This window comes from Streptopelia decaocto (genome assembly GCF_964273445.1).
Source record: "Streptopelia decaocto genome assembly, chromosome: 2".
In the NCBI taxonomy this organism is placed as follows: Eukaryota; Metazoa; Chordata; class Aves; order Columbiformes; family Columbidae; genus Streptopelia; species Streptopelia decaocto.
In genome coordinates this window covers 72,737,157-73,010,453 of record NC_138655.1, presented here as the reverse complement: position 1 = coordinate 73,010,453, position 273,297 = coordinate 72,737,157, and the positions used below count along the sequence as shown (strand labels likewise).

The following is a 273,297-nucleotide window of genomic DNA, read 5'->3' as shown; positions in this document are numbered from 1 at the left end:
CAGTAATCCAGCTGTACTGGACCCAAACCAGATCTTCCCTCGATTTGTGCACTGAGCTGTGTGCAGATCCCAGCATCCTCTGAATTAAAATATGCCTCTGTACAATGCAGCCTTCCAAGGTGTCAGCGTGCCTTTTCTCGGCTTGCAGGGTAGGGGTGCAGAGCTGAGGGTGCATTTCACAGGTTCTCCCTGTGCCCCGTGGGTACCACCAGTCTCCACAGCAGCCAGTTCACATCTCATGATGCTTTGCAGCGCAGGCCTTGTGAACTTTTGAGAGCATTCCCATCACTTGCTTTAAGTGAGCAAAACACATATGTCTAATAGTCAATTCAAGTCTGGACTGGACTTCTTGTATTTAGACTGCCATTTCCAAAGGAAGTCATATTTTGCTTTCGTGATGCAGGAATTACCAAAAAAAAAAAATAAAAAAAAATAAAAAAAAATTTCCCAAACAAGAACAAATGTACACTGCATTATCATCTAAATTAATCTCATGTCATAAACTTGTAATCTCTTACAAACTCTCCTTAGCTTATTAAGCCAAACCTCTCAGAAATCATCTAGCTTGATAAGCCTCTTCTATTCCATCCGTAGCAAACATCAATCCTCCCTGCTGGTTACACAGAGGATTGAGAACTTACATTAAAATACAGGTCATGTGTGTGGTGATTCAAAATTATATTTTCTACAGGTCTTCTCTATTGATTTGACTATATGAGAGGATAAAGAAGTCATTCTCCCATTTAAAATATTCCCTTTTGTATGGAAAAACATTTAATCAGCCAAGGCGAGGGCTTGAAAATGACCCCCAGCCTTAGCAGATAGCACACCCTCTAGGACAGGAGAGACCCAACTTTCACTCTCCAGTGTAAGAAAGGTTTACTATGTACTTTTTCAACTGTCTCATTCTGTTCTAATTCTTCCTGCTTTTCTCAGTTAATGATTTAATTCAATGTTATTTACAAAAGACGGACTGAAAGAAACTCATGCCAGAATATCACCCAGCCTTGTGAGTAGATCAGTTTATTTGGAAAGATGTATCTCACTTCAAGCAAAGAAGACATTTTAAACTGTGTTTTCTCCACCTGGTATGGTTCATCTAATCTAATAATGAGAAGAAAATGACCAGATCTGTCATATTTTCTCTATATCTGTACTAGGCTGAATCTGGTAGGTGTGCTCAGAGAACGCCTCAGTCAGCAGAGGCCACATTCCTAACTTGCAAATCTTGATGTGACTTGCACTTCAGATTGTCTGGCCAGAAGTAGGCGTTTGCTGTATCTTTATTACAGAGAAAAACTTGGAGGACAAATTGTTCCTTGTGATATACATCCTTTGTTAAGAGAGCAATCTTTCAAAACAGAAAGGACTGCTCTGTAGTTGCTGTCCTGACAAAATGCAGATCTCCTCTCTTCTCAAACTGTGAAGGCTGTTCTTTGTCAGATGACATACTTTCTGTGATTGTCAGATGTATGCAAATAATCTGCATATATTCCTAGTGTGATTTGTCACATTCTTGAGAAGTAAATTTTTGGGGATTGTTCATTTGGCTATCACAGAAGGTAATTAAAGTTATTAAGGTTAAGTTGCCCCTAATTGTTTTCTTCTGATGCTTTATCAGATGTGAAGTAGGAAAACAAAGACATGGTACAACATAGTAGCCCAGACATTCATCTTCAGCAGTACTATAGGTCCAAGAAGGATGACAGTCAGTGAGAAGTCTGAAGGAGCCTTGCAGGAGCTACTGTAGCAGCTGAGAAGAAATCTACTGGTGCTCCTCAGGAAGTTCTCACTATCCATAACTGGAAGTTTGGGACAGGAAAGCTTGTCACTGATAACCCAAGATTTAGCTATTATTTGTTCTATTTTTCTAAACTGAGTAGCATGAAAGTGTATAATACCATAAGTCATTTGGACCTCAGAAAGTCTTCCTCAAGGGTTCCTGTGCGACCTCACCTAAGTGTTCCTGCTCCAGCAGGGGGATTGGACTAGATGATCTTTTGAGGTCCCTTCCAGTCCCAAACATACTGTGATACTGTGAAGACCTGTCTGACTAACTTAGGGGATTTCTACAATGGAGCAGCTACAGCAGTGGACAAAGGAAGGGCTACAGGTATCATCTATCTGGACTTCTAGAAAGCATTTGACATGGCCCCCCACAACATGCTTCCCTCTAAATTGGAGGGAATGGATTTCATGGGTGGACTGTTCAGTGGATGCGGAACTGGCTGGATGGTTGCACCCAGAGGGTGGTGGTCAATGGCACAATGTCTGGGTGGACCCCAGTGACGAGTGGTGTCCTGCAGGGGTCCATACTGGGACCAGTACTGTTTAATATCTTCATCAATAACATAGACATTGGATTGAGTGCACCCTCAGCAAGTTTGTGGATGACACCAAACTGAGTGGTGCAGTTGACATGCCTTGAGGGACAGGATGGCATCCAGAGGGACATGGAGAAGCTCAAGAAGTGGGGCCATGTGAACCTCATAAGGTTCAATAAGGCCAAGTGCAAGATGCTGCACCTGGGTCGGGGCAACCCGTGGTATCAATACAGGCTGGGGGATGAAGGGATTGAGAGCAGCCCTGTAGAGAAGGATTAAGACCCCTGAAAGATTGGACAAGAGCTGGCAATGTGCACTTGCAGCCCAGAAGGGCAATTGTATCTTGGGCTGCATCAAAAGGATCTTGGCCAGCAGGTCGAGGGAGGTGATTCTGCCCTTCTGCTCTGTTCCAGTGAGACCCCACCTGGAGTCCTGTGTCCAGCTCTGGAGCCCTCAGTACAGGAAAGACATGGACCTGTTGGAGAGGGGCCAGAGGAGGCCACAAAAATGAACACCTCTCCTATGAGGACAGGCTGAGAGAGTTTGGGTTGTTCAACCTGGAGAAGAGAAGGCTCTGGGGAGACTTTATTGTGGCCTTTCAGTACTTAAAAGAGGTCTATAAGAAAGATGAGGACAGACTTTTTAGCAGGGCCTGTTATGATAGGAGAAGGGGTAATGGTTTTATAGTAAAGGAGGGGAGATGCAGGCTAGAAATGAGGAAGAAATTTTTTACAATGAGGTTGGTGAAACACTGGCACAGGTTGCCCAGAGAGGTGGTAGATGCCCCATCCCTGGAGACATTCCAGGCCAGGCTGGACGGGGCTCTGAGCATCCTGATCTAGTTGAAGATGTCCCTGCTCATTGCAGGGGGGTTGGACTAGATGACCTTTGAAGGTCCCTTCCAACCCAAATTATTCTATGATTCTAAGATCAGTGAAAGTGAACAGAAAATATCTTTGCAGAAAAGACTTTCAGGACAATTGCAACTACCAGGCAAGGTCAGTTCTTTCTCATTGATCAGGCACCTTTCTGACATACACTACCCCATGAAGATACAGATGTGCTGCTGGGTGACTAAAAAGCCTCAGCAGGACTGGGGCTCCAGCAAGGAGGATTTCTTGAAGCAGAAACGTGGCTCATCTGTGAGCACGTGCCCACTTTAAGGGCACAGGTTCCGTTACATGCAGCCCTTGTTCTAAGGTGTCAGATAACATTTGTGGTCTTACATTAATTGTTTTGTAGGTCTCCCTCCTCCCTCCAAAGATTTGGTGATCCTCTTACACTGGTTATTGTTTGGGAAGCATTTGAACTGACCTTTATTTCACCCATGCCTCAGGGATGAGATCATTTAGAAAATGCCATATAAAAAAAAAAAAAAAAATACTCATTCTGTGAACCACAATGGAGTGATGATACAGCAAGGATATTTACAGTAAATCAATGAATCTATCTAATTACTGTCCTCTAATGTAAAGGATTTTCTTCTACAGTGGGAGGAAGACTACTGGTGGATTGTTCTTTAAGACCTAGAGCTACATGTGTCATATTGTGTAAATGTGACACAAAATTGATTCTAAAAAATTGCCTTCAGATTACTCACCAGGAAGCAGTTGGAGTCAGGCCAGGAGCAGATGGCAACTCAAAAGGCAATCCTCTTCCTCCTTGAGAAGTACTATTACTTTGTACTTCAGTAGTGGTATTGATCTAAGAAACCTGCTGCCTTTTACAAACAGTAACAAGTGTAATGTTATAGTGCCCTGGTAGCACAAGGAATACGATTTCACTGCCTTAGCATGTGGGGGAACTCATGCAAGTGGAAGTTAGGTTTACATCATTCCCATGCCCACAGTTTTCCAAGAGATCCCATTCTCCATCCGAAGAAGCGTCAGCATCTCTAAAATGCCAGTATTCTGCCACAAGCTTGGCACACAAATATCAAGCACGTGAAATTAAGGGATGCTAATTAGAGGCAAAGCCACTGGCAAATAGAAACTTTCCCAAGTCACCAAAGGAGGTACGTAGCAGGACCAGGATCCAGAATGGCTCAGTGCAGGGTTGCGCTGTGTAGGTTCCCGCCGTGAGCCCACGGGGAGTACCCAGCTGCTATTGAAACTATTTGCCCACACAAAGCACCTCTTGGACAGGTTAAGCACTTTTTAAAGTGGAAATGAAATTCTGAAAGCAAATACCAGCTAGGCATTATACCCTGCAGCATAGATGGATACAGGGAACCTGCTGAGGTGGTGAAACTCTCCACAAACAGGCAGTCAGTATGTTTCCCTCGTCAGGGCCAAGCCAACTCTTTGGTAATGAAAGAGACATTTTTACAACGGAAAAAGAAGAAAGATTTTCCTACTTCTTGCACTGATGCAGTAACCAATAGAGTCATGATATTGAAATGTGAAGAATTTCAGCCCAAATGTTGGGGGATAGTATAAGTAAGTTAATTTGAGAGTGGGAGAAAGCTTGCATACTTCTCAGACCTTATTCTACACGTAGAGAGGTCAAAAGGAAAACCCTCAAGTATGAACAACTTTGGGCACGCAGCAAACAACTCTGCTGTAAATTACAGTTCATACCCACAACAGCAGACCGTAAGTGGGTATAAACTCTGTATAGAAGTGGAGCTAGAAAAACATGTATCAGCCAAACATTATCTTCAGGTCTATGTTGTATGAAATACATGGCATGGTTTGCAAAGCTCAAAATAGCATTTAGATAGATTTTGGAACTTTGGTGTGATTTGAAGTGGGGGTTCAGCTCACAAAGATTTTATTTTGTACTTATGGAAGGATGGTTTCTCAGGGCTCTTTGAAAGTTGACTCTTTCAAAACAGAAATCCTTTTATAATGATCTTCACCATGTCGGTTAGCGAAGGAGAAAAAGAGTGCTGAACCAATGGCAAACCACGTAGGAGACAAAAAAAAATACAAGTTTCTGGAGAGGCAAATCCCTTTTTTCATCTAGCAGTTTAGAAAATTAGTATGCGAAAACCAAATATACTTCACTTTATGTGTTTTACTTTACAGAATTCAATTAGCATATTAATCTGAATGTATTTCAGTGCTGACACATACCCTGAGAGGCTACTTTTCACGAAAGCAGGCTGTATTATATAGTAGGATGCAATTCTGGTCCCAGTGAGGTTGAAGTGCAAGTTCAAGGTAGACTTGATTTCTTCTTCTCCAAAGTCTGCAACACATATTGTAAAGCTAAAAGTCACTTCTAATTCTAACTGTTTCCACATTAATATTTTAATTGTTCCTTATTTCTAGGAAATTGAAGTGGGATTCGTTAAGGTCTTTATATTTTTGTCTACTTGAAACCTTCCCACATATTGAGACAATGAAGTAGGGCACCTTTCCATTGCCAAGTGTGGAATTACCACATGTGAAGAAACAGTAAGAAATAGAAGTATTTCTCCAGGTTGGTAAAACACTACCTAATTGTAAGTTTACAGAAAACATGCAGTAACTGACCCTAAAATACTAGTGCTGAACCTTGTAGCCAGCGAGCCCTCATATTTACAGCCATTTCATTCAGATGCATAAAGCACTGGCTGGAGAACATGGCCCTCATTATAAGAAAATGCAGGCATCTGGTATCACATGGCTATATAATTTCAACATCACGTCATATGCAGTCCTGCTGCATAACCAAGCATGAATATCTCTGGGAGACACCTGTATCATATGATAGGACAGAGACCAAAGGGCATGCAGGAAAGGGAACAAGAGGGAGCACGCTGTGCCCTAGATATACTGGTAAAAGTACTTGATGGGGCTAATATGGTACAGTACGTGCATCGGTGACCTAGGGACTGACTAAAAGCACAACATTTTGGAGTCACATCATATCACAGCAAAGCAAGGATTACATTCAAAGTCAAGGCTACTGGTGCAGAACAGAGCTGATGTGGAACTAGAAGGCACAGTGAAGTCCATGCTTTCACAGACATGGGCCTTTGTTCATTTAACAGATAGCATTCGCATACTTATCCTTCCAGCCTATATTATTTGCTACATCAGCATATTCAGTGTTACTTACACAAAGGAAGTTAGTGAATTATCTTCCATGACCAGCAAAAATTCCAGTCTCCCTTTCTCCTTGAAAAATAGAGAAGCCAAACATCCTAAGTCCCATTATTTGTATTACAGCAGTTCCCAGGAACTCTGATTGCATGACAGAAAGTCATTGTGTTGGTCAAACAGTGGAAAACATTTCATTAGCTGATAGAGCTATTAGCTGATCTCCATCTTATTAGGTGCACCCCATTATTGAATACCCCATAATTGAACTTGACCTCAAATGCCATCTTATGAAGTCAAGCTGTTCTCACTTTCCCTAGCAGGAGGGTTTTGCAACATAGCTGCACTGCTTCAAACCCTAGATCCTGCATTAAATAGAGCCTTGAATGTATGACACTGGCATAGTTGTATTTGTGCAATCTGCCTTTGCTGTGGTGTAAGAGTTAAGGACCACTGATAGCAACAGAAATGGCTGGGACAACTTCAGTAATCAGTCCACTAACCCTCTAATTGCAGGTAGTCGTGGCAGCCATTAACTGTGAATACTTGAGGACTCCTATCGTCTAATTCAGTCTTAAGAAATTCTCATACTTAGGGCAAAATCCCTTTCATGAGCTTATCAAACTAAATGAAAAAGCAATTTAAGTTACTTGTTTCCCCTCAATTCCTCCCAATTAGAAAACTGTATCAGTATTGCACTCCTCAGGTAGTCTGTAGCCATCTTTTAATTTCCAGCCTAAATATATTCACAGCCAATCTTATTTCCTTCCTACCACCATTTGTCTGTCTGGTCTATTTGTGACTCAGTCCTTATTTATGACTCACCAGTGTGAAAGATAAGATTTATGGCTTAGCTAGTGGCTTAATTGCCCAAGCAATGATTATATTAGAAACGCTCAAAAGGAAACATGTGAGTGCCCTTCTTAAAGTCCAATTAAGGAAATATGTTTACATCTAAACAACTCTAAATAAAAATTTTAAAATCCATTTGACCTGGAGTTTCCTCAATAAATATTTATGCTATGTGTGCTAATTACTGCAGCACTTTTCTCCTGATCCTCTTGTTTAACATGGGTGCAAGGAACAAGGCAAGACAGTGTCAATTATACAATTATGCTACCTTTCTCTGTTTCATTAGCCTCCAGTTGTGGGAGTGACCAGCTTTCACGATGCCTGTGCTAGACTGCAGTTCAGATGAGCTTGATGGAGCCGAGGGTATGTGGGTGACTTGGCAGAACAGCTGGAACAAATGACAAAAGTTATCTTTCCTCGTATCTATGAGGGAGCATGTTCTAGCTTTGGTTTGTCAGCTCTGCCCCATAAAGGTCCGGCTGGAATTTCAGCTGCTTCTGGATGTTGGGATAACAGCAGTGGGCAACAGCATTTTTTCAATTTGTGCTTAGATCTCCGTCCTGCAATGCACTAATCATTCTGGGATTGAAGGCTTTGCAAGAGCAAAATTAAAAGACCATAGCCTGTCTGGAGAAGGACGTTTAGGAGCAGTTATTAATTTTTTTTGTTCTTGTAGGACAAGATAGAAGGTTTAGTGGCAGATAAGTTCTCCATTGTGCTCAGCATCATAAAAAGTCAGAAAAAAATAGCTGATTCTTGTCCCAGAGAAACTTACATTTGGTGGAGAAATAGAAAACATTTTTGTAAAAGATGCTAGCTTGTTTGTGGCAGTTTATCAAATCTCAGTGTCAGTTTTGCTATCTACCATCTATTTCATGAATGTTTTTTTCGGGCTCCATCCTCAGCTGGCACAAGTCAAATATCGTGCTTTGTTAATCAGCTGAGCTGTGTTGATCTGTGCTTGCTGTATCACTTCAGTGAAGACAACGAAGTCCTGACGACTACATCATTGTGGGATCTGGCCCTCAGATGCTGTCAGTGCCACTTAGTGCCACTCTTTCTGCTTCTTCCTTTGTGCAGAGAGATTATTCGGACTGACGGCAAGCAGGAGCCAAGCGTGATTTGGTTCCTCTTTCCTGCACCCAGCCTCCTCACCAGCTCATTACAGCCTCTTCCCCAGCTCATTAACTCCCAGAGGAACAGGGGTGTGGGAAGGGAGAAGATCCCGTCTTTTATAGGTGGTTCCATTTATAAATATTGACTTTAACGTTAATTTCATGTAGTTGCTTGTAAAAGTCTTCTAGGCTGAAGCAGAAGGCACACTGCAGATGGCAAGGATATTTTTCACAGTTTTTATGGTGGATAACAATATACTTGACATTTTGCTCATTAAATGTGAGCCCTGGTATGTGAGTAAACATGCTAGGCATCTGCGCTCTAAAATTACCAGTGTGAAAAGCAACAACTCAAATGTTTCAGTCAATAAATGTACAGCACAGAAGCAACATTCAGCAACTTTCTGAATGCTGTGTGCAAGGCGAGGACTGAGTTTGCAGTATTACATGGAATGCTCTAGAACCAACAAGGAAGAAATAACATATTGCTTTGCAGGCAGGGGATTACATCCAAAAATCTCTGAAGTCAATGTAAACACATGGTAGACCATACCCATCAATTTGTGCTTCTACAGGAAATAACAATGTGTATAGTCAAGCCACAAAGCTATGTCAGAAAGAAAGGAAGGTAACCAGTGTGAGCTGAAAAGGTGGAAGAGATGGTATGTGGAGGGTATGGCACTTTGCCATCAGGAACAACAGCAGACCAGGACAAGAAAGGGCAGAAGGACAGATATGTGGTGTAGTGTTAGTAGTCGTGATGAGTGACCAGCCAGAGGGAGATCAAAGACAATAAGTAGCACAGAACTGGTTCTTCTTCTTTCTACCACAAGAAGTTTTCTCCTCCCCACCTTCCACATGTTCTCAAAGAGATGAAAAAGAGAAAGGATGAAAAGGTAAGATAGCTGTAGGATCTTCACTAGTGTATGCTTTTTACTTTTTTAAATATTCTGGAGATATTACCTTGAGGTGGCTGTTCAGCCTGCAGAAGAGAAGGCTGAGAGGGGTTCTCATCAATGTTTATAAACATCTCAAGGGTGGGTGTCAAGAGGATGGGACCAGACTCTTTTCAGTGGTGCCCAATGACAGGATGAGGGACAATGGGCACAGACTGAAGCACAGGAGGTTCCATCTGAATATGAGGAGAAACTTCTTTACTTTGAGGGTGCCAAAGCACTGGAACAGGCTGCCCAGAGAGGTTGTGGAGTCTCCTTCTCTGGAGACATTCAAAACCTTCCTGGACACATTCCTGTGTGATCTGCTCTGGGTGAACCTGCTTTAGCAGGTGGGTTGGACTGGATGATCTCCAGAGGTCCCTTCCAACCCGAGATATTCTGTGATTTTGTGTGTGACAAACAATTAGTAATAACCAGAAAAAAAGGATGAAGGGAGAAAATGTAGTTTAATTAAACAGACCTCAACACCAAACTGAGACCCACTAAATAAATACATTAATTCAGTCATACATTTTTCCTCTATGTCTGATGTTTCTTCATGCAGTAGTGTGAAATTGCAAGTAGTGTGAACTGAATCTCTAAAGATCCCATTGAAATCAATCACGTAAAATCCATTGAAAGAAAATACTTTTCCTTCCTCATCTCCATTATTTTCAGGAACCATTAGGTAGGTCCCGCCAAAACCTAAAGCAACATCTCATAGTTCAGGTATCACAGAGCCTTTGCCAATTCAAACATGCTGAACTGAGATTAATATGGCTTCTATTTTGTGTTATATAGTCAGAACCGGGGACCTAAAGCAAGAGAATTTTGGGAGAGGTGGAGACACCCTTTGGTCCTCTGTTCGTAAATACTCTACTGCTCCTCCACTGAGCAATTCCTGTGCCTGGAGTAGCTCGGGAAGGCAAGAGATGTTACAGTCACTCACCAAGGGAGGGTTTGATGCGAGGAAGGGTGACAGAATCTAGAATTTGCGTATGCTGTCCCATTTTCCTACAAATGCTCATAATCAGTTTGTTGTGATGAATGATCTGTTCCACTGTTAAGTGCTATCAGGCCATAAATCCTCATTCAGCAGGGAATTAATAAATTCACATGTTCAGTATTAATATATTCCTTAGCTGACACCAGGGCATTCAGAGCATAAGACGTTTATTCCAGACAGATAGCAGTGAGATATTTGCAATTATTCCTAACAAGCAGACTTGACATTATGACATATATTCTATAATTTAGAAGAAACTGTAAGTAGTAAGCTGTGGTGTCTGCTTTGCATTTGTTAAAAAATAATCCTAGATACTTGTAAAGCAGAAATACAGAGGTTTTGCTAACTACCAAAAAAACAGACACATTGCTAGCATGGTCTTTAAATGGTAAATATTACTTACATTCCTAAGATCCTGAGAAGCCTGAATAGCAGTATCGCGTTGTGGTGTGCTGGGATGTAACAGCTAAGCTGAACAGAGCAGCTCCTTTGGCATTTCTAACTGAGCCCAGAGTCTTGCTCAAGTTGCCATGTTTAACAAATTGCCAAATATCAGTCAATATGGGATTACTGTTTACTGGCCTGCAACAAACCCAAGGTGCTGCAGAAGCTTGGAGTGCCTCCACAAGACAATGGACACATGTCCTGGGTTGAGATTTCTGTTGTAATTATGTTAGGAGAGAGATAATATGCCATCAGAAGTAAACAGTACAGTAATTTAGGGATCAGCATCCATTCCTGAACACAGCAAGTGTGTGTCCTTCATCTATACCAATGCCGCCCTTCTGAATTGCTAGTGGGAAAATAATGTCTTTGGAGTTCTGCCACACAAAATTCATCCAGTGCTGGTTTTCAAAATGCCTTATTTTTCTCACCTGTGATGTTATTCCATGGCTGTAGTCAGGTGAGGAATATCAGCCACCATGAATGCAGATGAAGTGAACAAGGAATGATTTGCATATCTCCCTAGGATTGGCAGCAGATCCATTTTACCATTGAATTGAGTCTGTGTAAGGATTCTCTTGTAGTAAATATGCATCAACTAGATGCATTTTCATTGATATGTACAGTCAGTATTTATCATGGGCATTCGTTTTCCTCTACCTGGAAGGAAAATGCTTTCAGAGTTTCTAGACAGAGAAGCTGTAATTGCCAATTCCATGGCAGTATTTGGTCTTGTTAGAAAGTTGAACTAGCCTGCTATTTTCAGAGTCCTTCAAGAGAACAGTGTTGAAGGCCTGGTGGCATGTGGCACCTGGCCGACTGAGCCTTTGAACATACCAGTGGTGGTACTGGATTGGACCAAAGTCCACCAGCCCTGTGTCCTACCTATGAAGATGGCCAGTATGTAGATGCTTATGGGAGACCATAGCAGCAGCTCAAACACAAAGTGGTATTTCCTTCATTAGTTCCCTGTTCTCCAGGTTTTGTGCCTCAGGGATTCCCTGCATCAGAGTTATTTTCTTTTAATTCAATGTACTTGCCAATCACCTTTTGAACCCATACAATTTTTTGGTCTTCCTGAAATTCTGTGATTAAACTCTGAAACTACTTCTTATGAGTTGCATAACATGGTATCTCTGTCTATTTTAAACCTGTTGCCTACTATTATTTTTTTAGATCCTCTGGTTATTATATCAGAAGATAAAGCAGGCACCATTCCCTGTCTGTCTGTCCTCTCCCCATTAGTCATCCCTTTGAAAGAAGGCGGCCTTCATGGGCTGGATCCTGAGACGTTAGCACTGCTGCATCCCTCAGTCATTGGGGCCTTCCTGCACTGCCTGAAAGATTTTGCACTGGGCTGACCATGGTGAGAGAAGCCTCTTATCTGCCTTTCATCACAGCTACTTCTTAGGTTCACATGCTGGGAGAAGATAATCTTTCTAACCAGCCAGAGCCAGATCAGGTATTATGGGAAAAGAGAAGAGGACAGGAGGGAAGAAGAGAATAGATTTCAGAAAGCATGCCAAAAATGGGAAAATCTTAGCACAGACCCCCTCTTAAGGGCTTTCTGCATGGCAAAGGGAAGATGGAGAAATTCAGTAGCTCCTTTTCCCTAACCCAGAGCCACAGCTGTGGAAAGAGGCACTGCAAACACATCAGAGTTCATCAGCTCCTGTCGTGGACTCTCTCTCTGCTCATGGCTACCTAAAGAGGGAGGCTGGAACAGGTATCCAGGAAAAATGCTGCAAGACCTGTATCCTGCAGGGAAACACAGGACATCCAGGGGTGAAAACAGGGACAAGAGTATCCACATGGTTTTGCCTTGAGATCTGCACTGCACAAGGACCTCTGAATTAAAGAGGGATGTGGGTTACGCCGTATCTCCGAATGAATTTGCTCTCTTTATGGAAGTTACCATCACTCAGAGCAGAAAGGAGCCTTTCACTGCAGGACCTGCTAGGTCTACACTAACCTACTTCCATGCCAAAGCAAACATTATTCCTACAAGCCCCTCCATGATACGTGAGGAGTACAGTTTCAAACCTCCCTTGCTCCAACCAGTTTGGGCACCAAAAGCGAGAGTGCAGGCCAACTTCTCAGCTGGTTCATACTGGCTCAGCTCTTTCAAAATCAGTGCAGCTCCACTGCCACAATCTAATTGGGGTTTTGGCCCAATATCCAGCCTTCAGCTCTTCAAGAAGGCAAGTTGTGAATGTGTTTACCCGTTGCAGACATCCCTTTTTTTCCCCCTTCTGTTCTCCCTTGCTTTCCCTCTCCTCGCTGCAGCCATGTCCCCCTTGTCCCCTCGGCTACCAGAGCTCACATAGAGGGCATTGTTAGTTACACTTTACAGGGGGTGAAAAGCACTAAATCATGAGTTAGGAAAATAAAGCTCTTACCCTGCAGCAATCAGAAGCAAGCAATACTTCACCACCGAAACACAGCATGTGCAACGGTGCATTTTAACTGGATTCCAGGGCACAGAAATATTTGCAGCTCTCAATCCTAAATTATGCTCACATCCAATATCTTGGATTTTTATATTATTCAAACATAAAACTGTCACCATGTACATTTGGGGCTTAAATTATGTAGAGATGATATTTTATTGCATAAAATTTGTTTTGCATCTCTCTGGAAACCTGGCACCCAGTCCACTGCCGAAGTCCAAAGGGGCAGTGACAATTTAGGAAAAAGCTGAGAAACAATCCAAGAAAACAAGTTACGTATGCTTCGTTATCTAATTGTTTGGGGTTTTGGTTTTTTTTTATTTTATTTTTTGGTTTTTGTTTTTTTTTAATATTGAAGGGAAAAATTCATAGAAAGAAGCATGATTAAATAAAAACTGACCTTGAGTAATTTGAATGATAGACCAAGCAGCAGCACAGGATATTTTCACAGGAACTGACCTTCACTCTGATTAGGTTCCTGCTTGAAGTAGGTCTAACTCATGTACGGGATTGCATAAGCTACCTGTAAGTGGTAGCACTTCAGCCTGGGGGAAAACAACTAGTTGTTGCTTCTGTGCAGCTACAGACTGGGTGAAGACAGGAAAGTGTGGTGGCTTGGGTTTCTGGTGAGCAGGGAAAGGGCTACAAAAACTCAGGACTTGGCTGTGCCTTCTCCTCCCATGCTAGCTGCAGAGGTGTGTGCACCTGGATGTGCAGTTCCAATGTCTTCTCAGCCCATTTGTATTGGAAAGAGAGGTGCTGGGGGGGAAAGGTAAGGTGAGAGATGGTGGGAGCAGGCCCTTTCTGACTTCTCCTGGTGGCACAGCAGCAACCAGAAGGCATGAGCTTGAACACCTCTCCCTTGGCATGAAGGACAGGTAAGGAATGAATTGCAGCCTCCAAGTGTGACCACTCCTCGCGTACGTGAGCAGCAGAGTTATTCTGCATATGGAAGAACCCAATCAGTGAAGATGTTCCCAAACCATCCAGGGGGTAAGCTTGCCGTCTGCACCTGGGAGCTGTGTGCCAGAGCACATGGCTTTCACTTCTGTACTTTACCTGAGCTGGTGTATCATGCCCAGTGTGAAATTTGATGGGAAATGATTCTGCATGAAGGGTCTTGGGTTTTGTTTGTTGAGGTACGTGTTTGTCTTAAACTCTGAGAGGTGAGAAAGAATTAAATTCTGCCTTAAAATTAAAAACAAACAAACAAACAAACAAACCAAAAACAAACCAAAGCCAAACCAAAACTACAAAAAAACAACCAAACAAACAAAACCAAACCCACCCAAGAATTTCTTTACAACTGGACTTAGATAAAGTAAAAAAAAGGCAAATGAGACAAGTAACATATAAACAACTCTCAACAACATTTCCTCCAGAGCAATAGAAAATTTTGTTAGCTGATGTTAATTTTCATGCTTCTGTGGGAGAAGTGAAAAAGGCATGCTGAAAGTGATATTTTTGAGATGCCACTAATAAAAATGCAGTATAAAAGTAGCACCTTAATTCTGTGTTCCTGCTGGAAAGTACACTTTTTTGGCTCAGATTTTTCCTGTCTCTGCGCTCTGTGCATACAGCTATCACCAAATCCGCACTTCAAATTTCCGAGGCTAGCATAACTAGCCTTAATCAAGACCAATTTTACTCCCAAATTAGACTTCATACAACTGAGTGGAGCTAGTAGGGATCCAGTTCCTTTTTCTTGCCCTCACTTTCAGTTTTGGGTAGACCCTACCACAGATAAGCAACTGTCTGGTTGACATCCTCGTGGGCCATGAAGGGACAGGATACCCATAAGACCAGGTGGTACACCCTGCCTGGAAATTCTGCGTGTGCTGGTCCAGGACACCCTCTGACTGTGTCACTTGTTAGTCTTCATTGGAAGAGGTGGTGTGAAATGGAAGCCCATCCCAGGCAACTCTTTTCCTATCCCACCTCCTGTGCATTTGGGAGAAGCCATTTAGACAGGGCACTGCCTGCCAGCAATTGTCCATGTTTTGCGTGGTGCTTATCTCAATCAGTTACTATTTTTGCCTGTGTTGTGTCTGGAAAAGGAGAGGCAGGAAGCATGCCCTGGGCAACTGCAGTTAGGTTCAAGGGAGGTAGCTGGTGGTCACGGATGCCTCCAAAATGCAGGTGGAGTATTTCGAGCATGCGCTTACCAAGCCTGCTTCATATGCTCCATATAAACAGTTCTCTCTGAGGGTGACTGCAGGCATTTCTCCTATTATTGGTCACCCACAATTCCTGCGTACAGTCATACCCTCCTCAGATGCCACTTTTCTGAAGAACTTCTCTTCCCACTTACTTCCCACCCTCCCAGGCATTCCTCCTTAGCACATTCTTCCTCCCCACAATTTCTATTTTGAGGGTGGAAGGCTCCCTGCTCAACCCCCTCTCTCCCTTCTTGAAGCTGGGGTTCTGAGGGGTCAGGAGGGGTACCTGAGCTTCCTTCCGTCTCTGCTGCAGCCCCTGCAGAACCAGTGTTGGGCACAGCAGATCCACCTGCTCCCTGGTACTAACCCACGTCTTCTCCCTGGTGGAAAACCCTACTCTCATTGCAGAACAAGAGTGTTTCCATGTCTGCTGCTCTGTGATTCCCTTGCTTCTCCCCAGAACAAGTGTAGCTGTGGGGGAGGGAGGCACAGAAAAAGCACTCCCTGCCACACGGAGGATTTACAGGCACTTCATGCTTTTGTTATATAAAATTTTAAGACTGGATTTGCAAGTATTCAGCAGTGATGTCACATCTACAATGGTGGAAAGGCTCTGAAGGAAGAGCCCTGGACCAAACATACATCAGGGTAAGAGAGGAAAGGGGAAGGAACGTGTGTAAATCTATTATGCATCCTGTGTTATCTTCTATTGATATTTGTATGTAGAGCACATATATTTATGAAGTGTAAAACCCCAGTAAAGGAATGGGCTCAGAAAGATGTCTCTAGATGCATATTTATTTTTTAAAAGAGACTACATAGCTATAAAACTCTCCAGCCAATTTTTTATTATTATTTTGTTAGACTGCCTGTGCATTTCTTTGCAAAACAAGCTAATAAAGCTAAGAAAACTGATGACACTCGTGCTTGGACAGCTATCAGAGGAAAAGAATAAAGTATTAGTGTAGGGAGAGAACTGAAACATTTCCAGAACTCCATTAACAGAATGAGAAGTGGTTTCAGAGAACATGATCTTCTATATTAGGAAAGCTTTACTTATTTCCTCTGAGATTCTGCCAGTCCCATGGGTGCAAGAAAAGGCAGTGGTGGGGGTAGGAAAAGAAGCGCAGCAAAGAGGCAGGAATTGAGAGGATGATGTGGAGAAAAATACTTGACGCTGTTTATGCAGGATAAAAAGGGGATCCTGTCTGAGCATGCGAAGAGCTTTCTTTAAGTAGCACCTGCCACACCGTTCTCCTGCAGCCTCCCAGGATTGGGACCATATGGGAGACGACAGTTTTCACCCCTGGAGTCTGAGGTGCCGTCCGAGCATGGAGGGATTACACCACCACCCACCCACACACACCCACACCGCCATGCGAGCACGGCAGCGGGGGGGGAAAGCTGCAAAGAACGCACACACAGACACACCGACACAGGCACACACATCACCCCCCCATACCCCCCCCCCCCTTTCCCCAAGAAGGGGGTGGCAGGATAACAGAGCAATAAGAGCTTGGTGGAGAAGTGTCCTTTTAATGACTGTGCTGTAGCAGTAGGAACTGCTAGAAGCTAAATTGACAGCAGCAATTAGAGACAAGAACAGCCAACATCTGTTGATAAGATGTGCTGTTGCAAGTGAGATGTGTTTACAATAGCTGAAAGAGATTAGAAGAAAATTTCTGCTTCTCCCCACTTAGTCACCATGTTTGACAGCTCTCTTGATAGTTTAAGTTTCCTTACTATTTAGTTAGTCAGTTTTCCTTGTTTGTACAAGTCCTATTCATGGCAGTGTGCAAAAAAACCCCAAATGTAGAAAGACAGGCAAGTATGGTTGTAATCCCTGCCCTCAAAAATCTGGATGGGTTTGCAGGTGGTCATATTTCTAGTTCACTCTTCGAAGAAAAAAAGGAATTTAATTTCTAGTTGATGCCTTTTATGTACAAAAAGAGGACCTATGGCAAAGAGGAACATCTTACAAAAATGCAAGAAGCATGGGGGGAGAGGTGGAAACTGTTTACTATAATATAATAATAGAAAGAGAAAACATAATTTGCTCTACAATCAAAGCATGCCACCACAATTAACACCTGTGGAACGTCAGCCTCTGTGAGCTTTTTCCAGTCTCCTTCACTGTTCTCCTCCACCTTGGTTACCCGCGGCCATCAGTGTGTCCATCAGACACGGAAAAATTTATGGCAGCCTGTTTTGCTGGGATTTTGTGCCTCGTTTACACAGATATAAACCACTAGGCAAGCTGCAATGGTAGCTTTGCAATCAACACATCAGTGCACAGGGCAGGGGCAGGAAAGAAATGAGATGCAATCAAAATATGGTATGAAGCGTAGCAGCTCAGCATACCAAAAGCCTTCCGGTATGCTGCAAAACAGCACAGGCTTCTGCAAACCCAAAACAGAGAATCCCCTGCAGAGGCTGGAACAGCAGGACCCAAGGATGAAACTGTTGTTGCCTGAAAACTATGAGCTCCTAGGCTTCTGATTAAGCTTTTGCCACCCAGTCCCTACAGTGCCTCATCTGAGTACCTGTAATGGCCCTCATTTTCAACTACATGTTGAGCTACTCCAAACAATAAGGGTATTAATTAATTAGCTCTCCCACCTGCCTAGGGAAGAGGACAAAGAAAATGCAGGAGGGTGCTGTGGAGGAATGCAAATACAATAATAAAAGAATCCGTGCAAGGAAGGTGGGATTTAATAGGTGGATTTCAGTCTGTCCTTGTTAAAGACATTGAGGAGAAATGTGCTGCTATACACATGTAAAGAAGCCCATCAGAGTAAAGGCAGAATTACACATCAGACAGAGCTGCAAAATGGAAATTCTGACTGAGTTTTTGCTTGAATGGATGCCTGAACACAGTACACATCAGCCCTGCTTCAGTGCAGATGGACTAGATTTGACGTCTTCTGGAAAGAATCCATGTATTTTCTTCAATTACACAACTCCTGGGTGACCATGAAGCTCTGGTCTGATGTGGTCTCTGTGTTGCTCATCACAATATATCCTCGTAATTTCTGAAATTCTTTACAGATGTCAACAGCTCTAATGTCTTCCAGCCGTCAATGAGTGGCCCCAGAATGAGAGACTTCATTCTCCACCCAAATCCAGAGCTGGACAGCAAGACTTTAGATATGAGAGATGGAAGAGTCCCAGCTTTCCAGGCGAGTGCACAGTTCAGTGGCAGACTACTTGAAAAAGCTAAGCAGGGGAAATGGAAAACAGTTTCTTCCTTGTATGATGATTAGTTCATAGGCCCGGCAGACTTTACAAGTTTGTATTGTGTTGTGGTTAAGTCCTCAAACAACCTCAGTAATTAGTCATCTAGATTCTGTAGCAATTTTTAGGAACTTCTCACTAAAGGCTTTTAGGTGGAAGGGCATTCCCTAAAAAGCTTCTTCCATTTGTATGTGCTGGAAAACTGTCCCTAACGTACCCTATTAAATTTTATGTAAAACAACAGACTTTATTTCCTTCTTATCTTTGTAGGAGTTAGAAGGGCAAGCAAATTGCAGGTCTTCTAGCACATTGCACAGCAGAGAGCAGGCCTGGACATTACTGCTGGACAGTAATGAGGTAACTACACATGGTGATGATTTAGTTCATTTTATATGCACTGTATGTCTGTGACAGCACGAAGTTTGCCTGTGTCCTGACAATACCCACAAACCTGAAATCCACCATCCATTGGAGCTGATAGTTGCCAGTAAACAGACATAACCATAGAGGCTTTTTCAACAGGTATTTATTTTTATCCCCATCTTAAAATTAGCTAAAAACATTCCATGTACAAAAAGAGTGGTTCAGCAGAGACAACAGCCATAGTTAGGAGGACATTCTCCCCTGTGTTACTAAAAGGTGGCTCAAATCTACCCAAGCAGAAAATAAAATCTCCAGAATAGGAAACTCAAGATGATACCAAAACTCTGAGCATAAAACCTTACCAGTCCCCCTACACAACTAAAGGAAAGTCCTTTTTCTTTATTCCTGATAACATCTGTCTATATCAGATAATATCTCTCCACTGGATCATATGATTTTGGCAGTAAGGGTAACCAGGGGTAAGTGCAAGGCAGTGAAAGAAAAATTCAGGCAAAACCAAAGAGGTGAGGTTTTCAGTTCTTCCTTTAGCACTACACAGCTGAACGCTACATACAGTTAAAAGAAACTTTAGTATTCAGTTTAAATAGCAAGTTCCTATGATTCTTGCATCCTTGTACTTTATAAAGCTGCTGACTCTAATGAAAGTGCATAAGGAATTTTCCTTCACTTTCAGTGGAAGCAAGGCCAAAACCCCTGTAATTTACAGAAACAAATCTAGGCTCCCTCATCCTCAAGCACAATTTCTGAGCAGATAGCTGACCTCATTTCCCTAGGCAGTTTTCTGACAGATAGGGAGCAATGTACCCGTACGTTCCTCAAGCTTCTCTTCATTAGTGTGTCTAGCAGTTTAATATTACATGGTGCAGCGAGTTCATTGGGAACAAAAGTGCAACAAACATATAGGTGAGCTCGGTCCTATCACACAAGCCAGGTTGTAATGAATCACACATTTATGACCTAGTAAAACCCTCACACTGTCTACTCTATTTTAATCTTGGCTTTGGGGCATACATGCTTTTCATTGTCCTTTAGGAGGAGTAAAAATTGATCGCTTTTTTTATTAGCCTTGCAAAGCTGCTCTGACCACCAGGTTCCTGGACATGGACGGGCTGAGCAGCACTAAGCACAACTGAGAGGCAGTGTTACAGAAATAACTTCAAAGTCTATCTTTCTTCCATCTTGGGGTCATTTTACACAGGTCTTCATGATAACACTGTAGTGACCTACACTGGCAACTATCAGCTCCAATGGATGGTGGATTTCAGGTTTGTGGGTATTGTCAGGACACAGGCAAACTTCATGCTGTCACAGACACACAGTGCATATAAAATGAACTAAATCATCACCATGTGTAGTTACCTCATTCCTGTCCAGCCTTCTTGTAAGAAATCGATTAGGCCTAACTTTTGATCGAGGTGCAATACATGCATCTGTTGTGACACATGCAAAAGTGCATGTGAAGTTGCCTAAAAGAACTAACAATACAAAAAACCACACTGATTTGCAATGAAAGTATTTTTACACTGCTTTGCACACAGATGAATAGAGATGTGGGGGAGAAGAGGTGGAATGATGGAGAGGCAAGCCAAAAGGAAAGTAGATCAGTTTGTGACCTGTGATTTGAAAGGCTGAAACTTATTTTTATTTCAGGAACATAAAATGCTCACAAGCAGACTTCCTTGGTTACCCAAACCACGAGACATTGTGTTAAACGTACTTAGAGCTTCTTCAGTATAATTTCTTAGCTGTTTTTCTTGAAGATTGTTTTGTTTTGAATTTCAGGAGAGAAACCATTTTTCAAAATATGGATGGTAGCATACACAGGGAAAATGAGGAGGTTTTGAAATAATTCACTTGAGAAGGAGTATTTAAATACCTTGTTCTTTCTGAACACATTACTTAGAACAGGCATACAGCTCCTGGAGGTGAGGTGATTATGAGCACCGAATCATCTCCATTGAATTCAACTAAATTAGACATCCTGCTGGCTGTATTCCGGTGCTTTGACATTTACAGGGTTGGGCTGTTGCCTAGGGAATTGGCCTCATTAGGAAACTATATAATATATAACTGTGACTATGAAGTAATTTATACAAACCATGACTGGCTATTCTTTTACATCACAGAACGAGACAAATCCCACTTGGGCCAATTCTTATTTAGAACATCGGGTGGGCAACAGAGAAAGGTTGTGTCACATCAGTTACAACCATATCAATGAGAAAGAATTGTTAAAGCCTCCGTATTTTGCAGAGGAAAGCATATCAGTCTAGAAATACTAGGATTATATGAGAGAGTGTCTCAGAGACCATATACTCATTCTCATTTTATTCAGTGACAGTGCCTCCAAGCAGATGAGGACATCTAAATAAAAGCATCAGTCATGCCAATAGAAGATGCGCATATATATGTGGATCTATATATGTACGGGGTTTTATATACACACACATATATATGAATCATATTTATTTTAATTTAGCATTAATTTAGAATGCCTAGAGACATCATTATTAAAAACAAACAAACAAGCAAAACAAACAAAAAACCAAACAAAACTAAACCAAAAAAAAAAAAAAAAAAAAGGAAAAACCAAGCACAAACCTTAATCTGAGTCCAAGACTGGAAATTGTACTACAATTCAATTCCTATCCAAGCCAGGACTGGATAGTGTTGGGTTTTGCAGAGCTTTTATACTTGCATACATACAATGTTTTATATAAACACATATTTTTCAAAAGAATCTATTTAAACTAGGTTGAACTAAATCACTCATAAACCAAATTACATTTTTAAAAATCAATGTAAGAACAACTTCATTGTGTAGGCAAGCCCTTAAGAAGTGTCAAATGTGGGAAGCAGAAATTGTAGATGTATTTATCTGATAGTGTTAGCAGAGAGGTCTTCAACACTCCTATTAGATTAGAGCAGTAATTTGTCAGTATGTCTAACTTCTGGAAGGGGCAAGTCTGTACTCAAAGCTAGTGATACTCTGATTTGCCATCAGACAGAAAAATGAAGCATTAAATGTTTTTAAACTTGTTAAGATTGTCTTAGCCTGGTAGGTAGGCATGGATAAATAAGCATAACCACATACTTAACATTACTACCTGGCCTTTTCAGCCACCAAAAATGTATGTACCTGTTGCCCCAAAGAGCACCACAGTTCCACTTAAATCTACAATTACCAGCTGCCAGCCTCATTGCCAACTGCTGGAGGGGAAAGCTGGTTAAAGAAAACAATACCAATACATAAATATTACATAAATGCATCTATAATATAAATACCCCAATACTGACAGCAGATCTGCAAACAAACATGGAGAGATTTCTCTGTCAGCATTATAAAATAAGGTTGCTGAATGAAAGACCACCATACACCTGGGTTTGCCAGCTATGCTACAAGACGTGATTCTGGGGTTGTATAGCTCTTGTACAATATTCTGGGGCTTTTGGGAAGCAGCTCACATGTAGCATGGTGTATGTACAGTGCATGGGCAGATATTAATGTTAGGGAAATGTACAAATTTATATACTTGTGATTCTTTTTGTGGGGATTCAGTGCTGAGCTGTCAGAGGAGGTTTTGGTGCAGCAGGTGCTGAGATAAAGGACTTTCTCCTGTAGGAGATTTGCTCAATGGGGTTGCCAGGCAGTGGCTTTCTCTCCTCCATGCACAGTCATATTGTGGCCATGGAATGGACTTTTCCTGGCATATAGTCTCTGCTGTGTCCAAAATCCTGCAGCTTTACGCTTTTTCATATTTCTCAAGACCTGCCTTCCTCTGGAGGTCTGCCATGTGTTGGAGAAGTGCTTCTCCCCTGCCCAGATAGGAACTTCCCAATTAGACTTTTCTTTCCCATATTGTTTCATCAATTGTCTTCTGCTGGAAGAAAGCCAGGCAAGGTTCCTAGCCTGTTGCTTTGGGGCAAAGAGATCTTCAGGGAGCAGTACTTGGAAAGCCTCCACAGCAGGAGCAAGCTGTGATGTGGATTTTGTGCCCGATTCATAATTCTGTCTACAAGATCCTGAGATAATCTAATCTTCTCAGAGAAAGATATTTGTATTCCACCAATTAAAAAAGAAGAAAGTCCATGACACTTGGGCTAAACAGATTAAAGGTGTGGGGAGCTTTGCAGGGGAGATAAGCTGATGAGCAGTAGCTTTATAAAGTAAGAAGGAAGCTAGAAGAAGGAAAAAAGCTAAACGGAGTGGCATTAATGAAAAATAAAGATTTGTTTTAAGAGTTGAATGGAGTTGTGGAGACTCGACCTCAAAAATCACCTTGCTTCAGGACATAGACTTTTGATTTTATAATTTGCAGCATTAACATATACTGCAATTAAAAAATCCTAAACCATACAGATGTTTGTCATTAATAGCATTATACTATTGAATTTGTATCGTGATGTGAATAAAGCTAGTGTCACTGATTAAAATGTTGGCACTTCTACCATCCCATTTCATCGTGTTTACTATGAAGAGGAGCATGAAGTCTCTGAGTGTCTGTTTAGGTACTCAGGCATGTCCCAACCACCTTCTAGACACATCTTCTGCATATGGGAGTAGATTGTCCTGCTTTTCCCTGTTTATTTGGATGTAACTGTCACCTGTAATAGGCCCACTTGAAGAAAAAGAAGAAAAATAAAACAAAACAAAACAAAACAAAACAGAAGCAAGGTACTTGAACTGCCCTCTCACTTTTTTTCCACCCTTCCAGTCAGGCATGATTTTAACAGGTTCTATCTTGAGAAGTACTAAATCCAGAAACCAGTATTTTATGCCATCTGGAAGCTTGATATCCTTGTTTTTCAAATGGCTCACAAAAATATATCTAATTCTAAATACAAATTATGGGCTGCTACAATCCAATTTGGAGCAGAATAAAAACTAATCAAACAAGGTAAATAGAAAAGCTAAGCTATTGCAATGCACCAAGTGACAGGGGAATCAACAAAAGAAGAGATATCTGAGGCCTGCTGATGAATTGGAACAGATAAGTTGTTTTCCAGACAGAAATACAACATGGAAATGTAGAAATGCTTGTGTAACACCTGGAAAGAGTAAGAAGAACTGAGCAAGGTGTAAGACCCAGGGCAGGCAGTGAGGGTGTTTTACAGCAGCACTCAGGAGAAGACACTAGTATCTAGCAGGGTGGGGGAGCCAGCAAAGATGCTAAGAGGAGAAATGGTGGCTTTTTATTGCAAAATACTGAGCACATTTAAATAGTAGAAGTGATGAGAGCCATGGAGACTGGAAAGAGACGCTTGGTAATAGTACTGGAGGAAGAAACGCAGAGAGTTGAAGTGGGGCTTTTGACCAACCTGGAGAGCAGCAACTGCAGGAGCTGCAAAGATGCCCCACTGCTGCTCTGCAGCCAAGGGTGGAGAGCCCTTTGCCTTGGGTGCTAGGAAAGACTTCAGTACAAAAACCAGCTTCTCAAGCTTGGCACTGAGTTTAAAGCGTCAGTGAATATTTATCTTTAGTGTGTGTGTATATAAACGTGTAGATATAGACACATACACACACTATTTGTTCTCTTTCTTTTCAGAGTTGCAGTAAAAATAATCAACTGCATTGCCAGCTATCTTTGAGGTAACTGCCTTCTCGAAGATATGCACCGGTGGTTCCATGGCACATCCACAACAAGTACTGGGGGTGAAAGAAAGGCTAAAAAATATGAGCAGTAGAAATAAATTTTAAAAAATCAAATACAGGAAGGACCTGTTTTCTCTACCCTGAAATTCTTGGCTGTAATATAAAAATCAAACTTCTCTTCCTGGAAAAAATATTTGTAATATAACTTCTGAAAAATAATTGAAAATGAGGACTCTTAATGGTTACATAATAGGCAAGAAAAAAAAAAAAAAACAGTTCTGTCTGCAGTTGTGAGAAGTTTTCAAAAACTTGGTGAGAGAAGGGAGTTTTCCACTGCCTGATGTCTTAGGGAGTCATTGTGGAAGTGTGGGAGATTTTGGTTGAGAACATCTCCTGTTACTACAACCAATTACAACTTTCAGCTAACCTAATCCAAAGCAAGCTGTATGCAGCCCTTTTGCAAAGTTTTAATCTGCTATAGTAATTAAGAATTCTCAAAGAAATATATTAGACACACGCAGACTGGGGAAAAGACCTCTGACTTCTATGAATGGGCTAATCTTGCTCCCTGCAAAGGAAAGGGATTTTTCCCACTGCTTCGTTTGGAATGAGAAATCTCCGCCCTTACAGCTGCAACAGACTTTCCAAACCTGACCAAATATTATTTTAAAAAATGAATCATTGATCTGTAAATACATCCCCAGATGTTCATATTGAATTTGCAGTATTCAGCATGCTGAGCTTAATTGTCCATTCAAATCACCCTAACTGAGGAGTGCTCTGCTTAAGGGAGTCACCATATGCCAATGTAAAAACCTGTGTCAAGCGACTGGAGAATCAAGCCTACGCTGTTTTACTTTGCATTGCTATGCATTGCTCTAATCTGAGGGAGAAATAATTGCAAACGTTTTAACTGTGAAAGAATAAGTAGTCATAAAACCTTCAATCATACTTTAATATGCAGTCACACTCTACTTTCATAAATAGGAATTGGAATAATTATAAAGACATCATTTTTAATTGTCACTCATCATTCAGTTGACTCCTTAAGTAGAACACACATTTAATTAATGCCTTAGATTTTAGCGTCAATTACCACATTAGATGTTCTCCCATATTCATTCCATCTGCTGCAAGTAAATACATTACCACTGCACAGTTACACACCCATATAGAAACCTGCTCACAAATTTTCCTGCCTCTTCATGACCTATTGCACAGCAAGTGGAAAAATTTGCAAAACACAGGCACAAAAAAAAAAAAAAAGCTTTGGCTTGAAATTAGAAATATTTTCTTATAAAGATAAGGAATTTGCTCAACTCGCAGGTACTGGTTTAGCTAAGAACGATATGTTGTGCTTAATGAAGATACTGAGTGGCTCTGAGATGCTAGTATAAACATTTCTGGATTACCCACCATACAGGACATAGGATGTCGTTTTGTTATTTCATTGTTTCAAGTCATTTTTCAGCTCTCTCATATTTTTGACAGCCAGCTTGATTTAAGGACATCAGGTGATTTAGATTTTACCATGTTCTTGAGTAAATTGCACCAACAATTAATTACATTCACTGTTAAATAGTTAGACAGATCAGCATCCTTATGTCATTTGCTATAAGGCAAAGCCTTCCCAGCCATTCTTGTTACCCATTTCTGACCATTTCCAACTTTTCAGTGTCCTTTTTCTAGTGTAAATCCTCAGTCTTTCAGCCGCAGTCTTTATATTGCCTGAGGCAGCCACAAGAATCACTTCCCTGCTCCAGCTCAGTGTCCCCCAGCTCCTTCATCCACCTAAGGACTCTTATGTGCCTTCTTAACAGCAACATCACACTTGGAGGTGTGGTCAGGTTAGCTGTTAGTAGTGTGCCACTACTCCTGGTCTTTGTTCAGGTCACTGCGCTCCTGAATGCTGCCTCCATGCCACCTGCCTGCTTTATTCCTGCAATATATGGGACTGATCCCTTGGCAGTGGGAGTGGGCACTGCTAACCAGCCTGCCTTACCTGGTGAGGTCAAGGATAAGGCAGCGCCCAGTCTGTCACCCAGCACACAGGCACCATGCATCAACCCCACAGGCAATGGTCATGATGCTGCCACTGGGAAATTCTCGAATGGAGAGAAAAAATAAAGCAAAGGAAGGGAAGGAGTATACACTAATTTAGTCTGATCCAAGAGAGAGGCAAGGGGAAGAGACAAATGTCTCAGGTGGTGGATGATGGATGGAACATGATGATATTGCTCAAAAAACTTGCTCCCCAAAGAGTGTTTCAATAAGGGACACTAACCATTGACCACTATTGCCCTGGGCCCCACTTCATGCAAAAGATCAGTTTTACCAACCGGTCTCTCTGTGGCAGAATATGGAGGCCTTTCCCTTCTGATTCCTACTTTCTCACATGCCACTGATAGCACTGCATTGACCTCTGAGCAACACCAGCACAGACCAGGGGGTACTCAAGGTGTTCAGATCCCCAGGAACCTGCCTGAAGCTAGCTGTGCCAGACTGCTCGCAAGCATTTTCTGGGCCATTTACTGCTCCCCTGAAGCTTTTCAGTATCCCTAGGCTTTAGGTGCAATGGTTGATCTGTCCTGGGAACTCTTCTGCAGGGAGCAGGTAATGAAAGTCTTTACCCCAGTGATTACAGGGTGTCAAGAGGGAAATGAATGTGAGCCCGGATGGCTCCCCCAAGGTGCCAGAGGCACACTGGCAATTATGTCCAAAACCACAACACCAAATACTCCTGTTCACTGTAGTTAGCTTCCCCTCTTCTCTCAAATGCAGCTATTTCCTCCAGCAAAGAGTCCAGATGAGTGAAAATCCCACACTTATCCATGGTCTGTTGAAGTGGCATCCCCAAACTGATAATCTCTATTATGACTTCCCCAGCATCTGTCCATTGGGTGGAATGACCTGAAAATCAGGAAGAACAATGTGCCCCAGGATCCCAATCAGCACTGGCACTCCTAATTGCTGCCCTGCACAATGGACTGCTCTGTTACCCCTGCTAGGGACTACCCTGGGAACACTGTCATCTTCTGAGTAGTCATCTTGGTCTTTTAAAGTCACCCTAAACAACTAAATAGTGCCACTTAAGCATTTGCTTAATCACCTTGCAGTTTCCTAGATTAACACAGACTGCATGTATTACAGAGATAATATCTAGTTCTTTAAAACAGGGCCTTGACTTACTTCATCAGTCATATAATTTTAAAATAATAGGACAGACTTGCACACTAGTTTAAAAAGTTAATATCCAAAACATTAAAAATAAATACCTATCAAGGTGATATTTTATTGTAATGATACATTTAGAAATTTTTCATACAGTTGAAAGAATATTACAGGCTTGACATGATGGTCCTGTAAATTATAGTACCGTGTAGGATAAGTACTTTATGAGAGAATGCTGAAAATGGGCATGAACCGTGGGTGTAATCGACATATTGACTTGATGAACTTTGTAATGATTGATTAAGTATCAATTGAACTAATTTAATAAACCTTTATAAATAGGAAGCTCAGCCTTATTTGAAAACACACTTTCCTTTAGAAAGGTTTTATAAGCAACTGAATACCATGGACCACAATTTAAGATGAACAGCTATGAAAATGCACGTCTCTTACGGAATTCTGAACATTCAGATTCACCATTTTATGTTGACTTGTTCAAGTACTGAAACCCATTCATTTAGGTTCAAGACACTGCCTCCCAAACAGTTGTGTATCTAATATAGACAAACCTCAGATCTGGGAAGTAATTCGACCACATTTCACACCCAATCCAAACAAGGCCTTTGGACAAACGTGCCTTCACTATGTTTAGGCTTTTCTATTAAGGAGTAGCATTTCTTTCCAATTTTGCGTATCGTTCATCAAAAATCTAAGCAATCTCCCTGATCTCAAACACAAGAATTTACAAGCAAGCTAAATTGCAGCAGCGTCAGTTCCGATCACCCCTTCACTTAGCAGCAGAAATGATATTTTTGTTTTGCTCTTCCTATGGAATCAGTTCTTTCAGTTAATGAATGAACCAGAGTCTTTTGCTCTTAGTATTAATACATACAAACGACAAAACATAAAGCTCATGTGGTAGATGGGGGGACAGAAGAGCATTAAGTAGGAAGCATCCACTGAATATTATGCCAAGCTACTGTCTGCTTTTGGAGAGATGAGAGAAGGAGCTACTGAAGGAGGAGGAGAGCTGATCCTTAGGGCTAAAGCTCAATTTTAGTACACAGTCACTGATTGCCAACCAAAAGTTCAGTATTGGGACAGGCTGGCCTCTGATGTGCCTTCATTTAAGTATTTCTGACTTGCTAAGAAGAGAACAAAACCCCCAAACAGCGAATCAGAAATACAGGTACAGATGAAGGTGGTTTTCCTATTGCCCTGATGTGAATTTGATAAAGGACCGTTTCTGATGTTCACTTTTCCTTTTCCCACATCTGTCATTTCATTTTCCTCCTAAATTGCACTTGCATTGCAATCAAGCTCTGTGTTCTTGTCTCACTCCTTCTTCCAGCAATTCCTGTGATGGGTAGGGCAGAAATGGCACTGGAATGAGGGACAGAGTCTGAAAGCAGGAGATGCTACCCAAAAGCCAGGAGTTGGGCATTTCTCCACTGTTTCTGAGACTCTTTGTTTTTCCTGTCCACTACGTTTATTGCCGTGTTGTTTAGGAATTTCAGCCCTGTGTTCCAATAATGAGCTATTTCTGTGAAGTGCTGTGTAAAGGCAGAACAAAGAGATGGTCCATCCTTTAAGATCTTTCTGTGGACAACAGCAGATGGTGATGAGCAGACAGAGGGGGAGTACAGGAAAACAACAAGACAACTGTGAAACTAATTAGGATTGTAAAACTCTGGACAAGTCTGGTCACAATAGAAATATGAGTGGTTTTGGAGGGTACATTATTTCAGCTTTGAATCAATGAAGCAGCAATCGGAATATATCTACAGGCAATGTTTTATACATGCTTGTTTTTGAGTAGAGAAAAACTAGTAGAAAACCCCTCAAATCAGTATGCATGCAAGCAAAATATAAAAACTCTCTATAAAGTCAACACTCCTCTTTCCTCTTTCTGTTAGTCTTGCATTATTGCAAATGAGTCAAAATGCAACTCCATTTTATTCTCTACTGGAAGACATTTAACTATCCTTTTCATGTGGTCAGCTGTCCTGCAAGGGCCAAATGAATGCTTTGATTTTTCTTTTTTTTTTCCTATGTGGTAATTGTGCTTTTTTGCAGGGACACTGCTCATACATTACACCAATTTTTGTGACTCCCAGGAGAGTACTTGCTTCTGAAAATCAGTGATGTCCTTCTGTTAATGATGCTTAATTTAAAAAAAGAAATAGACACTGCTGTCTTTCAGTTTAGGAATTACAGACTCTGCTGCTTCTCCTTGCACCATTTTCTTTCTCCCTGAGACATCCACATGCTGTCGTTGTCTCCGCATTAGTCACATCTCAGAGATGGCAGAATCAGCTGAGAATTTACAAATTGCCTTCATATCTTTGGCTGTTTAGGCTTCAGATTCCTCCGTGGTTCTCCTGCGTTCCATCCTCTGCTTGTGCCATCCGTCACTTGTACTCCTTGCTGTTATCTTTGACAGAGAGCTCCTCATTAGAAATATCCCTTCCTACGGCTTTTGCTGCATTCCTAACTTGCTTCTAGTTATTAGTCTATATAAAGCAATGTGGCGCTTCTCTCTGATTTATTTCAGTAGGCCTTGGAACCATGCTAATATCCAAGTTATGACTGTCTGTGTATCAGGCAAAGGAATGTGTGGGTAGCATTTGTCTCTGCAAGGAGAGAGTCCAAGAGCCAGCCATAAGGATATTATTAACATTGTGTCTTAGGTTAAAATATTAGCATGCCTCTTCAGTGCACTGAAAAATATGCCTGGAGATTTTACCTAATGTTCTAAGCTTCAACAAAAAAACCCCACCCACAACTCAAGCTCTAGCTTCATTCTCTAGTCCTCAAGTTAGTCACTGACATGCCAAAACATCCATGAAATGAAAGTGTGCTTTCAACATAAAATTTTCACAGAGCACATCATGACAAGTGTGTTTCCTACCAGACACTCCTTTCATTCGAGCTAGTGTCCCAGCCATGGTGGGGAGACAGCTTCCCTGCACTGGGCAGAGATGGAAGGGAAACAAGAGGGAGGCAGTAACCATCCTACCTCTGTACTGTAGTGTTTACATTTTACAGCCCACTGCAAAGCCAGGCAGCAGTAGTTAACTTTTTTTTTTTTTCCCCTTTTAGTTCTAAGAACTAGGCAACTTTCCATAGATCAAAAGAAGAATCAGGAAAAAAAAACAGTTGAACACCCTTAAATGTGTGTTACAAGTTTTGCCATGTATATCCATACTTGCAGTAGCATACCACATGGGAAATAGCTTGTTGTATGGATTTCAGTAAAACTGGCATATATACCTAGGTTATATATATATATACATAACATAAATATATTTTTAAAAAATATAACATATCTACATATGTAAATTTGTGGGGGGGTGTGTAAAATGTTACTGAGAGGATAGAGAGGATTTCTCACAACCAGCTTTGGCCACCCACAGTTTAGGTGTCTAATCCAAAGTGACTGTCTAAATTGTGTCTATAGTCAATGAGGTCCTTAGGATGGAATGACCTTCCCTACAAACTGGACAGGACTAGATTTTTTACTTTTAGACAGGTTGGGTAATATGCAATTAGTACCACCTAATACATACAAACAAACTGTATAAAATGGACTGTTCCAGAGGAATTCGTACATTAATGCCCCTTCTTATATGGAGACCTAACATTTTAATACAGGACCAGATCTGTTCAGATCTGCTGCACTGATCAATATGGCACTGGGAACATCCTCACCAAAATTAGTGAAACAGTAAATGGAGTAAGGTGCTGCCTGGCATCTGGTCCACAGTGTTCACACAGAGCAAGGGTGCATACAGAATTATTGTGTACATGCTGTAACCTACATAATATGTATTGTGTATTGTGATTCTGGCATCCTCCAGTTCTGTTGAATAATTTTGTGCACGGGCAGGTTACTAGTCAGCATGAAAAAGTCTGGCAGAACAGTCTTCAGGTGTCACTGGTTTACAGCAAAGACAGAAGCAGCTTTCTTAAGTAAAGGGACATCGGAGAAACGCTTTGTGTTATGGTCTGTTGTTACTGTAAGAATATATTCAGGGTAGTGAGCCAGAGGCCTTTCACTGGACCTGAATCTCATGTCTTCAGTGGAGCAAATCAGGCAACCGCTCGTGAATGCTGAATTTTACCACCTTTGGGTTTTTCAGAAGACACCCTGCATTTCTGTAAAAAAAAGATTGAAGACAAATTAAACACTCAAATTTAGCTTGAGAGGGACACCATTTGTCCTGCTGTTTTCTCCAGCACTCTCAGTTTTCTGATGAACAACTCAGCATGAACTAGTGTTGGGTTAGTTTGTTCAGTACGTCTGAAAGTGTGCCTCCTGCTCTTGCCTTAGTTGGCTTCAGTAGGAGCGAAACAGACATTTTATCATAAATGAGCATGTACCACTGGCTTTTCTCCCATCTGTCTGGAGAAATGTATTATTTTGCAGTCAAAGAAGAGCTGAACAAAAGGCGTCTGCAACAGAACTTACAGGAAACTATGGGGAACATCAACTTGCATTATCTTTTAAACTACCTTTGGACACACCAGGATGGGTCGTAAATACAGCACTGTATGCAATTGCCTTCCTTTTACACGGATATTTTTTATGTATAACTACAAAAGTCAGTTGCGAACTTTTAGTAAACAGTAGTGAATATTGTTGTGGGTTACTTCCTGATTCTGGCTTTGAAGGACCTGAAGGGGGAAAGTTTTTAGTGATGACTAGAAGGAAGTACTGTGCTCCTAATTTTTTCTACAAGAGAAGTGGATTTTTCCCTCCCTTTTTACAAGATACCATTTTTATGGGCAATTACTTGCCCTAGTGCTGCATATGACACTATTGTATACAAAGCATTACTGTCTGACCCCCTCGTTAATTATGCTAAGCAGTACAGCTGCTTTCCACTAACTGATGAAATAAAACATAATAGCTTGTTTGCCCAAGGACATTGGCTCTCCGAGTCAAAAAAACGACAGAAGTAAAGTTTGACCTTTGATCTAGTCTAAAGTTTAAATCCATGCCAGGGGTTGTTGGAGATAGGACTCACACCCATGCTCCAACACTGCTGACTCCAGCATCTGTGTGGCTCTGCAGCACGTCAGTAACTGGGGCTGGAGATGAAGGGCCTCCCTTCTCCTTCACCAAACTGTAAAGTAACTGCATGTGATGTAAGGATGTAAAAATACAGTTTGAGCATTGATGACAGCTCCTGTTAAGGCTGATGAGCTGCCCTACTCTGAACTCTGCTTCCCAGGCACTTGAGGAATTCGCGGAGGAAGCATACATTTATAGGTGATACCCCACTGAACAGAACTTCTCCACAGCATGAAATAAGCATTTTCTGAAGAATGGCTAAGTGAAGCTAAAAAAGGCACCTCCGTTGATGCCATCTGGTGCTGCCCATTAGTCAGACAACTATTCTCTTTTAATTAGGGACTAGCTCTGGTACGCCTTGTTATATCAGTAGAACCACAGACACAGATACAGAGAACTCTTTATAGTCTTAATTCCCACTTTGTTCTCTACTGCCCAATAAATTTGAAGGTAATTAGTTTTCCACAGGAGTGTTAAGTTATTTCAAACCTTTGTGGACCTTATCGTTGCTCTTGAGATAGACTTCAATAAAATAAAATACTTCATAGCAGTATGCTCAGCACTGGACGGTACAGCTATGAGAAAACATTACAAACCAGTGGGAGGATTTGCTTTCCATGTTTACATGTGAGTAATGTGGGACACAGAGGAACTGCACTACCCAAATTTATAGCGATTGGAAACTGACTGCCCCAAGTTCTGCTTTTTGGTCTCTGAAAATCTGGCTAAAGAACATCCCTACCTCTGGTGGAAAATTTGGACAAGTTTTTCTTTCACTCAAAGTTACAAAAAAAAAAAAAAAAAAAAAAAAGAAGAAGAAATCCTTGTGGTCACCATGATTACCCAGGAGTGTTCCATCACCTAGAAACAAGTGCTCCATTATTTTGGGGCTTCACTTTGTCACTGTCACTCACAAAGTCAGAACACCCTTTGACAATGTTCCACATCAACTGCTCCAGAAGCTAAATAGCAAGGCAAGGATGATTTCTCAAACATTACTAATGAGCTTCTAAATAAGATTGAAACTCAGAAATCATCTTCTTCTGAAAATATCCCCTGTGGAGCACATTGTGGCTGAGAGGAGACTGTGCTGGTGTGCGTCGAGTGGTGTCAGAGGTCTTCCAGTAGAATGAGGGAAAGACCCTCTCTGGGTCTGTTTTCCAGATGCCTCTCAGATGAAGAGGACAGCTTTCCTTCTTGGCCCTCTGCCACTCCGTTAGCTGGGCTGCAGTGAGCCGTGTTTATAGTTCACATTGCTGAAGATAATCCTGACAATACACACAGTATGAGAGTGCAGCTGGACTGCTGGGAAAATAAAACATCGGAGGATGAAAAAGCAGAGGAGGTGGGGGTTTGGGAGCTCCAAGCTTTTTCCCCTTCAGCCAGGGCAATCAACAGAGTCATAAATTAAAAAAATTATTCCAAGACAACACATGAGTTACTCAGAGGTCGTCATCATCACAGGGCTCTTGTTCACTGAGTCCGCACATAGTCGGAGGGGGAAAAAGTGAGTCTGTGAAGGGAATTGTTATTTTTATCAGTAGTTACTCATTATTTGTGGTCTTTCCAGATAAGAAGGCAGAACATATTACAGTATTTATCACCAACACTATCTGCCATTAGACACAACTGAACAGAATTATTGCTTCTATTTTTTTATTTGTTTACATTTTTCAGCCAGAGACAAGTTACATAGAACTCAGCTCCATATTCTCATTTTTTTCCTTCTTAACTATGTATAAATAACTTATTAAGTAACAGCCTTTTCAGAAATTAAAGAAGTTCATTTTTGATAACTGTGTGAGGGCTTTGTGCACTTCTTTGTGCAGAAAGAATATCCTTTAAAATTTGTCTATTCAAGTATAATATAACATTGATGCATGCTCTTCATTAATGCAGAATTGAACTTTACCATCTGAAACACCAGAGCATCCTGCATACAGTTTTTAATGATGGAATATAAATTCTGTAAGGTACAGAATGTACTTGATGGCATCTTGCTCTGCTTTAAGGCCAAGTTCAATAAATAGTGTATAAATAACATATATTGGAGCAAAAGTTACTAAGATCAACACTGCATAGATTTCTGCAACATTCTGTCTTCTTCTCTGGACTGTACACCATTCATGAAATGTTTCCTACTTTTGCCCATAAATGTCATTTGTTGCAAAAAATTGCCAGCTGGTTTGGATAACTGGCATGTCAACCCATGGTTACTTTGCAAGTTGTTGGTTCTGGGTATTTACTGGCTCTATTGTGCTGGGTTATACTGCATAATTGTAGCACCTGGACTAGATGACTGAAAAGTTTAACAGGATAATATTCAAGAAGGATTAGGGAAAAAAAAAAGCCAGTAAACCAACCACCTCGTACAATTTCAGGTCAGAAAAATATTTTAAAGGAACAAATACTGTGACCCTACAAACAGCTCAAGTAAGAAAAGCTGCTCCCCTACAAGCAGCTGTAAGGTTATTTATTCACCCATGCATTTGTGAATCTTCTCCTCATCATTCAGCCAGCTCCCAGGATAGTCCCAAATGTTTATCAAGCACTTACAATTGTAAAAATCTTTGAGCACCTGTGCTGGAACTGGCTCTGACAAGCCCCTGATCAGCTTCAAACACCAAGTGTTGTTAACTTCCCCTCCCCAGCCCCCATCATCCCCCCTAATCTCTACAAATCCTGCCCTTCCTTAAGGTGAAATTCCCTCTCTCCTTTCAGTTCCCACACACTGTTTAGTCTAGGACTATACCCTGGTATAAACTCTAGCAAGGCAAGAAATAGAGACTAGACAGTTACATATTCCTTCTCAAATTCCTTTGCTTTAAGGACTGTTATTTATGTATGGAAAACTTACTGCAGGCAGCTTTTGTGTTTCCAGAACTTACTCATCACGATTTTTTTTCCCCCCTCAAGGTCTCTATGACAGATGCATAGTATGACAGGAGTCTGACCTTATTACAGACTAAGTCACATGAAAAAATAGAACTAATATTAAAAAAAAGGCTTCTCTGAATTATTTGATTATCTGATGCCTTTTTTTCTTAATGAAATAGCATACAGAGAGTGTATGAAGGTACTCTATAGGCAAGATTTTATTGCCAAGTATTTGGGGTAGTTTGTCTTTTATTGACAGGCTAGCAGACTTTCAAATTTCAACTGAAGTGGCCATTTGCCAGCTCAATTTTTACTGTATTCAAGGCTGCACCATTTGGATACCACTGGGGTGAGCAGAGCACATTAAGGACAGCTTAACCTGGCTTATTATATGTCCCCCTACTTTAATCTGAAAGCTTTGCTTTCTTGAACTGTTTGAGAAATGTGAAGAAACCCCAAAAACTGAGTCTTCAGTGGTTTTATTTCACATCTATAGCATTAATCACTGATTTTGATCCACAAAATTAACTTAAACCATTTATTTGCTTGAGTGTTTGAAGAAATTACTGTGCAAAGGACGAAAACTGGGAGGAAAGGCAATGGCTGGGTTTTGAGCATAAAGCGGCTGTGCCTGGGCAAGGGCTTATGAGCTAGAAATGTGCAGGAGTTGTGACGGGAACCAAATTTGACCTTTTTATTCGTTCCAGGAAAATCTTATTCATCTGCAACACCAAAAATGTTGCCCGTGCCTCTTTTGTTTCAGTGAGGCTGGGAAACAGGAATAAAGCAGCGGTAGGACAAAAGCTATTCTTGCAGATTTCCCAGCTCAGCTAAACCCGGGACCAACTGGAAAGCCCCCAAGGAAGCCTGGACTCTGGAGACGCCTAGGTCCTTATGGAGCCTTATCCACAAGGAACAGGGATGTTGAGGGTCAGGCTCGGAATAGCCTTTGGCGTGGTTTTTCTGTACTACTGCTTCCTGCCTGGGCTGAAGCGAGGAAGTGTAAAGTACGTGGCTTTTTTTAAGCAAGGCTCTCTCAGACCCCCCAGTTTGGTGTGCTCTGCTGCTAAAGTCCAGGAGCCAAGCAGCAGTGCTAATGAGCTTTGCATGGGATATAAATCACCAGTAGACGTGGTGTACTGTCCCTTTAATAGTAAGCGGTGTTAAGTGGATAAAAGAGGGTGCTGGGGAGCGGGCATCAAGGTGCCAGATCTATTTCTGCACCAGTTTTCTTGAGGCTGATGAAACCAGTTCCAGGTGCCGTCTGTACCTTGGTTTCCTCTGCTACAGAAGCAGGATACAGAGGCCTTTTGCAGTCCTAGACAAATGCTTTGATATCTACTGATAAAGAAGATACTTCAGAAGCGATTGGGGGATTGGACTAGATGATCTTTTGAGGTCCCTTCCAATCCCAAACATACTGTGATACTGTGATACTGTGATAAGTGTTACCATTTCTACAGCGCAGCACTGAAAGATGAAGGAGCACTCAATACTGTTACCTGTGCCAGAAGGATGCAGTTACATCTAAATCATATCAGTCTGCAATTTTCCTATAAAATCCATGTTTTCATACTTTCTTTCTGTTTGTTGACATCCACACTACACTGTAATAAGATTTACCTAGAACACTGCTATAATGAAACGATTACAGTGCATTTCTATGGTGCTGCTGTTAATATTTAATGGACAATGAGACAGGTGTCCCATTTTATAAGGCAATAATACATTTATTGACTGAAAAAATGATGAATGCTGAAGGGCTGAATAGTTTTGTCCCTACATGGGAACGAGATTATTGCTAAGGGAAATAGGATGTCTATTGTATTCTCCAATGTTATCCCAGTTTAGGAAGGGACAAAAATCTCCCAAGCTTCCTGCCAATCCAGTTTGCTGTGTTCAGCTCCCAGATTCTATGTCTCAGAAACCACCCAATGAGACTTCAGCTGCTAATTGCACAGAAGCAAATAGTGGCTACCAGATCTAGAGAAAGAATGAAATGGTGCTATTTACTCTTGTCCACTTCAAAATGGACCTTTCCTAAATCTACAGCAGGGAAAATGAGAAAAGTGCCATGCTTTAGTTTTGTTCAGTGTGAAGGAGACTGCTGGACTGCAGGGTCAGAGCATCTTCTACATCTGAAACAAGTCAGTAGAGTTCCAGTGCTGGGACATGATGGGTAAGAGCTTGCCTAATTGCATGGTAGACTCAGCACTTCTTGAAATGAAGCAAATATGAGCACCTTTGCTAGAAATTCAACCCTGTGATCGGGGTTTTCTCTGTTTTGCCTCTTGCAGCATCTGAGTTTTTATTTTAGGTTTTAACTAAAAGGCTTCTGTGCTTGTTGTAGGATGTTGCAGATGGTCTAAGAGGAAATGGATAATCTTTGGACATTTCAGAGCTGGACATATATATGACATACAAATGCAGAGAAACTCAGTGACCCATGTTGTCCTGTGTACACATTTCTATATCTCTCAGAACTATAAAAAAGAAAGCAATAAAAATTTATGGTGATATAATCCTACGTTACACATGAACAGAAGACTCACAGTGTGTCCTCCTGCTTTGTGCTTACATTTCAGCCTGGACAGTATGTTATGCGCAGGCAATGTTACTATCTTGTCTCCATGTCGGATAGAGCTGGTTAGCCTGATTTGTTATCTCCTGGTAAAAGGAGTTTCAGTGAATGAATCCCTCCTGAAGGAACCTCATTAAAAGTCAGTAGGAGTCTGAAGAACCTGTGCGTCCTCCAAGCAAACCCAGAAGGGCAGAAGGCCAGCCTTTTTTTTTTTTGTGGTCAGCCTTTCTATCAAATAGTTCCTATATGCCTGTGATGATGCTGGTCATGATGAGACCAAGACAACCTTCCAGCAGAAACTAAATGAGCAGCCAAACCTCAGCAAACTCACCTTGTCCTATCTAAAACAGGCCCTGCAGAAATAGACACGCTAGGTCTGGTGGGGACTGATTTAGTCACACAATGTGGCTGAGCACCAAATGGTCCTTTTATTAGGATATAGTAAAAAAGGCAGTATCTCTGCCAGAATTTTCCTTCTCAGTGTAATTATCTTATTATTTTGAGGAATCCTAGTGGGTGGTCATGGCAGGAAAGGAGCCAGCCAGGTCTCAGCACCTCAATGGGTGGCTGCTCTGCACTCAAGGGGTGGCCGAGTCTGTATGCCCAGATCCCATCTGAGGCTGGTATGGGAGAGATGTCATGCACTGGCAGAAGTATTAAAAGGGTATGAGACTGGCAGATAAGGCAGAAAGTGGAATAAAAAGATGAAAACAGGAATAAAATAAAATCCTCTGTGGAGTGTCAGCATAGCTGGACCCTGAGGTTTTGCTTGATGCCTTTACCTAAATATTATGAAGTATCACATTTCTACCATTTGCTTGAATGTATGCAGTGACTGTGTATAATTGTCTCAGATTTTCTAGTAGGCAAATTGAGGTACAGAAAGGGTGAACTCAAAGTTATTGACAATAGCAAACATAAGTCAAGGTGCCGTAGTCTTCGAGTGGCAGTGAACTGAGCAGCTCCTTTACAGCACACAGTGCTAACATAGTCAGGTAGGTAGGCAGATGCTGCTGTTAATTTGAATGGTTCAGTTTTTCCTAATCCATACTTGATTTCCAAATGTATAAGTAACTCCACATATCACATCACAAGTGACACAGTCCTTTGGTACACTAGGATCTGGGTCTTTCCACATAAAAATATTTTAAAGTTTACTTTTGTGGTTAAAAGTCATGTTTCAAACAGACTATGGATTTAGGCATGTGCAATGAAATTAAATTCTTCTCTCAGGATCCTCAGTCATGCTTGATGGTTCTTAGTCCAATGGAGATTGGCTTTATTTTTTCAGGAAGTTTTTACTGACTGCCAATATACTGTAGGTGTGTGTGTTGGAGGGAAAGAAGCAGTACTTTATCTGGTTAGATAGCAGGAAAAGTCAGACAACAGGGCAGGCATGAAAGGGGGCACATAATTGAACATGGTGTTTAGATTTCAGGCAGTTCATGAACTGGCTGATCATCCTTTCGATGATCTCTATCCAGCACATTTCAACCATGTATGTTTTTTCAGAGCAGCAAATTACGGCCTGTGTCAGCAATTCGCAACCTGGACTGTCATTTTCTTTACTTTAGAGGAAGACAGAGTTTCCCGTGGTCTTGTCTGTGTAATCCTCATCCCCAACTCTGAAAGGTGAACACTGAGTGTAGAGGAGCTATCAATTTATTTTGCGACTGGGAGCAGGAGGGAAGCTGTTGTGTGATGTCTTCTCTTAAATTTCCTGATCTTGTTTCTTTTCTGTTTTCTCTCTGAAGAGTTATCTTACACCCAGAATGAAAGTTAAAAAGAATAACCACAAGCCCTTAGCTCCAAGAATCATCGCAGTAAAGATGGGAGAATGCACTCTGAGCAGCATCAGTTTATAATGAAATCATTTGTCTTTTACAAAGGGTGTCTAGGCTATTCCTGTAGGATACATTTTTTTATAAGCTGTATTTCATGCAGATTTCCTTTCTGTTGGAGAGTGAAGTATTTAAATGCAGTCAGTCCCAGCAAATCAACTTTTACTAACATTTTTATCTATCTGGTGCATTTGGGCCTATGGCAGACTGCAGTGTTGTTTCAGCTAGTGGTTAATATCATCACTAAATGCAAATGTTCCTCAGAAATAGCCACAGGATCTGCCTCTGTGAGGTGCTGAGCAGCTTCAGCCCTTATGAGTATAAAATGGCAGTCTGTCAATCACCCACCTCTTGGAATCAGACGGACAGAACGAGCTGAACACTGAGCTGTGGGCATGAATTCTTTTCCCTGCAGCTGATTTGTTCTTCGAGATACAAGACAGTTCCTACCACATTCATAGTTTGAACCTTGTCCTTTTGAAATCACTATTCACTACCTTTTCATTTTTCCTAAGTTTCAATGACTCAGCAACTGAAGTCACTAGACCGTCCACCTCATTAGAGGTGATGGGACACTCCAGTGGGCATTTTACATTATCTGGCACTTTGCTTGGCTGCAGCAAGGTGCTACTCTCCCATTCTCTCTGCTTTCCTAAGGACTAAGAAATTATTACACAAACCTTCTCAGCCAACCCAGCCCCATGGGTCTCTGGGTGGTGTTATTCAGCATAGCCCCATCGAAGACACCCAGAGAAGACACAGGCAGTGGTTTGGAGAGGATAGCTCAATGTATCCCTGCTTTCTACCCTCCAAACCCCTTTTATTCTGTCCACCTCAGCTCTTGCCCCATCTTAACTTGAATCTATTGTCTCCATGGCTTCTCAACTGACAAGTTATGAAAAACATTTTGCCGTGTTCTCTTCCCTTCTATAGCCAGCATTTCCTAATTGTCTAAGTGCCTTGCATTCTCCACAGCTGGCCTCTAAGACATTTGCAGCCCCGGGTGCAGGGCTGGGTATATCGGCTATGGTCACAATTTATTTTTGGGATGCAGGAGTATGCCCACATCTCAGCAGCTGTGAATGCTGGCATGTGCTAGAGACAGGAAAGGTTTACATTGCCGGAATTCCTGGGGACTGATTTAGAGCAACTCATTTTGAGGCAGTTGGCCAGTTAAAAACCCGTGCCGAATCCTTCTGGAAAGCTACATTCTAAAACCAATATGGTCTTGTTTCAGCTTTTGGGCAATGCCCTCAAGAAAACTAGCCTTTTCTTTGGGTCCTCTTTCCTGGTGGGAAGACAACAAGGGGCAGACATTTGGGTTTTGTGTTTATCAGTCTTCCCAAGGTAGAGGACACTCCTAGTAATGCTAGTGGTGTCAGGCCCAGTTCTCCTATGAGCACACGAGGAATCAGAGCCATACAGCTCAGCAGCCTTGCTTGTTGATGGAGAGGTGATTTGTGGTTTGTTTTCCTTAGGGTCAGCATCCGCAGACCACAATGAGACAGCAGATGATTAATTTCTGACACTTTTTGGAATGATGACTAGCCCATAAAGCATTTTGTCCTAACCCAAACAAGATATGATGCAATGATTAGGAGAACAATTAAAACTCCAACCATCTCATTTGACGCCCATAGTAATGACAGCAACAGCAGGAGAGTTCAGGCTCTCTGGGCATGCATTTCTTAGTGACATAATATGTTCCAAGCTTTAAAGCAGCCATGTGGTTGTGATAAATGAAATAATTCAATAAATTAAATATTGTTCAGGGAGGGAGATAGCTGGTGAGTGCTGGATGATGCTCGGTTCATGTAAGAATAAGACAGCAGCAATCCTGAAGCTTTGCTTTGTGCAAGGCTCTGCTTGCAGTTAGGCTCTCTTGTGGTGCAGCATGAGGTACTGTAACCTGTTTAAGCTGCCTTGCAGGAATCATCTCCACCTCATCTGCTTCTAATTCACCACATGACAAATGCTGTCACCCCTGCACAGCTGGTGATCAAGACATGTCCCAAGATTACAGGTCATGAAGAATCTGGGTGGGACAGCATATATTTTAGAAATGCCTGATGCAAGTAAATTGCTGAAGCAACCCCTTTTTTGCATAATGGTTTAATTAACGACTGCCACATTACTGTGTTTTATATGATTCACCACGCTTATCAGAAGACTTCTTTTCTGAGGCAGGGACCATCCCTTTGCCTCATGATTTACACAAGCTTTTCCTCACTGGTGTAAGGAGCAGAAGAGGTCCCTTGCATCTCTCCTGAGCAGCCAAACTCCTGCACTCTGGACACGAGGTGGATTACAACCAAAATCACTTTTGTCCAGCTCTGGAGCCCGTCAGCAAGAGACTGAGGGTGCCTGAAGAATTCAGAAAGACAGGGTGGAATGTAACCCCATGTAACACTGCTGCCCACCACAGAGACCTTGGGCAAAAGGCACACGGTCAGCTTGCTGGTACTGGGTGAAATTTCTGGAAACTGGTGTGAGCCTTAACATTTTTAAAGGCTGTTTGTGCCTTGAAATTTTAAGCTGTGAGGGAATTGGACCATGCCTCTATCTAGACTGTAAATAATTTGCGGCAAGAGCTGTTTTTATCACCGTGCTTCAAACAACACTCAGCATATTGCTGGAACCAATTATATAAATAAATTATATAATATGTCTTTGGGTAACTTAAATACCATGCTGAGCAGTCAGTGGTTGAAAGTTGAAAGATGCCAAAGCCAAATTTGAAATTAGAAGGAGATAAAACATTAGATAATTCAGTCTTATTTATTATATTTTTTCATTTTCTGTAGCAGACTGGTAATACATAAAGATACTTTGTTAAATATCACTGTCCTACAGAACAGATGTTTTTCTATTGCTTTCTCAATTGTGTTTAATAACGTATTATATGACATGCTGTAGTCGTAACACATTGTTAAAAAACTTCTGCAGATACAACATTTACTTTTGATTAAACAAGAGTGCTGGGAGTTCAGTGTATCCCAGTGTAATTAAATGTTATTATTCTGTTATTTTGGACAACTGCACAATGGGCTACTTTAAGAAAATATGAAGAATATCTTTGTTTCTAAAAATTAAGGTCAACAAATTCACTCTTAAACAGCTTAGTGCTGAATACCCCATACTTCTGAAGTTCAAAATAAATAATATTCTTCTATTAAAGCAAAGTTTCTTGATAGCATCAAAGTGCTCATTCTCAAAATTCAGATTACCAAGTGAGGACCAAGATGAGCAAAGTCTTTGAACACATAGCAGATAAGTTATGCTGGAGACCCCACTAATAGAAAATTTTAAATCCATGGAGCTAGAGAAACAGAAGCTCAGGCTTTTTAATCCTTTCTTATTCAAGGATTCTTTTCTGAGCACAAAAGAGAGGTAAGGTGCTCTGTACTATAAAGGTGCACGTGCAAGAAAAAAAGAGAAGGTGGTAACAGTGGGATCAACTAGTTTCAAAGGAAATGATGCCAGTGGGGGAGAGAAGGAAAGAAGTGAACATGAAATTATCATGGATAAAGAAGGGAAGGCAATAGCTCTCTAGACAAGAGGTCATCAGTGGCTGGGAAAGGCACCACTTCTTTCTTACCATGAATTTTCAAATACGTTGACGGAGATGTCTTTGTATAGAAGAGATTACAGAAGTCAGTCTTGGCTGCATTTTGGCAGCATACTGGTTTTTGATGCATATCCCTTATACTTTGATTATTGATATCCAGAAGACATTTGACTTCAGTAGAGCGGTGGGCAATGACCAAGATTGTGCCTGAAGGACATCAAGGAGATATAATATTCCCTGGGCAAAGCACTGCTTTGAGGTTATTAGGCACTGGCACATGAGCACAAACATCTGCATTGTGCCCATGGTAAAAGGGAAGCTGTCTCTATTAGGTTACTGGACCAAGGTATCCTTGACGTGGGTAACTTGATTATTAGCTTCTTAGCACAAAGTTTGAACTTTAATATGTGTTACTTATTTGCATATTATATAACCTCAGTGTATGTGTGTTGCAGAGTATCCTTATCTGAATGATTAATATTAGATCATGCGTGGTTGCTAAAAAAAGGTGCGGGAAAGATCAAAACAGTGCCCTAATTAAGCAGCATCCCCTCAAACAGATTTACAGCTTCAAGGTGACTCTTCAGTTGGTGCTGCTCTCCCCACAGCAGGGTTGTTTGCCAAATCTTAGAGGAGAGCAACTGGAAGACAGTGATCTGCTAAGGGCCTGATTCCTGGAGGACTGAAAAGAGGAAATTGTCACTTGCAAAAGCAGGCACAGTGAGAGCCTGAGATCAAAGTCTAACTGGGCTCTCCAGGGAAGCAGGCTATTTGAGTTATCCCTACCCAAAGCGTAAGTTGAACTCCAGGTGGAGGTCCAACAGCATGTAAAGGGTGAGCATCATGCTCAGCTGGCATGAAGATATAGCCTGGAGACAGATGTAATGAGATCATTAACTCGTAACTGAGAAAGAAGTGAAGGGACCTGCCTGTTTCTTGGAAAGGCTGCCCTTAGGGAGCTGGGAGAGGTCTCAGGAGAGGTGAGATGGGTGACAGATGGGGTCAGGGAAATGTGAACTGCATCTACAGCTCATTCGAGGAACATAAGGTCACATTTATGGTATTTGCTGATGAATGGTGAGATTTTACTGCACATCCCAAGCAGTCTACCTTGTGCTGTTAGAAATCGTAAAGTAATTCAGTGGGCGATAAGGGTGTAACTTGACACTCATCAAGTCTGAAATCTCAGTTTCTGCAGAGTCACACCCTTCTGCTTAGACGAACTGTTGAATAATAAAAGCCTTTGGACTTGGCATTCCACTAAATGTGAAATCAAGGTTAAATGTCAGTTCTTCAGTCCAAACAGTTGGGGCTGACTGAGGTGAGGCAGTTGATCACTGTAAGGGGGCAGGGTGTGCCTCACTGAGCCAACTGTTTCTTCCCTGTTGAACGAACTTCAAGGATTTTTCAGGCAGACTGTACTCCTACTTGGGCAGAAACTTTTTCTCCTCCCTTTTTTGTTTACCTGACTCAAAAACCTTGAATTGCACTTTGAAATAGTTGACAACGTGTAACCTTAGGAAACCACATTCTCAGTGTTCAAACATATTTTTGGGCTTTGCTAATATGATATTAAAGTGTATGAGACACGCTGGCTACCATTTGGTCTGGAGGAAACAACAGATGCCAGGTAAAATAAGAATCCAGTGCTGCCAGTTGCAGGGCCTGGAGGAAATACCAGAGATGTCGATGGAGTAGAGGACGGTGATAATTCTAGGCTATGTCTACACAGCTTGTCAAGCACAAATAGGGAAAGTCTGGTGCACCCCCTGACCCCACACTCCGCATTTGTGCCACCGACTCTGCAATATTTCTCAGTCTGCCAGTTGGTATCCACATTGCGTAAGAAACTCTGAGCTATAAATTATGTTTGCTTCTAGGTGAAGCAACATCAGGAGCCATGTAAGAATGATTGCTTAGGCATGATTTGTGGCCACAAGGGCAGATGGTTGTTGCCAAGGCAGTAAAACTTCATCTGCCCTGTCTGCATAATAGTCACAAAACATCATCCTCACACCTTCCTTCACCCACCTGCCTGCACAGCCCTCTATTCTCCCTTGCAGTCTCACCTGAGTACAAGTGTCAGGGGGTGTTGATGAGTGCAGACTGCAGTGTGCACCTGGACTACTCTGGACAGACAGTGTTAGACCTTTGGTATTCAGAGAACATCTCCAGAGGATTCTTTCTGGTGAGGCTTCACATGGAGAAATTGAAACTCAGGTCAGATTTGTCCCCTGGTCCTGGTAGGAAACAAGCTCCACAAGCGGCTGTATGTGTTTTCCTTCATCTCTAGGATTTCCTAGTGGATGGCACATTATAGAAAGGATGGCACCTTATAGAAAATTGTCTGACTGCTGAACTTTTACAATTCCATGGCATTTTAGTTTTTGGCCTTTCCTTTTTACTTTCCCACTAGTTATTTCTTGCAGAGGAAGGCTTTTACTTCTCCTTCCCCAAGGTTTCTGCACTGTCCCTTCTGTGATTCTTGATTTCAAAGGTATTCTTCAGTCTCATTTTGTCCCCTCTTATACCTCAGTGAAGTTTAAATGTCCTCAGATGAAGTTCTTTACTATTTGTCAAGAGGAGAATGAAGCTTCTGAAGTCTTAAAGGCAAGATACACATGAATACAAACATTATAGGTGAACCGTTTCAGATGCTGGAACAGGAAGGCTGTTCAGAACTACTGCTTTACGTAAAAAAATAGCCAGAACTGGGGTAGCTATAGCAACATGTGTATTGCCACATTTGAAGGAAATCTAGTCCTCATAATGGGTAATCCAATCTAGAAAACAAAGCAGATACCTAAGTAAATCTAATAAAGTTATTAAAATCAATTTAACATTAATATAATGATATAAAAATCATTTGCAGTGCATGCGACAATTTTAACTCTTCAGCCTCAGCGAACAGTCATACTTATCACATCACCAAACTGTGTCAGAAGCAAACTGTTCCTTAGAAACAAACTTCAATTGTCAATCTGGTGCTTCAAACACAGGCACACAGACACATGCACCCACATTCCATGGGCACTTCGTGGCAGCTACCTACAGGTGTGGTGCTCATGCACATGTATGTATTCTGTAATACTTTTTAAAAGTCACGCTTCTCCTTAATCTCCATCATAACATTGGCAATGACACCATCACAGGGCACGCTGGTGCAGAATTCATGTCATTCTGCTCAAGAAGCAAAAGCCCTTGGGCTGGCACTGGAGCGTCTTCTTGTCCTACCTTTTCTCCCAGAGCCAGGGACACGCTTCCCAGTGAGTGAAGGATAAGTGGTTCCTTTTATCTGAAAAGTAGTGAACGATTCCTAAAAGCACAATTTACATTTTATGATTTTGGCCCTTTTTCTACACTATTTCTCATTCTTGGAACTCCTTCCCTCTTTTATGATCCAAGCAGCCGCCCATTTTCATTTAAATCATTCCTTGAAACGCACTTTCTCTGCGAAGCCTCCGGCTACAGATGACTGGATATGGCAGAAACAGTGTTTGAATTCAGAACAAGGGTTTTGTTTGAGCAAATTGTTTGGGGAATAGCCACTTTTTATACCACACCTGATATGCAACAGAGTATTAGCATGCAAACAAGGATTTATTATTCACTAGTCATTATTTCATTATTCTTCTGTTGAAAAAAGATTCAGTTGTCTAATCACAGCACCAAGGGAATAGAAACATGTAGTGTCATTTAGTGTATCAATTACAGGCCTTAAATGAGGATGAGCAAATAGTCATTTTGAGTGGTTTGCCAGTTTACCCAGTCTCTAGGGGGGGGAACGAGGTTCTCTCTGCAAACAAACAAATAAATGAGCATTTTTGGGTAATCTGTTTGCAATCAATAGCTGAAGTGAGTCCTTTTCCAGCAGAACTCTGTCATGGTGAAAAGCTAATTTAAAAACAGTTAGGAAAAAAAAATTGCCTCATTTGAAACTATCTGCTTTACTTGATTTGTGGATGGTGTTTTGTTCTCTAACTTGGTTTGCAGTGCCATATGGGAAGGGTTTATTTTCATGGTAACTGTCAATGCTACAATATTCCTAATAACTTTCAGCCAACAGCGAAAAGTCAGATTTTCTTGAGCTGAAGTGAAAAGCAGTGGCAGAGGAGGAAAGAGGCCCCAGGAAGCATTTGGGACAGAACCTCTACACCTTCCACCTCTGCATCCTCCACTTCTTCCCTCTGCCAATGCAGGTCCTCAGAGGGGGGCACTCATTCACCCCCAGGGCCCCCCACACTTTGTCAGTGCCACCGAGAGCTAAGGATCTTGGACAAGGAGGAGCTGGCCAGGGAAACGACTGTCACAAGCCTTTTTGGTACTATGTGGGATTCCTTGCATGGAAAAGCAGCAGTGGATTTACGTGCTACATGCAGCAGGCCGAATAATATTGTCGTGGGAGGAATGCCCAGTTGTCTGTGTGGGCGCAGAGTCTCATCTCCGAGTACCATAAATTCCTCCTGTGATCTGCTGAAATTGTGTCGATTCAATCCAAGACATCATTAACCTCAATAATCGTCTTGTCCCTTTGGTCTCAAGGCTCTATTATTTTTCATCTACTTTCCCATTATCTGGAGGCCCAGAAAAAAAGGCTGGATTGTGCTGACTTAACTGCTGTCCCAAGGACTCAATGGATGGGAACAGACGTCCTTCCCTGAGAAGAACCCAGCTGAATAAAGTTAGCAGAACCATTTGACACCATTATTTGACACCGAACAATCAGGTAAATGCTGATAAGTGCCCTGTGGTGACAGAGAAACATTACATAAAACAAACCAAAGCCTCTTGCTAAACATTTGTGTTCACAGGTAAATACCACGTGGCCACACGCTGTCCATTCTTAAGGTGGCACCTGGAGGTCACCATGCATGAGCAGAGCCATTCCCCTTTGTGTCCCTTTCCCACCGAGACCTCTGGAGCCAGTTGCTGACTTTGGCCAGGGCTGTGCTAGGAGAGTACTGTACCACGTTGGCCTGAATTGCAAAAAGTCATTAAAGGATCGTGACTATCCCACCTTTCATAACAGTAAATATGTGTGTGTGTGTGTGTGTGTGTTTGTGTATGGAAAATAGGGCAGGTGTGAAAAATACTATGGAAAAACTGGGAAGTTTGTTCTCAGTACAGAGTTAAGATGCAGGCTGCCTTCTAGTGCAAGTACATTTTTCTAGTTCCTTCACTATCTGAATGTTAACTTGCCAGGTTGGTCACTTTTTTCATCTGAGGAGATGAATGTTGCCACTAGTTTTGCTTGTGCAGTACAAGTGATATATGTGCTTTGTTGCACATTGCCTTATTAGCACATCCTGCAAAATGATAACTCATGGTGTAAAGTCCTTGCCTAACATTTATAAACACTTCCTCAGAAGAAACGCCAGGCACTCCAGTGCATTTAATTTTAGGAAAGCAGCTGGTCCAAAACAGTGGAGGCTGTATTATTAGTTTCTCCCTCCGAGGCAGGACTGATCATGCTTTCCCATGCAGAGAACAGCCAGGCGCAGTTTAGGAGCAGCTTTGGTGTCACACAGAGGTCTGGTTTTCACTGTTCGAACAATCTGGCTGTCCAGTGGAGGGGAAATGGCCAAGTTTGGTTTCAGCTGGCCATGTCCTGCTCTGGTGGCAAGCTGAGCTTGAGGAAAGGGTTAGAGACACTTAGGAGGGTGAAGTGCTGCATTTCAGGGAGTGCTGGAGAAGAGACAGAGAAGTAATGCAACTGCTGCTCAAACAGAACCTTTTTTGAAAATAAGATGAAGGCAGTAATGAATCATTATAGGAAAAAAAAACAGACCTGTTTATATGAAGGACTACAGTCTACGCATCTTGAAAGGCTAAAATACCCGTAGAGAAGCCCTGCCGAGCTGAGCAGCACCCAAATATTCATTGGTCCAGTCTGACCCATTATAGAGGCAGATCTAAGCTACAAGCTGACCCAAGCAGACATTCCTCATCCCGAGGGCAGCTGCGTGCTGCCACCTGAGTCCCCCTTAATGACTGAGCATGGAGAAAGCATACGGAAAACCTCAGGATGGGGATACAGCACAAACTGTCTTTGTAGAGGGCCCGTGCCAGTAACATCGCCTTGCATCCTGCTAGGAAGCAAGCCAGGGAGCAACGCTTCAGCGAGAGGAGCTCTGAAAGCCTTAATTCAATTTGTACCCAGCTCAGCTCCACGACTGTCTCTTAGCTGCTTCAAATTACTTTCTTTTTGGCAGCTTAGGAATTAAATGTTAACTCAGGGAACTGTATTAATCTCTATTAGCAAGGAGCTGGAATCTAAATAGCTCAAGTCTAGGCTTTCTGGTGTGTCAACTGAAGCAACATGCATTTATCCAATCTCTAAATCAGCTTGTCTGACAAATCAGCCGAAAGAAAGTGCCACAAAAACACAATAGTCTAAGCACAGTGTTTATCTGGAAATCATTTTACAACTTACTTTAAAAAGCTCAAAACAAATAAATAAACAAAATTATGACAAACAGTAGCCTGGGAAGGCTAAAACTATGAAAATAATTCAAAATTTATTTATTTTAAGGTTTTTCTCCCACGTAACAGATTACAATAGAATGCTGCAGATTTCCAGCTGCTACCATTCTGTTTCTGTAAGGGAAACTCCCTCTTCAATAGTTCTTATCTAACAGAAGAAGCTGAATTTCTTTATTACAATACACTGTGCACAGAAAATGCCTGCTTGCCATCTAGACCCATTTCTCTTGTAGAGGCAGTGGCCAGCACCACATGCTCAGAGGAAAAAAGGGCAAGAAGTGCTAAAATGAGCAATTATTAAGGAACCTGCCCCTAGCAAAAGTTGCTTTCTAATCACTGGGCAATTTATTGTTATTTATGATCTAAAGCATGGTGATTTATATCCCCTGTAATTTGTTATTCTACTGAGTGCAATGCTTGGTGTTTTTTTATTATTCATGGGCCTTTTAAAATCTTGTTTCTTTGCCGACCTCAATAATAGCAGCTGGGGCAGTAAGTTCCACAAGTTAATTATTGGTTGTGTCTAAAGCACCTTGCTTAAGAGAACTATATTTTACTTACATTTGCCTCCTAATTTGCTTGAGCCTTTCCTTTTGCTATACTCTGAGTATGGCTACTTCCTCTGTAAGGTTCATTATTCTGCTTTAAATACATCTTCAGAAATCATTGCTTGTTTGTTTCCTTTGTCAGCTTTGAGCCTGTGCATCCCTTGGTGTGCAAACATTTTCTTTGTGTGACCTTTTGTACTTTCTCCATCAGCTTTCCTCCGGCTAGTTTTTAACGAAGGTCTCCAGGTTGCAGAACTGCTTTGCCCTAGCAAGGTGGCCACCAGGGTGTTGGTAAACAGCAACAAAAAATTAGGATTTCTTCCTAAATTCTCTTCCTAATTAGGAAGTGAGCCCCTGAGCAGGGCGTTGGACCAGCCACGCTTGCACTGTCTGCCAGAGCTGTCACTATGGGGAAATACGTTGTCCCTGAACGGATCCTGCCTGACACTAGAGACTGAAAAGCGTGCTTTGCTGAGGCTTGCCTCCGTCCCATCGCCCTCACCAGAGCCTCTCCCATCCCAGCACTTCCCCATAGCTCTCCCACTGCCCCCTTGGGCCAGGGCTCCCACCTGCTTCTCCCCAAGAAACAACGGCCAGGGACAGAGGGCAGATCCAGGACTAAACCTGCCTGTCCCTTCCCTGACCCCTCCCTGTGTTTCCCTAGGGGGAAAAGGGATCTTACTCAGGGCTGGGGTACAACCAGTGACTTCCCAGTCCTGTCCCAGCCCAGCATCTCTCCACTCTTCCTCACCTCACATGAGGGTTTAATTTCTCACTTAACTGTCTTGTGGGGGTGGAAAACCTTCTTCTTACTTATTTTAGCCCCTGTGCCTGACTCCAAGCGCTCTCCCAGCCCCCTGCCCAGCCCCTGCCCATGCCTCCAACTTCATTCTAAGGCAGAAATTCCTCATCTACCCCAGAGCATCTCCCTGCTCTTCATGGGCTGGAAGAAGAGGCAGTTGAGCAGAACTGGGATCAAAACCAAGCAGGTACGAATATCACAAAGTCCTGTGTTTCTTGTGTGGTGACATTTTTCAATTTCTGCTTGCAAGCTGGGTGATCCCACCATGTGGAGTAAGTCTGGGCAGAAGCTTCATGCAAAGGAACTCCAGCACGACCACCATTCCTTGTACTTACACACAGGCTACACCCAACAGCGAGGCCCACCCAGAATGCTTCAGCACAGGAGTGCTGCAAAGAGCTTGGCCACATGGTCATTTGGTTACCAAAGAGGTGACAAGTGCAAGAATTCCCAACTCCCATTGTGCTCCCTGGTGGCTTCTCTATTGAAAGCCAAAGTCAATGAAAAGAAAGGGCTTCCCATTCCCAACCCCATCCCCATCTCCAGAAGGCAATATGCTTGCCTGAAGTTACTACTGACTCTACCTTGCTTCAGAAACAGTGATTAAAAAAAACTGTGAGTATATGTTTGTGATGGTATGCTGTAAATCAAATATCCATTTGGGCTAGACATGTCTGGTCTACTTAGATTGAGGTATTCAGTGTTGACAGCTCAGGATCTTATAATGAGTTCTGCATTGTGTTTTTTGATTTGTTTGTTTGTTTCCCTTTTTCTGTGCTCAGTGCATTGCCTGGACATAGTAATATCATTTGAAACACAACTTTCGTTTTTTAAATGGTAGTTCTAGGTCATCCTGACAGCACTGAAAGGACTTCAAAACTAGAAAAGAAACAGAGAAACTAAAATACATACTTTTAAAATCACATAAGTTTAAATAAGGCTCATTAATTTAGGAGGATAACCCAATGTACTTTTTAATCACTTGGGCTGTTGCGATGAAGCATACCTCTCAATCTTGTACCAGAAGCTCAAGTATTTTCCTGATACGATTTGATCATGCAAGAAGGGTTGTCAGGCATTGGAACAGGCTGCCCAGGGAAGCGGTGGAGTCACCGCCCCTGGACGTGTTTAAAAGGCATTTGGATGAGGTTCTTAGGGACACGGTTTAGTGCTAGAGTTAGGTTATGGTTGGACTCAATGATCCTGAAGGTCTCTTCCAACTGAAATGATTCGATGATTCTAAATGCCAGTATTCATCCAAAATCATGGGAAACGCCATTCCAGCAATCCTGGGGAAAGTGGGAGGGGAGGAGTCATCAGGGCATGCTGGTGAGAGGTGGCCCAGTCACCAGGGCAGCCATGGACAGGAGCTGTGACATGGTGGACTTGAGGACAGATCCCTGTGGCAAGCCCTGAGGCTTGTATGAAGTGGGAGGACAGGCAGCTGAGGGTGGCTGTGGAGTGGCATAACATTCATGTGGCGTGCATGTGTGTGTAGCAGGAGTTGCAGGTTTGCAAGGGAACATGTCCATGCGTGCTGGACATCACACAGGGGAAGTGTTTTACCTTGAGTATTGGGGGAAGGAAAGTTGCAAAAGCCCCTTTCTTAGCAGCTAAGTGCCAGAGACTCCAGGAAAAAGCCAGTGGCTTTGTTGTGCTTCTTTAAATAAGGAGGGATTATTGATGAATCGGGCAGGGATCTCTGTCGGCTTGGCTGACAGGAGTGGTCAACACAAGTTGTTAGAGCAGGGGTGGGCACAGGCTGATGAGATGGGAAAGGTAGGCAGATAGGGGACATTGTGTGAAGGAGCTGGAAGAAAGAGTCAGTATACCCTAGAACAAACAGTGCCATAGCTGTAAGAACTGATGTGATATCTGGGACAGGAAGAGGCATACGATTATCCAGCGCTTCCCTCATAGGATCACATCTCCTAGGATCAATCTACGCCGAAAATTGGTGTCAGGTTGGGCAAAGCCCTTTCTGAACCTTGTGATCTCCCCAGAGCCATGGGACTGACAGGGCAACTCACAGTGCTGAGCTGAGCTGGAAAGTGCACAGCAACTCACGGCAGCCCCGGCTGTGCTGCTCAGCTAGCTGCCCCTGTCAGCAGCATCAGCTGGCCTTCAGGCACACTGCAGCTTGCTTAAACAAATATAATACCTGATGGTCACTTGGGATGCACCTGAGCTACTGTGGAGGTGGATACTAAGGCACCTGGAACAGGGCAGAAACTTGTACTGATCAGTGGGACTGTGCGGTAAAACAGATTATGTCCTGTAAAGCACAATAATTGCAGGATCTCAGGAGATGCTGGCAGCTGATCTGTGTCGTACCCTTGGGCCACACGCAGCTGGGCACACTGAGTGTCCCGCCAGCAATGCTGGCATCCAGGATGTCACAAGCAGTGACCGGATGAGGGTGGCTTAGAAGATGTAAGGTTATAGAGATTTTCGTTTATTATTATGTCCAGAATGGTTTAATTGATACCATGGCTTAGTATCACAGCCATAGAGCGATCTAGTGGGTTAAAAGCGCTCATCCACTTCTGGCTCAGGATGTGCCTCTTCCCCAGACCTGGGTGCAAGCACCTGACCAAGGTTCTTAAGGGAACATATATGGAACAGTTGTTCCTGTCCCTGCCTCTTCCTCAAGGTCTCCTGAGAAAATAACCCTGGTGTCTCTGCCTTTCTAAACTACATCTAGCTGTAGAGCTAACAGTGTATCACCGTAAGGGGAGCCAGCAATGAGGCTGTGGACACTGGGGCTTTGCAGGCAGCTGTGCTCCTCATACAGAGCTGCTCCACAGAGGCATGAGCTACTGCACCACATGGACAAGTTGGGTGAGAGAACAAGGCTTTGTTGTGGGGACACAAGAGCTTGTGGAAAAACCCCACCGTGCTTCATGAATGCCCGTGCTGTAACCAGCATGGCCATAGATGTGGCACACTGAAGATATGTTAAAAACCCTACCTTGCAGATATGAATTAAAAATAAGTGTAAAGGATAGTTAGAAAAAAGCTGGGAAAGCTCTGGTACTCCAGTCCTGCAAGGAAACAGCAAGTTTGGGGGAACCATAGTTTTCCTCCTTCTGATGTGATTCCTTATTCAGTGTCAGAAGGAAAGGACCCAAGCTATCACACTGCTCCCTCCACCCAGAAAGAGCTCATGGTTTAGCTTAGCCAATATCATATGTATAATTGATGAAGTATATTAGAGAGAGAAGTTCAGGCCGTTGTGTTCAGGTCAGGACAGGAAAGCTACGAATGCTGACTCAGCAGGGGCTGCCTTTACTGTCGAAGAAGAGGATTTGTTGGCACTTGGCAATTAAGATGTCATCTCTATTTGAAACAGCAATCACCTCTGCAAAAGCTCTACAGAGCAATTTTCCTCTACAAATGGACTTCAATCCTATTAGTGCGACTAGGAGAAGTTTTTCCCATATTCAGTGCAAGACAGAACCTGTACAGCATGGAGGGTGACAGTACCGAGCTTTTCCCCATCTAAGAAAATACCCAGGAATCTGAAAGAAATGCCGTATAATGTGAGCAAGCCTGACCTTTCTCCAGACTGCAGCAACAAATTATCAAGCTAAAAAAAAAAAGTCCTTCTAAAAAGGAAAGTAAGCTCTGGAAACCAAGTAATTTAACTTCCTTTAATATCTCCAGCTGAGCTTCATATCACTTGGAGCAGTAAGGAAAGAAAAAAAAAAAAGAAAAAGGAAAAATCAAACCACCTTTAATTCCCCTGAGGAGGTCACAGAGTTTATCATGTCCAAAGGCAAACAGCCTGGTGCGGGAGCTACGCAAGCCATCAGGGAGCATTCTTTCTTTTCCCCTTCTGTCAGGATTTTGGTTCTTTAATCAAAGAAAACCACTTATTATATTCAGCATCCTCAGAAAAGAAAGGAAGATGTGAGATTGTGCTTTTTATTCAACTCCTTTAAGGCCTTAAAAAAAACCATAACAAAAAAATCCAGTCTACCTGACTGCTTCTCTCATCTCATAAAAGATAGGGAAGCTGTTTACCTCTTTTCTTTAAACTGTAGCTCAGAAGCCTTTTTTTTTCCCTTCCAGCTCAGACTCTCAGGCATGCTTCTTTCTGGCATACTTAATGTGAGCACTGAGGATTTGACGAAAGCCAACTACCTGTACCCTGTAGCAGGAGAGCCTGTGGAGTACCTCTACCACTAGCAAAGCAATCATGCAGGTGAACCCAAATGTGCCCAGCTCTTTGTTCATACACATTGAACTCCCAGCGGGTGAGAGAGAAGCTTTCTTAAAAAATATATGACCTTGCCTCTTCAGCAAATTATAGAGAAAGCTCCCAGTCCACTTCACTAGTCCTCTCAGCAGGCATGAACAAGGGTATCATAAAACAACCTTACAGATTAAAAAAACAAAACAAAACCAAAACAAACAACCAAACCTTTCAGAATTTCTTCATGCACTTTTAAAATAAAAACAGAGGGGAAAAAAACCTTGTCTTGAGTAGAAGTTTCTATCACAGAGACATCAAAGCTTCTAAGCCTGGACTATTGTAATACAAGATGATCCTAAACATTGCTCCAAAGCAACAGCTTGTTAAGCAGGCAGGTACTTACCTGTAAGGCTGAGCACACTTCAGAGCCCGTTCCTACCACAATAGCTACCAGCTATTCTGCTGCGCAAATACGTTTCTCAGCTACGTAGCTGCAAGTGAGCTCAGATCTCGGTGCAAGGAGGAAAAAAACCTCTTCAGTCCTGCTGCAGCAGCGGCCTGCCATAGGGATAAGGTTTGAACTTGCAGAGGAGAGGCAGGGCCACCCCTGGGAGCTCACTGTGGTTAAAGATGAAGTCAGCGAAAGTCAATGTGTAGCCCTTTTTTCAGCTCACAAGTTTTGCAGCATTTCTCCAACATTTCCAAAGGCTGTAAGTGATATAAGCTGCCAATGAGCACACGTTGACTAGGCTTAAACAAGGGAAGGAGGGACTGAGTCTTTCAGCTGCTATTAGGGTTCCAAACCTTAGTGCTAGAAAAGCAATGATCTGCGAATGGAAAGACCCTTTCTAGCTTTATATCCTCATGGGAAATTCTGCTTCAGGAAGCTCACAGGCTCATGACAAACACATAGGTAAGACCTGGCGAAAGGGAATGACAGCTCATAAACCATCCATATACAGCTGGAGCAAAATGTGAACTGTGTCGCTGACAAACTCTTGTCTGGGATCTGAGGGCAAGATTTACACTCACAGGGGAGCTGCTTGGCAAGGCAAACCACTCACGGTGGGGTTTTAACTAATAGTCCTGTGGCAGGGTAGGAGAAGGGGGGGCCACTTGCGGTCATGCCTTCACTAAACCCTCCCTACTCAGACTGTGCTTAGATGAGACCAAGTGTGAGCAAGTCCCTGCTGTGCCCCATTGATTGTCTTCTGTCAAATGACCCCTTAGGACCACAATTACTCCAGAAGCTGGCTCAGATCCCAGCTGGCTCTAGGACTACATGTGTAAAAAGGGCTTAAGGCCGTCACCGGTGAAGCCACTTGCTGAGGGACAGACAGTGAGAGCAGCTCTGAGGCCACCCCAAAAATCCTTGCCATGTTCCAGGAGGCACACTACATGAAGCAGCTTTTGAAAGGCAGCTCCCTGCCCTCGCTCTGTTCATGGCTCCTCCTTCCCTCCATAAGATCTGCTTGAGCATCAGAAAAAACCCTCTAGTAAGCCCAAGCCATCCAAGCAGCTGGAAAGACCTGCCGCCTCTGGGAGGAAGAAAGCCAGGCCCATTCGGTTGTTTTCCAGCAGGAGCCAGGCAGGGTTATCCTGGCAGCTGAGCTGGTTGCTTGCCAGGAAGAGCAGGGCAAGCTAGAGAGGGAGTTTCTAAGGAAAACCTCAGCCTTTGGCTTAAAATGTGTGGCGCAGGACTCAGGGATGAAGTTGGGCTGGCAGTCGGGATCTAAAGACAAGAAAATATTGATTGATGCTTGAACAGTATTTGCAAAGGAGGGAGGGGAGACGTGGACTCCCACTGGTTATGGAGTTGGGGCCTGGGAGGGGTGAGGCACAGAGAAGCAACACACCATGCTTTTATAGGCATCGCTAATGCTCCTGCATGAGCCTGGGGCCTCTGGGGACAGCAGGGTTTCAGCTGACATGGGGCTGAGTGCACGTTCTGGAGATTTTCAAATGAGGCTTTAATAGGCCTGTCTTGCTTATCAGCGCCTCTAAGAGCTCAGAGTTCAGATAAGCACTGCAGAGGATGCATATTTAAATAAATGTAGAGATGATTCTTATTTGTTCAACCATCGGTTTACAGGTTTCCTTTTTAACCTCCTCAGGAGGTATGACTCCTGCTTGTGTGCATGTGTGAGTGTGTAACATCTTCCCCATTCCATCTGGGTTGTGATTAATTTAGATATAAGGCATTCAGTATAACTCATTCTACATATTTATTTCAATTTCTAGATATGTTATGTACAAAGGGTTGTTCAGGAACATGTCTGTCAGCATATCTTCTTTCAGCAGCTTAGAGAAGAGAGAAAAAGCAGTAGAAAAGAATATGTGGTATTTTGAATAGTCATAATTCTTCACTTTGTCCTCTATGGACATTTTTTTTCTTAAACTTGCTAGTTTATCATGAACCCATGGACTTGAAAAAACATATCATTAAAGGATTTTTGTTTCTTTTTTTGCTTTCAGCAATAAAAAGATAATTGGAGGGGGAAACAACCTATTCCTCTCATGAATAATCTTCAGCATGAGCCAATGACTGCTCTGTGGTCAACGGTCTGTTGACCACCGTGGTCTGGCTGTGCTGGCTGTGAGGAGACATGAAATTCTGAAAATCTCTGACCTCTTCCCCAAGCAGTGACGCCATGAGCTCCATCCCAGCTGCCAAAGTCTGCTCTTGCCTCCAGCATCACAGCTGGAAATGGAGCTGCCTGCGAGATGGTGGGAGCGAAGCACATCGTGCCACAGCTCAGCGCTGCGTCAGTCAGTGTCTAAAGTATCATCATATAGTCAAGGGACAAGCAACTTGCCCAAAAGACCACAACTAGCCCAAACTGGACTATTACTGAACAAGCTTACTTGGGTTGAAGTTGTCTTGTGGTTGCCGTCACCACAGCCTAGTTAGCTCCCCTTAAAGGTCCTCTATTTCTGATCTCCTCTCTCCTTCCTGAGAGGTTCTATAAGAGGCACCACAGAAGAGGGGGAGCAGCACCTCACTGGGCAAAATTTACCATGGATATAACTAGGGGGCAAGGCTTGACACTTCTGCTAGTGTTACCCATTCTACACGCTTTGATCAGGCACTTCTGCAGCTATTCTGTGCCTAAGCTGTTACTGCTGAGAGCGGTCCTGGTATTGCCCAGGTTATAGTGGTCCAAGGAAATGTTTTTACTCATTTCTAATCTCATACAACACCATGTAGGCTTTGGAAACCTTTTCTGTAAACTAGCTTCAGTGTTCAGTTGTCTGGGCCTATCTGGATTTATAGGTGACCTTCTTTTTTTGGCTAAATGGTTATATAAAGATGACATGAGAATATATTGTACTTTGCCTGCCAAATTTTTGTCTCACTCTTTTTTTGGAAGCTGCCTGTGACTGAGGTCCTGCTCCTGCTTGTGCTAAAGCTAATAAGAGTTGTACCATTTACTTAGATACTCCTGTGCTCAATGCATTTATAGGAACACTTCCTGAGATCTTCTGGCAGTAAAGACAACTTAGCGCCTTTAATCAACAAAGTGCCTCACAAACATCACCCACATCACCTTTATGAGTCAGCAATATCTGTAAATATCTGCAGTTTCACATCCAGAGAAGCTAGCATAGATGGGTTAAATTAATTGCCTTCTTGTTATAATAGTGATATAATAGGAGGATCACAACTGCTGCCCAAGACTTGGACTTCCCCAGTGTTTCGCAAATCACAGCAGTTCAGATGCCTCCTCGTTCTCTGCCAGTTTCTTCTGAAACAGATGGGACAGGGGAGGCCAGCAGAGGGGATATCCTGTGCAAACAAAGGACTGGAAACAGGGGTATGCAAGAATTAAGTGACTTGCCCAGGGTCACAGAGGAAGTCTGTGAGGAGGCTAAAAATGTAACCCAGGCTTGCTGGGTCTCAGGACCATCCCCTGCTCCCAAGAGGGAATCGTGTCCAGAACTGCTCAGAAACCAGGAGGTTTTAGCTCCCAACACACACTGAGATTGTGAAATTTTGTTTCCTTTGGGTGATTGCTCCAGTTTCCCAAAAATGGCCACATATATTTTGGAAGTTGGGTAGCTACCCTTTTGGCAAAACTTATTGAAACCCAAGAAGGGGCCAACAGATTTGCTGAGGGCTCATTACTGCGGGACATTGTACCACAGGGCAGGTGCACCTCACCGTGGACTGAAACCACTGATTTACAGCTCCCTTGCACACCTCTGGCAAGTGTCTACCCTCTCTGGGTAACCTATGTCCTCTTCAACATGAATCAGTTACATTTCTTCTGCTGATGAAGTCTTTATCTGTCTGTCTTTCTTTGACCATGTTGGCCACCCCAATCTTGCAAAAATGAGCTGAAATACCACACTGGGACCTAATGATTTAAATATGAGACTGCACATTTCATCTTGAAATTCAGATGATCTTATTAAAGTGTGTAGGGAAAGCAGACAGAAGTACAGCCTTTTGTGTTTGGTTGGCTACATGTATTATTTATGATGCAGAATGAATGACTGATTGCCTTGAATTTTGATATGTGAGGCAAATGAAGAAACGTTACCTCTTTATATTCAATGCTACAGCAAAGCGGTTTCTTGAAGCCTCTGATGTGAGAAAAGATGGATTATGACACATTTCATATGTTTAAGCTGCAACTGAAAGGTAATAGGCAGAGCTGATTTAACAACGAGGACCGACAGTCATCTGTGGGGCAAATTCCATTATATTTAACATTACAGTACCACAGCTACATTTGCCCAGTATTTGCTGATTAAAACTTCATGTAATGGCAACGTGGTTACTGGCAGAGCAGTGACCTTCACCCCTGCAACTCAGTTTCAAGGGCTGCCGAGCGTTGCAGCTGAATAATAGACTCAGGTCTGTGACCTCAGTCATAAAAATCAAGATACGGCTCTGACTTTTTGATTTTTTTCGTAATGGCCATCAGGACAGCAGGCGAATTCATCTCTTTTTCAGACTGCCAAAATGATCGCTAAATTATTAAAGGCAAAGAGAGGAAAACTGTGCACTTGTATATGGCGGGACAGGATTTGGGTCACCAGCTTGCAAGCGCTATCAATAATACTGTAAGTAATCACACCGTCAGCAGGTATTTAAAAATAATTTCCACCTCATTCTTCAAGTTACCTTTCTTAGCACATAACTGGAGAGGCCGAGTCCATTTTTTAGTACAACTGGAGGCTGTGAGACAATGTCCTTCCCTTCCCCCCCACAGGAGTGCTGACAGCAGGAGCTTGACTTTTCCAATCACTCTTCTGCACAGGTTTTCTTTCCTGTTACATACACTGACCTACCGAGTGTTGTCTGTCTTCCTTGTATGTTTATGTAGAGCATATAAAAAAGGACAGAGCACCCACACAGATGATAGACTCGCACATACGTATTCCAGTGACACGAGTTTAAGTATAACTAGAGTTTGCAAGGCTTTTTAAGGTGAAAAGCTTCACATAAATGCTGACTATCCTTAAAAGTTGTATTTCTCCTTTTTCTGCCTAGTGTATGCTGCCTGTAAGTGATGACAACTGAACAGGCTATTCTCTTGGTGGATAATGCTTTTCTGCTTATACGCAGTGCTGAGGTAAACTGGAGATACCCATGTGCAAGCAGCAAAAGGATGCTTGCTTCCAAAGCAGAGAGACACCCAGTGACATGCTGCTTCTCCCAAAGCTTTACTCTTCTTCTGCAAAACAAAGCTAAGCAGACATTGTAAAAGCAACCCTTCCTCATTGTAAGTTGTTAGAAAAATTGACTCTCGTTTTATCTGTCCGCTGCCTTTAGGGACCAGCAAAACCACTGCCAGTCAATGCCGGATACATGGATTATTTTACCACCCAACAAAAGTAAACCAAAGCACCTCTCCTCCTCCTCTAGATTTGATAGTCTAATTCAGTGGAATAACTAATACCTGAATAATCTCATTGACTTCCTGTAGCTTTTTGGCACAGTGAGGCACTGGTCACCATGAAGGTTTTTCCAGACAAAAGGTGTACCATTGTGAAGGCTTGGCCACACACAAAATTGTAACCACACTGGTATAGTAAAAAATGTCTGGATTTCCCTAGAGTAGAAACAGCCATACCAGGATAAAGATACTTATATATGCTGATTTTTTTTTTTTTAATTTCCATACAAGAAAGTGAGTAAGCTGTACTGGTATAAAGCATCTTTGTGCGAGTACAACAGTGTCCCCCAGCTAGTGCTTATATTGGTTTATCATCTATTTCAGTAAAAAATATCACACCTCTAATGGAAATAGTTGTACCAGTACAAAACCTGTAAGTGGACCAGGGCTGGCCAAGCCACCACATACCTTCTGCTGGACCTGCGGGGCCAGTTTGGGTTTCCCTGCCTGCCCCACAGTGCAGCTGGGGGGACAAGGTGGGAGCGGATGGCGCTGACAGTCGTATCCACACCCCAGGGACAGACAAAGGAGCTTCAGAAATCAGGCAGACCAAACCACACGGCACAAGCTGTGCCCTTAAAAACAGAAAAAAATGCAACCCTCATCATGCTGGAGACCGGTCTCATGATTTTGCGGGTCTGACTCATGATTCTTCATCTCTGATAATTCACACGCTTAAAAATAAAATCTGCTCCTAGGCACGGGTCAGGCAGAGCTGGGATGTGTTTCTTTTTAAAACAAGGTTTATGCCTTCCATTCCGTATTTCACTGGCAGACTTCAGTGCTGGACTGGCTTGCTGCTGTGGAGAATAACATTACCTGCTCTTGGGAGAAAGCTCCCCTGAAAATTAACTTATTTATTATTTATTTATTTATTTTTTAATGCCACCTTTGATTACTGGTGACAATTTACTGTTCTGGGTATATGAGGTAAATGTGCATTTTTCCCATTTTTGGTAAAGGTGGCAAACTTTCTTCTGGTTAAAGGTACAAAAAGGGACCTGGTTGAAATTAGCTTTGAAGTATTCACATTGCATCCTCAGTATTATAACATGAGATCAGCATTCCGACGAAAACAAGAAATCCTCACCTTTTGTTCCCAGTTTTGGGAACATGCAGCACGTTATTACCCTGGGTTGGGCTCTGTGCGGTTTGTTAGCGCCAGGAAAAACACTCTGGAAGTGAGGTACCGCATTGTGCTGGAGACCACACAAACCTAAGAACAGCTATTCTCATTCAATGAAAAAAGAAAAAAAAAAAAAGAAAAAAAGAGAAAAAGGGGGCTGGGGGGAAGAAGTACAGGCTGTCCCCAAGCCCTTTCGTTGCTTGTGCAATTACTGTGCTCACCAAGTTTTGACGTGTTTTAGAATCGGGATTAAAACCCCCACTCTTTCCACTGTGTAAAGAAGGGCGAGTTGTGAGCCGGTGCCGATGTAAGGTTTTTTCCTTGAGAACAGGACTTCTCCTGTGCTGGGACACTTGTTGGGAATTTTATTAGCCTGAAATAGTCTCCATCGCCTCCCAAGCACAGCATGTAACACAAGATCTACTTTTTCGCAGATCGTGCCCAATGATTTAGAATGTGCAAATGATTTAGAAACGATCCGTGCTCCCTCCAGCTGGAGCTGCCCGTCTGGGCTGCCGTCCTGTGTTTATACAGGGGCTAATAGAAAGATCCTTGTTAAAGCGTTCGGGCGCTGTTGAAGCGGCAATATCAGGAGCTTTTTCCTCTCAGGTCTTCCCTTGGGGATTGCAGGGAGTACAGCTACAGGTGGGCAGGAAGCTGTAGCGCAGATATAAGCTAGTTAACAACCCGGGAACTTCTGCCATGCAGAAAATCTGGTTTAAATTTAGCTGCTGTATCCCAGCTCCCTCTTGTATTGTGTGTGTGCTGGGGATGTGTCTCGTTATAGATACAAGTACCTAGGAATATTATCTAATATTTCAGACTTTATGCGTTTGTAAGAATAAACAAAAACACAAGGGTACATTAAGGTGTCTGGTATGAAAGATGGATGAACAGCTGCTTTCCTCATCTTTCTCTGAAGCTTGAACTATGCCATGAAAGGTTCAGCTTGTTTTCTATTTCATCCATACCTACTGTATTTAGTATATAGACCAGGAAGCTGCATGACTTGGAGAACAGGGCCAAAATACGACACAGGAGTCCCAAGCTCCAGTTCTGCCTCCATCACTAACATCTCGGGTGACCTCAAGCAAATCACCTGACTACTTTGCTCCCATCCTCTTCTTCTTCCGACTTTTCTAGCTTGTAAAGGTCTTCAGGGCAGGGGTAGTCACTTGTATTGTGTTTGCACGGTGTCACATGCAGCAGGGCTCAGGAGCTCAATTAAGGCTTGTATTTACAAATGTAAGTAAATAGTAATATAAATAGAAGACGTTCTGCCTGCTCAGCATACCGTTCCAGAAGTCCAATGTCTTCTTGACCGCTTTGATGCCAGGACAAGATGAATAAAACATGCTACTCATTACTTTTAAAAAGCATTTGCATAAAATATATTGCTATATTTTACTACATTTTCCTGTTATGCAAGCCCACCTTTATGTGGTAAGATTTATTGCAAGCTAAGATTTATTGACTTATTTCAGCATGGAAATGACTATTAAGATTGACCTGTCAGCAGTTTTTAATTTAATTGCTCTTTGATCCTTCAGCCTTGAACATATTTGCATTTTCAACTAAGCATCTCTTGGCAATACTTGGAGAATATGGCAGAAGCAATAGCTGAGATGCAGAGTCCTAAGGAAACCCATGAGCTTCTCCATTTCTGGACGTGTCCTGGTGTTGAATTGCTGCAGCTTTTCAATCTCACTTCAATCCTTACAAGCATGCTTTTGGGTGGCAATAATATTGCTCTTTGTTTTCATTCCCTAATCTTTTAATCCCCCGCTGAACACAGAAGAGGTAGAATCTCAAAGGAACAATTTCCAACATGAAACCAAAACAAGAGATGTCCAAATCCGTCCATATTCTGTGCTCCCTGACCATGTAAGTGCACAGGCTTCAGCCACAGGGTAGGGGGATGAGACCTGGGGTTGTTCTGCATGGAAATGGTGTCATAGTTTGCTCCTTAATATAAAGCAAAGGTCTACGGGGATGGATGATTTCCATGGTGTTTATATCAAAAAACATTACACAGCATCCTTCTCTGTGGAAAAAAACAGCACTGATACGTGCAACCTAGTGCGAAACTGACTACTTGGAAAATAAGTGGGATGATCAGGACTATAAATGTGAATGAGGAAGGGGAACAGCCCTCTCCTGGAATGAAAGACCTGCTCTGATTTCCAGTTTAAACCTGGAAAAATTCTCTCTAATGACAGATGCATAGGATAAAACTAGCAAGCTTTAACTTGTATAACTGGGCTTAGAAGAACACTTTGTACGAACACTGGCCCCAGCAGCAGTAAAGCAGTAATTTTACATAACACAGAATTGTTGCTAAATTATTCATCAACACATAAAAATATAACTCTTTGCACTTCTGCAGCACTAGCTATCTGCAAATTGCCTCTGACAGCTCCTTCCATGAGCTGGAAAGTTTGGAACATTAGCAGCGAGGCTAATGAATGAGGGGACAAGCACTGCACAGGCAGCCAAACCACAGCTCTGTGCTCCATGTGGGCTGGTGAGGGAACGTGTCGGGTACACCCACCACCACGCCTGACTGCCGGACCGAGGGCTGGATTTTATCAGAGAAGTGTCTGCGTTGGGGATGGCTGAGTCTGGTCTTGAGCACATTAACCAACCGTGTAGCTGTTATTAGCAGAGGTACTTGCAGCCTCAGGATCCCTTCGGTGATATCCAAAATCCAGATAGAATCATAGAATCCAGATAGAATCATAGAATAATTTCAGTTAGAAGAGACCCTCAGGATCATTGAGTCCAACCATAACCTAACTCTAGCACTAAACCATGGCCCTGAGAACCTCGTCTAAACACGTTTTAAACACCTCCAGGGATGGTGACTCCGCCACTTCCCTGGACAGCCTGTTCCAATGCCTGACAACACTTTCCCTGAAGAATTTTTTCCTAATATCCAATCTAAACCTTCCCTGGCGCAACTTGAGGCCATTTCCTCTTGTCCTATCACTTGCTACTTTGGAGAAGAGACCAACACCCTCCATGCTACACCCTCCTTTCAGGTAGTTGTAGACAGCGATAAGGTCTCCCCTCATGTATCGGTAGTTTCAGTGTATGTCCTGTACATCGTTTGCATGGGTGTTGTGGCGGAGGGGAGGGTTGCAGGTCTTTGGGTTACATGTGCCTCACTCCTAGGTTTTGTCAGAGGGCAGGCGCACCCATTTCCCTCTCCCTTCACCATTACCTCTGGGTTAAGAAGGAGATGAAGCTGCACGGGCTGTCAGCTACTGGGACCCGGGTACTATAGCTGTGCAAAGGCTGAATCACAAATTGCTTTTCAGCTCAGCTGGCGTTCACCTGCGGAGCCTTTGCTCATCGTTGTAGAGAAAGCACTAGGCTTGACGTCCTGAGTGCTGGCTAAATCAAACCACATTTTGGCTTATTGCAAGGCAAAAAAAAGAGCCAATCATTGGTGCCACCCAAACCCGTACCCTCAAGTTGTGACCCGCTTCCCTGTACCAAGCACCACAGGGACATATCCCAGCGCCTCGGACAGAACCTCCTCTGTTGAATGCATCGAATAAGACAAAGAAAACCCATGCGTATCTGCACTGTGTTTGCCTTGTTCCTCTTGCAGTAAACACAGGTTACAATGTACAAGACAATGATGTTCCACAGCCTTGTTTTTTCAATAAGGTTTCCTATTTCGACTCCTGAATTGTGAACCGCACAGTGCTGTTTGTGTAGGAATAATGTCCCCTTTCAGTCTGATGTTCAACTGCAACACCATGATGCTTTGTTCAGAGGGGAAACCTTCAGGGCTTCGAGCACAATAATGACCTCAGAAAAGAGACATGGCACGTACATTTTTATCAGTCTACAGACAAAAAAAGAAGAAAAAAATGCAAACGGAAAAGAAATTGTCTGAAGGCAGCGTTATCTGGAGCTGGATTTGACGTTGCTTCCAGCAGTGACTGCATACAGCTATTTTGACTGTGGCAAAACTTAGTTCTCGACTTTCTGAAAGTTCCTACTTTACAGAACAAAAAAAGCTACTGCTAAAAATGGAAAAGGATCCCATGGTAAAGATCCTTTTTTAACTGTTCCTGACTTCCTGAAACGGTGAAAGAGACTCATGGGCGCATGTTCCCATATATACGGAGTGAGTGATGGGAGAGAACAGACAATCGGAGTGAGCTTGTTCTTGAACTCCTTAACTGTGAAAAACGCAATAGTCCTGCTAAGTACTTCTATTGTATCTCTCTTTTTAGAGTCTTTGCTATTTCAACAAATCAGAAAACTGTTTAAACAAGAACAAAAACATCCTCCAATTAGTAAACAAGCACAAGGGAGCGTGACTTTTATTTTCTCATGCAGTGTCTGGCACGCTGTTAGGACTTAACCAAATGATATTCGTTTAACAAATACTTAAATAGTATTTAGTAACAATAACAATAAAAACAAGAGCACCTTTTAGCTCTTAGGAGCTTCCATCTTAGCAAACTTCAGTGAACAACCCTGGGAATTCAACTACATGGAAACTTTATCCAGCCAAATGAAGACATCAGCAATGAATCAAACTCCACACCCTCCTCAGACAAAAAAAAAATGAAGAAAGACAAGAAAGCAGATTGGAACAATGTTGCACCCAATCCAGGTGAATATTACTGAAAAATCAGGATTTAATTTTTTTTTCGTTTTGTCTTTAAAAAAGGAACTCTGCCATTGCAAAAGTAATTTTCTGCAAGGGGGGAAATTCAACCATTATGGCAGTTATGGCAGGATTATAGCATATTTTATTGTGTGTGCTCAACAGCAACAAATGGAGTAGGAACAGGAATAGTCTCATAAATCTTAACATAAGTCTCAGCAGCAAAGCACGTTCGTACACATATTGCACATGTAACTCAACAGAGGATTAGATGAGTAGAGAAAGAGTGCACACAAATAAATACTCCAAATATGTAAAAGTTGCTAATTAGTGGTTGTAGAAGACAGCTGTTTTTCATATTGCACCAACAAAGAACTAATTTATGAACACCTCAGACAAACCGACTCAAATCAGGATTTGTGCAGAGTTTTGCATTGAAATTAAACCACCTGTTTAATGCTAAGCAGCACCGAACAACAGAACTGCTTCTTTCTTTTCTGGAGAGGGAAAACATCACAAACTATCTGCATTGAATCGCATTTTCCATTGTTTCATAAATGTATCTCCCATTCCCTTCCTTTTTCCCGTACACTGATGAAATGCCAATTTTGGCTGTGGTAAATGTAGCATTAATTGCACAAATCACTTGTATGAGCTGGGGAAGTTGAATCCTGCCTTGTTCAAAACTGTGTGGATTGATGTGCCCGTCAAAAGGTCGTCTGGTCCAATACTTTGCATGACCAGCGTTAGCAGGCTGTCTGTACAAGAAAAAAAGAATCTATAATGAAGTCCTGTAAGTCAAATAGCTCATGCAGACAGCCAATATTATTTAAAATTAAATATCTAATCAGGGTGATTTAATGCTGGCTTTATGGTTTAGTAACACTCTGAGCTCAGTAGAAAAAATAAAGTTACTAAGAACTTGGAAAAAAGGAGAAGGGAGATCTACAAATCTTATTTGAGACATAAGAGTAGATTTCTCTAAGGCCTGAACATTGATTCGTAAGTGTGCAAGGAATAAAGATACCTAACCCAAGCTCTCCACGCAGTTTAGCTGGTGATGCCATTTTTTACCTCATTTGAATATCTTACCTGGACCAGATGAACAGGGCATGTTTCGGACTCCTTCCTCTGGCTGACCTGAGGTAAGAGTACATGGGGAAGATCTAGGCTGGGAGATACGCTGGGGAAAATGAGAGCTCACTGGCCTTCTTTCAGTCCTCCAAAAAAGAAACCAGCCTGCAGACTGTCCACCTACAAGAGTCATGAAAGGTCACATCAGGGCAGCACATCTACCTCTAGACATAGGCTGTGTCTGTGCTAGCAAACAGCCTGGACCAGTAGAAGCAGATGTATAGATGCAAATACTTGGTGCTAAGGACACGATGTCTTTACCAGACACATTTCAGGGTTTTTGTTTTAACTTAGGACGAGCTCCAGTGTGGCTTCATAGACAGAATGCTGATTTGTGCTGGAGCACATCACCCAAATTCTTTTCATCCAGTAGGAACCCAGTTCCCTAGTCCTGAGGCATGGGAGAAAAGGGGATGATGGGGTGAAGAGCTTTGACAGTGCTTGCCTGATGTGCACTAAACACTGATAACGTTTACTTCCCAAATGGAGACGGCAAAAAGCATTAATAGGAAGTTATTACATGGATGGTCATAACTATAACTAGACTTCATTAAAAACAGGTTTATATTAAACGTTACCTTAATTTAAGGTTAAATTAAGCTGCTACCAGGAATTCAGCAGCACCTGGATGACAATGTGACAGCACACACGTCTGCCATCAACAAGAGAAGGGAAGGGAATGAACACCCAGTCTCGCTTCCTACTGTAGACAGCTGAACTCCCTCTTCTCCATTTTTAGCTTGAGCTGTGACTGAGCCAGCAGGATTTTTCGTAATATTTTTGCTGTCACAGTGAAGGTGACATCTCATCTTGCAGCTGTTCTTAGTTTTACAGTTTTTCACCCATGGGAATTCGATACTCAGAAGTTTATCCGCGAATAACTCTTTTATAAACTTTAGTCCTATGCAGTGCCAGCACCCAGACCCAGAACCTTTGCATCACAAAGCCTGGAGGATCTTATTATCTCAAAATTCAGTTCTGGATCCCTTACATTAAAAAGTATGTACCCATAAAACTTATTACACTAAAGAGGTGTTAGTAAGGAGGGGCCGCAGACCCAGTGCCTTCAGGCAACACGACGAACAAGAAGGAAGAGACCTGCACTGAATACTGTCTTACAGCACCTAACCAAGGAAACTGTATTTGCTGCTGGTGGGACTATCTACAAGCATCGCAGCTTATAAGTGACTGAATCCTTTCCTGAGACTGCATTTTTAAAATGCTATTTTTTAATGCTATTTTTTTCTGATCTAAAGCATACTGAGAAAACTTTTAAGGCAAAAGAAAGCTAACCAGTCAACAAAGGTGATCTTATTTTCTCTACAGTGTGACAGAACACCTTATTTCTGAATATATTAGCTTCCCTATAGAGGAAATGGGTCATTAGCAGTACTGCATTATTATCAAAATGTATGTAACTCTGACATCTTGACTCTATTTGGTGATTTCTACTGTGTTCCAGATTATTAGTTGTGAGCCCTTTCCTGGCTTGAGACATTTTGGACTAGACATGAGATAACAAACACAGCATACTTGTTTGTTTAAGTCCATCTCTTGTAACTTCTTTCTGTAAATGGAAAACATTCAGCAAAAAGAGTTTTGCAAGCCGAGTCAGGTTTGGTTTTGTTTTTATTTGTGGCACTAACAGACATCAATATTTTACAATATATAATATATAGTCACATTAAATGCAGATGGCTAAATATTCTTGTACTTTCAACATTACATAGCTATACATTTTAAGTTTCAGCTCAAAAAAGAATCTGCCACCACTCTGGTCTGTGATTATAAAAATGTAAATGTACAAACTACTTCTTCAATTTCATTACAATATAGGAAATGTGAAAAAGCATTTTCATTTGTCCTTTTTAAGTTAATCAATTGAGCGAAATATTTTCAAAATATGTACAACAACAACTACCGAAGTAGTTAACATTTGAAAAAGTTGCTGCTATAAATACGCATGACACAACATTCGACAGCCACATGGATTGGAAAGAAAGGCCCAACTTACGCATGACCTGAACAAGACGACAAGAGTCCTGGTCACTGATACAAACCAGCTTCACTTCATTCTGCAGTGCGGGAATGAATTCTAAATCCCGGACCTCTATGCACTACTCTGGATCTCATTTATGACCTTCACAGTCTGCTGCAAATAGAGATCCTCTGAGGTGTCTCAATATTTTTAAAGTGCCGTGAATGTTACTAGGGGTCAGTATATCTCTGTGCATTAGCATTCTATACATCATATCCCATAAGTAACTTTTCAATAGACACTGTCTCACATTCATTATTGATTGCCTGATTTCTCAGAGCTCCACCAGAGATATAAAGTTCATATGATTTTAAAAACCAATGACTCCAGCATATGACAATTTAGGTCCTTCATAATGTACCGTAACGTTTTTCTTGTAATAAGTTTTTTACACATCTTTATTCTGGTTTTCACCCTAATCACTTACAGCCCATTTCCAAATCAGATAAGAAGCAAGTAAATAGTTTGAAGTAGTTAAATATTTTTAACAACTTGAAATGAGTATTACTTTTCAGATAGCTAGCAAAGTTTCTTAATTTTGCCCATAAACACAATTAAGTATTAACACAGTACTGCAGTGTTTATATTCTTATTAACCTGCCAACAAGAATAGTTTATTGGCAACCTTAAATATTCAGAGGCAAAACACAATTCCTTGGCACAGAAGCTTTACAGCAGAGCAACATATTTTCCCCTTACAACCATTATGCAGAAACACACAGAAGATTAACTACAACTTATTTTGGCTTGTAGACAAAAGAATAAACTAAACTTCTTGATGTTTTTTTGCCACTTCAGACCTTGAATGATGATTATGGGTGCATACAGGGTTAGATTTTCCAATTACCCGTTCTTTATAAATGATTCAAACGAGCAGAGGGACCTAGAGAAAAGAAAAGCACATGATCATTCAAGGTATTTTTAAACCTCCAACTGTTGATATTGTTAACCAAATGTTCTCCTGTGGGGCTGTTTTCAAGCTTGGTCTCTTCTTCAGCTCCTAGAGACTACTTAGAGCTTATCTGCTTTTTTTCTGGCTGTATCAGTTGGTCTAGTGAAAGGTGTTCTCCTTCCCTAAAAAATCCACTCTTCACACTCCTTAGGTATTACAGTTGCAATTACATGAATACTTGAATATAGATGAAGTATTTTTCTGTGATCTACCTTCATTTTGTGGAACAAACAGAAACCCTGGCTGTGAGTATGCAATACCTGACAGTGAAAATCTCTTCAGTATCGGTGGTTAGCTGTCACTGGTCATAAAAAATCAATTGATGAGTACTTTGCTGCTTGATAGAATGAAGGAAACTCCCAAAGGCTTTGATTCAGAAAAGACTTAAACAAATGCGCATCTTCCTTCCTAGTCCTCAGGTCATCTAACCATATCCTCAATTTTAAATACATACGCTAGGGTGCTCTTCCAAAATCAAAGTTAATGAGTTTGATTCTATCAGGGAGATATACATTAAGGTCACCACAAAAGCTAAACAGGAATAATGTATTTGATCCAGTCTAATCCTTCTATTTTGGCCTTAGTATCCATGGCAGAAGCTTTATTCTTAGGGAGAAAAATAGGTCACGGTACAAATTATTAACAAGGTGAAGAGTTCAAATTAAATTTTATCTTTCGATTCAAATAGAGTAACAGCATGCAAACAACTGCCTCTCGCTGCTCATGGGAACTAGAATCAGTCTATAGGCTCATTTGACTACCTGCATGTCAAGCTCAGCCAACCTTTCAGTGGGCCTCCTGCCCCAATTCCAGCAGACCGATGCCAACATCAACTGTGGCTTTGAGCCTGTAATCTTTGTCATTGCATCCACAGACACTGATGATCATTCACAATTATGTATCTCTGATGACATGGGAAGAATAGTCCACTGCTTGACATAAAGGTATGGAACTAGGCCATGCTTCCTAGAAGACACTCAGTGTACCATAATCCAGATCGATCCATTACTTGTTGGCAACCGACTTCAAATTAGTCCAGCTTATACCAGGGACTCATTGTAAGGGGTGCAGTAATTGCCTTACCTGGCTCCTTTGATTGCCAACTGAATGATATACTGCACGTATCAAGAGTTCATGTGACTAAATGTCGATGCTGAACACTGGCACAAACGCTTGTGGATACTGTGACGGAGCCAAATTAATTTTTAAAATCCCAGCAAGTAAACAGAAAAGGCTGTTCTAGGTACAGCTCCAATCTTTATTGGAAAACATATTGGAAAACATCTGTAGAACCTTTCTTGCACGTACCATTAGAAAGCGGTCTGAAGAAATCATTCTATCATGAGCAAAAGCCTGTTCTTTAAATATACAATTTGCCTTCCCCACCTTGTGCAGGCACATTTCCCTGCAATATTTCTACCATATCCCTGGGTATAGCTCTACCTAAAACGAGTGGATGGCATATAAGCTAATGCAACTTTCATAGCTGCTTCTTGTTGTGTAAGATTTTCAATCCTGCATGGGCTTGTGCTGCAACTATACCTACAGCTAGATATCTAATGGGTTATTTGCATGCGTAGTTACGTTTTTTTCTGCAGATAATCATGGTAAATCCCAAGGCAAGTTACACAGACACAAAAATATACATGCAATGATGTACAGAATTTCAGAAATCTAGCTAGCTTGGTTTGCATTTGCTAAGACAGAAAGTTTAAAAACTAAACATAAAGATCTTAAGTATGTGGAATTGTGACAAAACTTACTTGATTCAATTTAATGAAAGCACTAGTTCACTTTTAACACCAGAAGTTCAAATGGTATAGCTCCTGAATTTTGCTCACCAGAATTAGCCAAAATTTGGTCTCAGATCAGCTGTTTATTTCCTAGATTCTCCTTTGCACAGGAGGCAGACTGCAGGGCTGAGTAGAAGGCTCGTCGCTAGTGAGACACGTTCATTTCTCAAGACAATGAACCACCAAAGGTACTAGGTCAAGCATCCTGGTTGGTGGCCTCGCTTGACGCCATCTCTCTGACTTGCTGTTATACTTTGGTTCTTGAGCAGACCGTTTTGAAAACTGAATAAAAAGGTTACTTCCTGCACATTGTCAGGTCCTTTCTGGTTTGGTAAGTTAATCCCTTTCCAATAACACGTCTGCATCTCTGTTCCCTTTGGGTAGGATCTGTAGTCTGACCACTTTCTGGCAGGTCTCTCAACTGCGCTGCACTGGGGATGAACCATTTTAATGAGCAGGCCCAACTGGGCTTGGCACCCACAAGAAATTTCCTGTGGGAGTCTGTGGACAGCAACAGTGTGCAATAAAACAGGAGCCGTTTCTTCAAAACAAAGTATGATTTATTTGCCAAAGCAGGCACAGTACTACAAGAAATGGATTAAAGAACAGCCAGGAGACCTATGTGCATACTGTCTTCCCTATACTTGGCATTTCCCTCAGGTAACTATTTTTGCTCCGGTTTGTTTTGGGTGACCCAATTACCGCCTGCGTGGTGCAGACCCTGACTCTCACCAAGGCAGGGTCAGCCTGCGGCAATCTCTCTCCTCCCTTCCTGCACAGTGGGTCTTTTAACCTTAAGGTTCGTGACTTTAGCAAACAGCTGTGTAATCAGGGGAGGAGTGGAGGAGTTCCTTTTTCACAGATATTACTAGAGCTCAAATGTTTGTTGGGATGCTCCTCATCTAGGCAATTGGTTGCTTTTCATGTTTGGTTCCCCTGACAGCCCTGGTTGACCTACTTCCATTGCAAATAACCCCTCATAAATAAGCACAAACTGAGTCACACATAACCAAGCAATGCAGATTCTTCCCAGTTCTCTACAATATTAGCTAAATAAATGACTTCAGTATCAGAAGCCCTTGTTCCAGCAAACTTCGGGAAGACAATGGAAGAGAAACAGACACAGTTACAGAACTGAACTACCTACTCTGCTGTCCAGTTGCAACCAAAATCTTCTAGAAAGGAAAGCCAAAAATGGCTCACACCTCCAAATCATAACATAACAGATCTTTGACAGAAAAGGCAAAACAAAGAAAAAAGTTTGATTTTGCCTGGCACAAAATCACTTGCCAGCCACTCTCTACCAAAAATTCAGTGTTCTGTGGAGACATGTTCTTCAGTTGTTAAGGAAGAAAACCCTGATGTGCAGCTATCATATATTCTCTGCTACCAAGTCAACTTTTGCTGTCACAAGTTGTCCAATCGCAGGGAAGGATCAGAATTCATCTCTCATTTGACTCAGCAAGCTAGGAGAGAGATTAATATGCATTGGATAGAAACTCTTTCAGAAATCTGGCAACATTTTTACTCTTATCAGTGATCAAGGGCATGATATCTTGGATGTCTTTGGCATATCCAAGACCTAGCTTGCATATCCAGTATCACGAAGGACAGCACAGTAATAACAAAATCATACTCTGTCTTGGACAAAACACTGCTCTTTTATTTTCATGAAAGACCTATAGAATAAAAGATATACTCTTCTATAATTTCAGTGTCAGAACTATCAAAAATTACTCCATCTTGAAAATAAAAGAAGACAGGCACAGTATTCAGCAGAATGTATCAGTATATCGCAGAATACATCAGTATATCCAACTTAATTTCATGGTCTGCACTGGCTATCCAACTGTTTTGGAACAAATCCCCAAGGATATGATAAAGACTTGTTTTAATGAGTACAGCTACGGATCTCCTCAGAGACTTCTGCAAGAGTAATGCAGTTGAAAGAACAAAGAATTTGGACATGTCTAGAAAACAACTGCATGAAGCATTCTTGAATGTGCAAATCCCTTTTTTCCTGTAAATTGGTGAAGTGGGGAAATAAAGGTCTGATACTGTTTCTTCATAATTTGTAGTCTCAGAATCATAGAATATTGCAAATTAGAAGGGAACCATAAGGATCATCAAGTCCAACCCCTGTTGGGGGGTTGGGGACTACCTAAAACTAAACCCCATGACTAAGAGCATTGTCCAGATGCTCCTTGAACCCTTGACAGGTTTGGTGCCATGACCAATTCACTGGAGACCCTGTTCCAGTGACTGACCACCCTCTCGGTGAACCACCTTTTCCTAACGTCCCATCTGAACTTCCCCTGACGCAGCTTCATTTCATTGCCTCATGTCCTATTGCTGGTTACAGGAGACAGATCAGCACTTCCCTCTCCACTACCGCCCCTTGAGGAAGGTGCAGACTGCAATGAGGTCACCCCTCAGCCTTCTCTTTTCCAAGCTGAACAACACAAGTCACCTCAGCCACTCCTCATAACACCATGCGTAACACAGATGTAATTTTTCACATGCAAAATAACTGCACATTCAGAGTTCTGATTGCATGCTGATGTGAAGTTCCCTGAAACACTGATTTGTTTGTGTCAGTTGTATGATTCTGTGGAATTTCTGTTTTACCAGAACCAGGATTTTTTGGGCTACTTTTTTAATGTTAAAATTTGATTGTATTTTTTGAATTATTTTAAAAAGGACAAGCAAGGTTAAAGCCTATTTACACATTTATGGTTGGCAACAGCTAAATCATGTGTTGGGAAAACTACATCTGTTTTTGTACATTCCCTAAAGTCCTTGGATTGAAGTCTATTCTTGGATACTGAAGGGTAATATTGGGATGACTACACTAAGGCCAATTGATCTACTTCTCTTCACCAAGAAATGCAGGCTAACTTGAGGTTTGGAAGAACAAATTTTGATCAAAGAGATAAGTGAACTTACTCCAAAAATCACACCTGGAACTGAGCATTTAGCCATCTGGGAGCTGACTAACCTATAGCTGACCGCAGAAGTGAAACACACACCATCCAATTAATAAAGTTCAGACAGACATTAAAATGACCCCACAGTTGTACTGACAGCTCCCAGCATGTGCAACAAAGGTTTAAGTGTTGGGAATCAAGGTCTAGGACACACTACTGAAATGAGGAGAGAATACTTATCCCTAAATTTGCTTCAGGGTCTCACATCTGATCTTTCTTAGGTTCACCTTGTCTAAAGGACATACAGTATTATCTCAGATTCACAAGAATGAAAAGGGCATGAAAATGCTTTCTGAAATTCTATTCATGCTCTTGACGTTCTCATAAAAAAACCCTACGAATTAACTATTTGTATGCTTGCAGATATGCACAGGCATGTTTTAGTCTTAATATTATGCTTTAATAGCTGTTCAAAGGTTTGAAACACACTCCTGATCTTTAATGCAGTTAGAGGAAACAGTGCATGCACCTTCTGATAGCAGAAAGAAATGTGTGGATAGAACAGATCATAAATGGCTCTCAAAACACAGCAAGCCTAGGTTGTTTCACTCACAATAAAAAAACTATAGTACATTTACCTTTCTTAACTTTGCTGCTCCAGCGCCAGAGCGAATGGCCTCCATTAGGGCTTGCCTTGCCTCCACAGGGTTACCTGTAGCCGTGGCAGAAGATTTAGGAGCTGCTGCTGACATCTGAGTGGGAGGTGGTGGTGGTGGCGGCTGGCCAGGGGCTGGTGGGATACAAATCTGCTCTTCTTGAGTGTCTTTGGCCTTCTGCATGGACAGTTCTGCGTTCCTAAAACTCTGCAGCTCTTCAGAGGCCAATGAGGAGATCTGCTCATGATGCAATTGAAAGGAGGTGATTAATATCAAGCATGTAATTATTTGACATTTGATGCACTTTCAGTACCCTGTTTTCACTTTGCTTGAATGATGCAAAACACACAGAACTTTTATTTGCTCATGCGGTTGAACATCTGTTACTACTCACTCACATCACTCAGCTGGGCTGATTACCAGCATCAAGGATTTGGCATGGACTCTGTCTCAGAAACTCAATCTTTTCTACTGTGAGCTCCAGCATCCTGCAACTCTTCTTGGCATGTAAGGTAAGAAATAGGGTTGGACTTGGTATTCATGTGGAAACAACCACAAGGGTTTTGGAATCAGGAAGACATATTAGGGCTGCAGTAGCCATGCAGGAATCTTGTCACTTTTTGTGGTCTGGGCTGCACAGAAATAATCTCAGATGACAGGGAGGCTCTTCTAGATCTGAGCTCTCAGACATGGCTTCATTGAAAAAAATGCTGTTCCACCTGAAGTCTCCAGCCATACTAAAAAAATAATAATAAAATAAACAGGACCACAGAGAACTACGTGAAAGCACTGAGAAAAAAATCAACTGATCGCTTTTCCAAGCATGTTTCTGTGGAACTTCTGAAACTAAAATTTTTGCACGAATTACCAACTTGAAAACTCATCCCACTTAAAACGAATGCAGAGGGAAGGGGCAAGCTTTCAGACTAGCTGGCTTTTCCATCAACTGTCTCAACAAATATTTATGCTGTTAACATTACTAGTAAGAATCACAGTAAATTTTTAGTAATTAAAATGATTTGGTGATTATTAGGAAATTCAGTATCATGTGCCAAACAGGAGGTTTTCAAGCAGATGCATTAGTGTGCCTTTCTCAGAGAAACTGAGGCACAAAGCTTGTCTAGTGAAAAATGAAAGGATTAATCTGCCATTAACTAATCCACATTCAGAGAGCTCCTATATTCTATTCCTTCACTGCACACGCACACACAATACATGGGAATAATGTCATATCAGATAACACATGAACATTCAAGATAACGTGAAAGGGACAGACCTTTCATGATAAACGTCTATATCTCACCCTGTACGCATACAAACATGGTGCTTTAACTAGCACAGGTGACATCGCGTGAAAAAGCAGCATACAGTTTCTAGGCAACTTCCTTTAAACGACAGCAAAAGCTTCTCTGCTGCAGGAAAGTATTGCAAAAAGTCTCTGTGATAATACACCACCACTTCATTGTCAGAGCCTCCTTTACAGAAATTTACATTTACTCCCAATGAATGCAGAATGCAGGTAAGTATGTGTGAAGACATGCTGCCCAGCTTGTCCTGCTCTCAGGCTCAGAGGAAGCTGTACTCTACCTGCAGCAAAGGCAGGAAGGTATTTGAGGGATGAAGTAATTGCCTAACACAGGCAAAAGATTCTATCTAATGGCAGCTATCTGGCTCTGTGCTAATGGCCTGAGTCATGAGGGAAATGGGACCCCCCTTGCCAAATACACATCTTTGGCTGGATCAGAGAACTGAATGAAAACTAAGGCTAGAACAATGCAGCTTTTGGCTATTAGGAGTAAGAGGTGCTTTAATGATGAAGTGAATCTTTCAGACAGAAGGAATCATCCTGCTGCGGTGAAAGTTGATGTCCCACCAACACCAATTACTTGCATAACAACTTGCATGCACCAGCTTATGTTAACAGATAAACAGCAGGCATGAAGAAGTCCTAGTGTGTTTTCAGGTAACTGGGACTGGATGCATATGGTAGGTAATGCAAATATATTAATCTAACTGCATACTCCTAAAGTACAAAAAAGCCCCATTGAAATGTGAAAATAATGAACATTTGATGTCTTCTATGTACACTCCCTGTAATTTGCTTGGACTTCTATGTGCTTCTTTCTCAGCTAAATGCACACCATTTGACAGTGTTAAGTTTTATAGCAGAGGATAGGATCGGACCCACCATGCTAGCTGCATATATCAGATCTGGTCTTGTGTGTCATATTATTTCCCCCTCAACTTCAATCTTTACAGCACAACATTTAGTTTGTGGCATATCTGGGTTTATTCAAAACACCCAGTAGGAACTGATCGTGCTTAAAAGTTCAATCATCATCTTGATTTCTCACCTTTTTCAGCTTCGAGGTGCCACTGTGGCCTCTAATTGCTGCTAGTAGGGCTGAGCGCTCATTCTCTGGCTCAGTATATGAGGGTTTCCTGTGATTGCCGTTCAGTGCACTGTCTGAAACCTAGAATATGAAAAGAATAAACCTCACATTGTTATTAAATATTTACTTAGAGACAGTTTGGAAACACTTGTAAAAATACTTTTGGCACTTCTACCACAATGCAACCTGTGGACACTAATGAGTCTGTCTTCTTTCAGGCCTGCTTTTACAGCCCTTACACTGAACAGGAGACTACGTGTAGACAGTAATGCTGTATTTACAGATGCAGTCCCATATCCCCTGAGCATGAGGTCAGTGGCAAACTAGTATCACCCACTAATACAAAATGCGGTTTTCTTTCAGTGTAGGTATTTACAAGTTTTCTCCATGCTGTGTGTTCCTGCTCTTACATAACACACAAAAATGCTCTTAGGCTACCCTAAATTGCCTCTCCTTTTTGCTGTTTCTCTGCACCCTCTGCCTCTTTTAGGTAGTGCAGCAGCAATGGTGTTGCATAACGTACAGGATGTGCAGAATAAGCAGTGGCTTGGTCTGTATTTTGCCATTATAAATTTTTCAAATGCCTTGTGTACTCCAGCTCACCAGCAACTGTACCTGCTATAAAAGCTGTGGTGTCTGACAGGGTGAATACAGGCTAAAAAAGAGGCTCCACTTTACCTTTCTGAGTTTCTCCTTTCCCCCTGCTGTTTGAATGGCTTCCATTAGGGCACTGTGCAGTGATGTGTCTTTTGGAATTGGTTTTTGGACAATGGGTTTGAATTTCTTCTTTGGTCCAAAGATATTGGTCTGCACATTAACATCCAGTTCAGTGACAGCATTAGTATCCAAATCATCAGGTTTCTCTTCCTGTTCTGACTCTGCATTTAGTTCAGATGAAGCTTTAAGGGAACCAACTTGTACATTGTTAGTGGGAGGCCACTTAGTGGCTCGCAAAGATGAGCTGAATGAGGGTGGGACTCCTTGGAGATCAGGAGACTTGAGAGGCGAGGTTGTGTTACTATGGATCAAAGTCTCACATTTCTGGTCCAACAAAAGATGCATCTTTTTCTCTGCTACACTTTGTTTGCTGTTTAAACCATGATCTTCCAGGCTGTTATCCTTTGAAGAGGATTTGGTAAGTGGGACACTAGCATTCTTTTTATAGACACTCACAGGAGTTGCTTGATTTGACGCCCTGATGTTAACTACTTTGTTTTCCATGCCAGAATTATCACCAGGTATAAACCTGTGGGACGCGTTTTGACTACAAGTAAAAATCCTTGAAAGTGTTTCTCTTGTTTCTGCTGATTCTGTTTCCACAGGGCTATATTTGGCCACAATAATACATCTTTTTGGTGAAACTTCTGCTTCAGTTTTAACCCCTCCGGTCTCTTGCTTATTTTCATCTTTCTCATGATACTCCATAGCGTCAGACTTGAAGTTACTCATGTTGATGTGTCTTGCAATGGCAGAGGCAACATACTGACTTGAAGTTCTCCTGTGTGGCTTTAGAAATGGAAGCTCCGGCTTGTCCTTATTAACAGTGGGGGCCACTGAGACTGTCACCTGAGACTGTGTAACTGGAAGAGGTGGTTTGGTCCTTTCATTCTCAGACTGTCTTTCGGCTACCTGGGTAGTAACAGTTTGTGGTGCTGCAGGTTTTGGAGCAGCAAGACAGACAGGTCTGTGTTCCTGTTTTATAGCAAAGGGCTTTGAGTGTGTGGTGACTGCTGACTTCTTAGGAAGATGCTCAGCAGAGTCATCGCTTTGCTTTTCCATAGAACTTGACCTCCAGAATGCCTTTACTTTCCCAAGATGAATTTCCTCATTTTCATCAATAGAGGTACCTGGTATGTGCTTACTGACACATGTGTTTGGGCCTATGAGGTTGCCTAGTTCATCTATCTTAATGGCACCAGTGGAGAGGGAAACTCCTCTGTCAAAATGTTTTAGTTCAGGTTTGGGAGGAACAACTTTAAAGGTTGTCAAACCCATTTTAGGTTCATAGTTTGTTCCCAAATTCTGGGCACGATGACACCATGTGGGTGTTGATGGGACTTCTTCTACTTCAATTTTTTTTGATGGTGGCCATTTGATTTCTAATTCTGATTTACTTTTTTTCAGAGATCTTTCCCTGTTATTACATTCATTAAATGGATTTATCTTCTCTTTTGCTGTACTGATTTCAGCTGTGGTCTTGGAGTGAGGTGGAATCAGCTTAGATTTACATTCCTCAGACTTTACACCATGTTTGGGGGGAGGTTCCAGTCGTAAGTTCTTCTCACTTCTTTTTTCAAAGGAGCATGTGAGAGATTCAAACATATCTCTCCTCTGTTCCACAGGCAAGTGACTGAATTCATTTTCAGATGGCTGCTGATGAACTAGGTCCTTGGGTATGCATACAGCCCCACCATCTGTATGTCCCTTATCGAAGGAACCTGCATCGTTGTTTTTATTTGTAAAGTTTCCTGTATTAACAGAGTCAGCTGAGATATTTTGTGAAACCCTTGTCTCTGTCTCATGATTTCCAGCTGAGACCGAGGTGCCAACTTCTGGAGCATCGTCTATGACTGTTACTGGAACAGAAACGGTAACATCTTGGGCAGCCTCAACTTTTCTGATGTGTGGGCTCAACACTTCATTGATGTACCCGGAGTCGGAGTTACTTATACTATCCACTGCTGCAAAATACACATACAACATTACATATAGGCAGTATTTAGACAATATGACTTTAAATTACACAAACAGGCAGGACAAGCTTAAGCAGATCAGATATTTCAGTTAAACTAAAACTAACAGGAATATATTTATGCCTGTATTACAAAAAAGGAGAGATCTGGGGCCTTTTTATTGTCTGGTTGCTGATTAGGACCAGCCAAATATTCCTGCAGTCCTCGTGCTTCAGCCAGTGGGAAACATACAAATGCAGCTGAAAGCAGAATTTAATCTATTGTTCATACCTTATCTTTGACTAAGTTCTCTCAGTGATAAACATTTCACCACATGACTCCAAAGCAGAAACATTTCTGAGAAACACTGAGTGACTCCAAATTATGTTTCCCAGACCTAGTTAGTAATAACAGCCCATCTGAAGGATTTTCTTGAGCAAGCAAACAAAGAAACAGTACTCGTATTTTTTCTCCATTCTTCTCCCCCTTCATTACCAGTGACTCTAGAAGCCTCATTGTGCAAGAAGCTTAACTCCCCTCTCAAATTTGCTGGTATAAATCAAGGGTTACAACACAGAAAATAAGAAATTGCAGTGTTAGAGAACTCGCAGAATTTAAATCATAATCAAAGTCCACTGCAGAAGTACTGAAATAAAGATGGGAAGCTTTAAACAAGTGTTCAACATCGTTTGGTTACAAACCATTAACAGAGAAACATTTTTATCACTGTAGAAAAGGAGGAGCACAATATGACATTTTAACTCTTCTCACCATTTCTTTGCATGTTTTACAAATTTTAACTAATACATCTGCTAATGCAGAGGAAGTATTAGGTACAAAAACGTCCTCCTTCCCTCTACTTTTTTTATGATAAAATACAAAACAAAGGCATTGTTCACTAAACACAGAGCTAAATTCACAACTGACTTAGCTTCACTGAAGAAAGTATACGAAAGTATACCAAATTTGGCCCATAAAATGTGGCCATAAACTGCTGTTCATCTCTTTTTGGCAGCAGACACTGAAATACTGTGACAATCTGATAAGCAGCTTGAGAAATATTCAGTGCGAGCCCATAATGAGAAGCTGCACCAGAAGCGAAGGGAGAGCAGCCACTTTGGGTGGACCACATTCTCTTAGACCCGTGAGTTGCTCCCAGTGACCTTTGTGACAAATGTGCAGGTGTCTCGGAGCCCAGTTTGACTCTGCATCTCCTGTCTATGACTCTATCTTTTGTACGTCAGAGATAACACACTTCCCTACCTTCTAAATGTTCATCCAGGCCAGCCAAAGTCCACTGAAGTTGTGCAGCAATATCCTCATCCTCATGCTTAGCCAAAGCCATTCCTTCATCTCTCCTGCTAAATGAAAGAGGAGAAAAAGTCTGGGTTTCCCCCTTTTTTCACTTTGCCCTGTTGCTCTGAAATACACTCTGATTTCAGCTCCTTTGGTTCCATTGGCGTTCTGAAACTCATTCCCGAAAGCAGGAAAAAATGTGCAGCCTTAGAGGCACAAGCTACCACACTGACATGTCCACATCCAGGAAGGATCTCTGTGGTGCCTGTGCACACTCAGAGCGCTGGCCATCAAAAAAATAGGGTTAATAAAACCTGTTGCAAAGAAATATGTAGCTTCACTGTGAAGTATGCATCTCAGCTGGGCTGCAGGAAAGCAGTGTATGCCCAGGCAAAGGTTTTGCATATCCACATAACTGTAAAGCAGACCACCAGCCATCCTGTGTACACGCTGTGCCAATTTATCCGCAAATTAATTAAATAAAAATCGCATGGCAATGAAAAATACATACAGCAAAGTACTGTTAGACAATCACTCTGCATCCTGAGGGGAGGAAGGGAAGGAGGAAAGAGAAAATAATCCCTTGAGAGACGTTTCTAATGAAACATATCAAGGGCCCTGGTTTTGCCATGGTTTTTGATGAATTTTACAATGATCTAAAGCAAGTCTGAAATCAGAATAAGTGCCAAGTCTTGTCTTGGCTTATTTAAAAAAAAAAAAAAAAAAAAAAAGAAAAAGCAGAAAAATCCTAGCAAAAAATCACCACTAAAATTTAAAACAAAATGCATGGCAACCTGTTACACAGCAGACCTGTTTCTTAGGAAGAAAAATCTTGGCCAGGAGAGCTTTTCTATCTAAATAATTGAGGTTAGCATTTCAGATTGGGCAATTCACTTTTTCCAGCTACCTGTTCCTCACCTGAATTTTAGACACTGTTGTCTGTGACACTGTATCCAACTTTTGCCCTTGTGATTAGCCTATTGAAAAAATAATTTTCCATTCTAGCCACACCTAAACAAACTCTGCTCAGGAAAAACACATTTGCCCTTTTCAAGATCAAACCCTTAATGTGACAGACAGAGTAATAGATGATGGTTTTTTTCTGGCAGTTTGTCAAACAATACCTGAAAAAGGCCATTTTTTCTGCTGTCTTTTGAGATAATCTGAATAAAAATTCAGGGGTGTTTCCTGACATTGATTTAAACGATGTCTAACAGTGTGCTCCCTTTTTTGCTATTTTCTTGTTTCATTCTTCCCTTGCTCTTAGCAGGACCAACTGAAAGCACATGTTGAAGCATTTTATTTCACTTTATTTTCTATTTATTTATTTTTGCATTCACCTTTCCTTCTTTTATGTTTTTTGTAATAGTCCTGGAACCCGACTCTCCTACTCGCACCTAAAATGCCTTGCACTTACAAAGCTGAGTTCCTGTATGTGGGATCAATGAAAACAGCAACACACATCTGCAAAGAAGCCTTCCAAAACGTTTTTCACGTACACATCCTTTTCCTAAACAGAGAACAATTCAAGGTGGCAAAGCTATGTATGTGCCTAAGTGGTTTCCTAAACTGGAATCTAAGACAGAAACCTGTATTGGTTGTTGGAATATGGAGGAAAAGACACCGCTCTGTGACTGGAATAAAACTTCTTCCAGCGTTTGCCATTGACCTGAGTGTTGACAGGCCCTGAACATCCCCAGAAGTCAATGTGAACTGACAGTACTCCAGCCCAGCACCCACACTGCAAGACTCATGGTAAACTGAGAAGGTTCCATTTGAATATGAGAAGAAACTTCTTTACTTTGAGGGTGCCAGAGCACTGGAACAGGCTGCCCGGAGAGGCTGTGGAGTCTCCTTCTCTGGAGACATTCAAAACCTGCCTGGACACATCCCTGTGTGATCTGCTCTGGGTGAACCTGCTTTAGCAGCTGGGTTGGACTAGATGATCTCCAGAGGCCCCTTTGAACCCCAACCATTCTGTCATTCTGTGATTCCCCCTGATGGATTAAGAGAAAGGTGGCACAGATCAGACCAAGTCTCCAGGGGAGGCAACTGGCACTGTAAGACCGCAATCCTACTGTACTCTGAAGAACACACACATAGATACACAAATCAATGAGACCACTCATCTGAGCAATCTAACAAAAAAAGATAAAAGCTTACTGCAGCATTCAGATTAGGACAGAAGTCTGGCAAAGAAAAAGCTCCACTTGAAGTTGGCACAAAGAATGAACCAACTGAATTTCATGTTGTTTATGCAGTGGAAAGTTTTCCAAAATTAATAAGAAGTACTTGTTCTCCTCTGAGTGCATTTTAAACCAATGTGTTTGGAAACTCAGAGCATTTTTGATGGGAGAATCATTCAGGCCGCACCAGCTAAGTAACAGGTCTATCTAGCACGGAAGGCAAATATTGCTCTTCTTCTTTAGAAAGCTGGTCTTGTGGGATCACTGTCCACAGCTGGAAGCAAATTCCTGGTACACAGTGAGACTCTTTCCCTAAGGTACCGTGAAGGAGCTATTTCCACAACCTTGGAAGAAAAATGTGTAAATCCATATTTATCAGACAATGAGACCTAATTTCATGAAGGCCATGCCAGCTCACCACCTTCTTGGTACCTGATCGTGCCTTTCTATCTATTGCCTGACTGCTCTACAATACACCCAAAATCTGAACTACTAAGGTTGTCTGTGCTGGGCTTTCTCCAGGAAATAATGGAAACTATTGGCTTGAAAATTTTATGGGCAGTTATCTAGGAAAATGTCTTTGGGATGGGAACAGGATTTCCTGGGCTCCAACCATGCAGTGTCTGGTCCATTGGACTGACCAGATCTTTTCTCACGTCAATCAATTGGAATCTTTCAATGCCTCTTATAGCAAAATTATCTTCTTGATGGACGCAACAATCAGCAGAGGTCTCTCTCATTATCCTCTGTGCACTTACGCAGTGACTCTACATAATTTGCCTCTAAATCTCTTCTTCAATCTCCTTATCTAGACAAGTGGGATAATAATATGCAATTCACAGATTTTTTTCTGAAGGAAAGAGAACAATGCAGTGAAAATGAAAGGATTCTTATTTGCTCTTACAGAGGGAGCTTCAGAAAAAGCAGATGTTTTCTTTTGCATTTCCAGATTCCTAAAAGAGCTATTGTTCAACTCATCTCCAAACTTACCTACAAAGGAAGCCAGAAGGTATACATTAATCTCAAGGATCTTCTTAAAGTTCTTAGAATCAAGAATTTTAAATGTGATATGTATTTTGTGAGGTGAAAGTTTGGTAGTTTCCAGTAGCTCACAGGATTTACAAATATGCCTACGATGACTCTTACAACAGTATTCGGGAAAGGAAAACAAAAGGGCTTCTAATGTTTTTCATAGCCATCTTTCCCTTCTAACCCTATTCACTTTTGTTGACAGCTCTGTTTTGGTCAGAATCCAATAAAAATATGAATTATTCCGATACCATGTTTTACATTCTGGATAAACATTACTAGTGGTATTTTCTCACACACACTTTTTTTGACTTAGGGGAGAACTTGATAACCTTTATGCTGCCATTCTGGTAAAACGTGAGGCACTAGAAATATAGCACTGGTGGGCATTTAGCACAAGTTCGAAATGGCAAACGTGCATGGTCCCTGGAAGCCTGTGCACTTATTACTTATGTAGATTAGCAGAGATTTGTGCAAGAGCACAGAATGAAGCAAAGTGACTACTAAACTACAGCCTTTAGTGTTCCACTGAGCTCGGGCTACAACACATAACTACTCCTCAACAGTCATTTGCACAGTTGGAGATAAAATGAAACTTACAGCAGCATTTAATCAAATGAGTGCCACGGGACATGGACACTTATGAGAAAGTTTACATTCTAAGAAAGAGAGAAAATTCTCTGAAAAACCTAGCTGGAAATGCTGCATTAAAAAGACTAGTGGTAAGACAATGGATTTACAATGACAGAAATTTATTAAATTATTAAATTATTAAAACCGACCCAAGTGTCTTCGGGCACTCCTCAGAAGTTCTGGTGAGCCTCATGTATGGTACCAGACGTATAGACCACAACTCCCACTGTAACTGCTTAAACACAACACAGACCCGTGTAACTGCAGAGAAGGGACTGAGGAAGAGTTTCAGTTGTCTAAACTCAGGCATTTGGTGCCATTTGAAACACTGCAGGATATTCTGTCTGGGGCTGGGAGACATAATGTGGAAGACAGGGAGACCCATGTCCTGCTGGTGTGGCAGCAGGCAAGAAGAAACTGCAGTAGACATCTTTCAGGTTAATTGAATGTGACCTGAAAGTCTCATTCATTTTGCACTCCTGTGAATTTTTTACTAGCTGGGGAGAGAAGACAGAGCCATTGCAAATAACAGAGTCAAATCCAGACAGGCACACGGTGCCGAAGCACACACCGGGACGTAGTGACCACTACAAGGCTGTTCAATGGATGAGAGCATCCAGTTTCTTGCATGTGTCCTAGGCAGCTAACAGAGATTGACCAACATGGCAAGCTGATGTTATGGTTACTCCAGACTGCGCTTTAGAGTAGCGGGGCTCCTTTCCCAGCTCTGGTAATCTTCTCAGCCTGATACTGGGGAATTACATCAACACGTCGGTATGTATCCAAATTTGTCCTCTTCAAAATGCATCCACAATATTCTCCTCTTACACAAATGATAGAAAGAGAAATGCTTCTTCCTTGGATATATATCAAGGTGCTTGTTAAAAAAAGAGACTAGTGCTGAAGGGTTTTAAGTTGTAGAAAGTATAGCTGAAGCTTTTTGAATACAACTTTCTATTCAACCAGGCCAGAAAGATGTCACTAAGTAAACTCAAGGTGTTTATATTTCTGTGTTTTTGAGTGATGAAGCCAAGTACTCTTCAAAAGCGGAGGTAACTATTTTCCAGCTTTAATCAACAGTTCACAAAATCTTTTGGACTATTTTTCCATTCTTTGCATTTCTATATGACATTACTAGAAGACCTTTTCTATTTCCTTCCAAGGATGGAATATAACAGCAGGAGAGCAGCTAGTATAAATGGTGGACTTTCTGGAGACCTAAGCTATGACAGTGATATTTTCCATTTCTAAGCACAAAGTTTCAATATTCAAATGACCAAAGCCTGTTAAAATGCAAAATCTGTAGACTGAAGAACCAACTTAGGGCTGGTTAGATAGCAAAGTCATCACTTGTTTTTGATGCAAGATTTCTGAAGGTAGTAGGCAACTAGGAAAAGGAAAAAGCACATGGTCATACTCTGTTGAATGCCAGATAACTGCAAGAGGGTACATTTAGCTTAGATATAAGGAAGCAATTACTCCCTGTGAGGGTGATGATGCACTGGAACAGGCTGCCCAGAGGAGCTGTGGATGGCCCATTACTGGAATTGTTCAAGACCATGCTGGACGGAGCTTTGAGAAACCTGGTCTAGTGGAAGGTGACCATGCTCATGGCAGGGCAGTTGGAACTAGATGATCTTTAATGACCCTCCCAACCGAAACCATTCTACAACTCTATGATAACCTTGTTTTTTATGTTCTTCAATGAGAGACAAAAGAAAAGCTGCACATACTTTTTGAGAGCTATGCACAGATACAATTTCCACTTCAAATTTTTAGTTTGTGTTCTGTTTCTAGTTCTGTGGGACTGCATCACACTTACAAAGGTTTTTAGACTGCATTTATATCTGTGCTGATTAAAAATAATCAGAGACTGAATTAAATTATTTTCCAATCTTAGAACACACAGGTTCAGCGGTGCCTTCAGATATAACACCACCCAATTAAAAAGAAGAACTTGCAAATATAGACAGAGGAGGAAAATGAAGAAATTTTTCAGCAGCAGCTGGGTTTATGGTCCTTTTACAGTCCTCCTCCATGGTTACTGTCAAAAATCTAACCAGGAAGCAAACAAAAATGCTTTTTCCTAGTATCTTTTTGTGTTTTAATGCTAGAAATCCCTAAGCTTGTAACATACCAGGGTGACTTAAGCTTCCAGAGTCCCCTGACATATGTCAGTTCCAGAGTCCTGCTGCATAAGCAGCAGCTTGCAGCTGCTATATAGCTGGAAGCGTGTCCCCGCTACCCCCTCCTCACATGGGCTGCTGGCAACAGCTTCTCAATGGGGAAGCCTGCAGGTGGACAGCCTTGTCAGAAATAGTCAGGAAAGTGTGGTGATTTAAATCTCAATACAGCCACATCACCTGTGTAACATAACAGCGCAAGTTGAAGACAGTAAAGTGAGGTTAAATAACTTTTCTTGGTTTAGACAGAAAAAATAAGAAACAGAGCAAGGACCCCAGCCTTTCTTTCCTGGAGGCCAGCACTACACCTTTAGCAACCTGAGCTGCTTCCTAACATGTAAAATATACCAAAGTACATGGCATTTTTCCAGTGGATGAGTTGAACAGAAAGGCTAATCTGCATTCTGCCTCTATAAAGACTGTGTCTATTACTTAACCATAATATCATTAGCATCTTCCCTCCATGAAGATCTGCCAGCAAAAAAGTTCATGAGAGTATCCAAATTTAAAGAGTTTTCTGGAACAAGGAGAAAGGGAAAGCCAGAGATAAGGAAGGAAATTAGCAAAACTATGTAAGAAGCAGAGGCTTGCAAATCTCTCAGACATCTGGGTCTTAATTAAGTAATTTTTCATCCCTGAAGTTCTCCCGACCGCTTTAACTCTTCCTGTACCTTCCTCCCTCTTAAAACCACATTTCTGTTTTCAAAAAAGTAAACCAAGTGCCTCCCCAGCTAAAATGAAACCTATCCTATAGGGAAATAACAGAATAAAAGTTTCCCATATTTTTCAGAGACAAGTGAAATGTAATTATACAGAACATGTTTGTGCACAAAGAGCTATACATAATACATACATACACTGCTATTTTTTATTACAGTTTTCCTCTTTCCTTCCTGCCTGCCTTCTACCATTCACTACTAAATTTTTTCTTCCTCTGACCAGTTTCATTGCTGAATTCTCTACAGCTACTGACTTTTCCTTCCCTCTTACCCTTCCCAAGTCGAACCTTGTAACACTTGCATTTGAATGGGCTGAGAATTAAGCAGAACAAGTTCATGCACCCCTATCCTTTCAAGCTTTTGTTTTACACTAATAACTCATCGAAACCCTTTTGCAGCAAACAGTGAGTATTTCTCAGGTTTGTAACAAAGAGGATTCTTCTCCTTCTACTCCCAACAGCTTCAACTACCCCAACCAGAGCCAAAGGTAACAAATTACCCCAAGAGAAAGGGAGGAAATGGGATTATCTCTGTCCAGACCCACAGCATGAACAGATCTCAGGGGGGTTCCCCCACCCTCACCCTATGCCCTCCACCAGCTGCACGTGAAAGAATATTCCTCTCTCATGGCTACTGAAACAGAAACCCAAGGGAGGGGAAAATCCCTTCAAGATCTTTGGAAGGTATTTTATCTTTTTGTCTCAGACAAGATTGTATTTATTCATCTTTATAACTGCCAAGTTTCCTTTACATTTTAAAAATATTTCTATTTTAAAAATATTTTAATACATTTAAAACCTTTTCGAAATTGAAAAAAAAGTTTTGTATTTTAAAGTGGTTTTCCTACTCTCAGAGAGGCTGGTGGCATCACTCACTCTTAAGAACCCTTTTAAAACTCTCATTTCACTTGCTTGTAACTTAGAGAAATTATCTATCTTTGCTAGGTGGCAGTCCAAATGTGACAATTTCAATTATGTCCATGATCACTCTATTATTTTATTTAAGCCAAAATGGTTAAATGTCTTCCAAGAACAGAGTTTGGATGAAAAGGAGAGCTGCATTCTGATACAGCATTCTGATACATGAAATGCCACTTAATGCTCAGTCCTCTGAAAAATGAAAAAAGGGTTCCTGTGTGGTCTAACAAGTCACTAGTCTGCCTTGACTCCCTGCACATCAGATCTCCTTCTCTAAAATCAGATAACGCTACATCTTCATTTTAAGTGAGTACTGTGCCGAGAAAGGAATTAAAGTCTGCACAGCACATGAATACTGGTGTGGTGAGTGACATAAAAACAGTAAAAGGAAATTAAGTAGTCCTGTCTCCAGAAGAGAATTTGAACTGAGGGTGAACGGTGGTATACCTGCTTTATTAACTGAGCTCTGAAACTTAGAAATAAAATAAAATAAAACAGAGTATGATCACTTTAAACAGAGACTTTATCCTACTGTACAAAAGGGGGGAATTAAGGTTAAAGGGAGGAAGCTAAGGTTACACAGACAGCCTTAATATTAATGTTACCTAACCTTGAGCGTGTGACCTAGCATCCCTAATAATATTATTTTAACATAATTTTTAATGTGTAATTATTTATAAAGCTCCAGACAGTAGGTGTGCATGATGCTTTATAGGCATATAAAATGGTCTGATCCCTGCCCCTAGGAGCTTGTGTGATGACACCATAGATGGGATGGGAAAGGAGGGGTACGGGAGGACAGAGTTGCAACACTGTGAGATCATGAGATGTACTTACTGCTACATAAGCAACATTTCAGCTTCTCTGTGGTTTTCTTGTTACTCATTTAACACTATATATTAAAATTTGGTGAACAGATACATAACACAAAGAAATCAACCGTAAGGAAGGATATGAAGAAAGAGAACTATGTAGTACAGTGTTCAGTCAGCAGTTAATATTAAAACATTCACAGCCAAACTTTGCATGTAGTCAATTATTTATATGGGGTTAGCCCTTGGCACGTCCAGCTGAGGTCTGGATTCTGCTCCACCAGGCACTGTACAAATATGTTGTGAGATACGACAGCTGTGTTATGGCTTTTTCCGTAAAAAAAAAACCCATCAGTGGCTGAAAGGGATATCAGAGGTGGAGAGACAAAGATGGTTTAACAGGTTAGAGGCAGAGCCAAGGGTAGAACTAGAGTGTTCTGAGATTTGATTTGATAGTCTACATGTTAATTAATATGTGTATTTGGATTGAGATTGCTTGAACAAGAACCCCAAAGGAAAACAAAAGACAGTGCACTTGCAAGCTGCTCACATGTACTGGAAAACAAAACCATGGAGGAAAGACCTCAGCTTGGAAACCTCTGAATCCAGGGATCTTATTTTAGAAATTTCTTTGCTTTGGGAACTGAACAGGATTTGAGCTCTGCTGTGGTTGTCATTTCTGTGTGTGCACAGCCCGCAATACGTGCCATTTCTGACCTGGCTATACTATTATGTTGCTATATGCGGACAAACCTATTGCATGATGAAGACTGTACCCTTAAATGCTCTCACTTTCCTTGACTTCAGTGGTAGATGAGGTGCAGACCCTCCTGTGATGTTCTAATGCTATCAGACATTTCAGCTGTGCACAGACCACCCAGGACACCCAATAAACAATTCCAGAAAACCTAAGAAAAATGAATTTAAAACTAAACATACAATTAACCAAAGTAAGCAATATGGCAAAATCATCTTGACCTCCTGGAGCACAGGCTAAGCCCCTGGACCAAACCAAGGTAAGAACTGTGGAGTTGATTGTACTTTTCCCTGTAGTTCTTCACAGTGCACATGCAAAGAATCACTTGGGCTTTCTTTATAGCCCTAAACGCTCCAAGTATAAATTGCTTCCACTTTAAGGGCACTTTTCACAGCCCACAGAGTACAAAATAATTTTAGTATACAGCATATAAATTCTTAGGAATTAGTTATTTCACTGGGTGAAAAGCCCAAGTTTTAGTCAGATTTACAATTTAAAAGGATGAGCTAAATATTCCCACTATTCTGATTAACCTTTTTTTCCCAAGCCTCAGCCAAATTAGTCACTAAATAAAATTTCAGGCTTCACTGGAGTTCAGACTCAAGGAGGACTTCGACTCACTACTACTAACCACTGCTTCTTTACAGTAGCTACGTGTTCTCCCAATTTTTCTTGTCTTCCTTTTAGAATTGAGTTAGATGGCATTACACAGACTAGAAGACAGAAACAAATTAATAAACTCCATGTAAAATTTTCCTTTAAGTTTTGTAGCTTCTGACATATATTTAACACTCTGTGTAGCTTGGTATCAGTTATTCACATGAATGGCACTTTGACTTGTCTGGGAATTTAGGAGGCTGGTTTTGTCCTGAAAGCAGCCCGTTCATCGTAAGAACTACAAACAATCTCAGAGCTCCCAAAAAAAATTATTAGTGGAGTGGCAGCTGTTTTGACAGTGGAAGTTGAAACTGATGTTCTCCAAATTTGGCTGTACTCAAATTTGTACTCAGAACTGATTTACATCCCACTAAAACAAGAATTTCATACAAATAGGTTTAAAAAAACCTCATTTTTTTCCTTCCCTCTACACTTAGGAAGTGGCTTTTGAAAACTTAGCAAGTTGACCTCAAAAGCAGAATTTTCAAAGCTGGTTTGTTTACAAACATAGGTTAGGAGTGGAATTAGATTTACCTTCAAATATTACTGGCACATTCAGAGCATAAAAGTTTAAAAGATACTACTGTCAGCATTGCTGCTGTGGCAATCTAAGTGGTTGCTAATATAAGATTAAAATAAATCACAAATGTTAAGTTTCTGCTATATCCTAAAATTGATCTGAAGAAATTTTACTGTCTCAAAGCCTAAAAACCAAATAGAATTTATGAAAAATAACTGCACTCCCCAGACAACAACTGTCTCCAATAGAACTTATGAAAAATAACCATGCTCCCCCAACAACAGTAACTCTCGCCCATTTCAGTCTAAGCCCACTCTTTTGAAATTATGGACGTATTAGATGCAGAATATTCAGCACCACAAAATCACAGAAAATATTAAGTTGGAAGCCTAGCCCAACCTTCTGCTCCAAGCAGGACTAATTTCAAAGCCAGACCAAGCTGTCCAAGGCTTTGCCTGGCTACATTCTGGAACCTCCAGGCATGGAGATTCCTTGACCTCTCTGGGCAGCCTCTTCCACTGCTTAACCACTCCTGTTTCGAGGAATTTCCTCCTTACGTTCAATTTTTATTTCCTTTACAGCAGCTGGTGACGGCTGCCTCTTGTCTTTCAACTGCGTATTGCTGAGAAGCTTCACAGTCCTCCTTCAGTTTAGGGAGAGACTGCAATCAGGTCCCTCCTTACCCACATTGCTTTTGCAAGGTGAACAACCCAGTTGCCTCCTCTCCACCTCACACCTCGTGTGCTCCAGCACCCCAGCCCTCTCCATGGCTCTTCTCGGGACCCTCTCCAGTTTGCCAATCTCTCTCTTGAACAGGGGCCCCGGTGCTATGGCACTGGCCTCACAGAGGCCGAGCAAGGGGAGCAATCACCTCCCCAGTTGCGACAGGCCGTACACCACGCCACCCTTCAGCTTCCACTCCTTTGGCTCAGCCGGACCCCAGAGCAGCAGTCCTGACAGCGTCTTATGAAGCGTCCCGTTGCCTCTTCTACATTCACTTTTTCCAGCTACTGAAAACTTTGTGTGGTGAATGTGCAATGTACAGAACATATATCTTTGGCTGAAGCGAAAGATGGAGAGAATACAGACTTCCAAGAGGGAGTGTGTCACTTCATGACCTGCGGTGACATTTTCTTTTACTAAAAAAATAAAGGAAGTCCAAACTATTTTTCACTGATTATGATTGTTCTTACAGGCTTTTGTCGTTGCTCAACATTATGGTAACTTCTTCCCCCACCACTCAGCGTGCATGTGTGCTTTCCTAACCAGTTTAGACCCCACATTTTGAGGAAAGTTGAGATTCCTTAGTGTTCTTACAAGGCCCAATCTAAGTCTACTGAAATAAATAGGTTGCTTTTTTGGATCAGGTCTGGAAAGTTAATTGCAGTTACTATACTAGCCTATCTAATCCACCAAATAAAGACCGCTCAGGACCTAAGAAACTGTAAAATGAGAATTCAGGAGAAAAACATATTGTCAAGCAAGTATCTAAGTGAGGCTTGACCTTGTCCCTATTGATACTGACGGATAAAGAAAAGCCCTGATATCATTCCAATAGGTTAAATACTGACTTTGGCCTAATTTATCCCTAATTTATCACCCACTGAATGATCCAAGATGAAGTTCTCCCTCAGAAATGTGAGGAAGGAAATAACTAGGTCATGAAACATGCTCTTATGAAGGGGCTACAGATTAGCAGCTGAATGGAGACCAGAAAGCACAGACTTTGTGTCAACTGAGAATTCAGAGGAATTTCTGGCCCCTGTCCCATGACTCCGCAGCATCACACAGAGCGGATCCCTGTCAGTATTACCAGGCCACCCTCCTTGCTGGAGGCACAGCTTCCTATTTGGCCAGTTTGTATTTGCAAAGTCCTATAAATTTTGGGTTCCCTTTGCAGCCCTGCCACCAACTATGTGAGTTTTGGCAAACAAACAGTGTCAGAGTCACTTGTGCTTGAAGGCAGTTTCTAGTTAAATTCCAGGTTCTCGTATTTTCTTGCAAAAACTGCAGGAAAAAGTTTGTTTATGCAAAAAAAAAAAAAAAAAAGGAAAAAAAAGAAAAAAAAAAGGAAATATGCTGAAAAAAAACCCCCAATGTATAATGTCAGTGGAGGTTAGAATTAGGTGAACATACATATGGGTGCACACAGTCATCAACCAATCCCACATTTCACTGAATACAATCCTTTTCCACCTGGTTTTCGGTAGCTTGAATTTTTCCATTTTATGAACTTCCCATTTTATGTCCCACGTCATTTTTTAAAATCAATATATAGTAACATTTTAAGCACTTCATATGCTATCAGAACTACAAAGTAAACTAAACTGTAACAGCATTATTTCAGACTTCTTGGAGAAATTGACTCCGGAGGGCAGCGGTCTTTTGCAAGAAAAGTAACTACAAGTTCAAACAGAAAAGTGACCTTTGCCTGTTGCTACAAGTATGTCACTGGAGGGGATTTGGCAGTGAGCTCTTTGCTGGGAGGAGTCACTTGGCATTGGTGCTGGTTTTTGAAGGAGCAGAAGAAAGTAGAAGTTGGTTTTCTTAAATGATTCCCTACAAGGAGGACACGGAAGATACTTTCCAAGAGCCGGTTGCAAACCGAGTTTTACCTGTGTGGAGCACTGTCAGATCCCACGCTATGGCAGCAGGTGTTCCTTACGGGGCACATTTCTGTGCCACACGTCGCATCTGCCTCGGCTGAGTCCGTGTAGCCATTGACCAGCTTGATGTCTCTCGACTTCACACTGTCATTTTGTGAATCCAAAGAGACTATGTCGGATGGGGAGCTCACCACACCCGAGTCTTCTGTGGTGTCCTCAGATGCAAAACAGCTGCTTTCTGATGCTGTTTCTTCCACCTCTGATAGCTCCAGTACCACGTCATCCACTACATAAACATTAAATGGAACACAGCAAGGAAAGTTAGTTAAAAGTCATCAGTACATAAATCAAGCTATTCCTTTGTAATTGGAAAAAAATAAATAGTATATAATAGTATTTGTATATAGGGTAAAGATTATTTGAAAAGTGACAAAAAATTCTGTCTTTGCTTTTAGAAAGGTGGCTTGCTACACCTGTTCTGTGGAGTTCAGATTTTTTACCTTTCATATCAAATCAGTTTCCTTACTTCTATGAAGGAACAACTTTCCAGGGACAGTTTCTTGGGGAATTAGACCAAAATTTAAATAATGTGGTACAAGAAATCACTCCTGTTATTGCTTCTGACAACATATTCTCGTTATTCCTCTTCCACGCTGCCAAACAGATCATGACATTTCCAATAAGAAGTCTATACACAGGCAAAAATGGGCAGCATTTCCTTGTCAGGACACTGAGCTGGTAAAGTACATCTACTGCTGGCCCACTGGATGTCACTTCATTTTACCATGCTTCATTTTCCTATGTGTTAAATGGGAGAATAACAATCATCTCTTTTATCAAAGCCTATAAAATCTACTAGTAAGTGTACAGAAAAGTAGACACTACTATGCTCAAAGAACATTTTCCAGCATTTAGTCATTTACAAAGGAGACCAAGGGATATGCCCTTTGCACATTTAACTCTATTAAAAGATTAGACACAGAACAATTTTTCATACTCTGTTTTAGTTTGGTTCCTATGAGCTACTTGGGGTTTTTTGTTTGTTTGTTTGTTTTTAAATACACTTTTGCTATTTCCCTTCAGAAATGTACAACTCTACATTCCCTCCTGCAATCATGCCATTGAAGAGAAACTCCCAAGAAGGTCAATAATTTCAATGACTGAAATTCTTGAGTGACTTAAGACAGAAGCAAGCCCAAACAAACTTATTTTGACCATAAGAAATCAATAAAGACTAATCTAAATGTTTAATTTGGAATTATAAGTGTGCTCCATTCTCTTCTTCAACCTCAGTAAGCAAAAGGAAGATTAAATAATAGTTTATGGTCTGATCCTGAAGACACTTGTGGTAGATGTTAATTATATGAGAAGTTCCAGGTCTACAAGTGTGACTAAGATTAAACATACACCTCACTGTTTTTTAGGGTCAGAATCTAAAACTTTTTGAAGCACACATGAAGCTACAGCTCAATAAAAATGATCATCAGAGAGAAATACTTCTATTATGTTGCATACACAAAAGTATTTTCTTTAAGTCAGAGAACTGAAAACAACTTTGTCAAAAAATGTCATAGAAATAATTTTGAAAGGGTGTAGCTTAGCAATGAAGCTCTGAGTAAAACTAAAATAAAAATCTAACCAACATTCTCCTTGACTGAGGTTACAAGATGCCATTAAGTACTGAAATTGATTTCTGACAGCAGAAGCAATAAAATTCAGAGGGTTACAAATCTTTATTAAAGTTGTAAGTGCTGTCAAGAAATTATATTAATAATACAAGATGATCCAAGGACTCTATTGTGACTTTGGAAGTAATGTTACTTGATTTATTTGACCTTATTTTCTATAACATTAGCTCTAGGTTCCAGATTTAAGCCAAGATATCATCCTGTTTAAAAATGGCAATTATATGAACCAAGTATGTGTCACTGAATGGATTATAGTATGCTCATGACAAAACTGCAGTTAGGAAAACACCAGCATCAAGGAGAAATATGAATAATTTTGACATTAAACAGCAAATCATAAAGGCCCATAAAAATTCTCAGTAAACGAACAGGTAAGAGAATATGGCCTGCTTGGCTTTCAAACAAAAAAAACCCAACAGTAACAACCCACCACCAAAGCATTAATAAAAGGCACAATATATTAAGAAGAGAATAAAGTAGGATAGCAAAGAAATAAATTTAAAGAGTGGAAGTTGAAGAGTGGAAGCACACGGGAAGATTGCGAAGCAATGCACAATGCAGTATACCTTAATGCAAAGAGACCTCTATATAACACAGGCCACGTCTGTTGTCACCAGGGTGCCATAAATGACCTCCACCCTATAGCTGGCACAGACATTTATAACAAAGTGCTTGCTTCCAGTTCCTGACACCAGGATGGCAGGCTTTTCCTCCCTAGCTGTCTATCTCATTTCCTCATCCTCTTCTTGCCTGCCTGCAACTATTTCCTGCATCTTTCTGCTCATGGATTCAGATCCTTTTGGTCACCCAGCCCCACTTGCCTCCTGTAGTAACAACACCCGAGCTTCTTCCTGATGCAATTCAGAAAGATGCTCTACGGAAGAATCTCCATCTCCCAGCCCATTCTTCCCACATATCAGCAAACAAAGTGAAAACCAAATCTCTTATTAATCAGGGCCCACATGTGAATCGATTCTGATCTGCTACATCTAGATCTCAGCAGCTGAATTACCCAGCCCAGTGTAAGAACCTCCTCATTCAACACCAGTTTTATCCTCAAGTATGTAACTACAGTAAGACACCTTTCTATTCAACAACTAAATTCCCTGCACTTAAGCAAAACCAAACTTTCTCCCTTTCTTTGAGTCTATCAGTATTGTCAAACCGCTTCCCTAATCTTTTATCTTCACTGAGAAGATCCATGAATTTTTAACAGAGTTAACACATTTGATTGCTACTACTACTCGTCTGAACATGAAAGCACCCACATAAAACATGACTGCTACAGTTCTGTGTCGTGTTAACAACCTTGTTTCAGCTAAGAGCAGCACTAAAACATCCCTGTTTTAAAGTTGAGCCATCCTTGGATGGATTAAGTAAGAATCTATTCCTCCTCCTACATGCTTGATTAAGTCTCCACTGGGGCAAACTGAAGATGTATTGGCACTACTGGGTAATGATACATGACATGAACAAAGCCTCCTCAGCTTCACTGAATGGTCTTGACTTCAGGAGTCAGAAAATACCTTTTAAAACTTTCTGATTCTACACAGAGAACTGGGTAATGTGCAGTAGTAGATGTGATTCTGCCTTGTGATTTTTGCCTATTTTTTCTCAGGGGGAATGCACATGCAGGAAACCACCACACACGAAGCAGAGTGTGGACACAACGATGGTGGCCACTGAGGTTATCTGTTGGTCAAATAAAGAAAAATCTCAACATTTGTTTCTCTCTTCTCTGTCAAGACACTACAAGATTTCAATATGGGCTCTGATCTTCAAGACCTCACGTAGACATACTGAGGTTATGACAGAATGTTCAGCAAGTACTTCAGGATTGGACACACAAATAACAATTGCCACAGATAATATATTACTGAAACACTGATGTACCTCAGAAGACTCTTTGTGTTTCCAAATATATAGCAATGCCAAGATCTCTTTTTCAGTAACATACGACCCTGTTCACTAGCTTCAAGTGGGATGCGATATTGAAAGGGGTGTAGAACTTGGCCCGTGGTCTCCAGGTCATACTGAAGTCTCTCCATGGGACATCTCACCCCCAGATGAAATTGGAGAGTGTCCCTCAATGCCCTGCTTTGCCACTTACCTACATCCTGCTCCAGGTTGCAGACTGTTCCATACCAGAGATCTCCCCTGCTCAGCATCAGCGGCACTGCCGCTGCACAATTAGGTCAACCACAATTTACAAAGGCTTTCTTGTGGGGGGGGGTGGATGATGACTGGGATGTCTGTTTGCAAGAATGTTGCCCGTGATCATCAAGAGGGAAAGAGGAGAGTAGCTCACCAGTAAAGAATGTGAGCTTCTTGTTTAACACAAAAGAGATCTTGTCGCTTTAATCTCAATAGGCTGTAAGTAATTAGGAAAACACTGAACTCCGAGTTTTGACGAGTCATATCTGCACTCGTGTAGTTTGATACCGCATATATGTACACATTACTCATACAGAATGCCAGTGATGGGGAGATAGATAAACCTCACCTGGTTTAAACGCTAATCAGCACTTTCAGAAATGAAGACTTAATTCAATAGCTGAAGACTACCATGGGTAAAATAATCTGATTACTACCATGAATATAAACACCACTGACTTTGAATGAAATTAGAATCGGACCTAAGTGTTCAAAAGATGCACATCCTACCCAGACTTAGATCAGTCACCAAAGCCCAAGCCATCACTCCGAGTCCAATGGGCACAGGGTGTAAGTCTTTTCAGGCTGTAACTGTTTGCTAAATGCTGTGACCTCCTGGTTTTACAGCTCTGTTGGTGTTGTACTGTCACATTCAGTAATGACAGAAACTGTATAACCAAAACAGTAACAGTTGATTTAACCTTACATGGTGAATAATCTGAACTTCGTAATGCTTTCAGAGATGCAGAGTTCCTCTAATTCCTCTGTGTTCTTGCTAAGAGGTTGGTAATTATTTTCCAATTTCTTTCAGCACTTGTTCCACTGCCAAAAAACTTTCTTTTCATGGACTGAAATTGCATTGCTGTAGTTCAAATGGTCTATTACAATGAAGATGTAAAAAATATTAAAAACTTGATGATGTTAAAGAATATTAATTCTTATAATGATTCCCAAATTACAACATAATTATTTCACTGACAGTACTTAAAACTTCTAGCAAGAAACACTGCTCTAATTATTTGTACTAGCAGTAAAAAAAAGACCAGTATTACAAAAGTGTACATTTTTTCATACACTTGGAAGAAGGTCGGTAGAAGAAATGGGAAAAGAAAACATTTATCATGGCAATGATTAACAGAGATTATGAAAATGGACAACACAGGATTATCATAAGACTTTTCACACAGTTACAATGTGTTCTGTTTCTACTTCACTCATTTTGCTCATTGATAAAAAACTTGTACATAGAGACAGGTGCTAAAAACCATTCAGTAAGCAGTTAAAGCACAAGACAGAATGGGAGGACTTCTCTCTATTTATCACAATTAAGATTGTTTTAATCCAACATGCTTCTTAGTGTATTTGAGCCTATATGCATACTCCCTTTTGTTTTTTAATTAAAAGAAACAAAGAGAAAATAAATGACTACTGTTACACATTAACAATAGCATGGGGGCAGTGGGGGAACAGATGGAGCTCTGAGGAACTCCTTCTCTCCCAATTCCAATAACTGCTTTGCAGAAACTGAAGGTGAGGCCAGGAAATGCTGAGGTAAGGAACCATGCTCTGCAGCTCCAGCCCTCCTCCAGAATGAGGATGTAGAGCAGCTTAATGTTGGCTCAGCTCATTTAGGTCACAGAACCACAGAATCATTTAATTTTGAAAGAACCTCTGGAGGTCACCTAGTTCAATGTCCTCCTCAAAGCAAGGCTAACTTCCAGCTTAGCCAAGGTTGCCCAAGACCCTGAGCAGCTGAGTTTTGAAAATCTCCAAGCATGGAGACTCCACAGCCCCTCTGGGAAACCACGGACCAGTCTCTTGGTAATGTTTAATGCTTCTCCCCATAAAGAACATTTTTTTTATTCCAAATTGAAATTTTTCTAGCTGCAACTTGTCACTGTTGCAGTTTTAGCCTTTTGCAGTGGATCTCAGAGAAGACTCTGGCTCGCTCTTCCTTTTCTTTCAGAGGCAAGACAGCATTCAAATTCTCCTTACCCCTCCCTTCTGCAGGCCCTGTTCCCTCAGCACCTTCAGGTACACCTTCAATGCCTTCTGCTTTGGTTTGTCACTGTCTTCTCCTGAACTCAAAACTGAATCAGTTTTTGGACAATGGACACAGATGGGGCTTCACGGCAGCCAAGCAAAGGGGAGCAATCATTTCCCTTGATCTGCTGGCTCTGCTCTTGCTAGTGCAAGCCAGCCCGTGGTTAGCGCTTCATCACTGTGAGGGCACGTTGCTGACTCACACAGTCCTGCATGTGACTCCCAGCTCTCACATAATGAGACATTTTCCGCATCTCCTTCCTAGTCTTATGCCCCACGCTCATGTTTTCCAACAGGTTCTTTAATTGCAAGTCATTCTTACTGCACAAAACCTGCAAACAAAAGTAAATCCATTCCTTTACATGCTAGCAAATAACAAAAATTAGAAGACTCACAAAGCACATGTCTCACCAGACATATAATCAGAAAGCTACAGATGGAGTATTATTAGATACACCCTGTGAATATTCAGCATTTTCAAGCTCATCAGTTAACTTAGCTACCTAGACCTACTGTCCTATGGTTGAAAAATAAATGCAGTGTGGACCGACTTAACCTGCCTTACCAATTTGAGGTACGTAAGCACTTCCCTTGAGGTTAAACCTGTCTGCTGTTAGTTAATATCAGAACACAAAGGTAACTTTTTACAAAAGCATTTTTGGCAATGGTGCTTCCTACACCGAAGGCAATAAAAGATAGGATCAAGCCAGGGAGCAGGAACTGAAGAGTATCCCAGTACCTCCACTGTTTTGTCCATGTACTAGTGACTGTCAAGGTCTGTGCACTAATGTTTGATTTTACATTCAAACCTATGCTGAAAATTATCGTGAAGTCTCTCTCTCAGAAGAACACTAGGTAAGACTGTCTGCTGGCTCTTCAAAGACTCAGAGGAAACCACCACTTCAAGCAAATGTCTGCTACCCTCTCCCATTTCAGACCTTTATTTTTACCACCTGCCAAACAAGGAAAGAAAAATTTCTGAACTAACGCAATACAGATTTTCAGACAGGGGAGAATTAACACTGGACTTCATTACCGCCATTTATTTCCCACAATCTTTTCTTCAATGACTGAAAAAGCCTCTCTGGCCTCTGCAAAGCCCATTTGACATAGAATGCTGTTTGTATTGCTAAACTGCTTTTCACCCTCTTCTTTTTGGCACTCTCTTGAACCTACTAGTTGCTTGCTTTTATAAAAGCCTTGTTTTGAGGCTCTGACGAGTCCACACTGTAGCCAGTAACCAGCCTTCCTTTTCCAAAGAGATCAGATGTCACAAAAGCGACATGAAGAGCAAAATGCTCTTTGACAGGAAAAGGATTCATGTGTCAAAGTAGATCCTTCCTTGATTAGCTGGAGAACATTGCCACTTGGCTTGGAGAAGGACGGATTTTAAAAAATGAGTCAACAGTCTGAGTTATTTCCTTTTACACATGGTGAAGTATAATGGTGAGACCTTCAGAAAAGCTCCTGGTGTTCACTATCTGGAGTAAACAGCAAGTTAGAACGACTCACAAGGTACTTTCCTGCCTCTCGTCGGTCCTTTACTTAAGTGTGAGGAGGGGGGCAGTTTGGCTGGTCTGTGCACTTCAGACAGACTATGGACAACCAGACAATGTAGGTTAGAGGAGCAGGACAACATGGAAACATATTTAAGAGCATATAATAGACTTGCACTTCTTAAACCACCATGTGTAACACTGGTAACATGCTGTGATCAATGACGGGGCTCTTTGGAGGCCTTTGCAGGAAAGGAAAATCTAGATCTAAAACCAGACTGCCCAATATAAGGCACCTGGTGAAGAAATAAACCTCTCTCCATGTTTTGCTGCAAATTACTAGTCTTAAGTGACAGATTTTGGCAATCTGCATCCTTTACAGAGGCGGTCAAGCACACTGCTGAATCTAAACAAATGGACTGTGAAGGTGATTTTCATGAGCCACCTTAGAGAACACACCCTATAAAATTGTATGAAAAGCATAAGCAGTGTAACAACTAAAACCAGAAATGATTAGTGCACCTATGCAATAAAACAATGTTTTATTAGGCGATTTTTAAGACCACAGAAAAATGGCCATTTGCTCAATTTTTCTTTTTAAACTTCACCATCTTTCCCTCTTGTGCACTCTGTTCTATCAATTCATTCTCTTCCTTAGTTTGTCTGTTAACAATTCAACGAAATCTCTACTACAGTTTCATATTTCTAGCATAATCCAGAAGAGAAAAACATAGAACACTTTTGCATTGTAAATATACTTCTCTTCCCCAGAGACTAGCTGCCAGCAAACTCAGCAAAGAGACAAAAAAACGCAACCCGAAACCAAACACACATACATACACAGACACTTGTGGGATTTAAGAGCTCTTTCTGTAGTACAGAGACACTATTCTACTCATAGTTGTGTATTTATTTCAAGTTAAAAGTGAGTTAAAAATGAGTTAAAAGTTAGGAGGTGTGGAACAGAATCAGGTCAATCTGTAATAATCTATCTATTACTGAAGACATTAGGTATTACACACATAAACATAAACAAATTTGGAAAGTTGCTTTCTGTTTATGGGGACTTGCCTTGGGCATATTCACACTTCCATTGAGAACTGCTGTATGAATAAGAAAAAATACTTTTAGAACCTTCCTAATAATGGAGACTTACTAGGCAGTAATGGCAACAAATACTGGTTTTGATTAACACCAAAAGCTAAGAGCGAACTCCAGGCTGGAGTGGCAGTTAACAAAATGAGATTTCATCAATCCTGTAAATTTTTTTCTTATCCATCCTCACGGCACTTCAGTCCATTCAGATCTGTGATAAAGCCCTTCAGCTCCGCTGTCGGCGCATCCATTATTTTCCCTTACATCACCTTCTATCTTTGTAAAGGATAGTATCTATACTATCATCTGAAGTCAGACAGAGCCCTGAGAAAATTAAATGTTTCATGTACAAACGACCTAACTTACAATTAGGACGGCACAAAATAACTCTGTTTAATTGGCCAAAACATGCTTCAGCCAAACCACCAATAACGTAAATACTTTCAGAGAAGATTTTCAGCAGCTAGCTCCAAATATAAATATGAAAACATTTTCATGCACCTCTCTGCTATAAAGACACAAAGCTTTACTCTGATCTCTTTTGATGTACATAACTGACTCTTCTTGGACCTCCTCAGTAATGGAATACCTGCGTCCTCCAAAGTTCAAACAACAGGCTTTTCAGTATACTTTTGCAATTATATTTTAAAAAATATTTTAACCTAGAAAAGCATGCTTCCATTCTGAGTTTAGTTATCTTTTTACTGCACATTCATGCTTGATTACTCTGCTAACATATTCCTCATAGCTGTGAAGACATCCAATGATGTCAACAGAAGTATCTACCTGGACAGACACTGCTTAGAACACCTCAACACTTCTCATCACTATGGTGTTTTGCCTCTGAAACTGCCCAGTGAAGAAATAATTATTCTTAGAATCACAGAATCACAGAATGTCCTGAGTTGGAAGGGACCCACAAGGGTCATCGAGTCCAACTCCTGTCCTTGCACAGGACAACCCCACAGTTCACACCATGTGTCTGAGGGTGCTGTCCAGTCTCTTCTTGAACACTGTCAGGCTCGGGGCCATAACACCTCCCTGGGGAGCCTGTTCCAGTGCTCCACCACCCTCTGGGGGAAGAACCTTTTCCTAATGTCCAACCTGAACCTCCCCTGGCACATCTTCCTGTTCTTGCAGAGAACAAAACTAAGCACCAGCGTATGCTAAGTATCTCCCTGAAGATTTTGTGCGATAACCTCCACAGGGGTACAAATGATTTTCAAAGGGCAGTTCCTGGGCACTCTGCAGACCAGACTCCTGTGCTGGGACGAGGGCAAACCGAAGGCCGTGAGGGCAGGACAGTGAAAGCCAAGGACACTCACCACCTAAAACACTGCCAGTCAACCTGGGGCTAAGCTGGCAGCAAACACCCATGGCCATGCTGCAGAATCCCAGAAAGGCATTTGGTTGTATGGAAGGATGGCAAGAGACAGTCATCTTTCCCAACAACACAGATGTAGCCAAGAAATCACTGCATGGGGCAAGAATCAAATGCAGGGTTATCATGAACTCCACTTCAGGCTCTAGCCATGAGGTTCTCCTTTTCAGCAGCCCAAGCTGAAGCTCTCCCTGGGAGCCCAGTAAGGAGGGGAACACTGGACACATGGAGAACAAAGTGCTCATGGAAGAGCTCTGCTGTCATGCCATCATTCCTCTTTGACAGTAGATGGATTAGATCATATTATTTCAGACATAAGCAGAGGTGGGAATACTTAAGTGAGAGCTGAATTTGGCCCACTCTTTCACAGTTCTTTTGTGAAGTCAATTATCTCATCAATCCTGCTTTGCCCTGGGGCTCTCTTTCCCTGTTAACTTGAAACACCAGGAGGAAGAAATGCGAACATGCAAGAGTGGTAACTGGATGTTATGCTCTGTGCTGATTTGCTGATAACAAAATGTTAATGGCAGTGTCATCTCTGGTGGTACGGCGAACAGCAGCCTGATGCAAGAAATAGGTCATTATCTGAACACCCACTTGGAATGAATTTTCCCCTTTCATATTTTGCGCTGTCAGCATCAGATCCTGTTTTCAATCCAGCAGTTGGGTTTTGCCACTGACTTCAATGGGCGCAGGATTGGGCCTCTCATTGATTGAAATGCAAAGTTGAAGCGATCTTCTGCATGGGATGGATCCCCACAGGGAAAATTTGTCTGCATTTTTATTCATGTGAAGCATTTTAAGGCTTTCATTTACACAGTTCATTCATTAATAACGTGCATGCTGTATAATGGGGTACCTGATTAAGCATGCTTAAGTGCTCTGCTGGAGCAGGGCCATTTCTAGAATTCGAAGGTTCAATATGATCATACCCTCAAAACAGACAAGCTAGTTTGAGGAATTTTTCACCTGAGTTAATGGGCTTAATTAGGATCAGTATAGAAGGTCATTTTTCCTCTAGGAAATCTGGAAATGTCTTTGATTTTTTTTCTTTTTAGCCTCAGTTCCTCCAGAAATTAGGCTGAGAAGGTCACAGTGTTGTAGTTTTATAAGTCTGTCTACGAAACTCTCCAGTAACTTTTAAACTGGCTGCCAGCTTCTCCTGAATTAGTCAGGAAGGATACAAGTCTAAAGTCGAGTTCCAAAAGTCTCATAAAGAGATAGAAGGATAGAGCAAGGTGACTTTCTTCATATATGTGCTGATATAAAAGCTCATTCTCTGTTTTCTACCAGGGATACCTGAGGGGAGGATGCAATGAACAACAGCAAAGCTTCAACCCAGAGTGTGCTGGGGTTTAGACACCAGAGAACCAAGTTAAGGCAGAAGTAAAAAAAAAAAAAAAATGCTTTGGGAATTACTTGATGGGGTCTGAGGGAAGCAAAGAAGAAAACAAAGAATAAAAAGGAAAAACTCCCAAATCCTAACATCCATTTTGATTTTGAAAACTAGAAGGTGAAGCTTCTGGGGTTTTCTCCTCCATCTATTTTTTCCCTTTTTTATCCATTATTAATCTCTTTATGATCCCTTTTCCTTCCCCTTCTTATCCCTAACTAAAAAAAGAACATTTTAAAAAACCAAACCAAACCAAACAAACAAACAACCCCAAACCAAACCAAAGGCACCTCCTCTTTTAGACTCCAAAAAAACAGTTTTGTTTTGTTTTGTTTTTTTCCTTAATAACAGCACACAAAGATTGTGTTTGGAAAATTTTTAGCAGGTGTGACTGGTCACTTTGTACAGTACAGTTTGTACAGTAATGCCCAAACATTATCTTCATTCTCTTGATTGCAAATAATTTCATCATGAGATTATAAAACTCTCCTCTCACCTTAGAGTGGTCCCTATCAGTCCAGCACAGAATCAAACTGGTGGTTTCTTATTACTCTTCGCATCACAGCATCTAAGTTTGAAGACTTCTGTCTCTGTTACTTTCAGTCTGCTAATTTTCTCACAGGCACTAATTTCACTCCATGGAAAACCACAAGGAGTTTCCCCGTGCAAGGACTTTTTGTGTGAAAAAATGCAATCGATACCTTGCCAAAGCCTTGTCCTGTGAACAGCGGCATGTATATAATGTATCCTGGAAGTGAAGAAAAGCCTTTTTAGTACAATCTGTGTCCTTTGTACAAGCAGACTGAAGACAAATGATTTTATGTGAGGAACATCTGAATCCCATTGATCAGCTTGATGAATACAGAACAGGAAAGCTGCCAGGTACAGAGGAAGCTGGGCATGTCCACAAGGGAGTGGAGCAAACAAGCAAATTACAGTGTACGCATGCCCTTTTTATTTTTTTTTTTAACGGAATGTTTTCATTTGGAAAACTTGGACACTTAAACCTCCAAGTTTCTTTAACTGACTGGTCAGTTAATCAACATATTATTCTCATTTTGTGAAGGTAAGCAGAGAAGGGTTTTAAAAATACATTTTAAAAGGTTATAAATAATCAATATAATGTTCACATACATTGTGTTTACTCAAAATAAGATTTCTTCTGGAAAAAAAAAATCTTCCCTCTTTTTGGGGAGAAAGCAGGATAAGTTTTACCTGTTAAGAAAGAATGATGTCATTCCTGAGTATTGATTTAACATGTCTGAGAAACTGGTAGTACTCGAAAAAGGTTTCAGAATAAAACTGAAATACCAATGCATTCTTGCAACAGTCCCCAAAGTAGTTCCTACTTCTAGCAACACCAGGAGGTGTTCCACGCTGGTCCTCCTACAGCCCGCAGCAGCCCACCACGAGGCTTTCCATAAAGCAAGTCAAGTATAAGAATCTGTTTAGCTTCCAAAATGTTCCATCTCTTACGAGTCAAAGTCAAGCAAAGGAACTCCTTACCTGAACTTCAAGGCAGTGGACTAGTTTTTCTCCCAGTCTTTATAATTCTTACATAGTTCTTCCTAATTCTTATAATTTAAGAATTATAAGAATCCTTAAGTTCTTACATGGAAATCTTGACTGTTACACCTACAGACACACCTTATCAACAGAGCTGTTGCATGTTTTCACTTAGTTAATAAAAATGTTGAAAATATTTCTCCATTAATTTCCATGTTTTTACAAACTGAAAAAAGTATTTTCCCCTTTAGATTTTAACTCCCTGTGTCAAGCGAAAAAAATGAGGAAAGAAACAATCATGGGAGAGAAAAGAAGAAAAATGCTAACCTACATGTTTTAAAAATCAGATATCAATAACAATTTTCATTAGATGCTTGAAGTTAAAACATTAATTGTTTTGTTTGTTTACTCTAGCAAGTAAGTAGGTGCTTCCCTACCAGTCCTTCACTGTTTATGGGATGTTACTGTATATTTAGTTACTTCCACCTTCTAATCACAATAATCTTACAAGAAAAAAATTATTGTCTGTCACCGTCCTCCTTTCTCATTCTTTCCTTGGTCTTCTTTTGTTTCAGGTCTTTGTCCTCCATTACACCCCACCTTTGCTTATGGTACAGTAGGTCGGAAAGTAATTCTTTTATCCATGCCAGGAGCCAATTATGGAATCCACAAAAGGAGCTGACAAAAGCGACTCTGTCTCTGGTCTCAGCCTTTTGTTCCTTCAGGCCCTAAAACCCAGAAGTAAACGTGCATGGCCAGAATTCTCAATTTCTTAGAAGAAAGCAGGTAGGCATTTTAGTCAGTGTTTACTGACTTAGAAGTGGTAATATGAAAAGCTGAGTATGAGCATCTCTAAGGATGGACAAACACTTTGGTAGGGATATTATCATCTACCTGGCACAGAGAATACAAACATTTCCAACAGTTTGCTTTCTGTAGCTCTCTGTGCACTGCCTGCATTTGAATCAGTAGGATGCTGCACTACAGATGTCAATGCCATTTCAAATACCAACCCTACAGCTTCATTTGGCCCATACATAATGCGTAAATCAAGCGTAGCTTCAAATTCATACCCAGGATTAAAGTCCTCTCACACACACATCATGTGCATGTATGGCTGGACACTGATGTTCAGTGTGGCTTGTACTGATAAAGCCTGTGTCCTTCTACTTGTATGAGCGTGATGGTTTCTTCATATTCCACTGTTCAAGTACAACAGAGTATGTTTAAGATGCCACTCAGTTATTAAAGGTACAGCTCATGGAGTTACACTGCTCTTATTTTGACTAAGGAACAGGAAAACAGGGAATCTGGTTTCATTTAGAATAAACATTCACAGTTTATCCACAGACCACTTGGATTGCAGAGCTGGGCTGCAAGGGAATTAGAAGAGAAATGTCTTTACATTTAGTCAGGATGGGAAATGTGAAGCTAAGGTTTTTTCCACACTGTATGAAATAGGTAAAAAAAAAAAAATAAAACAGCTTAAATACGAGGAAATGAAACTAGAAAGACTATCTGATTCACAGGAGTCTAGTCCCATACTTAATATAACTAGGAAATACTTCATTGTATTTGAAGGAATTGTGTTCTCTTATAGTAGGACTGACTTCTGGCTCAAAGTCTGCAAAATCACAGGTATTATTTCCAATACCATGTCAGGCAGCAGAGTGAACACGTAAGTGAATACAAAACACCCCCTTTACAACTGGTGTTACCTTTACCCTGGACTGCATCTCCTTCTTCAGAACTTTCTCAAGTCATGAGAAATGAGAAAATGAAGCAGATCTGGTGACCTAAATTTACAATTTTCTTATTAGAACTGAATGGGAAAAAAAGTATGCTTCATGTTCAAACAATATTCAAGTGGTATGAAGGACTCATCAGCTGATACCTATTCAGCAGGTTATCAACTTCTAAAGTAGTTCATACTTGCTACTGGGCTTGATCCTTTCAACGAATAAAGCAGCTGATTCTTGCACAGAAAAATACAAGTTCACCTTCCCCCGTCTCCACCTCAGCAAAAGTCAGCAGAGTTTATTATGTGTAAGCTCTTCTGGATAAACAAAGTACTAATTACACCACTTTTTGTTCTGTCAGCTTCACATAAATTCTAATGGTGGATTTCTTTAGCCATACAGGTGATATAGAGAAGCCTATCTGCATACTATATGTGAGATATCTGAGTAAGAAGCGTGTAAACAGTGGCAGCAAGTTTGTCTCACTGTTCTCGAGGGGGGAGTTCATAGTTTTGCAATGACATTAGAAAACAACATGGCTGTAATTTTGGAGGGATGGAGTAAGTTACATTCTGTCTTCTAAAATAACATGTATTTTAGTATGGAAAGTTAAATGGTGCCTACTGCATGTGCTAAATATATATTGAGAGTCATGGCAGTGACTGGAAGCCAAGTTCAGAAGACAGAACTGCTGTCTTACATACACACACATGGCCCAACTCACACAAAGAGACACTTTTATACTGGGATGGAACAATAAAAGGGGCTTAAACTGGCTGTAAACATAAACAATGAGTGTATGAGAATCATGACCACAGAGTTTACCTTACAAATGCAGAATACAGGGACAGATGATGAGCATATGATAGATTACATGGTCACATGTTTAATAAATAAATGCATCATAGTCGTTTCCAATTTATCATACAATTTGGACTGGAGGATTTCTCTACCAGTCACTCTCCCTTGGGCACTCTAGATGTCATGGACAGCTTTAAAGACTTGCAGTTAAAAATGAACAAAAGGAAATATTTCCTTTTGCATTAATCTCTTTGGACTATTCTCTCCATATTTTACTTTTTCAGAATAAGTTTCAGTTCTGGACCAGTAGCATACCTTCTAAAGATAAAAATGGAATGAGTTCAAAGTTTAGTATTCTATAGTCCTGTCACTGGATAAGAAAAAAATCCAGCTGCTCAGTGAAAAAGACAACATTCATTTCAATAATCAGAGATTTCAATCTTAATGAAAAAAAAAGGAAGCATTACATGTAGAAAAGACATTTAAGGATGTTTGGAGAGTCTCTCAATCTTAGATGTTAGTATCTGAACGTCTGACTTGTTTGTAATGAAGTCATTTGTCTGTGAAAGAGGGTAAATACCGAAACAATTTACTCATGCTTTTAAAATTCTAAAACTCAAGCCGATAAACTTTTCTAGCACAACACATCTTTCTATATGGGCACTAAATCTGGCCTGCTCCTAAGCACTTGTTCTGAAGCACATACACCAGCCATATGGACTAATTTCCACACCTTGGACACACAGCTGCTACAAATACAGAGGCAATATCTATGCAACGTAACAGCCAACCCAACATGCCACCATCCTTTTCAAGAATGCCTGGAGTAAAAACGTGAGCTTGCATCTGGAAGATGCCATCACTGTGGCACCACCTGCAAATATGATTTTATTTTCATTTTATTATTAGTGATGAAACCAATTTAAAAAAAAAAAAAGTCTAGAAAAATATTTATTTTTCTTTTTAGTTGCTGAAAAAAACAACACAGTAAACTAAGTTTAGTTTAATGCATTCTTAAAGAACTGAAAATCTTTCTAAAAGTGTGGTATGTTATAGCCTAACACTCACCTTCAGCATTATTCTTACTTGCCACCTAGTGCAGCTATGTGACAACATCGGCTCCCTCTGGTGGTCAACATAAAAAAAGTTTTACATGGCCATTCAGTAAAATCCACACATCAGGAAGCTTAATCTAATTCACCGGATTTTGTACGGGTGGACCACATTCATCAGGTATCAGAATGAATTTAACCATAAATTATGCATCTGTTCTTATTTCCTAAGAGCACTGAATGTCATGGACATCAGAGTTGTAATACTGGAACTTGTTTTGATTTATAATCTATCTATGCATCTACTTGTCCTCCTAAAAGGGCTCAATAACATTTTCCATTTGTTGTTCTTGTTTGTTTGTTTGTTTGTTTTTCAGCCCAGATATCTTACCATGAAGGACAGTATTTGAGCAATGCTGTTTGGTAGCACAGATAAATCCTGCATACATCAAATGAGTTTCTTACTAATTTTTCTTACTAATTTTAGTATAATGCTCAATTTTTTATCAACCTCTCCATGCCATTCTCGGTTCACTTCTAATGTTTCCATGGTTAAAATAAATGGAGCCAATGTCCTTTCATATCACTGTTAACCTGAAACTCCATCAAACCTACCTAAACTGACATTTCTTCCTCTCACTGAAAACGACAGAAAAACTCTCATTCTCTTCCAGAAGTCAAATCGAGGTGACGTTAGAAATCCCACGTCAAAGCCTGGGATTCCCTGACTGTCCCTCGGTGCTGAGCTGGCGTTTGCGAACCGAACTTCCAGCAAGTTCATGTTCCCATAATCACACACACTATTAATGAATCAACAGTTGTGAAACAGAGTATCTATGTAATTCCACTGAATAGATTTGGGTTTAATGAGTGTCACTGAAAGTTCTTTCCCACACTGTGTGTATAGTAATGGGAGGTTTTAAATATGCTAACACTATAGTATAAGCATTATTTCTTATAATTAACATGATTTCTTGTAAAGATGCAGCAATTCTTTTTTTTAAAGTTCTTTTTAATACTGTATATATACCTGGTACTTACGAAATTGTAAGAAACAAAGGTTATGAGTTAGCATAAGCAAGGATTTTTCTCTTAAATTTGGAAAGGCAAAGCTGTAAAGCTTAAACTGGTCAGTAAAAGATTTTATGTAGAACTTTCACAGAAAACGTTAATTCTCATGAATATATTTTCAGAGGAAAATTTTGTATTTTAATACAAAACCAAAGTAAATTAAGAATGAGTAATGAACTTTTTGAGCTTTTACCTAGAGCTTTTAAGAGTTTGAGCAAACCAGCTGAAGACAGACAGCTTTTCACAGTGAACTTTTCAGCTATGCGGAGAGGGGTCATATAGCTGTACTCCTTCAAAGCAAGGAAACTTTTCATTGAAAATGGAATTCTATTGAAAACTTAAACTTCTTTTAAGCTAAACCAGTGTCAGTGCAAAGAACTGCTTTTACAACACACTGAACTTCTACATCGTACTCAATATAAAAAACTTTGTTTCACTTCATTATTCCATTCTTATACTAGTCTGAACACTATGGGGCATGTAACTCTGTGAAGTTACAAATAGGATGTAAATAGAGTAATAAGAATGGGAAAATTAGGCTCTTAATCTTCACATTGTGAACATCTACTGTTTTGTTTTGCTTTTTTTTTAAAAGACGACTTACAATTAAACCATTGTCCTGTCTTAAGAAGCTATTACAAAGTACCTGGCAGCACAGAGAGTTCAATTCTACTTCACTTTTATTAGAAGACCCTTAGGGTATTACATACACTTTCTGAAGCATCATTTAAAACTTATTAACTGCATGTCATATTTGTATTAAAAATCGTCAAAACCCTTTTTAGTCATGTCTCACATTATCTGTAGGAATGCTTTGCTTTCTTATTCTCCATTTTGCCTACCTGGAAAGGATCCAAGATGAGCACGATTATTTGCTTGAGGGTAAAACAATAATTTTTCGTCATTTAAATGAGAGTTATGTATTGCAACTCACTCATTTAAATAACATAAATGTCTTAAATCACAGTACATGTAAGGTCAGAATAGTTCTGGGTGTGTGCACCATTGCAACTCATAAAACCTATGTTCATAGTTCAGAATGATTAAAAATACATGCCTTATGGGCCGTTCACATATAGAACTTTCTTCAGCGCGAAGAAGTTTTTGCTAAGTACAATCCTATAGCTGATATTTTAATTATAGCTCACTGAACATTCCTAGTACAACTGTAAAAAGGAGACTTGTGGAATGAGATTTATCTTAAGCAAACAGTGCTTGTATCTTTTGTTCCAGAAATAGAACACACACCTTGATTTCCATAGGATCTCTCCAGCATAAAGATAAAATTTCTCATACTAAGCATCAGGATGATAGGCCGAAGTAAAGCCTATGAATCAGTGCATTTGGTACTTGTTCTTATCATTCCTTTTATGCCCACTTATAGACCCATCAGAACTTTGTTTCTTTTTTTCTCAGCAGCTTGACTGATAGACAAGATATAGAAAGAATCTTCCTCTTCAACTTGACTTGCCCATGCCCAGTTCTAGTTTTGTTCCAAAGGAAGAGAACATACGCAATGGAGGAAAAATATAATATATTAGAGAATGTAAAATGTTATACCTAGGATAACAGGAAAAAAAAAAATGTTTTCAGGAATTTTTGCATTAAATCTTCAGACAGTATTGAAAGAAAGACACCCTGCCCCAAAACCACACTCTTTGAAACACCAAATCAAACTAAGCCATGGATCAAAACAAAGAGAATCTTTTGAAAAAGAACAAACAAATGTATGGATAATCTTTCTGAGGCTGATATATAGATTTATATAACACAGCATTCAGTTCTGGAGCATACATCTCACAAATGAATATGAACCACAGCCAAAAATAATCAATAGTAATTAAAAGAGAATGTGCGAGTTCAAAGAGAAAGGAAGCCAAAATCTCAAACAGAGAAAAAAAGGTTCTTTTCCAGCAGGGGAGGAAGGAAGGCAACAGAAGAATCAGGGCAGCAGAGGCAACAGGAGGTTCAGAGGTATGAAGGTCATAGGAAGAGGCAAAGTCTGTCAGACGCGCTTGGTATATGAAGGGAATGATGCACAACAGTAAACTGTTGAGGGAAAAAAGACAGAATTATAAATATTGTGTAGGTCAGACAGCAGAACGGCTAGCATGCTCAGCGATGTTCAGAATCAGAAGCCCAAAGGAGGTGCAGGTGCGTGGGCACACGTATTAAAATTCAGAACCCCACATGCTCTGAGACTGACCCCCTGGGTTCATGTACAAGATAACTCAATTCCAACAGCACAACACCTACCAATATGCAGCATGTCTATGAATTCTGCTTTATTTGGCCTGAATTTTAATTATTCAGAAGGTGCAAGATAGATTATGTTGGAGATTCAACTTCATTCTTTAGCCTTAGATCAGGCTGGATGAGTAAGGAGTGATGGTGGTACAAGCCTCCTAAGTCACACTTGCAAGTTTTCTTGCTTTGAAGACCATCTTTAAGAAAGAAAAGGCTGGGTCAGTTGGCAGATGCCCTCTGAGGCAGTGCACTACAACAGGTCAGCAAAATCCCCTACTCAGCAGCCTGAAGTTCTCAATTAATTTAGAACCATATATAAGAAAATGTAGTTTCCTCTCTGTGAGCGTCTCTACCAATTTTTGCTTCAACAAAGTCCAGCCCCTAGAGACTATTCTTAATGACTGTGAAAGACTAGCTATGTATCTACGCAGACTGAAGAATTATGACCAAATCGCTTGTGAAATTGTCACAGCTTTTGTCAAGTGGCTTATATTACCTGTTACTTTATTAATCATATAATGAAAAACATTAAAAATTTGATATGGAGACAAGGCTCCTTTCTGTTCTCCTTATTCCTTAATATTAGCCTGGTATTATCCATCAACTAGTAGTTTACATGTCATCTATATAAAATAACCGGGAAATGCTTATACCCACTCTTATGGCCCTTTCAAACTTTCTAGTTAAGTGATGATTGATTACTTTGATCTATAGTTAAAAACAAAAACAGGTTCAAATAATTATTTCAATCTTTTAAAGACAGAACACTTTCCAAAATTTAAAAATCCATCAGTTGTCAAGCCTCAACCCAGTGCAAACCCTGAGCTCACTAGTGCTTTATCCAGTGTCAAGAGCGAAGAATTCAACTTTAGCATCTGACTCTACAGGAAGGTAAATTGTTTACTCTTTGGCAAACAGCTTTTAATTTCTTACTACATTTCTTAATGATAGTTCATAACAAACTAAATAAAGTGCTAACCATGGAGGTTCACAGAAATATCGCATTTATTCTAAGGAACTACTTGAAAACATTTCCAGACAGCATTTTAGCTGCTTGTCTAAGTGCAGAAGTTTTTCAATATGTGCATTCTTTACCTGAGGTAAGCAGGACAGAGCTTACTACTGACTCATTTATTAGGAACTTCACAAGCTACATGACACAACCAACTCCATGCAAAAGAGGTGACAATCTCCATTTCTGCATTTCCAAAGTGCAGTCAATCTCAGAATCGGAGGCCATGAACAACCAGATTAGTAAGATAAGTAAGGAGAAAGTATCTCATAAACGTATCATTTTAGACATGCACACAACATGCAGCTAAGGGTCTACCAGACCAAAAGTTAAGAGGAAAGGTCATGTAATGAGAATAAAAAGATTAAAGAGCAAAAACTGTTGGGAACAATTGTACTCGTTTGTGGAAGAGATTCTTACCATTAGAGCCAGAAAAGCCCAAGTATCTTACTAAAGGCCCTATTCATTAATGACTTAAAGCTCCACATAAGTTTGGAAAACTCCATGAAGAGCAATTACCACCATCCTCAATGAAATGGAAATTCCTCAACATGGGTTTCCCAGGGTACAAAGGGACAACTGCGTGCTTGCTGGGAAGGAATGAGAGGTGAGGCCTGGTGTCCCACACACAGCGGCAGATCATAAGGAACAAGAACTTCAACTCCACATGATCACAGAGTTTTAATTTCTGAATGGAAATCGCCTATTGTGAAAGACAAACTGCTGCTAACAGTCACCCACTCAGCAAACAAGACCACAATCCTCAGAGAAAGCTGTTTTGAGAGTGATTTCAGAACAAATATGCCTTTCATCAATAACTGGCATCAGTAGCTTATCCTCCTTCCCACCTTGTTCCATGAGAAAACGTATTTACTGAGGTTAGAGTGAGGAAGACTGAAAATGTTGTTCTTTGAATCTACCGCTAAGGTCCTATTTGCACTGCTTGAGGCATTCTCAGGCAATAAAAACATTGCAAAACTCTGTTCTTAAACTGCTCAATCGCTACAGTATCTAAGCACCTTTCAGAATGCCATTGGGCAATATAATTAGCATCTGTCGTATGTGCTACTTTCTCTCATGGGTACATCTATATACATTTCTCTTGTGTAAGTCTATGCACGTATCTTTAGGCAGAGCACAGCATAATTATAAAGCTAAACTTGTCCCCCTCCAACACTGATGCTTTAAGTCTAAAATAAGCACCCACTAAGCACTATTCTTTTGCTCTTGGTAAACTGAGGATAATAAAAGCTCATGTTATGTTTCCATGTACAAGCTTAATCAAATCCTTTTGGCTGGGATATTATGTTTGTTTAAGAGCAAATGATCAGACTGATAAAATCAGAGTTGCATTGATCAAAGGGTATTTGATCACCAAGGTAGATCAGGAAAGCATTGCAAAATCGTAGTGGTAGAAACTCAAATGAAGCACAAATATTAATGCAAAGAAGGCCACAAGGGATTTTTAATAAAGAAAGCATTGTAGGCAAGCTGATGGTATCTAGGGAAAAAAAAGGGGGTGGGGGTAAAGAAAATTGTAAGTATTATATGATCCTCATGTATATGCTGGTAAAAATGAATTAGGGTTAATTCTCAGTAAGATTCAGGATTTACATAAGTATGGATCTCCTTAATTTCCTTCTCTTCCCCCAATAAAATTTGTCAATCTATATTTCCTCAGCACAGATTTGAAAAATAACACTTTAGATTTAGCGAGTATCCAGGAGCAAACACACCAACTTCAGTGTGTCAGAGCAACAGCTACCTGCAGAATAATGTTGGTAAAGAAACTGTCCTGGAAAAAGACCTTTTGTCAAATTAGCAGCTAATGGAAACATTTCTCTATCACATGGTTAGGAGACACCCTCCTAACCTCCAAAAGAAGTGTGTCCATGAGGTGCCATAACATGCGGAGCTTTGCTCTCTTTACAGGACCTACATGGGTGTGCAGGGCAAGCCCACAGGCAGCATGATACATGATCAAAGACTTGGCTTGCGTACAAAGACGATCGATGGATAAGCATGAAAAAGTAGTATGAAGACATGCTTTTCACAAATACACAAGGATGTCGAAAATATTGTGTTTCTTTGTCTGCTGTTATGCCCCAAGGGGAAGAGCACACAAAGGACTATCCAGAGACGGCAAGGAAGATGTACCCATTACGACAGGAAGGCCCTCAACAGCACACAGCTCCTGTAAATGGTTTAATTTTCCTCAGGGAAACCCTGAGGAAACCCTGTAGTTTTCAACTGAGACTGATAGACCTATCGAGTCTCAAAGGAACTCGTCTCTGGAGAGACAGAAAAAATGTTACTACAGAAAAACAAACATGGAGAATCAATACCAGACAACAGGTTTTTGCTTCCAGCGGCACAAAGTCACAAGGTTTGATGGTTTTTTTTAAATGCTTCCATACAATGGCCAGGTATCATCCACAAAACTGCCTCCACACGAGTATTTTGTTTACTTCATATTAATTAGTTATACTGCATTGGGCATTTTAAAAGACAACAGGCTGGAAAAAAACAGACGTGTATGTTTAAAGAGCAGAGAGGAAAGTCTGGAAAAGCTAATCCTGGGAGTAGCCATCAGAAGAACGGAAATGTAAATACATGTAGTTTCAAACATACGTTTAGGTACCAGCTCTGTTGGTGGTGTAACATCTGCTTCTCTGTGACAGACTGTTGGATCCACAGTGTCAGGAGGAGGGTAAGGTGGGGGTGGGGGGATCACTAACTGGGGTGGACCACGAGTGGTGCCTCTAGGAGGCTTTTGTGGCACTTGCCGTCCATCACCTACAGGGGGATCAATTGACTTGTTATTTCATTGCAAGAAAATGATCACTCTGCTTACTGTTATTTTTTTTAAACACACATTGATTTTCCCTTACCCACACACAAAGTCTCTCTGGATCTAATTCTGCCTTTGTTTACCCCGAAATAATTAAAGGAGAAGGAAAATCTAGGTCTCTCCTAAATCAACAGCAATGGGACTAGAACTGGGCCCAGCACAGAAATATATATAAAAACTAACAGTTAAAATCACTATTTTGGCAGATAGAAGGAAGGAAAAAAAAGTTTAATTAAAAAAAAAATGAAAAAAGCTATGTAAGGAAATGTGAAAAATGTGTTTTATTTTTATCTTCTTAAGTGCCAAACTGCCTGGATTTGTTGACCTCTAGAATACTTTACGTGACTATTTTCCTGACTCTTTGAGAGAAAGAAAAAGATGCCTCAGGTCAGTATTTTGAAGTAGGTATCTTGACAGGTTTTTATTTTCTGAGTAGGTTTTTTATTATTTTGACATTGTGGAGAAGCAGATGATTAAGTCGTTTTTTTTGCAAAACAGTGTTTTAAGCTACCAAAGAAAATGCTCGTAGCTTTGGCTGGGGGCTTATTTCAATCCCATGTGCATTAGCGAAATAAATACATGTACCTTTGCACTATATTCTATTAACCATTTGCAATGTTAAAAAGCTGCTGCCAGAGCACGGAAAAACCTACAGACCTTGCAATTTGGAAGGTGCTTAGAGGCTAAAAGTGCCCTGAGGAACGATGACTACCTGCTGGTTCTGCACTCATACCCTGCCTTAAGCATCTGCTGCGCTCATTGCTGAAGAAGAATGCTGGCAGAGATGATCCCTGGTCTAATCTATTCTGATCATTCCCGTATTCTTTGTCTCATGCTCTGGTGCTGCTAAGAAGTGAAGTAGCACCAAGAGGGAGGAAAAATGATTCAACTATTATGATTTTCTACTTAGAAGTCACTAGCTTTCAGAGATTCAAGACACAATCTGATGCTGGCAAATGTGCAGACCCTTTGTTACTGTTTTGAGAAAACTGGGCACAATACTTTGGAGTCAGAGTAAGTGATTCAGTATTGAATACTGAAGTGGATTTACCAGTTTGAGCATCTTCTTGATAGGATCTTTAGCTTTGATTCATGTGGCTAACTTTGGAGATACATAGAACTATACAATAGTTTGGGCTGTAAGGGACCTTCAAAGGTCACCTAGTCCAACACCCCTGCAATGAGCAGGGACGTCTTTGACAAGATCAGGTTGCTCAGAGCCCTGTCCAGCCTGGCCTTGAATGCTTCCAGGGATGGGCATCTACATAGGTGGCTTTAACGCTTTTTCCATCACGTGGCTGCCCACTTCTTGCAGTACGTTTTTCCGCTCACTACAGTCTTGCTTTTTTCACAGCTTTTCTCTCTTGCTCTCAGAGCCATCTGTGCTTTCTCATCATTTTCTTGCAAGGGCCTCGAAGAGAAGCTGTTTTACCAACCTTTCCATAACATTTTTTCTTGTTAATGAACGCATTCATTCAAGAAAGTAGCAGAAAATGAAAAGCACTGAAGATAGGGCTACTGTGGGACGAGTTCTTTGTCAGTGTAAATTAATAAGGCTCCATTACAGTAAACGATACTACAGAATCCTACATCAGTAGGGTCTGGCCAGCAAGCACTTATGTACACAGTACAGAGCGGCCTAGAAGTGGCTCGGCTCTGCTCTGCTTTATATCATCTGTAACATTACGAGCACTGATGCAAATTAAAATGAACACTTACAAAAAGGGAAAGCACCAAATGTCATCAATAAGTGACCAGCAGCAGGGCAAAGTATGAGGAGCAACAGACTGTGACACCTGCAATGGTTAAAAGTAAGCCAATTTGCTGAAAACTCCTGTGTTATATGGCACAATGATAACATTCCCCTTAGAGGGTTTAAATACAAAATGTCAATGGAGTCGAATATGTCACAAGATAATGGACTCCTGCTGCTACACAAATGCTGAGGCATTAAATGTGAAGCATTTACTGAAAATAAATGTTGGAACAAAGCCAAGAGGTTTCTTTCTAAACTGTGAGGCATTTGTAATGTAAGCAATTATGTATGACAGGATGTCATATCTGTGTGTCTTAGGCACTTTATGAAACATGAGGTCAAAGGCACGAACTGAAATGCACTGCATGCATAATGGCACTTGAAGAATGATTCTCTTAATGTACTGAAAAATGAGTTTCAATATGTGGGGTTATTATCTCACATCTTACCCATCATATTATAAAACCACTTTGTTTGCTAAAAGCATTATTTTGGGGTCCCCACTCAGGCAAAGCTCCCACTGATCTGAAGAAGTGAGCAGTCAGATAATGACAGAGGTCCAGGAGAACTTTTTTTGGTCTTTCTGTATGAGAGTAGATGGGATGTCACATATAGCTGAACACTAGTGTTGCTTTTGTTGTGTCCAGCTACATATGGCACTCCTTTGAGAGCACCAGTCCTTTTCTTCTATTGATTAGCTAAATACTCAGCAGAGATTGATTTATAATAAAACTGAGGACTGAATTAAAAAGAAAAGCTTAACTGAAAATGGCCAGTCAATGTCACACTGCTGGAGGACCACAGAAAATGTATTCAGTGTTTAGGAACACAAGGATATACTGAACCAGCTTGACTGTACTTCAGTTCTACCAGAACCCCACAGCTACAGATGCATTCAGTATTGCCTGGCCTATTTCCATTTACTAGCATTTCCATTTACTATTTCTGTACTTACATTTACTAGCAAAACAAGCATGACCTTAAAGGCGCAAAACAGGCCCAGGGCTTGTGCTTTTGGATATCCACTTTGTACCAAGCATTAAATCATCCGATAAGTATTATCTACCTTTTACTACCCTATGTTACTCTGAATGGTGTCATTAAAAAAAAATGAGGTAGTATACAAACTTTTCTTTCCAGACTTTCATTCTGCAAAGAAATGCTTTTTTTTCTCAGAAGTCAAAAAAGTTTTCAAGCTCACAGCATAATGGAATTAAGGAAACTTCAAACAGGGAGCACTAAAAGCACATGCATGGGATTACACGGAAGAGAAGAACACCTCTCACCCATTGTGCTCTTCCTCTTGTCTTCCCTCTCTTCTGTCCTGTTTGGCATGGCAGGAGTAGGTGGAGCAGATGCAGCTGGTGGAAGAGGGGCACGCCTCTTCTTTTTGTGTAAATCATTCAGGGATGCTCCTTGTGAAATCTAGATAAGTTGAAAAATAGGCACAGTAAACAGCATGTTTTGTCAATGTTGTAAACTGACAGTAACAAAAAAAAGGCGATTGTCGTATGACCTAATTTCTCAGCACAGTATACTTATAATGAGCATTTATAGTGAGAACAGATTAAAAAGACTGATCAGAAGGGCTACAGTAATGTTGCACTCCGAGAAGGAAAGGGAAAAGAACTGCAGATGAATGTCATGGCAGAAGTACCAGTGTGGTAGACATTTGATGTTTTTGGTAAAAGGGAACTAGAAAGCCCAACACTCAGCAATGCACAGTATGACACTACATGTATTGTTAAGCTTGAGCCATAGTATCATCTTATTTTTCCATTGGTTTCTTCAGACCTTTTATTATGGTTAAATACTCCCATCTGTATGTGTAGGGAGTAAACTCACTCTCATTTCTTTGATTTTCCTCTCAAATTCTTGCTTAAGGACTTCTGAGAGAAGAGCCAGAGTTAAAAGTTTGCTTGCATGATGATATGAGATTATACCGTACTCTGCTGTAGTTATGTCTACTAGACTTCATAGACATACTTTTGAAGATCTGTAACACCTTGGCTTCCAATAATTGCAACATGCTGGTTGGCAAGCCAAGACTTCATTACAGTTTACACTGCTTTTAAAAATACAAAAAAAAAAAATTATTACAAATGACTTGGGTTTCACTGGGCTGTGTAATATTTTCTGTAGCTTGTTGGAACTTAGCTGTAGTTCCTTTTTCCAGAAAACAAACAAACAAACCAACCAACAAACAAACCAACCAACCATGTAGGAAAATATACTGATTTTTTATATTTTAAAAGTACTGACAACACTAGACAGAACCAGGCTTAGCCGAGGCAGAGGGTAATGGGAGCTGCCCACACATGGCATGCTGTTGGTATTCTTCAGTATTCACATGCATCACTTCACTCTCTGTCCATCCTCATACTCCCCATAGCTGAAGATATCTAATATACAAAACTGCCTGGTGGTTTTCTAATATTTCAAAGGACTAAACAATAATAATAATCTTTCCTTTAATCCAGAGGGTTAATGAACCCTTAAAATACATTTGTTGTGGGAGATTTCATTAAACAAATAGTAGCTTCACACTGCTCAAAGCTATTATCAGAGTTCAGAGGAAAGACACTCATTTAGATGCGTTCTTGAGTGAAAACTCTGAGAATAAATTAATTTTACAAAGAGTAGGACATGAGTAGAGCCTCCTTTACTTAGTCTTCCTTTTCAAAAGCACTCAGGAGGGTCTTAGGTTATAAAATAAGAACATTCAGTTCCCATCCATCAGGCTAATGCTTTAACCACTGTGCCACATGACAATTGGACACTTTCCACGCCTTCCTGGTGAACCTGCATATGGAGAAACTTGGTAGTAACTGCACTGGACATAGAGCATGTTAACCAGGATGAGCTGCAGCTTTCATAGCAAACAGCTTCTATAATGTGGAGGGGTCAGAGGGTGGGAAAGAAAGATGTTGTGGTCTTGCTTCCTACTACCATGGATTATTTCTGCACTTTGAACTGAATGTCCACGGGCTACAGCGCACAGTTTTTGACACTAAACTTCACAGCATTTGAGAAATTAGATTTCTATCAAGAAAAGAGCACCAGGCCAAATGTTCAGGAAAGGATACAGCAAAATTCTGGAGCTCCTTTGAAACACTTTTGCCCAAGGTTATGATGTTACTCCATAATAAGATGGAGCAGCTCTCCTGATGAAAAAAACTGCCTGCCAGTGGTTAGGAACTGACTGCAATCAACTGAAGTTGAATCCCACTCCCCTCAGTTCTTATAGAAACAGAATACCCAATACTGAGCTGGAAACAGGCAAATAGGTGCCTGGAAAAAAAATCACGTTCTTCTGCACTGCATTTTAAACAACTAAAGTACATGCCAGCACTTAATACTCTATCTTGATTCTTCAGGATACTACCTAACAAAAAGGAGAAAATTATCGAAGTGGAGGCTTCGATTAATCTGAAGTCTCCAAAATTCAGTAGCTATGGAGAAACTGGATCACCTGGGAGACAGGCAGCGTCTGAACTTCCCCAACACTTCACAAGCACAAGTCATGACTTTTGAGGTTACTTAATGGCATTTTGCAGCTTCCATATTCACTCCTGTCTCTCCAGACAGAAAGGTCATTTTACTTGAGGACAAAAAGATGGATGGACTGGTGATTTAAAAGATAAATCTAAGAAATCTTGAGAATCAAGGTAGAAAGTAAATGTGTGTTTCTACTTGAAATAATAAAGAACTCTGATCACCCTTCCCCAAGTGCCAGATGAGTTGTCAGTTTGGTTTTTTCAAATTCCTCAAAGATATGTTACTGCTTTACTAAGAAGAAAGGACCCTCGTTAGAAGCCAGCTTATCTTTTCCAGCTCTATGTATTCTTATTTAGTTGAGTCTTCTGAAAAACATTAGATAGATGTATGGATGGACATACTGCTACTGCTAAAGAAAAGGGTAGAAAATAGCTAATACTCAGCTGCAATATATACACACAAAAATGCTTTTATTATACTGTCAGCTAAGTGCAGAATACTTCACAAACACCATAAAGAAGATGAAAAGCTTGTTTAAAGCCAGCCACACTACAATGTATATAAGAAGTGTCTAGTTCAAGAACAGGTCATAAAAATTGTTAAAGTAGTTCTTTAATGCCAACCTCGGTAAACCTATGAGGCTAAACATAAATGGAAAAAACACAAAGAACATTCTGTTTCTTTCTTGCAATTGTGTATACCAAAACAATAGAACTTGAAAATAATTTGTTATGGCTGGCTGCTTCTTTTGTAAAGAAATCAGGCCTTAACAGCAGTATCTGAAGTAATTTCCCATACAAACATTGTTATAGGAGCCTCCCTCTGAGCGTAACAGAATATTTCCTAGTCTTAGCATTTGTGCTTCACCTAAGTATCATTTCTAACCAGAAGAAATGATTACGTCAGCTTCTGTTATGCAACTAATACATAACGTTTAAGTACGTTACTAAGCGTTCCCTGACTAGAATTAGTATCAACAACTGAACCAGAGATTAATAATGTGGACCAAAAGGACCTAAGACTGACAAATAGTGTCACTTCTGTTCCCATGTTGATGAGGCCACATACAATGCAAAAAAACCAATTTTCCATTAAATTCATGTCATGGCTCATACCCTGCTTGAAAAAATACTTCCAATATTGCAGACAAAGTATCCAAGGAATGTGCTGAATGGGTTTTCCTTTTGTTGTTTCCTTCAACCTCTTCATTAAATTTGAGGACTTCAGATGAGATTTTAGAATATATTTAGAGTATAACAACAATGTCATGAGGAGGTTATGTGTCAAAATTGTGTAGAAAAGAATCGCAAAGCTAATGCTTGAAATTTTCAATCAGTAGCATTTGAAAGCCACCTTATTTCCAAAAGGTCTGTGGATACACTAAAAGTGGATGTGTAAATTGAGTTTCCTCACGTGTAAGAGTTCGGTATTTTCTTTGGGTTATGTTGCACTGAATATGAATTCATAAAAAACATTAATGGAGGCCCAAGGAAACAAAGGCCACCACCACTACAAATCCATCAAGCATTCAAAGACAAGGAGATTCTCAGATAAAGCTCCAACGTGAGCTCCACTCCTTGCCTGTCTTCTGCTTAAGGTCAGACACTCGTTTTGTATTTATCAACCCTTCACTACTAATCTTTCTAACAGAAATGTTTATCTGTGTAAGTACTTGCTAAGTCATCTCGCAAATCCCACCTTTCTTTTATTCACAGACCAGACTAGGCCTAAATTTACTGCAGGTTTACTGCTCCCAAAACTGAGCGTCCTTCTATAAGCCAGAAACTATATCACTAATTTGTGCTCCTCTGTCCCTCCAGCATCTACTGACATTTGCAACCCACTGGATGACACTGACTATGTACCTCAGTTGCCTGAGCCAATACTTTGAGCAAGAAGGAAACCTCACTCTACTGTTTCCAAAAACAGATTAAAGACTCTACTATAGCATACTTGGAAAGCCACACGTACGAAGTCTGCTCCGTTAAGGACAGCCCGCACGCTCTTGCCATAGATGGTAGAGGCAAAGGGACTGGGCTTAATGCAACCTTGGAAAGTGCACATTGTGCAAACAGCAAAGCACTCTAACGTTGCAATTACTGCAGTTATATCTCGACCAGTAAAGAATTCAGCAACTAGCAAGGTGTTCCAAAATGGTGATAAGGCCAGGTAAAAATCCTTAAGCTAACACTAGAAGCCCTGCTGGATTTTGTGGGCTTTAGGGAAAAATATTGCATAGCTTCTAAAGTGGATGTTGAAGGCCACTTTAGTGCCTTGCGGCAACTACTGCCTTTCAAGCAACACATTATGCCCATCTATTGAATAGCCGAGGAGGACTTGATAGTCTTCAATGACTACCGAGTTGGGACACAGAGACCAGGGGAACAAACCATGTCTTCTTCCTTCTCCCAAGACTGATGTCTATGGAGAAGAGCGGACATATGAGAGACACAAACTTTTTGCAGGACTGAGAAAGAACTTGTTTTTTCAAGCTGGGTGATCTCAAGTCAGAAGCACAACTGAGAACACAAGCAGGGAAGAACAACTTAAAAACTGCCATGGAAAGACTTCCTTGGACGTGCACACTAAAAGCAAACGGCACCTTCTTGAGTTACCTGGAACAGGTTTTCCCTGAACAACTGCAGGTGTCTGTTGTAGTTGGCATCCACACCTACTGGAGAAAGCCTGGACAACTGACAGACAGATCTAAGCAGTTTTAAATGTGTCTTAATAGAAAACCCCTCAGTGGATGCAGTCAACACGTGACCGAGATGTTAAAAAAAACCCAACTGTATAGTTTGTATTTTGAAATTGAAACCAATCTTCTTCAATATTTTCATAAACATGACAAGAAACATTTGCCTTACAGCAACATCGTAGCTACAGGTAATACACACATATCCTACCAGCATTAGGATTTTTTTTCAGGGATGTCTCATGGTGGTTTAGCATCTACAAATTAAAAAAAAATTGTATAGCATTTGATATAAACTGTGTGTAAAAAGCTCATATACTCTTTTGCTGCTTTCTCCTTTTTATGCAACACTACATGTCAGGATGTTTTATTGTTTTATAGAATGATAGTATTGTTGTGACTTCTGTCTAATTTGTATACAAAATGTCTGTTTGGAGAAACAGTGAGTGATTGTTTGTACAAATTATTTTTAGAAGTAAATAAAAAGGACTGGAAAAAGAACACATGGATTCAATCACTGGCATGCCCTGACTACAAACTGTTTTCTATCATCCAACACCGACTAGGCACACACTCCGATTTAAGCAAGACAGATTCTGATACACCTGCTGGTGATGACATTTTGTGGGGTCAGAATACCTGCCGAATTAGAAGAGTGTTTAAATATGATCCACAGAAAAATTCAGAGCTAGCTCACAACTGAAGAAACAACAGGATCACCCCAAACTATGTGTGTGACCATCTCAAGCCTCTTCCTTTCACAAAGCACTTTGAGCAATCTTGAACTAATTAAGAGTCATTTTACAAGAAGTGCTAGAAGTAAAAAGAAAAGACACATATTTTATTAACACTTGATATAACCAGAACTGCACTGATGCTTCTGTAGCATTGTGTGAAAGACAAGTGGTAGGTTGGCATGTAAGTTTTATTATTTGGGAGTTTTCAAAAATATTTTGCTATGATTTTGTGCATGATTTAAACCAGAAGAAAGAGGAGAAGAAAACCTCTGGATCCAAGAGGAGCTGTTCTAGGAAAATCAGAAATAAATCCTTCAGCTGCAGAAGAGAGACATGAATCTGTCCACTAAACTTGATGATATAAAAGCTACTCTATCGAGCTGATTCTGCATTTTCACAGGGCAACAGATGCTTCAACATGCCTAGCACTATAAACCACAAGAAGTCCCAACTGAACATTAATGTGTCTTAAAAAACATTTATTCACATGTCTAATATTCCCTGGACAGGTCATATATCATTAGGCTTTTCCCTGGCATACACTGACAAAGAAAAATTCAGGGAGCTCTCAAAGAAACTGGGTGTATGAACAATTCATGAGGCTGACCACTTTAAGTCACATTCTATTGTCTATTCAGCACTGAACTTCTCTAATTTGTTTCCTTATTAGGTAGCACCCCATTTCATTTGATTAAAAAATGAATGTTTAATCCACAAGTACATTACAAATGACATTCAAAGACAGCAGTCTGATGTCTCCCAAAAACATGTCCTTATGCTGCACAATGCATTTGTGTGGGTTATTTAAAATGCTTACTAGGATCCCATGCAATGCAACACCGCATTGCAAAAACAACATACACAGAGATACTAAAATACTGAGCACATGGGAACAGTTCTGAAGAGGACATTATTTTGAAAACTTGTCATTTTGATAAAATGCAAAGAAATAACTACACTTCAGAAACTAGCAAGCAAGTTTTCTGGGTTGGTCATTTTAGTTCTGTAAATCTTGATTTTCCAGTGTCGGATCTCGCAAAGCTGACAGTAAAACAAACAATAATAAACTTAAAGGGAGATTTTAAAATAAGCCATACAAAGTTAAGAAACGCATGCTGTGACAGCAAGACTGACATTTGGACCAACAAGACCCAACAGCTCGCGTTACTCAGAACATGCCGCTCTCATACCGAACAAGTGCAGATGGGAGGTTCCAAAGCTACTGACAACATGAGCTCAAGTCCACAGCGCGCCACCAATAGCCTCTACGAACAGGACAACCACGTTTGTGCCGTGACATGATGTCGCTCTGTATCAGGGTGTTTCCTCCTGATTTGAGGCTCTGCACCAGGCTTCCTTGGCATGGGTTTGGCCCACGTGATGGTTGCACCCAAGCCATGCTCATGGCCTCAGCTTCTGAGCTGCTGTGCTGCTGGAAGTGGTTCAGGTGCTGTGTTAAAGTGGGAAGTCTGGCTTATAACTGGACTACAAACTGCACTGCTCGCCTGAAAACACCCTTACCATTAATATTTTAATCAGATGGCAAAAAATATTGTATTGTTTTGCCTACTTCTGTGCTGCTGGGTTTCAAATTTTTTTCTCATTATGTAACTCTGGTATTAAGCAGCGTTTTGTAATGAAATTTAGTATTCATTACCAAAAACGAAGCTGTGACTGCAGAACCATCTCAGTCTTAGTAACAGAGAAAAAGCTTAGCAATTCTGGATTTTACAGAAATTGCTGTGCTCTTGTGCTATTTTATTCATACAACGAAGAAGACGAAAGCCAAGGATGTCCTTGAATATTCAGCTGACTGGTGACAGAAAGCTAAATCAGTTGACACAAGAAAGCCACCACAAGGTGAAGGGGCAAGCTCATTTTTCCATCTGTTTTTACTGAACACACCCTTTGTGAAATGTCATGGTCAAGGGCAGTTAAAAATTAATGTCATTCTAATCTTCTTTAAACACTTTAACTTGCTCAGTTAAATGTGTCAGACAGGAAACTATCCATAAACAAATTCGAAATGTTAAATTACTAAGATAGCTGTGATTTCCTTCTTTTGCAAAATCTCATTACTAGCTGCAATATTATTTCCACCCAAGGAAGTCACTCTACAACACCAAATATTTTCACATGCATTGAAACATGTAGACTACACAAGTCTGCGGATGTTTGCTTTGGCATGGAATTGAACTTCCTCTGTTTCTCTGAATACAATGTAATCCTCCTCATTGATGTCTTCGTTTAAAGTGGGAAAAAACCAAAAACCCTGAAACACTTAAAAATCACATTTTAAACCCACCAGAAACTGATTTTCTACTAAGATTCATTCTCTAGAAAAGTTAAACAAAAATGAAAAAAGCCACCTCCAAATTTTCATTTCATATTTGTGCTTATCTTTTCAGTTAGAACAATACAATAAATAGAACAAATGAACATTAGTGTAAGTTTAAAATACATAGTAGGACCTCAGCTCAGTATTTTGTCTGACAGCTTTGTCAATGAGTTTGACAAGATCAATGTATCTCCTTGAATCATTGTCTTTGGGAAAGGATTCCTCCTCCCTCCTCGTCCAGGATTACAGGCTGGCTGACTCGTTGGTCTGCTTTTCTGTTCTTAAAAATCTGAGAGATGTTGTGAGCCAGCTGAAGATGTGCAAAATTTATTTTGCAACTTCATCCTATTTTCTACCAAAAGGGTGGGCTGTGGCCTCAAATCTGTTAGGGCTAGAAAGTGGAAGGCAATCACACAGATGTTTGACCAGTAACAAGGAGAACCATACCTCTTCTACTGCCACTAAGAAACATATCTTCCTGGAGCTTAAGTTTCCCTTTACTCTTACAATTTTATTCTGTAGAGACAGCCAAACTGAATTTCTACTGCGTAGTCTTAAGTCCTAGGCAATCACCTCAGAAGGCTTCTCAATTAAGAGAAAAACATACCTGACTTATTTCAGCCTAGTTCATTCCAGCACTCACAAAGGGCTGCCAGAAGCCCCGACTTCCACCGACTTCATAAATCAAGAAGAGGGAGGAATAGCAAAGTGGTACCAGAGTGGCAATTAGATTTATTACTAGGGACTGTAGCATAACAGAGATCTACGTGAAGTTCCTCCCCACAAGTATATGATTTTTATAATCAAAAATTACTAATAGACTCTGCTGCAAAAATATGTTAGAGAAACCCACCATGGGACTTTGCTTGCTATCCATGCCTGGAAGTATCAGCAATATACGGCTGAGCAAGACTCAGGGGTGTCTGTTGAGCTGTGATGTTCTGATCAAGGTGAGCACACTGCAAACAAAATCAGGTGCCCCTGGGGACCTGCACCATCCACCCTCTAAAGAGGTGAAAAACTGAAGCGATGTGCAGTGAGAGGTACTGGATTTGCTCTCCTCTCCTCTCCATTACTTTTGGGATATAACTGAATTAACTCAAACAAAACATAGCTTTAAGTAGCAGAGGACCATTTTTACTAGATTGTACTTATTTGTGATGCATTTTCTTGCTTTCTTATTTGGCTAAACAATGACCAGAAGGCAATGCCATTAAGCTGTTAAATTAAACCTGATCTTCATTGAATGTGTTTACGTAGTTAATGTTTCTATTCTAGAAATTTTTACCTTTTTCATTTGGGATCTAAGAAATGTGGAATTACAAGCAAAATCTGAAAAACAACACAAATCCCGTTTCCAAATTAAGCCCAGTGTTAGGGTCATTTTTCATTGCTTACTGAATGCCAGTTCTTCAGAAGCCTTGCTGCTTAAAATGACCTTTGTCTATTAACTTCCCTTAAATACTTTGCCCAGCAAAGCCTAATAATTACTTGACAAATACTTTCTCTTTAATGAGAGTTAAAGCTTACGATGACATCAGCCTGTCCTATTTGTCTGTGACTTGCAAGCCAGATGAATTTTACTTACTAAATGTTGCAACCCCGCCAAAACTCAAGGCTGCACAGAACAGTATGTTCGGGCCCTGATGTCTTGCCAGTTTTCAATGAAGTGCTTGACAGAGACCACATGTGGAGGTCAAGCGATCTCACCAGATGGCAAGTCGTGGTATTATTCCCAAGACAGGTAGTATAGTCTGTTCAGAAACAGTTGGCAGGTGATCCATGAACTCACAGCCAGAAGCAACTGGATTATTGCAAAAGACCAAGAACATTATTGATGTTAGCAAAAAGACTATTCCAAGAATTTTTCTTGTACTTTATTCAAGTACTCGACTCTGAAGTTGTATGATTTCTTGAAAAAAAAAAAAAGAAAAAAAAAATGACGATCTATTTTATTAACTGCTATCTCAAATCAGAAGTTCCCCTGTCAAAGAAATCTCATACTCTTGCATGATTATTATGTGATGTATGTTAAATGGTAAAATAAAGAGACTGCAAGCTCAGCTTACTTGAGTTCTTATAACGTATTAAGGATCACCAGGTCATTCTGACTTCAATGTCAATTCAGAGACTGTATCTACACAGGTTAGAGGGCAGGACTGGACTACTCTGCAGAGAACAACAGGAAATCAGACCACAGAGGGACCTTACAAAATTTTGTAGAGTACCTTCCTCACCCTTCTACAGTAACAGCTTATCCAAGTCACAGTGTGGAACACTCAGCACATCACGCAGTCCAGCCTTCAGTTAAAGTAGGTAAAGCAATTTAAATGCCTGGGGAACTGACATTGCTACCATTTCATACACAAAATTGCAAAACATAACTATTTCTCCAATGCAATAAAGCCACACGGTGGACTCCTTTTATGCAGCAACAGGTTTTTCGTCAAGCTAAAGCAGCAATAATCTCCTTTCAGAAAAAGACATCATTTTAAAGTAGACTTTAAAATTTGAAGTTCCTCTGGTGCAAAACCTATTAATTGACCGTGAACTTTATCTGAGTAAAGACAGATTCTCAAAGGGCCAGTGTAAAGGCAGTCTGACATCCCCTTGCACTTTTGAGAGCCTGCACCTTCTGGATAACATCAAAATCTCTAGTGAAATTCTACACTGACATCCTTGTTCATACTTGCCAAACTTCAGAAAAAAAATATAATCAACTGCACTTGATCACTTCGTGACTGAGAAAGCTAAGACTCCTTTTAAATAATTCATCACGCAAGGATACATTATTTAAAATTATGAGACAAGATAGTCAGAAAATAAGTATATTAATTAGAATTTTTTTAAAAAGGGCAGGGACACAAAAAGTCCTGGAAAATAAGTTGGTTGCCTAAAAGACATTGCCTAAAGTTATTAAAATGCTTTCTTAAATTTTATTTTTAAAATGGGACACATGCTGCTAGTAAATAAATGCATAGCAACACAAAGTTGAGCATTAGGAGTTCTAAAGAGGATGGGTGGCAATTTGGACTGAAACTATGAAATTTCTTTAGATATATAAAAAAGAGAATTCTATAATATAATATAATATAATATAATATTAAAATGTAAAATATCCTTAACTTACACTCTTTGAAGATACTGAGAAAGTAGCCACTACAGTGCCTGTATCTTCTAGCTGTCACCTTTGATAAGCATTGTAAAACAATTAATGTTTGATTAAATGTGCATAAACCAGAATTAATTTTTAGAGCTGTTTTTCTCACGAAAAGAGGTACAAATTACTCCCTTTCCCTAGCAGCTTTTTCTGAGCTTTCCTACATTTGATAATTTACATGACAGCAAGATAAACCTTCAACCATCACTGCACTCTTCTGTCTTTTAATTTGGGCCTGCATCATTTATAAAAACTAAAGTGTACTTGTCTAGCCAGATTAAGCATCCAGGCTGCACAGCAAATATTATCTGATGTTCTGTCGACTGTTTTCACATTTGCCATCTAAGCACTGTTATGTCAGACATGAAAAGAACAAGTCTGTATACTCCTCAATCAGCTAACTGAATGTCATGTCTAAAAGCTCGTTAGGGAAACATTAACAAGTCACCTTCAAATTGGAAATTATTGTTCTGTGTTCTAATTTCTCAGTCATTTACTGTGGTATAGGGCATTTTAAGGACCACAGACCTCTTTTAGTACTCACTAATTGGTGCCAGTACATCTTGATAATGGACTCTGCAGTAGGATAGCACCGGCCAAGGCCAGCTCCAGTGGAAATACTAAATAGATAAAACTTTTTAGGTTTACGACCAGTTACAAAGACCATTGTTTCTATAAAACTTAATATATGTCACCACAGAATTTCATCTCTGTGAAGGGCAACAGTTTGCACGTCTTTTTCAACACAGGGCAATTAACTGGAAGTCATTAAGAAAAGCTCCGCCCTTATACACTGTTCTTAAAGAGATATTGCCTGATCCTATAGGCAAAACTGGATAGATCCAGGAAAGTAGCACACCATATGAGATCATTTTGTCTTGCTGTCTCCTGAAAGGCAGAAATCATCATTTGCTAAGCCTGATCACTGCACAAGACTTACAATCTAGAGAATATTTGGCATGGACCTGGATCTGATATTGATTCCAAATGGAATGGGATCAAGTCTTTACAACACCAAGTAGGTTGCTTTAGGGTTCATGCTGGAAAATTCTTATTGCTGATATGATTTACTGGCAAAACTTACGGTCTCATTCTGCAAGTGCAAATTTTTGCACTTATGAGCACAAAACAAAGAGAGCAATGATTTGGAATAGCAATCAAAGACAGCTGTTTCTGTTTCTAATGAGAGACACGTTGCCTGTGCATCTCATTACCAGTGATAAGAAGGCCTGGTGAAGTCACTGAGAATGCTGCCAGTGACTTTCCTGGAGTGGTATCAGATCACATGAGACAAATATTTCGGCAGGAATCTCTTCAATTATTTTCCAAAAAATAGCTACACTGGGCTACATCAAGGGTTCTGCTCAGGCTTCTGTATCAGACAGAAGGGAAGCTATGTTCAATACTACCTTCTAATACTTTTGCAGCCACCAACCATCTTCATGTTGGGGACTTCCTGGTGTGGTTTACATTTAAAAATTTGAAAGGGATTTTTCATCCTTGCAGAATTGGTTCAGTCTCCTCCTGAGCCCATGCAAACTTTTAGCATCTACGTCAACCCTTGGCATGTAGTTCACACATCTACTGCTTGCACGAAGAACCATACTCTCTGTTTTTGTGTGGTTTGCCTGTTTCCTACTAGCTTAAAATGTTATTGTAATGGCTGGTTGAACCATCAAATCCCTATCCGTAGTCTTCATGCCACTTTTTTCAAGACAAAGAATCATGGTTTATTGAAATTTCACAGTTGTCCCTGTATTAAGCTACTCCACTCTTGATCATCCTTGATGCCCTCCATTAGTCTCTTCCCCTTCCGAAACAAAGGGAACACTACTGTAGTATTTAAGATGGCATAAGAAAGTTATTTTTTGATTGCTGTTGAGCTTTGAGCTGACTTTTTGCAAGGAAGTATGTCTTACAATCCTAAGATCTTCCTCACAGGTTACTGACAGCTGAGAGACCAGTATTTTACAAGGTATTAGGGAAAATGAAGAGTGGTGTTTTCTCATGTACATAATTTGACATTTACCTACACAGAATGCTACTTGCTTTCACCTGCAAGTGCTTCCAGTGCTCAATCTCACAAGGTCTTTCAGCAGCTGATCTTCACACTCAGCCTTCTTCCTTACTATCCAGGTAACTCAGGTACTACCAACAAACTTTGTCACTTTACTGCTTTTTTCCAGATCACTTCCTAATAAAGTGAACATGGATCCTCAAATACTCTACAGCCGTTGCAACATTGCACCACTAGATGAGCAGATAATTTACTCCTAACCTGTGATCTCTCTTTTCTTTTCTGTACTGTCAGTTATTTAAGAGTGAGGTGACCATCCTGCTTATGGAATGGAGACTTGGTTTCCTTAAGAAATCCCTGGTGAGGGACCTCGGTGAAAGCTCTGCAGAAACCCAGACAGACTGCTATCAATTGGATCGCAAAGATCCATCTGTTTGCTGAATGTGTCAAGGGCACTCTAAGAGAGTCATAAGGCAAGGTTTCTGTTTTACTAAAGCTAAATTTACCCTATTCATTATCTTCATAGAGATATAAATTAATTTAGTTCTCTATTGTGTTTCTAGTAATTTTCCCAGTACATATGCCACATTAGGAGGCTTATATTTTCTTGATTTCCCTCATACCTTCCAAACATCATTTCCACCTTTTTTCTCTGAATTTCTTTATGAAAATCGAAAGTGTGGCATCAGTAGCATTCAGCTACAGTATTCAGCTATATTTTCTCTCTTTCTTTGCTCCACACAGCAGAAAGAGAATTTATACAGATACAGTTGTTTTACACAATCTTCTCCACTTCAGATAGAACTGCGGCCTCCGGTGCATCATCTTGAACATACTTTGCACAGCTACTACTCAGACAAAGGAACTGGAGCGCACTCCTTTGACAAAGGAACTAAAGTGCATTTCTTATCTATGTTATTAGACAAGCTTGATGCTCATTACCTGCCTATGTGGGCAACCTTAACCTATATAAAATGTAAACCAAAGCAGATCTGTTTAACCATCCTAGGAGAATAGCAGACAATTCTCCAGCCAAGGAGTAAGGTAGTCTTTATGGCAACATGGCAAAATAAATTATTTTTATATGTCTATATGAACAAAGGAAAAAGACCCCATCTTATCCATAAACTCTCAACATCTTACTCTCAATGTTTTTCTACAGAAATGCACAAATTAAGTAAATAAGCTTTGAAATAAGATTTCAGACAGAATGGCTGGAATAAAAGCCCCAAAGAGAGATGGATACTAAAAGCCTAACTGAAAGTTTCGTAATAACTATATGGTATTTACAGTCTTGTACATCCAAAATAAGCCACTGCTGTATGAATTTGATATGAAATACAGAGAAATAGATACAATCCCCTTTTTAACGGGTTTATCTATTAATAATATTTTTGTATTAACAAGCAGGGATAGACTCAGCTACTCTTTGACATTATAAAAATGGCGCCTCATGCCACTTGAGTAAAAAGTCCTTGGCCTCCTAATCTGGCATTGTACAGCAGTACAGTGTGCACTCCAGCACCTAATATCCAAACTCTAATAAAAAAAACAGGAAGACAGCATGATTTAACAAGTTTTCTTAGCAGCTCTACTACCCCTCTATTGTCTCAAGAACCCTGGAAATTATTCTTAAATCATGAAAGGATATCTCATACATTCTTGACTACCTGCTGACCTTTTTTTTTTTTAAAAAAAGGTTATAAAATATGTAAATTTTATGCTTATTTTATGTAAACATAATTTATTTTCTTTTGCTTACACAGCTTGGGCACCTGAAGAGTATTCTGGAGAAGGAGCATCTTTAATAGAGATTCCATAACCCTGCCTTCATCACAAAAATGCTGTCGAGAGAAATCACACAATGCCTGAGAGCTCTAACAAGTCTGCCACCAAAACCAGAGAAGATCATAGCTAACACTCCCCATATCCTCACTAAATGAAGAATGACAAAGGAACTTTTAAAAATAGCATGCTCTGTTCATATTTCAGGCCTTCTCAAACAAAACGAAAACCAAACAAGAACAAACTAAAAAGGTGTACAAGCCCAGTCATTAATTTCCTTTTAATCAACATTTTTAAAAACCTAAGTCAGTCAAGTGTTCTCCCTTCTCCTTCGGTTCAAATCTTGCTTTCATATCCTCAAGGAATTTATAAAACCCCGAGAAATAAGCTAGAAGATGCGATATTTTGCAAAAGCAAAAGACACATTTAAAAAAAAAACATTTTTTTCCTACAGTAGAAACTGATTCATTGCATCCTTCCTCAGAACATGAAAAAAGTATCGGTTATTCTCAAAGGAGGCTTCTGGATGCTCCACAGTGGAAAAAAAAAAAAAAAAGGCAAAACAAAAATATATTCACAGAACACTTAAGAGAGAAAGGAAATGTGTCATAAGAGAAAGGTTGAGAAGACCTCACCCAGAAGACCTCTGAGTCAAAACGAAACCTCCCTTCCTCTCAGAAAGATGATAAAAAAACATGCACTCATATCTTGTTGACTTCTACTAGACATTTCTGGCTTAGGTGTAACCTGTGAAAGGGAGATAACTAATCTGAGTCCATCCGCCCTTCTGCTGAATTCTGGGCTCCTTATTAAAGCAGAATACAACTGTCAGGTGGTCTCCACCATAAACTTCTCATTACCTTTCACCTTATGCAGAAGTATAGAAAAAATATAAGGTACAAAGGAAGAAAACACTAACAGCACAAAGCTGTTCTGCTGCAGTATGAAAAACAACCAATCTTCCCCTGAGTACAACTATAATAATTTGTACAAAAGTAGCATCAACCAAGTAAGTAAATCTAAAGCAATTGGAAACTCTTCCTCTCAGGACACAGGACTGATCAGAGTGGAGTTTTCACAGTAATAAATTGCAGTAGATGCACAAAGGAACACGTAGAGGACAGTGAGCTGGTAAGAGTACGGTGCTTATAGAGGTGGATCAAGCAGATATTAATCAAGCAGGTTTTAGACACCTGCCTAAGATAAACCTCAGTTCTATAGGTAATAGCGGTAGATGTTCTCATCCAGTTGCGATACTTTTGCCTGCTGGTATCATGCCTCTCCCACAAAATGATGCTTCTGATAGTCCAAAAAGATCTGTGAGGAAAAAAGTCTGCCATCCACACAAACACGGGTTCTTTCTAAACACTCAGCTGTTTCTCAGAAGGAAAACCAACTGCAGGCAGGAATATTATTATTTGAAACACCAGATTTATATGTAATCCTCAGGGACAAAGCAGATTTAAGAAACTCCAAATCACAGGGCACACAGAGCTCTACTGATGGCATCTTTACTGACACATCTGTGCGTACAAGGAACGTTCCTTACTCTACACTGTTCTACAGGATCTGTCTTCATTCCTTCAGGGCCTAATTTGCAGCCAGAGGGAATTAAAATGTTGAAAACCTGAGGAATACAGCAGTAACAGTATGATATCATACCAATCAAGATTATCCTTGCAGTCAGCTAGCCACAGATCTGTGGCATTGGATTATGAAGAAGTAAAGTAGAAGAGTGGTAATGACTTTGTGCAAACATGTAAGAAAGATATCTATGCAAAAAAATCGCTATGCTCAGGGGACATCAGTGGAATAAATGCTTGCTTTGCTCACATTTATATATTAACAATCTCAGTTTAAAGTCCTTTTGCAACAGAAGGTGGCACAGTGAAGAATAATATGATATTAAAATCACAGTGGCCAGACATTGAGTTGCTGAGCAACCAGACGTAGATTCTGACATCTTAAAAGTTCAGAAAACGTCAAGCTACAAACTCAGCTTCCTAATTACAGACAGCTGAGCTAACAACTTCTAAAAATCTTGGCTACTGTTTTAAAATACATTTTATGTCTAAGGGAGATAATGAGTCACATTTCCAAGTGGCATCCAAGTCCACGTCTGTAACATACACCCATACACATGAGAAATGTGAGAACTGCAAATTCAGGGACTGATTCTGGAAATTTGGGTGAATACGTGGTTTAATAACACTTGGAACAAATGTAGTACGTTAGTTATTATTCAATATAATTTTATTCATACATTTCCTTCACTGCCTGTCCTTTATTTTTCGTACTTGAACATTATTCTGTTCTTCTTGCTAGCAGAAAGAATTCCATGTATGTTTTCAACATACACTGTGCTAATTTGCAATGTCATTTAAAGTATTTCAGGGTTGCCTGCAGATGGGCACAAATTCAATAGCTTTCAGCAGGACATTTTGCTGGAGTATGTCCTCCTTTTGACATAATCTTAATATGCTCCATCAACCAGAAGGGACCTAAGCTTTTAATCACCAGTGTATTCTGTTCATATTGGTTTCTATATAAAAGGACAGTGAACAGTACTGTAATACAAATTCTGCTGTGAGAAAGGCATCCCTACCAAACGCACGAAAATGCTATTAAATGGCTAGGATGCCTAATACAGTGTCCCCTGAGCTCCACGGAGCACCTATTAATGATGGCCAGCAGAATCATAACTCTTTCAAGTGCAATATGTACTAGAACGGGGGAACATATGTCGCAGGAGACTGCTATCTCCAACAGGACCACAGGCACACTTGAAAAGGAGAGAAAGAAGGAAGGAAAGAAGGAAAGAAGGAAAGAGAGGGAGGGAGGGAGGGAGGGAGGGAGGGAGGGAGGGAGGGAGGGAGGGAGGGAGGGAGGGAGGGAGGAAGGAAGGAAGGAAGGAAGGAAGGAAGGAAGGAAGGAAGGAAGGAAGGAAGGAAGGAAGGAAGGAAGGAAGGAAGGAAGGAAGGAAGGAAGGAAGGAAGGAAGGAAGGAAGGAAGGAAGGAAGGAAGGAAGGAAGGAAGGAAGGAAGGAAGGAAGGAAGGAAGGAAGGAAGGAAGGAAGGAAGGAAGGAAGGAAGGAAGGAAGGAAGGAAGGAAGGAAGGAAGGAAGGAAGGAAGGAAGGAAGGAAGGAAGGAAGGAAGGAAGGAGAAATACCCTACTACAAATCACCAACCAAGATGGCAAAAGAAACATCTCTGCATTTCCACATTTTTTATTTCCTTCCATTTAATAAAACATACAGCAAATACTGATGGTATCTTCTCTATATAAGCAAGAAATCTGACAAATTTTTAGTGTGAGTACATTACTTTCTCCAGGAAAGTTATGAAAGTCTAATTTATGTTTGCTCATTTTAAAATGATTCTCTTAAAAGCTGAACTTCGCTTTTAGGCATAAAATAGGTCATAATTAAACTGAAGTAGGGAGAAAGACACCTGTCAGCAATGATCTAGGTAAGCCTGTGACTCTCTTTGGCTGGAATATTCCTTTTTATTCATGTGAGTAAACCTCTCCAATGAATAAGTTATTCTTGGTGAGAAAACATCAGCCTTGATAAACTGATGGCAAGCTGCCTGTTCTAAAGGTGCAGCTTTGACCACGAACTGGGCATCAACAACTGTCCTCAGCAACACAAGTTTGAGATCCAAATGGAGAGGAATGGAAAATGCAGGGTAAAACCCACTGGACGTCACATATGTTAGTTTGTCAACAGCAACCTCCAGGAAACTATATAAAGAGGGAAATAAACCTGAGAATTGCTTTGGTTTATAATGGAGCCTTCTAAAGTGTGAGGCCAGTTCCCCAACCTGCACCAAAAGCACTGATACAATTTTTATTTAAACCCACTGTCTTGCCATATGACAACTAAGATTAAAATCTATAAAATAAATGTTAGAATACTGTATCTGTTATATCACCTTATTCTTCTATTAGTACAGGAATTTGACTGGCTAATAACAAATCCCAAATGCCTCTTGTCACATCTATATATTACATGAAAGTGATACTGTTCTGAAAATCACAGCACCTGAAATAGCATATTGCTGCTTTATCACAATCTACAAGTTGCATTTCTTGGTTCTGCAGTTGACATCAGAGCTACTATAGAGATGAAGGCACTGAAGAGCCCTCTTCTAATTCTGATGTTGTCTCCAAAAAGTCCCATGATCTTATTCCGAATAAACTACTCCATTTCATAGAAAAGGGTCTTACAGAATGTCCCTGAAGCTTTCTGTATCATCTCCCCTAACTCCAATTTCTGTACTTCCCCATACATGCTAAAAAAATAATATTCCCATGAACTAATTTGCCAGGACACAACACTCCTGACCTCCAAAAGACTCAAATACTCAATTCTACAGTTCTTCCAAGAAATGACCCAAACACACTTCTTTTTTTTTTAAAGAGAGGTCACTGAATAACCCTCTGAGAAGATGTGTTTAATTCTGTCAGACTTTATGTGCGGCTTTCCTCTCTGTGCTCTGCCTACAATGGCATACTCACACAGGTTTTCTCTTGTGTATTTTGTCTATATAGTGCATGTTTTTTGAGATGGGGACTAACTTTACACTATGCCTACCGTAAGGTGGCCCCAAATTCTGCTAGCACATCATCTAAAGTGCTGTGACAGAGAACAGAGACTGTTTGTAAAGGGGGTGCAGTTGTTGTCCACGCCCTACACTGTTCTGCTCTACTCTCTGGATGGTGTGGGCTTCATGTTGCAACCTAAGAAAGGAGAGGATGTCCTTATTTCCAAAGCATTCAACCTGCTGGATTTCACACTACAAATGCTACCATATCCTGGTCTTTTGAAGATTATTTTTTTCAAGTGACTTGTCATTATTCGAAATAACATCGCTTGAGAGATGTTTAGAAAAAAAACAGAGAGGCCGTCTCCAGGGAAGAGACCTATGGACTCCTTTCTTTGAGTCTGCATTCCTTTGCAAACTATTTAGTGCATGTTCAGCGCACTCAGAAACATTGCTCGATTGTGCTCTGAACAGAAACGAAAAGTTTCTAGAGAAGATTTAAAACAGTTACAAAAGGAACAGTACCTTTAAATAGACATGGAAAACTAATGATACTGCACTAAATGTAATTAAAGTTACTGCAGGGGCCTTACCTTCAAGAGGTAAATTACCATAAGTCCCACAGAAACAAAAGCTGCAATATGGTAAAATTATATTGCAGTAATCCACCTATCATGAAAAGCAAGTAGAGAAAATCTAAATCTAACACATAAATTAAAACACCCCAGTTTTTGTACACATGGAAATTTCTGATTGGAACCACTAGGCAGGGAGATGGGACATATATTTCTAAAGAATCACCCATGCTGTAAAGAAATTTGAATGCCCTGGAGTGTAACAATGGGTTAAAAATAACAGGCTTATTGGGTTGGAAAGTCAAACTACAGGTATGCATAGCAGCTACAGTATTCGCTTTCCTGAAGAACTTTATGGAACCACACAATTTAAAAAAGAAAAAACCTTCTGAAAGTTCAGAACACCACCTTCTTCATTTTCTATTAATGTGCTAGCTTCAGTGGAAATAAACATGTTCCCCTTTTGCAGGATCTTCCTGTTAGTAACAGTTGCACATAAATAAAGTCTTCTAAACAAACATCTTATCTTCTTATGGAAGGAAGTCCATTAATAAGGAATTGACGTCCTTCCCTGAAAAAAAAATATCAGTGCTAATTCTTTCCCATAAACTAAAGAAATAAACTTACACCCTGAGATTTTTTACTCTATTTTCACAGCAAACTGGATAGTCTGCACGTAGATAAAATAGAACTGTTTGGGTTTTCTCATAAACAATAACCCTGTTGCTACCTTGCCACATAATACTGAATAATTGATCTCTTCTCTTGGTTTTTGATCGCTTCATGGAACTTGTGCTTCATTTCAGCTGTGCTCCACACACTCTTGTTTAAACTCCAGGGCAGCCTTGTGAGCAACTTCCAGCCTGGGAGCTTCAGAGGCACATCAGAACTGCTTAATACTTTGACCTATGCAACTGTGCTCATAATCTCCTGTGCTCTTCATTGGCTTTGTCAGCTACACAAGACATTTCTGTTGCCCCAAATTAACTTTGTCATGGAAAATCCTCTGATGCAACCTTCATCTCTTGCCTTTCTTCAGAGTAGCTTTTTCTTTAGACAAAGAGAATCTAAAGTTGACACTGTAATGTATGCTACCTGCGATAAATAAATACTTTTCTCCCAATGGCTTCAGAAAGCCAGCACTTCAACCTATTTGCAACAATGCTGAAAACAGAAATGTTAACATGTTTAATGACAGTTTAGATTTTCAGAGCTTTTTTAAAATCTCAATGCCACATTGCATGGAGATAAGCCTAAGAGAATGGAAGAATAATATACTCTGTGATTACTATACCTGCATAAATTTAAGAGTTATAATGCCATAGTATTTCTGTATTAAAAGATTCACTTTAAACAGATTAAATATTTAACTCTGGGGGACACAAGAAATCTCATCAAAATATTTACAGTAGGAATTTAAAAAAGAAATTTTAAAAAAGAAAGTGCACCAGATGTTGCAAGAAAACCTTCTTTTCTCTTCAGCTGTGTCCGTAATTGAGTGCTATTTCAAAGGCATCTTACTTCAATTTTGAAAGATGAAACATCGCTATGTTCCAGCAATCACATTTTTAGATATCCTAAGAATGGGAAAACAAGGTTCCACAATCCTTTCTCAAAGTATGCATCAACTTTGCTTACATGGTGCTTCACTGGAGAAGGCACTTAATGTTATGTCTTAACGCAGATAAACAAAAGAGTGACAGGGAGCAAGACTGGGCACTAGAGTCCTCCTTGGCTACCCTGAACTCAAAGAGTCGTGACTCCGTTTTGCACTAATACAGTTCACTTCCCAAAGACCAGTCTGCTGTAGAGGAGCAGATAGACTCGGTGCATGTTACACAACCTTGAAAGTATTGGTTCCTTGAATTCTTATTTAGCATCCATATATAGCTTTACACACTGACTTTTATAGTAATGCCTTTTGTTGATGAGGGAACAAACGTCTTAATGCACTTGCACATGTTTAGTAAAACGCGTACCTGAATGTCACTATAAAAACAAGAACGATTTCCTTTTCCCTTAACTCTATTATTTTCAAAGGGTTGGGTCCTCAGAAAGCTTTGCCCCCATTTCTGTTTAATTCTCGATAACTTTATTGCAGAATGGTGACCTTTTTTAAAGGAAAACCAGAGCAGTGCTTTAAAAGGTCACATGGCTCAATTGTGAAAGCAGAGCAATGGTATCTCACAGCAGCACTGGAAAACAGGGATGCAGGCAAGTCTGACAAGTGTCTCGGCAAAACAGCAGGCTAAAGATTTTCGTCAGTCATTACAACTGTCACCCGTTTTCCAGGACTGCCCTGGACAATAAGGATACCTAGTTACCATATATAATTTCCCAGCTTTTCTGACTTTTTCTTCATCCTCCTTCTTTTAGCGTAATGCTCATGACACTTTTCTGATTTAGAAAGATTCTTGACACAGAAGAAAGCTTGAGGCAGTCTCAAATAAATCTCAGTAAATATGTACAAAACTCCAAGACTTTTGATAAATTTAATTTGTAAGATCGATAGTTCTGGTGAGTTGTAGTAAACGGCTTCAGCTCTGATGACTGAACTGATGGCAGCCAGCATGCCAAGCAAAGAAGCCCATTCTGTGGTGTCACTGTTACCTGCGCTGCTGTCTTGTCCTGTCCACTACTCGTCTCCATGTTCTGCAACGCAGGTGTCGCCACTGGTGGAGGAGGCGCTCTGCGCTTTTTCACTTCTGGATTTGCCGTCATTCCTGAGATGTTACCAAGGGACAGGGATGGACCCAGGCTACCAGAACGAGAATTCACCGAAGGGGAATTTGGTGCGGTGGAAAAACCCTGCAAAAGGATTAACATCTTGAATTAACATAACTTTTTAAAAACAATGGGAAAGAAAGAAGAAAAACAAGACGCATCTGGTTACTGTTTAAACAATGACATAAATAATCATGTATGTTCCTCTGCCAAACTTGGTGAATTGCAAACTTGTAACTTTTGGAAACTTCTAAAGGTCAACTGGAACAAAGCTTACAGGCAATATTAATAAGTCAGGAGGCACGATGAGCACCTGCTGCAGTTTAACAGTACTATTGATGGGAACACTATTGCTGTTTGCTATTTAAAGTATAAGCTTCAACAAGACACATAATTGCTGTTATCCAAATCCATTTGCACCTGTATTTAAATCACAATACACATTTCTGAAAGCAAGATTTACTCTTAAATGACAACACTGCATTAATCACATGCTGCCCATGTCCCAGGCTTGTCTATTTCATTATCAGTCTGATGTACCTGAGTCTTCTACGCAGATTATTGAAGATAAACTCTGTAACCATCAAACTATTTCCAATTTATATGCACAAACAAGCATAATCATTCACAGTCTACTGAGAACAACCATTTAACCTGGTCAAAAGAAGTCCTACGGACAGGTACCACTCTGGATTTCAGAAGGCCCGGATGAAAGGAAAAGCAGAAAGTTTTATTTCGGTAATTCCTTGATGTTAAAAATTAGTTTGGTTTTCATTGAAAACTTAATGAAATCAATGGAAAAAGTTTCAATGATTTCAGATCAAGGCTTTAATACATTTTTGTTTTAATACACAAACAGAAATACATGCTGTCATACAGCAGTAACTCTACAAATACGAAAGACTGGGAAACATGATTGCTTGAAACCGTGCATTTTAAATTTAGTTTTGACACTTAAAATTCAACATAATTAATTTTTGAATCTGCTAATAAAGATCTTGCAAAACCTCTTCTCTCAAAACCTGTGAGTCATCTTTTGCTCTTTTTAATTAAGAGAAGCTTCTATAGTAAATTGAAGATTTTACTTTTTAATTAAGTTATGAGACAGTCGCTTCTGCTACGAAACATCTTCTGTGAAACCATCACTGATACCAATCCACCGTGAGTTGGAGCAGGATACCTATTCTGGGAGGACAGGGTGATGACCGTGGCTGATAAGGCAGTTCTTATCACAACAGAACATGCTACAACACTTCCGAGCTCACCCATTGAGGACATAAAGCTCTCAAGTCGGAATTTTGCCCAAGACCACAGAATACATAGGCGCAGGAAATTAAAAGACACCATAAATCCCACCATTTTCCAAATAAAGTTCTTCGAACCTAAACTGTCCACTCTGGAAAGTGCTGGAAAATGTTTTGCCTCAAACGTATGGCTGCCTCATCACTGAAGTGGACATCTGGATTTTGTTAGGAGTGTAACAGTTCTCTGAACTCAAGAGCAGTAACAGCTTCTTCACCTTTGTAGCAAATAAAGAAAAAAGCTCCAAGTGGAAGGTGGGATTTAAAATATTAGGTCTAATCTCATAAAGAAATATACTCTATTCCTGGCCCTATAGTGTGGGCAGTGGAAAATAAAATGTTCTCATCTGTAACCTGAAGGTTTAAGTCACTCTCTGTGCATAATGTACCTGGTCCTACCAAATAAAGTTTGTTTACTCCTAAAGAAACGACAGCATTCACAGGGTGGAATATAAAGTTGTCTCCTCTTTTCACACACTTATAAAATGACTAAACAAAACAATTTTAAAGTATACTGTAGAGTTATGCTTTTGTGACTGTTTTAATTCTTTGATTTTCTCTGCTGGACAAAAACGTTGAGAAACTTTGTTAAGAGATTAGGAGATATATATGAACAATAAAAAACCCCTAAAACTTCCCTCCCAGAATTACAAATTATAGGGTACCAGTAAGAAAACAGGATATATCAGATTTTAAATTAATATCCTATTCAATTCTACCTCCAGGTCTTGTGGCTGAAGAGCTATCAGAATCCTTTTCAGACCACTATGAAGGAATACAACGATGAACAACTAAACATTTGAAAGCAGCTATTTTTTTTTAAAGTTTGGATTTTCTAACAGAAGATACAGAAAAAAAATGTAATACTTACATGACACTATAAATAGTTTATAATAAAAAGACTTTAATGAAAGGAAAAAAAAACACCTTGGAAATTCATCAATGCTTTCTTTTCCAAGTCCAACTGTTATATCAAGCCTATTATTTACTGAATGAGCAGTTCAAGAATGCTCATGTTAAGACTCTTCCCATAAAATAAAAACTCACTACGGCTTCCAGGGGAATAGAATGAGGAAAACTTCACAGCAGCTTTGAACACCCCATCGTTCAGCAATGAGAGCTCTGTCTAACTGGGGGCAGACCTTCAAGATCTCCTTGTGTGTAGTCCTTTTCATTAGCTTTAAGAGAAAAACAAACAAACAAACAAACAAACAAAAAAACCCAAAAAAAAACAAAAAAACCCCAAACCAAACCAAACCAAAACCAACTTTGGACACAAACCACTGACACAAGTGTTTTTAGCCTGATTCATCTTTTTTTGTAAACCTGGTCTACAGAGACAACAGCTTACCCAGCTTTTATATTTTATGTTGTGTTAGATGCAGTGCAGCTTCTTTCCAAATCAGTGGATTTGTGAGGTTTGGTTTTCAGGCAGGTTAGCAAGGCAACTATTAAGAGCATACAACATTAATTAAGCGAACTTGCAGGGACCTGATATGTATATGTCATCTACCCAAACCATCTCTCATTTCTTGTTGTTTTAATTTATCAGTGGACCAATTTCAGTGGAATTACTCCAATTACAGCAGTGTAAGTGAGAGGAAAGCCGAGCTTAAGTCTTGAAGCCAATGTAGGTGGCAAAAGAAGTTCCTACAATCCATGTGTTTTGTTTTTTGGGGAAAAAAGAAAGGCAAAAAAGGAAAAAAAAAATCATATCAGAAAAAGAAAATTAATGGCAATGACTCAAATAAAGAGCTTTTACAAATGTCTCCCAACTTGTAAAAACATAGTCTTTCATGGACCACTAGTGTTAAAAGAACTTTGCTAGCAGTCCAAACAATAATTAAGGAGTGCAATCTAGCAACATAAAAGTTTCCTTCTTTCTTTTTTTTTTTTTTCTTCCCTAAATTAAGACAAAACAAACCCAATACAATTACAGATACACCAACATAGGTCGGCAGGCAAGTCAGGCTCTAGTCGAGCACAGGTCTTGAACGTGTACTGAGCCACAACCATGGCCTGAAGCCCAGTTCAATTCCATGAAGTAGAAGTCGGAAGGAGGCAAGAAAAGAGCTGAAGCACCTCCATATCTCCATCTGATGCCATCTGGTTTCACGGATCCATTGTTTTATGTTATACTTGCCAGGTAGTTTTTTCCCTCTCATTGAACTTCAAAATCTAAATAACTCATTTTTTTTCTAACATACAAGATGGTTTCTTTCAGGTTAAGCAGTTTAATTTTAGGACATCTTTCCTACTAGTCCTTCTAGTTGAAATGTAGCTTTCAAAGATTTTTTTGGAAGGGCAGAGGGGCTGTTAAAAACACAGAAGTGTGAAGGCTCTGAGTAACCTGGCGACTTGGGCATTCCAGTCCCCTTTTCAAAAGAGATTGAGAAGTCAGTTTTCTCCAAGACTCCCAAAGCCCACAGCCTGCTGAGCTCAATACAAGCTAGATTAAGAGCCTAAAGCAAAGACCACTCTACGTTTCAAGGTCATAAATCTAGAGTGTAATTATGAAATGTCTTTCGCAAACTATCTCTTTTTAAGGATGAACAGAAGCTCTGATATCTTAGGGATACTTCTGAAAATGTTAATGTTAATAAAATAATGTAAGATTAATCTATTAAAATGTAACTGTACCACTGTGAAAATTCAGTTTTACAAAAATAGATACGTATAAAAATGGAAGTCAGCTTATGTTTGCTTTCAAAAGGTATCCCTTATATACAACTCTCTTACTCAAAGCCCTGTTATTAGCATTTCCTTGATTTTCTGGTGACACTAAGTGGCATTTAAAGGTCAGCAAGGAAGAGACTGCCGTTTGCCTGTGAGAGTGATTTGACTTCCCGTTCCCTGTCCACACCGGTCAATAAAAATTTTTCAAAATGTCAAGTTCCTTTCCTGCGAGGTTGCTCCAGCCAGGCCTTTCTTCCGCAGCTCTTTGCCAAAACTCACATATTTGAGCTCCTAGTCTTGTTATGCAATTTCCTCCTGAGAAGTTTTTAAATCAAAAGTAATCAATTGAGCTGTTTTTAAGCACTGAAAATACCAGATGTATAAGCAAAAAGTTTTTATTTTTTTCCAAAACAGAGACAGAAATAAGAATAAAGGAAATTTTTTTTTTTTTTTTTTGCAAGTGTACTGTGGGTAAATATGAAAGGTGAGATTTAGAGCAGGCAGACAAATCCATCTACTCAGTGACAGCAAGAATATTTATGCCTGTTGGACATTTAAACTCCATTAATGCGAACTTTTATTGATCTGCTGAATGACACCTTAACTGATTACACTTGGCCACTTAAAATGCCAGACAGGTTGGAGGCTGCTTTCCTTCACATGATACTGAAATTCCTTATACCAGCACTAAATGCGACAAAAACAGAACTGAATTAATCCAAGCTCCTGTTTCAAAACCAACGCATAATACTGCAGTCGTGATATTACTTGGAGACATACTTTAAAAATAAACAAACAAAAACCAAACCAACAAACAAACCCAACAACAACAACAAAATTGTCTCAGATTTTCCTTTCTAACCAGCCACACTGAAATGCAGTTTGTGTTTTGTACTCCTCAAAGCTCCTTGTGATTCTAGTACTTGCATTCAGTTTGCAGTCAGATATGACAAAGAAAACAAACAAAAAAACCCCACAACCTTTTCCTACTCTGAACTAAAAATGAAACATATTTTTAATGCACTTTATGTTGCTTTATTATCTCATTGCATTTTGCTATTGGTAGGAAATGATCTGGTCATCCATCACAATATTAAAAGAGAAGCAGCTACCTAAGTTCCGCAACAGTTACTGTACAGGCAGTACCACATCATTTTTATATGTCTGGTGAGTAGGCTTTCGAGGTTTTACTGTAAAAGTTTTGAGTTATACTTTGAAGTCTGTAAAACTACAGTGTTCTTGTGCTTGTATGAGTCTATTTTAGTATCTAGCTAGGAATTCCACATTTTGTGGTCAAGCCCCATTTGGTGGAAGCCAGAACTCACACAAACAGAATTAGAAATGCCTGAGAATGCTCCTCTGCTGTGCCCCTGCCAGTTCCCCCTCATCATGGCCAACCACGCTCCTCTCGTTTTAGCACAAAGTGTGTTGATCACAAATCCTAGCAGTGCCAGGTACAAGGAGGTCATCTCCTTCACAAAGGCATCTGCTTTATCTCCTAGCACTGAAACAGCATGACCGATGTGTCCCTGCAGAGGTTACTAAAACTTTCTTACAACACAGGTCCCCACTGTCCATAATTACATTATTTTTTTACTTAACTATCCTTATCATTAGAATTTTCTTCCTTCTACCTTAAATTTCCCTTCCTATAAGTTTATCTGATTACTTCTTGTCCTCCCCTCAGGTAAGGCCATGTGATGTAAAGAATCTCTATGTTTCTACAGCTTGGAGCACCACCTTGGTTTCCAGCTCCAAGTGATTTCTGTTCACTTTGCACCTCCTACGGTGTCCAAACTCTTTCCCGGTAGAAAAGCTGAAAGAACAACCACCCAAGGGAAAGAACTAGAGAAGCGAAAGCCTCCAGGAGAAAAAATTTCCATAACAGATCAAGGGGCTTAGATTCACTGTTCATGAACAAGGTAGGGAACAAGTGTGGGTATTAACTCCAGCCCTGTGCACTACACTGAGGACACAGATGGTTCCCAACCAGAAAGAGCTTCCCAGAATCTTGTTTAGTTTTTGTTACACTTCTTGTAGCATCAGATGGATATTGAATGGATATGGCAAAAATCACAAATAAGTTGATTACTTTTTTTTAGGAACAAATATTTTACTTTAATGTTTAGGAATATAAACTTTTTATTCAAATTATTAGTAGGTTGGAAAACATAGATTGGGAATACATGAAGTCCAGCTAAACACAAACATGTCTGTAAATTCTTGAAAATATAAAGAATCTGATGCAGTAAAACCAAACCTAACTGCTAATGTTGATATTACCTACTACAACCACCTCCCTCAGTATTCACTCAGCCTGACATCACAAATTTCACCTGAGTTCTCCAAAAGCAAATAAACTACCATGTCTCATATAAAGCAGTGGAATACAGATTCATGAGTTCAATAATGTATATTCAATATGCAAGCACCTCAGAGATTGTCAAATCATTCCTACTTTTTCGAGATTTTATAATAGATGTAATTCCTCAATGCTTTGAGAATAGAATCTTTTGAGTCACCTCTGGTGATTTAAAATTCAGTGTGTTTCCTCTAAATAATTTCTGTCGGTTTTGTGTTTCACTCTTCAGATCTTCCCAAGTCACACTACTCTTCATGCTTAACAAAATCTTTGTCTGCTACTGCTACCCAACAACATCCATGTCAATCTGAGGAAGTCGCCTTGGTAGAATGAAGAAGACAGTCGTACTATCAAGGGAAATGCATGCAATGATTTTTTTCCATCACAGTAATACACACAGAAAAGGGAAGACAAGCTAACTTGATTTAAATTTGCGTGCTTGTATCATCTCTTCTGTTTAAATGATAGTGTGTTACAAATAAACCCATTGCTTTTTAAAAAAGTAGAATCCCAACAGAATGAGCAAAAATAACCTCTCGACGGGACAGGGCAGACAACAGCTTTTCTGAATGGTGGGACAGAGGGAAAGCAGGCACGGCCCTGTCTGAACAACTCAGGAGTTGGGAGCAGGCAGCTGCCTGGTGCTAATGAGAAGACTGAAGTGTATAAATCAGTGTTTAGAAGGCTCAGATAAATCATTTGTGTCCTCTCCTGTCAACCTGGACACTGAAGTCATTGTAGTAACCAACAAGCACATATCCTGTGGACCTCGTTGAGGAACTTGTTAAAGAAGATAAATATATTTCCTTTGATTCAAAGCTGTTAGCACTAACAAGTCAGCCTCAACTCAATGCAGGGAAAATAGATTTGCTACAAATCTTTCTAATGCATGATTTGTTTAATTTATGACACTGTGTGTCCTATGAAGGATGACAAATTGTTTTGTTGAAATCTAAAGCTATTTAGCCACAAATAAAAGAAACTCAGGTTGCTAAACCTTCTTTTTCTAAACAAATGTGACCAGCAAAGCAAGTAGATATATGTTCAAGGAAACCAAACTTCAGCTCATAACTATACAAGCTGATACATTCTCCACTTAATATTCTGCTTTCCAGCAGATTCTCACTTTGCAGAAATATGGCTAAAAAGCTGTGAAACATAAAATTATTAGAATATATTTCAACATTGGTATAAATCCAATTACATCCATGAAATAGCCATAAGCTTCAGCATGTGTGTATTACAGGTATTTCTGTACATGGATATACTAAAATCACCATGACTTTTAAAACATCCATGCAAGTCCAGTCCCTTAAAATGCCACACTACGGTGACAGACACATGACAAGAGAAAGCATAGGCATATATGCACAAGCTTCCAGAACATGCCAACCTGCTTCATGCCTTTGCGCTGTGCAACTGATACCATAAGGATGAAGGACAGCACACAAAGCAGGTGTTGGTTTTTGTTGTTATTGTTGGGGGTTTCTGTTGTTTGCTTGTTTTTCGGGGGTTTGGTGGTGGTGGTGGTGGTGGTTTGGTTTTGGTTGGTTGGTTTGGGTTTTTTTGTTTGTTTTAACTTTCTGGGTGACAGATGAGGTTTGAATACTACTAACGTGTAAGTATCCTTGGTTTTATTATGGATATGTAAACCCTCGTGAGACAGAACCATCATTAACATAGCATAGATAACATTTCTGCATTGGCTATTTTCTATGCTACTCAGTATTTTAATAGAAACTTGGGTGGGTCCACCACTTGGGTGGGAGGTAGGAGTGCAGGCTGCAGATACAATCTGAAATTAATTCCAAAATTAAGCTGAACCATGGATGATAATCTGGGATGCTGGCAGATCCTTAGAATAACGTTTGTTTGCATTTCATACAACTGTAAAATGATTTATCTTGACTTTCAGAAGTGTGTGGACAACTTTGTGTCTCATTTGCTAGAATGCTGGTTTCCTTTTTTTTTTTTTTTTAAATATAGTTTTGGGAAAATACCAGAATCAGTTTGTACAAAAAATGCACCCCCTGAGGGCTGATTTACATCTTTCTGGTTAAACAGCTAAAAACTTATCTACCACAAGTACAAGCCTTTTTGTCACAGTGCACTGTCAAAACGTATCAGTCTACAAAAAAAAAAAAAAAGACCATATTTAGAAAACAGACTTTTCATAACTGTCAGAAATACAAATATGCAAAGTCAATATGGGGAGAAAGATTAAATTCAAAATATTCCCAGAAGGGAACGGCTAATAAAAAATAGGCAGTCAGCAAACTTGGCTCTTCATGTTACTTTTAATTTTTTGATAGCTATGCGCATATATGTTGAATAAGCATTAAATGACTTGATAATGTGATAGATAACAAAGAAAAACTTTTGTCACATATTATGCCAGACCAAAAAAAAACCCCAACCAATCACCACCAGAACAGCAAATATATAAAGATTTGATATGAAAAGTCTCATAAAATGGGGACAGAAGATGGGCTTGTAACGACAGACATGCAGGAAGTTGTGGGACTACAGTGGGTCCTTGGATTCCCTGGTGGAGGGCATGGGAACAGAAATTAGCCTTGAAGATATGAAGGCCTACCCGTGAGAGAGATGGGAGTAAAGGAGTATCCAGAGATGTTAAGGATGTACCCGTGAGAGAGAAGGGAGTAAAAGAGTAACATTGATGATAGCAAAAATAGCCAATGAGATGTTACTGCTGTAACTTGTTACCAATAGTGAAGAGACACATGAATTGGTAAAACTGTACAAAAATGCACTTGTGTCAATAAATGGCATCTACTACTTTCATCCTGGAAGAACTTGGTCTATGTCATTTGTCCGTCTCAACCACGACAGGGAGTTTGGTGAATTATAAAAGGAAATGGGACAAAACGTGGAAATTACAAGTCTCTTTTGGATATTTGTCTGAGTGATACAAAAGCAGAGAAAGAAGTAGGAAAGAACATAGGAAGAAGCGAGGAGCAAAACAAAACCACAGCCATTACGGGGAAAAACGAAGTGAGTAAGTTCACCAGATCTGACCAGAGAGTCCTTGCAGAAATTCAAAGACACAAGTCTGGAAAAGAAGAGGAGCAAAGCAAAAGCAGACGACTTCAGCAAATGCGATGATAGAGCACTGGCTCATATCCTGGGGAAGGAACAATGAACTAAGCAGACTGTGCAGGACAGAAATCATATTCTGCAAGAAAATTTAATGATTAGTCACATGTTAACCAAGAAAGATGGTGATTTAATGCTCGCTTGTTGACATGAAGACAGCGGGAGAAAATTACATGACAGAACTCAAACTGGTAAAGATTCAGTACTAAAAAGAAAGGGGATTAATAATACAAAGATTTGTGAATATGTAATAAATATTTCTGTAGCAGGGATTTAATGAAGACAAAACCATGAAATGAGGCAAAATGGAACAAAATAACCTAAGAAACATCTTCAAATCTACCACAAGAGGTCTAAAAGTCAATGACAGACTCTAATGGAAAAATGCATTTTAAAGAAATCTCAAGAAGAAAGAATTACAGGGGAAAATTCACATGGACTCCAAAATTGAATTCAGTTGCAGTGTAGAAAGAAGACAGAAAAATATCAAGCCAGAAGGAAAACAAGGAAAGAACATTTGAGAAGAGGCCATGTCCACTTGGCCTTCAGAGGCCATTGTAGATGTAGTGAGAGCAATCTTGAAAGAATGAGCATGGAAAAAGCCAAATTTTTGTAGGTCAGAAAAGGCTGGGTTTTCCTTTAACTTACAATTTTGCACTGTGTGAAAAGAGATTAGCTCAATCAAATAGTGTTGAATAACCAAGCCAAAAATCAAAATCTGTCTTCATTAATGGTCTGGCAACAGGCTTCCAGTTCAAAAGGTCAAAGACCAACAAGAGCAAAAAAGACATTTTCATAATTTCCACTGGTGTTAAGCATTCATCAATCATAAATAACTACAAAAAGGATCAGAGGTCTTGAGTTAAACAAAGTCATCATTGCAATAAGAGTTTATTTTCTCTAGGTTTACTAAGCCTTTTAAATCAATCAGCCAATGTATTTGGTCCATTGAAGTTGGCAGTTGTTATACTTGCGATATATGTCCTTCCAAAATTGAAAATATTTTGAAAAACTACTGAGAAGAACTTCTGCTGCAATAAATTCTTTTAGCGTATAGGAACTATCAAACCCCTAGTGTTGATCATCTTCAATATATTTTCATTGTAGATATGCCAATTTATACTGGAGTAGGAGATGGAAACTTCACATAAAACATACCATTTAAAAAATATCTACTCTAATGTCTGCATAGCGAATTTTTATGGGGACCAGAATTATGAATGGAATAGTTCCTGGCATGCGTTTTTTGGGTGTGTATTTGTTTGGTTTTGAGGAAATAATTTCCGGTTTTTACTGGAAGTATTTTTATTCCAGTTAAATTTAAAAGTGTTTTTTCGCCATTTCAATGACACTGTTGTCCTTACGCAAGTTTTCCAGAGACAAGAAACACTAACGATCAAGTCTCATTATCTTTCAGTGTCTGCTGACATTCTGATACATATGACTTTTGGCCTCTCAAAATCTCTACTTATTATAGCTGTTGATGAATGGAAAAAAACAATATCGAAATTCAAAAGCAAATTTTCACCAAGAACTGCAGAACTTCTCTAAATTCAAAGGAGTTGCTCTGATTTATTCAAGCTCTGGGAACTGAGTTCTACCTCCAGTCCCTATAAACCCAATTCCCACACAAATACTTTGTTAATTTAGCAGGAAGTTGTGCAGCTACTCTTCCCTTTGAAGTCTATGGTAAATGTAGGTGTTTAGCTAGAAGACAAGTAAGATCATCCAACTGTCAAAGCAAATTTTCAAAAAGTAAGCTTTACACTTTTTAATGATAAAACTGCCAAAAATATTCCTGAAAAACAATGTAACCTCTGAGGTTTTTAAAGCTTAAATTAGAAGAACAAATCAGCTTCTGAACTCTGAAACTACTGCAAATCTTAACACAAATCCTAATTACAGAGTCACTAAGAGGATTCTAGCAACATGAATCAGAAGTCAACAGCCAGAAATTTTACTGTTTCAATTAGTTCTTTCAGATGTTTGGATGCACATGTGTGTGTGGGTGTACATGTCCTGTGTGTACACACGTGTATCTACATACCAACCCAGGTACGTATACATATGCAAAATGTATTACTTCCATTAGCCCTTTCAGACGTCTACGTGCATGTTTGTGCGTGTGTGTATGTACACTTAAGCAAGTCCCCAAACTGTATCTGCAGCTTCTATGCTGAGAATTGCCAGCAGCAAGTCAGGGCACTGAAGCAGACCAGTCCTTTAGGAGGTCTGACAGCTTGCTGGAGAAGACAAAACCAAAAAGCAACCCTCTCCTGCTGGACAATGGATAGAGCACATCCAGGTTTCGTACACATCCATCTTCTGTTTCAGAACACCTACAGATCAATACCTACAGAAATTAAGCTTGTCCCATTAAAGGAGATGAACAATTTGGGTAGAAAATATATATGCTTATACTCAACACAAGTCACAAGCAAATTCATTTCAGGATCTCAGTCTTGCAAGAGGCTGAAATTCATATCCAAGCTGCTTCTCCATCCTGGAGGATTCTCCAAGGCTGTCCTCTTTGGAGAATAATCAATATCCCGAACACACTGGCAAAAATCACAGTTCAATAACTGGGTACAGAAGAACAGGTTAAGAATAAAGACACGTACCCCTCTCTGAATTGTCTGAGAATTATATTCAAATATTACTTCAAACGTCCATGGCCTTTTATTTTTTTCCTATTGTGAGCACTCATCATTATCCTTTGACTTCACCTAAACCAGCTCACTTTCTAAATAAAACTGAAGTGGTTACTACTGCAAAGCAACTGGAAGTACTGCTGTGCTGAAGTCCAAGCTATTTCAGCCTTTTCCCACTTTTATATATACTCCATATTTTTATCATACTTTACAGTATACTATAGCCAAATCAGTTTCTCCAAGTCTAAAAATTCAGCACTATATCCTTAGAACACCAGAGCTTGACTTGTGAATGTTTGTTATTCCTCAGAAACAGTTTTTCCCACTGTGTATAGCCCTGCTTCCTTTGTGAATTTAGTGTGAATTACTAAGAAGTCACAGCTCTCCTGTCTATTTACTCCCACTGAGTGGAGTATTCCAGCCCACTGGAGTGCACTCCCCACTGAGAAGCTGGGGCCGAAACTTTTCAATTTCAGCCCTAAATTTAACAGACACTGAAGTTAAAAACCACAGAAATAGATACAACATATACCTACACCTGGACTTTCACTTCCACAATACATCTTAAACTGGGCAAGTAATGCTGAGAATTTTGCTTTCTTCTTTGGGTATACACTTCATATAACAAAGAAAAAACTGCTTTTGCAACAAATTATTGGTCCGTGAAAGCCACTCCTTTTCTTTGCCTCTGTTTGCAATTCATCTTCTACAAGACTTAACATGTTTACTCTGGGGTTTTCTCCTTCCCCAGTGAGAAAATGCTCCATCAATTAAGCAACTTCAATGGGTTTATCTGTGTCAACCGCCCCACAAGAAGGAATGAAGGTCTTATATTTTCAAAGATGATTTCAAAATGGCCTAGCGTAGATAATGGCTAACGACTCATCAAGGACATAGTCCAAAGTCTGTTGAAACCAGCAGGAATTTTTCCATTGGCTCTAGCAAGTTTTACATCAAGTCTTTGATGGTCACTTGAACTTTATGATGCCAGGAGACAGTAATGCTCTAAACTATGCTGCCGCTGTCATTTCTCCAGGAAATCTTTTTCAGTACACTTTCAAACTCAATAAAAATCATAACAACGCCAGAAGAGAAAGCATAGCTCTGACTTTTTAAACACAAAATTTGGCTCCAGATACCCATAGTTTAGTCTCTACAGCTAAAGAAATGAAAAACATAAGCATCTCCCACAAGACACACGTGAATCGGGTCACAACCAAGAGACAAGGAGTTGTTTTAAAAGCATGATTAAAATGCAAGTTAAAAACCAAAATCCAAAAAACCCAATGCATGATCAGATATCCTGATGTACAGACTAATTGTGTAACTATTTGGCAGGGGTTTAAAAAACCAAAATGTAGCCCCCAAATGATGTTAAACAGCACATGAATACACATCTACAAAGCCAACAGACCCCAAACTACTTTCACCCTCAGCACGATGCTTTCTTTTGACATGATATTCAGCCACAGGAAATTAAAAGTAGAACAATATATTAAAGACAGTTCACAATCCACAGGAAGAACATCAAGAAATCTCAAAGTGCTGCCTTTCCATAGGTAGAGGATAAAGTGTGGGGTTTTTTTTGTTTGTTTTGGGTTTTGTTTGTTCTGTTGTTTTTTGTTGTATTGCTGTTGCTTGTTTGGTTTTGGTTTTTTTCTTAATGCAAACAGATTGCATAGAATATTTTCCCTCAAAAACCTTTTTTTTTTCCCCTTTATTTTGTGAGAAGGAGGAAGGTGTCACAACTTTGGAAAGGCAAGTGGCTTTTAATTAAATAGTAGTTAATGACCTTGACTTGTAGAATTGCAAGTGGTTTTAGTTGATATTGTCTTTCTGATCTGTAACCCTTAAACTAGAAGGATCTTGTTTAACGTTTGTTAATTTAAAACAGCCACACTATCCACTATTACCCCCCTCCCACCGCTGCTGCACTAATCTCCCAGGCCAGCTGCCCAAATGTTTACATTTGAAGAGCTTTCTCTGTTTGTGCAGAAATGGTCTCTGCACAGTATCTCTCAACTGTACATTTGCCAGAATCAAGGCAAGAAAAGCCTCACTGCTGGAATTCTTGATTAATAAATAGTCCTAAATATTTCTTCTTCCCTTCCTCCCTCTGTCAAATCCACTGCCATTAGATTTTTAGTAGGCAAACCTCCACAGTGCACTTTACTGGCCTGACTCTCATCCTATGCAAACAACTGTAAATCAGAACAAGCTCCATTTAGAGTCAATGAAATCAGACCATCTCTGTGTTGAACTGGGAGAGATCAAAATCAAGATGTGTACCTGAGCATTTCCTGGGATGGAAAGAAGAAAATGTTATAATCAAGGAGGGAGGTGTGGGGGGAACTAAACACTAACAATTATAAATCTACTGCTAATCTCTCCATCTCTCTGTTTCAGTAAACTTGAGAGGCTGCCTACACAGCTCACGTACTAGACATTGGTCGCTTTTGGCTCTTTCATCAGGTCACCGAGGGACTGACCCAGCAAAACACTTAGACAGGCGCTTGGTATGACACTGAAAAAGTCAATGGGTCCAGCTCCTACAGCTGCTCACCTATTTAAGAACTCTATGGGGCTACGTCTTGCTATTTGCCTTGATCTGCTTTCTCTTCTGGCCTTGCAGCTGACCATTTATAAAACCAGAAATATTTTCCTTAGTTTCCCGGAGTATTTTGAGCTCTGCTCAAAAGTGTAAATGATATAAAAAAATAACTCAAGAAACCGGATCTCCCTGAAGGTACTATTACTTCATGCTGTTGTGAAAGTCTCTAAGATTGACCGCTATTTGTCACACTCTTTCCTCTCTCCAGCTCACATCCCAAAATGCTGTTGAGAATTCAAATGAAATATTAAACACTGCAGAATAAAAGTAGTGCCTGAAATTATTTATAATAATTTCTGCTAATCTCAAAAGAGGATATCAGTATTGGAGCTGCACATAAGATCAATAAAACGTAACTTAACAGTTGTTTATTAAAAAAAAAGAAGAAATAATGTGAAACAGCTACAGAGACTACAGGCATAAGAAGGTGTCGTTTTGTAGTGAACAACTAAGTGGCACACACAGTACTGAGTGCTATACAGTCTTTGCTTCACACACAGAACTCCTTTTGGAGTTAAAAGGAGACCTGCAAGGCCTGCTAAGCCTCATGTAGGCTTGACTTTGCATGAGAGAACTAATCCATAGAGTTCACTTAGGAAAACTCCATCAAAGTAAAATGCATTGTGTCCTGTCAGCAAATGCTGTTTTGCAAATCCTCCCTCACCTACCATAAGATGTTATTGAGACATAAGGTTTCACATGCTACCAAGCAGCTCAGTTTTGCCAGCGAACAATAATACATAGAACAAATACGTGTGGAAATCATGAGATCATCTAATTAAAAGAAATGTTATTGTTTGCCACTGCTTTTAATGAAATTGAGTCTTCACTGTCCACAGAAGCAGCTGGAAATGAATCAAATCCTATTAGCGCTCATGCCTCAGAAATTGTTTGCAAAAGAAAAGAAATTATACCTTAGCCAGTGTTGAAAATCTTCACTGTATCTAAAATCTACATATACTAATAGAACATTTTAGACTAATGTAATAAATCTACGGTCACATGAGATTCAGATTATGCCACTACAAAAACAGGTGTTACTGTCTGAAAAAAAATTTCTATTGCATATTAGAAATATGGAGTCGATAAACAGACATTAATCCTTTCATTACAGTAGCTAAATTTGGAAAGCATTACAAGAAATATTTTGGATATCCATCATTGAATCAAACAGAAATGTACTTTGCAGTGGAATTAATAATTCCCTGACTCATTCCCAGACCACCCCTAATTTAAACACAAAAAACATTTTATGTTCACAGAAATAGGTGAAAGACTTTTTTAAGGAACTACATCTCTGCTTATCCAACTACAGAAAAGCCTGATCCTGGGATAAACTTTTCTTTAAAGGTGGTATTTTCCACATCACTGTATGCTTGCCAGTTATACCAGGAACAACATGCTGAATAAATTATGACCGAACATGAATTACAAGGCTATTATACCCTATTAAGGGGCTCTGGTAATATTAAATACCAAAGAAGCAAAGCTTGAGTGGTTGAAATGTCGCTAGAAAAATCTCAAATGGAATTTAAGTTTGTCTTTGAGTTTTTTTTTAATGTCCTTTTATTAACGCAAATTAAAAGCCATTGGTCTTATTAGCTGCCGCTTTATTCTATTTTTTCCAGTGAGTTAACTTCAGAACTTTTCAGTGAAATCAGTAACAGAAGATGAATCAGACATAAAAGGATTTGGGTGGTTAAGGGTGTGTCACCAGGTCTTAATTAAACATCCGAGGGAGATATCTGAGCCAATTTACGCCAGACCGACTGGGTACATCCACAGCATAGAGAACCATGTCATGCAGCCCACGTCTGAAAGCTGAATTCCCTCACACCAGCCTAACTTAACTGTGCCCCTGTTAGGCTGGGCCTCCCTAACTCAGCTGCTTTGTGCTTTCCCCTCAATATGCCTGACACACACCTTTTTGATATGCTTACTCTCATTTCGGTGCCCGAATTCTGCTTCTGGGAGAGCTGAGCATGAAAACTGCTGAGAAACTATGCTTCAGTTTTAAGTTAGTCCTGCCTAAACCCCATCAGAATCCATAAACTGGCAGATCTCTCCATCTTCATCAGCCAAAGGGCTTGATTCAACAGGCTCACTTAAAGCACAACTAAGAAATCAGGCTCCACAAAAAACGTGACTGCTAGAAGAGGCAGATTCGGCATTTCTCTCCTGCCTTGTTCTCCCCCCTGCCCCAAGTTCAGTGATTCAATAAGAATACAGTAAATCCAGATTCAAAACCTTCTTCTAGTTGAGAAAAAACAAACTCCCCCCCTCTTGTGAGCAGAGTGAGATTGTTCTCTGTTCAAGGACATGAACGTGAGTTTAGCTACAAAGAGACTGAGGTTGGGGCAGTCATCTGGGAAAGGAGCAACAAGCATTTGGGCTCTTCCAGCTGTAGTTTCAGCAACTAGTTATTTGCTGGATCTAACATCTGATTAGCATAAAACAGAGAAAAACATCTCTGGCGCTGGCTCTGGAAGCCAGAGCTACCACCGCACTTAAGTTATTTCGTTACTGGTCTGAATAGTTAAGCTTGCTCTTGCTCCCTCTCTGAGTCACTGAGTGTTTGGGTATTTTCACAAAAGGGTGCTTCCCACATCAAGAATACCTCACAGCTTTGTTCCAGGCAGTCTCCAGCCCAACAAGTATTTTGGTTTTCTTTGCAAAGGAGGAAATAATTCTCTCAATAATGGCCCTGAAGATTGGCTGGTATCTCTGAAGGCAGGGAAGAGAACTGAACTTAGCTCTCACATTTTGGCTAACATTGCTAGGTAGAAAGCTTTTAGAGTAAAAGCTTTAAATCCCTAAATCTAGCAGCTGACTCAAGGTTTCAATCTTGACAAGAGACAGGTAGCAGGCACAGAGGATGGGCAGAGTTTAACGTGCAACCTCTGCTGTGCAGAGTTCAGTGGCTTCAAAACCTGGGAAATCTGATGCTGGGATGCTCAGATGCAGTGTCCACCAGAAACCTGCATTGCCAGGGACTTAAAACAGGCATAGTTGTGCCCAGTTCCTTTTGTAGATATGGCCATACTCAAGTCCTTTCAGTCCTACTTGCTCCATGTCTCTCTGTTCATCTCAGAACATTTCTTGAGAATATTTCCTTCAAAATGTCCTGGAAAAAACACTGCAGGAACTGAAGTTTCCAAGTTGTCTTTTTAAAAGCAACAACTTGAACGTAATGCATTGCAATGATTTTACTCTGAATCATACAGTTTTATGTAAAGATGCAGATTCTGGCAACCAATGATGACATGATATACTTTTGTTTTTAATAAAACCTTCATGGTTGTGAAAAAAAAAAAAAGTTTAGAAATGTGGTCCCTACAAACCTAATGCTCAGAAGCCAAATGGAGGGAAGTCCATCCTTAATGATTTGTTTTCATATCTCATGATCTCAAGCCACTTTTGTGTGGTGAGGGCAAGAGCTGACAAGTGATTTTTGAATGCATGACGCTGGCAATCCTGTGGTAGCACAAGCCAAGCAGCACAGAGAGAACAGGGGTCAGCTGACACGTCTCTTCACCAGATACTGTTTTTAATAGCTTGTAACTTCACCATGCTTTAACCATAGATGCTGAGACCTTCCATTCCAGGTGTCTGCCTCAGGCTATTTTTCCTCTCTCTCTTTTTTTTTTTTTGAGCCAGAGTAGTTCAGCTGGTTCTGAGATTTTAATTTTTTTCTTTACACTAACTCCAAGGACCTTTTCTTTGAAGAGGACTAGTAACACCATGATTTGGAGCAAGAACTTGAAATCTGGTGGAAGGCCGCCACCGTTTCAAGCACTTGCCTTCTGCTACCACATACTCCAAGAAAAATCTGAAGATATTATATTACGTAAAAGTATCTATGATTCACATGAACAAAGACAGTTAATAACCTGTGAGTGCACACCACAAAAGGTGGTGGGTACAGCTGCATCTCTTAGGTATGTATAATCTGTCTGAAAGGCACCTCCAACGGTCTACCTAATATATCCCTCTGCTCAAAGACAGAATCAAGTATGTGTAGCTCATCCTCTAAACTTTTTTTGAAGTTTTACAAATTAGGTGATGATAGGGATTTCACAGTCTCTTTAATAACCTGCTCCCTTGTGAAACGTCCGTGAAGTCCGAGATGTCAAACTCATTTTCACCGGGGGCCAGATTTAGGACTGTATAAAGGTAGGAATAGATGCATTTATGCAGTCATAAAATTTCCACTTAAATTTGAGAAAAAACTTCTTCTCAGTAAGGGTGACAGAACACTGGAACAGGCTGCCCAGGGAGGTTGTGGAGTCTCCTTCTCTGGAGACATTCAAAACCCACCTGGACATGTTCCTGTGCGACCTCACCTAGGTGTTCCTGCTCCAGCAGGGGGATTGGACTAGATGATCTTTTGAGGTCCCTTCCAATCCCAAACATACTGTGATACTGTGATATTGTGAACTGTAAGGCTGGTGTGCACCCAGTGAAAATGAGTTTGACTGCTCTAAGTTAAATGTTCATTGCTATATCTAAAGCACATCACTTCTTGTCCTGCCCTCAACAGACATGGAGAAAGCAAGCTGATCACTGTAATCTTTGATACTTATTGGAATTCTCTGAATTCCAGTCACGAGCCATTTGTCTCTGGCAAACCTTTTTTCTTACCAAGGGAGGTTAACAAGAATACTTCATTTCTGAGAGTACCACAGGAGATCAAAATAAATTTAACCCGACTGTGATGGTGAACCTTATCCAGAGATATCTGGTATTCAATAAATCTATTTTTCTTCTAATCATGTAAACACTGGCACAAATGAAAACATCTACAACTATATTGTATCTTCCCTAGTGTCATCCTGTGGCATCTAACTACTGGCTTACAGTCACCCTGTAACATAAGACCGGGGAGAACAGACCAATCTGCCGTAGTATTTAGACAACTCTCTATACTCAGTTTATTGAGTTTTCTCTTTTGCAAACAAAACCACACTAAGCAAAATTGTTTCAAGGCCACATCACAAGCTATGCTTTTGAGAGTGTACACAGATAGCTCTAACTGCATAAAATGCAACAGAACTATCCCGGAATTTGACTCTGGTAGTACAAATAAACACACGTAATCAGCGTCATCCTAAGCACTGCCCGGAGACCAAAGAGCAAGAGCATGAAAACAGAAATTTTAAGTGAATGCGATTATCTCACACAAGGGAATATTAAAAGTAGATGGCTGTTAACTTTCATTTAGATGACACGCCTAATTCCCTAAACAGTACCTGGCCACGTGTGGTGAAATCCTTGACAGCAGATGGCATTAACTGACGACCTGGGACTTGACATGGTTTAAGAGAAATCACATTTCCAATCACTTCTACATCACTGTACTTGATCATTCTTTCTAACCATTTCTAAACTGCAGAAGCATATCATGAACGATGTAACTCCTGCCATCAATGAGGGTATAAAAGTTAGAGTACATTAACAGCAAACAAAGCCCTGAAAAGGTAAATGATATATAGTTTTTAAGCCTTTATAGGGAAAATAACTGTTCCCGTCATTTAAGAAGTGACTGCCAAGGTTACTAATGCACAAGAAGTCTTGATGACTTTTTTCAAACTTAAGTTCTGTAATTTTCTTCTGGAACCTGATCTTGCAATTATACAGATACTATGAAATTAAAAACACCCATACACATATCCTAAATGTATCTGAGAAATGTTTGGAATTCAAAATGACATTGTTTTTTCCCTGATAAGTTTGTCCACAAACATATATAATAATAGCTATGACAGATTCATTAAGTAGGAAACTACTGGACTATCTGCTTCATTTAGATTCATTGATACTGTTTGAGTAACACATATTCAGACATACACTGAAGACACGATTTTTTAAATATGGTCCCAATGAAACTGCTCTAACACTGCTCTGCTGAAGCCCTGTTTGAACTAGAGAAACCTTGTGTGATAAGACTTTGTGCTGAAGCTTCAAATCCTCTGATAAGTGTCCCTGGGTGTACTTCTAAATATTTTTTCCAAAGCTGATTTATTACATAAACAAATTCCACATCAGAGCTCCACCTCGTTCAGCACTTGGGATGTGTTTTTTTGCTTTTGATTTATGAAAACACGAAGGCCCCAAAAATAAAACCAGCTAATTTTAGCACTGCATTGCAAATATCGGGTTTCAGCATGATCAACTGTTTATTTGAGGACAGTGACACCAAGTGGCAGAGATGACTTAAACTCCTTTTTTTCCCCCAGCAGTTCTAAATTCCAGCTCTGTCCGCCTTTGGCATAGAAAAAGCAGAATATAGTTAACTGTGCTGCAACTTCCAACTGCTTTATTTGTATGTTGTATTTATACACCAGTGTATTTCAATAGCATTTGGGTTGTGAAAAATCAACCCAGATACAAAGCTCATCTGCTTAGCACAAAACTGGAGCAGATTAAGGGCAAAGATTTCTGCTTAATTTACAATACACCATTAGATTTCAGATCCTTTACTGACAATGGCATAATGAACTGCTGCAGTCTGAGGATTGTCATGGCAAATTCCTTTCTTGCATTTTTATACTCTCTCAGGTTTTAATACGTTCTTCTTTTCCCACCTTTATTTTTGCTGATACTGTGAACAAATGTCCTTTCACCTCAAGCGTAAAGTGTTGACTTTCCCATCTTGACTTTGAAAATCTGCTTCCTCATCAACAATCCAAAGTATTTTTAGAGGCATTAATAATTCCAATAATAATTAGATAAATATGACACTGAGAATGGTTTGGTGGTTAAAAAGCAAATACAATTTGTGCTTAAATAAATACTAGGGATCTGTTCTTTCTTACACATTTATTCCATTCCTTCATATTGCACAGTTTGGTTTTGGTTTTGACTTTTTTTTAAATAAATCAATACCCAGAAGAGAATTATTGTTTTTTCTACAATTCAGCGCACTTCAACACCGCATAATAGAGAAAAGGATTTAAATTAAGCATACCCTTACCTCAGTTGTACCTCATGAGTTGCCTATTTCTTTCTAAGCAAGAAATATTTTCCTGATTCAGCCAATGCACCTCCTGGCACTATGCTGAAGGCAATGGCAAACTATTTTCCTTTCAGAAATAAATCTGCAATTTTGGCTTTGATTACTGCACAGCACATGCAAAATACTTTCAGATGACTCAAAACAGTAACATAAAGTAGACCTGAGGAAACTGCAAAACAGGAAGCTTTTACTGGGTGACATTTTGCCAAAAGTCCTATCTTAGCTCAATGAAACTTCTATATAATGAGCTCTAAATGTGTATTTTGTATATGTGGTTATGTAAGATACCATGTATTTTGAATAAGGATACTCAGCTCCACCGAAGTAAAAATCTGAGGAAAAATTTTGAGCAAATGGAATAAAGAATTACTCAGAATGATTGAGAGTCTCAAAGTCTAGCCCATAAGGAACCAAGCTGAACTTTTTAAATTACAAAGTGCTGTCATTGTTGTTTTCATTAAGTTAATACAAGTTATCTAAGCCAACTAGTTATGCCAAATTTAAAGTACTTCGGAATTTTTCACCTAAGACATCACAATTGTTGACTTTTTCCTTGAAGCCCATCTAGCGTTTTCAAAGGATGGACCTTCTGTACTGCTGAGTGGATCTGTTAGACTTATACATCTTCTGCAAGCTTTAACAGAATAGTTTCAAAATGAATGGAACTATGTCAATACATTCATTTAAGTATGTGCTTCTGTCTTGGCAGCATGAGTGCTCATATAAATATGAGTGTCAAGCCAGAAGTGAAAGACAAACACTGAAGAATGGCTACATTGTTCCTGAAGATGAAGTGTTTCTTTCTGAGGAAAGCACCACACACTAGCGTGAAAGACCATTCAGAGTTATCTGAACCACCTTCATATCCTCACTTGGAATCACTCCTCTTCTTCCTCCTCCTCTTTTAGTATTTGGGTATCAAGATACTGAGATTAATTCATAATGACAATTAATATAAAACAGAAGATTAATTTATTTTAGCAGAGCTTGTAATGTTTTTTCTATATTTTTACCTAGTATATTTCAATTACCCACGTCACCAATTGCTAGTGGAGCTCTCTCACTAAAACATTCATCTTTATAGCGTTATCCAAATTTTTAGTATCAGAAGCAGCTTTCCCATTTCGGTACCCTTCCATTAAGAAGTCTTCAAAGATTTGTAGAGTTAGGGTTTTTTTAACCTCACAATCACTTCTCCATCTGTTTCCCCTTTTTGACTTCTTCTGTATTATCCCTTTTATCTGGGATTTGTTCTCTCACTCCTCAGTTTTTTCCACAATTTTCTGTCACCCTTCTCTGTGGCTACTGAGCTGTACAGTTTGTGGATCGGCATTCCTTTTCTAAATATTTGTTTGTGAAAGGGGGATTCAGAGCTGAACTTCACATTTCAGGCTTCTATCACGTCATCAGAGTCTTCTCCAGGTTGTGAAAATATGGTAACAAAAAACCAAGCAATTAAAAAAAGCAACAAAAAGACACGCCATTTATAATGATTCCTAATCCACTGGAACAGTCTAACAAAAATACGTAGGGTTCACACTTTCTAATTAAATTCCTAAATCCTCAAAATTTAGTAACCTGTCAGGCACTTAAAAACATTTCTAAATGTGGTCGATGGGATTTTAGTACCCCAAAACCCACTGAAGTACTTAACAAAAATCCCTTCTGCTATTTCCAGTGTTTAAAACAAAGTGCTCTCCACCCTCAAAGCTACTTATGAAATGAATGGAATGCCACCATGCTGCAGAAGACATGTGAAGGGATAAAAATGAGAGGTGTGGTTTTATAACAAAAAAAGCCCCCTTTAAATGTCACTGATAAGGCAAACATATCCTTGCACCATGCAGTACTGTCACTTTTTTACAGTCAGAACACCTATGTCCTTGGTTAAATTGCTTTTTTTTCTCACAACTGCTTAGAATTCAACTTCAAAAGAAACTTTATTTCTAGTGAAGCTAGCAAATTTTATTTGAAGACAGCATATTGTATTTTAAATTCATCAAGATACACAAACTGTGCACTCATGTAACTAAGTCTGCTAAGAAGGAAGCTATTTCTACTTCTACTTCGCTAAGCATCAGGAATAGCAGAGGTTTCTGGTTACCAAAACTGCAGGATCTAACAGGAATGAAGCAGCATCTACAAGCCATGTTAGTACTTACATCCAAGCTTCCTTCACTTGTAGATGCAGAACTAAAAACATCCTCCTCACCCCAATCTCTGTTCATCCTCAAGTGTTCTTCTGTCTGCAACACAAACAAGTATCCTACACTGCAGCAGCAAAGGAAAGAAAACAGCAAAAACATGCCCAAGCAAAGCATCAAACCTCACCAAAGAACCAAGACAAACTGTCTCAGTAGCGCTGGACCTGACTGCTGAGAAACTCTGAAGTGTGTATTGCAGTTTCGTGTCAGTGCTACAATGTGGGAATTGTTTTAGGCTTCAGCATTCTAGGTTGAAATAGTACAGGAGTATACTTCAATTATTTTGTATTATTTGCTAGCTACTGAGTTATCTTTTTATATTTGTTGTATTTCCAAGTATTTTCTCCTGACTGCTGTGTGTTGAAGAATATGGTCTTCAAGCATGGGATTAACAGATGAAATATTTCATGTAGATGAGGTTCTTAGGGACGTGGTTTAGAGGGGGACGTGGCAGCGTTAGGTTAATGGTCAGACTTGATCTTAAAGATCTTTTCCAACCAAAACAATTCCATGACTCTACAAAATTTCACTGATGTAGGCAAGGCTCTAAGAAATCCATTAGCAGAAAGGTTTAATAACAAGAATATAAAGAAACAGAACAATTCCTGGGCAAGGAGTTTAACAGGTAGTAAGCAACTCCTGTAGCACCAGGGACCAGACTGCAAATCTCTGCTATATGCAGACACAAGGGAACAAGCAGAGAACTTCTTCCCTGTCACTTGTCAGTGACGGGACTGTTTCTGTGCAGTAGCACATACCCTACCTAAGCCCACGTTCCAATGATTATCTGCACAGGATCTCTGCTCTACCGGATTGCTTAGCAGTGCCAATTTGATCTGGATTTAGCCTCACGCACATCACTCATTTCACATAAAAAGATAAGGAGTTCACACCATCTTTATGGTTTTTTTTATGTCAGCTGCAGGAGAACAGAGGGTAACTGATCCAGCACAAAATTAGAATGGAGAGAACAAGATGATACCTGATCTGGCATTAAGCCTGCCAGCACAAGGTTAACCAAAGAAATACCTTCAACGAATTTGTATCAGCCACGAGAACAGGACTCTGCTTTCATTCTATGTCACAGTGTTTTTAATATAGCAGAAAGTTTTTTCAAAAAGTTAGATCTTGTGCATTGTCATACCACAATCATTGCTCTCAGTGACCTATCTGAGAAAGAAAGCACGTGTGTGGGCATGGGAACCTGAGCGTGGGCCTGTGGCGTGCAGTGACACCTGATCCAGGACGGTTTGCAGCACACACTAAGACTCTTCTTCCCTTGCAAAAGAAATCGCCTTACCCCTGTAACTCTGCAGTCCTACTGCTGTGCAAGACTTTGGACAACTCTTGCTATTAAACAGTACTAAAATACAGACTATGCATGGCCACATGTATGTGCATACACACACAGCATCAATGCTAATCATAATGCAAACAAGGAAAAAAATAAAAAAAATATAAGCAGAACCAACTTAAGTCTTGCGGAGGAGTAAAAATATAAGAATAACTGTAAAGAGCAGAGTTGAGGAACTCTGACCCTTTGATTCCAGTGCCCTGAAATCACAGGGCATCCCATCATATAATCCATTCATAAACCTACCAAATCCTTTCTTAAAATAATTAATTTGCCCTCATTCTGCTAAATCTGTTCAGCAGTTTCACTGTTGTTTTGGCTAGAAATTTTCCACAATACCAAGCCAGATGTATTATGGCTATGTAACACCTGCTTGCTTCCGTGCGCTGCACTATTCGTCAGTTTTCTGTAATTCTTCCGTCTATCTGAGTTCAAACTCCTACAGGTTTGTACTGGAAAGGCAACAATGACTTCTTTGCTGTACTAAACTGAGTGATTTAGTTTATTTTCCAGCAGAGTATTTGTCAGGTAAGGGTCCAATAAAAAAAATGACCAGGTAAATTCACTTGTCAGAATCAACAGCAAGAAAGACATACACCTTTATCTCAGAGTTAGAAACAGTTTCTCATACTTGTTTGCACAGTTCCTTCTTTTTCACGTCAACAAGCGCTCCTCAGTATCCTTAGCATCTACCAAAACTTGTTTTTTGAAAACCCTCGCAGTATCACCTCCTTTGTGTTTGATTAACAAGCATGAGGAAGAGAACAGAAAAAAGAGTTTGCAATCTTGGGACACTCATCCCAAACTCAGGTGTGAGAAGCTCACTGCAGTAACCACACAATGGGGATGCAACTTTTTCTAAGGTTGCAAGAGTAAATATTTTACAAGTTAAATCTGAGCTGCTTCAGGAGTTAGAACTCCAAAAGCACCGACTTCATGACGAAGTTCAGGAAAGTGAAATCAGAGGACAAACTATAATGCAGAAACTGTATGCTGGAACATATTTGGTCCTTCCAGAGCAACTACTGCCCTGCAGCGCGCTCCAGGGGCTCCGGCTGAGCTCCCTTGTTTACTCTCCTATTCCAGGCAGATACCACATCATTTTCCCAGTTACGCTTTTGTTCCCTTCTAAATGGGTAATATTTTCTTATCAAGAATAAATACTCTGAAAGTGACTGACTTCCTATCTCATAAAATACAGTCTCCATGTGTCTGTTCTAACACCTTAAGAATAGCTCAACATCAACGACAGATCAACACAGTAATTCCCAATGTCCATAAAGGAAGCTATTCTCCAGCAAAAGCCCTCCAAATTTGATCATAATCAAAAGGGCAGAGAACTAATAAAGATTTTTGAAAGCTTTCTCCATTTTAAAAACATGACTGAGAAGACTGGAAGGGTAAGTGAAACACCAGTCCATTAGCAAGCATATATTTCTTAGTACTAGTTAACCAGGTGCAGATTTTATTATTTCATTGTAAATGTCTTGGAGGGCTTTTTAAACTAGACAAAAGAAAATTCCCTTTTTACTCTGACATCTTAGAGTATTAAATACCTTACAGTCAAAATCAGTTGACACCGATATTTGTAGCGAAGGATGCAAGAAGTATGGAGTTCAAAGCGCAGTATTTTTTTTATGTTCCAGAGTTAGAAAGTTTTTCTGTATTTAATTTCTGCGATGAACGACAATTTTATCATTAAGGCAACTCAACAGAAGAAAACTATCTTATATGAAATTACTTTTAAAAATTTTCCAACTCAAGATTAATAACAAAGTTAAAAATGCCTAACATGCACCCAGCAGATACTGATCCTTCAGTTTAGCACTGCAAATTATTTCTTCTGTACCTGATTAACTGGTTTTACACACTTGGAGATGGCAATAGCATGACTGTACAGAGATTCCTAAAGATATATATGCTTTAAAAGAGTTTATCACCCATGAGCAGAAGATTTAAGAAGATACTTCTACCTGATATCTTAATTGTTCTGTATTTCATAAGTTCTTTCATAAATACAGTCTCTGGTCTGAGTACTACTAAAAAATGAACAGAAGTTGGTTGAAACTACTGGCGTTTGTTAACATTTTCTGAACCCACAGCATTTAAAAAGTAATTGGTTAACGTGCCTGACTCAATTAAATAAGCAGCTGATATCTCCATCAGGCTGCACTGATTAAACATAGTTTATGCACCTGCTGATTACTCTTTGGAAGAAAGGACAAAATCCCCCAATCTACTGCCACCACCTACAGACATAATACATCTGGAAAGAAAACAACTGTCTTTAGTAAGATAGCATACAGCTGAACACTTACCTTGCTGCTTCTTCTATCAGCTTTAAACAATCCCAGAAGTCTTGTCTTTTCTTTTTCTATTGCATCATTGCTTACTGAAACTTTCCGACTTGGTTCTGAAACAATTACAATGGAATATTTTTTACATTTCTGAAATAAAGATTCAGAAGATCAGTATTTGAAAACATCATGGACTAATAGTGTATTTTTATGAGCTGGAGATGTTATGAAATGAATTATCTACGTAACTGCCAGATCCTGCACTTCTCATCAAATTTTTATTTGCTCTGAGTTTGTTCCAAAATCTAAAGGAGGCAAATACTATAATTTAATAAACTGCAATATTTTCAATTGTAATTTAGTAATCCTTATTAAAAGGCAAAACATGAGCAAGTTGTTTACTCTTCAGAACTCCTTCTTAGATATCTCACTAAAAACTTGTGGAGTACTGTAATACTAAAAAAAAACTTTAGAAAAAAAGATGACAGTGACTGGATTTAACAATTCACAGGTCTGACTTAACACAGTGAAGTTAATGGAAAGACTCTCAATGTATCTGGATAAAGCTCCATGAAGAGGAAAGAGACCTTTCCCTTGGAAAAGGGAAACTAACTTAAACCCTGCTGGTTGTGCTCATCTTTTCTCATCTTGGTGTTTTCACTTCAGGAGGGAAAAGAGGCAAGTATATAGGCATTGCAGGCTGTAAGAGCTCAACCATGCATGTCCTCCTTGAACCAGCTAAGGAACTGTATGAATACTCAGATGGTTCAGTCTCCCTCCTATGTCCCCCACATCAGCTAAGCTGGATGAACAAAATGATAAGGTCATGAATTACAGGGAACAACCATTGGTTTGACATTCAATATAAAGAGTATAAAGCTCTCCCACTTTCTTAATAGATACTGCACAATGCTATAAAGATTTCTCCCTGGTTCCAAACACATCAGAGTATCCCACTATCACATAGAAAGTTTAATGTAGAGAGAAAAAATGTTTTATCTTTTAAATATTTGCTATATTTGTTTAATAACAATTAAGAATAATGTGCAAAACCACTCGCTGGTGGACACAAAACAAATGTTTACTTCACAAAACCTTCATTCCAGAACTTCTGTAAACTGATTTGCACTTCACACAAAGCACATGATTTTCACACAGATGACTTTCGCATATCAACAATGTTAGGGGTTAGAAGGTGTTAAGAACATACAATATTTCTAGGCACAGTAGAAAAGATTATGAACCCAGAGGAAAACAGGGAGAAACTATCCCGAAGAAACGCTGCAACTCCACTGCAAAAAAACATAGTAATAAATTAATACCTTCCTCAAATACTAAGTGCTGCCCGTGCTCATTCATCTGAAACTGCTGTTTTTCTGTTCTGCGCTGGAATGAAATGTGGATCGTGATTCCCCTCCCCACATAGTCTTCAAGTATGACAATGAAAGGCTGGCATAAGGTATCTCAGTGACAGCTGATCATCAGCGTTACCACTAAACATTGTACAACACCAATAAATTGCGATTTTAAACGTAGCATATCATCTCAAAAAAACAAAGAATCTTTATAGAGCCGTAATATTTGTTCTTAAATAAATACAGTAGGTATTCTCTCTAGTATTACGCTCTGTATAAGAGGAAGTCACAGCAAGTAATGACAGAGGATTAGGGGAAAAAGTGCTGGCATTAGCGAAGCTCATGGCTTATTGCCTCTTGGGTAAGATTCGTTCAAATGGCTGTCAGATACCGGAGGTGGACTTTCCTTCCTCCCTCAAAATTTAAAGAAGTTATCCACAGTTTTGGTTATGTTGTGTTTACTAGTAATGCAAAGAAGCAAAGCCCATTAGAAATGAACCATACCTTTCCTGAGGATAATTAATTTAAGAAACGTATCATAACACACTCAGTGGGAGAAAAGGATATACTGAATATTTTCTGTTTAACTAGAAGCAGAAGCACCAATGTAGTCTAATCAAACCCCACCTGTCACAGCAATTCAGAAGTCAGCATCTATCCAGAGTTACCCAACATGTCTGCATAGGTTTGATATTAAAATGCTTTGTTGAATGTAAACTGGAATCGGTGGAAGATCTCGTAGATCTCAAAATATTCTGTCTTTGCTACTTAAATAAATTGTGAACCCAAGAGACTGCTGAAATGTTAGTATTTCTGAAATTCAACTAATCATGCTTTAGGTAACCTGAAAAAGCTTGGAATATTGTTAGAAACACACCATTCTACAGAACAGCAAAGTGACAGGATTTGTTAATTACTGGCATTTCAATGGCCATTACTGAAGAAGCAGTATGCACAGACGTGTTTATTCCAACCAAAAGCACAGACATGCTAGCAACACTTGCAAAAGACAACACAGATAGCTAGTTTCTCTACAGCATTTTACACAACATTCTTAAAGATCCATCTACCAAACCCACATTAAACACAGTGTGATGGGGAAGTTTTCCCTCAGTAGCGTTGTACAGTACCTCTATAGTTCAGAGAAGGTTCAGACTGAGTTTTTGATGGAGGAACTGGAAAAGGCAGGCAATGAAAGGACAAAAGAAGACACATTAAAGTTCTAATATTGCCTCGTAAGTTACAATATCCATTGATTACTCCTAGTAAAGTTTTCCTAAGCATCACAGAAAAAAAATATTGACCAACAACAGATATGCAGAGCTGCTACTAGAAGCAGTTGAGCTGTCTTTGTATTATTTCCCGATTCACTCATGAAGCTGCTTCAACTGCTAAATCAAATTAAGCAAGCAGGTGGCAGCAGAGCTTGCCTTTTAATAGTCCTTCAGCACTCGGTATTTCTGTTTCACGTAAGGAGAGAATGAGAAGCACAAAGTTTTTCTAGAACCTGCTCTTACAAGCACAGCCCACGCTGTCAGCACCTATGATGCCTTACTCATTAGTGAGAATGTGTTTTAAAAATCCATCTGTTCTGATAACTAAAACAGACTGGACATCTACTCAATGCACAATTCATAGACCAACTGCTACTGAAACCAATGGGATTATTCCTCTTGGAGATTACAAATGAGAACACAGGAAGAAAGAATTTGCTGGAGTAAAGGAAACCTTTTGTAAATTGCACGTGTATTTACTGGCTTTCTCATCAGACACCATGGTGGAGAGTAAGAGGAAGGCAGAGAAGTCTGAAGTACACTCAGGATTATGAGGATTTTATCATAATGAAAGATACACTGAAAGGTTAAAAAAGAATAAAATATAAAGAAAAATTCAGAATGCAGAGAGCAGCACATTATGAAGTGTTATATAACTTGCTGCTATAAACCTAGCCCTGAAGTGAAGTCTTGGTTTTGACTCCCCAGGCTACAACCAGATTCAAGGATGAACATTGCACCAGTATATACACCATCACTTTCATTTTAAAGGAAAAGACTTTAAGTAAGATTTAGGCTAATTGGTCTATAAGTTGTCCCTGAAGTATGCCGAATGAATCCTGTTGAATACTCTGCATGTTCAATATGTTGCTCCAAAATGGTTGGCTTAATTACTGTAAACATGTCTCAAAAAACCAAACATGCAATTGAATTATGACATGTTGTCAGCCACTTTTTTGAGCATCATAACAATTCAAAGGAAAAGGAGATATTTAGTTTACTTAAAAGTCTAAACTCATTGAAATTTGACTCACACAGAGGTAGAACTGTCACTTACCAAAGCAGTTTGAAAGAAGAGACAGAATGTCAACATAAATAAATAACTTTATAAATAAAAAATAAGCCTCCTGCTCAGTGCCTACAAGACTGACATTATCTAAACAATATAAAGGAAATTTACCGATTGAGACAAACTGTAGGAGACAATTTTAATGAATATCACTTTCTGACCTCAAAGAAATAGCACTTGTCAATGTGTATTTTTAAGGTAGGTACTTTAAAGCACATCGCATAACTACGCTATTTGAATACACAATCGGGCTGGAAAAAACTTAAGCCCAAGAAGCTGCCACTTACAATATTGTCTATGAGAACACAAAGTGAATAAATAAAAGAACAAAATTTTAAATACCAATACCTCTTTGCTGCTCTTCACTAAACCATCAATAACTTCTCTCTTTGGAGGGACTGCCTCTGAACCTATCCACAGTTTGTTTCGCACAAGCCCCAGTCTGTCGCCTCTGCCTCTCTGCTTTTGCAGCTGCCATGTCTATGGCATGTCTTCTTTCTTCCTCTCCAAACCACAGCACAGGTGTGTGACAGGCTCTGCTCTGATGAGGCCCCCGTGTTACACACACCTGTACTGACAGCAGCTCCAGGAGGTAGCAAAGCTCCTCCTCTGGCCTTGCCCCAGGCCAGCCTGTGACCCACCAGGAGCCAGCCCAGCCTGGCACGGCGCCCAAGAGCAGCCAGGGATGGCTGGGCACGCTGCTGTCCTGGCTGCCGCTCTGGGCACAGCTCTCTGAACAAACCCGCACTGCTCTGCAGTCTGAGATGTCACTCTGCTTTTCCAGCTGGGCCCCAAAGGAATGAGAGCACAAGTGCTTTTAAGCTGCCCGTAATTTTGTTGGCATGTAATCTAACCGTGCAGCGACCGCCTTCAGTCTCAGCTCACCTCTTTTTCTGTCCCACGCATACAGCTCCTTGATCCCCAGCTCCTCCAAGGACTTGGTAAGCTCCAGCTCCTCCCCAGTGATGCCATCTCGCAGAAGAACAATGTGCTCTTGACTGACTTCACACTTCTCACAAATAGCTGGGATAATGCTGTGGAGAGGCACCTCTGGACTAACTCGAACCACAGCTTTCTGCGTTTTCAGGTAGTTCACAACCAGCCTCACAGATTTCTGCAAAAAACATACACAAACTCTCAGCCGTCACTCCACGATAGCTAGTCTCTCTTACAATGAGAAAGACACTGGGGACTGCTATATCGTCTATACTCCTCCCAGGCAAACCTACCCAACATGCATACTATTGCAAAAAATATTATTTAAAAAAATATTATTAAAAACCTCAGAATTCCCTTGTCACTAAGGAGACATTTACAAGAACATGCAAATATGGACAAGGAATCAGAAGCAGATGTAATTTGTGAATGTTTAGAAGTACCAATCTGAAAGGCATGACAGTATAATTAGCTATAGTGATTAAAAAAAAAATCAGCAAACGTATTTGGAAAATGGTTACTTCTGAATCTTGTCAATACTGTGAAACACTATTATTAACTATCAGTCTTCTCCCATACCTTCAATAAAGATGGTAAACCAAATACCACCAAAACCCTACGTACCTCCACAGAATCCCATGACCCTAATTTCAGGCACTACAGCAAATTTCTGTCACCTTGGCCTTCAACAGAGGGTTATTTATAAGATCAGATTTCCATCTATCCAACCACATGCAACGTAACATTTTATCTAAATGCTGGAGTCCAGACCAGCACCTGCCAGTCTGCATGCAAATCAGTTAAGCTAGTAAAGCAGGTTATAGTCAATCTCAAGCCTTTCCCATCTGGTTTCAACATGCAAAGGTTGGAAGAACTGCTTGAAATCACAGGAACACAATGATGCTTCACGGCATCATTTTAGCCCTACAGAGTACCAACCTCAGGGGCCCTTGGCAGAGGTCGCTTTATCTTCTCTTCGGGAACCTTCTCTTTCAGAAGTACTGTCTGTACGTCCAGTGCTCCTATTAAAGTGTTTGGCTTGTAACTCAGAGGCTGTTGGGTTCCTGAAGACTTCAGTTCAAGACTGTGTTGGGATGGATTTAAGCGATACTGACTGCATAAATCAACCAACAGATCCATCACAGCTTTACTGCAAGGAAGAAGACATTCACCATTAGCATGAGAAAAAACAGTTGCTAAAAATTTACCTTGCTTTTAACATGGGGGAAAAAAAAAAAACAGTACAAGCTGTGGATGTGTCAGTAGTTAGCCATCTTTGGGAGGGAACAGTGCTAATGCTTTGAAACGCCAAACAGATCAGATAAAATGTTAGTAATTAAATATATTCCCACTTCAGTGTGTGTTCATGAGCTGGAAATTAACTGCTCACTATGAGGCAGACAACAGTGCCAATAATCATAGAATCATAGAATCATTTCGATTGGAAAAGACCCTCAGGATCATTAAGTCCAACCATAACCTGACCTAACTCTGGTACTAAACCATGTCCCTAAGAACACTGTCTAAATGCCTTTTAAACACCTCCAAGGATGGTGACTCAACCACTTCCCTGGGCAGCCTGTTCCAATGCCTGACAACCCTTTCTTTGAAGAATTTTTTCCTAATATTCAATTTAAACCTGGCACAACTTGAGGCTATTTCCTCTCATCCTATCACTTGCTACTTGAGAGAAGAGACCAACACCCTCCGTGCTACAGCCTCCTTTCAGGTAGTTGTGGACAGCGATAAGATCTCCCCTCAGCCTCCAGCACCTCAATGTTGTTCTTATGAAAACTGAACACAGGATTCAAGGTGGGGCCTCACCAGCACTGAGTACAGTGGCACAATCACTTCTCTAGTCCTGCTGGCCACACTATTCCTGATACAAGTCAGGATGCTGTTGGCCTTTATGGCCACCTGGGCACACTACTGGCTGATACTCAGCCAGCTGTCAATCAACACTCCCAGATTCAGATAGCACTAAGAAACATAAGCCAAGAACAGAAAAAGTACATCCTGTCTGTTAAATCCATGCATTAAATTCTCCAATTCATACTCTGTTTTTTAACACAAAGACAAGATATAAATAAATGATGCACTCATGGTACGATTTAAAACATCACCTAATGCAACTGAAGATGGAACATTTAAATCTGGAACAAAAGGCAGATGGGAATATTTTTTCCAGCTTACTGCTTCAAGTTTCCTCCCTTCTATCCATTTGACACCAGCAATATTTCCAAGTACAAGAGATCCCTTGCTTTTTTTTTTTTTTTTTGGTGGGGATACTAACACGGTATAAAAACATCTGGTTTCAAGTATTCTCTTACTGCAGATGTGATTCTTAAACCATGAGGTTAAAAGAATCAGTCACTGCCCCTCTTATTCCACGCCTCTGCATGGATGTACTCTGTTTTGTGTCAATAACTCAACATGCACTAGAGCTTGATACTGCCAGAGACAGCAGATATGAACTGTGTTCCTCCACACTCCAGAAATTCTCTTCAACCAAGGTATTGAAGAGCTCTTTGTTTTCAATGTTCCTCCCTAAAATTCCATCCAGGATCAGAGAAAACAAGTTTATAAAAACTGGTTATGTTTCTGAAAAGTTTTGGGTTTATAAACCAGTATCTACCATCAACAAAACAACATAAGTTGAAAAAAATAATCATCAGTACCTGAAACCTGTAATATATATGGAGTATTTTTCTTCTAGCAGAAGTCAAAGCAAGTGCATAGAACATGTATTTGCCAAATGAACTGGAATCTCTTCTAACATGTAAACTGGAAAAACTGTATACAGATTCAAAATGCAAGCAATTTCAAATAAAATAAAATCCTTCAAAGGTTATTAGCTACCAGCATTACATCCATAGCTCAAGAACTGCTCTTCAACTGCAAGCTGTCAGCACTTGGGAACCAACTGTGTGGTTGGATGATCATCTTCTATGTATACATTGTTGGCCAACAAGTGGAAAACATACATAGGTGACAGCTCTTCCTACACAAGAGAGTAGAAAGGACCTTCTTTACAGAAACCTATTTCAAGTTTAACCGAGTTACACAGCATGGGCTGAAAAAGCGGCAAATGTAGAAAATCTGAAATAGGTGATTGCGTTGAAAAGAGAACACAGTGAGAAGGTGATGACTGGAGATCAAACAAGGAGAACAGATGCCATTAATATGTATTGGAGGCTTCAGAAAAATAGAGCATTGTGGTAATTGCTAACCTAGCGAGAATCTAAATAGAAATGTGTAGTATCTAAAACTGAAACTGTATCAGGTCATTTCATCATGACATATTCTGGCACTGTGTCCAAGTTGCAAAGGTCTGTTTTCCACAACCAGGTCGAATTTACATGTAACATGCCACAAACCAACAGAAACATTTACATCTACTAAGTCCAAACTACAGGAGAACCCCAGCTACAGTGATATTTACATGAATATTCATTATGTTGTGCAGCAGCAAGCATTTAAGGAAGCGTCAGTCTGCCTGATACAGATCTCAGCTTGTCTGTTTACAGACATAGTTCTTTTAAAGGGAAATTTGCATGTGTTTTTTTCCCCTCAGCCTTAGTACTATTGTTTCAGAGAAAAGCAAATAACCTGGCAGAATCTCAGTAGATGGTGTTCTAGGTGCTAGACATTTCTCTTTGAAGTAGAACACTAACATATTTCCATAGTGCATAATATTGTCATAATTCATTCCAATTTGGACAGTTATCTTACCTCATGTAAACTATTTCATTAAAAACACTTTAAAAAAAAAGAACAGCACTTGAAAAAGGACTTTTTAATGACATAGTTCGTCAAAAGAACGGTTTGTGATTCTGTGCACCTTCCCGTGAAATTATGAAATACGTCCAGCAAGCAACAACACCACCATTGCAACAAGAATCCACACCAGCCATCTCAGAAAATAGGTTGCAGACAATCATGCAAGTTAAACGAATTTGTCTGGACAATGAACAACTTAAAAACCAAGGCAAATTTGAGGTTTCATCTTACTGCTGATAACAGAGCAGGTACGCGTTCAATATAACACTTCAGTAAGTCAGTAACATCCCATCCTGAGTCATGCTGCTCAGAAAACACAATTTTTCCACAAGCTCCATCTGTACCATTTACAAGCACAAATTAAGCAGTCTGTCCAAAGTTTTTGAAACAACTTCAAGCGAATAGTATGCTCTTCCCAAACCTAAATTTGGGAAAATAATCTCCACAAAACTTCAAAAGGATTAAAAAAAAAAAAAAGAAGGAAGAATTCTGCGATGAATTCTACAAACAAAATTCAAAATTTGTGTGTTTCCAGAGAAGAAAAAGAGCTGGGAAGTCCCTGCAATGAAGTTACTCTTACATCAGATTTCAATTTCACAAACTTGAAAAGTTTTGCTTCGAAACTGTAATAAAGATCAGCTTTATTTTAAATGGGAGTTTTATTTAAAGTAACTCCATGCATATGCCACACACAGAAGAAAGCCACTAAACACAGTGAGAGAATGGTGCTGAGCCACCTACTAATCTAGACCAACTTTTCTTTCTGACCTTGTCTGAATATGGCTCTAGGATGATACAAAGAGTCAGCCCTTCCTTTGCTTCCATCTCATTCCAGACATATCTGCACTTTATTTTAACCTGATTTTGAGACCTGGTAGAGAGCATAATTTACTTTCAATTCAGGCAGGTTTGATCATAAAGGATTAAATCTAAAGCTAAAATGAAGTGAAACGTCTCCCGCCTTTCCAACTACTCAGCCAAGAAACACATTGCTTTCTTATTTTAATAAGATGTTGCTGAAATTTTGGGTGGAGAGACCAAACACTATGTGACAGATGCCAAACACAGAGGACTGATGAACAAATACTACAGCACAGAAATAAAACTGGAGGATGAACGCAATCTAACATTCAGAGAAGATAGTCCAGACAATTATCCTTAGCAAAGGAGAGTACTTAGCTCTGTCCTGATACTCTTAGTAATAAGTTGTTTGACATTTAACACCAATTCTGAACGGTAAAAAATAACTACTTTGTCAGCAATGTTTATCAGGCTGAAGTCCTGGTCAAGTTTATTGTGTCAGACCACTTGAATCCTGCTGTTTACCAGTAAAATGCAGCAAAGATCTATAGTTTAAGAGGCAGAAAACAACTGAGTTGATCTGGGTGTGGCTTGGCCTCATCTTCTTGGATCACACAGAGAAATCCATTTTAAACTACAGCCTTGTACATCTTGGAAATAAATGTGTAGGATAAAGTTGTACTCTATCAAATGGCATTGACTTGACTATTACCTTCTACTTTCATGCTACAAATGCACATTAAAAAAATCTCAAACTGGAGGAAAGAATCTTCTTTATTTAGAGCAATGCCAAACACTCGTTAGGAATCTAAAGACACAAATGACTGGAAAAGAAAAGCAGTAGTGTAAAGAGGGTGACCTCAAGTCTCTGACACGTTGACTATCTGCATTTAAAAACCAGCATTAATCATTATTGTTTTCTTATGCTCTGAAGTACAACAGGCATTTTATGAAAATACTAGTTTTCCTACACAACCAGAAAAGTATACACTAATTAGCAAATTGCATCAAAAGAAGTAAAGGAAGCATGATAAACAGATATTCATAAATGCTTTCTATTTCTTTCCTTATTTTGCTAATGCATATTTGGCTCTTTATTTCCATAATTGAGCAAGTCCACAGAAGGAACATCAAGATGACACACAAGAAGAGGCAGAGGATTGGGTTTGTTGAACCTTAATATGAGAAGCGTGAAGGGAAATTTGTTGCTGTCTATAAGTACCAACCTGCAGGGTTACAGAGCCAGGCTCTTGGTGGTGAACAGCATGAGGACAAGAGACAAGTGCCAACATAGGAAATTCCATTTAGGTACAGGGAAACATTTTTTTTCACCACGAGGATGGTCAAGCCCTGGAACAGAGAGGTTTGGAAACCTCCTCCCTAGAGGTATTCAAACTTGCCTGGAGACAGCCCTGAGCAACCTGCTCTTGTGAGACCTGCTCTGAGCAGGTAGTTAAAGCAGGAAGTTACAGTGGCCCCTCCCTCTCCAACCTAAATTATTCTGAAAATTATTCTAGGTTTGGTTTTTTTTAAAGCCTACAATGAGCTACTCTAGTCTTGACCTGACCCCTATTTAGTATTTAGTTAAGCACATTTTTAACCCTTTTGCTATATGTGCCCTGTTTATCTTCTTCTAACAACACCTCTCTCATGTTTTGCCAACCTGGTCTAATTTTACACCTTCAGTCTTTCTTGAGACACGGTTTTGTATGTTGAACTGCAAGCCGACAATTAATATAACTTAAGAGTCTTTTACTGAGAATTATGTGAGAATATTCTTTCTGTGATGACATTAGCTTTATGCTCTGCACTGAGCTCTGTTCTCCAGTATTTGCAGAACATGACTACAGCTTCAGCTAGTTTATTATTTGTTCTAGTATTCTGCTCTCTCTGCATCACCTGGATGAGAGAATTTGTGTAACATGTAATTCTTCACGGAAAGGGTTGCTGGGCATTGGAACAGGCTGCCCAGGGAGGTGGTGGACTCACCGTCCCTGGAGGTTTTTAAACTGAGACTGGACATGGCACTAAGTGCCATGATCTCGTAAATGGACTGGAGTTGGACCAAGGGTTGGACTTCATTATCTCTGAGGTCTTTTCCAACCCTGTCGATTCTGTGATTCTGTGACTCGATGATCCTGAGGGTCTCTTCCAACCAAAATGATTTTATGATTCCATGTAAGATAACAGCAGGAGTAACTACTGTTCAGTCTACTCTTCTGCATTTTGGTCATCCACGTGCTGACAACTCCAAACCAAATATCATTTTAGCTTCAAACATCCCAGTTTTTCTGCAATGTATTTCAAATACTACTGACTTCTCAAGGTGCTCACACTAAATGTCTGTATCTTTGTTAATCAGGAAATCTTCCTCAGTGTCACTCAGTGTGAACGGAGACAGATGCATGATCCATTTATTTACAGGTTACCCACTGAAAGTATTACCTGTGAGAATCACAAAAAGAAAAGGTTTCTGGTAACTCCTGTGAGCTTTTCCACTTATTTTCTTTTTAAATGTCTAGCCATTGCCTCTATCAGACCTGCTAACAGTTTGTGTGGATCTGCTGCAGGTCTATATTAATTAAATAAGAAAGTGGCCAACGCTCTGCCCATCCTTTCAGCACATCAGTTAGTGCTCGTACAACAGTAGAAATATAAATTACTTGTGGGGTATCCTATAATCCTTTTCAGGGGGAGAAGGCTAACAGTTTTTCATGAACACTTTTACATGTCTTACAGTAGAGTTGATAGGGACCAATTATGTCAAAAAAGAAAACTGTTTTTTAATACCATTCTATTGCTGCACACACTTCTTAAGGACTCAACTTTGTTCTAAAATCTGCACTACGTATTTTCAAAATCTCGAATAAATTGTGTGTTACAAGATGGCAATAAACTCTTTAAGAGGTTGTCACCTTGAGTTAATTTCTATTAATAAATCTACTTTAAAATTCCAGATTCCAATAAAATAATTTAAAATAGCACACACTTTCTTTTTTTCTTTGAACTATCTTTCAAGACAATGAGAATTTTTTGCCCTCTTGGTGATACTTATAGGAACTTTCTATATAGAGAACAAAGTAAAATTAACAACATGCTGTTGTGCTTACATACAACAAACAAATTGAACGAGGTAATTTTGACTTTTAACTTGGTTCATTTACAATAACCTTAAGTGATACTAATTAACTGGAACAGTTACATTTTCAAACATCCTCTAGTATACTTCACTGCACTGTGAACTGCAGAAATTGCAGAATCATTTTTCATTATGATGATGCCCCGGGCAAGGTTTTGTAAATTTTTTCTGCACGAGAAAAGCTACATCACCAGGGTACCCAAAAGCAGATTTTGCAGAACGCAGTTTTAAGATGGCATCGAAAATACTGAAGATTTATAGCAGTGTAAACAACAGCAGAATTTTTCTGAAATGTCTTTCCATTTTATCATCGTAGATAAAAAGAGTGAACAGGGAAAATAATTTATTACCTGCACTGGCTCCCATACTTCCTTCAAACTAAAAGAAACACATTTGTTTTAAATCCAGTATCTTCACCATTAAATGTTTACCTCTGCGTATCACTGTACCTCGTAGCTGTCCAGTTTGCAATGTCAAAACAATGCAAAAAGATTAAGCAGCTTGGGCTTTCACCCAAACCTGGAGTCTTAAGGCAGTTCATCCCCTAAAACTTTCCACTGCTCTTGACTTGTTTTTTTTATTCCACATCCTTAAAAATGTAAACAGAAAATTTCACCTTCCAGTGGTCAGAAAGAACAGCAGCACATGCCAGGTCTGTTCACAGACTGATGCCACTGTAAGGCAGGGCGCATTACAGGGTATTCCTTACTTCATAACTTGTTAGGATTATTTATTCCCCTCAGTTTCCTTAATCTTCAGTTTCCCACAACTGGCCACCCACAACCTCTGCGCTGACAACTATTCAAGATTTTAAATGTACTTGAGCTAAAGTTCACAGTGGAAGCAAAATAATTGGCAGCACAGAGGTAAGCCTATTTGGGCTGCCTTGTTGTGGAAGGACACTGCTGCTTGACTAGAGTACCTGACTGTAAAAGTTCGTCATGTAGATGCTCATGTGCCTAAAAGTCGAGCCACTGAGGAACATCGAAACAACCAGCAAGCAGATCAGGCTGCTAAGATTAAAGTAGCTGAGGTGGATTTGGACTGGCAACATAAAGGTGAACTTCTAGCTTGGTGGGCCCATGATGCTTCAGGCCATCAAGGACGGGATGCAACAGATAAATGGGCTCATGATCGAGGGGTGGACTTAACCATGGACACAGTGCCTGACGTTTGTCACTCACTCTCCACCTCAAGTGTTCAAGATAGCCCTGAGGGAGAACACCTACTACCTAGGTTAGGCACTGGTGATACTCAGATTAGCACAACCAGGAATTCAATTGCTGCCTAAATCAGGGGCCTAGACCTGTCACACAGTCAATAGAGAAAACTGGGCACCTTCACAGAACAAGGACAAGAACTAATTGGTTGGGTAGAGTGCTTAATATAGGTAATATAAATAACCCCACAAAAATGTCTAAGGTTTAATTTTCGACATTTCTTTCAGGTTTTAGTCTACAAACTAAAGTCTCTAATAAAATGCTCAGGCTCCGTGTATGTGATAGCAATGGTAGTAATAATAAACATCTGTGTGAGAGACAGAATATTTATTGTACAGGGATCTTCCATTTATTCTCTGCTCCTGTAGCTTGTACATTCTTCAAAAGGTCACATTAAACTACCAGTCTTGTAGTACTTTTGGAGCGTTTTGTTTGGTGGGTTTTTTTTAATTTGTTTGTTGTGTTTTGTTTTTTGGGTTTTGGAGGGTGGGGTTTTTTTGTTTGGTTGGCTGGTTTTGTTTTGTTTTGGTTTTGGAGGGAAAATATTTTCTAACTATATGGCAATTACGTACCTCTCTATACAAAATGCTACTTGAAGATCAGCCTCTTGTCAGCTCCCAGGTGGCTTGTGTTTGCCACTGAAATATCAACTTTCTATGAGATCTAATGACCAATGAGTTTCATGTCCTGTTCTATTTTCCAGGTCTATTCTCTTCCGTCTCTCATTAAGTCCAAATTTCCCCATAAAAACTCGATCACTAAATATGTAACTTGAGAGCTCTGATAAGCACTGCTTTCCTTTAAAATCTTTACCATCAGTTTGGCTTTGGGGTTGACCCACACAAGTTGCACTTGTCTCCTGAGAATGGCTAAGAGAACACTAATTTCTACAAGAAAAGTAGGGGGAAAAATGAAGCACCAGACACTACACACTGCTGTATACATCCTCCTCAGCCATCAAAATACACAAACAGTCAAAACAGACTAATACATCAGACCGAGAAGAGTAGTTCTACAGGAATGCAGACTAACTACTGCAAACCCCAAATACAAAATAAGCAGAGGCCCTGACTTATCAACAGGCATCTACATAATCTTCCTGATCTGGTATCATCACTTTCTACTGTTTCTTAACCACTACTGACCACAACATTGTTTCCTACAGTTTCATCATACTATTGAATATATTTTAAAACTCTTCCAAATTATTTCTTAAAGTAAGAAGTCTTCCTCTTTCAAAACAGTTCCCACAGAGACAATGAAGAGCAGGAAAAAGTCCCATGGTGAAGAATTTCATCTCAAAAATGCCTTTCCAGTATCATTTGCCCTTGATTGTACCTAGTGACAAGGACAACCTCTCTTCTTGTGGAAACAAACAATACACGTTCACATAGAAAAGGCTTCCTAAATACCAGCAGATGCTTTGCTGTCTACACAACAGCAATATATTTATGCAGGCAAGTTCTTAGAATCATAGAATAGTTTCAGTTGGAAGGGACCTTCAAAAGCCATCTAGTCCAACCCCCCTACAATGAGCAGGGACATCTTCAACTAGATCAGGTTGCTCAGAGTCCCGTCCAGCCTGGCCTTGAACTTTTCTAGGGATGGAGCATCTACCATCTCTCTGGGCAACCTGTTCCAGTATTTTACCACTCTCATTGTAAAAAAATTCTTCCTCTTGTCTAGTCAGAATCTCTGCTCCTTTAGTTTAACACCATCATCCCTTGTCCTGTCACAAGAGGCCCTGCTAAAAAGTCTGACCCCACCTTTCTTACAGGCCACAATAAGGTCTCCCCAGAGCCTTCTCCAGGCTGAACAACCCCAACTTTCTCAGCTTTTCCTCACAGAAGAGGTGTTCCAGCCCTCTCATCATTTTTGTGGCCTCCACTGGCCCCTCTCCAACAGGTCCATGTCTTTCCTGTACTGAGGGCTCCAGAGCTGGATGCAGGACTCCAGGTGGGGTCTCACCAGAGCAGAGTAGAGGGGCAGAATCACCTCCCTTGACATGCTGGTCACACTTCTTTGATGCAGCCCAAGATACAATTGGCCTTCCGGGCTGCAAATGTACATTGCCAGCTCATGTCCAATCCACCAGTACCCCTAAGTCCTTCTCCACAGGGCTGCTCTCAATCCCTTCATCCCCCAGCCTGTATTGATACCAGGGGTTGCCCTGACCCAGGTGCAGGACCTTGCATTGGCCTTGTTGAATGAACCTCATAAGGTTTCATAACCTCTCTTCTTGAGCTCGCCCAGGTCCCTCTGGATGGCACCCCATCCCTCAGGCACGTAAACTGTACTACTCAGCTTGGTGCCATCAACAAACTTGCTGCAGGTGTACATGATCCTACTGTCTATTTCATTGATGATACTAAACAGTACTGGTCCCAGCATGGACCCCTGAGGGACACCACTTGTCACCAGTGTCCATCCAGACATTGTGCCATTGACCACCACTCTCTGGGTGCAACCATCCAGCCAGTTCCTCATCCACCAAGCAGTGCACCCATCAAACCCATACATCTCCGATTTAGAGAGAAAGATGTTGTGGGGGACCATGTTCAAGGCTACAGAAATCCAGACAGACAACATCCCTAGCCCTTCCTTTGTCCACTGATGTAGCTACTCCATTGTAGAAGGCCACCAGTTTGGTCAGGCAGGACTTGCCCTTGGTGAAGCCATGCTGCCTGTTCTCAAATCACCTCTCTGTTCTCCATGTGCCTTAACAGAATTTCTAGGAGGATCTGTTCCATGATCTGCCCAGGCAGAGAGGTGAGGCTGACAGCTCAGTAGTTCCCAGGGTCCTCCTTTCTGTCCTTCTTAAAAATGGGTGTGATGTTTCCCTTTTTCCAGTCACCAGGGACTTCCCCTGACTGCCATGACTTCTCAAATACCATGGAGAGTGGCTTGGCTACTACATCAGCCTATTACCTTTGGACTCTGGGATGCATCTCATCACATCCCATGGATTTACAGATGTTCAGGTTCCTTAAGCAGTCATGAACCCGATCCTCATAGTCAGAGGGTCTTTGCTCCCCAGTCCCTGTCTTGCAGTTCATTTTCCACTCAAGAGGTGTGGGAAGAGAGCTTGCCAGCGAAGACTGAGGCAAAGAAGTTGTTGAGAACCTCAGCCTTCTCCTCATCCATTGTTACCGGTTTACCAGTCTTGCTCATCAGGGGGATTACGCTTCCTTTGACCTTCCTTTTCTGGTTTACATACCTGTAGAAGCCCTTCTTGTTATTCTTCGTGTCCCTTGCCAAGTTCAGCTCCAGCTGCACTTTGGCCTTCCCGACTCCATCTCCGCACAACCGGGCAGTGTCCCTGTGCTCTTCCCAGGACACCTGTCCCTGCTTCCACTGCCTGTGCATCTCCTTCTTGACCTTCAGGTTGATCAGCAGGTCTTGACTCTGCCATGCCCATTTCTTGCCTTCCTTACTTGATTTCTTACACCTGGGGATCAACAGCTCCTGTGCTTGATGGAAAGCATCCTTAAAGATCTACCAGCTCTGTTCTGCTCCCTTGTCCCTGAGGGCAGTTTCCCAGTGGGTCCCGTTGATGAACTCCTTGAAGAGCTGGAAGTTGGCTTTCCTAAAATTCAGGGTCCTGACTTTACTCTTTGCCTGTCCCCCATCTCTCAGGACTGCAAACTCCACGAGCATGTGATCACTGCAGTCCAGGCTGCCTCCATTAGATGTCACCAATTAGCTCCCTTGCACTGGTGACCATGATATCGAGTATCACTTTTCCCCTGGTAGGGCTGTCTATTACTTATCTGAGGAAGTTATCCTCAGTGCACTCCTGGATTGCTTACATCTCACCGTGCTACTTTTCCAGCATCTGTTGGGGTGGCTGAAGTGCCCCAGCAGGACAAGAGCCTGTGACGGAGATGCCTCCTGCAGCTGGAGTAAGAAGACTTCATCTATAGTCTCCCCGTGACTGGGCAGCCACAAGGTTTCCTTTGTTGCCTTGGTCTCTGATTCTTACTCATAAGCTTTCAACTGGCTCATGGCTATTCAGAGACAGCTCTTCACACTCTATCCATCTCTTGATGTAGAGGGCAACCCCTCCACCCTCCCTTCCTTGCCTGTTCCCCTCTTAACAGCCTGTAGCCACCAATCCCTGCACTCTAGTCAGAGGATCTGACCCACCAGGTTTCAGTAATGGCCACTAGGTAGTAGCCTTTTAGCAGCAAATGTGATGAATCATTCATCTTCTGAGCTTGCTTCTCAGTATGACCCCGGACAGGCACACTATCAGGATTGTTGTTTGCCAGCAGCACCTACTTCCCTTGCACCAAAACCCCTGTGTATTATGAGAGCAGATATAATCTGAGATTAGCCCAATGGCACTACATGGAAGAGATGGTTCCATACACATGCTGAGGGTGACCCATAGGGAAAAGAGTGACACAATAGCTGCTAAATCCTTCTTGCCCCAGCAGAGAGGGTCCTTTAAACATGGCTCTTGGGGCTCTCTGGCACAACAGCTCACTAAAATGCAGAGAGAAGCATGGCAGAGGAACCGCATCAGCTCAGAAAGGGAGACATTAATATCAGCAAGCACCCCACTGGGAACAGAGGGCTCCAGAAAGTGGGAGCTAACCAAAGCCTTACCTTCCTTGTACTGTGCAATTCTGCTCCAACCCGCTGGGTAAAATAACTGTGAAGTCCACCGATCTGTTTATCATGTTCTCTTTCATGCTCACAAGGTTCTGATCAGAAACTACAGCTGTCTCTTCAGGTGACTTGTGCTCACTGTGAATTCTACTTGCTGCAGAAGGCTGATTTGGTGGAGGAGGAGCGCGAGCTTTCATTCTTCTCCTTGAGAAATAAAAACAAGAAGAAAATCAATAATTTCTCATAAGCAAAGTATAAACCTGTTAACAAGAAATTATGTTCTTTCAGCCACAATCTCAGATTGTTTTAAAACATTCCCCTAATGCAAGTAATTTTTCTTTATCATGAAACTTTTCAGTGGAGTTGCATTTTATTTTTACCTCCTCTCTCAAAATAAGCTATTTTTTTAACGATGCACTCCTACTGTTTGCTTTCCGTGCCCCAGGGGATGAATCGGTTCCATGATTAGGAAGTGAAATAATCATTATTCTGTCGAGTATGAAGCATGCTCCTAAGAAGAGAGAAACAGAAATGATGGGTCCAGTCCAGACCTGACTCAAGAAAAGAGTCGTATTTACATAAATGAATGTTTCCTCCAAGTCCTAACAGCAGGAGTGGAGGCAGGCTGAGGTTTCATTGAGCTATATTTGGGTTCCACAATATTATTCTACTTGAAATATTGCCTCTTCCTCTGCTCTGAGTAACTAGTATTAAATTTGGCTCATCGAACTTCATAGGGAAGCACCATGCAAAGGTCAACCATGAATGATATCACTTCTTACCATGCAACACTATGAGACTATAGCTCTTTGAAAGCACCCTGATGAGAGCTCATTCTTCAGTAGCAGGCTATGCTCCATAGCCGACACACAGAAAATCTGCATCAATGTGCACCAAACAAGCAGTGTACTTTACAGAGATAGGAAACCATCACAAACTCGAAGTTTACTTCACTGGCAAACTACCAGACAGATAAGTAACATATGTGCACTGTTTGACTTCTGAATAGCTGGCCTCATACCAAGCACATGTCTAAAAGGATTAATTCTGATGATTAATAACCCGGTGACCTCTTCTGACTAGATTTATGCCTAGCTTAAGTCAGATTTTAGTGTAACAGATGTAAAAAGCAGTAAAATATTTGCAGAGAAATTATTACCCAGGCTTACTGCCTGCAGTTTTTAATCTGACTGTTTTTAGGGTTGAGGAAGAGATTATGATTCTGCACATCATTTTCACCCTGCAAACAACATAAACAGAGGTCCAGAAAATAAGAGTACAGAAAAAGCACTCTAACTCTTAAAAGCCTGCAAAGCTTAGTGGTTCGCTCAGCCAGGGGCAAAACTGCATTCAGGGAAAAAGAACAAAATATTTAAAAACTGAACAGGATTAACACCAAACCAAATTCTTCTTTAATTAGAGACAAACCATATTCTCACAAATGAAAAGACTAAATATACAGTTTGAATTACCAATGTAAGCTCCTAGCAGAGGAAAAAAAAAAAAAAAAAAAAAAAGAGTTCAGAAACAATCCAAATGCTCTACACTTTTTAATCAATATTTGCATTTGACCAGCAATTTCTATAACATGTCTCAACGTGCAAAAAATCACTACATCGCCCTGAAAATGCACATTGCAGTGAGAACTCAGCAGGACACTCTAAAATCAGTGGTGATGCAGATACTTCCTTTCATTTCCTCTGTGCATAACAAACGGCATTCTCTACAAATATGCAGTGAGACCTACTGCTGTATTTACTAGTATACAGCAATTTCTCTTCCATGGGAAATTTTCTCTGAACATTCGATTTTTATCCTACATACACCCCATGAGTCAGACAGTCATCAGTCACTAACTTGCTCCTCCCCATGGAGGTGATGATAAGGTCAAGGCTTTATTGTTTAACTACCTTCTATATGTCTGTGAACCAAACTCTTCATTTACTTCAGTGTTTATAAAAGAAAAACAAAGAAATTGTGATTAATCTTCTGCTCAGATCCCTTTATGTTTGGCTACAGTTGTTATTTGTAAACAGGTGGTGAGAGATATGGGAGTTTTTAATAAATCCAGATCATGCCAACCTTGCTTTATAATAATGTGGTGCAACACTGAAGGACTTTGGATCAATTTACAAATGATGTAATTATTGCCCTCCGTAACATCAACTGCATCAATATAAGTAGCTACAGAGATTCACATCAGCTTATTTCTTAATAGAAGCTTTTCTTTTTTGGTTTTAAAGCTTGTCCTATAATGTTGGGGACAATTCCAACACAGTGCTCCTGACAAAGTACCAAAGGCAGTGGGAAGGAAAGAAGCAGGTAAGTGTCCTGAGCCTGGCAGAACTAGTTTTTTTTAAACTAAGATTTACCTGGATTTGCAAATCCCCGATCTCACAGCAAACCGAGAGAAAATAAAGCAATGCTAATAAAATAAGCATGTAACTGAAACCAGTTGAAACTGAACAGGCTTGAAACTTCAGGAAAGAAGTGAAGAATGACTAAGTTTTTAAGCTGATGAAGGAGCTGGAAGTAAATTTGGAATATGCTGTAATACATGGGTGTTTGTTCCCTAGCAATACCATAAGCTGCATGAAGGAACAGACAAACAAAGTCAGACACCTTAATACCAATTTATAGCTGTGAAACAGGAGTGTGATTTTTATCTGACCACTTTTTAAGTGCCCTTTACACCCAATTCTGCAGTTACAGACCTTGTACAACACTGCTTGAGGCTGGGGTAGGGAGCACAGTATTAGGAAATCAGGTATCACGTCATCAAAAGCATCAGCTATACATCGACCAGTGATGTCCACTTTACCTCCATAAAATACGTAACAATGCATATTCTTTTTTTGGCATTACACAGTCAGGGCCTTTTAGACACTACAATCCCTCCCTTTCTTTTGTGCAGAAAGGACAGTGCAGGTCTGTTTCCTTCAGAAACATCGGAGAAAGTAAAAGGGAAAACATTCCCACTACAGTCTCGCTAACCTAGCAACAGTTCAGGTGACCTCATACGAACTTTTCCACAGTACTGACTACATATTCTCTTGAAACACTGCGATTGCTTTAAACGCCTGGTTTTCAACAATTTCCAAATGACAGATATCCAGCTATTTCAGTGGAAGCAGACCCCTTTTAAGCTCACATTTCCAGAGCGATCCGTGGCACAGATCTGCATTTCCTAGCTAACTTTCTGAAACATCTCAGCAGCAGAAAGTAACTCGGTGAACCGCGGACTGAAACCCACAGCTCGAGCTCTACCTTGAGCCTGCAGGAACAGCTGTTTTCTGACAGGCCCCAGCAACTGCAGCCAGAAGGTGCCGAGAAGCCTGTTAATGCTGTTCAACTCGAGTCAGAAAAGGAATTTAGCTTTCTCTGTCAGAGCTACAATGGTTGTAAAGGACAATATGAAAGCACTCCATAATAAAAGCCATTTTGTTCCTCCACTAAAATAATGCACACAGAAAGTGTGTGACTTCAAAGCTTGTTTTAAGCATGGGTACTTACCACACTATAAACACAACTTACTACTAAAAAGTTGTATAGTATTCTTCCATGTGAGCTAAATTCAAACTAAACTTAGCTTAACAGTGATTTTTTCTCCACAAACATCTTTCAGTGTGCTCAGTAATGAGGTACTTGGTAGGCCCCCCCACCTGCTATCAGTCTGTGGATGAAGCTGCAAGCGGGAACACTTCAAACCTGTGATTCACTCATCGTTACACAAATGCTTCAGTCCAGCCCTTGATAAGGAGACAGAGTCAAAACAAATCGCTGATTCTAATACACAAATATACAATGCCTTTTACCAAGGTTCAAAATAGTTCATCTCACTTTACTGTAAGATGAAACAATGCATACAGCGATTAAATAATTAGGCAGAATACATAAATAACCTACCAGCGCTGTCCTCAGTAACAGCATCAGCCTTCTCAAAACGGGAAAGGAAAAACAAAAAGCAAACTGACCAACACGACCAGTGTTTCTGTAGTACAGCACATAGAAGAAATGCAACAGAAATGAAGAAAAGCTTCACCAGATTAAGAACTTCAAGACAAAGTTAACACGAGCCCTTTGGACCTACACTTCATTAATATATAACCACCAAGCAATAGGAGGCAGCCTGGACTTTACAATTCCATGCTGAAAAGACATGATCTCTATCTCAAGCAGAAGTGGTCCTGGGACTTCCACCCTCATGGCAATGCTATGCAGAGACTGTCTTTCTTCAGATAAGGTTTAACACACATGCACACAAAAAAAAAAGGTGGAGGCAGGGGGGGAATAATGAAGTGATCCTACAAATTTCCACCATATTGGAATCTGGAATCCTCTCTGCCCTGTAAGGCAAAGGCAACTTAACAGGTACAAGGGCAGAATTCATCCCACAGATGTCAGCAGGAGTTTGACAAGAACTCCATACTACACTGACTTGTAGAATCCAGTTCTTTCTATGCCAATTCTCTTTCTAGCCATGCATTTAAAAATTTTAAAAAATGAGCAACCAAACAAGACAAACACACCCCCCCAAAAAAACCAAACAAACAGATGAAGGAAAAAAACAACAACAAAACCACAACCAACCCTCAACATAGCAGAAATATGGGCAACATTCATTTCTGATATAGTGAATAACTAGCAATAACCTCCAAAACAGTCAAGTCAGTTTGCAATCTTGTCAATGCACCAGGCTGGAACAGCTGCAGAGGGTTTCCCCCGTACACCCCATCTCATAATTAGGAGGAACAAATTAACCTGAGAGTGCTCTGTGATGAGCGCAGGACAAAGTGTCACTTGGGTGGAAAAAAGGAAACAGAGAAGTAAACTTTCTCTGCTTTCAGGTGATTGCACTCCTGCAGTCTTTTGAGGGGAAATCTATGCGCATTGCTCTTTGAGAAGAAAGAAAAAGCAGAAGAGTGCCTACACTCACTCTCTCTCCGGCAACATAAACGGCAAAACTAGAAACCCAGCCCTGAGGCACAGCTCGGAGTCCAAATCAGCAAGACACAGACAGCATGGTAAAAGTCACTCCTGCATAGCGATCTAGCCTGTGAAGCAGATACCCTTCAAAGAACACTTATTTTTTCGCTCTTCGTTGTTTAACAGCAAAGCAAGAAAACCCAGACTACAGGCTGGGAAAAAGACACCCACCACATCAGAATTAACAGTATGCCAAGTTCCCTCTTTGTAAGTAAAATCCTTTCAGTTTCTAGACACGGCAGTTCAGAAAAATTACAAAGCAACACAAATGTAAAGGAAATACAAACGTATTGGCACCAACATAAAGCCACCTCAATAATTTTGAAAACGGAAAACAAAAGTTAAACAAATCACACGAGGATGGAGAACAGAAACCAGGAGAGTGTGATTGTGTCCACAGCGGCTGAAGAGGCAGGAGTTCAACCAGACAACCCTACATCATGAACTAGATCTCCATTCCACCTTGCCATCTATAACAATTACATTAACCAATTACACTGATCTTTTGGGATTCAAGAACATTCTCAAGTTTACTTAGTCTATCACAGGCAAAATACACTGACTCATTACAAGTATGTGCAATACAGGTAACTTATGCCTTTAAATGGCTCAAAGAGTAAGTCAATTACAGGTCTAAAATACTACTATTATAATCACTTTTTTTCCAGTATTATTTTACAGCATTTTGTAACATTCATAATTTACAAAAATGTTACACTTTCTAAATACCTGAAATATTCAGCAGGCACTAAGATGTAATGAACTGAACCCATATTGTTATGGTTCAGGAAACCATTAGGGTTCCTTAAGTGACTTTATTTTTTATATATATATATATTTTTTTTTAAACAGATTTTAAATTTCCTAAGTGTTAGAGTACATAATTATTTTACACTTTTTCCAAACTTTTGTTTGAATATCGTATTACTTTTAAAATATCATTCAGTTTCTAAGGCAAGATCAGACTGACAGACATGATGAAAATTATTCCCTTGCGGGCATGATAAAGTCACCCAAAATAGACAAGAAAAAATAATTTGTTTTTGGCAAAGAAATTAAAGTTATTTAATTATATTTTTGATCTTCTATTTGATTCTACTGATGAGAGACCCTACAGCTTTATGTATTTTAAAAATAAAGTTTAAATGCCAGGGGAAAAAAAAGAAGACTTGAAGCAAGCTGAAAGAGAGCATTTGTAGAAGAGGAAGCAGAGATGGAAGTGCATGACCATGCTTGCCCAAGGGTGAAATTAAAGAAAAATAAACAAAAGTCAAGGTGAGAAGATACAGTCAAATGGAATTAGTTCCTAATGATGTATCTCTCATTTCAAACCTTTCACAAACTTAACCAATCGATCATTTAAAAATGCTGTGCTGCAGTTTCCCGGTCTCAAACGTACGAGTGAATAAACTCATTGTTATAAAAACTCCTACCAGGGACATACCCCCAGAGCTGACCCATTTTAGGACAGGCTGAGATATCCCAACCCACGGCAGAGACCTGGCTGCTCTGTTGGTTGCAAAGCATCGCACAGCTGCCAAACAAGAGAAAAACAGCTGCACCTGGCCAGGACTCAGAGTCCTGCCCTGATGCTATGCAGCTGAACTACTCAGAGCTCATCCTCTGGTGAGAATGCCAAATGATTTGTTAGCCTATGGCTGGTATCCTCAAATACAGATTTTTAATATATGTATCCTCAAATACAGTTTTTTTATATATCACCCACACTTTTGTTTGAGAGTATGTTATCTTCCAATAAAAGCCTAATACTCTTTCCAGTCACTGAAGCATTCCCTCAAGATCCAGTTCATAGAATCATAGAATCATTTTGGTCGGAAGAGACCCTCAGGATCATCGAGTCCAACCATAACTTGACTCTAGCACTAAACCATGTCCCTAAGAACCTTGTCTAAATGCCTCTTACACACCTCCAGGGATGGTGACTCCACCACTTTCCTGGGCAGCCTGTTCCAATGCCTGACAACCCTTTCCATGAAGAATTTTTTCCTAATATCCAATCTAAACGTCCCCTGGCACAACTTCAGGAAAAAGCAGTTCACATATCAGTTTCGTGACAATCATTTTTTAGGGACAGAAGAAGCCATAAGCTCACCAACCCAATCTCCTGTAGTCCAATTAACCCCACTGCTACTTTAGAGAGCCCTCACTTGAGAACACAAGCGAGGATGGAGCTGTATGTGGGATGGATTTCAACTGATCAAGGAACAACGCTGCAGCCTACAAATGCTTTACATCTGCTAAACGCAGTCACACTAGGGAGCCTAACAGATCTACCTGTATCAGTTCCCAAAACAAAATAAAACACAAGCCTTAGAGGAAATCTTTTTAAAAGCAGCCAAATCCCAGGATTTGGGTAGACGCCCGCTACAGTTAATGAAAACACAGCCTGATTAAGCACTGCAAGGTCTGGCCTAATAGCTGTATCACAGGACTTTTGAGATACCACCCACACATTCAGTGTGTGGCAAAGACCACACTACATGCCGGTGCCATCATGTGCAGCTCCATCAGTAAAGAGGAATGAAACAAGAGAGCAGCTAACAGTATGTAATTATTTGCCTCATCTGCTGAAACAGGTGATAAAGAAAAACAGAAGTCTAAGCACAGATGAGTTGCACTATAGTGGAACATTAATTTCCTCCATCCTAAACTGCAGTACTATCGCTTCTCTGAGTCAGATATACATCAATAGTTTTAACTCTAGTTCAGGAAATATGATCAAAATAAAACCCCACTAACAATTCATACCAGAGGCTGGGTAACAAGCCTTCCCTTCAAAAATATTTGGTCTAGAAAAGCAAAAGTAGAAAATTAGTACACTAGGTAGGGATGATGAAACCTTGCTCTTCTCACAATGACATCTGCCAGAGGAGAAGACTCAGATGAACCAAAACACAGATAAAAACAATAGACAATTACGTTTTAGGACATAAGTATGTTTAGCCACCAGCATCTGAGCTAGAACTACCTGCCAGTTTCACACTGACCAAAATCAAAAGATTGCCAAGCAATGGCTCTTACGGTGACTTGCAAAGGAACCAGCAACGCACTAGTGCAAAGCCTTCAGTGACCAGTCATCCAATCCTATCCCCACTAGTATTTTTGAACTTCTTCCTCCATTATCTACACATTCACATTGTTTTTTCTCCATTTATCAAGTACTGAGCTATCAGTCTCATTCCATTCTGAGCAAAAATAATGATTATGATAATAATCATTATAATAACACTCTAAGGTAAACATCACATTGCTCGTGCTCATCTGAAATGTTATCCAGTTCCTCCACCTGTGACTAAATCAGGCTACTTTGCACGGTATGCTTAAATAGGATAAGAGATTGATGCTATTTTTATGTTACTGATGCTTAAGCACAATGGCACTAGTTAGTGGTCAAAAAAATAAATAAAATAATATCTATGCTAACATCCCACACATAGACACCGAGAATATTGCTGCTTGCACTGTACAGTGCCCAAGCCCTGCTGCCAGGGAACTCTGTTCTGTTCTCAAAGCTCTCAAATCTCCACTGAGCTGTTTTAAGGATGCTCAGTTCAGCAGACAGGAGGCTAAAACCATGCAGACAGCCACCACACACTGAGTTCTCCGCAGATGGCAAACCCTATGGCTAAACTGTCAGAACGACAACTGGTGAGACAAATAGTGAGATTTCTCAGCATTATTCATGAAGTTATAGGCAGGTTCTTGTTGGCTAACTGGATTCTTAGCAAGCATGCTCACCTGTGGAACAACACGGGCATGAAAACAAAGCCAAGAGTATTTCTAAGTAGGCTGGAATCACTGCTGGCACTGCATCCTCTGCGTACTGGGGGCAAACAGGCAACCTTCAGATGCACTCACTCTGCTACTCGTCAGCTGTGTTTTTGTGAGGATGCTATAGATCTCACCCCTGTGCCTGGTGCCACAACTCCATGTTGAGCTCTTTCCACTCTTAGGTCTGGAAAGGTTTTATTAACACCCAATAATTGCATTAGTCTTCATGTTTATTAACAGCAAACCACGAAATCAATGAGAAGACAAGTTGTAGAGGGGTCAGTGACTAAAGGTCTGATTACCCTAGGCTGAGGCTAGCTCAGAAATACTCGCACTGTATGGTATGTCCCCTGAAATTCTAGGTGCTGTATAGTCTAATCTCTTACCAACAATCGCTTTGAATAAGGCTATTTAAATAAACAAATATAACAGTTTACTGCTTAGTACCACTGATTTATAACCTCTCCTGTGGCGACTTGCACTGTCAATTAAGATTCAAATTCAAGGTGCATTTACACTGTATTACTGAACAAATGTATCCCAGACAATTTTTGTGCTCAGACTTTTTAAACTCACTACCACCTACTGAGAAACATTCTCTAGAGCAGGGGTGTCAAACACACTTTCACTGGGGGCCACATCAGCCTCGTGGTTGCCTTCAAAGAACTGAATGTAATTTTAGGACTGTATAAAATGAGTTTGACACCCCTACTCTAGAGGCTTGAAGATTCTGTAGATAAGGGCCCTACTGCAGTAAAATGCTTTCTTTATTGTCTATTTACAAGGGACACAAAGATGGAATCATTTTGAAATAAGCAGAGAAAAACAACATACATAACTAGTGAAATTCTGATGCAATTCACTGTGTTAATTCCTAGTTTTATAATATACTTACAAGCTAGTGGGCACTTCAGTAGAAAAACGCTGACATGACTATAAATCAATATTCACACCAATACCTGTTTCAACTATGAACAGCCCTAAAACAGTGTCCACCTGATATGCAGATAGGGCAGAATTATGTTTAGAATGATTACTTCCTTAAATAAGTACACATATCACAAACATTAACACATGTAACTGTGAGCTGACAGATCATCATTTCTCATTTAACGAGAATGCTCTAGGAGTATGCTAATCAAGTTCATTTCACCTATTCACCTTAAACAACAGATCCCACAAAAACAGGCAGGCAGTGGTACTTGAGGGAGAATTTCCAGAATTAAACCTATGTTATTCCATCTACCTTCATGATGCAGGTTTTAAATCATCTGGTGGCAAGATCACAACTACTTCAGAAAACCTACACACCCTAGAGTACCAAGGAGGAGGGCACGGACAAAAAGTTAAAGGGTGTGGACCAGAATAAAGAGGCATCTTGGCTCAGTTCCAGAGCACCCCTTAGATCCCAAAGGGCTTCCCAAAATATTATAAATTATGTTTCTAGGTGGAATTTAAATTAATCACTAGCAACTAACTCTAAGTCTTTCCAGGCTGCATGCCAGAAGGTCTCAGGCAGGAGACCCACAGAGCAGGGCAGAGAGGCCTACTGAAACCATTTATTTTCCAGCAGCGCTGAGCTCTCCTAAAAGGGAGAAGGCCTCTGTGCTTCCTCTCAAGTTTACTTGCCCTTGGAGAAGTGCTCATGATCCTGTCACGGCTGACCTTACATCAAATTTTTTGGGGTGGGGAGGGGAAGGTTGCATCCAAGTCCAATGCCCACTGTTCCTATGTGTTCATAAGTCCAGATCTGAGGATCCACAAGGAGACACAATTTACTTACTTCGCATTGCCAGTTCTACAATATCAAAGACACTAATCTACTCTCTTTTTTAATCTACAGCTATACTGTAAATTCTGAATCTGTAGAAAACCACGTGTCACAGAGGAAGCCAGCACCAGAACTACGGGGGTAACAAGCTTCTCTTTAGAGGTGGGGAAAAAATCCCCTAAACGATCTAATGATGTATTTTGTGAGATACAGTCTACATTCACTTCCAGAAAAATAGCAGAGATGCCAGGACATTCCTTACTCTCTTAATCATCTCCTTAATTAGCATTAATTTGGTTTTAATTAATACTTCATCACAAAGTAAGAAATCACATACATCAGCATATTAAAAAGGTTAATGAAGGGAATATGTGGTGTCAATGAGATAAAAAAATACCCAATTTCAACACAAGTCTAAACTGTTGTCAGACCCCCATATTTATGGGATGCCACTGGTGCTTTATCAGGAAATCCCACTGATTCAGCTGATTTTCTGTGTATCTTCCTGATGCTGATTCGCTTAATAAAATTTCTTATGAGAACCACATGTATTTTGCTTTCAATTTTAAGATATTCTCTTCTTTCTAAAGGCCACAGGAATCAAGTACTTGGTAGTTTAAATTTAAATTTGAGTATTTTGATTTATTAAAAACAAACCATAAACTTAATTGTAAAGTAATAAACCCTGCTCCAGCTCTACACTGGAGTTAAGAGGCCTACATTAACATAAAAACAGAAAGTCTGATGAAAATGAAAGCTGCACGTTAACACAGATAAAAACACTTGAAACACCAAACAGCTGATTAGCAGGACTCTGAAGTTTGATCTTGATTTATCAAGTAAGAACAGATATGTTTTAAAGATTTGTAAATGGCAGCAAAAAACATTTGTTTAGTTAGTGTCCATTTAAAATTCTGTTTAATGTATTCTGTAGGCACACGTGGTACTTAACTGATTTTAAATCTTGCCAAACAAAAAAGAATGTGGTACCAACTGAGCACTTAACAGCCCCATGCAATGCAAACTAGAACACACTATGAAGAAAATCTTGATAAATCAGGCATGTCAACACACCCAGACAGTATCAAATGGGAGAGGAAGCAGCCAAATACCCTCCCTCTTTATCACACACATTCAAATCAGGAATGATTATTCTGGGCGTTCTACTGCTGTGTGGCACTGGCACAGGGCAAGAGCCTGGGCCACTTCGGACTTTACAGAGTACAACAAATACCTTGCATCATCCCCACCAGCAGACTGGAAGTCATGGGAATGGTGCTACCTGTTATAAATGAGAAAACATTACCATGAGAGAGAAGGTGTCTACTACCTGGGAGGTTTAAATGCTACTCAGAGATAACCCAGTGCAAACATGCTTGAGGCTGCTCTGTAAGTATTGATGGGGTATCACAGCAGGGGCAGCAAGATTGTGTAAACATGCCTGAGCTGGCTGCAAACTGAGCCGAGCCTCCAAAACCCACACAAGAAACAGAATATAGTAGACTGCCTCATAACATGAACTGCCATACTTACACTAGAAATGGCAAAAGGGTCACATACCTCAAACGCAAGCACTAAAACACTTTATAATTTAGAGCCAGTCTTTTAATCAAAAGATTTCAAACTCCTCATCGAAAAAAAAAAAAAAAAAGGAAAAAAAAAAGAGAGAGAAAAAACCCCAGCAGTATTAATGCCATCTGATTTCCTTCAGCTTCCTTGTCGGGACTGATTTTGATATCAAAAAAGGTTAGAAGTCTCACTGAAGCTTTTCTCAATTCTGCAGCACTTAATGACTGTCTTCAACTCTGGACCTTATCCTGCAGCTATCACCTGAATGGGGTGGTTACAAGGCCTCTCTATCAGCCACCAACTTTCCAGAGACTTATATCAGGCTTATCTTTCCCTCTGTCAATTACACTGAAATCAAACCAATGGGTGAAAAACAAAAAAAAATACAAGAAAATACAGGCAAAGAACATAATCAAATACACTTCATCTTATAAGAAAATCACGTTCAACTCTGGAATTATATGGCTACACAACCTGTTGGCAGACTTTGCTGAAACAAGGGTGCCTGTCCCATCTGAAAGCTGCCACCTGGGAACACTGAATGAAAACAGAAGAGTTCGGAAGGGTTTAACAATAAAAATCAAAACAAAGAAATCCTGGACTCAGTGAAGTCAATGGGAGATTTGCCACTGACCTTGCAGAAAGCCAAGTTTTCAGCCTGGCAGAACCTCATCAGAGCTCACTTTCATCTCTGTGTTAACAGCCCCACTTGCTTCCTCTCCCAGCTTGAACACAATTTTCAAGCACCAGGACAAAGCTGATCACCAGAAGCACAGCACCTAGAGAAGCACTGGGATGCTGAGAGCAACTGCGTGGTACTACCCTAGATATCCAACCAGCTGCCTTTTAGATCTGCAAAGGCACAGCTCTCTTATGTTCTTACTGTATCTCATTGAAAACAGAAAGTATCAAATATAACTAATGTATTAAAAAATAAATAAAAATACTGAGATTAAAAAAAACCCTAAACATTTAAAAAGCAAGCAAGCCTATCTTCATATATTACCACCCTGTATCATTTCCGATTCTAAAATCGGTCAGAGAGGTCAAGGAAACCTGAGGACACAAGATAAAGTCAGAACTGCCACACCACAACATCTTTGGTCACCTCCCCTGAAATAGGAAGTTCGGTGGCATAGTGATAATTGGTGAAATTACCAGCATACAGAGAGCAGTCCCTGAGCCAGGGCCTAACAGTTGCTCACTTGACATGTGCTGACACCATTTTTCCCAAAGAGAGATGAGGACACTCCACCAATAGCAGATCTAGCATCCTCTCCGATATTTATCAGGCTTTCCTGGCCAGGAAAATCCTGGATGCAGATTACAGAGCAAGGTTCTTTCACAAACTCCTACTGAGCCCAACACAAACTGCACCCAAGCAAAGCAGCAAGGCAGGAGAAACACGAGTGAAATCTACCAAAACAAAAGTCAAAGGGTCTCACTTCCCTAGCTGAGTCATGGGTTTTCCACATCGAATACAGAAGCACTGATAGCAAAAAGGGAGCTGATAGATTTAAACACAGCATTTCAAGTTGCTGAATGTCAACAAAAAATAGAGAGCTGACAGATCCTCCAGAAAAAAATGCTGCCCTTTATTTTGGAACTAAACAAAACAAACAAAAAAAAAAAGCATATTTTTCCCCACTTCCGGAAGCAAAAGTAATAACCTCCAGTGTAAGATTTGTTTATAATGTTTGATTGTCATGTTTGAAATACAGGCCAAAGCAAAGGTATATATAAAAGGTTTTCCTCCTCTCGCACCCCCTCTTATAGTACAAATTGCAGCAAAAAACGATTACTGGTTTATATAAATAAAACATATTTTTCCCCAAAAAATTCTACCTTCAAAAGGTAGACTACTCAAGAGGTCAGGGGGTTAGTTAAAATCCATGTCATTACAAGAGCTCTATTTCAAGATTCTGGCAGCCTTCTTCATCTTACTATGGGAGACCATGCAAAAGTCTTACACACAGTGGGCTACCACAGGCCCATGACATATCCCAAAACGGTACTGCTGTGGGGTTCATACATTGACAGAACTCAACAAAAGCTTTGGTAACTTTCTTTACTCAAACCTAAAGTTGGGGTTTTTTTGTTTCTTAACAGCAACAAAAACCAAAACCTCCTCTGCAGGCTACTCAGTTAACTCAGGTATGCCAGAGTACGTGTGCCTAATCCCACACACATCTGCCTACAATGAATCATTACCACCCAATCCTGGAGCAGGAAGGTAAGCAGCCACCAGCCTTAGCTCCATGGACCATTCATCCATCTGAGCTGCTGAATGAATGCTGAACCCAACAGAAAAGCAGGGTGTAACCAAAACCAGAGCAGGCAGAGGAATCAGCAGGAATACAGGCACTAGTACCACCAAGTTTCTTCCCACAGGCCACCACCCACCAGTGAACCTTGTGTTCGAAGTCTAATTGTAATCCCAAAGAAATGACAGTGATGCCATCTGAGTTACTCCTGCAAGCTCACCCAGCCCCTGCCCTTCAGGATAAATGCTGCCGAATGAGCATGGGCTGCTCGCACCAGTGCAGGAAGGGTGTAATGTTTTCTTGCACTCCCCTTTCAGGGAAAAAACATTCCACACTCATGGCTGCTGCATACTGTAACTGATGAGAGCAGAGGCGTCTTCTCACCTTCACAGGACATAGAGCACATAAATGCTGCTTTCCCCTTACCCAAACAATACCATGCATATGTATTTGATGTAGACAGAATGCTACCAGGCTACATGCCATTCTTTCTGCCAGGGGTGATAGATGAGAAGTAGGACTAAATACTATATAAATTGCATTCCTTATTTATATTCAGCTACTTCTGTGCAGCATCACTATATTTTCTATGCAACTTCTGATACGATACTCCTCTACAGTTCTTTCAATAAAGAATTATTAGAGACATCTACTGACACAGGCATGGGCAAAGCTGGCTGATCGCTCCTTGTTGCTCTATGGGAGGATGTCACCGAGTGCTACCGGGAAAGCAAGGATGCTTCCAATCCAGATTTCAGCCACCCCAGGCCTTCCAGCAGGCTAAATTCTACCTCACAGCACCAGGGAATGGGATCAGCCAGCAAGGGAGGGATGTGCTCAGGAAACTGCATGAGAGACCATCAGTGTGTCATCACCGCCCACGTTCGGAGCTACGGAAAGAGACACTGGAGGCATTTATGCACTGTGGAGTCATTTGTTGACTATACTGTCAATGTCAAATCCTCACAGGAGCATGAGATGTTTTTGACAGAGCAGTTGGTCTGCTAGGTCCATAAACACAATGAAAGAACACACCGAAGCTTTTATCTGGCCTGTGAGCGTCAAAAGCTGTGTTCCTGCTACCAAAGATAATGTATTCTTGGTCTTTTTAATGAGGCAGCAAATGAAAGCCTGGAAGCAGATGCCTCCTGACATAAGCCTGACAGAAGCAGCAACACAGAACAACCACCCCAAGTAAATCAAACACCTGTCTTCATACACACACATACAGAGATTAGCCAAAATACTAGTTAGCAGTTCCACTTGCCTGTCAATATCCAAAGGCTTATTAATGCATCAACCTTGTTCCAATTTTCCTGACCGTGCTGCTGTTAAAAGCAAGCTATGCTTTTAATATGCTTTTAATAATCTGTGATACACAGATGTCCTTGACCACAGGATTAGGTCCAAAGAGATGGGGTAGGAAGAGCGAGCATTTCACCACTGCTACCTCTCTCAAAGTAAATAATAAATTAAAAGTTGAATCTTTCACTGAATACCTGGCATGTCGATAGTCTTGCCAAATGACAACTAAATTAAACATATATGAATGGTGTCACGTAACAAGTCTAACCACTTATTTTTAAACTTGGAAGAGCCTGAACAATTGAAAATATCTGGGTTTGGCTTACAAAGTAATTCTGCACACCCTTTTCAAGCACTCAGTCTGCATAGTTGGTAGTAGTAGATGGCACTAAAAAGAGAGAAGAAATCTGAAACAGAAAGACAAAAAAAGGAAATACTTCCTATACTTATATGGTTAATGAGAGAATAGTATGTAGCATAACATTGGTTTTAATTTCTGCTGCAGAAAAGGATGGGACAGGTTAAGGATGGGAAAAAAAATCTGTGTATGATATTGATATTAAAGAAACACTTTGTAAAAATAAAATAGCCTAACCTTAACCTCACTTAGCAGTCTTTCCCTTGAATCAGCAAATACACACCCAAGAGAAATTGGTGTCTAGTAGAAAAGCAGTGTGCACTTGCAGTTTAATTACGCATATACATACAATAAAGGAATTTGTCAATCCTTAAACATCTTCACTGTTGAAAGAAGAAACAACTAATGTTAACAGGAATCTTAATTCTGGCTTCATTTGGCATTATTTAACAAGCAACGTATACAGCTAATTAATTTAACTGCTTTGCAGTTTTTACTTCAGCCAGTCTGAAGAAAAGACACAGACATATGAAGACCAAACACGGCTACGTATTTCCAAGTATTTTCCTAAACTGAAGCAGAAGAGCATTTAAAAAACACATGTACAGGCCTGTACATCTAACTAGAAAGGCGAATCTTCCTGACAGCGCCCGACAGCAACCAGCTGGGTTGATGCCGGTCCCACAGGTGAGGCAAGGGCAGTGCAGGGGCCATTTCTTCCCGCCATCCTTTCCTCCTCACTCTTGCCTTCCTCCTCACCCACCTCCTCCATGGGCTGCAGTCCCTTCAGGACGCTACAAGCTCAGTCATGGTGCCACCTGCAGCACTGGCCTCACTGCTCCCTTATCTCAGCTTTTTCTGCCCTTTCTTAGCCAGGATTTCCTCGAGGCGCCCACCTGTAGCTGAGGGGCTCAGCCTGTGGTGGGGCCATTGAAGCTGGCTGGAAATGGCTGTGTCCAGCATGGGGAAGCTCCAGCCACTCCTCACAGGGGCTGCCCTGACAGCCCCCACCTTGCCAGTTATGCATGGTACAGTTAATAATTGGCACCACTGGCTAAAATGAAGCAGCAGAGAAGTTTCACTTTCCATTTGCCTTCTCCAGTCGCAGAAACATGCCCAGGAATCGGCAGCTGAGGCACAAGTACAGGCTGCAGGACAGCAAGGTACCATCCATTTCTCTGCTGCAGGCAGATCCCTCCAGCTCTCCCAGCTCATCCAGTTTCTCCTTCTCTAGCAACACATATATTACAGCAAAGTGCTCAGACACTGTGGCAGTGAAGAGCTAATAGAGATGAAAAAAGTCCAACAGCATGCTGGTGTGCATCTAGAATAGCGTGTCCAGCAAGACTAGGGAACTGATCGTCCCAGCGTATTCGGCACTGGTGAGGCTGCATCCCAAATACCGTGTTCGGTTTTGGGTCCTTCACTACATGAAAGACATTGAGGTGCTGGAGAGAGTGTGGAGGAAAGCAACAAAGCTAGTGAGGGGTCTGGAGCACAAGTCTGATGAGGAGTGGCTGAGGGAACTGGGGCTGTTTAGCCTGGAGAAAAGGAGGCTGAGGGGAGACCTTATCACTGTCTACCACTACTTGAAAGGAGGCTGTAGCAGGGAGGGTGTTGGTCACTTCTCCAGAGTAACAAGTAATAGTACAAAAGGAAATAGCCTCAAGTTGCACCGGGGAAGGTTCAGGTTGGATATTAGGAAAAATTTCCTGATGGCAAGGCGTGCCAAGGAACAGGCTACCCGTGAAGTGGTTGAGTCACCATCCCTGAAGGTATTTAAAAGATGTATAGATGAGGTTCTTAGGGACATAGCTCAGTGCTAGAGTTAGATTATGGTTGGACTTGATGATCTTGAGGGTCTCTTCCAACTGAAATGATTCTATCGAGAGAGAAATTAAGTTTCCTGATTATACACCCAGTTATCAACTAACAGGCCAACCTACAGCACCTGGGCTGCCGGAGACCCACAAGAGATTGAAGTGTCAGGCTGAGTACAAGGAGCCTTGTGTGAGAAACTTCAGTCTCTAGCTCCAGAAGAACAAAAACCAACAGTGGCAGCTGAAGCCGACATCAGCAGATCCCACTAAAACCCAGGTTCATGCTGGGCCCAAGAAGGCTACACAGTAAAAACAAAGCAAAACTCTCAGGGCCGATTCATCTCTCCCTCTGAGTCACCTAGTTCACCTTCACTGCACATTGAATGTGGTATGTACTTTATGAAACTACAGAAGAAAACTATGAAGGCCGACAAGAAGCTTCACCTGCGATACAGGGATGGCAGAATTCCTTGTTCTAGGCTGCCACCAGGGGATCACACACTGCCTCAGGATTTTGTCAAGAGGACTTCAGTCTTACCTGCGTCCTGCATCTTTGCCTGGCGGTACACCAACACAGGCACTATCAACACAGAACCTCCAATTATTTCAAGAAAAATGAAGTTACGTTTAACTTTTGCCCCACTCATTCAAATCTAGCTAGTGATACAGAAATGTATTACTCACACACAGAATCACACAGAATGTCAGGGATTGGAAGGGACCTCAAAAGATCATCTAGTCCAGTCCCCCTGCTGGAGCAGGAACACCTAGATGAGGTTACACAGGAATGTGTCCAGGCAGGTTTTGAATGTCTTCAGAGTAGGAGACTCCACAAGCTCCCTGGGCAGCCTGTTCCAGTGCTCTGTCACCCTCACTGAGAAGAAGTTTCTTTTCAAATTTAAGTGGAACCTCTTGTGTTCCAGTTTGAACCCATTACCTCTTGTCCTATCATTGGTTGTCACCGAGAAGAGCCTGGCTCCATCCTCGTGACACTCACCCTTTATATATCTGTAAACATTAATGAGGTCACCCCTCACTCTCCTCTTCTCCAAGCTAAAGAGACCCAGCTCCCTCAGCCTTTCCTCATAAGGGAGGTGCTCCACGCCCTTAATCATCTTTGTTGCCCTGCGCTGGACTCTCTCCAGCAGTTCTCTGTCCTTCTGGAACTGAGGGGCCCAGAACTGGACACAATATTCCAGATGTGGTCTCACCAGGGCGGAGTAGAGGGGAAGGAGGACCTCTCTCGATCTACTAACCACCCCCCTTGTAATACACCCCAGGATGCCATTGGCCTTCCTGGCCACAAGGGCACAGTGCTGGCTCATGGTCATCCTGCTGTGCACCAGGACCCCCAGGTCCCTTTCCCCTACACTGCTCTCTAATAGGTCGTTCCCCAATTGGAACCTGGGGTTGTTCCTACCCAGATGTAAGACTCTACACTTTCCCTTGTTATATTTCATTAAATTTTTCCCTGCCCAACTCTCCAGCCTGTCCAGGTCTCGTTGGATGGCAGCACAGCCTTCTGGCGTGTCAGCCACTCCTCCCAGCTTGGTGTCATCAGCCATCTTGCTGATGGTACACTCTATTCCCTCATCCAAATCATTGATGAATATATTGAATAATACCGGCCCCAGTACTGACCCTTGAGGCACTCCACTAGATACTGGCCTCCACTAGACTCCACCCCGCTGACCACGATTCTCTGGCTTCTTCCCTTCAGCCAGTTCGCAGTCCACCTCACTACCTGATCATCCAGACCGCACTCCCTCAGTTTAGCTGTAAGGATGCTGTGGGAGACTGTGTTAAATGCCTTACTCAAGTCAAGGTAGATCACGTCCACCGCTCTGCCATCATCCATCCATCTTGTTATGTCCTCATAAATTCAATGAGGTTGGTCAAGCATGACTTCCCCTTGGTGAAGCCATGCTGACTGCCCCTAATGACCCTCTTATCCCTGATATGCCTTGAGATGGCACCAAGGATAAGTCGTTCCATCAGTTTCCCAGGGATGGAGGTGACTCTGACCGGTCTATAGTTACCTGGGCCCTCCTTCTTGCCCTTTTTGAAGACTGGAGTGACATTTGCTTTCCTCCAGTCCTCAGGCACTTCTCCCGTTTCCCAAGACTTGGCAAAGATGATGGAGAGCGGTCCAGCAATGACCTCAGCCAGCTCCCTCAGCACCTGTGGGTGCATCCCATCCAGACCCATGGATTTATGGATGTCCAGATTGCCTAACTGCTCCCTAACCCAGTCCTCATCAACCGAGGCAAACTCCTCCATTGTCCTGCCTTCCTCTGGGGCCTCAGGGGTACAGGGCTCCTCAGGACAGCCTCTGGCAGAGTAGACAGAGACAAAGAAGGCATTCAGTAACTCTGCCTTCTCTGTATCTTCTGTCGCCAGGGCACCCACCTCGTTCATCAGTGGGCCTACATTGCCTCTGGTGTTAGTTTTATCTGCCACGTATTTGAAAAAGCTCTTCCTATTGTTCTTGACCCCTCTCGCCAGGTTTAATTCTAAGGAGGCCTTAGCTTTCCTAGTTGCCTCACTACATGCTCTGACAACAGCCTTATATTCTTCCAAAGTGGCCAGCCCCTCCTTCCGTGATCTGTAAACTCTCCCCTTCCACTTGAGCTTACCCAGCAGCTCCCTGTTTAACCACACAGGCCTCCTGGCTCCCTTCCTTGACTTCCTACGTGTCGAGATGCTCTGATCTTGTGCCCGGTAGAAACAGTCCCTGAACACTAACCAACTATCTTGGGCCCCTTTACCATCAAGCAGCCTTGCCCATGGGATTTCCCCTAGCAATTGCCTGAAAAGGCCAAAGTTTGCCTTGCTGAAATCCAGAGTTGCAATTCTGCTTGCTATCCTGCTCCTGCCACATGAGATCCTGAACTCCACCATCTCATGGTCGCTGCAATCAAGGCAGCCCTCGACCTTTACCGCTTCAACCACTTCGTAAATGAATACTTTTAGACAAACTTTTATCAAATTTACAAAGTCTACCATTCAAACAAGCTAGACCCATGTTTAATTAAAATGAACTTATAAAACTTTATTGAATACAGAGGTAAAATAAACCACCCAAGCATCCAGTAAAATCAAATACATTAAGACACGTATAAACAGCAGTTTCTTAAAGCCAACTCAGGGAATGCTCCTTCAATGCCAAACACTGCAGAAAGGTAACTGCAGCTTCCTCTCACAGTAACACAGCACAGGGATGCTGCAACACATCTGGATGGTGGCACACATGCTCTGCATACTGTCCAAACTACAAAACCCCATCCCTGTATTTTTACTTCAGTTTTTCAATTACCTTGTTACTGAACACATGCCAATGAACGAAGGATTGCAAGCATTAGAATGCTAATTTCTCACACAGTTTAAGTTGGCAGCAGTGGCCGTAAAAACAGAGCCAAATTCTGATATTCGTAGTAAACTCAGGATCTTCAAAAACATGACACTGTTTAAAAAAAAGCAACTCCTAACATAAAGGTACCTGTCACTGTTAGTAAGGCACCTGTACTCCTGCAGACATTCTTCTGCTCACACCCCTTTTCTCAGTCAAAAGAGAACTACAGCGGCTCCAACACAGCTTTCTAAATTCAGGAGAGTTTCCTGATCATTTGCTGTGGCCATCTATTGGTAAAAATCCTCATCAAAGAGTATGCATCTATTTAAATGCCTCGCATTTATAGCAACGCTTCAATTTTCAGAGCTTTAAAACCTGTTATGCTTTTCTTGGGAGGGGACAAAAGGTGGGGAGGAGAGGAGGGAGAGGAAAGTATTTATTTATTTTGATATTGAATACTTGACTCTCAATGCTGGTGAGTATTTTTAAGGACTCAACAATTCGGCCAGGTGTCTGACCACAGCTTGAAGCGCGCAGGGGCACAGGTGCCACCCGGGGGAGCTCTGTCACCCCAGCCCAGGCCTGGGAGCAGCGGGGCCTCCCTCGGCCTGAATTTAAACTCCAGCTTTGCCAGCCTGGCAGCAGCTGCTCATACCCTGCGCTATTCCAGCATTTCAGAGGGGACGCTAAAAGTCCCGTTCTTTTAAATGCTATTTTTAGCTACTGCGTTCTTATTGTTCACGATGAAAAACAAATGCAAGAGCCAAAAGAGAAATCCCCTTTCCTTTGGCAAAACTATGCTAATCACACCATCATTAGGGAACGAATTTACTCGAATCACAAAAGGCAAACAGGCATCACAGCTAACTACACTGGCCGGAGGCGAGGGAGGAACAACAGTCTGGCTGATTTTGTAACAACCCTTACAGAAATAAAATTGATAAATGGTTAATTCCCTTGGTGTGTGCATTAGCACAGCCCATTACATTAATAAAACAACCCTAACTTAACCAATGAAACAATCTGCTCCTGGGATCTCTTTAGCACACACACACTTCCTATTACTAAGCAAAATGTCTCTGTGTCAAATTAACAGTGAAATTGAGAGTTTTCATTTTTTCATATTCAAATAAAAAGAATCACACAGAATTTATTAAACAATGCACAAGGCATGAAGATTTTAAGCTGTTTCCAGCTGTCATTACACCAACAGAACTAAAATTGTATATGATCAAAAACATGTAAGCGAATACGTATGAAACACATCTATAATATTTTATTATTCCTTAGAGAATGGGATACCAGTGGTTGAATTTTAAAGATCATTTCCTGATTGTACAGCAAGCCCAAGATACAGTAACAGCATTACGCTTCTAAAATCTAGTGGGACAAAATAGTAGCACATGAATCATGTTTGGGATGCAACACATCAGGAGAAAAAGAAAGACTATGAAAGCTGTATCTATACAAACTGGAAAAAGAAGAAAAAATAGCTTGCAGGAACACAGACAATAAAAATTAAAGAAAGACACAGACAGAAATAGAAGGAAGAGACAGACATATGGCCTGCCAGATCAATCCTCTCATCAACCGCTGCTTAAAAAGAATGGTAGAGTACTACAAAGCTGAAAAACTGATAAAAGGATGAAAAAGCCTAACTTCAGCTGGGAAACAAGGAAGGGGAAATATGTCCCTTCTGAAAATGTTCACTATTTTATAATACACGTTACTATTGAACCACTCACTCTCATCACACTCTACTACTATTAATTACCTGTGTTGCAATAAGGAGTAACATTTCACATTTTCAGCAAGATCTGTAGCCATTAATAACAGGTAGGCAAGCTACACATTTTTGTAAGATGGAGACTGAGAAAAAGAATGGGGAGTAAGGCGTCCCCTCACTCTAAAAATCAACAGCAGGGGTGCCAGAATAATTTGATGCATGAAAGCCTAGATTTTGCTGCTTTGCACACACAGAGGGATTAAGAGTTGAGGTTTTTCTGAACCTAACCTCCTACAAATGTTTTCATTAGCTAATGCTAAGAAATCTGTCGGTCTGCAACTTGGCCCTCAGTTTAAAACATGCACTTTTATGTTTTAAATTATTAAAATTTTAAGAATGGAAGTGACACTCTATACAGACTTAACCAAAGGCCATTTAAAGTGCCATGCTTTCCAGCTGAAAAGAGTCTGCAGAGAAACCTTGCACTGCCAGATACCCAGTGTATCTGTTCTTTTTTTTTTTCAGTAATCTGCTGAAAGCTGATCTTCAGTATCACAAGTAAGGCATTGTGTGCAAAAAAAAAAGACCACTGTCTCTACTCCTGTTGCATATACAATAACTATTCTACAGCACCCCATTTTGGAGCGAGAAAGAAAAGCGGAAGCGGGTTTTTTTTACAGTCAATATAATGGGATTGTGCCTCATGAGGCACATCCATTTCACGTTGCTGAGGATAAGAAATTGATGAATTTAAAAAAAAAGATTCTTAAGCATATTCAACTTCAGGACTGTTTATTAGTGTTTTTGTGGAAAGTGCTCACCAAAACAAAAATGCTTAATATTGCATCAGTCATACTTATTCTACAGTTAGATCTAGACCCTGAATCAGTGGTTGTCCATTTTTCCTCACATCAATTTATTCCTCTCTGGTTTAATTCTTGACTAGATATCATTAACTCATTTTCTATTCTGTTCCAGATAGTGGGACATCCTGGCAGTGCCAGTGGTTGAAATGAAGTAAATCAACATCATAATTCATGATTTCTCATGATCTCTGCCAACTACTATCACAGGAAACTAACAAAATACTCAACTTTAAACATGAACTTTGAAAGAGAGTAAAAAACCGATGCAGATTAATACTTTCTGCACGTAGGGACACCCTAAACCAAACTGCTCTTCCCCAGTCTACTGTTAGATCTCACATGTAAGAAAACTTTAAGAATTGTACTAGCAGACAAACTGAAAGATGGACATGCAGACGGAAGGAGATCTGACATCTGTCCAAGATTAGAAATGTTACCAGCTACAGCAGCAGTGCAGGTCAGTTTCTGATATAGTCAAATGCAAAATTAATTCAGTCTGAGTCGGATCCACAGCTTGAAAACTGAAGAACCCTGTTGGCATGTTGCAGTACTAGTTCAAAAAGGCGGGAATTGTTTTCTAACAGTAACAGCCAGATTTCTTGTGGCTATTGGATTGCAAGTTCACCGAGAAAGCACATAGCAGGTGAAGAACATGCAAGTCCCCAAGAACAACATCTGCTCAAACAAGGATTCCCAGATCACAATGAGGTAATGAGTGAACTATCACTGAGAGACAAAAAGGAATCCCACTAATATGCTTCTATCTTATTTTATATCACTATAAATTTATTCTAGAAAAGCCACAGATATTCTGCTATAGGCAGAGCAACTTTGGTCCTATTAGTCTGATTTAATTCCTGGAAATGATCTCCACATTCCCTCCCATTACCAGTCTGGTCTCAGACAAAGTACAGAACACTAGCGCTTTAGAAATGTTCCCAAAGTTTGTGTCTCTATATGAAGTTTATACTCCCCAGCTGTCATAACCTCCAAGATAATCTGCACTGCTTCTGTATTTTATGATGAAAAGTTGACATTAAGAAAGGACAGACAACTCAATATCATACATCATTAAACAGCTGCCACACAAAACATGTGTATTTTGTTTTCTCAAACTGAAAAAAAAACACATGCCTAAAAATGTTAATGAAACGGTATTTGTTTATGTTCATAGAAGATTCAACATCAAAAAATAAAATCCCTGTCTTCTCATAGCAGTGTCACCAAGAGACACTGGACAAAAATTATCCCCTCTGTTTCATGGTAGCGGATGGTCTCCTGTGGTAACTATCCATCTGTTTTCACCTCTGGTCAAATCAAGACTGGCAAATGAAACCTTTTGTAAAGTCTCTGCTTTCAACTGCCCTTTCCAGCCATATGCAAACCCTTCCTACTTTGAGGATCTAAAATGTACAAAACACATGAGTAATTATTGTATTATTATAAACAGCAGCTTGTTGCTTTCAAACGCCTTTGTGCCTTCACCACTGTATTTCAGCACAAACCTACAAACTGGCATCTGCACCTTCCTGCCTGCTAGAGGAACTCCTACAGTAAGTGGTAGGAATCTCATAGTTGAAAATCACAACTGAATTGTGGGTGGAATAGTAGGACAGACTTCCTTCTCATGTTATCTCAGGCGTATCGCTGCACATCTTTCTTCAAATATAAAATCCAGATAGTTAACGTCACCTTTCTTTTCTAAAATGACCCATATGAGATCATATATTTATGCCACCTTCTCTATCATGGTATTTTTATTTTCAAGTAGATACAGTACACCATGTGATCTACCTAGGGAGAGTTTTGCCTGAAATCACTCCAAACAGCAGCTTAATTCAAACCGCTGAAGTATCACCCCTCCTTCATTCATCCTCCCGAGGCAATGAAAGAGAAAACATTTCCTCAGCAGGACTGGAGCCCCGCTTTGTTTTTCTTGATCTTGGATTTATATTCGTAGCCGATCATCACTGAGTCTTTGGTAGCTAAATCACAACAGCTTCTCTGTCTGCAGTCAGCAAGAATATGAAAGGGAAATAACCACCCTCCCTCCCCCCGCACCCCCTCCAAAAAGGAATTAAAAAAAAAAAAAAAAAAAAATAGGAAGCCTCTCTCAGGGCCAAACCTCAGTTTACACAGCATGAAGTAATCTCTCCACAAGCTGGCTTCTCTTCTGGGCAGGTTTCATGGGATCGCAGTGCCACAGAAATGCACAGGATCTGCCTTGTTCATGCCCTGTTCTTTTCGAAGCCTGCTCGCACCCTACCCTCTGAAGTGGGTTTATACATGGCAGCACCTGTGTTGTCTTAAAAACACTTTGGCCAAGAATAATCGTGCACACAGGAGCAGGCTCTTTTTACACCTGCCTGCTGAGCACAGAGGGGCACGCAACCTGGCTGAGTGGTTTGCAGTCGGCATCAATGAGTTTTCCTATAAAGCAATTGAGTCAAAGCAGTAACCTGGCAGCATGTGACGTGCCTCTGCCCAGTAAAAAAGCAAGATGGAAGCTTGAGAGGTCAGTGTAGCTAGCAGGAGAAACACGATGCACATGGCAGACTTGAAAGGGTACAAAATGTGTTGGGGGGAGCAGGAAGGGAGGAGAAATGCTATTATACATCATACTGAATCTGTGTTAAAACATGCAGTGAAATGGGTACACCACTGCAATGCCTTCAGGGAGAGGCTCTCATACTAATCAGAGGCTTAAGACACCTTTTAATGAGCATTTCTTAATACCTTTCCTCTTCACCAAAGGCCGCTAGGCCTCCTTGCTCTTTGACCTATGCCACAGAAACCCAAAAAGAACTCAAACAACTTAGAAGTGGCACAAAACCTCTAATTTTACTTCAGTCTTCAACACCTCCATTCACACAAGTTGAAAAACCACACAGATTTTGTCTGAATGCTTAAATGATATTTCCCAACAGCTGGATCTGTTGGAAGAAGCCACTGCAATTTCCAACAGCAAAAAGCATCACCTTTGCTCATCTGTCACAGATGCCAACTGCATGCTCAGGGTCCAGCACAATACTATAACCAAGAGACAGGCTGTGTGAACAACTGTTCCTCCTTTCTGATGGCAGTGGTGGACTGAAATGAATTCTGCTCATTATCCTTGTATTCCAAGTTAACCTTGCAGTCCCAGAGTTGTGTAATAAAACCGAACCATCCACGCCCCATCCACAACCAACAAGATGCCACATGGGTGCAGGAACATGTTCTCTGTGCAGGACCCGGGTTCACACAGTCAGTGTGAACAGTTCAACAGTGCCTGTGTTTGTAGAGTTTACCTGTTCTGAGGACACCAACCGACTCCATTTCTGAGTCCAGCCTTTGTGTGGCAATTCTAATTAGCAAAGAAGTTTCACAAAAATATGGTAGGCTGTACACTACAGGAAATTATTTCTCACTGCGAACCCAACACACAGGGTTTGCTGAAAAAAAATGATGGGTTTATACAACGTTTGGATGTACAAATATGGTTTTTCAAGAGGCTGCTCTAATTTGTACCTGAGGTATTTTAGCTTCTGCAGTAGCTCAGGAATTAGAATAAGGATAAAGGAGGCATCAAACCGCACATTCGCTGTGATTTTTGTGCTGCTTCTCTCCCAAAAGACGCAGCACTGAAGCACCCCCCGGGTCTTTACTTAAAACTCCACAGAGACACTTGACTTCAGTCAGCCATTTCCAAGGAGGAGTTTGTTTTAACCACAGTTTCAAAGGATATAACATTTGACAGAATGTGGATGCATACACCTGGGTAAACAGTTTAATCCCAAATGCTGTTTGAGCTCTTTCTTGCCTGCATGATCTTAAAAGGCCTGTTCAGCAGACTCCCTAACTGACCTCACTGGCTCTCTTACACAATCCAAGCTCAGGGGGGAAGACTAAAGGATCAGACTGCAGAGTTAAACCTTCCAGGCTAGCTCCCACAATTCCCAGAGATGTTTAATTACAATAAATGATAAATATTTTCTCCGCATAACTAGTGCTTTTTTCAATTACTATATAACTTTTAAATGTTGTATTAATAGTAAAGGTTCACATCACTTAAAAAAATGTGACTACCATCTATGAAATCACCAATTTAGACGGAAACACTCTTCATTTACACTTATATAAATTAGGAAAGAGAAACTTATGGCTGGTTCCCTCCCTATACATGCAATGGACAGCACTCTGCTGCAAAATTACATGGGGGTCATCTGGAGCTTCACAGATCACTCATGATGCTGTTATCACAGATCACCCACAAAATCCGGAAGCACCAGAAAATGACACACACTGATACAAACAAGTTGAGGAGAATTTGACCAAATAGGTCCTGAATATCTAAGTCCTGTTTACGAAGAAAACATAATTGTTCAAGAAGTGTTAAGGTACATTGTAGATGAGCTGCCTTCAGAAAAGTGAGCAGAATCAAATTTAATACAGAGGGTCTCACATGCAGAGACCACGCAGTGCACCCTCATATTTAGACCTGACATTAAGCACTGAAATTAAGAAAATCAGACACTCTCCAAAGCTTCAAAATTAACATGCCAGGTATAAGACAGCTGATACAAATCAATGCAGCAATGAGTATTCAGGTAACTACATGATTTTACAGACAGTACTGCAAAGGCTAATTTTTTATTTGGTTTAAAGCACTGAAGTGTATCTATAAGAAAATTTCATGGAACTGTCCTTTAGAAAAATACTGTAAGATGAAAGTATCCAGAGTGCAGTGGCTAACCTGCACAACTGTACACAGAAATAGCCCAACTGTTCTCCAAGCGTTAATGTCACCCTGAAGAATTGCTTCTAGCAAAGAATTGCTCGTGACAAAGGCTCACAAGTAAACTGCTGTATGGGAGAGACACACATTTCTTTTAAAAAAAAGTATTATATTTCTAAAAACCAAAAATCCCCAACACCAAACTTGTAGCTGCTCTTAGCCTGGCGATCACAAAGAACTGCCTGACTCTCTCCCTTCTCCATCCCACCTGCTTCACAACAGAGAGCAGCCTCATCCAGCACATCAGCTGTGCAGCAGAACATTTCCAGTCCCCACTAGAATGGGGTGAATTGTCTAGAGGCTTTACCCCAAGCTACTCTGTTTTTCCATTAACACTAAATTACAGTCACACGTACAAAGATGGAAAAGCAATTCCTCGCCAAAAGGCAACTGAAGAATTATGCTCCTTAATTTCCCTTACAAAAGCTACCAGAGAGTAACCTTTTTTCCTCCCCTCCCAAGATAAAACCGCCCCCATGCGTGTACTTGGAACTGTGTAACACTATATGGTCTTCACTCATACGCCCTATTCTAACACAGACAGTAACATGTCAAATAAAACTTGATAATGTTACGTGTATCCGCAAAAAAAAAAAACAAACAAGCAGTATCTCCACCTTTTCCTGTCAAGTTATATTAACTCAACATTTTTTTCTATATTTAGGCTAATAGAAATAGCCACTACACAATCGAAAACTGGTTACACTTTTTTTTTTTTTTCTTTTTTTTCCTTGGACTTCTGTACTCCCACAGAAACCCACTGACTTCAACTCGTTCATTCGCTTTCACACAGATGCTTAATTCTTCAGGCAAGGGGAGGGAAGACCTAGTCTATTTGCCAGGTTGTTTAGCAGAAAAAGATTCTCAAAAAAACCCAGTTGTTTGAAAGTTTCTTCTTCATCTTCTCCAGAACAGGAAAGTATTGAGCTGGAGATCCAGCTTGTGCATCTCTCACTGAAATAGCCGAGAGGCTTGCATCTAGAAGAGGGCTCCTATCAGAATCATCTTTACAACCTGCGGAGTCTTTCCTGACATCTTAAACCGAAAACTTCACTGCCAGCCCCAAAGCCTTAACTTTCGCCTGACCTTCAGTCAGCTCCTGGCACTGGGGAGGAAATACCAGGGGAGGGGAACTGAACAGGACGCAGCACCTTTAAATGTTAAATCACTGTTGTGTGGGTGCCCTGACACGAGCTTGGAGTGGGTTCATTTTGAGGGTTTTTTTGTTCCCTTTCAGAGGTTTTAAATCACTGTAACTGTCTCAGAACACCACAAACTCACTTTGTTGAGTGTAACGCTGCTGACGACAAGGCTGTCACTGGTGGAGTCACACTAGTCAGCTGAAAAGCTTTTTCCCCCTTCCACAACAAGGCCTTTTTCTCCGATTAAGAAAGAAATCACAAAACCTTTTTGAACAGTAGGTGAACGCTTAGGGTCATGGTTTGCATGTAACATTTTTCTATCTGTCTGTATCATTTTTGTACCTGTTTATACTAGAAAATTAAATCATTTTCACCAAGTTGGTAAGCTCAACAAAAACCCAAACACCTTCTTCAATGTGCAATAACGGTGACTTGTAGATGCACACACTTACATACATAATCATTGGTTTAAGGAATAAAGAAATATATTAGCTTTCAATGTAAAGCCAGACAGATACTCTTTGTCGTAGCTGAGACAACAGTATTGCAGTGGGAAAGGTGTGCTGGGGCTGGAGGGCATTAAAGAGCAGACTGCAGGCAAACTGCACTGAATATTTGCATAGATTTCAAAGCACGTTATTAGCAAGAGACTTAGACAAACTAAAGTTTTGTCTCCCAGATAAATAGCACTTTTCTGACAGCTATCCTAAGTTTGTTGTTTGGTTTTGTTTTGTTTTCCCTGGTGATAGTTCATTTATTCGTATTTTCCTGCTTTGCTACGACTTAATACACTTACAAGCCATCGTTATTCAGTCACAATGCAGGGTCTCATCCAGTCACGATCTCATCTATTTCTGGCTGCGGTCAATGGTCGATACCTATTTATGTTAAAGGTGGAAACAGAACATAACCCTACGATTACTAATGATGCCCTTATGATATTATTGGCTTTTCCACATTTTTTTAAGTGTTTTTTTATTTAAGTCTGTAACTAAAATACTTCCAGTAATATCCTTGCACTTGCCGTCACTTTCCAGCTTCATGTCTTAATAAAAAATACTACACAACAATAACAATTTATAAATCCAGCCTGTACTTTCAATGAAAACAAGTCGCCAATCGCTCCACAAATAAAGCTCCTTGTGGCTCCGTGACTTGCCTTTGAGTCATGAGTAAAGAGCAACTAGATGCTAGAAACTCTGAATAACCCACACACCCACGCTACATGCGTCCAAAGAAGATCATTTCCCAGCAGACATTTGTGGGCTCGTTACTAACGATCCAGCTGCTAATTTAGCATCTGCTCTTGTTCTCGGGTTACCAGCAGGTCCCTCCCTACCCCACAACCCTGCTCTGAATGGGTCTTACTCACGCACGGCTTTGCTTCTTTAAAATACACGGGTATATTTAGCAACAGTAAGCGACTTTACACGATAAGGAGGAGGCATGGTTCAGATTAAGTAGGTAAATCAAACTCTATCAAATTAACCAAAAGCAGGCTTCAGAGAACAAAAGTCTCTTTGATTTGGTCATTTCAGGAAAGATTTGAAAGAGGAAAAAAATGTTAAAACTTAATCTAGAAGAAAAAAATAATAATAATTTTTCCCCTCCTCTTTCTCTAAAAGGCAACTTGCTGCAGGTTATTTAAACCAGAATTTCTTCACTACGAAACCAAAACATGCAAGATATGCCATGTATTTCTGTTGTATAAAATGAAAAAATCTCATATTTTTCACAAGTGTATTTTTTTTAAAATGGGATTCAGACATTAAAACATTACTTTCAGATGTGCTAGAAAATGAAACTGCCACCAGTAAAGTTCTGAACTTTCACTAAGTTGGCTCTGTAGATGAAAAGGTCTCTGCTCTTTATATATTACATTTAATTTCATTACTAAAACAGAGGTCATGACTTATATAATGCTATCACAAAGTTACACAACATTCATTTGTTTTGACTATGAAGAAGTTTTTAGATGGGGTGAAAAAAGTAATGTACTGAAGTACTAAATCAATATAACTCCATCTACTGAATCCATACATGCAAACTGAGCCACTTCATGACAAAAATAATTTAAGGCAATGAGTATTAAATGCTATTTAAAAGGGAAAACTTTTATGTGTAAAAAAATAAGTGTATTATCAGTTCTCTCATTTAAGTGTTCATTGAAATACTGATCTATTAGAATACATTTATTTATGCAAACTGTAGTAAAGATGGCTCATTATGAATTACAGGCTGACTTAAGCACAGAGACGCACTCAGACATAATAAGTGATTTGATGCCAATATTTAGATCTGTAATCAGAGGTCATATGGCTTGCTAGCAATTTTACTTAATTACAAATGTATGCATTAGAATACAGTCATATTGTCTAAGTTTGAAAAGAGCTGGAATCAGACAAAGCAAGGAAAAAAAGCAGTTCTACTCGCACCTAAATCCTACCTAGAAGCCTAAACCAAAGGTTTTTAAGGGTTTGTAAACACACTCATTGTAAAATTTACATCTAACAACATAAAACTTTATGATTATTACCATACCTACACAAGTTAACTTGTTATTTCGTCAACACATTTTTCCCCTCTGCTTTCTGCAGCACAGGAACCCCCAGTGAGAGAAGACAGCAGAGAACCGAAAGGTGCCGGGGGAAAAGAAAAAAAGAGACAAGCGGCTCAAGGAAAGCGATTTACATCGCTGTGCCCTTCTAAACCTTCCCTTTATCATATGCCCAGCTGTGTCTTTACACACACTGCCTGGAACTGCTGGGTTTGGGACTTTATGGGCCAGTACCGGCATTCAGGACACCATTAGAGACACCAAAGCGCTGCTGAAGCCACGTGGGCAGTCACAGCTCTGCCAAGACCAGACCTGGAAGGACCAAAGAGCAGGAGACTGAGCAGAGCATGGCTGTCAGACACCAACCCGGGCAGAGGGAGCTCCTTCCAACACTTTTATAACGCAGCCCCCGAGCAGCGATAACTTTACTCCAGATACAAATTCAAGTGCGCGATTCTCCTGTCATGTCACAAAATTAGAAGCTTGCGAGAGAGAATTAAAATAAGGCCAGGAGGAATAAACTTCATTGCCCTGGTTTTGTTAAAAACAAGTTTCTCTTTCAGTGAATTTTGCCTGTCAGCTAAAGCCTTCATATTAACTGCATTTTCCTGGAGAACCAGACACATGTTTTGGTAAACCTAGCAATGGAATGCAAACTTATTGATAGGCATGGATGGACATCTCGTGAGAGGGGCAACGAGAAACCGGTGACCAAGAAACTGACCAACTGTGTATAACATTCCATTCACGTGAATACTTCATAATATAAAAGTGGGAGATCACGAGGACCTCGTCCCTTTTGCCTTTGCTTTTTCCCTTCTGCTTATGGCCGACATTAGGAGAGGATCTTGCTGGTCGTCCCTGCGAACTGAGGCCTAGTGAGAGACTGAATCCAGCTCCGGTTGGCTGCAGAGTCTAATCCAGGACTTTGGTTGCCGGCTCTGCAGTTGCTGACACTTTCAAGATTGGTTTTGTATATTTTGTATTATTTTCTCTATTCTTATTAGTAGCATTAGTAAAACATTGTTAATTTTTCCAACTCTCTTCTCTCTGTCCTTCTTTTCCTCCCAATCGCCTGTCCTTAGTGGGAAGGGGGAGAGGGAGGGGCAAAAGGGGGAGGCAGTTAACAATACATCTGCCAGGGTTTTACTGTCACCCCGCAGTCTAAACCCTCGACATTCATCATCAAGGGACAGCTTCTTTTTTTCCAGTGTTTTCTCTATTTACTCTGAGCTCCCAGGGACATACATGTACTTTCAGAGAATTTTAATAAAACCACGAAGATCCGAATGTCATCACTTGTGAAATCGGCAGGCACCACTGCCAAACCACAGAAGCACTCTGACCGTGTCTCGTAAGCACCAAGCTGTAAAGCCAATACAGAATTTCAGGTAATTTTGAGTCTGTGTCAGATGTCAACATGGCCGCACCCTACCGCGCAGCAATAAAAACTGATATCCCTCACTCCTCATCTTCCACATGCTTTTTGAGGAACACAAGCCACCTCCCAAATTCTGTTTCAACTCACAGTACCACCCCCATAAATAAGGAATGTTTCATCGAGGCGCGCTTAGTTTCCCTGTGTACAGCAAATTTTATAAGCTATAAGCTTGCATGGTCTGTCAGATCATTATCCTCATAAATCCATCCATGACTGCAACATTTGCTCCATGTAAATAGATTGCAGAACAATTCTGGAAGGAACAGCAGAGCTGTATGACACAGTGGACACGCTGGCTCCAAAAGCAAGGTCCCAAGTGGCAGCTCTTATTTTCAATATTACTCAACACATGTTGCCCAAAGCACTGCTTTTAATCTTCCATCTGCAACTCCGTGTGAAACATGAAGACATTAATTCAGACCTAGGCTGCAATTTTCAAAGAATCCTAAAATAGTCACACGTTTGCTTTTAAACGCCAAGAGAGACAAGCAAACCAGTAGGATCAAAGAAAAATCTACTTCATTCTACGGGCAGTAAATGGATCAGCGCCACATGCTCATTCTCCCTTGTGCTACCCGTTGGTACAAAGGCTGGAAACTGAGACTACCTGTAGGCAAGGGCTAAAGCCGTGCGTGAAGCATCTGTGTCCTAAACCTCCCCTGAACAGCTCCCAGGCAGCTGCACTCAGCAACATCACACAAAGCAGCATCCCAAACAGCTCCTGTGTGGACCTCTCTATGCCTACATAATTTAATTCTGAAGAACTGAGGTGTTTTCTGTGATAAGCACCGCAGGAACAAATCACAGGCGCCTCAGAAGGCACAAAAAGAACATGAAGTCTCCAATCCATTTAGTTCTCCGAATTTCACAAGAAAATTTGCCTGGCTGCTTGAAGATAAGACAACACTATTTTCAGTCTCTTAACTGCATCACTATAGTACACTTAAATGCCACCGAACTTACCGCTTTTATTTCTGTACATGGTGACGGTATCCTCGGTAAAAGAAAAAAAAGCAGCACAGAAAACTGAGAAAAGCCCTTCCAGGGAGTTTTAAGGTTTTAACCTTAAATAATGCTTGGTGAAAGCAATTTAATGCAGGAAAACCCCTGCTGCTGATTTGGGGTTTTGTCTTCAAATAAACAATGCTTATGAAAGATTTATAAATATTTGAATGCTCTTGCCCAGGAATAGCCAGGTGCTCAACAGGGCATAAGGGGTTTCTTTGCAATCTGAGCTTTCCCATCATGTTTTCCCAAGTAAACCTGCCTACCCCATTTCTTGGCCAATCCAGGAAGAGAAAATTCCGTCTCCATGCTAATGATATGTTCATTACCATCTGCTCGGGGAAAAAAAGAAACGGCATAGGCTAGATTATTTTTCCAAGACTCATCAAAAGCCTCAAGAACAAAAGATAACCTACAAAAGAGAAGCAAGATAATATATTTCCCTTTTCAGCTATTGGGACCATTCACTTCAAGGACTGATCTATACCAGAGGATGACATGCACGTCCTCCCACGCGATGGTAGAGCAGAGCTCTGCCCCCAGTTATTGTACGTGGCCTCCTATTCAAATTTGTCTTTGCACACAGAGACTACTTACATGAAGACAGCTTCATATTTTACATATTGTCCTGTAACAATACAAGGTAAAGTGGGAATTTACATTAAAAAACAATGACTGAGAACTGTTTATACATACACCACTTTTTTTTAAAAGGTTAATTCTCACTGATCCCCCTAACCCCCCAAAAATAAAAAATTCAGTGTTGCCAGGTTTTTTCCAGGTCAATTTAAGCTAAACTGTAAAATATGAAGTAGTTTAAGACCTTTTTCCCCCCCCATCACTTCAATACTAAACTGAATATTAAAATCCAAAATTATTCTCAGGTAGCAAATTAGTATATAAATAATTGGCAATGCACCGCAAGCAATATTTCTTTCCAAGTAACTACATATGAAAATGAAGCAGCATGGGGAATTTACGGTGCTTTTCATGGCAAGAAACCCACAGTATCTGTATAAACAGGTTTTATACTTCAGGCACTTTTATATTTGTAAAATATTTTCCAGTAGACCTGGATCTTGACTTTAATAGGAGAAAGTATGACATTGAACCACTTGAATGCGAAGAGATTTCATTCCAAAATAACTACGGCTAATTTGAGAATACACAATAATAAACAATAAACAATTCTATAGATGAGCAGTATTCTTAAATAAGGCAGGCATAACAGGAGGAGAAGTTGTGGGCTTTTCAAAAAAATATTAGGACTATCTTGCAAAAAGAACAAGTGAGAACAGAAACAAATGACCACCTTAACCAGTATGAACAATACATTGTTAGTGTCCAAGAAGTCTTTAGCTGTAAAGTACTAGTAGAAAGATGGCACTTTGAAGTTTACCATCATGTAAATAAAGAAAAGCAACTGGAGGTGGAGAATACGGAGAATCCAGGCATTAAACTCACCTATCTTTACCTAAACACACAAACCCACTGGTGTCTTTTATAATGGGATACTCAACTTTTGTTACTTCAAGATAAAATATAAACCAGAACCCCAGTAAAGAGACAAGGGCAGGGTGCACCCATAACTATTTCACTGTTCTGCCCAAGTGAAGCCCATGAAGCCCATGCTGGTCCCTCTCCCACCTGTTCCATGCAGGAGCAGACCCGGAGATTTCAGCCAAGCTGCTCGGGATCTGCACACCTTGACCGGCTAGTGAAGCAGAGCAGAAGTGAACTCCACAGGCCCTTCGGCTCCAAAACAGAATATTAAGGCAATGGGAGTACAGCCATGCCTGCTCTCCTCCATGCTAAACAGGTCATATAAATTCAAGCTGCTTCAGAGCAGCGGACCAAAGCCTCATTTCTGATATTGTGTTAAACAATGAACCAGTGATTTTGCTGCTCTTCGCTCTCTGGCAAGTGCAAGCAGACTCTCCATCCCAACAGAGTCCAATAAACCATGGGAACAGACAGACGCTGAGTCTGCCCAGCCCCTACTAGTCATTTTATACAATACTGTGCTAACACCCTTAAATTTTTTTTTTTTTAAAGAAAAAAAGGATGCTTCTCAGGGAAAATAAATAAATAAATAAATCCCTGACTTGTCTTATATGAGACTGAAGGAAAATAAACCTTAAAAAAAATTTGAAAGAAACAACACAGCTGAGCCAAGAAAGGGATGACCCTGTATTGTGATCCTAGCATCAAGTGCTAAAACCCACGGAGACACTGTTTTCTAATTGCAAAATAGAACTACTAAAAGCGAAGAAATAAAACAACAGCTCGCACCCATTGATATTTGATTATCTCCAAAATTCACAATTTGTTTTCTTCAGAAAGAAGAATTCTTCACCAAAAGTATAATCCATGTTCTTTAGAAAAGTGCTTCCTGATAACTGTGAGGTTGAAAACTGGGTAAATACTAGTTGCAGGATAACTAACTGCTCTTTCAGGAAGGTATTCTGTTCTTATGAATCCATGCAGGAGTTGGAATGCAAATTTCATTATCTTGTATTTGCTTAGAAGTTAGGAAGAAAAGCAACTTTACTTTTGTAATGAAATGGTTTAATCATCAACATATAGTTCTAGGACTATGCTTAGATAGTTTTACAAAGTTGGTACAACCTACGAGACTTGAAATGAAGAGACAATTAAATTTATTACTTAAAACTACAGTATAACTTTTTATCCTTGTACTAAACACACAGTAACTTGAAAAATCCAGAAATCTCTGATTTTAAGATAAAATAATTTTCTGTAACTAGCCACATAAAAGGTGAGACATAGCTGTTGTCCTTTTTTTTATTTCTTAAGTTTGATCCTGGAGACTCTGTCCATCACACACAGGTACATCTGTGTCTGTCTCACAATGGAAGAGCCAGGTTTAGTAAGAAGAAAGTAATTTACACATATTCAGGAATAACAGACCTGATCTGAAGACAGCAGTCCTCGACTTACTAATGTAGGTGAGACAGAGCTATCTTTTGGTTTATAAAAGCCCCAATGGATTTTGGGGAGGATGCCCTGGCACACTCCGGTTTCTCCCCAGCATCCCTGTGCCGGGCTGACCTCAGGCACATCCACTACAGCCCACAGCCCAGAGCTGGAGGACCCGCAGCTTCGCTGGGCACACAAAGGGTCTGGGACCCACTGAGGACAGGAACTGCTCCCAGTTTGTCCCCCTCTGGACAAGGCACTACCCAGGGAATGAAGCTGCACAACAGACCTTAAGGAGTCAGAAAACAAGACAGTAAAAAGACTGCATGTCTTGAAAAGCACAAGTTTATGCCCATCTGATGTTGTAACGTTATTTGAGCATGTGATGCTCCTCTGAGTTGCTATGAGATGACCAAGTGACTCTTGAGTTCAGCACAGGCAGAGAAACACAGGTAATTAAAAGCAAGCAAAATAAATAATCGTGTTAATTACAACACTGGCAGTTCAGCAACATGATCTGACCTATTTGTTGCTGTGTTTAATGAATCGGTAGAGTCAGTCTTACGAGCACCTGAAGGTGTCACAATACCAAGATTTTAATCATGGCAGGAGCCGAAGGCTGGTCTGCTTCCCAAGGAGAAAGCCCTGTCCCCACAGGGACAGACCAGACCATTCAGCTGAGCGACCGTGAGCAACACCGTGAACCCCGTCAGGGCAGAGAAAGCTGTGCTGACACTGAAACATGAGCCGTACCCCCAAGGAACCCAGGAGTAATTTATTCGGTATCCATGAAAAGTACCATGAGAAGTTACTCAAAGGACACAAAAAAATAAAAAGGCAGCAATATGGACTCACATCAAGATATCCATTCCCGCATCAACACCCAGAACCATTGCTGCACCATTCAGAAATAAAGCACTGCCAGAGGAGGAGGGATCAAAGAAAAGCACAGAAAACAGTTTTTTCTTCCAATCTGGCTGAAATTGTTTACTGATGTCAGAAATGCCCCTTGTGGCACTCTCAGACAAAAACAGAAGGGAAGCCACATATCCCATGCACATTAAGATCAGACATGCTACCCTTGTTGTATTTACGTAGGGGGTTAATTTTGCTGCACATGCAAAATACTCACCTCAAACAGAAAAGAAAAATACAGAAAGAAAAGCCATCAAGGCACCGAATTAAGAATAAAAATTAAATATGTTCTATTATAAAGTAACTTAGAGCTTTTATTATCTTTTTGGAACCTACTAAAGCAGGAAAAAATAATGCTTATTATTCTACACAATTCTCTCTATATATTCTATATATTCTACACAATTCTATATATATATATTCTATTCTATAATTCTACACAATAGAAAAAAAAGAAATATTGCTATTTAAAGGGTCTTGAAAAGAATTCACTACTTTATTTTCTCTTACACCAGAAAGCCACTGCCATAGCTCCTATCAGACCTGTGGGGTGAGCACTGGATAATGCCCACTGTGGGATGTGTGGGTTGGGAAGGAAGGCACACGCTTTTAAATCAAATGTCATCTAGATAATCTACAACAGAGCTCTTTGCAGCTTTCCTCTTATGTCCCTGGAGAAGTCAGCTTTGACTGAGCTGATTCTGCATCTGGTGGCTCTTACATACTGCACAGCACGAAGACTTCCATGCAGCCTTGGAGGACAAACTCCTCATGTCACCATCACACCATCTCCTGACACCACGTAACGCAAATACCAAGGAGAAGCCCAGCAGTCACCCCAAGAAGACAAACTGCCTTTTCAGAGGAGAGGCAGACTAACAGCAGTGACCATCAGACCTGGGAGGTGGCAGCAACTGATCATCAATAGTGCACTCGTATGCAGGCCCTTGAATTTTGTTCTTCTCTAGTTGAATTAAACCACAAAAAAATTATTAACGAAAAAGTACTAATACAAAGATGTTTTATATTGTCTTACTATGAATGGTAACACATATGTTTATTAAAACAATGTTTGCAAATTCAGAAAGCATCTCATCAACCATCAATGTCACCCATCTTGAACCTCTATGCATTTGTGTGGTCTTCAAAAAATAAGAAGTGATTAACCCTTGATAGTCTAAAAACTAGAGCTCTACCCTTCTGGCTCAACTTCACAATAAAACATCAGTAACAGTCGACTGGCGCAACATGCATTAATATAAATTAAACCCAACACACAGTGAAGGAAAACAGATACGGCAAACAGAATCATACTGCTTGTTAGTCACTCTTGCTGAAAACATAAAGTAACACCTATGTGATTAAGTACTTCTGGATTGGTACTTGGCTGTTGAACCTTACAATATGACTATATTTAGAACACTGATAACATAAAATGTAATTATCTTCCTCAAGCTCCACTTCTGTGGTATGACTTTGTGTCTTATCTGCTTATTTTATTGAGTTTATTGAGGAAGTTTTTGCTGTTAGCACCACAAAACGCAGATGGCTCAGAAAGTCCATATTTTGTTCTAGCCTTTGGGTGACTGCGAGAGCTCACTACGGAAACATTGACTGCAACACAACAGCTTCAGGAATAGCGAGGTTTGCGTTTATCTGGCTTCTTGCTCGAAGAAAAAGTGAGGATGCCAGGCTGTTGGGTGGTCCTGGCAATTTGAGGTAGTAAAAGCTACTTCAGGTTTAATCTTCAGCCCTTTCTGTGCCAAGCAGGTCTTTGAAAGTGGGTTTTCTGTAAGCAAGCTCCCTAATCACCTGGCTGCTTATTACTTAGGTGAGGGACTCTCTGTCACACCTTCCTGAGCCATTTCTCTTTGCATACGCCACAGTAACATGGAAACAGAGGCAGAGCAATTCACAGATCAACCTTCTAACTATTGCACAGGCCAACCACCTTTAATAAAAATAAGACACTGAAGGCCGCAGAACCAAACCTGAAAACGCAGTCTGTCTACTGCCATCTCTGCAAGTACCTCAGACCTAGCCCACACCATGTTCTCACTTCATTTACACCTCTCTCCTACCTGTTTCAATGATGCTCACAGCCTTAAAAAAAAAAAAAAAGGAAGAGTATACCAGGGTCGCATCCCTTTTTGATTACCAGAGAAAACTTAGTACCTTCCATTTCATCACTGAAACTGCCAAAGGAGACCCAAGACTCACAACTCTCTTCCATACAATACATCCGAAGGAACACATAAAACATAGCTTAACATGCAAATATCGCGTTTAATTTACAGCATCAGCAGTAATAAATTAAATTGTTTGTTCCATGGGCACTCTCTATCTGGAAGCTAGAGTAAGAACAAAGGAACACAAACAGAAAAAAAAACATTCTCAATCCATTTTCTTTCCCATTTCTCTGACTGCAGTAACTACTCTGCACAAATGCGCAGCGTCTTAGTCCACTCAATAGCTGGAGGAACAACAAAACTGAAAAGACATTTCTGGTGTGAGGGGACTAAAGGGGGTACGAAATGCTGTGTGTTAGTGCCACTGTAGTGTGGCCCTGCCACGCAATCCTTGTGACTCACTCCTTGGCATGGGTTAAGTCCCTGGCTCATCGCTGACACTCTCATGCTGAAACTATGACAACAATATACTATTCCCAGCATCACTTATTGAATGATAAGCAGCCTGGCTCACTGGTTGACTAACAGCTCTGGAAACACTCTATACATTAAGAAGATTAATATGTTAATAAAGGCTTTAATTCCATTAGCTGGAAATGCAGCTGCTTTTAAAAGATCTTTAAAGCACAGTTTTAGCTGAAAACAGATTTTAAGTCTTTCCCATTCTCAAATTCTAACGCAGGAACTGGCTTAAGCTGCTACAGAAAAATAAATTTCTACAGACCCCTTCATCTCTTAGAAGCAGCATTAAAGTGTGAAAGCTGTCAATTTTCATGGAAATCACAATGCCAGGGCAACACAAAAAGCTGCAGTATACTGAACATAGTCAATGCCAGAAAATCAAGTGCTTGCTGATGCTAACAGAGTAGTAGCTAAAGGCCAGACACAGGGGAACACTTGTTAAGGCTCTGAATTGTGATTCAGGGGAAGCGAGGTATTTCCCTAACTCTGCCACAGTCTGCTTCTGGAGCTGGTCAAGTAAATGTGCTCACACTTTCACCTATATAAATAAAATGGTGTCTCCTACATATATTTCTTTAATCCAAAATAATATTGTTAGGAAGCCGTCATAAACGTTTGCAAGATAATGCAAGTCTGTGACAACAGGAGTCTTAACAAATATTTATAACACCACAGATGTTTAAGAATATATATACATGTACAAGAAACTTTCATTCCCTTGAAGACAAAAAAAATCCCTTCATTCTCACCCTAATCAGTTGTACTGTGATCCAAATTACTCAGCAAAAAACGATAAATAACTTCTCTAGCAAGGTTAACTATGCACAAAGCAGCCAGGTATTTACTGAACTGACTTCAAAATAAATATTTAAGAAGTTGCTTTCCTTAATGGTTAGCATCATCTAAAACTGCACCCATGTGAATGCTCTAAACTGTAGCTAATCCTCCCTTTCCTCAACTTTATCTAGTGCAGCATCCTGGAAAATTCACTGTAATTGGTGCGGCTTGCCCAGATGGGGTGGCAAGTGAAATCTGTCCCATCAAAATGTAGTACTACCTCCTGCTGAGCAGTAAAGTGCTTTCATAACGACAAGCAATTTGACTAAGATGTGAACTGCAAAACCTGCAGAAAAAAATGAAACAGGAATTACAAGGGAAAGATATGAAGAACAAATGAGACAGGCAACAACACGAAAGAGAAGGCTCAATTTCATCTACCAGTGGCAGCAGCGGTATAAAAAAAAAGACTAAAAAAAACATAGAAGGTATCTATGGGAAAGAAAATAATGAGAGATGATTGGGAGAGTGAAAACAAATCCTGAACCTTCTAGACAGCCAAGAAATAGAAGAGACTTCAAGATGCTATCTATTTCATCCTCTACTCTGGTACAAGACTAACAGATTTCTGCAAGAAAGGAAAGAGAAAAAAAAGGGCGAAAGTAAGATAGGAGAAATAGGAAACTGGAATTCAGAAAGAACAGCTGTCAGGACTGGATTGCATTGCGTTTATCTCACAATTTAGCTTATTCTTACAATTAGTTGTCTTCAGCAATCCTGAGATATTAGTCATGACTGAAAACACAAAAGTCTTCCTGTATATTAGGTCAACGGTTATATTCAAATAGAGATGCAAAACACGGTAAAAATTGCCTTGTTTTGTTTTACGCAATAGCAAGCATAGTTCTTTCACCATTACCAGAGCTTTATTTAAGGTGACATACCTCTACTGCCACAAAAATAAATACTTTGGACCCACTCTAGCTGTGAGAGGACGACAGGGCTAATGTTGCTTGTGGTACCAGAAAAATGTATTACAGAGAAGTCCCTTGTCTCAGTTGTGCACATAAGAAGCACCATCTGAACTCTGCGGGAGCAGTGCATGTACAAACTGAGCCACAACACGAAGGATAAAGCCAAAAGCACAAAAGTCACTCTTGCAGCGGGCCCAGGCAACAACCTTCAAAGCAGGTACCACGTGGCTGTTTCACATTTCTAATTACAGTCACCATTCTTTGCCGTTCAGTACTCTGCACAATACACTAAAATCTCCTATAAATACAAAGCAAGGGAAACATACGCAAATTGCCCAGTTTTCCAATTTTGATTTACAGATTACTTATTTAGCTTTTCCTGTATACCCTAAATCTTGTAACATCTGAAGGTGAGATAGAGTATAGTGCAAGCAGTGGCACACAGACATTCACCTAGATGTTCTGCAGACAACAGTTCCCTTCAGGCTTTTCAGGACAAGTTTTACAAATAATATGATAAACATAAGCATGATAACAACTTTTTTCTCCCCGCCCCCCTTTTTTTTTAAGCTGGATGTGCAGCTTCACAAAGGAACCCGCTTAACTATGTGGTATAAAATAAAAGGAAAAAGTTTTAAGAAGTTGAGATCCACAACTTGCCCCGTACCTGGGGGTTTGCTTTTCCAGGTTCTGCATGTAAGCGTTATTGATGTTTCACAGCTTTTATCTGACTTCCAGGGTCACTTCAACCCAGCACGAGTCCCTCCAAAGTCAGCGTGTCAGGTGTACCTGTATGTGTTAGTACTAGAAGGCCCTGTGAGACAGGGAAGGAAGCTGCAGCACAGAAAATAAAGGTCTTACTTAAAGAAAGCATTCATATATCTTGTTTAACACAGAGGCTTTCCCCACATTTGGTTAAGATCCCAGAGGAAGCTTTTCTGTGCTCAGATGTAAAGGCATGAAGAAGAACCCAGGAACCACTGGTTTCCTTGGGAGGTGGAGATGCTTTCAGTGACAGGGGAAGATGCTCTGCACTCTACGGAGCTCCTAATGGAGCGGAAAAGAACCGATCCTGCAAGTCTCATTTTTGACTTGAGCCTCCTATGCCACTTACAACCAATGTAGGTCAATGACACTACTCTACAGTCAAAAAAGTCAGCAACCAAGACACTCACAGAGGCCTATTGCTGCTTTCCCTAATGAAGAGCATATGCAGCCACCAAAGCAGTAGCTTTTAAACTAGTGTATTTCTCTCTTCTAGCACCTGTTGCATGATCACAGAATAATAAATCCTAATTTCTGCTGCTGCTACTGATTGTCTTAGGTTCATCTTAATAAACTAAAATAAATGTTAATTAAATAAAGCATTATGGACCTGGTAAAGCTTTACAAAACTTGTGCCTAGCAGTAAGTAATAATAAAATTCTTCGTACTGAAGTCTACAATTATTTTTGAAACTGAGAAATGTGAAAAACCTCGCAACACCAGCACAAACTGCATTTTTTCTTTGCCATTTAAAACAAAACAAAATGAAAACAGTATCCCGCTTTTAAATGTGCAGTTCTTAAGTGGCTATGCCATGAAACACGTGGTTAATTTATCTGTGTAAAGCACACAGCAGAGCTGCTCTACCCTGTACCAAATGATACATTTTTTCACTGTTTAACAAGGGCAACTCGTAAAGTTGCATTAATGATTTACATAGAGACAAAACAACTCTGCCCAAATTTTGTTAAAAACTGTGAAGCTGCAGTTATTTTAACCTCTTGCTTTCATAACTGCAAGTTTTGAAACTCAGTTAGCTGGAAACGCGTACAGCATTTCTGCCATGAAAGGAAAGTATTTCTGCAACAGTGGCCTTAAAAGCCAGCGTTCCCTGGGCACGCTCCATAGACGCAGCTCACCTCTGGATTTGCACAGGAACCAAGAACAGATAAAGCTGTCTTCTTGCTGCATTTTCCTGGCCCTACTGGACTTCCTCACTGAACGAGTAAAACCTGATTATGGACCAAATATCCACCGGTTGCCAGTACAGACATTAGCAACTTGGGAACTACTAACTGTTCTGTGAAACCCACTGCTGACAGCACAGGCACATGGAATCACAGAATGGTTTGGGTCAGAAAGGACCTTTAAGATCAGATCACCTAGTTCCAACCTCATTGCCACAGGCAGTGACACTTTCCACTAGACCAGGCTGCTCAGGGGTTCCAGGCTGGGAACCTCTGACTTGCAAGAAAAGACAACAAGCGGTATTTCGAGGCTGAAATCAGCTCAGAGGAAACAGACAGGCAGTCTCCGTCGGTGCACACAGCGTTGCCACCAGCTTCCACAGGAGCGGATTAGCACCCACGCGCTTTGCTATACAATATCGCAAACACATCTTCACCTTACAACTGGATTAGCCTCTTCGAGCCATATCAGGAGCGATGTGACTGAAGTTAATGCAGTTTCTGTAATTTCTGCTCATATATGTGATATCTGAGTTTACACAGATGAAAATAGCTACGTAGGATTGAGGAGGTTTGTTCAGAAATGCCCTCAGACTCCAGTGCTCATCTCTGAGATGCACTAACATTACACTTTCTCATTCCAAATTCAAACTCTTTAATAAATCTTTGGATACCTAGCAATCAAGACAAATTTTTAATCAGCACTGCATCTGAGAAATGCTAGTTCAAAGCACACGTGTAAATTGGCATCCTAGATCTTCTCTTCATCAGAATTTTAGAAAGCAGCTATGCTATTACTCTCTAAATAGAGAGGGGAGGCACATTATATCCACTGTTTTTATAAAGGCTTAAAAGGTCACGATCAAACAGGCTCATTTTCAACTCACAATAAGCATTTTATTTACAGAGTAGCAAGCTATGTCATGCTCTGCAAGTCAAAGCAACATTGCAGCATACGGTTTCATTACTATGGCTTTATAATGGCATCTTCACTCATACCTCCCTGTTCTATTTTCTGAGTTAGGCACTACAAGCCTTCCTATCAAACACAGAAACTAAGGAAATAAACCTAACAAAACTACAGTAGCCCACTAGCACCTACATAGAGCTGTCATCTATTTAGTTGAAAATTAATTTAGGACATAAACGTTAGAACTAAAATCGCTGCTGAAGCAATCACAGTCTTTTTCAGCCCATGCAGACGGTGTGAAGTAGAGCAGTAAATTGCACCAAGCAGCACAGCTCTTAAAACTTGCCCAGCTTCTGCACTGACAAAAGAGATCACTTAGGACTTCCTCTTGCTGCTGCTCTCATCGTTTAATTAATGGACTAATGAATTCACTGGTGGCATATTCTGTATTTACTACTTCTCTTGAAAAAACCCGAATCCACCTGTGTTTTACGCTAGGGCTGATCGCTGTTTACCATTACCGCTGCCGGAGCGGTGCCTGTCACCAAAGGCAGGAGGCACTGGGAGCTGCAGCCGGCAGCCGCCCGGCAGCCGCCCAGCGCCCGCCCGGGGCCCGGCCGGCACCGCGGTCACCGACCCACCCCTGGCAATTTTCGGCATTTTTAATCCCAGACTGGCAGCGCTTTTCTTTCCTGTGCTGCGGCCGTGCGGTAAGGCTGAGGGACCCACGGCTGGGACAGCTCAATAAACCTTTCAAAGGCTTCTGGCAGCTATTCGCACACACGCAGACGGGCGCACAGGGCGAGAAGCGACGCCTGCGGCCGCGGGCTTCCCCGGACCCGTCCGCCGGCCCGATCCACCCCAAGACCCGCAGCGCCCCGCCTCCCCCGACCGCTCCGAACCGCGGTGGCCCGGGACGGGAGCGGCAAGTGGCGGCTGCCTGCGGCCCCGCAGGGCCGGAGCGCGCCTGGCCGGCCCGAACAACCCCCTGCAAGAAACCAACCCCAAACGCAAACCCCGCTCTCCAACTTCCCCGGTGTTGCAGACGGAGCAGCAGCGACGGCAGCGGGGTCCGGACGCCCCTACCAAAGCGGAAAGGCGAAGCAGACACCTTTTCACGCTCTTGACCTTTCCTCATCCCAGCTCAACCCGCCGCTCCCTGCCTCCGCCGCCCCGCTCCCCGGCCGTGCCCCCTCACTCCACCCGTCGCCAGCCCAGCGTCTCCAGGGCGGGCTGCCCCCGGCACGGCGGGCGCGGACACCTGTGCGCCGGCTCCGACCTCGGCAGCTCGCCGCCCCGAGAGAGGGAAGGAGAGAGGGACGGAAGGCAATGAGGCCGGCCGGCCAGCGGCTGCTGCCGCTGCCCGGAGTCGCTCCTGCCCGCGGAAGCGAGCGACGGCCGGCCCGTCCCCGGTCGCGGCGGGTGGCTTACCCGCTGGGAGGCTTGCTGGCCCCGGGGCGTACAAGGGTCTCCATGGCCGGGCCTCCCTCGCCGCTTCTTAAGGGACAGGCCGGTGCGGACGCGGTCCCGCAGAGGGGCAGCAGCGAAGGTCGGCGGCGGGGGGGATCGAGAGGGAGGGAAGAGAGGAGTGAGAGCCGGCCTCGCCCCCTCCCTCACCCCCACCTCTCCCGCCCGGCCCCGCTCCCCGCCCTGCACCGCCGCCGGGTGGCACTGCCCAGGGACGCCGCCGCCTCCCGCTCTCCAGCCCGGCCGCGGGCGGGGATGCCCCGCCGAGCCGGCACACGGCGGCCCTTCGCTGCCCCCCGCCCGCCTTACCGGGCCGGCAGGGAATCAACGCCGCGCCGCAGGTACTGACAGCTCGGCTGTGCCTGACGGGGAAGGGGCACAGCGGGGAGCGGGGCGGGCTGCGCCCGGGGGCGAGCGGCGCGGCTTGGCTCGGCTGTTCGCGGCTCGGCTTGGCCGCTGCCCGCTCGGCGGCTCGGACAGCCCGGGAGTGCGGGCGGGGGCGGGGGCGCTGCAAACCCGTTTCCATGTGACTGGCCGGGACAAATGCAAACACGGCGGCTGCCCCCGCGGGCACTGCTGGGGCGGCCGCCCACGCCGCGGAGGGGGACAGGAGCGGATGGGAAAACCCGCGGGAGAGAGGAGCGACAAACCCCGCGGCCAGCACCAGCTCAGCAAACCCTCCTGCACCTCTCTTGCCAGAAACTTGGAGAAGCCAAAGCTTGTCGGGCGGCTGTCCCCCGAGGCTGAATCCCGCGGGGAACGAAGGCTTTTCGTGAGCCGCACACCCGGCCCAGCACCTAGCGTTGCCACGTATGCCTTGCTTCTTGTTACCTTTATTTTTATTTTCTTCGAGGTGACGCAGACAACTCTCTTAAAATGAGTAGCTTCTTTGGTCAGAGAGGGGCCGAAGGGCCGTGATGGGGCAGGCACGGCAACGCAGGCTTCTGCGGGATGTTTCAAGCCAGCGGTGTGAGCCCATCACTGGGGCAGACAGCGCGGGGCCCCCTGCACCCTGGGCCTTGCACCCCGAATAGTGCGACGGGCCTGGCGGCACAGCCTTGGCAGCGATGCAGGTGGCACGTTAAAATCTCAGCGTGCTGCTTCGGAAACATTCCCCTCGCGCCGTTTCCCCCAGGAGAGCAACTGTTAGGCTTGCATGTGAAAGGAGAACCAAGCTGGAGGTGGGGGCCTGGCTTATGTTACTGCAGTGTGTGCGTGCTCTGCATTGGCCACCCTGGCCTCTCTTGGACCTTTCAGGAGTTTCTCTGCTCCCTGCCAGACCTCTCCGTTTGCTTCACCTTGCTTTTCTGGTCATGGTTTGGAGGATGGAAACACTGCAGACAGGTCAAGCCACCAGCTAAGGCAGGGACAGGGAGACAGGAGCAATCAGGCTAAGCAAAGTGAGAGTGAGAAACTCCAACAAGAGACTGCAAGGGGAAAGGGAGATGCTGCCAGACTCGCCTGTCTGCCTCAGCAACAGTTCCCCAGATTCCAGTTAATGGTCATCTCTTTCCCCAAACCCTTCCCTCCTGTCAGGCTTGAGCTCATATCTTGGCATATTCTGCCCATCAGAAAGTGTCTTGCCCAGCTCAGTGACCAGGGTAAATACAATCAGCTTCTCTGGCCCCAAAAGTGAGTTTCTTCCTCAGCAAGCAAGACTTAGCAAATCTGGGTCAGAAGCTGCATGCAAGCGATGACATTGCTATCTGCAAGAAACTCCCATCCCAGGCAGATTGTAAATATTTGGGAACATTCAAACATTGGATTAATTTGCCAGTAACAGAAAGGAAAAGGACACATTCATCTTTTCTGTATGACATGAATGGAATATTACTGCAAACATCGACCTTTGTTTTGTACTGAGGCTTTTGCATTATGATCAAAATATCTGTTTTGATGCATTTACCCCAATGTATAACAGAACATTTATTGTAGTATAGTCATCTTTAATTTTGTCTTCTCTCACTTTGACAGCCTGAAGTCTCCCCTTAATTCCCATCTCCTCAGCACATTCTTCTTTCTGGTCCTCCGTCCCTGATGTATACAGACGGCCTGAGGGCAAGTGAGGCAGCTGAGTGTCCTAACCATAGGTAGAGAAACAAAAATACTAATTTGCAGAAACAAAACATTGGTCTGTAATGTCCCTGTTACCATGGGTAGAAGTTGACTGAATTGCCCCAGTTCAATAATTACCCCGGTCATCTGAGCCACACACCATGGTAATGAGCCATATGCATGTTCCGAATTTGCACCTTTATGAAAATAAATAGGCTAGCTTACGTACTTTATTTTTTAAGTGGATTGGTTCAGAGTCTGCATGCTGTCGGTTACCATAACTCCAGAAATGAATGGTGATCTTTTAAATCACAGGAACTTGATTTCATAGCTCTATTCATCATCTATTCCATCATTTTTCATGTTGCTTTCTTGCTCCTAGATCTAAATGAACTCTTCCCTATCTTCCAATAGATGCTAAAGCTGCACAAGCACAAAACCTAATATTCCCCTGTCTGCATCATTAGCAAACTACACAGCTCCGGTTACTTCAAGAACCTGAGTGAACTTCCCTTGCCTCAGCTGTAACTTCTGCCCTGCTGTGAAGCACCTGAGCAGGGATGTGCTCAGCCTGCATCCCTCTTGCTCCTGCCTCTCCCACCCCTGCCTCTCGCACCCGCTGGTGGGCCCTGTGACGCTCTCACTGCTACTGACCCCTTCCTTCAGCTCTTCTTTCATGAAGAAACCACCTCAGTATCTTGTCTGCACATTTGTGGTCCTGCTGCTGTTCCAGTTTCACCCATCCTCTCCTAGTGACTTCACTACTTCATGTTAGCTTGCTCTCTAGCAGCCTCGCATACATGTTGCTGTTTGATAGCATCTTCCTTTCTAAGTCCTACAAAACACCATTCTGGGGGTATATAAAGGCTGTCATAACAAAGCATGAAACAACAAAATCACATTTGCTTTTTATGTTCACTTCTTTTTATATAGCACAGCAAAAGAGCAAAAGCCTATTAATCACCAAAATCGTCATCCTAATGCATCTCCAGAGCGCTAGGAGTGGCATCACTTGTTGCCCATGGCCCCAGTTCTTCAGTCCCATTTAGCGGACGGAAAAGCCGAGTGGAATGCGGGGAATACACTCCGAGATATGGCATGGGAATCTGCCTTTCTCCAACATCCTTGGCACTAGGCCCAGCTCTCAAAAAAAGGGCAAAGGGGGCATTTCTAGTGTGCATTGTAATCTCCACAATCGGGGTGCTATGCTCGTTTTTTAGGCAAAGGGCATTAGTTCAGAGAGGGGCTGCATGTATTTGCCAATCTCATAAAATGTCTGCGAGACTGAGCATGTTCAGTCCCCCACAGGACAGGTTTTTAACCCTTTCCTGTCTGTATAGCTATATCTCCATTTAGATGTGCCTCCTCATTAGTTTTCCTAATATTAAGTCATTTAGATGACAAAATCCGTGCTGCAGAATAGTTTAGGCCTTCAAAAATAAAATTAAAAAACCCACTAATCACCAGTGTGATTTCAAATTTCAGTCTTCAAAACATTATTCCTGCTTTTCCTCACCTTCACTGCTAGCAGTATTACTGAGTCAAACCTTTAAGACTACATTCTTCTGCTAGAACTGGCCTGAGATGTTTCAGGAATTTGAATGTATAGTATAAACTTAACTGAACATGTAAGGAATCTAGTAAGACAAGTCTAATACCAAAGAATTTGTTTCTAATTTAGCAAAAAGAGGTTAAAATTAGCTCAGCATTAGCTAACATGCACTGGGTAACTGAGCCTTTTTTCTAGTCTAGCATGTATCTCTTCCTATGATTTAGGTGTTTAAGAACCATCCTGGAACTGGAAAACAGGTTTTAGCTTAAAATAAGGCAAAAATACAAAAAAACTGAATTTATAGCAGGAAAAGATTGTGAATGGAAGTTAGTTAGTGTGGTTAGGTTTAGTTAATAGCAAACACATTTGTAACCACATAAATCCTATTCTCATTCTAAGCAACCTAGAAATTGCGATTTAAGCATTAGTCCCTGAAAGAAAGTTGATTTAATGTACAATTGCAAAATTCTTGGCTATGCAATTATAACAATTAGAGCTGTGTAGCCCCAAGCTCACAAATGCTTTTATTTTGCTATCCACAGGCAAAAAAAAAAAAAAAAAAAGGAAATGAGATTTTCGGGGCTTGATAGATCCTCCCCTTGAGTCCCAGAGCCACCCTTCTTCAGAAAGTTGTTTTGGGATTTAGCCCTACAGGTCCTATTTTTATTAGGAACCTGAAATAATTGTGAGCAAACAACATCAATTTTAGAGGAACATGTCAAAATAAGGAATAAAAATGATGAGTAGTTTTGAACAAATACGAAGTCGTCGCTGGTCTATATGTGACTATCATAACATTATCAAATGCCACTGAAGAGGCTGAATTTGCTCTAGAAGGGCGCCGGGGAAACAAGCATATTGTGCTTGGCTCTGCCCATAGTCAGACAGTAAATCAGTGAGATGATTCTAGTTCATCTGTTGTTTGTCTTACTTATCTTGTGTCATGCAGGGAGCCTTCTTTGTGGTTCGGTACCAGACTACTTGTTCAGCATCTAGAAGGCAGCAAGGACAGTTTCTGCCCTGGACAACCTGGGGTTTTGGAACAGAGATTTTAGTTTTCTTCATGGTTTTAGAGACGCAGTGAAAGATGTCTGGGATGTCAATTGAGGCTCCCATGGAAAGAACCAAAAAAGATAATAAATTTCGGAAAACATGATGAAGCCATCTGAAAGTACACATGGATACAGATAAAGGTTTATGTAGCTTCAGCTGAGATAGTTAATATTATTTCTGAGCTATAAGGTAATTATCTCCTGCATATATAGAAGTACTGAAACTTGCCCTTTGTCTTTTTATCTCACAACCTGTTCTGTTTTGAAAGATAGATCCCTTCAGAGATTTTTTTCCTTTTATCTCCCAAAACTTACTGAAGTCCATGAAGAGTTTGGAGGGTATTTGGCCTTATTATTCCTAGAAAAAGGAATTGGGAGAGTGATGGAGAAATCTAGAGACTCTTTCCCAGCTTCTGCATGGAAAAGGCTGTTGAGGAAACCCCTGCTTGACCTCAGCATGGTCTGGAAAGCAGCAAGGTGAAGAGAGGGACGGCGCAGCACGGCAGACGAGCAGGCGCGTGATGCAGCGCCAGCCCGATGCTGCTGCAGGGCAGGTTGAGCACTGTCACGCCAGGTAAAAATATTCTGGAAAGGGAGGTTCCTTTTGCCTTGGAGAGTATTTCAGAGCACGCACGCAGGGCGGGGAACGTGGTGCATATGAACAGAGATGGGGAAATGGTTTTAAACCACGATGTAAATAGAATGAGAGGAATTTCTGTGAATGACGCAGCCACGAGGAAATTAAAAACAGGTTATTTTAAATGTGGCTAAAAGTGGACATGGCAGACATCAGCATAACCCAGACTGAAGCTGATATGTCTCTAATATGCTGACACAGTCTTGAATCTAAGAAGTGTAGACCTTTGGGGATTTTATTTTAAAAGTTGGGTGTTGATTACATGCTTATTTTTCCATTCTCCTTTTTTTTTCCCAACAGTTTTATAGTCTGTTGCTTTCCCCTAACATTTCATTCTATATATTTTTGACAAATAGCCTTCTATATCCTCTCTTTTCCACCATTCATTCTAGAAGAACATTTCTGAGGAGTTGAAACCCCAGGCCTAGTCTGCAATTAAACTGACATTAATGAAAGGATATTTACCTGAACAGACTACTGACCTCACCAGCTGGGTCAGACCTCGTGTTCTTGGGCTCAGCTGCAGTAAGAACCTTCCTAGGCAAGATGGTAATGTAAGATATTTCCCCAAATCAAAGAGCTTCATGACTCATACTCACCTGAGAACAGTATCAGAGAAGACAATACTATTATCCAGGGAAAATATAAAATTAGTCTTTAAGACCATGTCATAACATATGACAGGAAAAAGCATCTGGGCAGTCTCGACCAGCTTGCAAACCAAATCAGAATCAAAACATTAACAAATTTATGTAAATGTTATCTTCACTGTATGGGGCTGGGCAATCCCGCTCAGCGTGCTGGTCAGGGTGACCCAGCTACAGCCTTTCCTCACTGTGAGGTTTTTGCTCTTTGTTTGCCTTGCCAAGGAGAGTATGAGGTTGTCAAAGCGGCATTTCAGAGAAGTGACTCACAGCCTCCCAAATACTGGTGCCACTGAAAGTCTCTTCATCCTTACTGCTTTCTGTCATTAAACCACGTTGTTCTATGCTTAGGGTTACCTTCTATCTCAGTGTTTTTGTGGCAGAGAAGCAGAGCCCTTGGACCTCTCAGCCTAGCAGAAATGGTAGAAAGGGAAACTTAATGAGACTGCTGCCTGAATAACTTTCCAGAGGTCTGAAAATAGTTCATTTAGAAGCGACATGAAGTCACAGCAGAGCACTTTACTTTGGCATGACACTTTTCCAGTCATTCAGGTATAGGCAGGTCAGGCTTTCGTAAAGCCGGGCAGGACTGACAAGGAGATGGCAGAATGGACATTCCATGCACGGTCTATGGCAGCAATGAAGAAAAGAGAAAGCTCTTGCTCTCTGTAAGGTATGGATACGGCACATTACCAGTTTTGCTGATGGTGTGCACGGCCTATGCAGCATCCTGGGGCTCCACCGCCGCAGCCAGGCCGCGCCTCTCCCCGCATGGCGCCCAGCTCTCCTCCCAGCCACACAACTGGAGCTGTGGGCAGTGGCAGCAAGGAGAGCCCACCGCCTTCAAAACACAGGCTTTCGTCTGGGGCTGCAGCTACTAACTGCTGAGGTCACTCTCAAGATAAATTAGTCACCAAATGCCCTTAGAAAACAATCCACAAGTGAGCTGTGTCTGTACTGAATACTCAATACCAGGGTTTCGATTTCAAGAAGGCTATTTCTATTTTCCTTTATATAATGTAGCCAAACTATAATCAGAATTATATCCACTCACAGTCCTCTCTATAAATATTTAACACTGTCTGAGATAAGCTTTTTTTTAACAACGTTCACAACTATATTTAGCTCACAGACTGGGTTAAAACTTCTACCACTTTAAAACAGATTTTTTCAGTACAGTCTTTCTCTGAAATTTAGAAAGTTCCCATGGTTTGGAGGTACTGGTATCTCAAGATTTCGTTTTCAAGTTTTGGGATGGATAAATATCAACATACATTTTGTAGAATTTCATAGTCACCTATGTAATTCTAATTTCACACTTGCATCACCCGATGCACCTTACATTTAAAGCAGTTACTGCTGATTGATAGCAACATAAATAAAAAGAGGACTTGGTTCTGTACTTAAATAAAAATTAATATGCTATAGATAGAGACAGATGCAAGTGTACTCATGCAAAACCAGAAAAGTAGCAGACTTGGTGCTGCTGCTGCTGTTTCCACTGAGTTACTTAATTTGTGATTGCCTTAGTTGAATAAGATCTTAAAGCACAGAAAGGATTACATGCATGTGAAAGCTTGCCAATATTACACTGAAATTATATTCTTCGGTTGTTTAGAAAAAAATGAGATTCTTTGACATATAATCTCTGGAATTCTTCATGAACTGAACATAGCTGCATGCTGTTAAATTACTACATGCACCCCCAAAGGCTCATTCATTCCCATCCACAATGCAGACTTCATGAACCTGCTGAAATCACTGAATTATATTAATATGAGATTTATACCCCTGAAGGATAAAGCATCAATGAATGCTGTTGTCAGGAAAGCATCTGAAGAAGGCAGATGAAGTCTGAAGACCAATGTACATAAAGTCTTATAAACAATCAGACCCAGGCTACAAATGTGAACAGGTAAATAAATAAATAACTTACCATGAGGAATTCTCTCTGGGTATACTTGCATTGGCATCATGTACAATGCATTTTTTCCTAGCCATCAGCACGTCGTGACACAATCACTGATGTGGAGAGTGGTTTCCCCACCACCTGCCCTTCTGACGCCAGCAAAGATTTCTTACCTCTCCCTTCATACATTTCAGAAGTTTTACACCTTGATATCAATAAGTGATGAGACAGTAATCATTTTCTCTCTGTTTGCTGACATACCTTGAGACCAATCCTTCTGCTTATCTCCTTTCCAGAAAATATGTGTTAACTGCGTACGGCAAAGGAAGAGGAATGGAGGTCTTCCAAAGATGTCCCGTGGTACTAACCCAGGAGAACATGTGCTGAGACGAAGTACATGGTTGGTTCACCACCGTGTCGTTGGACAGACATGGTAATGCAGGGACAAGATTGGGTAACGCTCCTCTCTTTAGAAAGGGTTGCAGTTGCCTTCCTCACCCTGCGCCTGTAAGCAAGGCATAATTAGAAACAAGAAAAACTGTCCTTGAATTAACAAGGAAGGGATTGGATAAACTGGCCAGCAAAGAGGGGCGGAAGAACTATGGATTATCTGGAGAACATCACTGGCCTGATCCAAAGCCTACTGATATTAATGAGAGGTTTTCTACTGGCTCCAACTGGTTTTTCCGAGTCTTTCACATCACTGACAAACATGGGCAGTAATGACTGGGTGTTTTAGACAACCCTTCTTCTCTCACTTCCTCCCTTCTTCTTATTGAACATGTGTTTAATTGCATCTTAATCCTATCTCTAGCCACTTGTACTGGTGCTACATGAACCTTCACAGGAACCTGCTGTTTACTGGCCCCTAAAAGACAACATGAAGGAGAAAGTCTGTCACGTGTTTTAAATACCCTGTGCCTAACATGAGGTGGTTGATTAACCTTTGGAACCTTTTTATCTCTCAGTCTTCTCCTGGCTTGCCAGATCTCCTCACCCTGATATCTCAGTCAAGGGGAGTGGTATAAATTATGATATAATTAAAATGAAACAACACTCCCTTTCTTCAGGTGAGTCATCTGCAGGTATCCAGAAAATGCACAGTGTTAAAATTACCTCCGATTCAGGGCGTTAAGAATACAAAGTAGCTCTTTAGAGTTCCTTCAGAAAAATAAATATGGAGCACCTCTAATTTATAAACAAAGAAAACCAATTTCCTACTGTTTGCAGTTGCAGACTAGAATAACCAGATTGCAAAGCTTCCTGTGAATTTGCTACGTGGTGTGGCGTGCTGCTGCCTTGCCTCAGGGACAGCCCAGAAAGCAAACTCTGATGCAGAGGGCAGCATGCGGTTCCTTCTCTGTCCCCCATGGCAAGAGCCCTCCTGGCAGCAGCTGGCACCTGGCACTGCACTGGTGTCCCAGCCGCTTGGCACAACGCTGGTTCCCAGCAGAGCTGGCGGCCAGCCAGAGCCACACTGCATCTCCACCTTCTCCTCTCTTGACACACAGGTGGCTGACAAGGTAGGAAAACAATAGTCCTGCAGACACCCGTCTTTTCACACGATGCAAGTATCACAGAAATGCCTTCCTGGCTGTGAAGCGGACCACAATCTCTTTAGTAAACAGGCAGATGTCTGCAGAGATTTAAAGCAACACATTGGTTTGTTTCATTTTTATATTAATAACCTGATGAAATATTAGAGAAACTCACAAATTCACCTTTTTTTTTTTTTTTTTTTTCTTTTAATGGAAGGTGACAAGTGAAAGTGTAAATCATCCTGAAATGCATTAGATTAATGCCTGCGATAACTGTGGAGGTGCTTTCACAGTACTGGTTGGTGTTTTAAATCTAAGTGCCACAAAAGCCACATTGACTTAAGTGAGCACTAGCGAACCAAAATGCACATGGAAATCTTGGGAGACTTTCACTCAAAACATGTTTTGAAAACTGTCTACAGCTCCCTTGTAGTCCCCAAGAGAAAATGAAAGGCCAGAGAACATTTCAGTTGTTCACGTGTACTTTGCATACGACATGCCACAACACCCCAATGGTTATGAAGCAAGGGCCTGCTGGAGCACACCCCATAGGTGTGCACAAGAGTAACCAGCTGTGGGTCTTGCAGCAACCTATATGCCCGAAATCATCACTTCTGCAGAGTTTTCTCAGGGTGCTCAGTGCAAGCAGCCTTCTGCTTGTCCTCCATCTTGCACTCGCAAGATGACCTTGGGTCCTGCCCAGATGCAGGAGCATGGTGGGTTCCCACCTGCAGATGTTCGTGCACACTGCAAACTCAAAGATTTCTGTGCCTTCCCCCAGCACAGCTTTGGCTTGCTGCTATCGAAATCCTTCTCTGTTGGGTTGCCCAATCCCAGCTGAACCATTGCCAAGATCACAGCGTACCTCAAACAACAGGTAGGCCTCCAGTGCACCGTCACACCAGTGCAGGTATAACCTTCCACTTGTGTGAGATTTTAATGCCATAGCATAGGAGAATATTTGTGCAACTAACATCGTAGCATGAGAGGATATTTGTGCAACTTGAGGTGTGGCATTTTTAACCCTTTGGGAAAGAAAGATATTTGCAAGATTGTCACTGCAAATTCACAGTACCTTGCTCCCTTATTTTCAGTTTTAAGGTGGTTCCCTAGAAAATTATAAAATGCAGTTCATTTAAACATCACAATTGCATTTCCAAACTGTTGTCTAATACTGATCTTGAAAATTACATTTGTTACCTTACTGCTTTATGAATGCTTCATTCCTTCCTAATGAATAAAGACTAAGCATGGGTAAACTAGAATGTAATAGACTATAAAATGTGTATATTTATGTGTGCATATATAATTTTATGATTCTAGAATTTTGTTTTCTTTGGGGTGTTGTTTTTTTTCTTTTTCATACTGACTTACTTGGAAAATCTAAATGCCTGTGGCTTCTCACAAAACCCCACCTGGAGTACTGCATCCAGCTCTGGGGCCCCAAACATAAGATGGACATGGGCCTGTTGGAGCAGGTCCAGAGGAGGCCACAAAAATGATCAGAGAGCTGGAACACCTCCCCTATGAAGACAGGCTGAGAGCTGGGGTTGTTCAGCTTGGAGAAGAGGAGGCTCTGGAGAGACCTCATAGCAGCCTTCCAGTAGCTAAAAGAGGCTTATAAAAAAATGGAGAGAGACTTCTTAACGGGACCTATAGTAATAGGTCAAGGGGTAATGGTTTTAAACTAAAAGAGGGTAGATTTAGATTAAATGTAAGAGACAAATTCTTTATGATGATGGGGGTGAGACACTGGAACAGGTTGCCCAGAGAAGTTGTGGATGCCTCATCCCTGGAAACATTCAAGGCCAGGCTGGGCAGGGCTTTGAGCAACCTGGCCTAGTGAAGGATGTGCCTGCCCATGGCATGGGGATTGGACTAAGATGACCTTTAAAGGCCCCTTCCAGCCCAAACCGTTCTGTGATTCTTGAGTGCCCAAGTGAGCATTTGGGTATCCATGTTAGTGCACCCAAGTCAGAATATCAGATTCATCATTGGCAAACTGAGGATATTTGAGGCAACCTCATAACTGAACCCCAGGGTTCAGATCCTGTATTCCTAAATTGAGGTTTTTCAGGGGAAACACAATAGAGTCCAGCAGCTGAAACAACAAAATAGATAGGAACTCATCCCTTGTTTAAATTTTATCGTGGAAGCTCAAAATGAAATCGGTGGTTCTGCAGTGGTATCGTAAGCAAGAGTATGATCAGAAAACAGGCTGTGGAGAACTCAGGGAAGTAAATTTTAATGAGCATGATTTCTTCAACAGTCTTGTGACAATCTGTAACAGGAAGATGGCCAATGAAAGTCTTAATAACGTTTCAACTATTGGATTAAAGCTTGGAAAGGACTAGTGATTGAGAAAGGGAACAGAGAAATCAGCAGGAAAACAAAACCAAAACAAAGCCAAACCAAAACAACAACAATTCCCCACGGTCTTATTACACAATTAGGCTTTAAAATGTTTGTATCCAGCACCCCTCCACTGGGAGGCCTCTGTCACTGCTCCCTGGGGATGTGGGGCCGATGTTCCCCATCAGCAGCTCTGGGAGGAGGGGTAAACTCCTTTCCCAAGGTGGCAAAGTAGAATGTCACTGCCTCCTGGAAAAGAGAACAGGCTGGTTTTATTTTAATCATGCTACCTGCATTTGCAGTCCCCAGCTAGACTCTAAGCAAAGCTGAACAGCTTTTAGATTTTACTTCAAATGGGAACAAAATTCATGGGCATGAAGAGGATGCCCTGGGGAGGCAAATGATGAAAGGTCCTGGTAACAGCACCATAAAAGCAAAGCTCCAGCAGGAAACTGAAAGGACACCCTGGCTAGATTTGTTATTGGAGCTTCCAGTTTTGATAAGAGAGTGGTGCAAAAATAAGCCAGAGATATTTTTTTATTTCCTGATCTCATGGCTGCTTTGATGAACTGAAGTTGCCAGGTTGAACCCACCAGGAGTCAGAGGTTTCGCCTGTATCATCAGCAGGACAATGATTTCAGCTGCTTGTGAAAGACTTGTATTTTTGTGTCTTGTATGCCCAGGCACCCTATGTTAAAAAAAAAAAAAAAAAAGGCAAACACTTAAATCTTTAATTCAGTCCCTTTGAGTCCTGAATCCAATGGCTGGGCTCAAAAATAAAAGACACGCCGCCCTCAGACATCTCTGAACCCCAGAGAGGAGGGAAGCCCTAACAGAGAAGGGCTCTTTTGCTATCCAGTGGGGTCAGGGAGAGGCAAACAGAAAGCCCCGGTAGACGTGCCCTAAATATTTCTTTTGTACGTTGTGTTACTACACTTGAGAGGCATTGCTGAGAAATAGTTCACAAACTGAGGAAAAGTTTGCAGCTATAACCATATTATTTATAGTTTTGTAATTTATTTGCAGCTTTGTGAAATGTATCTGGGTAAATGGCTATCCCAGCCTAAGGCAATAACTGATGTCCAGCAGCGGGTGCAAGGTTAGCAGTTACGCTTGGAGAGAGTCACGAGATTTTTGTGCTGCAGGCTATATAAGCATAGGAGGCAGAAAAAAAAAAAAACAACAATTTCCCCACCTCCTGGAAAGTTTATGTCCAGTTCCCCATTCAGTTCAGTTCAGCTGGTGGCTGTGGGTAGTTCTCAGCATGAAAACACTGTAAGAGAAGTCCCGAAGCCTGTTAGCCACGCTGCAGGAGTTGTACACGTGGCTGTGCTGGGTCGGGAGCAGCTGGCCAGGAGCTGAGGTGCTGGTGGCAGAGCTGCTGGGACCCGTGGAGATGGAGCAGCTGGAGGCAGGACCAAGCAGCTAGCAGAGCATCGCTTTACCTGGCAGTTTATCACCCAACAAATCTTAGCTTTCACATACTGCACATCATGGGAAAAGCTGTAGCCTAGAAATTACTTCCTTAGAGAAAAAGACTATGAGCTGTTATAGTTAAAGAATAACTGTAACAGTCAGTTACTATCACTCTGTTTATCTATCTGGTCAGATTTTTGTTCTCTTAGAAGAGAAAAAAAAAACCACAACAAAACAAAAAAAAAATCACCAACCAACCAACCAACCAACCAACCAACCAAAAACCCCACCGTTGTTAGCTGTTTGATTCACATTTGCCAACAGGAAAAATTAGGTAGTTCAGTATGATTTTCCGAGTTGTCCAGGTGTGGCCTCAAACTCACTGCTTTCGGAGCAACTCCTTTTGATTTGAACCCAGACCTTGTTGCTGCCAGTCATGTCCTGGCCAGGGAACTACCTCTGAAGAACAGGAGCAGTGTTTCAATGTAGTGACTGCACTCTTTCCAGAGGATCCCTGCTACCACTGGTATGTGGGATGGAGGAGATGTAGTCTGAGGATATACTAAGGCAATGTAGCCTATCTCATTAGTTAGAAAAGGAAGTGAACAAAGACATTGTAGGAAGAAAAAAGGGCAATGTATTAAAATAACTAAATACCATCCCAGACTCCAGCAGACTTCTCAGCTCTGAGCAATTATGAATAATGCTGGGTAGACAGGATGAAACTTAATTTAGACTGCAGTTTCATAGACAGTTCAGGCTAATCTAAGTTGGCACCATTTAGGAAAGAAGCACCTGCCTGTCTGTCCCCAGCAAAACTATTCCCTGCTTTTCCTCCCCCTTCCCTACACACAGAGCAGCTTTATTTGTCTCTGCGTGGCACGCAGTGGGGCAGGCAGTTCACCCAGAGGGGACAACCTTGCTGCTCCCAAATGCACTTTACAGCCTCCCTGTGCCCCCTGCCAGGTTACAGCCCTTCTGATAACAACAGGGAAAAAACCTGTAAGTAGCAGAGAAGGGCTTTGCTAACCCAGGTAGGTTTTCTGATTTGGAGGGTGGTGCAGTGACATCTTCAAGCAGTGATGGCAGTACCACAACATACCCCAAGTACTGGGAAAGAGGGGAGCAGTTGGGACACTTGGACTTGGAACACCCTGGAGTTGGCAGTAATTCCAGCATCTGCTAGCTGAACGCTGGTTTATGTTATTGCTGTGTAACATATTAACTTCTAGAGGTCACAGCCTATTAGCCCTGATCCAGTGATGAACTGTCCGAATACAGGCAAGCAAAATACTATTTATTGCAGCTGTGGAAAAAAACCCAAACAAACAAGGTGCTTTTGTTTTCATATATATATATATATATACACACTATTTTTTTTTCTTTTAATTGTTTGGCCCACTAAGATATTGACACCCTTCCACCCCTGTGCTCATCTTTGGACTCAATATTATACTGTGACATTGGCCTCAGTGTTTTGAAGTTGTTATTCCTGTGTCAGGGAGCCCAAGCGGAACTCAAAAAACACAGGCAAAATATGTGTCCATGTGCATACACCTAAGTCTGCTTTTCCTGAAGTTTATATGTACTTTCATGTGTGCAAGCTCAGTCTCACAGCTGAGCATCTATGCTTGTTTTAAGGTAATCATACAAGAAAAAATATGACTAAAATGCAGCAGCCTCATTTAGGATACTTAAAAATAAATTACAAATGAAAGCGTGGTGAACGAAAAGTCCCCAGGATCATTCCTGTGATCACATGCTCATTTTGTAGGAAGCCAGCTTTCTCTTGCATTAGAAGAACTGTAAGCATAACTCAGGTGTAAATTTTATTGAGACATGCTCTTCACTGCCAGAAATATGCAAAGGGTTCCCATATAAACAAGCACTGTTACAGATACCTTCCCAGTAGTGGCACTCCATTGTTAAACATTAATTCTTAGGAATGTGTATGTTGTGCAACCTTTTTACGTGCTATTTGGATCTGTTTGCAATTTGGAAGAACGCTTTTGATAATTTAGGATCAAAGCACAGGTTTGGGAGAAAGTTTCCTACACAATGTATAGGAATGCACACATTAAAGAGCACAATTTTTTTTTTCAGTAAAGGCATCCTGAAGTTTGTGTTACAACCATTGAATGATTAGGAGAGCAAAAAAAGCCTTGATAATTGGTCCCATCTGATATATTTGCATTCTACCAGTGGAGAAGAACATACACACAAGTGATAAAAGGAAGTTGGCAAAACGGCTAGGGAAATAATCTAAAGATTTAGGATCATTTCTGGGGACACAAGCAGGTGTACTATTTTTAATGCAAGTTTCCTGTTGAGAGCAGCACAGGCAAGAGGCCTCTGCTCCACCTGTTGGTGAGAGGAATAAGGGAATTTCTCCATAGAGAAGCAAAGAGGGTGAACACTCATGTTTGCTTATGTCTCCCAGGGAGTGTCTAAGAATAGTAGTGCATGAGCTGAGGTTTTTAGTGTCTTTGGAGAAGATTAAATGAATCAGAAACTCCCTAAGAGACTTGAGGAGGAAAAAAGGAGGAGTTACCTTCTGGCCAGCAAGCAACCCCACCTGGCCTATGGTTAGAAGTTGAGAGGGATGCTCAGACAAATGCACTTCACTGTTGAAACCCCACACAGTTTGGTGTTTTGTTTTGGCTTTTTTTGGGGGGGAGTCTTTGTTTTGCTTGATTTTTTTGTTTTGTTTTGGGGGTTTTTTGGTTGTTGTTATTTGTTGTTTGGGGTTTTTGTTGTTGTTGTTGTTTGGGGGTGTGTGATTTTGTGTTTTTTTCCAGGTCTGTAACTTTGGAGTGCTTTGGCCATTGTCTATGAAGCGAGCCAATGAGACTTTCAGCAGGGTACCTCATCCTTTAGCAACTGTGGGGACTTACTGTTCACTGTTTTACGGTGTGTTGTGCTTTTTGTTTAACCCCAGGTTGGTAGATACTAAGAGAAACTTCCAGTTTACAGAGTCTTCAGCTGTATCAGTGTTTTCCTGGGTTGATCTGCTCCATATCTAGAGGCTTCCGGGAAAACAAGCTGGTAGAGTTGCCCATCAATAAATATTATATCTGGTATTCCTATGAGGACAGGCTGAGAGAGTTGGGATTGTCCTGCTGCAATAGGACAAGGGGTAATGGTTTAAAGGAGGGGAGATTCAGGCTAGACATGAGGAAGACATTTTTTACAATGAGGTTGGTAAAACACTGTCACAGGCTGCCCAGAGAGGTGGTAGATGCCCCATCCCTGGAGATATTCCAGGCCAGGCTGGACGGGGCTCTGAGCAACCTGATCTAGTTGCAGATGTCCCTGCTCATTGCAGGGGTTTGGACTAGCTGACCTTTGAAGGTCTCTTCCAACCAAAACTATTCTATGATTATTACTTCTTGGCAAAAGACTTAGTTTGTCCTGGAACAGTGGGGATACACTTAGATATTGTCTGTGGGAAATCAGTGACCATGAGAAAAAACACACACACACTGCATAAATGGCAACATGTGTTAAAACACTTGTAAGGATATTCAGACTGACCCTAGCAGGCAGAGGTATCTAGAATATGCACTTAGAGCGAGTATCTCATTCAGTGAAGCACAACTGTATCCCAGTGTCAGAGCTGGTCTGTATTTTTAGACTCTATAACCTCAGAGTGTGCCTGAGCCTTTTAGTATCTCTGAGAGCCTGATTCTCACTGGGGACATTTTTCAAAATGCCCATAGTAGGGAGAACTTGCTCACCTACAGCTGAAGTCAGGAAAAATTCCTCCAGGAATCGCAGTGACTCAGGAGCAGCCAAGGTCTGCCAAACTGGAAGAAGTTCAGAGGCAGCACTGCCTATGATCAATTCATTACATAAACCTCAGATAAGGGAGTGGCAAGAAACTTTCCCGCCACCAGCCATGAAAAACAGTTAAGGGGAAACACAGCAGCCCCTGCCTAGGCTTTTAACAATCTGCTCAATCTCAGTAGCACAAGGGTCCCAAAGGGCCTGGTGGTAAATACAGAAGAAATCAAAACCAGAGACTAAGCTGCTGTGCTGAGACATAATGTCATTTCTTTTGGTATCTCCAGGCACAGACAGCAGCTGCAGTTAAGTAGATAGCCTTAGGAAATAACTTCTTAGTACGAGAAAGAAGGAGAAAAGTAATTTTCTTTCCTCACATTCTTTTTGCAGCACATGTTGATCAAGTTACAAAACTGCTATGAAATGTAAGAATAAGAGACAACTGTGTGTAGTGAGGACCAACAGAAGCTAAAATACTATAACTGCATCCAAAGCAATGTCCCACATAGTCCTCCCTGAACTGACGAGTTTCTTTGAGCATCAAACCACTGATGACACATGTAGGATCCTACTGCCTCAGGGCTGGTAAAGTCTCTGAGCACAGGTGGCAGCAGAAACTAAATGCAAAGCAAAGTTTGAAGCTATGTTTTATACTAAATCTGTCACAGTTCGGTACTTGGTCTCATCTAAATGGCCAGGACATATGCAACAGAAATTCTACATTCTGTGCAAGAAAAAAAGCTGTCAAAATCCAGGGGGGAGAAGAAAACAGCTTATGGTCACAGTTTAAGCACAGGTTCTGCAACACTTCAACCTGTCATGGAGAATGCCTGGTTGGAGGAATTAGCCAGAAGTGTTATTTGTTCAAATGAGTTCACATTTGGGAAAGCTATACTACATACCAAAAGGATCCTAAAAAAATTAAGAACAGCCGGGAACATGAGAAATCATAAAAAATGAGAAAACATTAAAAATGTGACACCTGTCCTGATGAACGAGGGAAGCAGGGGGCAAATAACAAAATCACAAAAATGCCCAAGCAGGTGCCTTAACTTATGCCTCTGCTTTTGAAATACTAGAGTCTGAAACTTTGTGAGGATCTAGTGGGAACTTCGGGGATTTCTCCAGAATTAAGCTATAGTTGCAAAGCTAATGAAAAGTAATTTGAGAACAACCCCAAAGTCTTAAACCTTCCAAGGAGAAACTTTAACCTCTCTTAGGAATTAATAGAAGAGGTTGGACAGGAGCCATTTCTTTCTCTGAGATTGTTCTGGGCATGAAAAATGACAAGTACGTTTTGCTCCTTTTTCTCTCGGGGCTGTGTTGCACAGAGCAATACACCCAGCTCTGGGCAGGAGAGCTTTCTAGGAAAGCTGCACCCAGCAGCTTCCCAAGAGGCCAGAGTGGCACTGCATGAAATCCAGGGCTATCCTGTTTAGCAACTCAGTAAAAGGAGAATGAAAGCTTTTGTAACTATTTGAGTAAAACTTAAACCTTATGGGTACTCTTCTCTGGTATGAAAATGCCTTTTATGACTTGATTTCAAGTCTTTCTCACATGTCTCATGAGACGCACCCTGAGCCAGACCCACTTGCACAGTGGAAACGGACATTCATTCAGTGACTGCAGTGAGATAAATGTATTGATCTCACTGTCCTAGCTCATCCTGAGGGAAATTTTCTGTGCAAACAGAACCTAAAGAGGATCTTCCTAAAGAGGCTGGGTGAGAAATCTGAATAACCAGCAAAACATTTCTTCATGGACAAAACATATTACATGCAGGAGAAATGAACCCCAAACTATTTCCCATGTTATCCTGGTAGTTTTCCTTCATGTATGACAACATGTCTGTGCAATTTTTTATCATCATCCCATTAGAGGTCAAACTTGGCACTCAAAGATTGCAAAACATACTGAAGCTTCATCATAAGTCTCAATTAGGTGCAAAATACCTTAAAAAGCAAATTCCTTAATCACAGTTCCTCTCTGCAGTTAGAGTGGAACACTCTCACATGCCCTAGAAATGATCAATCTGGCAATGTCTTTATTCTGTCTTTGCGCTTCCCTCACAGCCAGGTTCAGGCCAGGACAACAGACAGGGCTTAACCTGACACAGAGTTCTCCAGCTAAGTGCCCTGAGTCAGAGCCGAACACCAACAAATATACACATATTATATATATATTTATCAAAAAACAACCCAAAGACCTAAGCAAACAAAAAACCCCAAACATACTACAAAAAGGAAACAAAAACCCAAACACCACAACTTTTTAGACACCGCCAGATTAGCTCAAACTAAAATTCCACCTTTCTCATTGTCCTCCCTCTGAAAGAGGCCTCCAACAGTGAGCATCCGGGGAAGTGAGTAAGATCAGGACAAAAGTAAAATGATAATTTCAGGTGCTTTAATAATCATTCAGCTAGATAATGTTTCATTTGTTTTTAATTGAAGTCTACAGTCTTTATAGTTGCATGATTTTTCTTAAAGTGAAGGAATAAGGAGGGAGGAGGAAGTTTAGCAACACGATAATTAACTACTTAGGGTAAATCCTCCCATCAGATTCATGAGACAGATTTCAGATAAGCAGCTCAAATGAAGGATTATCTTGCTAGCAATGCGGAAATGTTGATCAGCTTGATATTTCCATTCTGCAGACGAGTTCATGCTGGCTGCTCCCTATTTTCTGCAAGGAGGTAAATCTCCACAAAGGTAGCAGGTCTGATCCAGAGGGGATTTTTTTTTAAACCCCTGCACATGACCGTCTTGTACTTGTCTGTTTTCAGGCAGAAATGAGATCTGAATATAAATGATGCTCAGCTACCACATTTGAGAAGGGTTACTAGACAGATGGATGCCCTGATGGTATGATGGATGGGATGGAGCACATCACATATGTGCTATGTGTCTTAACACAAACATTAGCACTTGAGAGCATCAGGGAGTACTCAAGAATTCTGCAAATATTAAGTTTAATTAAAAAAAATAATCTATAACTGATAACACCCTCAGCATATGTTTCATGGCATTTAAAGACAAATGGAAGCCATCTAGCCAGTACATTTAAATTTCAAGGAAAAGAGCCCTGTCCATCATCAGGAGTACACTGGAAAAAGTATACAAAATATACAAAACAGTATGCATAACAGTCTTGCATACACCAGTCTTGTCTGGTGTCTGGACAACCAATGTGCCTGAACAAGTGAGATACTCCATTTCCAATGAAAAGGAGTGTGGATGGGTTTCTGTTAGATGGAGATTTGTTACTGAACTAGCCAGGCCCAAAGGAATTTCAAGGCCACCTCGGAAAGCTGAAAACAGGACCTGCTGTGGGGGTGAGGCAGTTCTACAACAACAAGGCCTCAACATGACGTAAATCAACAGACCTATCAGCAGTGAGACTCGGGCGCGTTGACAGCTCCTGAACATAGATGATATCCAATTAGTGAATGCATGCTTGGAGCATGGACGCATGATCAGAGAATAGTTGCATATATAAGGAGGCTTGTTTCTGGAATAAATGGCTTTGCGTGATTCACATTGAATCAGAATGCTGAGTCCTTTATTTGCTCCAAAAAAGGAGGAATAGCATTTTGTGATATCTCCTGCCAATCTCTTAGCCCACTTGGTTTTACTGTGCCCCTTTCAGTCCTTGTGGCTCATTCAGAAGTTGCAGGGGTGGCTTGAACAAAATCCCAATTTCAGTTTCAGGACCTAAAAGCAGTTTGCTGGATGGAGCTCAAGGGTCTCTATCTCTTTATTCCCTACACAGTAGAAAAACACATACACACACTTTAGGTACTTATGTTTTTAATAAGAAAGAGAGGATCGAGAAGCATTTTGGGAAAAAAGATACAAAAGAGTTGCTATTACTGCATGCACAGAAGTACTACCACTCTTTTTAGATTTTGTTACTTGAATATGGACTGTGTATTTGACCAGAGCAGATACAAGATATTCTGTATCTCCAGGGAATGTATTTCCTGCAAACAGGTTACACATCTTTGCTGTGGGTAAAATAAAATGTTTTCCATCATGACAAAAGGTGCTGTAGTCATGCCACACAAATTCCCTGTGTCTTAAGTGTCCATAAGATAAGTCTTCTAATGTTTTCTAATGGGCGTCGGTTTTCTTCAGAGATGCAGGTGTTCATTTAAAGTACATTTTTTTAGCTGCATTTCTCTGTATTTTGTAGTAAGTAGAATGAATCTGTTACAACATTAAAAAGTCTGTTTGAAGCTTGGAACCTAGCCATCTCCCATCCTTAGTCAGATAAAATCCCCCCCAAACAAAAATAATTTTTGTCGAATGCATGCCTAAGCAGATGAACCTCAAAGTAAGATTTCCAACAAGTACTCAGGAAACCTAGGTATCAAATTCCCACCAACTGAAAAAAATCCCCCTTTCTCTCCAAGAGCATTGAGATAAGATCATGTGCAGACATCACATCACACTCATGCTCATGTCTGCAAGTTTAGCTCTGAAGTGCTCTTATCGTTTCTGAAGATATTCATCCTTGGGCTTCTAGGCATATTAGCTGAGTTGGAGAGTCACGCCCTCTTGTCAATGGATTTTTTTCTACACAGGCAAGCACTTAAGGTACCATGACTGATCTCAAGAATATCAGTGGGGCACCTCAGTAGTAAGTGGGGAGGATGCCCATACTGTCCAGACAAAATCACTTGGAGCCCTACAAAGCAAACCCAGCACTGTCATCTCCACACAGGCAGCGGCTGCCTGTCAGGGAAAACCACCATGCATTTCACAGAGAACAAGACAGATTTTTCTTTCTTCTTTTCTTTTCTTTTCTTTTCTTTTCTTTTCTTTTCTTTTCTTTTCTTTTCTTTTCTTTTCTTTTCTTTTCTTTTCTTTTCTTTTTTTCTTTTCTTTTCTTTTCTTTTCTTTTCTTTTCTTTTCTTTTCTTTTCTTTTCTTTTCTTTTCTTTTCTTTTCTTTTTCTTCTTCTTCTTCTTCTTCTTTTCTTCCTCTCCTCTCCTCTCCTCTCCTCTCCTCTCCTCTCCTCTCCTCTCCTCTCCTCTCCTCTCCTCTCCTCTCCTCTCCTCTCTCTCCTCTCCTCTCCTCGCCTCGCCTCGCCTCGCCTCGCCTCGCCTCGCCTCGCCTCTCCTCTCCTCTCCTCTCCTCTCCTCTCCTCTCCTCTCCTCTCCTCTCCTCTCCTCCTCCTCTCCTCCTCCTCCATCTCCTCCTCTCCTCTTCCTCTCCTCTTCCTCTCCTCCTCCTTCCCTTTCCCTTTCCTTCCCTTCCCTTTCCCTTTCCCTTTCCCTTTCCCTTTCCCTTTCCCTTTCCCTTTCCCTTTCCCTTTCCCTTTCCCTTTCCTTTCCCTTTCCCTTTCCCTTTCCCTTTCCCTTTCCCTTTCCCTTTCCCTTTCCCTTTCCCTTCTTTTTAGTTTTGCTAGCTCTGGTTTCAGAGCTGATAGAGGGTAGACCCATTTCAAATACATCTGAAAACACATTTGCATGGCAGTTAGGAGACCCATACTGGGGAAAACAGTCAAACAACACAAAAAAATAAATCCAACTCTCCGTAACAGAAACAATGATCACTTGTATGCTTCCAGGCATGCTATCACTTACTGAACGTGGAAGCCAAATGAACAAGTAAACTGTTGATCGAACCTCAGACAGAGTCACTAGATAGGATCATTTGTATTATCACCTTTAGCCTCTTTATTAGCAATTAATCCATGCACCTTGTTGATAACACGCACCCTTCATGGGTCCTCAACTTTCTTTACTGGATAATAAGAAAAATGGCAACTTCTCAAACATAAGTCCATCCTTCTTCTTAGAGTCTTTCCAGCATGCATATGCAGTTGCTGAAAGGTGGGAGCAGCTGTGCACAAAAGCCAGTGCGCATAAATCCCACAGGCACCCTCTGGATTGCCCAAGCAAGGGCATCAGGAACGGCCCTGCCTGCAGGAGAGGACCGCAGCCCCCATGACCAAAATGGCAATAGCTGAAAAGGATTTTTGGTAAGCACCCAATGGCATAATAAAGCCCAGCGCATCACTTTTAGACAAGAGTTATTCCTTAAAGAAAACGCTTTTCTCATGGGAATAAGTCTCATTTAAGGTTCACTACAGATATAAAATACTGTTTTCATTTAGCTACACTACCTCTACTCTTTCAAGTAGCCTGCAAGGCTCAGCTTTGTAGCAGTAACAGCATTGCATACAATCCCATTTTACCCCCGTTCCTCCTACAGACAGCTCTTAGGCTGTAAGAAAATTATCCTCTAGATGCTTATGTGTAAGGTGAAATTTATGGTGGACATTCAGAACACTTTTAAACACTGTGGTCTGTAGCTCACTTTAAATTCACTAGGCTGTGTGGGATCCTTGCAAAAAGTCTTTCCACAGCTACTGCCTATGAGAGAGAAGGGAGCAGCAGAGGAAAGCGATGCCCTCACTGACCTTGCCCTGTAACAGAGCTTGTGGCTTGACAGTGGCTGCAAAGGTGATATTCAGTTTCATTGGTCTTTGCAGTAAGTCGAGGTCAGGTTGTTCTTGTGAAATAAGTTGTAAAACTCACAGGAAAAAGAAAACACTTGTAAAATGCAAGTGCTCTGAAAGTAATCTTGTTTGCTGTAGGGTAGTTGCTGGTTATCTCAGTTATTCAATAGCAGATGGAGCTCTTAAAGACTTACATGCTAATTAACGGTCTCAGCTTTTACTGAAGTTAGTGGTATCATGGATTGCAACCTTCAGGCATTTAACTCAGGTAAGGAAGCTCACCCTCTCTTACTTCAGATGTTGCCTTCGGGAGATAGAATTGAGTTCAGAACACTCCAGTTTCTTCATTTGTAGAGAAAGATGAATCCCTCTTTCTTTCTTCATTAAGTATAAAGGGAGATTATAAATCTGATAGCTGAGGAAGTATACATTAAACAGGATGGAAATCTGCATCAGGACCTCTTTGTAGCTGATAAATAAGATTTAGTCCAGATAATACTGATGTAGACTCACAACAGCAGAGAGAAGATCTTGGCAAGTCACTTGCCTGAAAACCAGCAATGCCTTTTCTAATGTCCTTGGACTTTCAGTCATATCAAATGGCAAGGAGGATATTCCAAATAAGGTGCAAAATAAATGAAAGCCAAAAGACTTTTTTCAGGGCATAAAAAGGGAAAGAAGTTCATTTAAGCCTACAGCTTGAATGCTGCAGCACTTTACCTCAGCTTCTCATCTTTCAACTCATTCTATTCCTTGTTGTTATATTGTGCTTTTCCCTTGGCAAAAGACAGTCTTTGTCAGCTTACCTGATTTGCAAATAAATCACGTTTATGAACATGAAAATCGTATTTGAAAAGACCCAAAAATAACTGAAGTCATTTATTAACCAAATCCACTGTTTAGCAAACACCAGTCCTCCAACGAATTCAAGTGGATTAATTTTTGGCCAGCTGTCATAACACAACAGCTAGGAGATGGACACCTGCCCTACAGATCTAGGACCCTCAGTTCTAAGGAATGATGGGCATATAATGTATGTGTTACACATTAATACTGTTAAAATTTTACCTATGGCATATATGAAATGAGATGGATGTTTCCAGCTGCATATCTTTCTGATAAACTGTGACACTTCAGATCAAAAGCTAACGGGCATTAAAGAATTCATGATATTTGAATGGAATTGTTGCTCTAGCCCCTCCTGCTCAGAATCACAATGGACTTGATTTCAGTGCAGTGCTGGTTTGACTGAAAATGAGTTCATTTTCTTCATGCAGTTAGAAACCTTTCTTTTTTGTAGCTAGCATGGTCATTATTTGGACTTAGTTTGAGAACAGGAAGATAGCCTGGGACAAAGTTAATGTTTTTAATTGCTCTGGTCTGAGAGCCAAGGATGTTCTGAGTGCTCTGCCCACAGGTATGAGGCAGCTGGGAAGGGGGGCATGGATGGGGCTGAGCTTGACTGACATCCAGACTGATCAACAAGAGTATTCCATCCCATTAGTGTCATGTTTCGTATTTACGGAGAATCGGGATATTTCGCTCTCTCTCTCGCTTCTTTGTTTTCTTCACTCTCTTTGTCGGAGCCAGGAAATTTCTGTTTGGGACATTTAATTCAGCCTTTTTGCCATCCTGCTGTTTTGCAGAGGCCTCTGGGCCTTTCTGCCTTTTTCTCTCTTCTCTCTATGGGATCAGCTGTTGGGGATCAGGTTCTGCCGCCTGGGACTGGCTGCTCAATATGAACAGAGTTTGTAAGGAATTGATTTGAATATCTTTTATTTTATATTCTATTTCTATTTTATGGATATATTTACTAGTAGTGTATTAGTATTTTGTTATTTTATTAAACTGTGTTTATCTCAATCCAAGTTTCTCTGTTCCCTTTTGATTGTCTCCCCTGTTGGGAGGGTGGGCAGCAAGGGGAGTGAGTGAGCAGCCATTGTGTTTGTATTGCTAGCTCAAGTTAAACCACAACAAGTGCACATGACTGCAGATTGTTTGGATATTTGCAAGACTATGGCAAACAATTATTTGGTCCTCAACATACAGTTAGAAATTAAATACTTCTACCATATTCAAACTCATATATCAAAGGTGTTTACATTTTACATTAGTTAGCAACTTAACATTTTTCAACTTTGGAGGGAAAACCGCACAGTGGAACATATTTCACCACACACTATTAACCAGCGCTTTGCATAGAACTGCAATGGTGATGTAGGAAACATTGATTGTAAGCCCCATTCTGCCTAAATCGAGTGTACTATTCACTCCCAAATCACTGGAGGATTTTTTTTTAAACATTCTTCTGAACATTTTTTGTGTTTTCTTTCATGGCAGGTTTTGTTCATGTAATTCATTCTATAGTCAAGCTTCCTTTCATTTTAGTTTATAAAAAAGCACAACGTTTCCACAAAATTTCATTCCCAGGTAACATTTTCCAGCAGCAGCATCTGATTTCCAAACAGCTTAAGGATAAATGTTGTGGATAACATTGCCTTCCTCTGTAACACAGTTACCAGATTCCACAGCTAATGTCATTTCTGTAATAGATGAAGTCAGCATGGTGCATCTTGCGTAAGTTATTTCCCACTAGGCATTGTGTGAATAAAAACATTTGAACTCAAACCCAGGGTGGAATTTATTAATAGCTCTATGATATCCAGATTTTCCTGAAACTCACAATCTTTCCTTTGCTTCCTTCACATTCTTAAAGCACACTACTCTTCCTATTAACATTTACAATTCCATTTCCTTTGTAGAATTCTCTGAGATGTTAGAGATGTTTACATGTTACATTATTTGTCCAGACTTCATGTATTATTACTGTCAAGTGACAAGGAGTTTACAGATGTCCTAGGAAGTATCTTCTAATTCTTATCTCTTTTGTTGATATTTCAGGCTTCATATATATCTGTAGTTGCTAAATCAGTCCAGTAGATTGTTTGTTTGTTTTCAAAAAAAAGGCACTGTTTCCATCAGCCCTACTCACATTGTGCAGGATCTCAATGATTAAGGATGTTACTGGGCCTGATGTCAATACCTCTTTATTCACATTTGATATGAAAAGAGATTACACTTTCAAAGTATCATCCTACTTGATGAATAACCATGGTGTCCTCAAGGACCTCAATGAGCAGGTTTCTATTCAGACTAAATGCAATTTATGACTTGAACATTTTTTTCCTTCAGGAAAATATTTAAACCGCTGAGTCCTGTTAGTCATCAGTATGAAAAGAAAGCAGTTCCCAGCCAAAAAAACAGAGAACCCAAGTTTCCTGACTGTCCTCAAAGCCGGAAAAAAGGAGTTTTGATACTGATTGCTGCCAAGTGTGTGTGTGGGGGAAAAAAGCAGTTTGGATTAAAATCTCTAGTAAAGCTAATGTATTTAAAATTCTGGTATAGGACATAATGATGCAGCTGTCTATCAGCCGCACTGCAGATATGTCACCATCCAGTGCATTCAGGTTCATCTTTTAAAATGTCAGTTACATCACTGTTTCTAGTACATTTGCTTAATGTAGCCCATGGGAATTTTGGTGCTCCCTTAGGTTTCATATCAAAGAATGAAGCCGAAGAACTACACTATACAGAGTAAGTTAAACTGCCCATTTACTAATTACAACATGAACATACCCACTTCTCACAGCAGGAGAGGAACTCACAAGCAGCATGCAGGAAAGAATTTTTCTTCCCATTTTCATGGCAAATTAATTCAACGGCAGAAAGGCTTCAACTGGATCATGAGGCTTCTTCATAGAATTGGGTTTTCTGCCAAAGTGGCTCTTAAGAGAAAGTCACACAAGTTCATTCCCTGTTACTGTCAGTAAAACACAGTGACATGGGGCATTCTTCCAGGTAATCTCACATGTTATGTTGTATCAAACTTTGCAAAAGCAGATGTGTATGAAATGATTTCTCTTCAGCTTCACAAGAGCTTTCCAAAAGCCAGGTTCTTTACACTGATTTTGCACTTTCCTCACTCAGGTTGATAACAATGCAAATTAAAGTACACATAGCAAGAGAAGCCATCTTCTTACGTGGCAAGACTTCAGTTTCCAATACAGGAAGAGTATTTGCAAGTCAAAGCCTTTCAGAACAAGCTGCAGCAGTTTGAGATTTCAGAGAGAAAAGGTCTGATACCACCACAAGTAAGATCACCTCTCCATCAATTTAAGATTCAATGTGAATTCTCTGCAGGTCACTAGAGAATTTGAGAGCACAAATGTCAGGAATTCAGCAATGCTGAGGCAGTGCAGTATTTCCACACGGTTCAGATAAGAGTCTATTCAAGGCTCAAGGTCAACCAAAATTAGTCTGAAATTAATCAAAGGGTGAAACTAAGAGGCCTTGTTTCCTTGGAGAATAAACACCACTGCTGCTTCATGCTACCTGAAGTAACTCCCAGTTTCGAGGCTCCATAAGCAACTATTTGTAGTATATGGGCTACACTGCCAAAATCAGGGAAAGCTTTGGGTTGGAAGCGACCTTAAAGATCACTTAGTTCCAACCCATCTGCCATGGGTGGGGACACCTTCCACTAGACCAGGTTGCTCAAAGCCCCGTCCAACCTGGCCTTGAACACTTCCAGGGATAGGGCACCCACTTCTCTATGCAACCTGTCCCAGTGCCTCATGGTGAAGAATTTCTTCATTATATTTAACGAAGAAATTCTACCCTCTTTCTGTTTAAACCCATTAAAATGGATTCATCTTAGTCAAAAAGGTAATGCACATTGTTTGGGGGCACATAAAGGAAACAAACAAACAAACAAACAAAATACCCCAAAACCAAACGGCAGCACTTGCGAAGCCCTCTCTAGTTATGTCCCTCCATAAACATACTTAGCAGCAGAGCATACTTAACATTGTCTTTAGACAGTCTGGTATAATAATCATAAGTAAAAATGACATTTGATGAGAACTATTTTTACAGAATAAGTAGGGAAGCTGGCTGGAAAAAACATTAATTTCTTTTTTAAAAAGAAGTGATTGAATTGTTTGTGTGAAACAGGGAAAACATACCTACAGAAACCTAAAATTATACTAATCCAAGGTCAGCTCTGCAACAGTATAAGATTCAGTGTAGACATCATATTGCCATAAATTTATACATTTATTTATCACACAGGTTAGCACTTAAATATTTTCTTACATGCTTCTGTAATGTTTTTATTTAGCTAGAATTTATTCCTAGGAAGGGTTTCATGCCAATTCATGACATCAGGTTATATCAGGTGTCTGAAACACACAGCATATGTGCAAGCCAATATTTTGCAATCATCCAGGCAAATATTTAAGATGAGGCTTTGCTTTGCTCCTGCTGATACAGAAATCACAGCTTCACATCCAAACTTAGTGGCAGGCCAAAAGTACAGGGCCAAGCCAGAAGGGTTGTTCATTATCAGCTGTGCAGGCCATGGTTGTGTGCTAATATTTTCCCTGACCTTTCACTAGACAAATCATTAGCTGGATACATTTCTTCCTCTGCGGCTTCCATTCATCAAGGATTGATTAATTAGATGGCTTTAACTGTGGACTGCAGCACACAGGGCTGTACTTCTACTGACAGGAGGAGAAGGAAGATGCTGGTGAGTATCGAAAGGCCAGATGGAAAAAAAAAGCTTTCCTATCACCCTCAGTAGTAGTTGCACTGGATTTTCAGATGCGACAAGACCACGATTTACCTGATTTAGGACATCCATTTTTGCAGCCATAGAAGAAAAAGAGCTTGCTGCTGTTAACAGCTGAAATAGTAATCTGTATACCATCTCACTCTTCTTTTAATTCACTTTGAGTCAGTCCCCAAGCGGCATGTCGGGACAACGAAGGGGAAAAAGAATGTAACACACAGCTGCATATGTACCTCACGAGCTGCCAGCCAGTTCACAAAAAGCCTTTTGTCTACATGGGCTGTTTGAAGACGACAGTGCCTGTGGCCCAAAAGATTGCTACAGCAATGCCACTTGCACCCTAGAATCAGATTCTGGTTAACACCATATCAGATTAAGGTTTTATCAGTCCTCAGCTGCACAGCAAATTTACTGAGCTTGGTAAAGTGTTATGGACCTTCCCTAGCTGAAGATGTGGGTTTTATTTAACTACATGGAATGTGGGCATAACATTAGATTGTGAGCAAGATGCCACAGCCATTAAAAAGCTGTCTGGTGCGTTGAATGCCTAAGGGCATGTGGATGACTCACTGAAACTTCGTTAAAACACAAGACATCTGCTTAAATATGTTTCCTGTCAGTCCTTTTGCATGGGTGGAAATAACGGGCTGGAGATTCTCTCCTACTCCTTCCAGCCCTGGCACCAAAGGACTGGAAAACTCCTGTAAGCCACGCTCTGGGATTCCCCTTTGAATGGTGGGAGCTGAAGCTTTGCTTCAGGCAGCAAAAAGACCCTCTCTCTCTCTCGCAGCCCTGAAAGAGAAGCCAGAGCTGAGCAAGCCCCAGCTGCCATGGTGGCTCATCCCCGCAGCGCTCCAGCCGCGCTGGAGCCCGTACTGACTCCCCAGCAGCTATAAACTACTGCAAAGCCATTTTTATGGCCTCCCCCAGCCTCCCAGGCACTCAGTCATCACGTCTTCTGTCATCATGCCTACCCTTGTGGTATCCTGGGGTGCATGAAGAAGTTCAAGGGAGGTCACCCTCCCCCTCTACTCTGCCTTGGTGAGGCTGCATCTGGAGTACTGCATCCAGTTCTGGGCTCCCCAGTTTAAGACAAGGAATTACTGGAGGGAGTCTAGTGACAGTTTACAAAGATGATCAGGGGCCTAGAGAACCTTTCTTATGAGGAAAGACTGAGAGAGCTGGGTCTGTTCAGCCTGGAGAAGAGAAGGCTGAGAGGGGATCTCATCAATGTTTATAAATATCTCGAGGGTGGTGTCAAGAGGATGGGACCAGACTCCTTTCAGTGGTGCCCAACGATAGGATGAGGGGCAATGGGCACAGGGTGAAGCACAGGAGGTGCCATCTGAATATGAGGAGAAACTTCTTTACTTGGTGGGTGCCAGAGCCCTGAACAGGCTGCCCAGAGAGGTTGTGGAGTCTCCTTCTCTGGAGACATTCCAACCCCACCTGGACACATCCCTGTGTGATCTGCTCTGGGTGAACCTGCTTTAGCAGGTGGGTTGGACTGGATGATCTCCAGAGGTCCCTTTCAACCCAAACCATTTTGTGATTCCATGACATCACAGTTTTGTGCACAGCAACAGTAGCAACGATTCCGACGGACTGTGATGACACAGTAAAATTAAAACGGAGATAATTTCTTATTAAATGCACCTAATTTCCTTCAACAAGGAGACTGTAAACTAGAATAAGAAACACCTTCCAAAAAGAAAACAAGCAAACAAAAAACCCCCACTGTTTTCCAAAGCTTTTGATAGTTTGGGTTCTGAAGATGCAGCCCTCATGACACAGCCTGACTTCAAAGAAAGTGTTAGCATATAAGATACATAGATATGCACGGCTGCACAAACATGTGATGAATAACAAAACAAAGTCACCAGCTTGCCTGTAACAGCTCTACCTCAAAAATGCATGTTATTATTTTTTTTCCCCCTCCTGTTGAAGGGTCAGACCTAATTGCATTGCTTTGAGAAGACAGAATTTCAGCTACAAATGAAGCTCACAACTATTTCATGTTAAAAATAAACTTTAAAGCGAAGCACCAGATGCTGCCATGGAACATTCCTTGGAGCTTTCATGCGACGCTTGCATCTGTTCAGCTGGAAGAGTGACTCTTTCAAACAAACTAATGGCTTTTAAGTGGTGAGAAAAAAAGAGCAAAAAGGCAAAATACTTTAGAAGGCACAGGGAAAAATAAGTTAACAAGGTCTGTATTGGAACGATGGCACTCAGATAAAGTTTTGGATCATGACTTGGGTCACAAACAGAAACAATTTAAAACTGCCAGAAATGCAATCAATTTTTTCCTGGTAAAGCAGCAGAAGGAAACTATTTTTCACAAGCATAAAAAATGCAAAGTTTTAGAGGTAAAGATCCATCTCATCGTACAATAACTTATTTGTTCATTCAAGCTCTAGGAACATTACAATTTTTGCTGAAATGTTAGCCTTACAGAAGCTTTAAGTAGATCTCAATATCTAAGGAAACACCAGGGAATGAGAAATTTGGTTTTTATTTAAGTGCTTTCCGTATTTATTCTATTCCTTCCCACTGATTTTTAGACAAATGCATGCCAATGGGACCTCTGTACTGATTTTTTTTAATTTTCAACTCACTGGCTCACTTTATTAACAACCATATTTAGTCTTCAAAAGTTAATATGTTTAGTGTGAATATAACACTTCGCACCAGTAAATCTTCATATGGTTTACGAATCATTTCAATTAACAGTTTACCCAAGTTTTAGAACGTGCTTAGGAAATAGTACAGGTATTGAGAATTATGCCCACTTTACAGAAGAGGAAAGTAAGCCAACAAAAACACGTTAATCATCCCAGACCACAAAAAAATACCAGTAAAAACAGTATCAAGTAACATTAATTCTTAGTTCTTTCTGGTTTACGACCAAAACTGCATTTAGTTGGTATGTAATAGTTAAGCATCCAAAATCCCCAGATATTCAGCTATTTAGTCACTGATGCATAAGATATGTGGAACATATACTACACATGCCTGTAATGAGTTTCTTCACAAGACAAAGAACATCCCTACTTGATACATTATCATGTCAGGTCTTACAGGCTCCACTGGGTGAAAAAGACATGTTCTAGCCCTGAAGGAAGCTCTTAGCACCTTGTAAAATGATCCAGAAGGTCACACTTGCCAACAGAACATGCCTAGCACACAACTCTGAAGGAGGCAATTAGTGTATTTCTCCAAAGGAAACTGCAGAAAAATGGAAAATGTTACAACTTTTGAGAGTTTGATATCAGAGGTAACATATTTCCTGTAACTAAAGTAGAACAACAGAAGTAGTATATGAACTTTCAGCGAGATGGAAATGGAAAGAAGAAAGCCCAAACATGCTGCCTGCTCTGCCTTTCTCATAATCAATCCTGCAATTTTACTTAAACAACTCTTATGTAGTGGCCAGACATGGTTTACACGGAACCGGTTTTGACTGGAACAGGCTCCCCAGGGAGGTGTCACGGCCCCAAGCCTGACAGTGTTCAGGAAGAGACTGGACAATGCCCCCAGACACATGGTGTGAACTGTGGGGTTGTCCTGTGCAGGGACAGGAGTTGGACTCCAATGATCCTTGTGGGGCCCTTCCAACTCAGGACATTCTATGACTACCTACAACACCCATATTTAACTACCTCTGAAAAAGAGTCCCCTATTTGGATTTTCTGAGCCAGCAGCTCTCAATTAATGCAACTGGTCTTAAATTAGCGTTTAATTTAGTCTAGTTTCTAAACCACTGGGAGGTTTGTAAGCTTGACAAGTATTGATCCTAAAGACTTGTGCCTGGAAAAAGCTGACTGAGTGTTCTGTGGTCTTCTCTCAACATTAGTGTCTGAAAACAAACAAGCACGGGTTTTCTTTTCTCTATTGCTTTAATTGTTATGGTGAGTAACACTGCCAGCAGAGGACTCAGGTTCTCAAGCTAACAGGACAAGATGTTCATGGGTTGAGTTTGTCTGGGTTTTTGTGCTTGTTTGTTTGTTTATTGCTATTGTTTTGTGTGTGTGTTCTTTGTTTTTTGTTGTTGTTTTGGTTTGGTTTGTTTTTAACAGTGTACAGATACTAATTTTTTTTTTTTATTTTCTTCAATTATGAGGAAAATATCACCTGGTGAAGGTGATGGCTTTTACAAAGCTCGTTATAATGAAATACTATTAGCTACATTACAAACAAGGAGTAAAGATGGTAAAAGCACTTGGCATTAAGTTTCTTCTGCATTCACCAAATAAAAAAAAGCTACATCTTCTCAAACACTTCACCACTGCTATTTCACACTTATAAAAGCTCTTCGCCTCAGCTGCAAACAAGAAACGTCTAAAAGAGACTAAAACACCTCTGGGTCTCAAGAAATGTTTTTGCATGCATTTGTAACTAGTCAGAAGTGCAGAGGAAAACATTCTTGTCTCTGCAATACGCTCTTATGTAATTTGGCACAGGGCGTAAGTAAATCAGCTGGCGAGCAGTGCTTGAATGAGACACTGAAACAGTAGCTTCAGTCTTTACATAATATCTTCCAGCTTTCTCTTTATAATTTAATACCTAGTCACAGCAGGAGATAAATCTTTAATGGCACTATACAATTTGGGTAGGATAGAGGTGGAGTTTATTTCATCGGAAGACTGTCATGCCAGGAGTTTTTAATGTTCAGTTTTTATTGCAGACTATTCCGTTATTCATTGGCAGAATTTATTATATTAGTGTTCTATTAACCCAACACATACTTTGAGAAAAATCTCACTGTAGTAGGTCCTAGGACTTCTGATCAACTCTCTTTTTAGGGTTGAATTTGTCATTAAAGTTAAACTAAAAATAAATAGAGGATTTCTGAGCTCTTTGTCTCAAGGTAACTGATAAATCAAGAATGAAAAGGCAACAGTCATGCTTGTCAAAACAACTGAGGAATGCTTAAACAGTACTTTTTCCTTATTTTGCCAAGATTTTTCCTTTTTGAAACAAACTTCTTACCACCAGTAATTGGCAAGAAGTTTTGGCCAACATTAGGAAATGTTTTAGTCTTTGGTCTTTCATGCACACTGGAATTTATTTTTCTGAGAAAAGGAGACAGTTCAGTCTTTTCCATTGTTATAATTTTCACCCTAAACCTTTCTTATCACAAAATCACGGGCTTGGAAGGGACTTCCAGAGATCATCTAGTCCAACCCACCTGCTAAAGCAAGTTCACCCAGAGCAGATCACACAGGAATGTGCCCAGGTGGGTTTTGAATGTCTCCAGAGAAGGAGACTCCACAACCTCTCTGGGCAGCCTGTTCCAGGGCTCTGGCACCCTCAAAGTAAAGAAGTTTCTCCTCACCTTTAAGACGGAACCTCCCATGCTTCAGCCTGTGCTTGTTGCCCCTCATCCTGTCATTGGGCACCACTGAAAAGAGTCTGGTTCCATCCTCTTGGCACCCACCCTCGAGATATTTATAAACATTGATGAGATTCCCCTCTCAGCCTTCTCTTCTCCAAACTGAAGAGACCCAGCTCTCCCAGTTTTTCATTGTAAGATGCTTCAGTTTCCTAATCATCTTTGTAGCCCACTGCTGAACTCCCTCCAGTAATTCCTTGT

General features: G+C 40.8%; 1 protein-coding gene across 1 annotated transcript; it reads right to left on the bottom strand.

Annotated features, from left to right (window-relative positions):
- Positions 1 to 70,077: 70,077 nt before the first annotated feature.
- COBL (cordon-bleu WH2 repeat protein) lies at positions 70,078 to 239,141 on the bottom strand. Its single transcript, XM_082044127.1, is given in 18 exon segments — positions 70,078 to 71,387; positions 76,815 to 77,069; positions 79,187 to 79,306; positions 79,904 to 81,906; positions 83,161 to 83,258; positions 96,222 to 96,521; positions 96,523 to 96,532; positions 119,522 to 119,686; positions 122,784 to 122,922; positions 145,458 to 145,655; positions 169,467 to 169,550; positions 173,181 to 173,275; positions 175,645 to 175,689; positions 177,743 to 177,971; positions 178,733 to 178,943; positions 191,345 to 191,551; positions 238,629 to 238,694; positions 238,974 to 239,141. Coding segments are annotated over 17 exon segments (4,221 nt in total). The 5' UTR covers positions 238,673 to 238,694; positions 238,974 to 239,141; the 3' UTR covers positions 70,078 to 71,369.
- Positions 239,142 to 273,297: the final 34,156 nt, after the last annotated feature.